At 35.6% G+C, this 288,358-nt stretch overlaps 20 protein-coding genes, 3 long non-coding RNA genes and 1 pseudogene across 50 annotated transcripts in view; 14 read left to right on the forward strand and 10 right to left on the reverse strand.

Annotated features, from left to right (window-relative positions):
• The first annotated feature begins 12,667 nt into the window (after nt 1-12,667).
• On the forward strand, nt 12,668-18,763 carry LOC144554013 (putative disease resistance protein RGA3). Of its 4 annotated transcripts, none has more exons than XR_013511508.1 (6): nt 12,668-16,453; nt 16,915-17,050; nt 17,144-17,532; nt 17,642-17,726; nt 17,894-17,952; nt 18,140-18,763. XR_013511508.1 is itself a non-coding variant. In XM_078302195.1 (2 exons), exon 1 carries the CDS (start codon nt 12,714-12,716, stop codon nt 16,428-16,430), a length of 3,717 nt encoding a protein of 1,238 aa, XP_078158321.1. In that variant the 5' UTR covers nt 12,668-12,713; the 3' UTR covers nt 16,431-16,453; nt 16,915-17,126. The 4 variants fall into 4 exon arrangements, 1 of the variants encoding a protein (XP_078158321.1); XR_013511509.1 differs by having other exon boundaries at nt 18,180-18,763; XR_013511510.1 differs by lacking the exon at nt 17,894-17,952 and having other exon boundaries at nt 18,140-18,158.
• Nucleotides 18,764-20,266: 1,503 nt separating this feature from the next.
• On the forward strand, nt 20,267-39,496 carry LOC144554011 (disease resistance protein RGA2-like). Of its 4 annotated transcripts, XM_078302193.1 has the most exons (10): nt 20,271-24,061; nt 24,150-24,212; nt 24,401-24,533; nt 27,069-27,179; nt 27,277-27,461; nt 27,812-28,058; nt 28,251-28,341; nt 28,999-29,070; nt 29,295-29,357; nt 29,541-29,840. In XM_078302193.1, exon 1 carries the CDS (start codon nt 20,314-20,316, stop codon nt 24,028-24,030), a length of 3,717 nt encoding a protein of 1,238 aa, XP_078158319.1. In that variant the 5' UTR covers nt 20,271-20,313; the 3' UTR covers nt 24,031-24,061; nt 24,150-24,212; nt 24,401-24,533; nt 27,069-27,179; nt 27,277-27,461; nt 27,812-28,058; nt 28,251-28,341; nt 28,999-29,070; nt 29,295-29,357; nt 29,541-29,840. The 4 variants fall into 4 exon arrangements, with proteins under 4 accessions (XP_078158316.1, XP_078158319.1, XP_078158318.1 ...); XM_078302192.1 differs by having other exon boundaries at nt 27,812-28,341; XM_078302190.1 differs by lacking the exons at nt 24,150-24,212; nt 24,401-24,533; nt 27,069-27,179; ... (4 more) ...; nt 29,295-29,357; nt 29,541-29,840 and adding exons at nt 35,982-37,191; nt 37,653-37,788; nt 38,178-38,278; ... (1 more) ...; nt 38,641-38,699; nt 38,927-39,496 and having other exon boundaries at nt 20,267-22,852.
• A 15,043-nt stretch (nt 39,497-54,539) lies between these two features.
• On the forward strand, nt 54,540-55,918 carry LOC144554534 (uncharacterized). The gene is made up of 2 exons (XM_078302852.1): nt 54,540-55,539; nt 55,647-55,918. Exons 1-2 carry the CDS (start codon nt 54,747-54,749, stop codon nt 55,673-55,675), a joined length of 822 nt encoding a protein of 273 aa, XP_078158978.1. The 5' UTR covers nt 54,540-54,746; the 3' UTR covers nt 55,676-55,918.
• Nucleotides 55,919-61,154: 5,236 nt separating this feature from the next.
• Nucleotides 61,155-126,594, forward strand: LOC144554019 (putative disease resistance protein RGA4). The gene is made up of 9 exons (XM_078302210.1): nt 61,155-65,029; nt 65,478-65,615; nt 65,831-66,012; nt 102,499-102,924; nt 103,029-103,093; nt 103,290-103,345; nt 124,769-125,413; nt 125,765-125,823; nt 126,051-126,594. Exon 1 carries the CDS (start codon nt 61,389-61,391, stop codon nt 65,004-65,006), a length of 3,618 nt encoding a protein of 1,205 aa, XP_078158336.1. The 5' UTR covers nt 61,155-61,388; the 3' UTR covers nt 65,007-65,029; nt 65,478-65,615; nt 65,831-66,012; nt 102,499-102,924; nt 103,029-103,093; nt 103,290-103,345; nt 124,769-125,413; nt 125,765-125,823; nt 126,051-126,594.
• Nucleotides 88,387-94,310, forward strand: LOC144554012 (putative disease resistance protein RGA3). Its single transcript, XM_078302194.1, has 6 exons — nt 88,387-92,210; nt 92,672-92,807; nt 92,901-93,289; nt 93,399-93,483; nt 93,651-93,709; nt 93,937-94,310. Exon 1 carries the CDS (start codon nt 88,471-88,473, stop codon nt 92,185-92,187), a length of 3,717 nt encoding a protein of 1,238 aa, XP_078158320.1. The 5' UTR covers nt 88,387-88,470; the 3' UTR covers nt 92,188-92,210; nt 92,672-92,807; nt 92,901-93,289; nt 93,399-93,483; nt 93,651-93,709; nt 93,937-94,310.
• On the forward strand, nt 96,025-149,308 carry LOC144554015 (disease resistance protein RGA2-like). Of its 3 annotated transcripts, XR_013511511.1 has the most exons (5): nt 96,025-99,791; nt 99,880-99,942; nt 100,129-100,262; nt 101,409-101,546; nt 101,786-101,964. XR_013511511.1 is itself a non-coding variant. In XM_078302196.1 (3 exons), the coding sequence occupies exons 1-2, from the start codon at nt 96,071-96,073 to the stop codon at nt 112,068-112,070; spliced, it is 3,702 nt and encodes a 1,233-aa protein (XP_078158322.1). In that variant the 5' UTR covers nt 96,025-96,070; the 3' UTR covers nt 112,071-112,082; nt 149,252-149,308. The 3 variants fall into 3 exon arrangements, 1 of the variants encoding a protein (XP_078158322.1); XR_013511512.1 differs by lacking the exons at nt 101,409-101,546; nt 101,786-101,964 and adding an exon at nt 124,159-124,187 and having other exon boundaries at nt 99,880-100,216; XM_078302196.1 differs by lacking the exons at nt 99,880-99,942; nt 100,129-100,262; nt 101,409-101,546; nt 101,786-101,964 and adding exons at nt 110,881-112,082; nt 149,252-149,308 and having other exon boundaries at nt 96,025-98,582.
• LOC144554021 (putative disease resistance protein RGA4) lies at nt 108,140-108,945 on the forward strand. Its single transcript, XM_078302212.1, has one exon. The coding sequence runs from the start codon at nt 108,209-108,211 to the stop codon at nt 108,815-108,817; it is 609 nt and encodes a 202-aa protein (XP_078158338.1). The 5' UTR covers nt 108,140-108,208; the 3' UTR covers nt 108,818-108,945.
• Nucleotides 119,937-151,810, forward strand: LOC144554018 (putative disease resistance protein RGA4). Its single transcript, XM_078302209.1, has 7 exons — nt 119,937-123,693; nt 124,071-124,208; nt 149,450-149,641; nt 150,419-151,107; nt 151,216-151,300; nt 151,468-151,526; nt 151,758-151,810. The coding sequence occupies exon 1, from the start codon at nt 119,948-119,950 to the stop codon at nt 123,617-123,619; it is 3,672 nt and encodes a 1,223-aa protein (XP_078158335.1). The 5' UTR covers nt 119,937-119,947; the 3' UTR covers nt 123,620-123,693; nt 124,071-124,208; nt 149,450-149,641; nt 150,419-151,107; nt 151,216-151,300; nt 151,468-151,526; nt 151,758-151,810.
• LOC144554514 (uncharacterized) lies at nt 139,681-141,165 on the forward strand. Its single transcript, XM_078302831.1, has 2 exons — nt 139,681-140,786; nt 140,894-141,165. The coding sequence occupies exons 1-2, from the start codon at nt 139,994-139,996 to the stop codon at nt 140,920-140,922; spliced, it is 822 nt and encodes a 273-aa protein (XP_078158957.1). The 5' UTR covers nt 139,681-139,993; the 3' UTR covers nt 140,923-141,165.
• Nucleotides 145,611-148,983, forward strand: LOC144554020 (putative disease resistance protein RGA3). The gene has a single exon (XM_078302211.1). The coding sequence runs from the start codon at nt 145,709-145,711 to the stop codon at nt 148,826-148,828; it is 3,120 nt and encodes a 1,039-aa protein (XP_078158337.1). The 5' UTR covers nt 145,611-145,708; the 3' UTR covers nt 148,829-148,983.
• Nucleotides 151,811-153,472: 1,662 nt separating the features above from the next.
• On the reverse strand, nt 153,473-155,589 carry LOC144554551 (uncharacterized). Of its 3 annotated transcripts, none has more exons than XM_078302868.1 (2): nt 155,260-155,589; nt 153,473-153,923 (listed from the first exon to the last, which is right to left on the reverse strand). In XM_078302868.1, the coding sequence occupies exons 1-2, from the start codon at nt 155,561-155,563 to the stop codon at nt 153,718-153,720; spliced, it is 510 nt and encodes a 169-aa protein (XP_078158994.1). In that variant the 5' UTR covers nt 155,564-155,589; the 3' UTR covers nt 153,473-153,717. The 3 variants fall into 3 exon arrangements, with proteins under 3 accessions (XP_078158994.1, XP_078158992.1, XP_078158993.1); XM_078302866.1 differs by having other exon boundaries at nt 153,473-153,977; XM_078302867.1 differs by having other exon boundaries at nt 153,473-153,968; nt 155,260-155,588.
• Nucleotides 155,590-174,605: 19,016 nt separating this feature from the next.
• LOC144553835 (BURP domain-containing protein 6-like) lies at nt 174,606-176,687 on the reverse strand. Its single transcript, XM_078302023.1, has 3 exons — nt 176,658-176,687; nt 175,900-176,011; nt 174,606-175,366 (listed from the first exon to the last, which is right to left on the reverse strand). Exons 1-3 carry the CDS (start codon nt 176,685-176,687, stop codon nt 174,606-174,608), a joined length of 903 nt encoding a protein of 300 aa, XP_078158149.1.
• A 1,359-nt stretch (nt 176,688-178,046) lies between these two features.
• On the reverse strand, nt 178,047-188,931 carry LOC144554034 (disease resistance protein RGA2-like). 9 transcript variants are annotated; one of them, XM_078302242.1, is made up of 11 exons: nt 188,700-188,931; nt 188,521-188,574; nt 182,819-186,547; nt 182,440-182,584; nt 182,030-182,109; nt 181,698-181,746; nt 181,411-181,467; nt 180,614-180,914; nt 180,440-180,531; nt 179,467-179,541; nt 179,229-179,314 (listed from the first exon to the last, which is right to left on the reverse strand). In XM_078302242.1, exon 3 carries the CDS (start codon nt 186,543-186,545, stop codon nt 182,835-182,837), a length of 3,711 nt encoding a protein of 1,236 aa, XP_078158368.1. In that variant the 5' UTR covers nt 186,546-186,547; nt 188,521-188,574; nt 188,700-188,931; the 3' UTR covers nt 179,229-179,314; nt 179,467-179,541; nt 180,440-180,531; nt 180,614-180,914; nt 181,411-181,467; nt 181,698-181,746; nt 182,030-182,109; nt 182,440-182,584; nt 182,819-182,834. The 9 variants fall into 9 exon arrangements, with proteins under 9 accessions (XP_078158374.1, XP_078158368.1, XP_078158365.1 ...); XM_078302239.1 differs by having other exon boundaries at nt 182,030-182,584; XM_078302243.1 differs by having other exon boundaries at nt 181,684-181,746; nt 182,030-182,584.
• Nucleotides 188,932-204,902: 15,971 nt separating this feature from the next.
• Nucleotides 204,903-209,687, reverse strand: LOC144554038 (uncharacterized). The gene is made up of 10 exons (XM_078302254.1): nt 208,606-209,687; nt 208,231-208,375; nt 207,851-207,909; nt 207,516-207,585; nt 207,242-207,298; nt 206,926-207,078; nt 206,761-206,825; nt 205,994-206,678; nt 205,546-205,755; nt 204,903-205,340 (listed from the first exon to the last, which is right to left on the reverse strand). The coding sequence occupies exon 1, from the start codon at nt 209,609-209,611 to the stop codon at nt 208,616-208,618; it is 996 nt and encodes a 331-aa protein (XP_078158380.1). The 5' UTR covers nt 209,612-209,687; the 3' UTR covers nt 204,903-205,340; nt 205,546-205,755; nt 205,994-206,678; nt 206,761-206,825; nt 206,926-207,078; nt 207,242-207,298; nt 207,516-207,585; nt 207,851-207,909; nt 208,231-208,375; nt 208,606-208,615.
• On the reverse strand, nt 209,687-214,977 carry LOC144554036 (putative disease resistance protein RGA3). Its single transcript, XM_078302252.1, has 2 exons — nt 214,924-214,977; nt 209,687-212,313 (listed from the first exon to the last, which is right to left on the reverse strand). Exon 2 carries the CDS (start codon nt 212,309-212,311, stop codon nt 209,693-209,695), a length of 2,619 nt encoding a protein of 872 aa, XP_078158378.1. The 5' UTR covers nt 212,312-212,313; nt 214,924-214,977; the 3' UTR covers nt 209,687-209,692.
• Nucleotides 212,880-214,885, forward strand: LOC144554039 (uncharacterized). The gene is made up of 2 exons (XR_013511515.1): nt 212,880-212,997; nt 213,448-214,885. It is a non-coding gene; the product is annotated as an uncharacterized LOC144554039 (long non-coding RNA).
• A 1,251-nt stretch (nt 214,978-216,228) lies between the features above and the next one.
• Nucleotides 216,229-218,349, forward strand: LOC144554040 (uncharacterized). The gene is made up of 2 exons (XR_013511516.1): nt 216,229-217,038; nt 217,828-218,349. It is a non-coding gene; the product is annotated as an uncharacterized LOC144554040 (long non-coding RNA).
• A 3,523-nt stretch (nt 218,350-221,872) lies between these two features.
• Nucleotides 221,873-230,323, reverse strand: LOC144554035 (disease resistance protein RGA2-like). Of its 3 annotated transcripts, XM_078302250.1 has the most exons (13): nt 226,475-230,322; nt 226,102-226,246; nt 225,692-225,779; nt 225,353-225,408; nt 224,522-224,593; nt 224,189-224,277; nt 224,022-224,088; nt 223,887-223,934; nt 223,586-223,656; nt 223,346-223,457; nt 223,109-223,173; nt 222,562-222,778; nt 221,873-222,245 (listed from the first exon to the last, which is right to left on the reverse strand). In XM_078302250.1, the coding sequence occupies exon 1, from the start codon at nt 230,187-230,189 to the stop codon at nt 226,485-226,487; it is 3,705 nt and encodes a 1,234-aa protein (XP_078158376.1). In that variant the 5' UTR covers nt 230,190-230,322; the 3' UTR covers nt 221,873-222,245; nt 222,562-222,778; nt 223,109-223,173; nt 223,346-223,457; nt 223,586-223,656; nt 223,887-223,934; nt 224,022-224,088; nt 224,189-224,277; nt 224,522-224,593; nt 225,353-225,408; nt 225,692-225,779; nt 226,102-226,246; nt 226,475-226,484. The 3 variants fall into 3 exon arrangements, with proteins under 3 accessions (XP_078158376.1, XP_078158375.1, XP_078158377.1); XM_078302249.1 differs by having other exon boundaries at nt 224,189-224,593; XM_078302251.1 differs by lacking the exons at nt 221,873-222,245; nt 222,562-222,778; nt 223,109-223,173; ... (7 more) ...; nt 225,692-225,779; nt 226,102-226,246 and having other exon boundaries at nt 226,744-226,915; nt 227,043-230,323.
• Nucleotides 230,324-242,401: 12,078 nt separating this feature from the next.
• LOC144553836 (putative disease resistance protein RGA3) lies at nt 242,402-245,811 on the reverse strand. The gene is made up of 2 exons (XM_078302024.1): nt 242,652-245,811; nt 242,402-242,416 (listed from the first exon to the last, which is right to left on the reverse strand). Exons 1-2 carry the CDS (start codon nt 245,751-245,753, stop codon nt 242,402-242,404), a joined length of 3,117 nt encoding a protein of 1,038 aa, XP_078158150.1. The 5' UTR covers nt 245,754-245,811.
• An 8,163-nt stretch (nt 245,812-253,974) lies between these two features.
• Nucleotides 253,975-262,579, reverse strand: LOC144554033 (disease resistance protein RGA2-like). 5 transcript variants are annotated; one of them, XM_078302238.1, is made up of 11 exons: nt 258,687-262,579; nt 258,115-258,249; nt 257,846-257,989; nt 257,626-257,721; nt 257,376-257,434; nt 256,889-257,148; nt 256,560-256,624; nt 256,292-256,347; nt 255,063-255,279; nt 254,532-254,682; nt 253,975-254,325 (listed from the first exon to the last, which is right to left on the reverse strand). In XM_078302238.1, the coding sequence occupies exon 1, from the start codon at nt 262,428-262,430 to the stop codon at nt 258,699-258,701; it is 3,732 nt and encodes a 1,243-aa protein (XP_078158364.1). In that variant the 5' UTR covers nt 262,431-262,579; the 3' UTR covers nt 253,975-254,325; nt 254,532-254,682; nt 255,063-255,279; nt 256,292-256,347; nt 256,560-256,624; nt 256,889-257,148; nt 257,376-257,434; nt 257,626-257,721; nt 257,846-257,989; nt 258,115-258,249; nt 258,687-258,698. The 5 variants fall into 5 exon arrangements, with proteins under 5 accessions (XP_078158364.1, XP_078158362.1, XP_078158360.1 ...); XM_078302236.1 differs by lacking the exon at nt 254,532-254,682 and adding an exon at nt 255,611-255,696; XM_078302234.1 differs by lacking the exon at nt 254,532-254,682.
• A 6,958-nt stretch (nt 262,580-269,537) lies between these two features.
• On the reverse strand, nt 269,538-276,035 carry LOC144554037 (putative disease resistance protein RGA3 pseudogene; annotated as a pseudogene). Its single transcript, XR_013511514.1, has 3 exons — nt 275,923-276,035; nt 275,746-275,799; nt 269,538-273,488 (listed from the first exon to the last, which is right to left on the reverse strand). The product of XR_013511514.1 is annotated as a putative disease resistance protein RGA3 pseudogene (transcript).
• Nucleotides 276,036-276,699: 664 nt separating this feature from the next.
• LOC144554041 (uncharacterized) lies at nt 276,700-278,744 on the forward strand. Of its 3 annotated transcripts, XR_013511519.1 has the most exons (4): nt 276,700-277,007; nt 277,793-278,064; nt 278,315-278,372; nt 278,592-278,744. It is a non-coding gene; the product is annotated as an uncharacterized LOC144554041 (long non-coding RNA). The 3 variants fall into 3 exon arrangements; XR_013511518.1 differs by having other exon boundaries at nt 278,315-278,744; XR_013511517.1 differs by lacking the exon at nt 278,592-278,744 and having other exon boundaries at nt 277,804-278,028; nt 278,315-278,334.
• Nucleotides 278,745-280,749: 2,005 nt separating this feature from the next.
• Nucleotides 280,750-286,264, forward strand: LOC144554283 (protein NRT1/ PTR FAMILY 8.3-like). Its single transcript, XM_078302611.1, has 6 exons — nt 280,750-280,878; nt 282,656-282,762; nt 283,071-283,140; nt 284,067-284,284; nt 284,703-285,208; nt 285,386-286,264. The coding sequence occupies exons 2-6, from the start codon at nt 282,703-282,705 to the stop codon at nt 286,185-286,187; spliced, it is 1,656 nt and encodes a 551-aa protein (XP_078158737.1). The 5' UTR covers nt 280,750-280,878; nt 282,656-282,702; the 3' UTR covers nt 286,188-286,264.
• A 917-nt stretch (nt 286,265-287,181) lies between these two features.
• LOC144553837 (uncharacterized) overlaps nt 287,182-288,358 on the reverse strand; it is a 4,115-nt gene continuing 2,938 nt past the window's right edge. Inside the window, exon 4 of the mRNA XM_078302025.1 lies at nt 287,182-287,191. Within this exon, the coding sequence (XP_078158151.1) occupies nt 287,182-287,191 (10 nt within the window). The remainder of the gene's footprint in view (nt 287,192-288,358) is intronic.

Here is a 288,358-nt window from a genome sequence, read left to right on the forward strand (position 1 = left end):
GTGCACATGGAATTCGAATCCTCTGAGATATCTTAAACTTTGCGTGACTTTATGGAAAATCGCAACCGTTTAAATACGCTTTGCACGAATCTCAAAGCACACATAATACTGACCCCTACATCACCCCTAAGCACCAGATAGTCGGTCACGCAATGTTGAGATATCTCAGAGGATACGCACTTGTGCACATGCTGGTCACGCAAAGTTGAGATATCTCTACGGTAGTTTTTCATACGAAACTCGAATGAGTTGTGCATACTGTATAACCCACTACACTGTTTTAAATGACTTGCCATACTAACGTGTACAAAGTTCCCGTTGTTGAAGATATGAGAAAGGATTTTGACAGAGCAATTTATGCGATGTACGTACAATAGAGTTAAAACACTGTTGTATAAAATTTGAGTTTTGTATGAATTAAAACCTACGCACTCTTTTAAAAAATTTATCCCAAATGGTCTCGATGAATTTCTTAACTACGTACATAATTGTTTCACTCTAAGATTTTCAGTTACTTCGGGCCATAGTTTTATTGCCTTAGTTTTGTTGTTGTTGGTTTGTATTGAATTGATTAATATATATACAGTTAACTACGGCCTAGCACCATTAAAAAAAATCAATTTAAAAAATTGAATTAGCCCAATTCAATAATTTAAACTAATTGAATTAGCTCAATTTATTCCTGATTTTTTTATTAATTGAAAATAAAAATAAAAAATATTGCGAAAGGGGATCGTTTTGGTGGAAAATTGAAATCTAAGAAAAACAGAATGGTTTATCCCGTCCACCTATAGTGTCTGGACGGGATAAATCATTCAAATAACTTCTATATTGTTTAATGCATTCAAATAACTTCTATACTGTTTTTATTATAGCTTGACTTTATACTAAATTAATTTGAATTTTAATAAATATTTTGTGTAATGCGACATTCGTTAAATAAATTAGTTTCAATACTTTGAATTTATTGTTTTGAAGTCAATCCCATATATAGATTTAAAAGTTAATTAAGCTTATAAAAAAACTGCATGACCTTAAGAACACCTAAGTTCTATAGAATTTGTGTCATTTAATAAACTGTAGATAACTTCAAAATTAATCATAAGCAACTATTATGCATGCAATTTTTTAGTAACTACCATATTGCAGTAATTTAGGCGTAAAACTTGATGTATCATTTCGTAATTGCTCTAATAAAAATTTGTACAATTCTTAAATGTTATTTGAATCATAAGTTTTAGTTTTGAAGACTTAATTTGTTTAAATTTTACGTCTTACACTTTACAAGACTTGCCACAGCCAGTGTCTGACCATGTGCCCATATTACTCTCTATCAGACCGCATGTCAGTCCACATAAGAAACCGTTTAGATTTGAATTGTTCTGGTTAAAATACCAAGAGATGGAAAATATAGTGGCCACAGCTTGGGCTTCAATACAAAACAGGAGAAATATTGCAAAAACCTTCCACATTAAAGTTAAGACAGTACAGAGGGCATTAAGAGAATGAGATCACATAAAATTCAACTCAGCGGAAACATGCTTAAATCGGTCTAAAGTGGTGCTGAGACAGGTAGATAAAGTGCAAGAGTTTAGACAGCTTAATTGGGTTGAATTGGAGTTGAGAATTGCACTAAAAGAACACATATACTTATTGACAAACGACAAACAACAGAAGTGGAAACAACGGTCCAGGTGTAGATGGCTAAAGCTGGGGGACAATAACACCGCTTACTTTCATGCAGTGGCCAATGGAAGGAAAAACCAGAATGCTATCATATCAATAACTGGGGAGAATGGGGAGGAAATACAACAAGACCAGATGACTCCTTTTATACTGCAACATTTTCGTGGCATTTTAGGGACGATGCAAGGGGTTAGGCCGGCTTTTGACCTAATGGGCAAGGTTGGGCCACAATTCGGGCAACAACTATTGTATCTGGATGAAGATATTACAAAACAAGAGGTACTCACGACCCTTAACCAGATGCCGAACCAGAAGGCTAGTGGACAAGATGGATTGCCAACGGAGTTCTACCAGCGCTTCAGGGAAATCATCGGCAATGATCTCTATCAACTAATTGTGGAGTTGCACGCTGGGTCAGTGCACATATCATGCCTTAATAAAGCAGCAATTACCCTGGGGCCTAAGAAAAATGGGGCTAACAAAATTACGGACTACAGGCCGATTAGTGTTATTAACATTGTGGTGAGGATAATTACAAAGGTCTTAGCCAATAGATTGCAGTCGCAATTACAAAGCCTCATTTCCAATACGCAAACTGCTTTTGTCAAAAGAAAATCGCTCATCGAATCATTCCTGGTGGCTAGGGAACTACTAGGGGCACTACATGATCGAAAAACACCGGCAATTCTCTACAAGGTAGACTTTGTGAAAGCTTTTGATATGGTAGATTCGTGCTTTATGACCAACCTACTCATAGAAAGAGGATTCCCGCCAAAGTGGTTGGCGACTGTGCTTGCAATTCTCAGGTCATCTTCCTCTGCGATAAAAATCAATGGGGCGATAACAGGATTCTTCAAACATGAGAGGGGGCTACGCCAAGGTGACCCACTATCCTCACCGCTCTTCATTCTGGTAGCAGATTCACTGAGTTGGTTCATAAATAATGCGCAGTAATACAATACATAGATGATACAATACGCAGATGATACCCTTATAATTGAATTGAGTGTAAAATGAATTCTATTGATTCCTGTGTTCCTTTGGGCCTATATAGGCGGTACATTTTGCATAAACAACCCTACAACTTCTATAATACCTTTCTTGCCTATATGACCCTACAACTCTCATAATACGATAAACATACATATTTCTCAACACTCCCCCTCAAGATGGGCAAAAGATATCCTTCAAGCCCATCTTGTCACAAAACCTATCTAGATCTATTGAGCTAAGTCCTTTGGTGAGGCAGTCAGCTACTTGATCTCTAGTAGCTATATGACTCAGCTCCAATAGTCCACCCTCTAGCTTTTCCTTTATGAAGAACCTATCGATCTCCACATGCTTGGTTCTGTCATGCTGCACAGGATTGTTGGCAATGCTAATCGCGGACTTGCTATCGCACCACAATTTCATTTTAGCTCCGTTATTCACCTTGAGCTCTTCCAACAACCTCTTCAGCCACACCATCTCAGCAACTGCCAATGCCATAGCCCTGTACTCGGCTTCTGCTGTCGATCTTGCAACAACTGGCTGCTTCTTGCTCTTCCAAGAGACCAAGTTACCCCCTACAAACATGCAGTAGCCAGCTGTGGACCTCCTGTCATCAAGAGAACTAGCCCAATCCGAGTCACAATAGCCCTCAATGTTCATGTGCCCATTCTGCCTGAAAATCAAGCCCTTTCCTGGTGCACTCTTCAGGTACCTCAGAATGTGATACACTGCGTCCATATGGCCCTTCCTAGGGTCATGCATGTAGCGGCTCACCACGCTCACTGCAAATGAGATATCGGGACGAGTGTGGCTCAAATAGATCAATCTGCCTACCAGTCTCTGGTACCTCTCACGATCAACCTGTTCTCCTGTCTCTGCACTTATTTTGGCCTTCACATCGATTGGAGAAACCACAGGCTTGCACCCCAACATGCCTGTTTCAGTGAGCAAGTCTAGGACATACTTCCTTTGTGATAGAACAATTCCCTCTGCTCCACGAGCCACCTCAATTCCAAGGAAGTACCTAAGCAGTCCCAGATCCTTTACCTCGAATTCCTTCCCCAATCTTGCCTTCAACTGTGCAATCTCCCCCTCGTCATCCCCGGTAATGATCATATCATCAACATACACAGCTAACATAGTAATGTGACCGCCATGTTGTCGAAAGAACACCGTGTGGTCTGCATTGATCTGCTGGTAGCCCATGCCTACCATAGCCTTCCTGAACCTATCAAACCAGGCCCGAGGGGACTGCTTCAACCCATACAGCGACTTCTTGAGCCTACACACCTTACCTACTGTCTGGTTCGTGCCAAATCCTGATGGTATCTCCATATACATCTCCTCTAACAAGTCACCATGAAGAAAAGCATTCTTTACGTCGAGTTGGTGTAACTTCCATCCTCCATTCGCTGCCATGGAAACCAGTGTCCTCACTGTGCTCATCTTCGCCACGGGTGCAAAGGTCTCATCATAGTCGATTCCATAGGTCTGACTGTACCCCTTCGCTACCAATCGAGCCTTGTAGCGTTCAACCAGACCTTCAGGATTCTGTTTCACTGTAAAGACCCACTTGCATCCAACTGCCCTCTTGCCTGGTGGTAGTGACACGAGCTCCCAGGTTCTGTTCTTCGCAAGGGCCTCGAGCTCTTCTAACATGGCTGCTTTCCACTTTGGATCTTCTTTAGCAACCTGCCAACACTTAGGGATAGAGACAATGTCTAATGATGCAATGAATGCTCCATGTACAGGTGATATGTGTGAGTAAGAGACAAACTGGGCAATGTCATGTGGGAAACCATACCGGTCAGGAGGAATGCCTGCATTCTCGCGAGAAGTCCTCCTTACCGATAAGGGAGTGGGAGGAGTAGAGAGAGGAATCATATCACCTGTGTATTCTGGATCTGAGGTGGATGGTGAAGGTGTCTCAAGAGTCGGAGCGGGCAGGGACAAGGGACTTGGCACAATAGTAGGCACTGTAGGTACGGTTCCCTCATTCTGCTTCTTTCTCCTCACATACACTTCACCATATCTCGACTCCCCCTGAGCCTGAGTTCCACCACCCTCGGACTCAATCCTCTCAACTTCTGGCTCAACTCTAGCCGAAGTACCAGAGACTGGGCAAGCACAATAAGCTCGGCTCGATGTGAAGGCTTGCGCGACAACTGGCTGCTTCTTGCTCTTCCAAGAGACCAAGTTACCCCCTACAAACATGCAGTAGCCAGCTGTGGACCTCCTGTCATCAAGAGAACTAGCCCAATCCGAGTCACAATAGCCCTCAATGTTCATGTGCCCATTCTGCCTGAAAATCAAGCCCTTTCCTGGTGCACTCTTCAGGTACCTCAGAATGTGATACACTGCGTCCATATGGCCCTTCCTAGGGTCATGCATGTAGCGGCTCACCATGCTCACTGCAAATGAGATATCGGGACGAGTGTGGCTCAAATAGATCAATCTGCCTACCAGTCTCTGGTACCTCTCACGATCAACCTGTTCTCCTGTCTCTGCACTTATTTTGGCCTTCACATCGATTGGAGAAAGTGTCTCTGCAACCCGTTCGCGAAGGCTTGCGCGAAGCTAACTCCTGATGAGCTTGCTATCATGGTGCGAGCGTTGGCCGTGAGCCAAGCTCCTGTGGAAAGCAAGCCGAAGTCACAGAAGTTGGAGCTTCAGTCTGTGGACATAAAACTGGATGGGCCAGCCTCGTATTTGAGCTGGTCGCATCGGGTTAAGAGAGCTCTGGTAGGGAAGAACCTGGATGGGTATATCACAGGTGAGATGGAAGTACCAGCAAAGGACTCGGCTGAGTACAGTGTGTGGAGGTCTACCAATAGTATGCTGCACACTTGGCTCCTAAACTCGATGAATGCCTCTATTGCCAAGACGGTTGATGCAATAGAGAACGTGAGTGATGTTTGGGGGAAGTTGATGCGGATCTATGCGGGGATTGACAACAACATGAGGGTGTTTCAGATCGAGAGAGAGATCGAGGAGGTAGCACAGAGAGGTAGGTTGATTGGAGAGTATGCCGCAGATCTGGAGCGACTGTGGGCAGATTACGACCACTTCTCTCCTGCTGAGTGCTGTATGGATCCAAATTGCAAGAAGGGTGTAAGAGATGTTCAGAGGAGAACTATGCACTTTCTGAGGCATTTGGACTCAGCGTTCGAGCAGAGGAGCGCTATGTTGCTAGCCATGTCGAAGATTCCCTCACTGGATGAGGCGATCTCGGCAATGATACAGGAGGAGAGCCGTATGGGATTACAGGCTGGGACAGGGGGATCTCCAGGAGTTAGGTTAGCACTAGCTATCTCCAACCCAGGTAACACCGGGTATAGAGGTGAGACTCGACAGTGCTACAACTGTGGTGAGGTAGGTCACCTGAAGCAGGCTTGCCCTAAGCCACCAAAGGAGAGAGACACAGGTGGAAGGGGGCAGTCTGGGAGTCGTGGTCGTGGCCGTGGAGGCCGAAGAGGTGGAAGAGGCAACCGGGCACATCTGATGGTTGCTGACGGGGAAGAAGAAGCTGGTGTGGGCTTGTCAGAGGAGGATCAGGCACTCGTGGAGGCCTATTCTCAGGGGCTCAAGAACAGGCAGAGACCGACAGGTGATGGGAAGAGTGTGCGCGATGATGCATCCACCTCCTCCTCTTCTGATGTCAGGGGTAATTTTGCCTCTGTTGCTTACTCGACTACAGGTACTAGTGATATACTTGCTCTTTCCTCTAGGTCCACCGCTAGATCAACAGATTGGATAGTCGATTTCGGTGCATCTCGTCATGTGACTGGTGCTGCTAAGGAGTTCTCTTCCTATACTCACTTAGCGGTACCAGAGAGCATCCGGATAGCCGATGGTACGGCCCAGCCGGTGGTTGGTAAGGGTACAGTGAAATGTACCAACACTTTAACTTTGTCTAATGTTTTGCATGCTCCTGCTTTTCCTGTGAATCTCCTATCTATAAGTGCCATTATCTCACAACTAAACTGTGTTGTTTTGTTTGATAATCCCAAGGTGGTCTTCCGAGAGAAGGGGACGGGCAAGGAGATTGGGACTGGCACAATGCATAGAGGACTGTGGTACATGGATAAAGAGGGTATGAGCTCGGCCCTCTCATCCATTGTTGAGAGAAGTGTTGAAGACCTACTGATGCTCCATCATAGGCGATTGGGTCACTCTTCATTTCCAGTTTTGAGTAGGATGTTTCAGTCTTTATTTGAAAAGGCAAATAAAGAAAAATTGGTGTGTGATGCGTGTGAGTTGGGCAAGCACACCAGAAGCTCTTATGTTAGCTCTGGGAGTAGGAAGCTTTGTAGTTTTGATTTGATTCATTCGGATGTATGGGGACCTTGTCCTACAATTACTTTGAATGGATTTAAATACTTTGTGTCTTTTATTGATTGTTTTTCTCGTGTGTCTTGGCTTTACTTGATGAAAAATAAGAGTGATGTGCTTGCTTGCTTTAAAGATTTTCACAAGATGGTTCAGACTCAATATGGTGCAGTTGTGAAAGTATTGAGGTCTGATAATGGGACAGAGTACACTAACAAGGCGTTTGGGGAATACTTGTCATCTCAGGGGATACAGCATCAGACCACGTGTCCATACACACCAGAGCAGAATGGGGTAGCGGAACGGAAGAACAGGCATCTCCTTGAGGTAACTCGGAGTATGATGATTTCGATGAAAGTCCCAAAGCACTTGTGGGGGCAAGCAGTTCTGACAGCAGCCTATTTGATCAATAGGATGCCCTCACGGGTATTGGATTGAAAGTCTCCAATTGAGATGCTGACAGGTAAGAATGGAGATATTCTTCCTCTCAAAACTTTTGGGTGTGTGTGCTTTGTACATGACAACAGGCCCAATGTGGGAAAACTTGATCCAAGGGCCGTGAGGTGTATCTTTGTGGGATACTCATCCACTCAAAAGGGATATGCGTGCTGGAGTCCAGTTGAGAGGCGAATGTTTGTGAGTATGGATGTTACTTTTCACGAGCTTGAACCATACTACTCCTCAGAAGCAACATCACCATTTGAAAGCTCGCTCGATACAGGAGGTATGAGGCGAGATGAGGAGAGTAGTGGTGATGGTGAGAGGAGGATGGTAAGTGTGGGTGGTATTGGTTGCCCCATGCTCGAAGAGGCTGTGATTGAGCCGGAAAAGGAGACTTCGGCTAGAGTTGAGCCAGAAGTTGAGAGGATTGAGTCCGAGGGTGGTGGAACTCAGGCTCAGGGGGAGTCGAGATATGGTGAAGTGTATGTGAGGAGAAAGAAGCAGAATGAGGGAACCGTACCTACAGTGCCTACTATTGTGCCAAGTCCCTTGTCCCTGCCCGCTCCGACTCTTGAGACACCTTCACCATCCAGCTCAAATACGAGGCTGGCCCATCCAGTTTTATGTCCACAGACTGAAGCTCCAACTTCTGTGACTTCGGCTTGCTTTCCACAGGAGCTTGGCTCACGGCCAACGCTCGCACCATGATAGCAAGCTCATCAGGAGTCAGCTTCGCGCAAGCCTTCGCGAACGGGTTCTCGATCTCCCCTTCTGACATTGATCCGACTTAGATCTACGCCTCACGTATTGTTCTAAGTCCGAATCACCTCTACAAAATTGAGTTCTTGACTCTTCTTGACCCGATTTAGATCCACATCCACATCATCTCCCCCTCTCTTCTTCTCTTTCTGGACCCGATCTTGATTTAGCACATCAAGACTCGAGCCGAAACCCAATCAACCTGCGTCTCGGGTATCGTGAGGTAAAGGCCCCCCACGCCGGCCAATCAATCAAAAGGAACTGACTTTTAGAGGGAGCTGATTAGAGAAGAAGAAACAACAAATGGAGAGCAACAGGAAAAAAAATAAGAAATGGAGAGCAACAGGTCAGATTTGTGTGGGCAACAAATCTGGAGCAAATAACAAGCAAGCAAACTGGAGAGCTTAGCATATCTCTCCCTGGAGCAAATAACGGAGAGCTTAGCAGATTTGTAAACTGGAGCAAACAAATAACTGGAGCAACAGGTCAGATCCTGCGTGAGGGCACCAAAACATTAACGGAGCAAACAAATAACGGAGAGCTGACAGGGAGCTTAGCAGATCTGACGGAACCTAAACCATCACAGATCTGGCGGAAGCTAAACCCGTGCCTAGGGCGGAGCTCAGGCGGAGCTCAGGCCGTGACCAGGAGGGTCAGGCGACCCGGGCGGCGGACGGCGGAAGGTGATGAGCTGGCGGAGCAAGGGTTGGCGGAGCCTCTGGTTTGGCGGAAGGGAGAGCACGGGAAGCTGCTGGGATCTCCTATGGCAGAAGAGAGAAAAAACTGGATCTTCTATGGCTCTGATACCAAATTGAATTGAGTGTAAAATGAATTCTATTGATTCCTGTGTTCCTTTGGGCCTATATAGGCGGTACATTTTGCATAAACAACCCTACAACTTCTATAATACCTTTCTTGCCTATATGACCCTACAACTCTCATAATACGATAAACATACATATTTCTCAACACTTATCATTACGGAAACACATCCTACTACATTAAAGGCACTAGTTTTAATCTTGGAGTCCTATGAAGCATTATTGGGCTTGAGAATAAACAGAGCATAAAGCAGCTTCGTGCCGATTGCAGTACCAGCGAGGTCAATACCGGCTATTGCGCGAATCACCTCAAGCCCTACATCTAGATTGCTGATGAAATACCTGGGATTACCTTTGTCGGTCAAGAAACCACGAAAGGAGCTTTCACCCGATCATTATGGCAGTCCAAGAAAGGATAGCAAGCTGGAAGTCCAATCTTCTATCCTTTGGAGGAAGACTGGTGCTGGTAAAGTCTGTCCTATCTGCACTACCACTACATTATGCGTAAGCATTTCGATTGCCCAAAGGGGATAATAAGGCATATAGATCAGCTAAGGAGGACTTTCCTTTGGAAGGGCAACACTCAGTGTAAACCGATCAACTGTTTGGTTAACTGGGAGCGAATGTGTGCCTTAAAGCAGGAGGGGGTTTGGGTATAATTGATATAGCCGACCAGAATGCAGCGTTTCTTGTAAAATGGCTTTGGAAGATGCATCATGAGCCACACGGCCTTTGGGCACAAATACTAATCCAACAACACAATCTCTCGCATCACTCAGATATGGGGCAACAAGGATCATACTTTCTAAAGTCATTGACAGAATTTGGTGCTTTCTTTGCATGCTCTACAATCATAGAACAAAACACATGCACCTGGAAGTGGACAGAAGAGGCGCTATTCTCAACAGCATCGGCTTACAAAATGTTACATCTCAAAGGGATACGGTGCCAATGGAAAAAGGTGCTATTGAAAATCAAAATACCGGTCAAGGTAAGAGTGTTCTGTTGGTTGCTACTTTACAACAAAGTTTTAATAAGGGAAGTATTAATGATCAGGGGATGCAATGCCACTACCACATGTATCATGTGTTCTAGGGGAGTCTTGGAAATGAGAGACCACTTGCTGTGGAACTGTGGATTGGCGTGCAAATTATAGAGGGGAATAAGGGCGGCATTAAATATCACGGGCCAAACTAATGATGTGCATTAAATATCACGGGCCAAACCATCAGCGAGGGATGGTGGGGTGCAAAGATGCGCCTTATCGGGTCAAATGAGAAAGAGATGGGATAGAGCATGGGCGACAGGGGTATGGATACTGTGGAAGGAGAGGAATCATAGGATATTCTCACAGGAAAGCCAGCGAGTGCACAAGTTAATAGATGAAGCAGTACAAGAAGCCATATGCTGGGGAAAAAACTGCTAGGGGAAAACTAGTGAAGAAAAGAATGGGCACTTATGATGAAGCCCGCTTTTTTGCAGTTTTTATTAGTGTTCTATTTATTAGTTAAGTGTTGAGTTAATACTGTAAAATTTCATTTGAAACTTGTAAATAACTCATTTTTACCAGTTGACCTTCAAAATAAAATTTGTTTAAATTTGTTCAGAATAATACAAAAGTAACTAATATGCATATAATTTGCATAACATGCATTACCATATTGTTGTCATGAAATTGATGCATTCTTCATGAATTACTTAATGTTTCCTCCGTTCTCAATTTGTTTCTTTTTTAATAATCAATTTTCCAAGACGCTCCTTTTTACACCTTTATTCACGTGATGTTAGATATTTAATTTGTTTTTAAGAGAAATTTAGATATATGCCCATCATAAACTCAATTATATATTTTTCCATCCAAATTTGAAATTTAGTTATTTCCCGAACTCACTATTTTATTAATATATCAATTTTAAATTTTTTATAACAAAATACATATTAAAAATGATTGGAATTTAAATTAACAAGTTTACCCTCATTTAAAATTATGTATTGTTAGATCCTTCATCTCTCTCTCCTCTCTGTTTCTTTTCTCTCACTTCTCTTTTCTCCCCTCTCCCATCCCAATGTCTCTTTTTTTAATGCCATCGAAAAAAATTAGCTTAAAACAGCACAAATGGGACCAACGATGCAGTATATATAAAACAAATTAGCAACTAATGATCTCGGGGAGTGGACTGTGGATCTTGCTGCCCCCTCTGCTGAGCTCTCCATTCAAGCAAACAAATTATAAAACAAATTAACACCTAATAAAAATGCATGGGAGAATATCTTGTGTGCCCTTATAAACATCTAAAATGGCTAATATATCCTCATCAAAACACTATAATATCCAATATCTCTATAAAATTTAATATATTTTTATTCTTTTTATTTATTTAACTTTTTATTTGATTATTTTAAAAAATGATTTTACAATTTGTCAATTTTTTTATAATAATAAAATAAAATGTTAAATAAATAGGGATAGAAAAAAGTTATGCTTTTTATGGGAATATTAAGTATTATGATGTTTTGATGATGTTATTGACTATTTTAGACGTTTATTATTTGAGCACACTTGAATTTTTTCGCAATAAAAATTAAATTGTACCCGTGTATATAACTCATTTCACGTGCTAAAAAAATATGAAATAAAATATAGAGATAGCTAATTGAGAAATGAACCAATTATATAGAACATATATGTCATAATGAATAGAAATATATAAATCCATCTACTCATATATGCTTTTTTTGGGGGGAATTTCATGTATACCCCAGAAAAACATCAAAATTATCAATTTCGTCCTTTAGAATTCATAATATCATATATTTACTCTTCTAACCATCAAAAACTCACAAATTTATCAATTTATTGTCTTTTTTATTAAAACTAATTTTATATTTATGAAGTACCCATTTTCTATTAAAACTAATTTTAAATTTATACATTAGAAAGGTAAATATATATGATATTATGAATTTTAGAGAGAGAAATACGTGAAATTCCGGCAAAATTCAAAATAAAAAAATTACAAGAAACCACACCAACCAGAGCACGCCACCTCCTCGCCTTTCTGATGCTGACACCTGTCTTCACCCAAAAGATTCCTGTGATCATGTCCCAACGATGGCCAGGTAACCTATTTAATGCATGTCATTTCCTGTGATCATGTCACTTTAATATGTCGTGACAACCCCGTAATAAACCTGGTCCAGGTTTATTACGGGGTTGTCACGACACATGGCAAGTGGATGGTTAATAAATACTTTGGCCAGGTTTATTACGGGGTTGTCACGAGACATGGCATGTGGATAGTTATTAATAAATACTTTGGCCAGTTTTATTACGGGGTTGTCACGACATATCACACATGGCATGTGGATGGTCAATAAATACTAATGTTGACTTTTCCTTCCTAGTTATTTTTTATTTTTTTTCCTTTCCTTTTCTTGAGATCCAGGATTCTAGGCCATAGAGATTCTTTCTCACCTGGCCTCTCCGATTAACTACTAGTCCTATTACCAATTGAATCATACTATATCTCCCTAGCTTCCTAGAAACTCTTTTGCATCTGCCATTACCAACAGTAATTTTCTGATTCTTTGTTCACTAAAAAACCATCCTACTCTCAAATTTCAGATAAAGATTAACCTCCTGTACTCCTTGTTTGTTCAAGTACCTTCCATATATATTAACCACAAATGGCAGATTTACTGCTGTCAGCCTTGATTCCAGTAGTGATGAGCAAAGCGGCAGACTCGCTGTTTCAGCGAATCGGGGAGATGTGGGGCATCAACGACCAGCGCGAGAGGCTCCACAACATGCTTCTCGAAATCCAGGCTGTACTTCCCGATGCTGAGGAGAAAGCAAATTCTAATGCAGCCGTGAAATCGTGGCTTGAGAAGCTCCAATCAGCTGCTTATGAGGCTGATGATCTGCTTGACGAGTTTTGTTATGAGGAACTGCGTCAGGATGCCATTAGACGTGGTCAGAAGGTCGGTAATGTAAGTGACTTTTTTTCCCTTGAAAATCCTGCTCTCATTCGTTATAGGCTGAGTGGGAAGTTGAAGAATGTTTTGGGAAGGGTTGATGGTCTTGTTGTCCAGATGGGGAGGTTTGATTTTGTTCACGGGCAGAGGGTGCATGTGGTCAATCGTATCAGAACTGATTCACTTGTGGTTGAATCAAAAGTTGTGGGAAGGGATGAAGATAAAGAGAAGGTAGTGCAATTATTGCTTGAAGGGCATGAAAATGATGATCTCATTGTTGTTCCGATAGTTGGTATGGGTGGGCTCGGCAAGACAACTCTTGCTCAGCTAGTGTACAATGATCCTAGAGTGAAAGAATATTTCGACTTAACATTATGGGTTTGTGTGTCTGAAGAGTTTAATATTGGTCATCTTGTTAAATTAATTGTTGAATTAGTTGAAGGGGGTTGCAATCTTTCTGTAGACAACATGGAGATGCTACAAAGGCGTTTAGGTCAAGTTTTATGTGGAAAGCGATACGTTCTCGTGCTAGATGATGTTTGGAATGAGAATGCCCATGAGTGGGAGCGGCTGAGGGCTATATTAAACTGTGGTAATTCTGGGACTGTCGTAATAGTTACCACAAGAAGTGAGAAAGTGGCTACTATAATGGGTACGGTTGAGACATATAATTTGGGATGTTTAGATGAGGAGGATTCGTGGTGCCTGTTTCACAAAAGGGCATTTAGCAAGGGGGTCAAGGAATGCCAAGAACTGGTTCAGATTGGTAGAAAGATGGTTCATAATTGTCGGGGATTGCCACTAGCCATTAATGCACTAGGTAGCTTAATGAGTTTTAAGTATGAGGTGCGAGAGTGGTTGGATGTACTCCAAGAAAGCAGGACATGGGAACAAAGTTCTGTTAAAGAGGAGGTTTTGTTGGTATTGAGGCTAAGCTACGACCACTTACCTTCGTACATGAAAATGTGTTTTGCTTTCTGTGCAGTATACCCCAAGGATTATGTGATGGACAAGGATAAGCTGATCCAATTTTGGATGGCAAATGGATTTATTCCATCTGATGGGTCTAGTAGCCCGGAAATGAAAGGCAACAATATTTTTAATGAATTGGTTTGGAGGTCATTTTTTGAGGAAATTAAGCAAGTTGGTCCGGTCCGCATACATTGTTGGACAGATAAATTTGCGTATCCATGGGAAGAACATTGCTTTCAAACCAAGTTCAAAATGCATGATCTGATGCATGACCTTGCTCAATCCATCATGGGTATCAAATGCCTCTCCACATCAGAAGTTCCAGCACAGGTTAACAAATCAATGATTAAGGTCCATCATGTTTCAGTAAGCACTACTCCGGTAGATATTAACAAAGTCATTGATTGCTTCCCTTCTATTCGGAGCCTCATTTATTCGTACTGTCCTAAAGGTTCTAGCTATGTGAAAAACATTGGATTTCTCAAACCAAACTCGCTGCGTACATTAGAATTACGTGTAGTTCCTATTGGGAAAACTATCTTTACAGCCGGAAAAATAAAACACTTGAGATATTTGGAGCTTTCGATCAGTGAATGTACATCATTGCCTGACGCAATAAGCACTCTCTATCTCTTGCAGACCCTAAGGCTCCCCCATTGTTGGCATCTAGAAAAGTTACCAGAAGGTATGCGATATATGAGTAGCCTTCGGCATCTATGTATTACTGAACCATGTCCTAAATTAAGAAGCATGCCCGAAGGTTTAGGACAGCTAAATTGTTTGCAAATATTGACAACATACATTGTTGGCTCCGATGCCGGTAATGGTATTATGGAGCTCAATAACTTGAATAATCTCCATGGCCAATTGCATTTGTACAACCTAAGGGAAATTAAGCATGCTGTAGATGCAAGGCAAGCTAATTTGATAGCTAAACAAAATCTGGATGATCTGGCATTATGCTGGGGAATGCCAAAGAATTACGATAACATACCAGAATCAAATGCTCCGAAGGTAATGCATTGCGATCCTTTTGAAGTGTTGGATGCTCTTAAACCTTGCAACAACTTAAAGGTTCTTAAAATCAAAGATTACAGAGGCAAAAATTTTCCCGTCTGGATGATAGAGTACCAGATGCTAGAAAATCTGATTGAGCTGTATATAATTGGATGTAGAGAGTGCACAAGAATACCACCAGTAGAAAAACTACCTTTCCTTCAAAATATCAAACTAAAACATTTGGATAATTTGAGGATTCTTTGCACCGAAGGTGGTGAAGATGCCCGAATAGCTTTTCCATCATTAAAAACGATGGTATTGTCTGAAATGCCAGAGTTATGCAGCTGGTGTGACGGTGAAAAGGGCAACAGGTCATTACTAATTTTTCCTGAGTTAAAAGCACTAGAAGTCATTAATTGCCCCAAGCTGACTGCAATGCCAATTGTACCGTCACTCAAGAGCATGTCTGCAATAGGAAACAAAGACTTGTCACGCTTTGCAACAGCATTAACTACATTGCATGACCTGTCACTTGTGGGCCATGGTGGAAATGAATCTCTTTCTTTTCAACCTTGGGAGTCACTCAATAAATTAAATTTGGGGAAATACGACAATATTGTACTAGTAGGTGCAAAAGAGGGGGAGGTGAGTATAACTCAGACAAAATGTCGAAGTTTGAGTTTCTTGGCAGTGTCAAATATTCCATTAAATACGGCCTTATGGTTCTGGAAGTGTTTTACATTTCTTGAAAATCTGCAGATTGATGGATGTGATAGTCTCATTTATTGGCCTGAGGAAGTGTTCAGAAGTCTTAACTGCCTAAGATATCTTCGTATTTCTAAGTGCCTAAACTTTCTTGGCTCACAACTGGAATTACCTGTTGGGAGGTCAATCACAGAAGTGTTTTTGCCAAAACTTGAAAAATTAGATATCGTAGGCTGTCCAAATCTGGTCGAAGTTCCCAAATGCTCAACAATTAACAATATGCTGCGCATTGGTAGTAATCCAAAACTTCAAACCTTACCAGAATGGTTGGGAAGCATGATTGCTCTCAAAGACTTGTATATTTTAAGATGTGAAAGCTTGCACTGCTTACCACGGAGCATAGGAGGCCTCACCAGTCTGGAAACGCTCTGCATTAATGGCTGCCCCAACTTGACACATCTTCCAGAAGGAATGGAAGGGCTTGAAGCACTTGATTTACTTTGGATCAAAGAGTGCCCAAAGATAAGGGTTCTTCCTGAAGGTCTGTTACAGCACCTAAAGAACCTCAATGATTTTAGGATCGAAGGTTGTCCCCACTTGGAGAGACATTTTCGAATGTTTGGGAATTATAGGCACCTAATTTCTAAGATTCCAATTACAAAATTTGGAGAACAAAGAAGGTCTGACATATTAAAAAATCTCGCACTGTCATTGCCCTCATGCAAAATCACTTGCTTTCCACCACGATCCTAAACCCATCGTAATTACCATCTGAGGTATATATAGTACATCCACATTATAGCATTTTAATTTTTTATTCAAATGTGTTTCTAAACTTATAAAGAGCAATCTTGAAGAATAAGAAATTATAAATGTAGAACAAAGTAGTCTTACAAGGTAATACAAGCATATCAATGATTAATTACAAAAAATGTTCAACTGATTGCTCGATCAATTGGTATCCATCACTATGGTTCTTCTTTGTCCATTCAATTGTATGTAATGAACATGAGTAATGCAATAGACATAAATTGTTCACATATATAGGTTTTTTTTTGGCAGATTTGCTTATTTGTTTAATGCCAACAAAATATAATTTGAACAGTCATCAGTATTGCACAAAGATTAAGTTATGCTCTTAGGTGGAAGTCTTCATCATCAGTATTGCACAAACATTAAGTTATGTTGTTTGGTGGAAGTCTTCATTATCTCATCTTGATTTAATACACCCTTACAGGTTCGACAAATGCTTCACAATCTATCAGTAGATGCATCGTGGGAGTATTTTCTTGAGTGAAACATTTTGGCAGCTATTTTGTCCAGCTTATTCTGAGATGATCTACACAGGAATTATTATGAAATCACAGCTAGAGGTAAATATTTTCAATCTGAAATGTAGATCAATAGGCATTATATGTAGCCATATTTATTGTTTTGACCTGAGTTTTTTCTTGTACTTTATGAAGAAATTTTAATTTAGCTGGTGATTCTGCTCAAAGACATTCTTCTGTGGGACTCTGGGCATTTGTACTCTATGGAGATTTCTTTAAATTAGTTGGTGATCATGTCAGATGTTTCCCAACAAAACCAATCTTAACAGTAATAAATAAAATTTTGGGGTCCTTATTGTAAAAAAATGTTAACATAAGACAGAGGTGCTAATTGAGCAAATTCATATTGTCTTTCCTTTCTCTAGTATGCTCAACTAGTTATATGCTCCTGTAGAATTAGTTTTTTTTTTTTTTTTCATTCAAGTGAATAAGGGAGTAGAGAGACAAAGAAAGCGAGCAATGTATGTGCCGGAGGCTGGATATCAGTACAATCTGACTTCCAAGTAGAATAATCTCTTAAGCAGGTCAGCCTGTAGAATTTATTTTCTTGTAAATTGAATGTCGTTGTCCATCGGCAAATTTATAATGGAAAATATTGAAATGACATCGTTCTTATTTATTCAATCTGAACAGGATTACAAGTATTGGATTTGGGAGAAGCATCTTCTGGACATGACAAACCAGGGAAAGCTGCAAGTCAAACTTCGGCTATTCAAAAGTAAGCATTAGCTATGTTGAATGAGTCAGTCATATTTAAATTGTTCTGTTTGCTTTGGGGACATTGTCACTGATACATAGGTATATAGTCAGCTACTGATAAAACTCTATTATTACAAAAGTAAAATTCCATTCTTAAATAACCATTGTTTATATTTAAATGCGCAGTTTGTAGAAGCCCCTTAGAGCTAAAAAGTCATTCTATCATTCTCCCAATTTTCACAAAAGTAAGTTCTAATTGCTATATCCCTCTGTTAATTGAAGAAGCTATTTCCTTTATATCTCTACCCATGACAAATAAATATTAGATTATGACGGTGACCATTAACTGATAATTAACTCGCAAATTCAAAAGATTTTTAGAAGGAGAGATGAATCTTCCATTCAAAAGTTGACTAATCGACAATCATGCAGATACAAGCGTTCTTTACTAAATGATTGGTTAATCATACAGAGCATCTTGGTCATGCACTTCATCTCCAATGAATGATGATAGACAAGATTATGTGGGTCTTCAGACACTTATGAAAATCCAGGCAATTGTATGAATACCCGCTAGATGACTAAAGCATGGAAGGCAAGGCAGAGGGTAGAATACCCACTAGATATGCTTCAGCATTCTCTCACACAGTTCTAAATTCTAGCTGTTGTTTGGAACACCTTCAAGTTTAAAATAGGAACATGGTGCCTTCTGTTTTACATGGTACAATGGAATCTCATAGTGCACCAATTCTTGTTTTATTTGTCCTTTTTTTTCAGTCCTCTGTATTTGATGTTGCTCTGTATAAAAAGCATATCTATGTAATTTGTGGTTGCTTCTTTCCATCAGCAGTTATTTGTTCTTTATATTTAAAGTTTGTTTCAAGTTCAAATTGAAATTTCCACATAGTTTAACAATTCCTTTTTTCTTTTATTATTTTTTTTTCTCTTCTTTGAATCCTCTGTATTTAATGTTGCTCTGATACTTCAAATGAAACAGAGCAAGAATTTATTGAATGGGCCCTGGATAGTTCTATTAAGTAGAGTCTTGTCAACGCTCCAATTTGAAACAATGATATGATTGTTTTCCGTCGGAGATAATGTTATATTGACATTTTTCCTTTACTTTTATTTTTAGTTATTTCACAACAGACAATTCGGAGGGTTTTAAGGCCTTTGCCTAATGATATAGCAGAGTTTCCCCAAAGGGTTCCACAAGTGCCTCTGTGTGTGGTAGTGTAACCTTAAGGTTTTTTTTCGAATTAATTAAAATCAATTGGCAAAAAAATAAAAAATTGTAAGTTATTTTAATATATCCATTCTTCATTATTATTTAACCTATTGATTATATACTAAACGATATTAATTTTTTACAAATTAATATTTAAGCACATCGTGAAGAAAATTGGTTTTAACTAAATTCCATATATTTTAGAGTTAAACACACCAACAATTGGGGAGCTTAACAAAACAGTAGCTTTACTCCACTTTTTAATGGTCGGTCTCCTCGCCAGTTTCTATATAACTAACTCCATCCGTTTCTGACAAATATGGCCCGGTCCTGCAGTATTGTTTCTAATTTCTCATTAGATTCCTTTTGGCAATTAATTTCTCATTAGATTCCTTTCAGGCTGGACCCTTGTAAACTACCCCAACCGCCCCCTATAGGGGTGGTCTACTCTGAGGACCTGACTGTCTCCGATAGGAGTGGTCCACTCTTTTTTTTTTTAGATCTTAATATTTCATTTAAATAATTTTGTGGAGTTCTAGTTTTTTTGTTTATGGTGTATGCCAAAAAATAAGACATTTGATATATTTATTAGTGATGTCGTAACTCTTTATAACTATGATTTGATTTGGTAGAAAATATGTCCTCTTAATTTACTTCAATTTTTTTGGTAGAAAATATACAAAAGGATTTGATAATTTATGAATCTGAGAACATCAAATGGAAAAAAAAAATGAATTGTTTGCTCAAAAATTGATATTTGGAGCAATGTTTTTATTTGTTAAACTTGGGGTTCAACCTTTTACTAGGCCTTGTCAATGGCCCAAAAAAATTAAGAAAATGAAACTCAAATTGGGATACTGATATGCAATCCAAATACCCAATTTAGTTTCACACCTCCATCGCAGTTTCTCTGTCTACTCTCAACCACCCCCTTGTCTTTTTCACCCGTTGCTTCTTTCTTTTGTCTTCCTTTTTTTTATTCTTTTTTGTCGCACTAGACGACAAGACAACTAAACCAACTCTTGATTAATTTAATTAGAAATTAGCAGAGGAGAGCGATTGCTGATTGATTGGTCTGCTATTTCTATGCGCATTCGACGAATGCTTCATTAATTATTACACTGTAGTGGCACTAACTTCCAACGGTGGGTGAGACTGATTGCTGCTTTACAACAACTAAGTTAAAATATTATCTTTTGCATCTCACATTTCACAAATACCAAGAGAAACATAACACGTTCTCTCTGGCATAGTAAATCTCTGCCATTTCCTGTGAACAAATTCTTTCTTCTCTCAAAAACAATCCTCCTTCAGAAGTTGAGATAAAAGTAAACTTCTGAGCACTCCTTTGTCAGTTCAAGTACGTCCCAAACCAGCAATGGCAGATCTACTACTGTCAGCTCTGATTCCAGTTGTGCTGCAAAAAGCAGCAGACTCGCTATTTCAGCGGATTGGGGAGATGTGGGGCATCGATGACCAGCGCGAGAGGCTCCACAACATGCTTCTCGAAATCCAGGCTGTACTTCCCGATGCTGAGGAGAAAGCAAATTCCAACATAGCCGTGAAATCCTGGCTTGAGAAGCTCGAAACAGCTGCTTATGAGGCTGATGATATGCTCGATGAGTTTTGTTATGAGGAGCTACGCCGGGATGCTGTGAGACGTGGCCATAAGGTCGACAATGTAAGTGCCTTCTTTTCCCTTGAAAATCCTGCTCTGCTTCGCTATAAGATGAGTGGGAAATTGAAGAAAATTTTGGGGAGGCTTGATGGACTTGTTGTCCAGATTGGGAGGTTTGGCTTTGCTCATGGCCAGAGGGTGCACGTGACCAATAGGATCAGAACTGATTCTCTTATGGTTGACTCAACAGTTGTGGGTAGGGATGAAGATAAAGAGAAGATACTGCGCTTATTGCTTGAAGGGTGTGAAAGTGATAATCTCAAGGTTGTTCCAGTAGTTGGTATGGGCGGGCTTGGCAAAACCACTCTTGCTCAACTGGTGTACAACGATCCAAGAGTGAAAGAATACTTCAACTTACAATTATGGGTTTGTGTGTCTGAAGAGTTTAATATTGGTCATCTTGTTAAATCAATTATTGAATTAGTTGAAGGGGGTTGCAATCTTTCAATTGACAACATGGAGATGCTACAAAGGCATTTACACCAAGTTTTATGCGGAAAGCGATACATTCTTGTGCTAGATGATGTTTGGAATGAGAATGCCAATGAGTGGGAGCGGCTGAGAGCTTGGTTAAACGGGGGTGATTCTGGGAGTGTCGTTATAGTTACAACAAGGAGTGGCAGAGTAGGTACTATAATGGGTACTGTAGAGAGTTATAATTTGGGATGCTTAGGTGTGGAGGAATCCTGGGGTCTATTCCAAAAAAGGGCATTTAGTAAGGGGGTAAAGGAATGCCAAGAGCTGGTTGAGATTGGTAAAAAGATGGTTCAGAATTGTCAGGGATTGCCACTGGCCATTAGTACACTAGGTAGCTTAATGAGTTATAAGTCTGAGGTGACAGAGTGGTTGGCTGTACTCGAAGAAAGCAAGATATGGGAACAAAGGCCCGTTAAAGAAGAGGTTTTGCCAGTATTGAGGCTTAGCTATGACCACTTGCCGTCATACATGAAACCGTGTTTCGCTTTTTGTGCAGTATACCCCAAGGATTATGTAATGGACAAGGACAAGCTGATCCAATTTTGGATGGCAAACGGATTTATTCCATCTGATGGGTCCAGTAACCTTGAAATGAAAGGCAACGATATTTTTATTGAGTTGGCTTGGAGGTCATTTTTTCAGGAAGTTACACAATCAAGAACAAGAGGGCAATGGTCTAAAACCACGTGCAAAATGCATGATATGATGCACGACCTTGCTCAATCCATCATGGGTGACAAGTGTCAGTATAGATCACAAGTACCAGTCCAACTGATCCAGCCAATAATTACTGTCCGCCATATCTCAGTAAGGACACCTCCCGTAGATTTTAACAAAGCCATTGATTGCTTCCCTTCTATCCGGAGCCTCATTTCGTCCAGCACTTATCGTTCGAACTTTGTGAAAAATATTGGATTTGTAAAATCAAACTCTCTGCGAATATTAGAATTGAATGTGAGGCCTCTTGAGAAAAAAATCATTACCCCCGGAAAGATGAAACACTTGAGATATCTGGAGATTTTCAGTAATATTACATCATTGCCTGAAGAGACTAGTACTCTCTATCTCTTGCAGACCCTAAGGCTCTCCAAGTGTCGGCAACTTGAAATGTTACCAAAAGGTATGCGATATTTGATTAACCTTCGACATCTCTATATTAGTGAGTGTGATCAATTAAGAAGCATGCCAGAAGGTTTAGGACAGCTAAAATGCTTGCAAATACTTACAACATACATTGTAGGCACTGATGCCGGTAATGGTATTGGGGAGTTGAATAACTTGAATAATCTCCATGGCCAATTGCATCTGTACAATCTAAAGACAATTAAGCATGTTGTAGATGCAAGGGAAGCAAATTTGATGGCTATGAAAAATCTAGATGATTTGGCATTATGCTGGGGAATGCCAAAGGAATCATGTGGTCCCTGGCCTTATAATCAAAAAAAGGAATCATCTGGAAACTTACTACCAAAATCAAATGCTCCAGAGGTATTGCCCTGCGATCCTTGTGAAGTGTTAGATGCTCTTAGACCTTGCAGCAAATTGAAGGTTCTGAGAATCGAAGAATATCAAGGAGATAATCTTCCATTATGGTTGACAGAGTACCAAATATTAGAAAATCTAATTGAGCTGTATATCATTAAATTTATAGAGTGCACGAAAATACCACCAATAGAAAAGCTACCTTTTCTTCAAATTCTCGAATTAAAACATTTGGATAACCTGATGCATCTTTGCAATAGTGCATCCACTAGTGCCGAAGGTGGTGAAGATGTCCGAGTAGCTTTTCCATCATTAAAAAATATGACACTGTCTGAATTGCCAGAATTATGCAGCTGGTATGAAGGTGAAGTTGGCAACAAGTCATCACTGATTTTTCCCAAGCTCACAACACTAGAAGTCACAGACTGCCCTAAGCTGACTGCAATGCCTATTGTACCTTTGCTCACGAGCATGACTGTTAAGGGAAACAAAAGCTTATCATGCTTTGCAACAGGATTAACTACATTGCATGACCTTTCTCTTGAGAGCCATGGTGGAAATGAAGCTCTTTCTTTTCAACCATGGGAATCTCTCAATGAGTTATTTTTGGGAAATTACAACAGTATTGTACCAGTAGGTGCAAAGGAGGGGGAGCAGATTATAACTCCAACAAAATGTCGGGGATTGAAATTCTCAAAAGTGTCAAATATTCCATCAGATATGTCCTTTTGGTTCTGGAAGAGTTTTACATATCTCGAAACTCTGCACATTGTGGAATGTGACAGACTCATTTATTGGCCAGAGGAAGTGTTCAGAGGTTTAAACTTCCTAAGATATATTGGTGTGTTTTACTGTCCGAACTTTCTTGGATCAAAACTAGAGTCAACAGTTGGGAGGTCAATTACAGAAGTGTTATTACCAATACTTCAAGAACTGAGATTTGATGGATGTCCAAATCTGGTTGCAATTCCCAAATGCTCATCTCTTCAAGAACTGAATATTTATGATTGTGCAAAACTTCAATGCCTACCAGAATGGTTGATAAGCATCAGTTCTCTAAGACAGTTGAGAATGATTACATGTGAAAGCTTGAACTCCATTCCACAGAGCATAGGATGCCTTGCCAATCTGGAACTGCTTTACATTAAAGAATGCCCCAACTTGGCATATCTTCCAGAAGGAATGGAAGGGCTTAAAGCACTTGAGTTTCTTTATATTGGAGAGTGCCCAAAGATAAGGGCCTTTCCTGAAGGTTTATTGCAACAGGTAAAGAACCTCAATAAACTATGGATCATAAATTGTCCACACCTGGAGAGACATTTCAAAAAGTGTGGGAAGTATCGGCACCTGATTTCTGATATTCCATTTACAATGTTTGGAAGAGGAGGAAGATCCAGCATATTAAAGGATTTCGCACTGTCATTACCATCATGCAAAATCACTTGCTTTCCAGCATGATCCTAAACCTATATCTTATAATACATAAGAGGTATAATACATACATACCATAGCATTTTAAATTTGTTTTAAAATGTTTTTCCTTATTTCACTTATAAACAACAATATTTTTAATGCAGCAGGTGATTCTGCCACAGTAAGAGCCGCTACCTTGATTGATCAGAACAATGCAGCCTTTCAAGGTAGTACATGCATATTGACTTTAGCAAATATCGGAACGAGCACTGTGAAAGACTATAAATTTTTCACATGTGTTTCTCTCTTTTGTTGCTGATTTGCATCTTTGTTTATGCCAACAAAATATTTATGTATGCACTTAGAAGAGTCTTCAATATCTGATATCTGATGTTGACTTAATACGCCTTTCCAGGTTCAGCAAATACTTCACAATTTGGCAGTACATGCATGCTGGAGACTATTTTCTTTGGCGAAAAAGGCTGCTAGATGTTTTGGCCTGGTTAATCTGACATGATTACACAGGAATTCAAAAGTCACAACTACAGGTGAAAAATTTTCAATATGAAATGTAGATCTGTAGGCATTCTATAGCTACACGTATTCTTTTGACATCCTTTTTTCTTGTACTGTAAGCATATTTTATTAATTTAGTTGGCGATCGTGCATGGTAGATGTTGTCGAACACATCAGAGCTTAACAGTAATATATAAATATTTTGGGGTCCTTTTTGTAAAAGAACATAACCGGACCCGGAAGAAGTCCGGTTCAGTTTGAATTAAAGGCTGAACAAGCAATTAGACGGGAAATAAATAAACAACTCGGCCGGTTTTTGCAAAAATTCAAACCCATTCTTTGATTTTTCTGATTCCCAAGTCTAAAATAGCGGGGCCCATTTATTCCAACTGCAGAGAAAGGTAAAAGTAGCTCCATGTGTTATTATGTGAGCATCTTCATGTTTTCTTTTGTGTAGCAACAACAATTTTTTTCTAAATAATTATGTATTTGAACCTGAACAGTCATTATAATATTAATTTTTTTACTTAGAAAAAATTGAAGTTGCAGAAATTTTAATATGGATCGGTTATTTTCTATCATAAAAATATGGAGTTCACAATTTAGTTTTCAATTCTATAAAAAAATTAAAAGCTTCACATCTTAATTATTGACAATTTTCTTTCAGCTTTGTGGTCGAATTTTTTTTGCGCCATTAAAAAAATTAGACTTTTATTTGATATATTAGTTGGTTAATTTTAGTTTAAGTGCAAGAGCTAATACTTTTATTTTATTTGGAGAATAACTTTTATATTTATTAATAAATTCAGTGTTATTAAAAAATCAGCGGTTGAATCAATTGACCCACTAGTCCGACCAATAAACCATTGATTCAGAATATTGCCGGGTCAATGTCCGGTCCGGTTCTAATAACATTGATTAATAAATTCAGTGTTATTAAAAAGTCAGCGGTTGAACTGATTGACCCACTGGTCTGACCAGTAAACCATTGACCCATAATATTACCAGGTCAATGTTCGGTCCAGTTCTAATAACATTGATCAATTGTCTAATCGCACAAGCCTTAAGCAGAGTTGCTAATTGAGCTACTTCTTAATTTTTTTCATTTTCTCTAGTGTAATCAAAAAGTTGAGACTTTGTCCGAAACAGAAGTTGGATTTTTGTGAAATAGGAAAATAAGCTTAAATTTCTTCTTAAAAAGAATGAGTGCTGAAATATTTTCTAAAACATAACAAAATACTTTAGATCCGAGAAAAGAGTTTGGTTTCATACTTTAGATCCTAATTTTTTTTTTCGGATCCATGTATAATATGGAAAAATGAAAGTACTTTTTTTGTTTTCATTTATTATTTAATACTAGTTTCTATAAATAAAAAATTTATTCTAAAGCTACATCTAGATGAGAAGGTAATAAGGAGTATGGCTAGTATAATATCAGTGTCATTTCAGTCTATATAATATCAACTCTAAAACCTATCGAATCGACTTCAAACAGTGAATCCAAACCATTCAAACCGATCTACTTCATTAGTTGTGCGTTTACATCAAAATTTATAATTTTTTGGATTTATTTAGTATCAAGTTAAGCGGTCAAATGTGTGAGTTTTTAAGTTAATTTTAATACATTCATTTTCCAACATTTTTACCGCTTTATTTGATACTAAAATAACTCGAAAATATAAAAAAATTGTATGTAAACGTATCACTCATAAAGTAAATCGGTCTGAACGGTTTGGATTAATCGTTTCAAATATATTTAATTGATTTTAAAGTTAGTGTCATATGACACCGATGTTATGATAGCCAGGCTCGGTAATAAGAGGAACAAGTTAATCCGCTACATTTCATGTGAAATCATGAAAGTAGATAGGTCACATCAAATATTACGTCATACCTGTAAGATAATTATTACATCAGTACATTGCATCAATTTGACCCAAATAAATAATGCATGTAAAGCAATTTTTGCAAACATTATTTTTTTATTTTTTTAAAAGAAAAGTGGACATAGCAACCGTTTTCTCATTTGAAATCACAAACTGAGTGAAGGTAACTGAAAATGATGCCGACCCGCACCCAAGGCATTTAAATCATACCAATTAGAAGTTCACCTTCCTGCACTCAAGTCATTTACATCATACCAATTAGAAGTTACAACCTACACATTTACTAGTAAGCCCTTACATAAAGCAGTACATCCACATTATAGCATTTTAATTTTTTATTCAAATGTGTTTCTTTCACTTATAAAGACATATCTTGAAGCATAAGAAATTATAAAGGTAGAAAGTAGGCTTACAAGGTAATAAATGCGTATCAATGATAAGTATCCATCAGTATGGTTCATATTTTTTCATTCAATTGTATGCAATGAACACGAGCAATGCAATAGACATAAATTATTTACATATATATATTTTTTTGGCTGATTTGCATATTTGTTTAATGCCAACAAAATATAATTTGAACAATCATCAGTATTGAACAAAGATTAAGTTATGCTCTTAGGTGGAAATCATCATATATTATCTGATATCTGATTTTGACTTAATAATACACCCTTACAGGTTCAACAAATGCTTCACAATCTATCAGTAGATGCATCGTGGGAGAGGAGTATTTTCTTGAGGGAAACATTTTGTCAGCTATTTTCTCCAGCTTATTCTGAGATGATCGAGGTGAAAATTTTCAATCTGAAATTAATATAGATCAATAGGCATTATATGTAGCCACATTTATTGTTTTGACCTGAGTTTTTCCTTGTACTTTATGCAGAAATTTTAGTGATTGTGCGAAAGGAAGTAGAGAGAGAAATAAAAGGAGAGCAATGTATGTGCCGGAGGCTGTCAAAAAAAAGAAGACATGATAATTGTGTTGCCAGCTATCCAATTTGACTTTTGACCGTGGAGCTCACTGCAGCCTTTCTCTTCTATTTGCCTCATTTATTCATTTTCACATAGGTTTAATCTCTTGCTACTTTTACTATAGAACAAAATTGAAAGGGGTTATTCTTATGTTAGATTCTTGTAGTATTTTTTTAATCATGCACTTTCAACCTCTTTTTGTTGCATTAATTGATATTGTTTTGTAGTATGGTATTGGTGTTGGTACTGGTCTATTTGCAATAGCTTGCCAGCCATTCCATGAAATGCCTGAGTCAGTAATATTTTCTTGTATTATGGGACCTACCAGAAAGAACTAACATGTTGATCTTCTATGAAAATATTTTCATAATTTACCTACCTGCTGATTATGGTACCACTAAGCTTCAGTTTCTGATTATGTGATAAATTATAATTTTTAAATGCAGCACACACATATGAAAGAAGATATCAGACATTCTGCAGTTGAATAACAATCTCTTAAGAAGGTCAATATGCAAACTTGTAAGTCCTTTTCATTATGGAAATATTGGAATACCCATGTTCATATTTATGTTTGGTTAAAGATAACAATTTATTTTTGTGATATATTATGCCCATGTCGATTCAGGTGAAGCATCTTTGAGACAGAGAAAAACCAGGGCAAATTGGAAGTTAAACTTTGACTGTTCAAAAGTAAGAGTTAAATTATTTTGTTTTGGTGATCTTTTTTACTGATACATGGGTCGGTGGTCAGATACTGATAATACTATTATTTCTGCAATGATATTCCGTTGTTAAATAAGCGATACTATGAATTCGCACTATTCTGGGTCATTATTAAAACCTTCTCCATGTAATAACCATTGTGTATATTTGAATGTGCAGTTTGTAGAAGTCCCTTGGAGCTGACAAGTCCTTAATTAATTTATTTTTTATCAAAAGTTCTGTTCGCTACATCCCCCTCTGTTCATTGGAGGTGCTATTTCCTCTTATATCATTTTCCATTATAAATAAAAATTAAAATTAAGACGGTGTCCGTAATTGATAATAACTCGCAAATTCAAACGAATTCTAGTAGCAGATATAAATTTTCCATTCAAAAGTTGACTAACCGACAATCATGCATATGCAAGAGTTATTTACCAAGTGATTGGTTAATCACGTAGAGCATCTCACAAGAATGCTGAAAGACATGCTTCTGTGGGACTCCTGGCACTTGTACTATATGCAGATTTGTTTAATTTAGTGGGTGATCATGTTAGATGTTGCCCAACACAACCATGCTTAAGAGTAATAAATAAAAAAATTGGGGTCCTTTTTGTAAAAGTCTGTTAACATAACACATCAATTGTTCAATCACATATATACACCTCAAACAGAGGCGCTAATTGAGCTACTTCTTATTGTCTTTCCTTTTTCTAGTGTGCTCAAACAAGTTATATGCTCCTGTAGAATTAGTTTTGTTCTGTTCATTCGTGTGCAAAAGGGTGTAGACTGTAGAATCTCTTATGCATGTGATTCTGTACATTTTCTTTTCTTGTAAATTGAATATCGATGCCCATCTGCAAACTTATATGCAAGTTCTTTTATTATTGAAATATTGAAATGGTGACATTCTTAATTATGCTGTCAGAATTTGAGAGAAGCATCTTCTGGACGATGACAAACCAGGCAAAACTGCAAGTCAAACTTCGACCATTCAAAAGTAAGCATTATTAGCAATTGCTGACTGATTCAATCATAATTAAATTCTTGTGTTTGTTTGGGTCACATTTTTACTGAAACATTGGTCAATTTTCAGACAGAACTTCTATGAATTTTGCAGTAATATTCCATTGTTAAATAAGCAATAATGAGAATTTACAATATGTCGGGGCATTTTATAAGGCTTTTCTATGTAATAACCATTATGCATATCTGAATGCGCAGGTTGAAGAAGTCCCTTGGAGCTAATAAGTCCTTCTATCATGCATTATCTCAATTTTCTCAAAAGTTAGTTCTAATCGCTACATCCTCTGTTATTTGAAGTAGCTATTTCAATCATATCTCGATCTATTACAATTAAATATTAGATTATGACGGTGACCTGATAATTAATCTTCTAGTCAAAAGTTGGCTAACTGGCAACTAAGCATATATAAGTGTTATTTACTAAGTGATTGGTCAATCATGCAGAGCATCTCCCTGAAATTCTGAAAGACATGCTTCTGTGGGCCTCCCGGGCACTTGTACATCCTGGACAATTTTCTCTAATTGTATGATTACCCGCTTGTATGAAAATGTTTTCGTAACGTACCAGTCGATTACGGTACCATTAAGCTTCAGCAATTTATGTTACCACTAAGCTCTAGAGATTATCTTTAAGGTTAAAATAGGAACATGGAACCTTCTGTGTTGCATTGGACATTGAGACTCACAGTGCACCTTTTTTTTTGTTTTTTTTTTCAAGCACATCTCTGCGATTTGTTGTTGCTTCTTTTCATCAGTAGTGATTTGTTCTGTGTACTGTTAACAATTCCTCTTCTGTTTTGTTTTTCTTTTCTTTGAATCCTCTTTGAATCCTCTGTACTTAATGTTGTTCGGACACTTCAAATATAATTTTAAAACAGTTTGGATTGACAGTTCACATAGAAATCATGTTCAACAGTTTGGATTAACTTTTTAAAACAAATATATTTTTCCATACTACAGACCAATTTGCGTTATGCATAGTACCATAGCCTCACTCTTGCATGACGTCTCAATTTATGGAAATCAAAAAGTAAAATTGTAAAAAGGAATTATATATATTCAACATAAGTAAATAACTCATTTTTTTTTCAAATTATGAAATAAATATCAGATAAAAAGAATGTTTTGTATAATTTTCATTAATATACAAAATCATAATAATTTATAGGTTCTTACGAAAAAGGCAGAGAAAAATGTTAGAAGCTACGCCAAGATAAAAGTGAAAACAGAATCAGCATAAATAATAGGTTCCAATATGGAAAAGTACAAAAGAAAAAAAAACTAAAGAGGACGCAATAAAATAAATTTAATATTGGAGTTATTCTTGGGATTATTTTTAAACTACAATTAACCCAATCTTAAGTTTGTAGAAAAAAAATACACACATTCAAAATTAAAATATATATATTTGTTCTTAGTAATTTTGCATGATTTTTTTTATGATGACCCACTACACTGTTTTATATTGACTTGCCATACTAACGTGTACAAAGTTCCCGTTCTTGAATATATGAAATAAAACTGGGAGGAAAATCTGTAGAAAATCAGGGAAAAATGAAAGAAGAGACAAAAAAGAAAAGAAAAGGAGAATACAAATTAATGCGTCAGGACAAATTATGGAAGCGTTGTTAACAATGCATAGAAATATATGCAACTGCAAATTAAGAAAACAGATTTATTCCCTGATTTTCTTAGAAATATATGCGTCATTGTGTGATGTGTGAGGATTGCTCAGTTGAAACTGCAAAACACTTATTCTTTACATGCCAAAATGTGGAGGAGGTGTGGGCTCGGCTCGTTACGTACCTTTCTGCAAATTGAGTGAGGATACTTGGGAGGCTTCACGTAACTTCTATTGCAGCAGTAACAGGGAGTGCAATAGGCATGTTTGGGTCACTTATTTCATGTCGGTGTTGTGGTCCCTATAGAGACAACGCAATGAAGTAATCCTTCGAGATAAGAAGCTACCACCATGGTTAGTAGCCAACCGAGATGCTGAGGAAGCAAAGTTATGGCTGAAATTTTTTAGAAAAGGGAACAAAAATGTTGGGGCTCTAATGGGTGCTGTTACTGATGTACTAAATTAGTTTGAGTTGATGTTATATTAGTAGGAACTGATGTGTTAAACAAACCTTATTAATATAGTCTTGGTAGTGACTACCAAGTTTTAAAAAAAAAATATTGAAAAAAGATTTTGACAGAGCAATTTATGCGATGTACATACAATAGAGTTAAAATACTGTTGTATACAATTTGAGTTTTGTATGAATTAAAACCTACGTACTCTTTTAAAAAGATTATCCCAAATGTTACTACGTACATAATTGTTTCACTCTAAGCTTTCAAGTTACTTCGGGCCTTAGTTTTGTTGTTGTTGGTTTCTATTGAATTGATTAATATATACAGTTAACTACGGCCAAAAGTTAGTCTTCGTTAATTATCCCAATTTTGTCAAAAGTTAGTGTTTGTTAATTGAAGTAGTTATTTTCTTTATATCTCTATCCATTACAAATAAATATTAGATTATGACCGATAAATAACTCACAAATTCAAAAGAATTCAAGGAGCAGAGATTAAGCAAATATTTGTTACCAAGTGATTGGTTAATCATGCAGAGCATCTCAGCCATGCACATCATGTCCCTGCAATGCTGAAAGACATGTTTCTAATTGTAGATATACACGCTAGATGGCCAGAGCATGGAAAGCAGAGGATATGCTTTGGCATTCTCTCACACAATTCTAATTCTAACTGTTGTTTGGAACATCTTCAAGTTCAAAATATGAACATGGTACCTTCTGTTTTACATGGGATCTCACAGACACAGTGCACCAATTCTTTCTTCTTTGTTTTTTAGTCCTCTGTACTTAACGTTGCTCTGTATGCACAATCATATCTAAGTGATTTGTGGTTGCTTTTTTTCATCAGAAGTAATGTGTTCTTTATATTTAATTTTTGTTTAAAAGTTCAAATAGAAAATTCATCATAGTATAACAATCCTTATTTCTTCCGTTCTTTTTTCTTTTTCTTTGGATCCTCTGTACTTGGACATTTGAAACAATGATATGATAGTGTGTTCACTTGCTCATAATGTTATTGACATTTTTCCTTTCTATCTTTATCTTTTTTTCCTTGCAAAAGAGTACATTTTTTCTCTTACACGTGGGTATTTTAAATAACAGAACACAGAGAAATATTTTTCAGTTATATATACAAAATCATCATCATTATAGGTTCCAAAACGAAAAGGTACAAAAAATAATAATAAAAGAAGGAATAAATGTACTAATATTGGACTTATTTTACTTGTATAAAACAATGAAATAATTAATTGATTACTTGTATAAAACAATGAAATAATTAATTGATTACTTGTATAAAACAAAAAAAATCAATTTTCTTTTAAAGAAATGTATTTAAATAGTTTCGTTAATTAATTGATTACTCTATCTTTTAATTACATAAAAATTGATGTATTCTTTCGAAATTTTCTCATAGCCTCAATCTGTAATTTGTCCTCTAAATTAATTTACTTGGAAGTCATTTGATAGGAAATATACACAAACGAATGTTATAATTTTTTAATCTGAGAAGCTCCAATAAAAAAATAGTGTTTGTGGAACCAATCTTCATCACCCTCAAGTGTTAGTTTGTTACTGTTACAATAAAGGCCTTTAATTTTTTAGAGCAATGTTTTAGTAGTGAAAAATCGGCCCAAAAACATTATAATATCCTTGCAGGCCCAATTTAATTTCCGCAATCTCCGCCATATCTCTCAACTCTCAACTACCACCACATCTTTTTTACACTGTCTACTTTCTTTTCTATTTTTTTTTTTTTTATTGTCACACCCCACCATACGACAAGACAAATACTAGAATCCTAATTAATTTAATTAAGGAGCAGAGGAGAGGGATTTGGATTGGTTGCTTCGTGAATTGGTCCAATGTTCCAATTAATTATTGTTTTGCGGGGCCCATTCACAATCAACAAATGGTCCTTTATTCCAAGGAATGAACTCTGCTGCTTTTCCAAATCTAACCGTTCAAATTTGTTGAGATCTGTGCATAAAAAAGTTACTTTATAGAGATACGTGAATATAAAATTTTGAATGGTTAGATTCGGAAAAGCAGCAGATTCATATCCTTATTCCAAAGATGGGTGATGAGACTGATTGCTGCTTTACAACTACTGCAACCACGAAATTGCTCCAAAATAAGGAAAAGTCAGAAAAGTCTTCAAATTACATCAACAATCAGTAAACAAATTCTCTTTTCTCTCAAAGACCATCCTATTCTAGTTTCTAGAAATTGAGATAAAACTCACCCTCTCTGTAACTTCCAAATTAACCACCAATGGCAGATCTACTGCTATCAGCTTTGATTCCAGCAGTGGTAAACAAAGCGGCAGATTCACCATTTCAGCGGATCGGGGAGATGTGGGGCATCAATAACCAGCGCGAGAGGCTGCACAACATGCTTCAAGAAATCCAGGCTGTACTTCCCGATGCTGAGGAGAAAGCAAATTCTAACGCAGCCGTGAAATCGTGGCTTGAGAAGCTCCAATCAGCTGCTTATGAGGCTGATGGTCTGGTTGACGATTTTTGTTATGAGGAGCTGCGTCGGGATGCCATGAGACGTGGCCATAAGGTCGGTAATGTAAGTGACTTTTTTTCCCTTGAAAATCCAGCTCTGCTTCGTTATAGGCTGAGTGGGAAGTTGAAGAAAGTTTTGGGAAGGGTTGACGGTCTAATTGTCCAGATCGAGAGGTTTGGTTTTGTTCAGCGGCAGAGGGTGCATGTGGTCAATCGTATCAGAACTGATTCACTTGTGGTTGAATCGAAAGTGGTGGGAAGGGATGAAGATAAAGAGAAGGTAGTGCAATTATTGCTTGAAGGGCGTGAAAATAATGATCTCATTGTTGTTCCGATAGTTGGTATGGGTGGGCTTGGCAAGACAACTCTTGCTCAGCTAGTGTACAATGATCCTAGAGTGAAAGAATATTTCGACTTACCATTATGGGTTTGTGTGTCTGAAGAGTTTAATATTGGTCATCTTGTTAAATTAATTGTTGAATTAGTTGAAGGGGGTTGCAATCTTTCTGTAGACAACATGGAGATGCTACAAAGGCGTTTAGGTGAAGTTTTATGTGGAAAGCGATACGTTCTCGTGCTAGATGATGTTTGGAATGAGAATGCCCATGAGTGGGAGCGGCTGAGGGCTATGTTAAACTGTGGTAATTCTGGAAGTGTCGTTATAGTTACCACAAGGAGTGGGAAAGTGGCTACTATAATGGGTACGGTTGAGACATATAATTTGGGATGTTTAGATGAGGAGGATTCGTGGTGCCTGTTTAACAAAAGGGCATTTAGCAAGGGGGTCAAGGACTGCCAAGAACTGGTTCAGATTGGTAGAAAGATGGTTCATAATTGTCGGGGATTGCCACTAGCCATTAATGCACTAGGTAGCTTAATGAGTTTTAAGTATGAGGTGAGAGAGTGGTTGGATGTACTCCAAGAAAGCAGGACATGGGAACAAAGTTCTATTAAAGAGGAGGTTTTGTTGGTATTGAGGCTAAGCTACGACCACTTACCTTCGTACATGAAAATGTGTTTTGCTTTCTGTGCAGTATACCCCAAGGATTATGTGATGGACAAGGATAAGCTGATCCAATTTTGGATGGCAAATGGATTTATTCCATCTGATGGGTCTAGTAGCCCGGAAATGAAAGGGAACAATATTTTTAATGAATTGGTTTGGAGGTCATTTTTTGAGGAAATTAAGCAAGTTGGTCCGGTCCGCATACATTGTTGGACAGATAAATTTGCGTATCCATGGGAAGAACATTGCTTTCAAACCAAGTTCAAAATGCATGATCTGATGCATGACCTTGCTCAATCCATCATGGGTGTCAAATGCCTCTCCACATCTGAAGTTCCAGCACAGGTTAACAAATCAATGATTAATGTCCATCATGTTTCAGTAAGCACTACTCCGGTAGATATTAACAAAGTCATTGATTGCTTCCCTTTTATTCGGAGCCTCATTTATTCGTACTGTCCTAAAGGTTCTAGCTATGTGAAAAACATTGGATTTCTCAAACCAAACTCGCTGCGTACATTAGAATTACGTGTAGTTCCTATTGGGAAAACTATCTTTACAGCCGGAAAAATAAAACACTTGAGATATTTGGAGCTTTCGATCAGTGAATGTACATCATTGCCTGACGCAATAAGCACTCTCTATCTCTTGCAGACCCTAAGGCTCCCCCATTGTTGGCATCTAGAAAAGTTACCAGAAGGTATGCGATATATGAGTAGCCTTCGGCATCTATGTATTACTGAACCATGTCCTAAATTAAGAAGCATGCCCGAAGGTTTAGGACAGCTAAATTGTTTGCAAATATTGACAACATACATTGTTGGCTCCGATGCCGGTAATGGTATTATGGAGCTCAATAACTTGAATAATCTCCATGGCCAATTGCATTTGTACAACCTAAGGGAAATTAAGCATGCTGTAGATGCAAGGCAAGCTAATTTGATAGCTAAACAAAATCTGGATGATCTGGCATTATGCTGGGGAATGCCAAAGAATTACGATAACATACCAGAATCAAATGCTCTGAAGGCAATGCATTGCGATCCTTTTGAAGTGTTGGATGCTCTTAAACCTTGCAACAACTTAAAGGTTCTTAAAATCAAAGATTACAGAGGCAAAAATTTTCCCGTCTGGATGATAGAGTACCAGATGCTAGAAAATCTGATTGAGCTGTATATTATTGGATGTAGAGAGTGCACAAGAATACCACCAGTAGAAAAACTACCTTTCCTTCAAAATATCAAACTAAAACATTTGGATAATTTGAGGATTCTTTGCACCGAAGGTGGTGAAGATGCCCGAGTAGCTTTTCCATCATTAAAAAAGATGGTATTGTCTGAAATGCCAGAGTTATGCAGCTGGTGTGATGGTGAAAATGGCAACAGGTCATTACTAATTTTTCCTGAGTTAAAAGCACTAGAAGTCATTAATTGCCCCAAGCTGACTGCAATGCCAATTGTACCGTCACTCAAGAGCATGTCTGCAATAGGAAACAAAGACTTGTCACGCTTTGCAACAGCATTAACTACATTGCATGACTTGTCACTTGTGGGCCATGGTGGAAATGAATCTCTTTCTTTTCAACCTTGGGAGTCACTCAATAAATTAAATTTGGGGAAATACGACAATATTGTACTAGTAGGTGCAAAAGAGGGGGAGGTGAGTATAACTCAGACAAAATGTCGAAGTTTGAGTTTCTTGGCAGTGTCAAATATTCCATTAAATACGGCCTTATGGTTCTGGAAGTGTTTTACATTTCTTGAAAATCTGCAGATTGATGGATGTGATAGTCTCATTTATTGGCCTGAGGAAGTGTTCAGAAGTCTCAACTGCCTAAGATATCTTCGTATTTCTAACTGCCCAAAGTTTGTTGGATCACAACTGGAGTCACCAGTTGGGAGGTCAATCACAGAAGTGTTTTTGCCAAAACTTGAAGATTTAGATATCGTAGGCTGTCCAAATCTGGTCGAAGTTCCCAAATGCTCAACAATTAACAATATGCTGCGGATTGGTAGTAATCCGAAACTTCAAATCCTACCAGAATGGTTGGGAAGCATGATTGCTCTCAAAAAATTGTACATTTTAGGATGTGAAAGCTTGAACTTGTTACCACGGAACATAGGAGGCCTCACCAGTCTAGAAACGCTATGCATTAATGGCTGCCCCAACTTGACACATCTTCCAGAAGGAATGGAAGGGCTTGAAGCACTTGATTTACTTTGGATCGAAGAGTGCCCAAAGATAAGGGTTCTTCCAGAAGGTCTGTTACAACACCTAAAGAACCTCAATGATTTTAGGATCGGAGGTTGTCCCCACTTGGAGAGGCATTTTCGAATGTTTGGGAAGTATAGCCACCTAATTTCTGAAATTCCAATTACAAAATTTGGAGAACAAAAAAGGTCTGACATATTAAAAAATCTCGCACTGTCATTGCCCTCATGCAAAATCACTTGCTTTCCACCACGATCCTAAACCCATCGTAATTACCATCTGAGGTATATATAGTACATCCACATTATAGCATTTTAATTTTTTATTCAAATGTGTTTCTAAACTTATAAAGAGCAATCTTGAAGAATAAGAAATTATAAATGTAGAACAAAGTAGTCTTACAAGGTAATACAAGCATATCAATGATTAATTACAAAAAATGTTCAACTGATTGCTCGATCAATTGGTATCCATCACTATGGTTCTTCTTTTTCCATTCAATTGTATGTAATGAACATGAGTAATGCAATAGACATAAATTGTTCACATATATAGGTTTTTTTTTGGCAGATTTGCTTATTTGTTTAATGCCAACAAAATATAATTTGAACAGTCATCAGTATTGCACAAAGATTAAGTTATGCTCTTAGGTGGAAGTCTTCATCATCAGTATTGCACAAACATTAAGTTATGTTGTTTGGTGGAAGTCTTCATTATCTCATCTTGATTTAATACACCCTTACAGGTTCGACAAATGCTTCACAATCTATCAGTAGATGCATCGTGGGAGTATTTTCTTGAGTGAAACATTTTGGCAGCTATTTTGTCCAGCTTATTCTGAGATGATCTACACAGGAATTATTATGAAATCACAGCTAGAGGTAAAAATTTTCCATCTGAAATGTAGATCAATAGGCATTATATGTAGCCATATTTATTGTTTTGACCTGAGTTTTTTCTTGTACTTTATGAAGAAATTTTAATTTAGCTGGTGATTGTGCTCAAAGACATTCTTCTGTGGGACTCTGGGCATTTGTACTCTATGGAGATTTCTTTAAATTAGTTGGTGATCATGTCAGATGTTTCCCAACAAAACCAAGCTTACCAGTAATAAATAAAAATTTTGGGGTCCTTATTGTAAAAAAAATGTTAACATAACACAGAGGTGCTAATTGAGCAAATTCATATTGTCTTTCCTTTCTCTAGTATGCTCAACTAGTTATATGCTCCTGTAGAATTAGTTTTTTTTATTTTTTATTTTTTTATTCAGGTGAATAAGGGAGTAGAGAGACAAAGAAAGCGAGCAATGTATGTGCCGGAGGCTGGATATCAGTACAATCTGACTTCCAAGTAGAATAATCTCTTAAGCAGGTCAGCCTGTAGAATTTATTTTCTTGTAAATTGAATGTCGTTGTCCATCGGCAAATTTATAATGGAAAATATTGAAATGACATCGTTCTTATTAATTCAATCTGAACAGAATTACAAGTATTGGATTTGGGAGAAGCATCTTCTGGACAATGACAAACCAGGGAAAGCTGCAAGTCAAACTTCGGCTATTCAAAAGTAAGCATTAGCTATGTTGAATGAGTCAGTCATACTTAAATTGTTCTGTTTGCTTTGGGGACATTGTCACTGATACATGGGTATATAGTCAGCTACAGATAAAACTCTATTATTTCAAAAGTAATATTCCATTCTTAAATAATTATTGTGTATATTTAAATGCGCAGTTTGTAGAAGCCCCTTAGAGCTAAAAAGTCATGCTATCATTCTCCCAATTTTCACAAAAGTAAGTTCTAATTGCTATATCCCTCTGTTAATTGAAGAAGCTATTTCCTTTATATCTTTATCCATCACAAATAAATATTAGATCATGACAGTGACCATTAACTGATAATTAACTCGCAAATTCAAAAGAATTTTAGAAGGAGAGATGAATCTTCCATTCAAAAGTTGACTAATCGACAATCATGCAGATATAAGCGTTCTTTACTAAATGATTGGTTAATCATGCAGAGGATCTTGGTCATGCACTTCAGCTCCAATGAATGATGAAAGAAAAGCTTATGTGGGCCTTCAGACACTTATGAAAATTCGGGCAATTGTATGAATACCCGCTAGATGACCAAAGCATCGAAGGCAAGGCAGAGGGTAGAATACCCACTTGATATGCTTCAGCATTCTCTCACACAGTTCTAAATTCTAGCTGTTGTTTGGAACACCTTCAAGTTTAAAATAGGAACATGGTACCTTCTGTTTCACATGGTACAATGGAATCTCATGGTGCACCAATTCTTGTTTTCTTTGTTCTTTTTTTTTTTTTTCAGTCCTCTGTATTTTATGTTGCTCTGTATAAAAAGCATATCTATGTAATTTGTGGTTGCTTCTTTTCATCAGCAGTAATTTGTTCTTTATATTTAAAATTTCTTTAAAGTTCAAATTGAAAATTCCACATAGTTTAACAATTCCTTCTTTCTTTCTTTCTTTCTTTTTTTTTCCCTCTTCTTTGAATCCTCTGTACTTAATGTTGCTCTGATGCTTCAAATGAAACGGAGCAAGAATTTATTGAATGGGCCCTGGATATTTCTATTAGTATTGTCAACACTCCAATTTGAAACAATGATATGATTAGAGTGTTCACTTGTAGATAATTATTTATTTATTTATTTAGAGAAAAATGAGGGTTGTTGACATTTTTTCTTTTAGTTTCTTTTTAATTATTTATTTCCAATTTTAATTTCGTTTAGTACATATGAAATTTACGAATTTAAGTATAAAATCAAGCAGTAAAAAAAATAAAAGTTTATAAGTTTAATGTATTTTTTTCATCATTAATTTGTATTGATTCAATATAATACTTAATAAAATAAAAAAAGTTAACAATACCCTAGCTTTCCTCGCATTTAATATGCAAAACTATATATCTTCTTCCTGCTATCTTATCTGTTTCCGTATCCAAGAAGGGTAAGGAACAAACAATTAGAGGATTTAAACAAGCAGGTAAAAATAGTGCTTCCCAATTTAAATAATACGGTCTGACTTTTAAAGTTCCAATATATTGAAATGGGCCTCTGGCCTTTTTGTCCAAAAAAATTTTTTTTGAATAATTCGAATAAATTTCAAATTTTTATAAAAAAAATTTGGCACTGGTGCATGCCCGGTGCACAGATGCATTAGACGTATCGGGTGTGTATCCAGTCCAGATAGTGCCGTATCTTGCAATTTCAACCCTTATCGGTGACCGTATTAGAAATTAAAAAATTTCTCACATCATCTGACATGCCAATTGGCGTATCGATACATATCGGGTCCGTATCGTACCCGTATCGGTATCCGATACGCACTATCACACCCCGTAACAGTCCCCCGCCATAAGTATACGCTCCATGTATACTTACAAGGCATTTACAGTAAATCAAGCATTTCACAATAAAATAATATAAAAGTAGGTTCATATATGTAAATCAGAGTACACAGTCTGGTCAGAATATCATACAACAAAAGTATCTCATCCGGATACCAACCATGAGGCCTACCCTAAATCTATATAACAAAACATGTCTAGGGTCCTGTGATGGTCAACTACTAAGGCCTACTACTCGCGTGCCTCTCCGGAATCAATCGCACCCGTACCTGTAAAATAACCCAAAGGGTGGGGGTGAGAATAAAATTCTCAGTGCGAATTTGCCACAGTTAAATCATTGGACTTGCAATCAGACTCCATATTCAGAAATGAAACCCAAACCAAAAACAGTTCAAACAGATATATATTCATAAATAACAGAATGCCAATGCTCGACAACAATTAATCCAATTTGAATCACAGTTAACGGAATTTCCAAGATAAATTTCAAACACAACACATATTTGGCTTAACTCGACTCATTAGGGCTTGTAGCAATTACAGATGTTCTTTCGAGCTGGACCCTTTATCAAACCCACATCTGTAGGGTTACTGACACCTACAGATGGCCCACCGAGCTGGATCCTTTATCTGACACCCATCTGCAATTGCTTGGCTTAACAGTTATTAAGGTCTGGTTCAAGTCACATAAAGAAAATCCTCTTTAGAATCGTTTCCAATATTCGTAATATTCAATTGACCTTCCAAATGCATTAACCCGTAGGAGAATGCCACCGAGCCACAGACGTTACACATGTCACCCACGATTCCAATTCACACATCATAACATAATCACCTTCCCTCGTCCCAACCGATACTGGGAAACATTGAGGGCCGTTCACCTAAGGCCATTAGGATCCTGGGAATCAAAGTCAGCATACAGCCCGACTTTGCAAATTCATTGGATCCAAGTGCTTAACTTCGTAAATCCATCCACATACATATCCAAATCGTGGTGACTTTCAATCAAATCAGATCATAATAGATCGACACAACCTATAACCATACCAGCATGCAAATCACTCAAGTCACATCAATTCGAGTTTATTTTGATTGGGCTATGCAAATGCTTTACACAATTTAATGATGCAATCAATGATATTCAACATGACAAACAAATAAACAGTTTAATTCCTGAAAATAAAGTATCAAACAAGTCCAAGAATCCCGCACCTGGTTACGACGAGCGTACCGCTTAGTTAAGGATCGGGCGTCTCGAATTGCCTCGCAACGTCTTGCTCGATCGAGCCTACACCTATATATTACACGTATACTAGGTTTAACCTTGGTTCATGATCGAGGAGTTTACTCGAGTTGTATTAGGGCTCATACCTTAACTAATCTCCTATCCTTTGGTACCAATTCGTTCGGTTCATTATTTCTTACAAAGATCCTCTAAAACCTCACACAATCTCATCTAGGTCCTCTAGACCATACAAACTCTCAATTGGGTAACAATTCACTTACTAGTTCACCAATTTGGTTCTCGTAACAATTCGATTTACCGATTGGTTAAACCCTAATTTGGTCAAAACCTCAAATTAACCGTTAAACGTTCTAGAAATTCAAGATCAAGGGGTAACCCTACCGATTACAAGTCTAATCGGTTGGATTAAACTAATCAATTCACGATTATGCCCGATTTCAGTTTTGGCACGAAACCCTAGAAATCAAAATCCACAAATCGGAAGGAAATCGGGAAAAAGATTGACAAATAAACAAGCAAGAAGTGTAGAGGAACTAATCCTCGAGCAATTCGAACACAAATCTCGAGTTTAAAATGAACATATGAGAAATCGAGAAAATTCGAGGTTTAGAAAGAGAAAATGAGAGAAGAATACCGAATCGGAGAGTTAGGAGAGATTCACGGGCACTTACTCGGTTCCAGTTTTGATTTCTCGCAACAATCGGGGGTTTGAGAGGGACGGGAAACTCTCTCGCTCTTTTTCTTCTCTCTTGGCAGAATTTCACTCAAATATGTGAAAGGAATGAAGTGGGAGAGAGAGAAACAAAGGAATTATGCAAATAAACCCTCAGATTCATCCAGTGCGGATCACTCACCCGCACTGGACCTGAGTGCGGACGCACTCAGTACTTAGCTGATCTTTCCAGCGCTTTCCAGAAGAAGAATCGGTGTCGGTGTGGGTCCTCCATCCGCAGTGCGGGTCACTTCAACCGCACTCGGCACTTGATCAGTTTTCGGAAAATACAAATTAACATAGAAATCTCTGAGTGCGGACGCACTCATCCGCAGTGCAGGTGGCTTCACCCGCACTCGACACTTAGTAAATTTTTGACAAAATTTCAGGAAAAGTCCGAGCCTAGTGCGGACGCACTGAGACTCCAGTGCGGGTCGGCCCATCGGCACCCAGTACTTAGAAGAATTTCAGAAAATTCAGATCAACACATGAATTCATGAGTGCGGACGCACCCACTCGCAGTGCGGGTCAACCCATCCGCACTCACAGAAATTTCAAAGGCAATTTAAGAAAAACAGAAGTCAGTGCGGGTCAGTCACCCGCACTCACCACCAGTGCGGACGCACTGGACCTATAAAGGTTCAGAACTTCGAAATTTCGACGCGGTTTTGACTCACACTTAAACTTACTTATTTAGAGGAACCTTAATTAAGGTTTTAACTTCCATTTTGTTAGCACGATTTTCAATTCTTGCCTTTAAATCATGAAAAATTAATTGTTAAAATTTCGTAACGTAACACGCACGCACCTGATACGGATATGAGACCCATTACGAAGTATCCGTGCAACATCGGGTTCAAGCTTTTACTGTACCTTATGAAAGACCCAAAAAAGTTGGGAGATGAAACTCAATTTGGGCCACAGGTATATGAGCAATATATCCATTTGAGGCCCAATTTAATTTCCTCACCTCATTGCCTTTCTCCGTCTCAAATCTCAACTACCCCTTTGTCTTTTTACCTCTTCTTTCTTTTTTTCTCTGTTATTTTTTATTTTGTCCAACCATACGACAAGAGTCACAAGACAACTAAAAATAATTTATTTAAAAATTAGCAGAGGAGAGCAAATTGAGATTGATTGCTTCTTCAGTTTGTCTAACTTATAATTAATGATGGGTGATGATTCTGATGTTGAGGTCAACGAAAACTATCATAGCCTATAGAACCATATATGTTGAGTATAATAGCCGAAACATATCTGAATTCATGAGTTCCTTTGATTATGAGAGCAACTCCACTCTAATGTCTCTCACAGGTTTCTCTAATAGGATAAGCGAAATGAATCATATAGTCTTGTATTCTGATGATCAAATTATATATATACAGCTCAACTTATGTTTATCTTATGTTGTGATTATTCAGTTCAACTCATAAATAAATTGAATATTACATCTTAAGTTCTACACATTAAAGATTTACATTCTACATGACACATTCATGCTCAATAAATTATATAATGCATATGATCACTTTTAATTGAATATAAAATTGACAATATATAATATAAAATTATTTTACATATTAGTTCAATAATTGATTACTACTTTACAACTACAACAACCACGCAATAGCGAGCGAGATTGAATGCTGCATTTATATGTCCTGAGGTTCCTAAAAGAGCCTTTGCATCTCACATTACATGCAATCAGCAAGCTATTTCTTGTAAACAAATTATCTCTTCTCTCAAGGACCATCTTACTCCACTCTAATGTCTCTCACAGGTTTCTCTAATAGGATAAGCGAAATGAATCATATAGTCTTGAATTCTGAAGATCAAATTATATATATACAGCTCAACTTATGTTTCATCCCAGAATAAGCTGGACAAAATAGCTCAACTCTAATGAATCATGAATGTTGTAATATTCAATTCAGCTCACAAATAAATTGAATATTACATTTTAAGTTCTACACATTAAAGATTTACACTCTACATGACACATTCATGCTCAATAAATTATATAATACATATGATCACTTTTAATTGAATATAAAATTGACAGTATACAATATAAAATTATTTTACATATTAGTTCAATAATTGCTTACTACTTTACAACTACAACAACCATGCAATAGCGAACGAGATTGAATGCTGCATTTATATGTCCTGAGGTTCCTAAAAGAGCCTTTGCATCTCACATTACATGCAATCAGCAAGCTATTTCTTGTAAACAAATTATCTCTTCTCTCAAGGACCATCTTACTCCCAATTTGAGATAAAAATCAATCTCTGTACTGTGCTTATATAGTACTTATGAATTTGAGAGTAATGTCTAAAATTGGGAATGTAATGTCAATAGGGAATTTTTTTCCATGCATCTAAATAATAAAAATAAATTTGTCAAACATTTAAATATGGAGATTATTTGTTGTCATTCATTGTAAGAGAAATACGATGAAACTAAAATCAACTCAATTTGAACTATACATTGTTAGTACTTTGCATATAACTTTTAGTATTGTAGGGTCTTTCTTAAAAAAAAAAGAAGGATTGCAGGGTCTTAGGGCCTGTTCGGATGACTAATTTCCTACGGGAACGAAAGGGAATTTGGGCTGACGGGGTTGAATTTCCAATAACCTGTTCGGATGACAAATTCGCTTGAGATGGGATCGTGTCTGTTTTTCCATTTTTAATCCCATCTAATGTAATTTTTTGGGTAAAAGAAAATGAAGGCAGACTTGTTTTTTTTCTTTTCCCACGAGTAAAGAGCTTAGTTGCTCCAATCGCCTCTCTTTCTTTCTTAACAGATTCGGCGGGAAACTCCAACGAAAATTGATTGCGCGGGAAATTTGTGGAAAAAATACAAGCCCTCTATATAAATAAGCTGCCATAGACTCAACTAGCTTGTTTTGCAAAGGAGGAGAAGGAGAGAAAGAACACATAATTTACTTTACAGATCCAAATAGCTCTTGGCATCTCACTTTGGCCATGGCTGGAGAAGGTACAAGTTGGTCTTACTATTTTTAATCTTAGCTAGGCGCCTAGGCATTACAAGGTGTGCACATAAGGTGTTTGACAAAATGTGTCTGAAGAAATTTTGAGGTATTCTTGCGAATATTTTTTGGATAATATTTATCATTGGTTTTTATTTCATTTAATAACTTCCTTGTGAAAAGAATGGATACCAGAGAAGGTGTTGCCGTATGAAGCCAAAAGGAATTTTGGGCCAAAGGCCCATGTCGCTATTTGAAGGAGATAAATTTCCAAATGGAAATTATATGAAGTGAAGTGGAGACAGAGAGGGAGATATCGGAAGATAGAACTAAAAGCCAAGCTGTTCCCTTTTTTCTTCTTCAAGCTTACTCTAGGGTTTTTGCTCTCTTGATTAAATCCACCTAAATACACTAGCAAATCTCAAATTAGTGTATGATATTGTAAGAGGGTGTTAGAGTGAGTGCTATTGGCTTGTTAATCTCCTTGTACTTGTAAAACTTTTGATCTAGTGAACTTTGCACCGTGTGCTCCCGTGGTTTTTTTCCCGCAAGGGTTTCCACGTAAATCTTGTGTCTCTCTTTTATATTTTCTGTGTTTGATTGTTTGTTTGAGTTGGCTTCTCGTTTAACTTTCATATTTCTCCATTTATTGGGTATTGGTGTATGCCCGCCACGTGCTCGACAAAATTACTCCTTGGGCTAAGAGCAACAATTGGTATCAGAGCAGAGTTGGGCTTTGGCGTAGGAGTGATTGAAGCTTGAGTTGGTTTAATTTGAGCTTGTGTCGTGATTGCACGTGAAGAATGGAGAAGGCTATGGAATTTGAGAAGTTGAATGGTAGCAATTGGGCTATTTGGAAAATATTGATGGATGATTACTTGGTGTCAAGGGAGTTGGATTTACCATTGATTGGTGGTAGTGCGCAACCCATGCATATGGAGGATCATGAATGGGAGAAGCTTGATCGGAAATGTTTGGCGGCTATAAGGCCGTGTATTTCACCATCGATCTTGTTTGATGTCTATCAATGTAAGACCGCTCATGAGCTTTGGACCACAATGGAGCAATCATATGAGCAACCTTCGGGTGTAAACAAGATGCATGCTATGAAGCGGTTATTTCTCTTGAAAATGAAGGATGGCATATCAATGAGAACGCATGTGAGCGAGTTCAATTCGATTGCGGCTCAATTGAAGTCCTTGAAGGTAAATCTTGATGAAGAGGTATTATGCTTATTACTTTTGAGTTCTTTGCCTACTAGTTGGGATACTCTTGTTACTACCGTTGCGAACACAATGGGCAACCAATTCAAGTTGAGTGATGTTGTTGCTTCATTGTTGAATGAGGAAACTAGGAAGGCTACAACCCAATTAGAAACCGGGCCTAGTGAGGCATTGAGGGTTAGTGAAAGGGGGAGGCCGGTTACTAGGGACAATTTCTCGGGTAGAAAGGGTGTATCTCAAAGTAAGGGACGATCAAAATCTCGAGGTCGAAAATATTCTTGTTGGCATTGCAAGAAGGAGGGCCACATGAAAAATGATTGTTATCTCTTGAAAGGCAACCAAAAGGATAAAAGGCATGATGGTGAAGCAAGTATAGTTTCCGATGAAAAAGGAGATGCGGTGACATTAAGTGTTGCTTGTACCGCAAGTTCAAACATGGATGTTTGGGTGTTGGATTCGGGTGCCTCATTCCACATATGCTCAGATCGTTCTTATTTTGTCAATTATAAGAGGTAGATGGTGGAAATGTTTATCTTGGTGATGATCGACCATGTAAGATTGTTGGAATTGGCGATGTTGAGCTTGAGCAAGCCGATGCGAGGCGATATAAGTTGAGCAATGTGAGGCATGTACCCGAAATTACCAAGAATTTAATCTCGGCGGGTCAACTTGATGACGGCGGTTTTGTTGTGACTTTTGGCAAGGGATCATGGAAGATATCAAAAGGTTGCATGACATTAATGAAAGGGCAAAAGGATGGGAGTTTGTACATTCTTCATGGAGCACCTCGAAGAAGTGTTGTGGCTACGGCAAGTGAGCATGCGGATATGCAAGTGTGGCACAACCGACTTGGTCATCTAAGTGAAAGAGGTATGAAAGTGTTACAAAATGAAAATTTTATTCCTTCTTTTGATTGTTCATCTCTTGAATTTTGTGTTCATTGTATTATGGGAAAACAAAAGAGAGTGAATTTTAAGAGGAATGAATCCCATAGAAAATTGAAATCATTGGAATTAGTTTATTCCGATGTGTGTGGCCCATTTAATGTCAAATCTCTTGGTGGAGCATCTTACTTTGTTACATTTCTAGATGATTTTTCTAGAAAGTGTTGGATTTATCCCTTGGCCTCAAAAGATCAAGTCTTTGAGACTTTTAAGAAGTTTAAAACCCGTGTTGAAAATGAGATTGAAAAAACCATCAAATGTTTACAAACGGATAATGGTGGTGAATTTTGCTCTAATGAATTTGATAATTTTTGTGCGAGACATGGCATTCGGAGGGTGAAGACGGTTCCATATACACCGCAAGAAAATGGGGTCATTGAAAGAATGAACCGGACCATTGTGGAGCGGATTAGAAGTATGTTGTCTCACTCGGGTCTTCCAAAATCATTTTGGGCCGAGGCGGCCAACACCGCGGTTTATCTAATTAACCGATCACCAAGCGTGGCATTAGACGGTGGCATACCGGAAGTCGTGTGGAGTGGTAAGAAACTTTCTTATGATCACTTGTGAATTTTTGGTTGCGAAGCTTATGTAAAAATTCCAAATGTGAAGAGGAATAAGCTTGATTTCAAGTCACGGAGGTGTGTATTTGTTGGTTATGGCGGTGATGATTTGGGTTATAGGGTTTGGGATCCTATTGAAAAGAAGACAATTAGAAGCCGAGATGTCATATTCCGTGAAAATATGATGTTCATGGAAAATCAAGAGAATGAGCAAAATGAAGATCGACATGTGGAGGAGCATGTTGATGCAAGTGTTGCACCTAGAATAGTGACACGTCCTCAAGATGGTGGTGATGATCATGAGAATGAGAGTGAGCCGGTGGAGGCGCATGAAGATGAAGGCATAAGCGAAAGTGAGCACACTAGTACCCCGGAACAAGAGTTGAGGAGATCAAGTCGAGTTTCTCAACCTATACAAAGGTATTCCCCTTCTCTATATTATGCTTTGTTTACGGATGCGGGTGAACCCGAGTCATTTCATGAGGCTATTAATTGCCCGGATAAAGCCAAGTGGCTAGGAGCAATGGAAGATGAAATGAATTCGTTGCATTTAAATGAAACTTGGGAGTTGGTGGAACTTCCAAAGGGAAAGAAAGCATTGAAAAATAGGTGGGTATTTGTGTTGAAAAATGAAGCCGATGGTTCAAAGCGGCATAAGGCTAGGTTGGTAGTGAAGGGTTATTGACTTTAATGAAATTTTTTCTCCCGTTGTGAAGCATAGTTCAATAAGAGTTGTTTTATCTTTGGTGGCTAATTTGGATTTGGAGCTTGTGCAACTTGATATTAAAACCGCTTTCTTGCATGGTGACTTGGATGAAGAGATTTATATGTCACAACCGGAGGGTTTTGTTGAAGAATCAAATCCTAATCTTGTGTGTAGATTGAAAAAGGGATTGTATGGTTTGAAGCAAGCCTCTCGACAATGGTACAAGAAGTTTGATACCTTTATGCAAGAAGAGGGTTATAAAAGAAGCGACTTTGATCATTGTGTCTACATGAAAGGTAATGCGAATGAAACTTTTACCTTGTTATTGCTTTATGTTGATGACATGTTGATAGCAAGCAATGATCATGATGAGATCAAATCTCTTAAGCTTGACATGTCTAAAAGGTTTGCTACTAAAGATCTTGGTGAAACAAGGAAAATATTGGGTATGCGGATTCAAAGGAATCGGGAGAAAGGAAAGCTTTGGTTAAGTCAAACGGAGTATGTTGAGAAAGTCCTTGAAAGATTTGACATGACCGGTTGCAAACCGGTGACTACACCTCTAGCCGGGCATTTTAAATTGTCTAAAGAGAATTCTCCAAAGAATGAAGAAGAGAGGACGAGAATGAAAAATGTCCCGTATCTATCGGCCGTTGGTAGCTTGATGTATGCTATGGTGTGCACTCGGCCGGACATTGCACAAGCAGTGAGAGTCGTCTCTCGGTATATGTCTAACCCGGGATGGGAACATTGGCAAGCGGTGAAGTGGATACTTAGGTATTTGAAAGGCACTCAAAGCTTGCAACTTTGTTTTGGAGGATCTCATTTAGCAATTGAAGGATATGTTGATGCCGATCATGCGGGTTGTAAAGAGACAAGGAAATCTACAACGGGTTATGTCTTTACTATCGGTGGTGGAGCCGTTAGTTGGATGTCTCGTTTGCAAGACATTGTTGCCTTGTCTTCCACCGAGGCGGAATACGTTGCATTGACCGAAGCGGCCAAAGAGATGATTTGGTTGAAGGGTTTGCTTGGGCAATTTGGATTGAAGCAAAATGAGTATGTGGTGCATTGTGACAATCAAGGCGCCATACATCTTGCGAAGAATGCGGCGTATCATTCACGAACGAAGCACATAGATATGCGATACCACTTCATTCGTGATGTACTTGATCGTTTGCAATTGATCGTGGAGAAGGTTCACACGAAGGAAAATATTGCAGATATGTTCACAAAGGTGGTGCCTCCGGATAAGGTAGTCTTTTGCCGGAGGCATTCCGGGTTGGTTGAGTAACTCGAATGTTGGAGCGCGGTGTGGTACTAGTGAGGTCAAGTGAGAGCTTTGTCTTCAAGTGGGAGATTGTTGCCGTATGAAGCCAAAAGGAATTTTGGGCCAAAGGCCCATGTCGCTATTTGAAGGAGATAAATTTCCAAATGGAAATTATATGAAGTGAAGTGGAGACAGAGAGGGAGATATCGGAAGATAGAACCAAAAGCCAAGCTGTTCCCTTTTTTCTTCTTCAAGCTTACTCTAGGGTTTTTGCTCTCTTGATTAAATCCACCTAAATACACTAGCAAATCTCAAATTAGTGTATGATATTGTAAGAGGGTGTTAGAGTGAGTGCTATTGGCTTGTTAATCTCCTTGTACTTGTAAAACTTTTGATCTAGTGAAGTTTGCACCGTGTGCTCCCGTGGTTTTTTTCCCGCAAGGGTTTCCACGTAAATCTTGTGTCTCTCTTTTATATTTTCTGTGTTTGATTGTTTGTTTGAGTTGGCTTCTCGTTTAACTTTCATATTTCTCCATTTATTGGGTATTGGTGTATGCCCGCCACGTGCTCGACAAAATTACTCCTTGGGCTAAGAGCAACAGAAGGTACAACTGGGTGAATGTTGTTATGCGTGTATAGAAGTTATATACCTCCTTGTTCTTGTGCTTATACAGTGATGCACATTTAAATTTAAATTTTTATTACTGAAAGTAATTAATTTGAAGCTACGTACATTGCTATAGTCGCAACTATCATTGAACTATATATATTCAAGATTATGCTTAGAATTATCTTTCAATATGTCTCTGTGAAAAAAGTATAAATGTATTAATTTACATATATTTAATTTACACTCATAGCATATTTTTGTTTAGAAGAGAGAGGGTTTAAAACATACCTCTCTTTTTGTAAATTTGAATTAAAAGTTTAATTTGGACTTTGCATCTTCCATGAGATTTATGTATTTGTTGGAACTTAACAAAATACCATGGTTTTACATTTTGTCAATGCGCCACTTTGAAATCTTCAGTCCTTCACAGAATCTCTCAATTTTGTTATTGTAAGTATTTAACAAGTTTCTCTCTATTAAGGAAAAACCACACTTGTTTATTCATCATGATCATTGTCTAATCTCCATAAATGGAAAAGATCTATTTTTTTTTTCTAGTGTGTGAGGATGATTAAAATTGATTGAAGCATTTCATTTATATATAGAAAGTTATCAACAACTACATTAAATTGAATGGATAAAAAGTAGGTACAATAGTTACTTAAGAAGTTGATATAAATTGAGTTCTCATGAGTCCGAATTTAAATGCTATTTTTTTTATATTGTAGGAAAAAAAATCATATTTAAAAAAAAATGTCATATACAAGTAGATTCAATATCAATATTTTCTACAATTAAACCCATGGTACAACCGAACACTCATTCAACACATTTTTATATCTAGTCCCGTGTACACCAATGAATATGGGATCCTGCAAATTATAAAGTGGGTTTCCAATCTGGTCAAATTCCATTCCGCATAATTCCGTGACAACCGAACAGATCCTTAGATAAAAAGGTAGAGAAAAAGGCTAAAAGGTACTCATGTTAAAGTGAATTTTTTTTTTTTTATAATATTCATTGTAGCGGGCACAAAATAACTGGACATGTGCTTCTACACAAAAACGACACAGAAAATTACACTGGACATGTGCCATCTAATTGGCTGATGCAGTGGTGGGGCAACCATGCCTGGCACTGGTTATGTGGGCCCCGCATTTTCCAACTTTAGTTTTGTGTCTGTATCCTCTGAGATATTTCACACTTTCCGATTTGGAATAACATGAAGATTTATCTCGATCGATCTCAACTGTTAATCTTCCTTGAAATTTGTGTACAAAAAAAATATATACTTTGTTGAGATTTGAACATGAAAAAGTTTGAACGGTTGGAATTGAAATAACATGTTAACGTTATTCTCAAACTTTTAGTATTAATGTGCTTTGCGATTCGTGCAGAAAGGGTTTGAATGGTGTAGCTTTTGCACAGATATATCAAAGTTTGAGATATCTCACAAGATGCAAATTTTGGTTTTACATACGAAACTCGAAAAGAATTGTTTAAACCCGTACACTGTTTACAATGACTAGTCACACTAATGTATATTGTTTACTATATGTTGTTACTATTGCGAATTTCCCCTCAGAGAGATGATATTCTTTAGTATTAATCGCCCCTCCTTTTGATTTTCAATATTTACGCAGATTTACTAATTTGGACCAACTTTGTCTCCCCAATTCTTCTAAAACTTATTTTGCTTAATTTCTATAGAAATTTTTATTCATTATTAGAGTTAAATTTATGATTAAAATTAGAATAAATTCTTTAATTTTTATGGAAGATTAGAACTAAAAACATTGAAAATTATAAGTTTGAGCATTATTGTAAAAAGGTCAAGCTGACACGTGACAGAGGTGAAAACATGGCAGCAGCTATGGATCCGTGATTGATTGATTTCCATATTTGATACAGGAAGAAAAGGAAGCATGGATCTAGTGATTGATTTGTTAGATTTGATTCATGTAATAATTCTGAAAAATGAATATGTAGAAATAAATCTCGATAGCATTTGTAAGTTTTCAAATATACAAAATAGAGATAGGATATATCAAGGCCTAGGCCGTGAGGAAAATAATAACAGAAAATTGTAAAACAGTTTTTAATGAAATAAAATTAGGGAGGGAGGGAGAATATTCTTGGAAGTGTGGTGTTCATATTTTTGATCTTGATTCGTGACATTATTTTTTTATTTAGTATCTAATTAGCTATCTAAATCCGATTTATTATTTATAATTAATTTGTGTGAGATTGTTTGCTTTTTCTATATTGCGATTGTTTTTTTTGCTGTTATTATAAATTTGATGTGTTGCATGAAGTGTTAAGGTTCATGCTGGAGGCAGGAGAGAGGAATAGGTGGAAATGAAAGAGAAGAAAAAAAAAATGATTTGGGAGTTTTTATTTTTGAATGTGGCACATTCAAAAATACATATGGCGATTTAAGTAGGTGTTGTAGCTTGTAGATGGTTAATTAAGTCATCGAGAAATATAAATTACATCAGTATAAAACCGCACAGTGACCAAGAAGACGCTAATTAGAAGCTAAATAATGATATCGGGGAGTGAACTGCGCATCTTGTCTTCCACGGGATGAGATTCTTTAATTTATCAAGGCAAACAATTTTTAAAAGAAAAGAGCCAATAAGAATTAAATCGTACTTGTACGAAACCATTTCACGTGCTGCATGAAATGTGAATATAAAAAACAGAAATTGCTAATTGAGCGATAAAATCCAGTGCACATAATTATTTTTTTCTAATATTGATTCATTGTTCATTTATAAATTATAGCTTAACAATTTTTCTTAAAATTTTAAGAAATAATAATCTAAAAATTATTAGCCTTATAAATTAGTTTTATTTCAATCTTTTACAAATTCATGTTGGAATTAATTTCAATTAATGTGGGCTTATATGTAATATAAATATATATTGAATAATAGACTGTCAAAATTAGACCCGTTATGAAGTGATCAAATTAAGTATTATTTATCGGGTTCAATATGTGTCATGAGAAGTGGGGCCTTTAATGTGTAGAATGCGTATTAATAACTTTATGATTTAGTGATGGTCTAAATTATATAAAGTTTGGTAATAATACAATTATGCTATTGGTCCCTGGGGAACACAATCAAATATGGCAATGTTCCGTAAATAAGGAAATACCCAATAAGGCAAGTTCTGAATTCAGACCCGCTAAGGATCCAATAAGAAAATAGGCTACAGATCCAATAAGTGAAAAAGATTAATTAATTAATTGGTTAATTAATTAATCGTATTACTGTTATGCCTATTCAATTGATTAAAGGGCGCGCCTATTCATTTTTTCAAGTGGAGCCTATTTAATCAAATTAAGAAACATACAGATCCGATATACACATATATTTTCTGTCTCTTTCACTCTCTCTACCAAAAATAGCAAAAGAGAGTAGAGATTAATATATTGTGATTAAGAAGGGGATTTTCGGTAAAGAACTTGAATCGGGTGTCTCTCTTTGTACGGAAAAGAACGTTGCTGCTGCCGCCTCTCTCGATCTCTCCATCGGACTTGAGAGGGATTACTTGGAATTCTAAGGGCTTCCGGTGATCAACGGTGATCATGGCAATTTAGGGTTTATATAAGGTATAATGAATTTTGGTATTTCCGACAGTATACTGGCCGAACTAAATCAGAACATAATAATAATTACGTTAAGACAAATTTTGATAAATTTGTTTTTCGGAAAATATTAAATCATTATGAAGGCTTCAGATTTAGATATATTTTGGAAAATGATTGATAAAGATATCATCTTGCCAAAGTAAGCTCTCATACTGGCGTTAATCATTTGCCAATTTATACACAGTAAATATATATATGATGCTTAGTTATTGGACTGGCCCAAAGGAAAGACAATAATTAAGTGTTGTATGTGTATACTTGTGGTAATGAATAGGTAATAGTCATTAAGTTTTAGATGTAATTAGTTCATCGGCCCAAAGGAAGATTGACTAATTGACATCAAATAGACTGTTATATTCGATTACTACACCTATTTATCTTAGAATAATAACTGACTCCAAAGAGCACTTATTGTTCGAGGATACTTAGTTGATGGAATATGCCTTATTTTAATTTTTTATTTTTATTCGGTTATTTGATTCGTTCTTTGTGAATATTTTCAGCAAAAATTACTGATCTTACAGCCGGCATCAATAGCATTCCGATGCTGACGGGTTCTAATTACAAGGATTGGAAAGATAATCTTGAGATTATCCTTGGGTGTCTTGACCTGGACATAGCGTTGCAGGAGACCAAACCTACCGTGCCTGTTGCGACTAGTTCTGAAAAGGAACAAACTGAACATGCACGGTGGATGAGGTCAAATCGCTTGTGTCTTCGGGTCATGCAAAAGACCATTCCTGAAAGTTTTAGGGGACCAGTTTCTGATTCCACTCTTGCTAAAGACTATCTTAAGGAAATTGAGCAGAGGTTTGTTCGGAATGAGAAAGCTGAAATAGGCATTCTTTTAAACAAACTCTGCACAATGAAGTACAATGGTAAGAGCAATGTTAGGGAGCACATTCTTGAAATGATGCATACCGCTTCAAAACTGAAGGGACATAAGCTAGATATATCGGATGATATGCTAGTTTATTTGGCCCTTAACTCTCTTCCTGTCTCATTCGGACAGTTCAAGGTGAGTTATAACTGTCAGAAGGACTCATGGATAGTTAATGAACTCATCTCGCACTGTGTTCAGGAGGAAGAGAGGTTGAAGTCAGACAAGAGCGAAAGCGCAAACATTGCTTCTACCTCTAAGGGAAAAGGGAAAAAGAAACGTCAGGCAAATTCAGATGCTGCAACTACAAGTTCGCAGAAGAAGCCCAATAAGGATAAGAAGCCGGTTACCGGATCGGAGCCGAATAAGGAAAAGAAAAAGGGTTGTTTCTTCTGTGGATCTGAAGGGCATGTAAAGAAAGATTGTGCCAATTATCACGCATGGCGTGTTAAGAAGGGTACTAATTTTTCTTTTGTTTGTACAGAAGTTAATGCAGTTTCAGTTTCCATAGACACATGGTGGATAGATTCAGGTGCAACTACTCACATTTCTGTGTCTATGCAGGGTTGCCGAAGTTACCGGAAGCCAAATGATGGTGAAAGATACATCTATGTGGGCGATGGAAACAAGGCAGAAGTTGAAGCTATAGGGCATTTTAGATTACTTTTGAAAACTGGATTTTATTTGGATCTGTTTGATACTTTTGTTGTACCGTCTTTTAGGCGGAACTTAATTTCTATTTCTGCATTGGACAAATTAGGTTTTACTTGTTCATTTGGAGATAGAAAGTTTGGTTTGTATCAAAACTCCAATTTGGTTGCTTCTGGTTTTCTATCTGTTTTGGATAATCTTTATGCTTTGGATACTGTTGCTTCATATAATGAAACCCTAAACAATGAAACTCGAAACGTTAGACAGAAATTAACACATCAAGATTCAGCTGCACTTTGGCATAAGCGTTTAGGTCATATTTCTCAACAGAGAATTACACGTCTTATTCAAAGTGATATTCTGAGACCCTTAGACATGTCGGATCTGGGTCCGTGCATTGAATGTGCGAAGGGCAAACAAACAAGCATGCGTAAATATACAGCCAATCGTATGAATGACGTCCTTGAACTGATACACACGGACATATGTGGGCCATTCCCTACAGCTACTAGGAATGGGCATGTATATTTTATCAATTTCATTGATGATTATTCTAGATATGGTTATATATTTTTAATTAAAGAAAAGGCTCAAGCTTTGGACACGTTTAAATCCTTCAAGGCTGAAGTTGAGTTACAGCTCAACAAAAGGATTAAAAGCGTCAAATCGGATCGTGGTGGTGAATACTATGGTCGGTATGACGGTTCAGGAGAACAACGTCCAGGACCTTTTGCTAAATTTCTGGAGGAAAATGGGATTGTGCCACAGTATACAATGCCGGGTTCGCCCGCAATGAACGGAGTGGCTGAGAGGCGCAATCGAACATTAATGGAGATGGTGAGAAGTATGATTTCTCATACTTCACTTCCATTGAACCTCTGGGGAGAAGCACTTAAGGCAGCAACATATATTTTGAATCGGGTACCGACTAAGGCAGCGAACAAAACTCCATATGAAATGTGGACCGGGCGAAAGCCTAGTCTCCAACACTTAAGAATCTGGGGTTGTCCGGCTGAAGCTCGGCCTTATAGGCCACAAGAGAAAAAGCTGGACGAAAGGACAGTTAGCTGTTATTTTGTCGGATATGCGGAAAGGTCCCGGGGGTATAAGTTTTATGATCCCACTAACAGAACAATTTTCGAGACAAATACAGTTAAGTTCTTTGAGGATGTTATGGTTCAAGGGAGAAATACAAATCAAATTGTCTTTGAAGAGAAACATGATTCTCCTATACAAGAGGCGCCATCAACGGTACCGATTGTAATAAGAATATCTGGAGACTCATTGGTTCAGGATCGTACTGTGAATGAACCTACAGTGTGTGAACCTTCAGAAATGGAAGAGAATCCGGTTCAAGACAATGTTGATGTTGAAGAGGAACCTATACCATCTCAAGAACTTCAAGAAACAGTGCCTTTAAGGCGGTCCACCAGAGAGAGAAGAAGTGCAATATCTAAGGATTATGTTGCATTTCTTCAAGAACATGAATTTGACATTGGCATGATGGAGGATGACCCTCTTAGTCTCCGTCAGGCTTTGGAAAGTGTCAATTCTCAGATATGGACCGAGGCCATGAATGAGGAAATGAAGTCAATGTATGACAACAAAGTCTGGGATATCGTCCCATTACCTGAAGGTGTGAAGCCTGTTGGTTGCAAATGGATATTTAAGACCAAGAGGGATTCAAAAGGTAATGTGGAAAGATATAAAGCACGGCTTGTTGCTAAGGGATTTACACAGAAAGAAGGCATTGACTTTACGGAAACTTTCTCACCTGTGTCTATGAAAGATTCCTTTAGAATTATCATGGCATTAGTGGTACATTTTGATCTTGAGTTACACCAGATGGATGTTAAGACTGCATTTCTCAATGGCGACATTGATGAAAACATTTATATGGTGCAACCACCTAACTTTGAGTCAGATGACCCAAAGAAAATGGTTTGCAAATTAAAGAAATCCATCTATGAACTCAAGCAAGCGTCTCGACAATGGTATTTCAAATTTCATCAAGTCATTGTCTCATTTGGATTTGAGCCTAATTTGGTAGATGAATGCATATATCACAAGTTCAGTGGGAGTAAGTTTATGTTTCTAGTTTTATATGTTGATGACATATTGCTTGCCAGTAACGATATAAATATGATGCGTGAAACTAAGAGATTTCTTTTCAGGCATTTTGATATGAAAGATCTTGGTGAAGCATCATATGTGTTAGGCCTTAAAATACAAAGAGATCGAAATAAGGGTATTTTGGGGCTTTCACAAAAAGCATATATCGAAAGAATTCTCAAGCGATATAGCATGGAACACTGTAAACCAGGAAATACCCCTGTTGCAAAAGGAGACAAATTAAGTCTCAATCAGTGTCCAAAGACAGAACTCGAAAAATCAGAAATGCATCAGATTCCATATGCTTCGGTAGTTGGATGTTTGATGTATGCTCAGGTGTGTACGCGTCCGGATATTGCGTACATCACAGGGATGTTAGGCCGGTATCTCAGTAATCCTGGTATGGATCACTGGAGAGCAGCCAAAAGGGTACTTAGGTACTTGCAAAGAACAAAGGATCATATGCTGACATATCGGAGATCAGACAAGCTTGAGGTCATTGGATATACTGATTCCAATTTTGCGGGCTGTGTGGATAGTATGAAGTCAACATCTGGTTATATTTTTATGTTGGCTGGAGGAGCTATTTCTTGGAAGAGTGCAAAGCAGACTATGATTGCTTCTTCCACCATGACAGCCGAATTCATTGCGTGTTTCGAGGCATCAAACCATGGAATATGGCTAAGGAATTTTGTCACTGGGCTGCGTATTGTGGATACTATTAAGTTACCACTCAAGATATATTGTGACAATAATTCAGCAGTACTATATTCCAACAACAACAGAAGCTCGTCAAAATCCAAACATATCGACATTAAGTTTCTTGTTGTAAAGGAAAGAGTTCAGAGTGGACTTATTAGTATTGAGCATATTGGTACAGCTTCTATGCTGGCAGATCCACTGACTAAGGGATTAGTACCCAAACAGTTTCACGAGCATGTCGCTCATATGGGTATCTATGTTAAAGAGGATTGTCAGATTTAGTGGGAGTTTGTATTTTATGTATCATGTTTTATGTTTTATATGATATACTTTTACAGATATCATGCAGTTAACTTTTATATGATATTCTGTTATTTGTATGTATCATGCAGTTATTCAGACTTCAGTTATTCAGTTTTCAGTAATTCAGTTTATTATGCACTCTGAATTTATGATTGACCTCAAAATCAGATTAAGATAAAGTGACCAAATTGGAGATAGGCATGTGGATCACATTGCATGTAATTTCCAAACTACACATCCCCTTCATGATTCATGTCATTCAATTATGTTTACACTGTGATTTATGTTGGTTTAGTTTCGATTCATGAGACGAATACTGCTTAAGTCCTTGTGAATATGATTGATGGACGAAATTGGTTGATGACACAAAAAGCTATGACAGCACAGTTTGAGTACTCAATTCGGTTTTATCAATATATATTATTCGGACATACATATAGCCCAAGTGGGAGATTGTTGGAATTAACTTCAATTAATGTGGGCTTATATGTAATATAAATATATATTGAATAATAGACTGTCAAAATTAGACCCGTTATGAAGTGATCAAATTAAGTATTATTTATCGGGTTCAATATGTGTCATGAGAAGTGGGACATTTAATGTGTAGAATGCGTATTAATAACTTTATGATTTAGTGATGGTCTAAATTATATAAAGTTTGGTAATAATACAATTATGCTATTGGTCCCTGGGGAACACAATCAAATATGGCAATGTTCCGTAAATAAGGAAATACCCAATAAGGCAAGTTCTGAATTCAGACCCGCTAAGGATCCAATAAGAAAATAGGCTACAGATCCAATAAGTGAAAAAGATTAATTAATTAATTGGTTAATTAATTAATCGTATTACTGTTATGCCTATTCAATTGATTAAAGGGCGCGCCTATTCATTTTTTCAAGTGGAGCCTATTTAATCAAATTAAGAAACATACAGATCCGATATACACATATATTTTCTGTCTCTTTCACTCTCTCTACCAAAAATAGCAAAAGAGAGTAGAGATTAATATATTGCGATTAAGAAGGGGATTTTCGGTAAAGAACTTGAATCGGGCGTCTCTCTTTGTACGGAAAAGAACGTTGCTGCTGCCGCCTCTCTCGATCTCTCCATCGGAGTTGAGAGGGATTACTTGGAATTCTAAGGGCTTCCGGTGATCAACGGTGATTGTGCATCCCTGGAAGACCATGACTACCGATCAAGGTAACCCTAAATTTCAGATTAAAGTTCACTAGAAGATCATGGCAATTTAGGATTTATATATGCAATACGGTTCTGCATAGAAATAAAACCAACAATTCAAAGTTATTTGATATTCTATTCAGATACCTTATAAATTAGTTTTATTTCAATCTTTTATTATAAAGCGTTTCAAATATAGTGCAACTTACGTACATCAAATTTTATTATTTTCAAGTGTATAAAGCAGATAAAGTATAAATCACAATTCAAGTGTACTGACGACTATCGAGATTATCAAATTAATTTGTTGTCAATATATTTTAACCTTTTTAATACCTTAATTGTACCCGTTATTATATCCTGAGGGAAAAAATGATTTATGAGATTCTACGTGCTAGAAGTTGCCGACCTTAGAAATGATGAAGATCTGTTGTTGGGCAAATCATGAAAAAAAAAATAGTGGATATCATAAAAATATGATAGATTACAATTAGAACAGATATTTTCTTAAGAAGAAATAACACCTGTCGCTTGTTTCCTCAAGACATGATAAAGCTCCGTGATGTCATGTTTTTTAATTTAATTCAAAATTTCGGGTGTGGTGAATCATGGTTCAAATAAATTCCTACATGATTTTTACAATATTATAACCTAGGTTTCAAAGAACTAAATAAAAGTCATGATTTATGACCGATTTTAATATATGACATAATAATCTAATTACAATATTACTTAATTTGTGCTCAAGAAGTTTAATTTACATTCAACAAAGTGAATCATAAAAAATATATTGTTGTTTATATTAGATTTTAACAAAGCGTACGATTAGGTCTAATTTCGAATAAATTTATTTTGTGGATTAAGTATCTTGATCCAAAAAATTCTGCCAAACATCTATACAAAGATGGAAATAAAATGAAAATAATTTATTGGTATAATACGCTAATTGATTATTGTACTGCGGGGCCTATGCACATTCAGCAAAGGCTCCTTCAATTATTGCACTGGAACGCCACCAACTTCCCAATGGTGGATGATGAGATGGATTGCTACTTTACAACTACTACGCAATTAAAATATTCTCTTTTGCATCTCACATTTGATAAGGACTAGGAGAAACCTAACATGTTCTCTCTGCCATAGTAAATCTCACACTGAATCTGCATTCAACATCCTACTTGTTCTCAAAGAACCATCCTACTCTCAAATTTCAGATAAAAATAAACCTCCTGTACTCCTTGTTTGTTCAAGTACCTTCCACATTAAGCACAAATGGCAGATCTACTGCTGTGAGCTTTGATTCCATGTGTGCTGAAGAAAGCAGCAGACTCACTGTTTCAGCGGACTGGGGAGATGTGGGGCATCAACGACCAGTGTGAGAGGCTCCACAACATGCTTCTCGAAATCCAGGCTGTACTTCCCGACGCCGAGGAGAAAGCAAATTCTAACGCAGCCGTGAAATCCTGGCTTGAGAAGCTCCAATCAGCTGCTTATGAGGCTGATGATCTGCTCGATGAGTTTTGCTATGAGGAGCTGCGTCGGGATGCCGTGAGACGTGGTCATAAGGTCGGTAATGTAAGTGACTTTTTTTCCCTTGAAAATCCTGCTCTGCTTCGTTATAGGCTGAGCGGGAAGTTGAAGAAAGTTTTGGGAAGGGTTGATGGTCTTGTTGTCCAGATGGGGAGGTTTGGTTTTCTTCACGGCCAGAGGGTGCCTGTGGTCAATCGAACCAGAACTGATTCACTAGTAGTTGAATCAAAAATTGTGGGAAGGGATAAAGATAAGGAGAAAGTAGTGCAATTATTGCTTGAAAGGCATGAAAATGATGATCTCATTGTAGTTCCGATAGTTGGTATGGGTGGGCTTGGCAAGACCACTCTTGCTCAGTTGGTGTACAATGATTCTAGAGTGAAAGAATATTTCAACTTACCATTATGGGTTTGTGTGTCTGAAGAGTTTAATATTGGTCATCTTGTTAAATTAATTATTGAATTAGTTGAAGGGGGTTGCAATCTTTCTGTAGACAACATGGAGATGCTACAAAGGCGTTTACGCCAAGTTTTATGTGGAAAGCGATACGTTCTCGTGCTAGATGATGTTTGGAATGAGAATGCCCATGAGTGGGAGCGGCTAAGGGCTATGTTAAACTGTGGTAATTGTGGGAGTGTCGTAATAGTTACCACAAGGAGTGAGAAAGTGGCTACTATAATGGGTACGGTTGAGATGTATAATTTGGGATGTTTAGATGAGGAGGATTCGTGGTGCCTGTTTCACAAAAGGGCATTTAGCAAGGGGGTCAAGGAATGCCAAGAACTGGTTCAGATTGGTAGAAAGATGGTTCATAATTGTCGGGGATTGCCACTAGCCATTAATGCACTAGGTAGCTTAATGAGTTTTAAGTATGAGGTGCGAGTGTGGCTGGATGTACTGGAAGAAAGCAGCATCTGGGAACAAAGGCCGGCTAAAGATGAGGTTTTACCAGTATTGAGGCTAAGCTATAACCACTTGCCTTCGTACATGAAAATGTGTTTTGCTTTCTGTGCAGTATACCCCAAGGATTATGTGATGAACAAGGAGAAGCTGATCCAATTTTGGATGGCAAATGGATTTATTCCAACTGATGGGTCAAGTAGCCTGGTAATGAAAGGGAACGATATTTTTAATGAATTGGTTTGGAGGTCATTTTTTCAGGAAATTAGGCAAGTTGGTTGGAAAGATGTATATTTGTATCCATGGAAAGAACAACGCTTTCAAACCAAGTTCAAAATGCATGATCTGATGCATGACCTTGCTCAATCCATCATGGGTGCCAAATGTCTCTCCACATCAGAAGTTCCAGCACAGGTTAACAGATCAATGATTAATGTCCATCATGTTTCAGTAAGCACTACTCCGGTAGATATTAACAAAGTCATTGATTGCTTCCCTTCTATTCGGAGCCTCATTTATTCGTACTGTCCTAAAGGTTATAGCTATGTGAAAAATATTGGATTTCTCAAACCAAACTCGCTGCGTACATTAGAATTACATGTAGTTCCTATTGTGAAAAGTATCTTTACAGCCGGAAATATAAAACACTTGAGATATTTGGAGCTTGCGATCGATGATTGTACATCATTGCCAGAAGCAATAAGCACTCTCTATCTCTTGCTGACCCTAAGGCTCCCCCATTGTTGGCATCTAGAAAATTTACCGGAAGGTATGCGATATATGAGTAGCCTTCGGCATCTATGTATTACTAAACCATGTCCTAAATTAAGAAGCATGCCCGAAGGTTTAGGACAGCTAAATTGTTTGCAAATATTGACAACATACATTGTTGGCACGGATGCCGGTAATGGTATTAGGGAGCTCAATAACTTGAATAATCTCCATGGCCAATTGCATTTGTACAACCTAAGGGAAATTAAGCATGCTGTAGATGCAAGGCAAGCTAATTTGATAGCTAAACAAAATCTGGATGATCTGGCATTATGCTGGGGAATGCCAAAGAATTACGATAACATACCAGAATCAAATGCTCCGAAGGCAATGCATTGCGATCCTTTTGAAGTGTTGGATGCTCTTAAACCTTGCAACAACTTAAAGGTTCTTAAAATCAAAGATTACAGAGGCAAAAATTTTCCCATCTGGATGATAGAGTACCAGATGCTAGAAAATCTGATTGAGCTGTACATAATTGAATGTAGAGACTGCACAAGAATACCACCAGTAGAAAAACTACCTTTCCTTCAAAATATCAAACTAAAACATTTGGATAATTTAAGGAATCTTTGCACCGAAGGTGGTGAAGATGCCCGAGTAGCTTTTCCATCATTAAAAAAGATGGTATTGTCTGAAATGCCAGAGTTATGCAGCTGGTGTGACGGTGAAAATGGCAACAGGTCATTACTAATTTTTCCTGAGTTAAAAGCACTAGAAGTCATTAATTGCCCTAAGCTGACTGCAATGCCAATTGTACCGTCACTCAAGAGCATGTCTGCAGTAGGAAACAAAGACTTGTCACGCTTTGCAACGGTATTTACTACATTGCAGGACCTGTCGCTTGTGGGCCATGGTGGAAATGAATCTCTTTCTTTTCAACCTTGGGAGTCGCTCAATAAATTAAAATTGGGGAAATATGACCATATTGTACTAGTAGAACCAAAAGAGGGGGAAGTGAGTATAACTCAGACAAAATGTCAAAGTTTGAGTTTGTTGGGAGTATCAAATATTCCATTAAATACGTCCTTATGGTTCTGGAAGTGTTTTACATTTCTTGAAAATCTGCGTATTGATGGATGTGATAATATCATTTATTGGCCTGAGGAAGTGTTCAGAAGTCTTAACTGCCTAAGATATCTTTCGGTGGATAACTGTCCGAACTTTCTTGGATCACAACTGGAACCACCAGTTGGGAGGTCAATCACAGAAGTGTTTTTGCCAAAACTTGATAAGTTAGATATCTTTGGTTGTCAAAATCTGGTCGAAGTTCCCAAATGCTCAACAATTAACGAAATGCTGCGGATTGGTAGTAATCCGAAACTTCAAATCTTACCAGAATGGTTGGGAAGCATAATTGCTCTTAAACGATTGTATATTTCAAGTTTGGAAGGCTTGAACTTCTTACCACTGAGCATAGGAGGTCTCACCAGTCTAGAAACGCTCAGCATTGCTGGCTGCCCCAACTTGGCACTTCTTCCAGAAGGAATGGAAAGGCTTGAAGCACTTGATTTACTTTGGATCGAAGAGTGCCCAAAGATAAGGGTTCTTCCAGAAGGTCTGTTACAACACCTAAAGAACCTCAATGATTTTAGGATCGATGGTTGTCCCCACTTGGAGAGGCATTTTCGAATGTTTGGGAAGTATAGGCACCTAATTTCTGAGATTCCAATTACAAAATTTGGAGAACAAAAAAGGTCTGACATATTAAAAAATCTCGCACTGTCATTGCCGTCATGCAAAATCACTTGCTTTCCACCACGATCCTAAACCCATCGTAATTACCATCTGAGGTATATATAGTACATCCACATTATAGCATTTTAATTTTTTATTCAAATGTGTTTCTTCACTTATTAAGAGCAATCTTGCAGCATTTATAAAGGTAGAACAAAGTAGTCTGACAAGGTAATACATGCATATCAATTATCAATTACAGAAAATGTTCAACTGATTGCTCAATCAATTGGTATCCATCACTATGGTTCTTCTTTTTCCATTCAATTGTATGTAATGAACTTGAGCAATGCAATAGACATAAATTATTCACATAGTGTGTGTTTTTTTTTTCTGGGGAGGGGGGCGGGGGGGGGGGAGGGGGGGGGGGGGATTTGCATATTTGTTTAATGCCAACAAAATATAATTTGAACAGTCATCAGTATTTCACAAAGATTAAGTTATGCACTTAAGTGGAAGTCATCATAATCTGATATCTGATTTTGACTTAATACACCCTTACAGGTTAAACAAATGCTTCATAATTAGCTGTAGATGCATCGTGGCAGGATTATTTTCTTCAGTGATACATGTGGACTGGTATTCTGATCAGCTTAATCTGTGATGATCTACACAGGAATTATTAAGAAGTAACAACTAGAGGTGAAATTAATTTTCAATCTGATATGTATATTAGTAGGCACTATGTAGCCACATTTTTTTTTACATGAGTTTTTTCTTTTACTTCATGCAGAAATTTTAATTTTGTTGGTGATTGTGGTAGATGTTGCCTAAAACAACCAAGCTGAACAGTAATCGCAAAGCATTAAACAGATGTGCTAATTGAGCTACTTCTGATTGTTTTTCCTTTTCTCTAGTGTGATCAAAAAGTTATAAGCTCCAGTCAAATTGGATTTAATATGTTTATTCGAGTGCGAAAGGATGTAGTGAGCAAAAAAGGAGAGCAATGTGCCGGAGGCGATAAAAAATGGAGACATGGTGTTGCCGGTTATCCAAATTGACTTGTGACCGTGGGTCTCATTTATTCATTTTCACATAGGTTTAATCTCTGCTACTTTTACCATAGAACAAGACTGAAATGGGTTATCCATATGTTAGATTCTTGTAGTATTTTTTTAATGGTGCGCTTTCAACCTCTTTTTGTTGCATTAATTGATATTGTTTTGTAGAATGGTATTGGTGATGGTACGGGTCTATTTGCAATAGCATGCCAGCTATCCCATGAAATGCCTGAGTCAGTAATATTTTTTAGTATTATGCATAGTAGGAAATATCGGTATCGGTATCGGGATCGGTCACGGCCGATACCGATACGTATCGGACCAGTATCGGATCGGTCACGGCCGATACCGATACGTATCGGTCGATACCGATCTGTATCGACCGATATTTCCTACTATGGTATTATGGGACCTACCAGAAAACTAACATGTTGATCTTCTATGAAAATGTTTTCATAATTTACATACCAGCTGATTATGGTACCACTAAGCTTCAATTTCTGATTATGTGATAATGTATAATTTTTAAATGCAGCCCACACATATGGAAGAAGATACCAGACATTCTGCAGTTGAAGAACAATCTCTTAAGCAGGTCAATATGCAAACTTGTAAATCCTTTTATTATGGAATTATTGGAATACCCATGTTCATATTTATGTTTGGTTAAAGATAACAATTTATATTTGTGATATATTATGCCCATGTCGATTCAGGTGAAGCATCTTTGCGAAAAAGAAAAACAAGGGCAGACTGGAAGTTAAACTTGGACTGTTCAAAAGTAAGATTTAAATTATTTTGTTTTGGTGATCTTTTTTACTGATACATGGGTCGGCGGTCATATACTGATAATACTATTATTTCTGCAATGATATTCCGTTGTTCAATAAGCGATACAATGAATTTGTACTATTCTGGGTCATTATTAAAGCCTTCTCAAATAACCATTGTGTATATTTTAATGTGCAGTTTGTAGAAGCCCCTTGGAGCTGACAATTCCTTAATTTATTTTTTATCAAAAGTTCTGTTCGCTACATCTTCTGTTCATTGGAGGTGCTATTTCCTCTTATATCATTTTCCATTACAAATAAATATTAAATTAAGATGGTGTCCGTAATTGATAATAACTTGCAAATTCAAACGAATTCTAGTAGCAGAGACAAATTTTCCATTCAAAAGTTGAGTAACCGACAATCATGCTTATGCAAGAGTTCTTTACCAAGTGATTGGTTAATCATGTAGAGCGAGCATCTCACAGGAATGCTGAAAGACATGCTTCTGTGGGACTCCTGGCACTTGTACTATATGCAGATTTGTTTAATTTAGTGGGTGATCATGTTAGATGTTGCCCAACATAACCATGCTTAAGAGTAATAAATAAAAAATTTGGGGTCCTTTTGGTAAAAGTATGTTAACATAACACACCAATTGTTCAATGACATATATACACCTCAAACAGAGACGCTAATTGAGCTACTTCTTATTGTCTTTCCTTTCTCTAGTGTGCTCAACAAGTTATATGCTCCTGTAGAATTAGTTTTGTTCTGTTCATTCGAGCGCAAAAGGGTGTAGAGACAGATAGAAAAAGAGAGCAATGTATGTGAAGACCAGTATAATCTCTTAAGCAGGTGAGTCTGTAGATTTTCTTTTCATGTAAATTGAATGTCGATGCCCACATCTGCAAACTTATATGCAAGTTCTTTTATTATTGAAATATTGAAATGGTGACATTCTTAATTATGCTGTTAGAATTTGAGAGAAGCATCTTCTGGACGATGACAAACCAGGCAAAATTGCAAGTCAAACTTCGACCATTCAAAAGTAAGCATTATTAGCAATTGTTGACTGATTCAATCATTAGTAAATTCTTTTGTTTGTTTTGGTCACATTTTTACTGAAACATTGGTCATTTATCAGACAAAACTTCTATGAATTTTGCAGTAATATTCCATTGTTAAAGAAGAGATAATGAGAATTTACAATATGTCGGGACATTTTATAAGCCTTTTCTATGTAATAACCATTTTGTATATCTGAATGCGCTGGTTGAAGAAGTCCCTTGGAGCTAATTAACAAGTCCTACTATCATGCATTATCCCAGTTTTCTCAAAAGTTAGTTCTAATCGCTACATCCCTCTATTAATTGAAGTAGCTATTTTGTTCATATCGCAATCTATTACAGATAAATTTAGATTATGACGGTAACTGCTAACTGATAATTAACTCACAGATTCAAAAAGAATTCTAGGAGCAGATATTAATCTTCCAGTCAAAGGTTGGCTAACTACCAATCCAGCATATATAAGTGTTATGTACTAAGTGATTGGTCAATCATATGCAGCGCATCTCCATGGAATGATGAAAGACATGCTTCTGTTGGCCTCCGGGCACTTGTACATCCTGCATAATTTTCTCTAATTGTATGATTACCCGCTTGTATGAAAATGTTTTGGTAACGTACCAGCCAATTACTGTACCAGTAAGCTTGAGCAACCTTCTGTGTTACATTGGACATTGAGACTCACAGTGCACCTTATTAGAGGCTATACGCCAAGATAAAAGTGAAAACAGAATCATCATAAATAATAGATTCCAATAGGGAAAAGTACAAAAGAAAAAAAACTAAAGTGGACGCAATAAAATAAATTTAATATTGGAGTTATTCTTAGGATTATTTTTAAACTAAAATTAACCCAATCATAAGTTTGTAGAAAAAAAATACAAACATTAAAAATTGAAATATATATATATATATATATGTTCTTAGTACTTTTGCATAATTTTTTTTGTTTTGTTTTTGCCAGTAATATTTTTTAATATTGTTAGCTACATCTTAGATGAGAAGGCAGAGAAAAAGGGGTGCGTATCCTCTGAGATATCTCAACTTTTGCGTGACCGACGTGTCCGGTGCCTATTCGGGGGTTATGTAGGGGGTCAGTATTATGTGTGATTTGAGATTCGTGCAGAGAGTATTCAAACGGTTGGGATTTTCCAAAAGATCACGCAAAGTTTGAGATATCTCAGAGGATACGAATTCGAGAAAAAGGTTCAAAGCTACGTCAGATAAAGACGTAACAAATTTATAACTTTTCGTGTAGCGGACAGAAAAGTAACTAAACTTGTGTTTTTACAGAGAACCATCACAAACCATTTTATAGAAAATCCCCATTGGCTGCTGCAGAGGTGCGGCGCACAGAGTGCCTATCCTCTGAGATATCTCAACTTTTGCGTGACCGACGTGTCGGGTGCCTATTCGGGGGTGATGTAGGGGGTTAGTATTATGTGTGCTTTGAGATTCGTGCAGAACGTAGTTAAACGGTTGGGATATTATATAAAGTCACGCAAAGTTTGAGATATCTCAGAGGATACGAATTCCGGTCCACATGGCCACTCATTTTCTGACTTCTCTACGATAGTTTTTCATACGAAACTCGAATGAGTTGTGTTTAACCCACTACACTGTTTTATATGACTTGTCATACTAACCAGTACAAAGTTCCCGTTGTTGAAGATATGAAATAAAATTGGGAGGAAATTCTGTAGAAAATCAGGGGAAAAAGAAAGAAGAGAGAAAAAAAAAAGGAGAATACAAATTAATGCGTGAGGACAAATCATGGAAGCGTTGTTAACAATGCATAGAAATATTTGCAAATGCAAATTAAGAACTCAAAATTTGAAAAAGGATTTTGACAGAGCAATTTATGGGATGTGCGTCATAATTCTGTAAATAGTTTTGTTTAATCCTGTAAACTGGTAAAAATAAAATTTTAATTTTATTTTTTTTCAAAATTTTAATTTATTTTTTAAAATTTACATCTAAATGATATTTTCAATTGTTTTGAATTCTTTAAACCTTATCATATAACTCTGTAAATAGTTTTGTTGAATCATGTAAATGGTAAAAAAAAAATTCAATTTTTTTTTTTTAAATTTGCATCTACATGCTATTTCCAATTGTTTTTAATTCTATAAACCTTATCATATAATTATGTAGACATTTTCGTTGAAAACTACAAACCAGTAAAAGAAATTTAATTATATATTTTTGGAATTCTATAAACCTTATCACATGACTCTGTAGACAATTATATATTTTTGGAATTCTAGATGCTACTTCCTATTATTTTGAATTCTTTAAATCTTATTACATAACACTGTAAACTATTTATTTAAACACTGTAAATCTAATACCTGAATTCAAGTACAAGTGTGTAATGTATACAAATTATAAATCATTCACTTAGCCTATACATCAATTCTGGCATCAACCATGATTAAGCATCTTCTTGTAATTTAAAATTGTGTAAATAGATATATATGTAAAAAAAAAAAAATCATTTTTTTTTTCAAATATTATTCTATATGTTACTTTCAATTATTTTAAATTTTGTAAACCTTATCATATAACTCTGTAAATAGTTTTGTTGAATCATGTAAATGGTAAAAAAGAAATTCAATTTTTTTTTTTAAACTTTGCATCTAGATGCTACTTCCAAATGTTTTGAAGTATGTACACCTTATCATATCACTCTATAGAAAGTATTGTTAAATACTGGAAACATAATAACTAATCTCAAAACACACATACTATTACATCTACCAATGAGACATTATATTTATCATTAAACAAAATAAATTGTTTTGAATTTTGTAAATCAGTAAACAAATTTCAAATTTTAATTTTTTTCAAACTTTTATTTTGCAAAATTTTCAAATTTTGTAAACATATATATGTAAAAGGAAATTCGAATATTTTTACAAATCAAAGCAAACATAACATTTATTTTCCACCAAACATAACATTTATTACAAATCAAAGCAAACATAAAAAAATGTCTAACATAACACTACTTATCATTTAACATTGCTTCCACTAACAACCACTAGAAGATCTTTAACAGCTTTTCAAAACTAAGAACTAACCATTACTACTTTAAGCTTTGTAAACCGAAATATGTAAAAAATATTCGATTTTTTTTTCAATTTTTTTTCAATTTTTTTTTCAATTTTGTTTTTCAAAACTTTATTTTCGAAATTTTTATTATTCGGAATTTTTTTTTTTAATTTTTCTTCAAATTTTTTGTTGTCGAATCTTCTTCTAGATACTACTTTTAATTATTTTAAATTATGTAAACCTTACTACATAACTCTGTGAATAGTTTCATTTAATCCTATAAACCGGTAAAAAAAATTTAATTTTTAAAATTTTTCAATATTTATTTTATTTTTCAAATTTTATTTCTTAAAAATGTAAAAAAGAATTATATTTTTTTTCAATTTTTTTTTTCAAATCTTCTTCTAGATACTACTGCTAATGTTTTTTAATTCTGTAAACCTTATCACATAACTCTGTAAATAGTTTCGTTTAATCCTATAAACCTGTAAAAATAAAAATAAAATTTTAATTTTTTCAAAATTTTAATTTATTTTTTTAAATTTGCATCTAAATGATACTTTCAATTGTTTTTAATTCTTTAAACCTGATGATATAACTTTGTATACAATTTCATTGAATACTGTAAACTGGTAAAAAAATTTGCATCTAGATGCTATTTCCAATTGTTTTTAATTCTATAAACCTTATCATATAATTGATGCGCGCAAAAGCGTATGCACAAAGTTTCAGTACAATGATGTACTTTTTAAACCTTTAACACACTTTTGAGTTAAATTGCAAGTGCACAATTATATCAAAGTAGTATTTGAGGTGTCGATCCGCAGGGAGAATGTTTAATTACTATGCTTAAACTTTAGTAGTAAATTTCAGAAAATAAAATAAAGTAAAGTGCAATAAAAGTAAAAGGGGGGTTTGTTCTAACAATTCCTAAGGTTGGGTTCAATACCCGAATAGAGAGTTTAAAACAATAAAAGTAAACGAATTAAGAAGAAAAGAATTGATTTGTTTTCAAGATTTAGAGATCTAGGGGTCTTTGGTCTACAATCCCTTGCTAACTCTATCTATTCGGTATTTGTTTGAATTCATGTATGATTTGATGAGGTTTCTAACCTAAAGTGTTAAAAAGGGTCACGGTCGTGAATTAATAACGTGCCTAGATAATTTTGGACTTCACGGTCGTTCTTCACCCTAATTATCTAGACCCATTAAGCTCTTGTTAGCCTATATTGACTAATTACTTAATCAATATAGGTGTCCTAAGTAGGGGTTTGACTTCACGGTCATTCTTCACCAAACCCTAACCCTTAATTTCTATAGTTCCGGTTATAGGTATCAAAGTACGGTCGCTTTTAACCTAAAACCTAAGATATTTGTGTTCATAATTTGGTACTCTCCTCTCATCCTAACTTCTTTGGATCTTTTGCCTAACAAACCAATTCCAAAGCGGGACTACAGCGATTTCAAGTACTAAACTACGTAATCAACACAAATGATAAATCACAGAAATTAACAATCAAATCCCATAAAACAATCATAATAAAAACAAATAACCGAATAAAATAGAATTAAACAAGTTCATGCATTGACCTAAACCCCTAGAGAGAGAACTACTCCCTCATGGAGAGATCCATTACAAAAATTGGCAAAGTAAGAAGAAATGAAATAAAGGAAGTAAATACACCCTTTGACAAATCTAAAACCTCTATCTTGCCGATTTCTTGCTCAGGAAACCCTTCTTCTCCTTGCTTGAAAGCTTTCCTTTTCTCCATAATTTATTGCTAAGAGATGTGTGTGTGTAGAGAGAGAATGAATGAGAGATGATTTTGAATGAAGAATGAACACCCTCTTTTATAGCCAATGACCATACCCAATTAAGAGCCTAGGAAGTGGAGTTAATGGGTGTTATAATTGGATTGTTTCCCAGGATGTCTTGTCCACGTTTTGCTGTAAAAACGTGTCCATCATGTGCCAAAAATAGAAGCCGTGTTGAAACCGTGCAAATTTGGCTTTCTGCGGCTCCAGTGCGGATTGCTAATCCGCACTGCGGGTGGTCTCATCCGCATTGGCACTAAGTTTCCTTATTTAAATTTCTGCGAATTGGTTGAATGCGGATGGCAGTGCGGATGGCTGATCCGCACTGCGGGTGGTTTCTGATTTCCTGAAGGTTCTGAAATTCGGCTAAGTAGTGGATGCGGCTGGGCTGATCCGCACTGCGGGTGGAAGTTCATCCGCACTAGGCTCGGACTTTTTCCTGCGCAGCGCTTGAATGTTGGAAATTTGGCTAAGTACCCAGTGCGGCTGCCCTAATCCGCACTGCGGATCAGTTGATCCGCACTGGAGGGTATTTTCGCCATTTTTCATCATTTCCTGCAATGAAAAGCCAAACAATCATAATATATTGATTCTAGGTGTATTTAAATCACTTTATATTAAAAATACAAGATGTTTGAGGTTATTTTTGTGATAAAATCTAGATCAAATGTGTATATAATTTATGCTTATCAAATTCCCCCAAGCTTGAACCTTTGCTTGTCCTCAAGCAATATTTAAACTTGGAACACAATTCAATCTTTAATTTAACCCTCATATCAAGTATACATTTCTTCCAGAAATTCTAAGAAAAAGTTGTATGATCTTGACAAAAGTTAGAAACCTTAACGTAAATCTTTACAAATCTAAAGTTCAACCCTTGGTTAATCATGATTCACCCCACAATTTGCTTACTCTTACTTTTATTTCCATAAAGACCTAGAATTTGTAAACCTTGAACATCTAAACCCGTTATGAAAACTTCATACTTATTTTTCGAAAATTCAAATTCCCCCAAGCTTGAAACAAGCTTAGGCTAGAAATTCGAGGACTTCGTGTGTTGAATTTTGCAAAATCTCTTTCTTCTTTTGTTGCTTTTTTATCCTATGACACTATAATTCTTTATCCTTAGAACAAAACCGGTTAGTTATAAGTAGTTAACCATACCCAACCGTTTTAATTCAAAAGTGCATTTTGCATTGTTCTTGGTTCAACCCTTCCATGACATGAACTCACATTTTTAGTGTGAACCCGGTCACTTTATCGGGCAAACTAGCGGAGCAAAGTGTCAATGATTCATTGCTACAAGTACGTCATGTCGCCGTAACATAAGCAAGCGGAATCTCTTTTCTATAAAATTTTAAATTTTAAACAATTTTTCAATATTTTTGCAAAATATCATGAATACACACATCCTTAGGCATTAAGTCATACCTATGGATATCCCGATCTTTCTAAATTCATTTTTCACAAACAAGTTGTATTTTCAAAAACAAATTTAAATCCCTAAGTTTTCATTTTCGTAAACCTTTATTTCCACAAAGTTTTTCGCCAAATTATGTGGTTATTTCCAATTACTCCAAGGGTATTCCTAAAAACTTATAAAAATGCGCACTAAAAATTCCTAATATTTTGTCAATCACTCAAATTTATCCAGAATTTTCTTTTTGCCAATTTTTAACACAAAAGTATAAATATGATTTTATACTTTATGCATTTTCAAACAATTAAGTCCAATTATGCAAGACTCTATTTTTCATAACTACATAAAACATCTTGACAAATTTGTAATCTCAAACAATAAAGTTCAATTTCACAAATCCTACTCAAGGTCAAGTAAAAAACATAGTTATGAATCCTAAAATTCTGAAAATAAACAATAAAAATAAACATGCATGCAGATAAGTTATGCAAATAAGTTATTCCCATCCCCCAAGCTTAAATTAAGCATTGTCCCCAATGCATAAAAATAAACAAAAGTAAATGGAAATGAAGCATGATATTCTGTCCTAGATAAAGGTGGTGGTGATGCGCGCGATCAATCCTCCGCATCCATGTCATCCACAGGCTCCTCCTCCTCTTCATCTTGATCCCCTTGTTGAGCTGCAGCCGCCTCTTCCTCTTGTGCAGCTTGAGCTGCCTCCGCTTCAGCGCGTTGTCTTGCCAAATCAGCCTCCATCCGACTAGCAGCCCTTCGTTGGTATGGCGGTGTTGGTGGATCATCCTCATAGTTAGGATTGTTGCTCATGAATCCCTTACGGGCGTAGTGGTAAGCTGCTGCGGCATGTGTCTCCACCTCATCCATACGGTGATCAAATGCATCCATGCGGTTGTTGATGTGAAGGTTGAGGTTGTTGATGGATGTTTGCATGTTTTGCATGAACTCCCACATTTGCTGCATTGTGACACCGCCTTGTGCAGCTGCCTCGGGTTGGGCTTGTGGTTGGGCTTGGTGGATAGCCGGTGGTGCTGGTAGTTGTGGCGGAAGGGGAGGATCCACTATCTTCCATGTGGTGTAATCCAACGGGTCTAGGATGGTTTGGAGAGGCAGACGGTGCCGGACATTCTGCACTCCCAGATTTATCCATGCCTCTTGCTCATTATCATACCGGAGGAGCCGTGCTCTCGCCAACACCTCAAGGTTCACAAGTGTGTAACCCGGTACCACATCATCCCCGGTTGGTATGTGAAGTGCTTGAGCAATCTTAGTAACAATGCCCCCAATGCGCACCACACCGCCCGGTTGAATGTTGTTAGCCACAGTTTTGATGTGTTTGGCTAGATTGTAGGTGATATGGGGCATATACAACATCTCCCCATTGTTGCGCCTAAGCATGCTGCATATGTAAGTCATATCACCCTCATTGAAGACCGAAGCGGTCTCCCCCCGAGCAAAAAGAGTATGAGAAAGTACCCGTTGGAGATACCGAATCGCTGGGTGTGAGATGTTCTGGACCCGCTGATCGTTGAGGACATCATGCATGGTTAAGAGGCGGAATTGGTGCTCATTCATATCGGGGAAGAACCCGAGGATAGTCCGCATTTGGTCCACATTGTCGTGGCTTAGGTTGAATAGCCCCAGCAACTCGGTGGTATGTAATGAGACATAGTAACCTCCAAGGTTGAAGCTCATGGTTCTTGAGGCCCGATCGAATTCATAGGAGGAGAGAAATTCGATGGTGATAGCCCGGTATGTATCGACCTCTTCACATAGGAAGTCCCACAGTCCAAGGCGTTCGGTGAGCATTTGAACTGTTTCAGTAAGCCCCAATTGCTCCAGAGTAAACTGGCATATCCATCGGGATGGTTCGAGAGTCCGATGGGATTCGAGTGCAACCTTCCGGAGTTGTTGGTGAGAATTCAACTCCAAGGCGGGTGGATATGGAACGGATGGGTTGCTTGGTTGAGCCTTCCCCTTGCCGGTCCTCAGACGCTTGGATGTCCTTGTCGCCATCTTATCTGAAGTAGAAAAATGAAAATGGTTAAAAATTACGAAGATTTTGATGTAATTTGGGCTCAGTGCGGGTCACTTCCATCCGCACTGCGGTTCATCTCACCCGCACTGGCTCCAATTTGGCTAAGTTCTGGTTTTCCCGAGCCTGCTGCGGATAAAACCCATCCGCACTGCGGTTCTGTGATCCGCACCAGGTACTTGGACAATTTCTAGGGTTTTTACAGTGTTGGTGCGGGTCATTCATCCGCACTGCGGGTCACTGATCCGCACTGGGGACTTAAACGATTGCTAGGGTTTTACAGAGTTGGTGTGGGTCACTTCATCCGCACTGCGGGTTGGTGATCCGCATCGGGGTCTGGTTTTAACCGTTTTCACCAATTTTGGCCATTTTCTTCGAATTTTGGTATCATTTCACAGATCTAACTACAAATAACTTAAATTTGGGGTAAGGAGAGATCAAACCTCGTTGTAGATCGCGAAAATTTCAAGTAAATGCGTAGAAATCCGAGTTTTTCACGAAGAATGGCTTGAGAGAAGTGGAACTTCGGTTTTGGAGAAGAAAAAGGGAGAAGGAAAAGAGAAAAAGAGTGGAGAAGGGAGAGGACAAGAAGAAATAGGTAGAGGAAGGAAGTTTTAGGGTTAAGAAGAGAGAAATCCGGGAGTTATAGTTGGACAGACGAAAGGGCGCGAAGAAATGGGGTTGGGACGGTTTAAAGAGACGCACTGGTGCGGATGGGCCCATCCGCACTGCGGGTGCCCTCATCCGCACCGACAAAAAATTTAAATTTTTAGAAAAATTAGAAAAACTTACCTCGGGTGCGGCTCATCCCATCCGCAGTGCGGGTGCTCCATCCGCACTGGGGAAAATTTCCACAGTTTTTCGTCGGCATAACCCTCTAATGTTAGTTAATTGTAAATTTGTTAAATTGGTAAGTAAATTAAGTAAAAATAAATTGCAGAAAGTAAAGAGCCTTGGGTTGCCTCCCAAGAAGTGCTCAATTTTACGTCGTGAGCTCGACATGATTCGTGCTCACTATTGAGTGGATGGATCGGCTAAACGCATATTCTCCTTCGCAACTTCCGGAACGCCATGATGGTAATGTTTTAGGCGTTGTCCATTCACTTTAAATGCCCCTGTGTCTTTGCTCCATATCTCAATTGCTCCATATCGGAACACCTTTGTTACTTCAAATGGGCCATTCCATCGTGATCTCAATTTTCCGGGAAAGAGTTTTAAACGTGAGTTGTACAATAAAACGGTGTCTCCTTCATGAAAATCTCGCCTCAAGATGTGTTTATCATGCCATCTCTTTGTCCTTTCTTTATATAACTTGGCATTTTCGTATGCATTGAGGCGTATTTCTTCCAACTCATGTAGGTTGAGGATTCTCTTCTCACCGGCTGCCCCCATGTTAAAGTTTAGGGTTTTTATCGCCCAATAAGCTTTATGCTCAAGCTCGACCGGCAAATGGCATGCTTTTCCATACACAAGTTTGAAAGGAGTCATACCTATAGGTGTTTTGAAAGCGGTCCGGTATGCCCATAGTGATTCGTCTAATTTGAGTGACCAATCTTTCCTTGATGTATTCACCACCTTTTGGAGGATGCTCTTTATCTCACGGTTGGACACCTCAACTTGGCCGCTTGTTTGTGGATGGTACGGCGTGGCCACCTTGTGCTTGACTCCATACTTGAGTAGTAAAGCGTCAAATTGGCGGTTGATGAAATGAGATCCGCCATCACTTATCACCACTCGGGGTACTCCAAACCTAGGAAAAATAATCTTTTGAAAGAGTTTTCTTACCACGGCGGAGTCGGCGGTTGGGCTAGCTACGGCTTCTACCCATTTTGACACGTAATCGACTGCAACAAGTATGTACTTGTTGTTGCAAAAACTCGGAAAGGGGCCCATAAAGTCGATCCCCCAAACATCAAATAATTCGACTTCAAGTATGGAGTTTAAGGGCATCTCATGTCTTCTCGATATATTCCCGGTTCTTTGACATTTGTCGCACCTAAGCACATACTCCCTTGCGTCTTGAAAGAGTGTGGGCCAAAAGAACCCGGCTTGAAGAACTTTGGCGGCGGTTTTGTCGGTTGAAGCGTGTCCTCCATAGGCGGATGAGTGGCAACAATGAAGAATTTGTTCGGTTTCCTCTTGGGGTACGCACCTTCTATGGATACCATCCACTCCTAACTTAAACAACAACGGTTCGTCCCAAAAGTAATATTTCGCATCCGACAAGAATTTTTTTCGTTGTTGAAAAGTTAGACATGGAGGTATTATTTCACATGTAAGGTAGTTGACAAAATCCGCGTGCCATGGCGCCTCAAGGTTGTTGACTGCATAGAGTTGCTCGTCTAAGAATGAGTCATCAATAGGCATGTCTTCCTCCTTAGATTCAATGGTGAGGCGTGAGAGATGGTCCGCCACCAAATTTTCAGTCCCCTTCTTATCCTTTATTTCTAGGTCGAACTCTTGGAGTAGAAGAATCCATCGGATTATGCGTGGTTTGGCATCCTTTTTGCTGAGAAGGTATCGGATTGCCGCATGATCGGTATACACAACTACCTTGGATCCCACCAAATAGAGCCGGAATTTGTTTATAGCGAATATGACCGCTAGGAACTCCTTCTCCGTGGTTGTGTAATTCATTTGTGCTTCATCGAGGACCTTGCTCGCATAATAGATCACATGTGGCTTGTTGTCGATCCTTTGTCCGAGCACGGCCCCAACGGCGAAATCGCTTGCATCACACATAATCTCGAATTGCACCTCCCAATTTGGTGGTCGAAGAATGGGAGCTGAGATTAGTGCCTTCTTAATCCTATCAAAAGCATCTACACAAGGTTTATCAAAATTAAATTCTGCATCTTTCATGGTTAGATTGGTAAGAGGTTTACAAATTTTAGAGAAATCCTTGATAAACCGTCGATAGAACCCGGCATGCCCTAAGAAACTTCTCACATCCTTCACACAAGTCGGATATGGCAGCTTCTCTATCACTTCAACCTTTGCTTTGTCGACCTCCAAGCCTTTGGAAGACACCACGTGGCCTAGAACAACCCCCATTTGCACCATGAAGTGGCACTTCTCCCAGTTTAGCACTAGATTAACCTGTTCACAACGTTCTAAAACTTTGATTAGATTAGATAGGCAATCATCAAAAGAAGTACCAAAAACTGAAAAGTCATCCATGAAAACCTCCACGGAATTTTCTAATAAATCTGAAAAAATAGCCATCATGGCTCTTTGGAAGGTTGCTGGGGCATTGCAAAGACCGAACGGCATCCTTCGGTATGCAAATGTGCCGTAGGGGCAAGTAAAAGTCGTCTTCTCTTGGTCTTCAGGGTGTATAGGGATTTGGAAGAATCCGCTGTACCCATCAAGGTAACAAAAGTGTGTGTGATTGGCTAGCCGTTCGAGCATTTGATCCACGAACGGCAATGGGAAGTGATCCTTTCGTGTTGCATTGTTGAGTTTTCGGTAATCGATGCACATCCTCCACCCGGTAACTACCCTTGTAGAGATCATTTTGTCATCGTCGCCCTTCACTACCGTTGTGCCTCCCTTCTTTGGAACTACATGAACTGGGCTTACCCATTTGGAGTCGGAGATTGGGTAAATGATCCCGGCGTCAAGTAGTTTGAGGATTTCCTTCTTTACCACCTCCTTAAGATTCGGATTGAGCCTTCGTTGAGCTTCTATGGTGGGCTTGTGATCATCCTCCATTAGGATCCTATGCATGCAAAGGGATGGACTTACCCCGGTTAGGTCATCGATTGTGTATCCGATCGCCTTACGATGTAGCCTTAGCTCGTGTAGAAGCTTCTCGGTTTGTTCTTTGTTGAGCTTGGAATTGACAATCACCGGGTAGGTTTCGTCTTCCCCCAAGTATTCATAGCGAAGGGTAGGTGGTAGTGGCTTGAGCTCGACCTTCGGTGCACTGGAATCGGTTGAAACTTCACAAATCTGAGCTGAAATGGCTGCTTCAGGGGGCTCAGTGCGGATCCCCCCATCCGCAGTGCGGGTGCTCCATCCGCACTGGGGAAAATTTTCACCATTTTCGTCGTGTTGAGACCCGGTTTCTTCTAGATCTGGATCGAGGTGTTCATTCACCACCTGTTCCTCTTCGTGAGTAGCTACAATGGAATCTAAAACATCCAATCTACAAATAGAATCATTGTCATTTGAAGGGAATTTAATGGCATTAAACATATGAAAATTTACCTTTTCGCCTCCAATGTCAAAGGATATTTTTCCTTCTTTGACATTTATGTTTGCATCGGCTGTGGTTAAGAAGTCCCGTCCCAATAGAAGAGGGGTATGGGTGTCATCCTCCATTTCAACTACCACAAAGTCTACCGGGACAAAGAACTTACCGATCATAACAATCACGTCTTCCGCAATCCCCTTGGGGTAGCGTACCGTCTTATCGGCTAGTTGTAGTGACATTCTTGTGGGTTTCAAGTCAGCAAGTTTTAGCCTTTGATAGACGGTCTTTGGCATAAGGCTCACACTTGCTCCCAAATCACATAGGCACCTCTCAAATTTGGTATCACCAATTATACACGGAATTGCAAAACTCCCGGGGTCCTTCAATTTCGGAGGTAGCTTGTTTAGAAAAAGAGCGCTACACTCCTCATTGAGGGACACCGTACCTACTTCCTCAATTGATCTCTTGTTAGAGAGAATGTCTTTCAAGAATTTTGCATAAGCGGGCATGTGAGTGATTGCCTCGGTAAAAGGGATGGTGATATTCAATTTCTTGAGGTGTTCTACGAATTTGGCATATTGTTGGTCAAGTTTGTGCTTTACTAACCTTTGAGGAAAGGGTATAAACCTATGTGGTGGAATATACTTAGGAGTTTCAATAGGTTTTACCTTGGCCGGGATAGAATTACCCGGTTCTTGAGATTCCTTTGATGCTTGAATTTCCGCATTGAGAGGAGCTGGAGGTGGTTGTGTCTCCTTTGGTGATTGTTGCTGCTCTTCAATGATTGGCATCTTGGGTCCTTCGTATTCCGTGCCACTCCTCAAGGTTATTGCCTTTGCGTGCTCCCTTGGGTTGATGTCGGGCTTGCCCGGTAGTGTGCCTTGCTGTCGGAAGGACGAAGATGCTTGTTGTGCAACTTGTGTTTCTAGCATCGAGGTCTTGGTGTCTAAGAACTCAAACTTCTTAGTCAAGTCCCTCAAGGAATCCGAAACTTCCGTGTTGGTGTTCCTTTGATATGCTGTAAAGTCGCTTACTTGGGTCATCAAGTCTTGAATCATCTTTTCTATGTTGCTATTTTGAGAGGTTCCTTGATAAGAGTTTTGGTTGGGCCGGCTTTGGTATTGGTTGGAATTGTTGTTCTCGGTCTTCCACTTGAAGTTCGGATGGTTCCACCTGTTGTTAGGGTTATAAGAATTTGAATTGAAATTATCATTTTGCCTAACCTTATTATAGATTGGGTCGTTCCTCTTATCTCCCTGATTATAGAACATAGCGTTTGCTTGTTCTATTTCGTCGCCTTTAATGAGGACTTGACACTCGGTGGTGATATGAGTCACCTCTCCACATATGCCGCATGGAGCCTTCTTTGCCATAGATTTGGCACTTTGCATTTGTGCCATTTGGTGTTGCAAGGCCTCCATCTGCGCTCTCAAGGCAGTAACCTCGTCGACCTTCATCATGCCCGGTGTGGTTTGGGTTCGTGCCCCTCGCTCAGCCGTCCACTCCCGTTGGTTGATTGCCATATCTTCAATCATTGCCATGGCTTGTGCCGGATCCATTCGTGACATGTTACCCCCTGCAGCTGAATTTAAATGAGTTTTAGTAGCTATTGTGCAACCCCCATAAAAGAATTGAAAGAGCAACCACATGTCAAGGCCATGGTTAGGGCACAAGCGTTGGAGCTCCGCCCATCGGTCCCATGCCTCAGTTAGAGACTCCCCCTCGGCTTGCTTGAACGTCGTGATCTTCGTTCGGAAATGTTGGGTTTTGGATGGAGGAAAGTATTTTCCTAAGAATAACTTCTCCATGTCGTCCCATGTCTCGATGTAGTCACGGTTGACAGTCCTTAGCCATGTTCTCGCATTGTCTCGGAGGGACAAGTGGAAGCATTTGAGTTTTAGGTTGTCTAGATCATCTCCTTCTCGAGCAAACGTGCCACAATGCTCTTCGAAGACCGCCAAATGGGCATGCGGGTCTTCGTTTTGGGCTCCCCCAAACTGACTTTGGCCGAGAAGGTGGATGAGAGAGGGCTTGATGTCGCACGAATCTTGGCCATGAGGAATGAAACCGAAGCGGGGGCCTTGTTGACGGTTACGGCCATTTCCATTATTATTGTGGTTGTTGTCGTGGTTCCCAGGAGATAGTGTTACTCCTCGTACGCGGGAACTTTCATCATGAACGGATTGATCATCTCGGTTGTCATGTGCGTTTCGGTCGTTATGTTCGAAAACCGGATTCTCTACGTGGTTATTGAAATTGATGGGTAGAGATCGGGTAGCCATGTTTGAGTATTCTTCGTCTTCGAGATTAAGCGTTCCTAAAGGGGTTCTCCCAAAGCTCATAGAAAGCTGAAAAAGAAGGAAGGTTAGTTCCCAAACAAAAGAAAATAAAAATCTGAAATAAATTGTAAAGTCAAAACTTAGAATTAAACTATACTCCCCTGCAACGGCGCCAAAAACTTGATGCGCGCAAAAGCGTATGCACAAAGTTTCAGTACAATGATGTACTTTTTAAACCTTTAACACACTTTTGAGTTAAATTGCAAGTGCACAATTATATCAAAGTAGTATTTGAGGTGTCGATCCGCAGGGAGAATGTTTAATTACTATGCTTAAACTTTAGTAGTAAATTTCAGAAAATAAAATAAAGTAAAGTGCAATAAAAGTAAAAGGGGGGTTTGTTCTAACAATTCCTAAGGTTGGGTTCAATACCCGAATAGAGAGTTTAAAACAATAAAAGTAAACGAATTAAGAAGAAAAGAATTGATTTGTTTTCAAGATTTAGAGATCTAGGGGTCTTTGGTCTACAATCCCTTGCTAACTCTATCTATTCGGTATTTGTTTGAATTCATGTATGATTTGATGAGGTTTCTAACCTAAAGTGTTAAAAAGGGTCACGGTCGTGAATTAATAACGTGCCTAGATAATTTTGGACTTCACGGTCGTTCTTCACCCTAATTATCTAGACCCATTAAGCTCTTGTTAGCCTATATTGACTAATTACTTAATCAATATAGGTGTCCTAAGTAGGGGTTTGACTTCACGGTCGTTCTTCACCAAACCCTAACCCTTAATTTCTATAGTTCCGGTTATAGGTATCAAAGTACGGTCGCTTTTAACCTAAAACCTAAGATATTTGTGTTCATAATTTGGTACTCTCCTCTCATCCTAACTTCTTTGGATCTTTTGCCTAACAAACCGATTCCAAAGCGGGACTACAGCGATTTCAAGTACTAAACTACGGAATCAACACAAATGATAAATCACAGAAATTAACAATCAAATCCCATAAAACAATCATAATAAAAACAAATAACTGAATAAAATAGAATTAAACAAGTTCATGCATTGACCTAAACCCCTAGAGAGAGAACTACTCCCTCATGGAGAGATCCATTACAAAAATTGGCAAAGTAAGAAGAAATGAAATAAAGGAAGTAAATACACCCTTTGACAAATCTAAAACCTCTATCTTGCTGATTTCTTGCTCAGGAAACCCTTCTTCTCCTTGCTTGAAAGCTTTCCTTTTCTCCATAATTTATTGCTAAGAGATGTGTGTGTGTAGAGAGAGAATGAATGAGAGATGATTTTGAATGGAGAATGAACACCCTCTTTTATAGCCAATGACCATACCCAATTAAGAGCCTAGGAAGTGGAGTTAATGGGTGTTATAATTGGATTGTTTCCCAGGATGTCTTGTCCACGTTTTGCTGTAAAAACGTGTCCATCATGTGCCAAAAATAGAAGCCGTGTTGAAACCGTGCAAATTTGGCTTTCTGCGGCTCCAGTGCGGATTGCTAATCCGCACTGCGGGTGGTCTCATCCGCATTGGCACTAAGTTTCCTTATTTAAATTTCTGCGAATTGGTTGAATGCGGATGGCAGTGCGGATGGCTGATCCGCACTGCGGGTGGTTTCTGATTTCCTGAAGGTTCTGAAATTCGGCTAAGTAGTGGATGCGGCTGGGCTGATCCGCACTGCGGGTGGAAGTTCATCCGCACTAGGCTCGGACTTTTTCCTGCGCAGCGCTTGAATGTTGGAAATTTGGCTAAGTACCCAGTGCGGCTGCCCTAATCCGCACTGCGGATCAGTTGATCCGCACTGGAGGGTATTTTCGCCATTTTTCATCATTTCCTGCAATGAAAAGCCAAACAACCGTAATATATTGATTCTAGGTGTATTTAAATCACTTTATATTAAAAATACAAGATGTTTGAGGTTATTTTTGTGATAAAATCTAGATCAAATGTGTATATAATTTATGCTTATCAATAATTCTGTAGACATTTTCGTTGAAAACTACAAACCAGTAAAAGAAATTCAATTATATATTTTTTGAATTCTATAAACCTTATCACATGACTCTGTAGACAATTTCATTGAATACTGTAAATCGGTAAAAAAAAATTCAAATGTTTTTTCACAACTTTTTTATTTTAGATCTAGATGCTACTTCCTATTATTTTGAATTCTTTAAATCTTATTACATAACACTGTAAACTGTTTATTTAAACACTGTAAATCTAATACCTGAATTCAAGTACAAGCGTGTAATGTATACAAATTATAAATCATTCACTATACATCAATTCTGGCATCAACCATGATTAAGCATTTTCTTGTAATTTAAAATTGTGTAAATAGATATATATGTAAAAAAAAAAATTCAATTTTTTTTTCAAATATTATTCTATATGTTACTTTCAATTATTTTAAATTTTGTAAACCTTATCATATAACTCTGTAAATAGTTTTGTTGAATCATGTAAATGGTAAAAAAAAATTCAAATTTTAATTTTTTTTTAAATTTGCATCTAGATGCTACTTCCAAACGTTTTGAATTCTGTAAAACTTATCACATGAGTCTGTAGACAGTTTTGTTGAATACTGTAAACCAATAAAAGAATTTTAATTTTAATTTTTTCTAATTTTTTTTATTAAATTTGCATCTAGATACTACTTCTAATTGTTTTGAAGTATGTACACCTTATCATATCACTCTCTAGAAAGTGTTGTTAAATACTGAAAACATAAGAACTAATCTCAAAACACACATACTATTACATCTACCAATGAGACATAATTTTTATCATTAAACAAAATAAATTACCAATAACTAACATAAATATTTTTCACCAAACATACATTTCATACAAATCAAAGCAATAATGAAAAGTATAACATAACACTACTTATAAAGCATAAATGTTTTCAAATTTTCTCCCTCTTTGATTCTAAGATGGAGTGACCCATGAAGGTGACACAATTCCGCTCCTCTGGCATCAACACCATCACCTCCAAATAGCCATCAAGAAATTATTTAAACATAATACATGAATTATATTAAGTACAAGGATCTTATAATCCTAAAATGATCTCAAGTGTTCAAGTCCAAAAAGGTCCATTTTGATACAAGGTAAAAGCTCTTAGTATCTTAGCTGTTGTGTGTTTCTTTATTACTAGAAAAACAACTTTATATGTACCAGGTGTAAATCATTTCGATGATACCAGTCTAAGAAGTTTGACCCTAGAAATATTCAAAGAAAAAAAAAAAAAACAGAAAACCCCTTGCAAAGGACTGATGACGGCCCCAGGAAAAAAAAAACCAAAAGAACCCTTATAAATAATTGGCAATGCCATATGTCAGTACATCCATACAATAAAAATCTACAGTGTGGATGCCTCTAAGATCTCGTTACCAGTAGCCGGAGCAAGAATCAATCTACCATTGCAGCAGCTTCGATGATAGTGCCTTGTACCAGAATATGTAATCCGCTTGTACCTTAATATGTACCGGTCCAGTACCAAAACTATCCCAACCATCTTGGAAACCCGAAATGCACCTTCATATAGACCTCGCTTATGCTGATGCCCCTGATTAAACGAATTATGTAGACATAAGTCAGAATCTTGTAAATCTAATTAAAGAATTATGTAGACATAATTTACTTTTTTCAATTTATTTTTTTAAATCAACACCTAGATGCTATTTCTAATGGTCCATAAACCTTATCACATTACTCTATAAACAATTTTTTCAAAGAAAAGGAATTTGAAGAGAAGAATATTAAGTTTCCACAGCTACCTGATGACTCACGTATAATGCTATGATAATTCTAGATTTATATTTTGCTAGGTGCACCAACTATATATAACTTGCAAGTCATCTGACATTTTTGGTATGATTTTATTTGAAAGTAACGAGCAGCATATATTTGATTATTTCTAACATCAAACTGTCAAAAGTCAAAACAATGTTTCAAATTGGTTAGCGCCCCTGACTTATTCATAATGAAGCAACTGAATTCTAGTTCACATGAACAAACCATCTCAACATCAGTTCGGCTTAATCTGAGCTTTTAGTTCCATATGTTCTTACAGAAAGACACATTAGAGTCAGATTTGCTGATATTTCTTGGAACATGCCTTTGGATTACAGAGCTTTTAGTTTCATATGTTCCATACATTGGCTATTTCAGGGTTTTTACTTTCTACACTATTACAGCAAAACAAGAGAAACTTTGTACCAGCAAAGAAACTAACTTTGGATTATAGGAAATATTAAACACACTTTTGGTATACATAGCATGTGCCACGGTAGCCAATGTACCATGATTTGAACTTTGGTTGTGAAGTACTGGAAATGAAGTTGTATGGTCGGGATCCAGTTACAGAATATATATCCTCTTCAATCTCGTCAATCGTGAGCGGCATAGAGAATCGAGGCCGCTGCTACTCCTTTCTTGAGGTGGGCCATGTACTGAGCTGTGGCACGACCTGAGATTCCACGGCCGCTCCTCGAGCACCTCTACCACATCAGTGACCGCCGAAGCCTTATTCGACCGAGGTGGGAACTTAGCGGGCCGGCGCTTGGAGCGAGGTTTTAGGATGGGGAAGGAGGGGAGATCGTGGCCGTTGGATGGTGGAGGGATGGAATCTGGCAGTAGAGAAGCGGTAGCTGTCTCTGTGGTGGCTACAATTGCGGGTTGTGGTTCCCGACCAAACCCGACCCGGTAAGAGGAAGGAGGTGAGGAGGGGAGGAAGGACGCAATTTGGTCGGGACGGAGGCGATCGCCGGAGAAATTGAAAAACGAGCTCGAAGAGAGTCACGAGAAAATTTTTTGAAAATGAGGAGAGATGGGAATGAGAGATTGAGGAGAATTGGAACCATTAAAATCTTATCCAAACCTTATCTACAATGTGTGTAGTTAGTTACGGGGATTATCGGGGGACTAATGCTCGAGGTACAATACCTTTTCTGTTTTTCTCTTACCCGTGGATATTTTAAATAACAGAACACATAAAAATATTTTTTATTTATATATACAGAATCATCATCATTATAGGTTCCAAAACGAAAAGGTACAAAAAATAATAATAAAAATGGAATAAATGTACTAATATTGTACTTATTTTACTTGTATAAAACAATGAAATAATTAATTGATAACTTGTATAAAACAAAAAAAATCAATTTTCTTTTAAAGAAATGTATTTAAATAGTTTCGTTAATTAATTGATTACTCTATCTTTTACTTACATAAAAATTAATGTATTCTTTCGAAATTTTCTCATAGCCTCCATACGACAAGACAACTACTAGAATCATAATTAATTTAATTAGGAAGGAGCAGAGGAGAGCGATTTGGATTGATTGCTTCGTCAGTTGGTCTAATGTTCCAATAAATTATTGTTTTGCGGGGCCCATGCACAATCAGCAGATGCTCCTTTATTCCAAAGGGAAATGAAATCTGCTGAAATCCTTAAGAATTTCAGAGTCCTGAAATTCCAAATCCAACCATTTAAGTTTTTTCATACACGAATCTCAAAGCAGACAGAATTTTATGCACAAATCACGAATTATATAGATGGTTGCATTGAGAATTTCAGGGTTCCTGAAATCCCCATGAATTCCAGCAGATTTCCAAAGGTGGGTGATGAGACTGATTGCTGCTTTACAACTACTGCAACCACGAAATTGCTCCAAAATAAGGAAAATTCAGAAAAGTCTTCACATTACATCAACAATCAGTAAACAAATTCTCTTTTCTCTCAAAGACCATCCTATTCTAGAAATTGAGATAAAACTCACCCTCTCTGTAACTTCCAAATTAACCACCAATGGCAGATCTACTACTGTCAGCTTTGATTCCAGCAGTGGTAAACAAAGTGGCAGATTCACTATTTCAGCGGATCGGGGAGATGTGGGGCATCAATGACCAGCGCGAGAGGCTGCACAACATGCTTCAAGAAATCCAGGCTGTACTTCCCGATGCTGAGGAGAAAGCAAATTCTAACGCAGCCGTGAAATCGTGGCTCAAGAAGCTCCAATCAGCTGCTTATGAGGCTGATGATCTGGTTGACGATTTTTGTTATGAGGAGCTGCGTCGGGATGCCATGAGACGTGGCCATAAGGTCGGTAATGTAAGTGACTTTTTTTCCGTTGAAAATCCTGCTCTGCTTCGTTATAGGCTGAGTGGGAAGTTGAAGAAAGTTTTGGGAAGGGTTGATGGTCTAGTTGTCCAGATGGAGAGGTTTGGTTTTATTCAGCGGCAGAGGGTACATGTGGTCAATCGTATCAGAACTGATTCACTTGTGGTTGAATCAAAAGTTGTGGGAAGGGATGAAGATAAAGAGAAGGTAGTGCAATTATTGCTTGAAGGGCATGAAAATGATGATCTCATTGTTGTTCCGATAGTTGGTATGGGTGGGCTTGGCAAGACAACTCTTGCTCAGCTAGTGTACAATGATCCTAGAGTGAAAGAATATTTCGACTTACCATTATGGGTTTGTGTGTCTGAAGAGTTTAATATTGGTCATCTTGTTAAATTAATTATTGAATTAGTTGAAGGGGGTTGCAATCTTTCTGTAGACAACATGGAGATGCTACAAAGGCGTTTACGCCAAGTTTTATGTGGAAAGCGATATGTTCTCGTACTAGATGATGTTTGGAATGAGAATGCCCATGAGTGGGAGCGGCTGAGGGCTATATTAAACTGTGGTAATTCTGGGACTGTCGTAATAGTTACCACAAGAAGTGAGAAAGTGGCTACTATAATGGGTACGGTTGAGACATATAATTTGGGATGTTTAGATGAGGAGGATTCGTGGTGCCTGTTTCACAAAAGGGCATTTAGCAAGGGGGTCAAGGAATGCCAAGAACTGGTTCAGATTGGTAGAAAGATGGTTCATAATTGTCGGGGATTGCCACTAGCCATTAATGCACTAGGTAGCTTAATGAGTTTTAAGTATGAGGTGCGAGAGTGGTTGGATGTACTCCAAGAAAGCAGGACATGGGAACAAAGTTCTGTTAAAGAGGAGGTTTTGTTGGTATTGAGGCTAAGCTACGACCACTTACCTTCGTACATGAAAATGTGTTTTGCTTTCTGTGCAGTATACCCGAAGGATTATGTGATGGACAAGGATAAGCTGATCCAATTTTGGATGGCAAATGGATTTATTCCATCTGATGGGTCTAGTAGCCCGGAAATGAAAGGCAACAATATTTTTAATGAATTGGTTTGGAGGTCATTTTTTGAGGAAATTAAGCAAGTTGGTCCGGTCCGCATACATTGTTGGACAGATAAATTTGCGTATCCATGGGAAGAACATTGCTTTCAAACCAAGTTCAAAATGCATGATCTGATGCATGACCTTGCTCAATCCATCATGGGTGTCAAATGCCTCTCCACATCAGAAGTTCCAGCACAGGTTAACAAATCAATGATTAAGGTCCATCATGTTTCAGTAAGCACTACTCCGGTAGATATTAACAAAGTCATTGATTGCTTCCCTTCTATTCGGAGCCTCATTTATTCGTACTGTCCTAAAGGTTCTAGCTATGTGAAAAACATTGGATTTCTCAAACCAAACTCGCTGCGTACATTAGAATTACGTGTAGTTCCTATTGGGAAAACTATCTTTACAGCCGGAAAAATAAAACACTTGAGATATTTGGAGCTTTCGATCAGTGAATGTACATCATTGCCTGACGCAATAAGCACTCTCTATCTCTTGCAGACCCTAAGGCTCCCCCATTGTTGGCATCTAGAAAAGTTACCAGAAGGTATGCGATATATGAGTAGCCTTCGGCATCTATGTATTACTGAACCATGTCCTAAATTAAGAAGCATGCCCGAAGGTTTAGGACAGCTAAATTGTTTGCAAATATTGACAACATACATTGTTGGCTCCGATGCCGGTAATGGTATTATGGAGCTCAATAACTTGAATAATCTCCATGGCCAATTGCATTTGTACAACCTAAGGGAAATTAAGCATGCTGTAGATGCAAGGCAAGCTAATTTGATAGCTAAACAAAATCTGGATGATCTGGCATTATGCTGGGGAATGCCAAAGAATTACGATAACATACCAGAATCAAATGCTCCGAAGGTAATGCATTGCGATCCTTTTGAAGTGTTGGATGCTCTTAAACCTTGCAACAACTTAAAGGTTCTTAAAATCAAAGATTACAGAGGCAAAAATTTTCCCGTCTGGATGATAGAGTACCAGATGCTAGAAAATCTGATTGAGCTGTATATAATTGGATGTAGAGAGTGCACAAGAATACCACCAGTAGAAAAACTACCTTTCCTTGAAAATATCAAACTAAAACATTTGGATAATTTGAGGATTCTTTGCACCGAAGGTGGTGAAGATGCCCGAATAGCTTTTCCATCATTAAAAACGATGGTATTGTCTGAAATGCCAGAGTTATGCAGCTGGTGTGACGGTGAAAAGGGCAACAGGTCATTACTAATTTTTCCTGAGTTAAAAGCACTAGAAGTCATTAATTGCCCCAAGCTGACTGCAATGCCAATTGTACCGTCACTCAAGAGCATGTCTGCAATAGGAAACAAAGACTTGTCACGCTTTGCAACAGCATTAACTACATTGCATGACCTGTCACTTGTGGGCCATGGTGGAAATGAATCTCTTTCTTTTCAACCTTGGGAGTCACTCAATAAATTAAATTTGGGGAAATACGACAATATTGTACTAGTAGGTGCAAAAGAGGGGGAGGTGAGTATAACTCAGACAAAATGTCGAAGTTTGAGTTTCTTGGCAGTGTCAAATATTCCATTAAATACGGCCTTATGGTTCTGGAAGTGTTTTACATTTCTTGAAAATCTGCAGATTGATGGATGTGATAGTCTCATTTATTGGCCTGAGGAAGTGTTCAGAAGTCTTAACTGCCTAAGATATCTTCGTATTTCTAAGTGCCTAAACTTTCTTGGCTCACAACTGGAATTACCTGTTGGGAGGTCAATCACAGAAGTGTTTTTGCCAAAACTTGAAAAATTAGATATCGTAGGCTGTCCAAATCTGGTCGAAGTTCCCAAATGCTCAACAATTAACAATATGCTGCGCATTGGTAGTAATCCAAAACTTCAAACCTTACCAGAATGGTTGGGAAGCATGATTGCTCTCAAAGACTTGTATATTTTAAGATGTGAAAGCTTGCACTGCTTACCACGGAGCATAGGAGGCCTCACCAGTCTGGAAACGCTCTGCATTAATGGCTGCCCCAACTTGACACATCTTCCAGAAGGAATGGAAGGGCTTGAAGCACTTGATTTACTTTGGATCAAAGAGTGCCCAAAGATAAGGGTTCTTCCTGAAGGTCTGTTACAGCACCTAAAGAACCTCAATGATTTTAGGATCGAAGGTTGTCCCCACTTGGAGAGACATTTTCGAATGTTTGGGAATTATAGGCACCTAATTTCTAAGATTCCAATTACAAAATTTGGAGAACAAAGAAGGTCTGACATATTAAAAAATCTCGCACTGTCATTGCCCTCATGCAAAATCACTTGCTTTCCACCACGATCCTAAACCCATCGTAATTACCATCTGAGGTATATATAGTACATCCACATTATAGCATTTTAATTTTTTATTCAAATGTGTTTCTAAACTTATAAAGAGCAATCTTGAAGAATAAGAAATTATAAATGTAGAACAAAGTAGTCTTACAAGGTAATACAAGCATATCAATGATTAATTACAAAAAATGTTCAACTGATTGCTCGATCAATTGGTATCCATCACTATGGTTCTTCTTTGTCCATTCAATTGTATGTAATGAACATGAGTAATGCAATAGACATAAATTGTTCACATATATAGGTTTTTTTTTGGCAGATTTGCTTATTTGTTTAATGCCAACAAAATATAATTTGAACAGTCATCAGTATTGCACAAAGATTAAGTTATGCTCTTAGGTGGAAGTCTTCATCATCAGTATTGCACAAACATTAAGTTATGTTGTTTGGTGGAAGTCTTCATTATCTCATCTTGATTTAATACACCCTTACAGGTTCGACAAATGCTTCACAATCTATCAGTAGATGCATCGTGGGAGTATTTTCTTGAGTGAAACATTTTGGCAGCTATTTTGTCCAGCTTATTCTGAGATGATCTACACAGGAATTATTATGAAATCACAGCTAGAGGTAAATATTTTCAATCTGAAATGTAGATCAATAGGCATTATATGTAGCCATATTTATTGTTTTGACCTGAGTTTTTTCTTGTACTTTATGAAGAAATTTTAATTTAGCTGGTGATTCTGCTCAAAGACATTCTTCTGTGGGACTCTGGGCATTTGTACTCTATGGAGATTTCTTTAAATTAGTTGGTGATCATGTCAGATGTTTCCCAACAAAACCAATCTTAACAGTAATAAATAAAATTTTGGGGTCCTTATTGTAAAAAAATGTTAACATAAGACAGAGGTGCTAATTGAGCAAATTCATATTGTCTTTCCTTTCTCTAGTATGCTCAACTAGTTATATGCTCCTGTAGAATTAGTTTTTTTTTTTTTTTTCATTCAAGTGAATAAGGGAGTAGAGAGACAAAGAAAGCGAGCAATGTATGTGCCGGAGGCTGGATATCAGTACAATCTGACTTCCAAGTAGAATAATCTCTTAAGCAGGTCAGCCTGTAGAATTTATTTTCTTGTAAATTGAATGTCGTTGTCCATCGGCAAATTTATAATGGAAAATATTGAAATGACATCGTTCTTATTTATTCAATCTGAACAGGATTACAAGTATTGGATTTGGGAGAAGCATCTTCTGGACATGACAAACCAGGGAAAGCTGCAAGTCAAACTTCGGCTATTCAAAAGTAAGCATTAGCTATGTTGAATGAGTCAGTCATATTTAAATTGTTCTGTTTGCTTTGGGGACATTGTCACTGATACATAGGTATATAGTCAGCTACTGATAAAACTCTATTATTACAAAAGTAAAATTCCATTCTTAAATAACCATTGTTTATATTTAAATGCGCAGTTTGTAGAAGCCCCTTAGAGCTAAAAAGTCATTCTATCATTCTCCCAATTTTCACAAAAGTAAGTTCTAATTGCTATATCCCTCTGTTAATTGAAGAAGCTATTTCCTTTATATCTCTACCCATGACAAATAAATATTAGATTATGACGGTGACCATTAACTGATAATTAACTCGCAAATTCAAAAGATTTTTAGAAGGAGAGATGAATCTTCCATTCAAAAGTTGACTAATCGACAATCATGCAGATACAAGCGTTCTTTACTAAATGATTGGTTAATCATACAGAGCATCTTGGTCATGCACTTCATCTCCAATGAATGATGATAGACAAGATTATGTGGGTCTTCAGACACTTATGAAAATCCAGGCAATTGTATGAATACCCGCTAGATGACCAAAGCATGGAAGGCAAGGCAGAGGGTAGAATACCCACTAGATATGCTTCAGCATTCTCTCACACAGTTCTAAATTCTAGCTGTTGTTTGGAACACCTTCAAGTTTAAAATAGGAACATGGTGCCTTCTGTTTTACATGGTACAATGGAATCTCATAGTGCACCAATTCTTGTTTTATTTGTCCTTTTTTTTCAGTCCTCTGTATTTGATGTTGCTCTGTATAAAAAGCATATCTATGTAATTTGTGGTTGCTTCTTTCCATCAGCAGTTATTTGTTCTTTATATTTAAAGTTTGTTTCAAGTTCAAATTGAAATTTCCACATAGTTTAACAATTCCTTTTTTCTTTTATTATTTTTTTTTCTCTTCTTTGAATCCTCTGTATTTAATGTTGCTCTGATACTTCAAATGAAACAGAGCAAGAATTTATTGAATGGGCCCTGGATAGTTCTATTAAGTAGAGTCTTGTCAACGCTCCAATTTGAAACAATGATATGATTGTTTTCCGTCGGAGATAATGTTATATTGACATTTTTCCTTTACTTTTATTTTTAGTTATTTCACAACAGACAATTCGGAGGGTTTTAAGGCCTTTGCCTAATGATATAGCAGAGTTTCCCCAAAGGGTTCCACAAGTGCCTCTGTGTGTGGTAGTGTAACCTTAAGGTTTTTTTTCGAATTAATTAAAATCAATTGGCAAAAAAATAAAAAATTGTAAGTTATTTTAATATATCCATTCTTCATTATTATTTAACCTATTGATTATATACTAAACGATATTAATTTTTTACAAATTAATATTTAAGCACATCGTGAAGAAAATTGGTTTTAACTAAATTCCATATATTTTAGAGTTAAACACACCAACAATTGGGGAGCTTAACAAAACAGTAGCTTTACTCCACTTTTTAATGGTCGGTCTCCTCGCCAGTTTCTATATAACTAACTCCATCCGTTTCTGACAAATATGGCCCGGTCCTGCAGTATTGTTTCTAATTTCTCATTAGATTCCTTTTGGCAATTAATTTCTCATTAGATTCCTTTCAGGCTGGACCCTTGTAAACTACCCCAACCGCCCCCTATAGGGGTGGTCTACTCTGAGGACCTGACTGTCTCCGATAGGAGTGGTCCACTCTTTTTTTTTTTAGATCTTAATATTTCATTTAAATAATTTTGTGGAGTTCTAGTTTTTTTGTTTATGGTGTATGCCAAAAAATAAGACATTTGATATATTTATTAGTGATGTCGTAACTCTTTATAACTATGATTTGATTTGGTAGAAAATATGTCCTCTTAATTTACTTCAATTTTTTTGGTAGAAAATATACAAAAGGATTTGATAATTTATGAATCTGAGAACATCAAATGGAAAAAAAAAATGAATTGTTTGCTCAAAAATTGATATTTGGAGCAATGTTTTTATTTGTTAAACTTGGGGTTCAACCTTTTACTAGGCCTTGTCAATGGCCCAAAAAAATTAAGAAAATGAAACTCAAATTGGGATACTGATATGCAATCCAAATACCCAATTTAGTTTCACACCTCCATCGCAGTTTCTCTGTCTACTCTCAACCACCCCCTTGTCTTTTTCACCCGTTGCTTCTTTCTTTTGTCTTCCTTTTTTTTATTCTTTTTTGTCGCACTAGACGACAAGACAACTAAACCAACTCTTGATTAATTTAATTAGAAATTAGCAGAGGAGAGCGATTGCTGATTGATTGGTCTGCTATTTCTATGCGCATTCGACGAATGCTTCATTAATTATTACACTGTAGTGGCACTAACTTCCAACGGTGGGTGAGACTGATTGCTGCTTTACAACAACTAAGTTAAAATATTATCTTTTGCATCTCACATTTCACAAATACCAAGAGAAACATAACACGTTCTCTCTGGCATAGTAAATCTCTGCCATTTCCTGTGAACAAATTCTTTCTTCTCTCAAAAACAATCCTCCTTCAGAAGTTGAGATAAAAGTAAACTTCTGAGCACTCCTTTGTCAGTTCAAGTACGTCCCAAACCAGCAATGGCAGATCTACTACTGTCAGCTCTGATTCCAGTTGTGCTGCAAAAAGCAGCAGACTCGCTATTTCAGCGGATTGGGGAGATGCGGGGCATCAATGACCAGCGCGAGAGGCTCCACAACATGCTTCTCGAAATCCAGGCTGTACTTCCCGATGCTGAGGAGAAAGCAAATTCCAACATAGCCGTGAAATCCTGGCTTGAGAAGCTCGAAACAGCTGCTTATGAGGCTGATGATATGCTCGATGAGTTTTGTTATGAGGAGCTACGCCGGGATGCTGTGAGACGTGGCCATAAGGTCGACAATGTAAGTGCCTTCTTTTCCCTTGAAAATCCTGCTCTGCTTCGCTATAAGATGAGTGGGAAATTGAAGAAAATTTTGGGGAGGCTTGATGGACTTGTTGTCCAGATTGGGAGGTTTGGCTTTGCTCATGGCCAGAGGGTGCACGTGACCAATAGGATCAGAACTGATTCTCTTATGGTTGACTCAACAGTTGTGGGTAGGGATGAAGATAAAGAGAAGATACTGCGCTTATTGCTTGAAGGGTGTGAAAGTGATAATCTCAAGGTTGTTCCAGTAGTTGGTATGGGCGGGCTTGGCAAAACCACTCTTGCTCAACTGGTGTACAACGATCCAAGAGTGAAAGAATACTTCAACTTACAATTATGGGTTTGTGTGTCTGAAGAGTTTAATATTGGTCATCTTGTTAAATCAATTATTGAATTAGTTGAAGGGGGTTGCAATCTTTCAATTGACAACATGGAGATGCTACAAAGGCATTTACACCAAGTTTTATGCGGAAAGCGATACATTCTTGTGCTAGATGATGTTTGGAATGAGAATGCCAATGAGTGGGAGCGGCTGAGAGCTTGGTTAAACGGGGGTGATTCTGGGAGTGTCGTTATAGTTACAACAAGGAGTGGCAGAGTAGGTACTATAATGGGTACCGTAGAGAGTTATAATTTGGGATGCTTAGGTGTGGAGGAATCCTGGGGTCTATTCCAAAAAAGGGCATTTAGTAAGGGGGTAAAGGAATGCCAAGAGCTGGTTGAGATTGGTAAAAATATGGTTCAGAATTGTCGGGGATTGCCACTGGCCATTAGTACACTAGGTAGCTTAATGAGTTATAAGTCTGAGGTGACAGAGTGGTTGGCTGTACTCGAAGAAAGCAAGATATGGGAACAAAGGCCCGTTAAAGAAGAGGTTTTGCCAGTATTGAGGCTTAGCTATGACCACTTGCCGTCATACATGAAACCGTGTTTCGCTTTTTGTGCAGTATACCCCAAGGACTATGTGATGGACAAGGACAAGCTGATCCAATTTTGGATGGCAAACGGATTTATTCCATCTGATGGGTCCAGTAGCCTTGAAATGAAAGGCAACGATATTTTTATTGAGTTGGCTTGGAGGTCCTTTTTTCAGGAAGTTAGACAATCAAGAACAAGAGGGCAATGGTCTAAAACCACGTGCAAAATGCATGATATGATGCACGACCTTGCTCAATCCATCATGGGTGACAAGTGTCAATATAGATCACAAGTACCAGTCCAACTGAACCAGCCAATAATTACTGTCCGCCATATCTCAGTAAGGAGACCTCCCCCAGATTTTAACAAAGCCATTGATTTCTTCCCTTCTATCCGGAGCCTCATTTCGTCCAATCCTCATCATTCATGGAAGGCGGACTTTGTGAAAAACATTGGATTTGTAAAATCAAACTCTCTGCGTATATTAGAATTGGATGTAAGGCCTCTTGAGAAAGATATCATTACCCCCAGAATGATGAAACACTTGAGATATCTGGAGATTTCAATCAGTTATATTACATCATTGCCTCAAGAGACTAGTACTCTCTATCTCTTGCAGACCCTAAGGATCTCCAAGTGTTGGGATCTTGAAAAGTTACCAAAAGGTATGCGATATTTGATTAACCTTCGACATCTCTATATTAGTGAGTGTCATCAATTAAGAAGCATGCCAGAAGGTTTAGGACAGCTAAATTGCTTGCAAATACTTACAACATACATTGTAGGCATTGATGCCGGTAATGGTATTGGGGAGTTGAATAACTTGAATAATCTCCATGGCCAATTGCATCTGTACAATCTAAAGACAATTAAGCATGTTGTAGATGCAAGGGAAGCAAATTTGATGGCTAAGAAAGATCTAGATGATTTGGCATTATGCTGGGGAATGCCAGAGGAATATGGAAACTTACTACCAAAATCAAATGCTCCAGAGGTATTGCCCTGCGATCCTTGTGAAGTGTTAGATGCTCTTAAACCTTGCAACAAATTGAAGGTTCTGAGAATCGAAGAATATCAAGGAGATAAGCTTCCATTATGGTTGACAGAGTACCAAATCTTAGAAAATCTAATTGAGCTGTATATCATTAAATTTATAGAGTGCACAAAAATACCACCAATAGAAAAGCTACCTTTTCTTCAAATTCTCGAATTAAAACATTTGGATAACCTGATGCATCTTTGCAATAGTGCATCCACTAGTGCCGAAGGTGGTGAAGATGTCCGAGTAGCTTTTCCATCATTAAAAAATATGACACTATCTGAATTGCCTGAATTATGCAGCTGGTATGAAGGTGAAGTTGGCAACAAGTCATCATTGATTTTTCCCAAGCTCACAACACTAGAAGTCACAAACTGCCCTAAGCTGACTGCAATTCCCATTGTACCTTTGCTCACGAGCATGACTGTTAAGGGAAACAAAAACTTATCATGCTTTGCAACAGGATTAACCACATTGCATGACCTTTCTCTTGAGAGCCATGGTGGAAATGAAGCTCTTTCTTTTGAACCATGGGAATCTCTCAATGAGTTATTTTTGGGAAATTACAACAGTATTGTACCAGTAGGTGCAAAGGAGGGGGAGCAGATTATAACTCCAACAAAATGTCGGGGATTGAAATTCTCAAAAGTGTCAAATATTCCATCAGATATGTCCTTTTGGTTCTGGAAGAGTTTTACATATCTCGGAACTCTGCACATTGTGGAATGTGACAGACTCATTTATTGGCCAGAGGAAGTGTTCAGAGGTTTAAACTTCCTAAGATATATTGGTGTGTTTTACTGTCTGAACTTTCTTGGATCAAAACTAGAGTCAACAGTTGGGAGGTCAAGTACAGAAGTGTTATTACCAATACTTCAAGAACTGAGAATTGATGGATGTCCAAATCTGGTTGAAATTCCCAAATGCTCATCTCTTCGAGAACTGAATATTGGTAATTGTGCAAAACTTCAATGCCTACCAGAATGGTTGGTAAGCATCAGTTCTCTAAGAAAGTTGAGAATGATTACATGTGAAAGCTTGAGCTCCATTCCACAGAGCATAGGATGCCTTGCCAATCTGGAACTGCTTTACATTAAAGAATGCCCCAACTTGGCATATCTTCCAGAAGGAATGGAAGGGCTTAAAGCACTTGAGTTTCTTTATATTGGAGAGTGCCCAAAGATAAGGGCCTTTCCTGAAGGTTTATTGCAACAGGTAAAGAACCTCAATGAACTATGGATCATAAATTGTCCACACCTGGAGAGACAATTCAAAAAGTGTGGGAAGTATCACCACCTGATTTCTGATATTCCATTTACAATGTTTAAAAGTGGAAAAAGATCCAGCATATTAAAGGATTTTGCACTGTCGTTTCCATCATGCAAAATCACATGCTTTCCAGCATGATCCTAATCCTATATCTTCTAATACATAAGAGGTATAATACATACATACCATAGCATTTTAAATTTGTTTTTAAATGTTTTTCCTTATTTAAGTTATAAACATCAATCTTTTTAATGCAGCAGGTGATTCTGCCACAGTAAGAGCCGCTACATTGATTGATCAGAACAATGTAGCCTTTCAAGGTAGTACATGCATATTGACTGTAGCAAATATTGGAACGAGCAATGCGAAAGACTATACATTTTTCACGTGTTTCTCTCTTTTGTTGCTGATTTGCATCTTTTTTTATGCCAACAAAAGATTTATGTATGCATTTAGGAGAGTCTTCAATATCTGATATCTGATGTTGACTTAATACGCCCTTCCAGGTTTAGCAAATACTTCACAATTTGGCAGTAGATGCATCCCGGAGGACTATTTTCTTTGGCGAAAAAGGCTGCTAGATGTTTTTGCCTGGTTAATCTGAGATGATTACACAGGAATTCAAAAGTGACAACTACAGGTGAAAATTTTCAATATGAAATGTAGATCTGTTACATCTGTAGGCATTCTATAGCTACACGTATTCTTTTGATTTTCGTACTATAAGCATATTTTATTAATTTAGTTTGCGATCGTGCATGGTAGATGTTGTCGAACACATCAAAGCTTAACAGTAATATATAAATTTTTTGGGGTCCTTTTTGTAAAAAAAACATAACACATCAATTGTCTAATCGCACAAGCCTTAAACAGAGGTGCTAATTGAGCTACTTCTTAATGGTTTTCCTTTTCTCTAGTGTGATAAGTTGAGACTTTGTCCGAAATAGCAGTTGGATTTTTGTGAAATACGAAAAGAAGCTTAAATATTTTCTTAAAAAGAATGAGTGCTGAAATATTTTCTAAAACAGAACAAAATACTTTAGATCCGACAAAAAAGTTTGGTTTCATACTTTAGATCCTAATTTTATTTTCGGATCCATGTATAATATGGACAAATGAAAGTACTTTTTTTTGTTTTAATTTATTATTTAATACTAGTTTCTTTTTGTATAATTTATTATTTAATACTAGTTTTTTTTTTGTATAATATGGTTTCATAGTACTTATCTGAGGCAAAGAAGAAACATCAAAAGACAAAATTAATGATAACTTGAAATAAGAATTATCTAAATGCGCTTTACACCAATATGATGTCATAGCAATAATAGAAGATGCCACATAACTAATAGATGGTACTTGGGTATTTTGGAAACAAATTTTATTTCTAGTTAACCAAACAATCCACAAAGTAGCTGCCCTAATCAATTCAACCAATAATGCATCATTTAATGGTATCCAATACTCAAAATTCCATAGATCAGATACATGTGTGCAATTATAAACAAAATTATTATGATTACCAATCCAAGACCACAAAGTAGAAATAAAATGATAAGTAACAAATAGATGATCTACAGTCTCCAGGGCACCACAAAATACACAATCTACATTGCCTTGCCAACCTCTAGTTAGTAAATTGCATTTAGTAAGAATTTTATCCTGCCGAAGCAATCAAACAAAAACTTTGATCTTAAGAGGAATCTTTGCTTTCCAGAGATTAAGTTGTGCTCTTTGGTGGAAATCATCATTATCTGATATCTGATTTTGACTTAATACACCCTTACAGGTTTAATAAATGCTTCACAATCTAGCAGTAGATGCATCATGAAGGGAGTATTTTCTTGAGTGAAACATGTTGCCAGCTATTTGGCCAGCTTAATCAGAGATGATCTACAGAGGAGTTATTAAGAAGTCACAATTACAGGTAAAAAAATTCCATTATGAAATGGAGATCAGTTGGCAATCTGTAGCTACACTGGTTTTGACCTGACTTTATGCCGAACTTTTAATTTAGCTGGAGATCGTGGTAGATGTTGCCTAACAATAATATATAAAATTTTCAGGGTCCATTTTGTAAAATACCATAATACGTTGATTGTTTAATTGCAAAAGATATAAATAGAGGGGCTGATTTTGCTTCTAAATGTTTTTTCCTTTCTCTAGCATGCTCAACAAGCTAGCTATAGTCTCCTGTCGAATTGGATTTGTTCTGTTCATTCAAGTGCAGAAGGGAGTAGAAAGAGAAAGAAAAAGAGAGCAATGTATGTGCCGAAGGCTGGAGACCAGTACAATCTAACTTCAAGTAGAATAATCTATTAAGCAGGTCAGTCTGTAGATTTTCTTTTCTTGTAAATTGAATGTCGATGCCCATCTGCAAACTTAATATATAAGTTCTTTTTGTTATGGGAATATTGAAATGGCCACGTTCTTATTTATTCCATCTGATTTGGGATATATTGAAATGCACCCTTACAGGTTCAACAAATGCTTCACAATCTATCAGTAGATGCATCGTGGGAGACGAGTATTTTCTTGAGGGAAACATTTTGCCAGCTATTTTCTCCAGCTTATTCTGAGATGTTCGAGGTGAAAATTTTCATCTGAAATTAATATAGATCAATAGGCATTATATGTAGCCACATTTATTGTTTTGACCTGAGTTTTTCCTTGTACTTTATGCAGAAATTTTAATTTAGTTAGTGATTGTGCGAAAGGAAGTAGAGAGAGAAATAAAAGGAGAGCAATGTATGTGCCGGAGGCTGTCAAAAAAAGGAAGACATGATAATTGTGTTGCCAGCTATCCAATTTGACTTTTGACCGTGCACCTCACTGCAGCCTTTCTCTTCTATTTGCCTCATTTATTCATTTTCACATAGGTTTAATCTCTTGCTACTTTTACTATAGAACAAAATTGAAAGGGTTTATTCTTATGTTAGATTCTTGTAGTATTTTTTTAATCATGCACTTTCAACCTCATTTTGTTGCATTAATTGATATTGTTTTGTAGAATGGTATTGGTGCTGGTACAGGTCTATTTGCAATTGCATGCCAGCTATTCCATGAAATGCCTGAGTCAGTAATATTTTCCAGTATTATGGGACCTACCAGAAAGAACTAACATGTTGATCTTCTATGAACATGTTTTCATAATTTACCTACCAGCTGATTATGGTACCACTAAGCTTCAGTTTCTGATTATGTGATAAATTATAATTTTTAAATGCAGCCCACACATATGAAAGAAGATATCAGACATTCTGCAGTTGAAGAACAATCTCTTAAGAAGGTCAATATGCAAACTTGTAAGTCCTTTTTATTATGGATATTGGAATACCCATGTTCATATTTATGTTTGGTTAAAGATAACAATTTATATTTGTGATATATTATGTCCATGTCGATTCAGGTGAAGCATCTTTGGGGCAAAGAAAAACCAGGGCAAACTGCAAGTTAAACTTTGACTGTTCAAAAGTAAGAGTTAAATTATTGGGTATGTTTTGGTGATCTTTTTTACTGATACATGGGTCGGCGGTCAGATACTGATAATACTATTATCTCTACAATGATATTCTGTTGTTAAATAAGCGATACTATGAATTCGCACTATTCTGGGTCATTATTAAAGCCTTATCAATGTAATAACCATTGTGTATATTTGAATGTGCAGTTTGTAGAAGCCCCTTGGAGCTGACAAGTCCTTAATTAATTTAATTTTTATCAAAAGTAAGTTCTGTTCACAAAATCCGTCTGTTCATTGGAGGTGCTATTTCCTCTTATATCATTTTCCATTACAAATAAATAATAAATTAAGATGGTGTCCGTAATTGATAGTAACTCGCAAATTAAATGAATTCTAGTAGCAGAGATAAATTTTCCATGTTCTTTACCAAGTGATTGGTTAATCACGTAGACGCTAATTGAGCTACTACTTATTGTCTTTCCTTTCTCTAGTGTGCTCAACAAGTTATATGCTCCTGTACAATTAGTTTTGTTCTGTTCATTCGAGCGCAAAAGGGTGTAGAGACAGATAGAAAAAGAGAGCAATGTATGTGAAGACCAGTATAATCTCTTAAGCAGGCGAGTCTGTAGATTTTCTTTTCATGTAAATTGAATGTCAATGCCCATCTGAAAACTTATATGCAAGTTCTTTTATTATTGAAATATTGAAATGGTGACATTCTTAATTATGCTGTCAGAATTTGAGAGAAGCATCTTCTGGACGATGACAAACCAGGCAAAACTGCAAGTCAAACTTCGACCATTCAAAAGTAAGCATTATTAGCAATTGTTGACTGATTCAATCATTATTAAATTCTTGTGTTTGTTTTGGTCACATTTTTACTGAAACATTGGTCAATTTTCAGACAAAACTTCTATGAATTTTGCAGTAATATTCCGTTGTTAAATAAGCTATAATGAGAATTTACAATATGTCGGGGCATTTTATAAGCCTTTTCTATGTAATAACCATTATGTATATCTGAATGCGCAGGTTGAAGAAGTCCCTTGGAGCCAATTAACAAGTCCTACTATCATGAATTATCTCAGTTTTCTCAAAAGTTTGTTCTAATCGCTACATCCTCTGTTAATTGAAATAGCTGTTTCATTCATATCTCGATCTATTACAAATAAATATTAGATTATGATGGTGACCGTTAACTGATAATTAATCTTCCAGTCAAAGGTTGGCTAACTGACAACCAAGCATATATAAGTGTTATTTACTAAGTGATTGGTCAATCATGCAGAGCATCTCCCTGAAATTCTGAAAGACATGCTTCTGTGGGCCTCCGGGCACTTGTACGTCCTAGACAATTTTCTCTAATTGTATGATTACCCGCTTGTATGAAAATGTTTTCGTAATGTACCAGCCGATTACGGTACCATTAAGCTTCAGCAATTTATGTTACCACTAAGCTCTAGAGATTATCTTTAAGGTTAAAATAGGAACATGGAACCTTCTGTGTTGCATTGGACATTGAGACCCACAGTGAACCCTTTTTTTTTTTCAAGCATATCTCTGTGTTTTGTGGTAGTGATTTGTTCTGTATACTATTAACAATTCCTCCTTTCTTTTGTTTTTTTTTTTTTTTTATCGTCTGCTCGGACACTTCAAATATAAATTTAATGTCTGTAAGTACAATTTTATATAGAAATCACGTTCAACGATTTTTATTGACTATTTATAATTTTAAAAGAAAAATGATTTTTCCATACTACAGACCAATTTGCGTTATGCATGTACCAAAGCCTCACTCTTGCATGACGTCTCAATTTATGGAAATCAAAAAGTACATTTAATAAAATCGTAAAAATGAATTATATTCAACATAAGTAAATAACTCATTTTTTTCAAATTATGAAAATATCAGATAAAAAGTATGTTTTGTATAATTTTCATTAATATACAAAATCATAATAATTTATAGGTTCTTACGAAAAAGGCAGAGAAAAATGTTAGAAGCTACTGAAACCAGAATCATCATAAATAATAGGTTCCAATACGGAAAAGTACAAAAGAAAAAAAAAAAACTAAAGAGGACGCAATAAAATAAATTTAATATTGGAGTTATTCTTGGGATTCTTTTTAAACTACAATTAACCCAATCTTAAGTTTGTAGAAAAAAAATACACACATTCAAAATTAAAATATATATATTTGTTCTTAGTAATTTTGCATAATTTTTTTTATGATGACCCACTACACTGTTTTATATTGACTTGCCATACTAACGTGTACAAAGTTCCCGTTCTTGAAGATATGAAATAAAACTGGGAGGAAAATCTGTAGAAAATCAGCGAAAAAAGAAAGAAGAGACAAAAAAAAAAAAAAAGGAGAATACAAATTAATGCGTCAGGACAAATTATGGAAGCGTTGTTAACAATGCATAGAAATATATGCAAATGCAAATTAAGAAAACAGATTTATTCCCTGATTTTCTTAGAAATATATGCGTCATTAATTGTGTGATGTGTGAGGATTGCTCAGTTGAAACTGCAAAACACTTATTCTTTACTTGCCAAAATGCGAAGGAGGTGTGAGCTCGGCTCGTTACCTTTCTGCAAATTGGAGACACAGTGAGGATACTTGGGAGGCTTCACGTAACTTCTATTGCAGCAGTAACAGGGAGTGCAATAGGCATGTTTGGGTAACTTATTTCATGTCAGTGTTGTGGTCTCTATGGAGACAACGCAATGAAGTAATCCTTCGAGATAAGAAGCTACCACCGTGGTTAGTATTCAACCGAGACGCTGAGGAAGCAAAGTTATGGCTGAAATGTTTTAGAAAAGGGAACAAAAATGTTGGGGCTCTAATGGGTGCTGGTACTGATGTACTAAATTAGTTTGAGTTGATGTAATATTAGTAGTTACTGATGTGTTAAACAAACCTTATCAATATAGTCAAAAAAATTTGAAAAAAGATTTTGACAGAGCAATTTATGCGATGTACATACAATAGAGTTAAAATACTGTTGTATACAATTTGAGTTTTGTATGAATTAAAACCTACGTACTCTTTTAAAAAGATTATCCCAAATGTTACTACGTACATAATTGTTTCACTCTAAGCTTTCAAGTTACTTCGGGCCTTAGTTTTGTTGTTGTTGGTTTCTATTGAATTGATTAATATATACAGTTAACTACGGCCAAAAGTTAGTCTTCGTTAATTATCCCAATTTTGTCAAAAGTTAGTGTTTGTTAATTGAAGTAGTTATTTTCTTTATATCTCTATCCATTACAAATAAATATTAGATTATGACCGATAAATAACTCACAAATTCAAAAGAATTCAAGGAGCAGAGATTAAGCAAATATTTGTTACCAAGTGATTGGTTAATCATGCAGAGCATCTCAGCCATGCACATCATGTCCCTGCAATGCTGAAAGACATGTTTCTAATTGTAGATATACACGCTAGATGGCCAGAGCATGGAAAGCAGAGGATATGCTTTGGCATTCTCTCACACAATTCTAATTCTAACTGTTGTTTGGAACATCTTCAAGTTCAAAATATGAACATGGTACCTTCTGTTTTACATGGGATCTCACAGACACAGTGCACCAATTCTTTCTTCTTTGTTTTTTAGTCCTCTGTACTTAACGTTGCTCTGTATGCACAATCATATCTAAGTGATTTGTGGTTGCTTTTTTTCATCAGAAGTAATGTGTTCTTTATATTTAATTTTTGTTTAAAAGTTCAAATAGAAAATTCATCATAGTATAACAATCCTTATTTCTTCCGTTCTTTTTTCTTTTTCTTTGGATCCTCTGTACTTGGACATTTGAAACAATGATATGATAGTGTGTTCACTTGCTCATAATGTTATTGACATTTTTCCTTTCTATCTTTATCTTTTTTTCCTTGCAAAAGAGTACATTTTTTCTCTTACACGTGGGTATTTTAAATAACAGAACACAGAGAAATATTTTTCAGTTATATATACAAAATCATCATCATTATAGGTTCCAAAACGAAAAGGTACAAAAAATAATAATAAAAGAAGGAATAAATGTACTAATATTGGACTTATTTTACTTGTATAAAACAATGAAATAATTAATTGATTACTTGTATAAAACAATGAAATAATTAATTGATTACTTGTATAAAACAAAAAAAATCAATTTTCTTTTAAAGAAATGTATTTAAATAGTTTCGTTAATTAATTGATTACTCTATCTTTTAATTACATAAAAATTGATGTATTCTTTCGAAATTTTCTCATAGCCTCAATCTGTAATTTGTCCTCTAAATTAATTTACTTGGAAGTCATTTGATAGGAAATATACACAAACGAATGTTATAATTTTTTAATCTGAGAAGCTCCAATAAAAAAATAGTGTTTGTGGAACCAATCTTCATCACCCTCAAGTGTTAGTTTGTTACTGTTACAATAAAGGCCTTTAATTTTTTAGAGCAATGTTTTAGTAGTGAAAAATCGGCCCAAAAACATTATAATATCCTTGCAGGCCCAATTTAATTTCCGCAATCTCCGCCATATCTCTCAACTCTCAACTACCACCACATCTTTTTTACACTGTCTACTTTCTTTTCTATTTTTTTTTTTTTTATTGTCACACCCCACCATACGACAAGACAAATACTAGAATCCTAATTAATTTAATTAAGGAGCAGAGGAGAGGGATTTGGATTGGTTGCTTCGTGAATTGGTCCAATGTTCCAATTAATTATTGTTTTGCGGGGCCCATTCACAATCAACAAATGGTCCTTTATTCCAAGGAATGAACTCTGCTGCTTTTCCAAATCTAACCGTTCAAATTTGTTGAGATCTGTGCATAAAAAAGTTACTTTATAGAGATACGTGAATATAAAATTTTGAATGGTTAGATTCGGAAAAGCAGCAGATTCATATCCTTATTCCAAAGATGGGTGATGAGACTGATTGCTGCTTTACAACTACTGCAACCACGAAATTGCTCCAAAATAAGGAAAAGTCAGAAAAGTCTTCAAATTACATCAACAATCAGTAAACAAATTCTCTTTTCTCTCAAAGACCATCCTATTCTAGTTTCTAGAAATTGAGATAAAACTCACCCTCTCTGTAACTTCCAAATTAACCACCAATGGCAGATCTACTGCTATCAGCTTTGATTCCAGCAGTGGTAAACAAAGCGGCAGATTCACCATTTCAGCGGATCGGGGAGATGTGGGGCATCAATAACCAGCGCGAGAGGCTGCACAACATGCTTCAAGAAATCCAGGCTGTACTTCCCGATGCTGAGGAGAAAGCAAATTCTAACGCAGCCGTGAAATCGTGGCTTGAGAAGCTCCAATCAGCTGCTTATGAGGCTGATGGTCTGGTTGACGATTTTTGTTATGAGGAGCTGCGTCGGGATGCCATGAGACGTGGCCATAAGGTCGGTAATGTAAGTGACTTTTTTTCCCTTGAAAATCCAGCTCTGCTTCGTTATAGGCTGAGTGGGAAGTTGAAGAAAGTTTTGGGAAGGGTTGACGGTCTAATTGTCCAGATGGAGAGGTTTGGTTTTGTTCAGCGGCAGAGGGTGCATGTGGTCAATCGTATCAGAACTGATTCACTTGTGGTTGAATCAAAAGTTGTGGGAAGGGATGAAGATAAAGAGAAGGTAGTGCAATTATTGCTTGAAGGGCGTGAAAATAATGATCTCATTGTTGTTCCGGCAGAGGGTGCATGTGGTCAATCGAACCAGAACTGATTCACTTGTGGTTGAATCAAAAGTTGTGGGAAGGGATGAAGATAAAGAGAGGGTAGTGCAATTATTGCTTGAAGGACGTGAAAATGATGATCTCATTGTTGTTCCGATAGTTGGTATGGGTGGGCTCGGAAAGACGACCCTTGCTCAGCTAGTGTACAATGATCCTAGAGTGAAAGAATATTTCAACTTACCATTATGGGTTTGTGTGTCTGAAGAGTTTAATATTGGTCATCTTGTTAAATTAATTATTGAATTAGTTGAAGGGGGTTGCAATCTTTCTGTAGACAACATGGAGATGCTACAAAGGCGTTTAGGTCAAGTTTTATGTGGAAAGCGATACGTTCTCGTGCTAGATGATGTTTGGAATGAGAATGCCCATGAGTGGGAGCGGCTGAGGGCTATGTTAAACTGTGGTAATTCTGGGAGTGTCGTAATAGTTACCACAAGGAGTGGGAAAGTGGCTACTATAATGGGTACGGTTGAGACATATAATTTGGGATGTTTAGATGAGGAGGATTCGTGGTGCCTGTTTAACAAAAGGGCATTTAGCAAGGGGGTCAAGGAATGCCAAGAACTGGTTCAGATTGGTAGAAAGATGGTTCATAATTGTCGGGGATTGCCACTAGCCATTAATGCACTAGGTAGCTTAATGAGTTTTAAGTATGAGGTGAGAGAGTGGTTGGATGTACTCCAAGAAAGTAGGAAATGGGAACAAAGTTCTGTTAAAGAGGAGGTTTTGTTGGTATTGAGGCTAAGCTACGACCACTTACCTTCGTACATGAAAATGTGTTTTGCTTTCTGTGCAGTATACCCCAAGGATTATGTGATGGACAAGGATAAGCTGATCCAATTTTGGATGGCAAATGGATTTATTCCATCTGATGGGTCTAGTAGCCCGGAAATGAAAGGCAACAATATTTTTAATGAATTGGTTTGGAGGTCATTTTTTGAGGAAATTAAGCAAGTTGGTCCGGTCCACATACATTGTTGGACAGATAAATTTGCGTATCCATGGGTAGAACATTGCTTTCAAACCAAGTTCAAAATGCATGATCTGATGCATGACCTTGCTCAATCCATCATGGGTGTCAAATGCCTCTCCACATCAGAAGTTCCAGCACAGGTTAACAAATCAATGATTAATGTCCATCATGTTTCAGTAAGCACTACTCCGGTAGATATTAACAAAGTCATTGATTGCTTCCCTTCTATTCGGAGCCTCATTTATTCGTACTGTCCTAAAGGTTCTAGCTATGTGAAAAACATTGGATTTCTCAAACCAAACTCGCTGCGTACATTAGAATTACGTGTAGTTCCTATTGGGAAAACTATCTTTACAGCCGGAAAAATAAAACACTTGAGATATTTGGAGCTTTCGATCAGTGAATGTACATCACTGCCTGACGCAATAAGCACTCTCTATCTCTTGCAGACCCTAAGGCTCCCCCATTGTTGGCATCTAGAAAAGTTACCAGAAGGTATGCGATATATGAGTAGCCTTCGGCATCTATGTATTACTGAACCATGTCCTAAATTAAGAAGCATGCCCGAAGGTTTAGGACAGCTAAATTGTTTGCAAATATTGACAACATACATTGTTGGCTCCGATGCCGGTAATGGTATTATGGAGCTCAATAACTTGAATAATCTCCATGGCCAATTGCATTTGTACAACCTAAGGGAAATTAAGCATGCTGTAGATGCAAGGCAAGCTAATTTGATAGCTAAACAAAATCTGGATGATCTGGCATTATGCTGGGGAATGCCAAAGAATTACGATAACATACCAGAATCAAATGCTCCGAAGGCAATGCATTGCGATCCTTTTGAAGTGTTGGATGCTCTTAAACCTTACAACAACTTAAAGGTTCTTAAAATCAAAGATTACAGAGGCAAAAATTTTCCCATCTGGATGATAGAGTACCAGATGCTAGAAAATCTGATTGAGCTGTACATAATTGAATGTAGAGACTGCACAAGAATACCACCAGTAGAAAAACTACCTTTCCTTCAAAATATCAAACTAAAACATTTGGATAATTTGAGGAATCTTTGCACCGAAGGTGGTGAAGATGCCCGAGTAGCTTTTCCATCATTAAAAAAGATGGTATTGTCTGAAATGCCAGAGTTATGCAGCTGGTGTGACGGTGAAAATGGCAACAGGTCATTACTAATTTTTCCTGAGTTAAAAGCACTAGAAGTCATTAATTGCCCTAAGCTGACTGCAATGCCAATTGTACCGTCACTCAAGAGCATGTCTGCAGTAGGAAACAAAGACTTGTCACGCTTTGCAACGGTATTTACTACATTGCAGGACCTGTCGCTTGTGGGCCATGGTGGAAATGAATCTCTTTCTTTTCAACCTTGGGAGTCACTCAATAAATTAAATTTGGGGAAATACGACAATATTGTACTAGTAGGTGCAAAAGAGGGGGAGGTGAGTATAACTCAGACAAAATGTCGAAGTTTGAATTTCTTGGCAGTGTCAAATATTCCATTAAATACGGCCTTATGGTTCTGGAAGTGTTTTACATTTCTTGAAAATCTGCAGATTGATGGATGTGATAGTCTCATTTATTGGCCTGAGGAAGTGTTCGGAAGTCTCAACTGCCTAAGATATCTTCGTATTTCTAACTGCCCAAAATTTGTTGGATCACAACTGGAGTCACCAGTTGGGAGGTCAATCACAGAAGTGTTTTTGCCAAAACTGGAAGATATAGATATCGTAGGCTGCGTAAATCTGGTCGAAATTCCCAAATGCTCAACAATTAACAAAATGCTGCGGATTGGTAGTAATCCAAAACTTCAAATCTTACCAGAATGGTTGGGAAGCATGATTGCTCTCAAAGACTTGTATATTTTAGGATGTGAAAGCTTGAACTTCTTACCACTGAGCATAGGAGGCCTCACCAGTCTAGAAACGCTCTGCATTGATGGCTGCCCCAACTTGACATATCTTCCAGAAGGAATGGAAGGGCTTAAAGCACTGGAGACACTTTGGATCAAAAAGTGCCCAAAGATGAGGGTTCTTCCTGAAGGCCTGTTACAACACCTAAAGAACCTCAATACACTTAGCATCGAAGAGTGTCCCCATTTGGAGAGGCATTTTCAAATGTATGGGAAGTATAGGCACCTGATTTCTGAGATTCCAATTACAATATTTGGAGAACAAAGGAGGTCTGACATATTAAGAAATCTCGCACAGTCATTCCCCTCATGCAAAATCACTTGCTTTCCAGCACACCCATCGTAATTACCATCTGAGGTACATATAGTACATCCACATTATAGCATTTGAATTTTTTATTCAAATGTGTTTCTTTCACTTAGAAAGAGCTATCTTGCAGCATAAGAAATTATAAAGGTAGAAAGTAGGCTTACAAGGTAATACATGCATATCAATGATAAGTAATCAATCAGTATGGTTCATATTTTTTCATTCAATTGTATGCAATGAACACGAGCAATGCAATACACATAAATTATTCACATATATATATTTTTTTGGCTGATTTCCATATTTGTTTAATGCCAACAAAATATAATTTGAACAATCATCAGTATTGCACAAAGATTAAGTTGTGCTCTTTGGTGGAAGTCATCATTATCTGATATCTGATTTTGACTTAATACACCCTTACAGATTCAACAAATGCTTCACAATCTAGCAGTAGATGCATCATGAGGGGAGTATTTTCTTGAGTGAAACATGTTGCCAGCTATTTGGCCAGCTATTTGGCCAGCTTAATCAGAGATGATCTACAGAGGAATTATTAAGAAGTCACAATTACAGGTAAAAAAAATTCCATTATGAAATGGAGATCAATTGGCATTCTGTAGCTACACTGGTTTTGACCTGACTTTATGCCAAACTTTTAATTTAGCTCGAGATCGTGGTTGATGTTGCCCAACAATAATATATAAAATTTTCAGGGTCCATTTTGTAAAATATCATAATACGTTGATTGTTTAATTGCAAAAGATATAAATACTAAATAGAGTGGCTGATTGAGCTGCTTCTTAATGTTTTTTTTCCTTTCTCTAGCATGCTCAACAAGCTAGCTATAATCTCCTGTCGAATTGGATTTGTTCTGTTCATTCAAGTGCAGAAGGGAGTAGAAGGAGAAAGAAAAAGAGAGCAATGTATGTGCCGAAGGCTGGAGACCAGTACAATCTAACTTCAAGTAGAATTATCTATTAAGCAGGTCAGTCTGTACATTTTCTTTTCTTGTAAATTGAATGTAGATGCCCATTTGCAAACTTATATATAAGTTCTTTTTATTATGGGAATATTGAAATGGCCACGCTCTTATTTATTCAATCTGATTTGGGATATATTGAAATGCACCCTTACAGGTTCAAAAATGACTGCCATATCAATGACGCGGGTCGAAGCATTGTTGGTAAGACGCGGAAAACGTTGTCTTGCAATGACTGCCATATCTTATGGTGAGCCACGGGGCGAGTATGAAGTCATGGCCAAAAATGAAAAAGTTCATTGGTACGATGAGGTAGCGGGACAGATTAAATTCATCGATACTAAAACCTTCAAATACACGGTTATCATGAGAGATGATAATAAAGTAGAATGCACATGTCGAAAACCGTAGTTGTTAGGTATACCCTGTGCTCATGTACTAGCTGTTTGTCGGGAGAGGAATTTCGACGTAAATTGCTTTATTAACAACTATTATTCCATGAACAAGCTTCTCGAAACTTGGAGCGGTCAATTTCATGGGTTTAAAAATCAATCTGAATGGCCGAGATACGCAGGACCAACTATTGTTCCTGATGAAAATTTAATCAGTAAGGGACGGAGAAGACACAATCGTATTAAAATGACCATGGACGAAATGCAAGGAAGGAGGTCAGGACACCAACCTAGACGTTCTACTATTGAAAGAAATGCAAGAAATGCAAGGAATGCAAGAGATGCAACAGGTTGTTCATACTCCAACAAATTTATTCAATATATCATTTTTTAGAATTTGCACATTTTTATATTTTGATATCATTTACAGAGGCATCTTCTAGTAGGAGCGGAAGATGAGGAATTGCAACGTAGACAAATTTATTATTGTGTTGTATCGTATCGAAACTTAGACAAATTTATTATTATGTAATTTATCCTTTTTATTTATTATGGTGTTGTATCCTTTTTTCTATTACTATTGTTCCTTTTTAATAATTGTTTACTATTGTTCCTTTTTTCTATTTATATTACTATTATGTCATGAAATTGCAGGAAGTTTATCATTGTTTGTAGGTCTTTAGCAACTCATTTTTTCACCAGAAATCACAGCATCTCAAAAAATTCATCATTGGATAAAGTCATGACATGCATATATATAAAACCAGAAATCACAACATCTCAAAAAATTCACAAATTAAAACAGAAATCACAGTATAAGAAGCAAACCAACTACAGTGGTACCGAGAATTGTTGAACATAGCATAACAAAAAGGTTGCCTAACATAATAAAAAAAAGTGCACATAACAAGTTTGAATTACATCACACAAGTCCAAACTTAATTAGGCGTAAATTTATCTGGTTTCCTACGGACTCTTTTACATCTTCGGTAGACCAAACCCGTTCTACTACTTGGAGTGGCAATGGGCAACTGATTCTCAACAACCGCATCACGCTGCGATGTGGTGTCTCAAATAGATGTGAAAAAGTCTGTGAGTCATCAAATTGCGTAGGCATTATTGGTGGTGTGACCACATCGGCTGTGTTTAATGGTGCATCAAATATGTGAGTCACCAGCTCCTACAAAAAAATTGTAATTTCCGTGAAAAATACATTCAAATATACCTTCAATTATACTTTTAAGTTGTTTCAAATATACCTCTCCTACAAATCTATTAAAAGCATTCTGCGACTCCAATCCCTACGAAAAACATGTAATTAAGTAAACTTAGCCCCTAACCCTAACTAAATCTCAAATCTCCCTTCAAGTTATTTCTTGTTTACCTGATTCACATAACTCGGTTCTGCGTGCAGCTCTGAGCCACTATAATTAGGCACATTCTGTGACTCCAATCCCTACGAATAACATGTAATTAAATAAACTTAGCCCCTAACCCTAACTAAGTCTCAAATCTCCCTTCAAATTATATCTTGTTTACCTGATTCACATAACTCGGTTCTGCGTGCGGCTCTGAGCCACTCCAATTAGGCACATTCTGTGACTCCAATCCCTACGAATAACATTTCAAGGTAAACTTATATGTAATGTTTGGTACAGAAAAAGAACCCCAAATATTATGAAATTTTGCAGGTAAATAGGTTAATCTTCCCTCTTTAACATCATGTAAAGTACAAAAAAAATCTGTGTACTGGTTTGACCAGAAATGAAATTTCAAGTTGGTACAGAAAAAAGATACCGTATTGACAAAATCAGTGTACGTGCACTGAGGACTGACGGTTGCTTGATGATTGGCCAAGTGCTCCTCACTTTCATTCGATGTAATCTCCTCATAGTTTGTTGGCAAGTGAGCTTGCTCGAGCATCATTTGAAGTCGGGGTTCCATCCCATTGTCTTTGACACAAACAATAATCCCTTCAATGAGCTTCTTTCCTGCTTTTCTCATCCCCTTCGCAATCATATTGATGGCATTTTTTCCTAACTCGAGAGCTGCATGTGCCTATAAAATATTAAACAAGTCAATATAAACATAAGCTCATTTGTATATTTAATAATGAAAAGTCTAAGTCAAGTATATGTACCTCACGTGTATTTCTTAGCCCGTTAGCTATGTATCCATATTCACTGTTATCATTTTCGTCAAGATCCATCGACATAACACCATCGAGCACCTGAGGTACCTCGAAGATATTGTACATGCAATTTTGATGGAACCACCGTTGATATGACTCAATCTGATTGCAGGAAAAATGTTCATCTGGTGCGACAATATTGCTACTGTGGTCCGATGACTGAGTCACGTATGTCTCATGCTCGACCGATGGCACACGGGCACAAAAAAACTCGGCATCTTGATGAACTCAGGATGGCATACGGCTCCACAGCTGTTTGTATGGCTCCCAATCTACGTTACCCTCCCGCAAATCCTGCAACTGATTGCGAAAGTATTTAACTCCAGCCTTCCCATGAGGTTGTTTATATTCAAGGGCACCACACCACTTAGCTCCAAATGCAGGGCAAGATTGGGAATCCGGTCTCCCCCAATCAGGAGCCCAACCTTTGTATGGACACGGACGTCCGGTCTGCAACCGCGACCATGCCCAATGCTATAAAAGTACCACTGGACCCGCTAGCGTTTTCACCATTTTAGCTTTCCGGGTGGCGCCCCAACATAGATTCTTATACAACAATGCTAAAACAGCCCCACTCCAATTGTATTGCCCAGGCGTATTGAGATCCCTGAGGAATTGCAAATACATCACCGGTACCGAATCTCCAGAAGAATCGGTAAAAAGTAAAGACCCAAACAAATTGAGTATGTAAGCTCTTGTATATTGATGTATCTGCTCCGGTGTAGGCTCACCCTGACCCGAAGGCATGGCTTTAAACCGATTTCGCAATCTTTTTAAGTTTATGGCATACCCAGATTTTTTAACCTCAGAAGGCCTTTTCTTTGGTTTCATCAATTCATCCCATGCCCCAACTCCAAGACACTCATTTACTAAACCCTCCCAATTACCATCTGACATACCAGTCACTGGTATCCCCGTAATTGGCAAAGCCCACAAACAAGAAACATCCTCTAAAGTAATGGTCATCTCACCTACAGGGAGATGAAATGTATGAGTCTCTGGTCGCCAACGCTCTAAGAGACCACTGAGAAGCAAAGAATCAACGTTTGCAACCTTCATTTGAGATACCTGATATAAGCCGAGACTCTTTAAAATGTTTTCACATTGCCAATGGTACGGAATAATGTGCTTGTGCCCTCGAGCCCTCACTCCATTGTTAGGCTGCCATAGTTATAAAAATTAACTTAAAAAACAATGAAACCATGAATTAAAATAAGTACAAGTTAAACAAAAAATTTAGTGACTTACATCGGTAGAAATTAATGAACTCCGATGTTGCTGATGTGGCATCCACAATAACGAACTAAAATGATTTGATGATTGAGTTTGAGTCACTACATCTTTTTCAAACACATCATTAGTGTTTTGATAACCATACTCACCATGAGGGGCTGACATCCTGCATGCATAATATTTTCATTATCCAAACCCTAAATGAACGTAATCTAACTAAATTAAAAAGAATCAATACCTTATTTTGGGACCTTAACTACATGAGATGTTGACTTTGGATGTTGTAATATTAATGACAATAAATGTTCAAACAACAAATTAACTTTTCATGTTGTTTAAAAATGTTCAACATATATTTAAAAATAGATCCAACATTTTCAACAAATTTAAACGGATCAAATTTAATTCCAATCTAAACAAAACTGAAATTCTTAACCTAGTTCTTGTCTCTAAAATGAATTAAATTTGTATAATAGCAATAATTTCTAAAAATATATTATTCAAATAAACTAATGTCAATCTAAACAAAACCGAAATTCTTAACCTAATTACAATTTGTAACCTAATTCTTATCATTAAAATAAAAATAATTAACCTAATTCCTAGTCTAATAAAACCAACAATCAATTTTAATTCCAATCTAAACAAACTATTTCACAAAAGAGTCTAGACGAAAATCTATTTTAATCCTATATATAAAACTAATTCAGAAAAATAAAAATAAAACTTACTTGAGAAGGGGCTGTCGTTTTTTGGGGCGCAGTGGACCAGGTTCAGCGGACTGGGATGCCACGGACATAGGCGGGGGGACCAGTGGAGTGGGATCAGCCCGTCTTCATTTTTTTTTCCATTGCTGTCGTTGTTTTAGGCAGCATTGAGTGAGTGAGAAGTAGGGACGGGAAAGAGAGAAAGATTAACCATTCTTTTATTTTTTTTTTTTTTTTTTATTTTTGGGGTTATGCAGGGCCTGGCGTCCCATCCTTTTATTATTATTTTTTTTTGTTGGGCTGATGTAGGGACTGGCGTCCCAGGGCTTCTTTTTCTTTCTTTTTTTTCCATCGGAATGGAGGTCTACATGGCATCCCGCATTTTGATTTTTTTTTTTCCGACGGAATGGTGGTTTGGATGGCGTCCCGTGGGTTTTTTTTTTCCCTCAGGCTGGAGTTTGGCATGGCGTCCCTCAGGGACGCCATGGGCCGCGTACGCCTTCCTATTTTTAAAATTTCTACAGAACCATCCTCGTTTTTAATATTTTGTTTTTCCATTTTCCTATTAATAAAAATCACGGAGGGAATCTTTTACAATTACTAGATCTAGACCGTTCTTTTTAACTTGGTACCAATTTCAAAGCCCAATAATACTGACCTTATGGTAACTCGAATCCCAAACCGGTTGAGATTTAATCTCAAATTGTAAACTGAGAGTAATCCTCTGCAATACCTGAGAGAGGATACGAACTCGGAGAGAGGAATGAGTGGAAATGAAAGAGAAGAAAAAATAATTTAAGAAGGTGTTGTAGCTTGTAGATGGATGACATAGATGGTTAAGTCATCAATAAATATAAATTAAATCAGTATAAAACTACACAGTGACCAAGAAGACGCTAATTAGAAGCTAAATAATGATATCGGGGAGTGAACTGCGGATCTTGTCTCCCACGGGATGAGATTCTTTAATTTATCAAGGCAAACAATTTTTAAAAGCAAAGAGCCAATAAGAATTAAATCGTACTTGTACGAAACCATTTCACGTGCTGCATGAAATGTGAATATAAAAAACAGAAATTGCTAATTGAGCAATAAAATCCACTGCACATAATTATTTTTTCTAATATTGATTCATTGTTCATTTATAAATTATAGCTTAACTTTATCATTTTAACAATTTTTCTTAAAATTTTAAGAAATAATAATCTAAAAATTATTAGCCTTATAAATTAGTTTTATTTCAATCTTTTACAAATTCAAAGTTATTTGATATTCTATTCAGATACCTTTAAATATGGATTATATATTATAAAGTGTTTCAAATATAGTGCAACTTACGTACATCAAATTTTATTATTTTCAAGTGTATAAAGCAGATAAAGTATAAATCACAATTCAAGTGTACTGACGACTATCGAGATTATCAAATTAATTCGTTGCCAATATATTTTAACCTTTTTAATACCTTAATTGTACCAGTTATTATATCCCGAGGGAAAAAATGATTTATGAGATTCTACTTGCTAGAAGTTGCCAACCTTAGAAATGATGAAAATCTGTTCTTTGGGCAAATCATGAAAAAAAAAATACTGGATATCATAAAAATATGATATATAGATTACAATTAGAACAGATATTTTCTTAACAAGAAATAACACACTGTCGCTTTTTTCCTCAAGAGATGATAGAGCTCCGTGATGTCTTGTTTTTTAATTTAATTCAAAATTTCGGGTGTGGTGAATCATGGTTCAAATAAATTGCTACATGATTTTCACAATATTATAACCTAGGTTTCAAAGAACTAAATAAAAGTCATGATTTATGACCGATTTTAATATATGACACAATAATCTAATTACAATATTACTTAATTTGTGCTCAAGAAGTTTAATTTACATTCAACAAAGTGAATCATAAAAAATATATTGTTGTTTATATTAGATTTTAACAAAGTGTACGATTAGGTCTAATTTCGAATAAATTTATTTTGTGGATTAAGTATCTTGATCCAACAAAAAAATGTTTTCTTGATCCAAAAAATTCTGCAAAACATCTATACAAAGATGGAAATAAAATGAAAATAATTTATTGGTATAATACGCTAATTGATTATTGTACTGCGGGGCCTATGCACATTCAGCAAAGGCTCCTTCAATTATTGCACTGGAACGCCACCAACTTCCCAATGGTGGGTGATGAGATGGATTGCTACTTTACAACTACTACGCAATTAAAATATTCTCTTTTGCATCTCACATTTGATAAGGACTAGGAGAAACCTAACATGTTCTCTCTGCCATAGTAAATCTCACACTGAATCTGCATTCAACATCCTACTCTCAAATTTCAGATAAAAATAAACCTCCTGTACTCCTTGTTTGTTCAAGTACCTTCCACATTAAGCACAAATGGCAGATCTACTGCTGTCAGCTTTGATTCCATGTGTGCTGAAGAAAGCGGCAGACTCACTGTTTCAGCGGATTGGGGAGATATGGGGCATCAACGACAAGTGTGAGAGGCTCCACAACATGCTTCTCGAAATCCAGGCTGTACTTCCCGACGCTGAGGAGAAAGCAAATTCTAATGCAGCCTTGAAATCGTGGCTCGAGAAGCTCGAATCAGCTGCATATGAGGCTGATGATCTGCTTGACGAGTTTTGTTACGAGGAGCTGCGATGGGATGCCGTGAGACATGGCCATAAGGTGGGTAATGTAAGTGACTTTTTTTCCGTAGAAAATCCTGCTCTGCTTCGTTATAGGCTGAGTGGGAAGTTGAAGAAAGTTTTGGGAAGGATTGATGGTCTTGTTGTCCAGATGGGGAGGTTTGGTTTTCTTCACGGCCAGAGGGTGCCTGTGGTCAATCGAACCAGAACTGATTCACTTGTGGTTGAATCAAAAGTTGTGGGAAGGGATGAAGATAAAGAGAGGGTAGTGCAATTATTGCTTGAAGGACGTGAAAATGATGATCTCATTGTTGTTCCGATAGTTGGTATGGGTGGGCTCGGAAAGACGACCCTTGCTCAGCTAGTGTACAATGATCCTAGAGTGAAAGAATATTTCAACTTACCATTATGGGTTTGTGTGTCTGAAGAGTTTAATATTGGTCATCTTGTTAAATTAATTATTGAATTAGTTGAAGGGGGTTGCAATCTTTCTGTAGACAACATGGAGATGCTACAAAGGCGTTTACGCCAAGTTTTATGTGGAAAGCGATATGTTCTCGTACTAGATGATGTTTGGAATGAGAATGCCCATGAGTGGGAGCGGTTGAGGGCTATATTAAACTGTGGTAATTCTGGGACTGTCGTAATAGTTACCACAAGAAGTGAGAAAGTGGCTACTATAATGGGTACGGTTGAGACATATAATTTGGGATGTTTAGATGAGGAGGATTCGTGGTGCCTGTTTCACAAAAGGGCATTTAGCAAGGGGGTCAAGGAATGCCAAGAACTGGTTCAGATTGGTAGAAAGATGGTTCATAATTGTCGGGGATTGCCACTAGCCATTAATGCACTAGGTAGCTTAATGAGTTTTAAGTATGAGGTGCGAGAGTGGTTGGATGTACTCCAAGAGAGCAGGACATGGGAACAAAGTTCTGTTAAAGAGGAGGTTTTGTTGGTATTGAGGCTAAGCTACGACCACTTACCTTCGTACATGAAAATGTGTTTTGCTTTCTGTGCAGTATACCCGAAGGATTATGTGATGGACAAGGATAAGCTGATCCAATTTTGGATGGCAAATGGATTTATTCCATCTGATGGGTCTAGTAGCCCGGAAATGAAAGGCAACAATATTTTTAATGAATTGGTTTGGAGGTCATTTTTTGAGGAATTTAGGCAAGTTGGTCCGGTCCGCAGACATTGTTGGACAGATAAATTTGCGTATCCTTGGGAAGAACATTGCTTTCAAACCAAGTTCAAAATGCATGATCTGATGCATGACCTAGCTCAATCCATCATGGGTGCCAAATGTCACTCCACATTAGAAGTTCCAGCACAGGTTAACCAATCAATGATTAATGTCCATCATGTTTCAGTAAACACTACTCCCGTAGATATTAACAAAGTCATTGATTGCTTCCCTTCTATTCGGAGTCTCATTTATTCGTACTGTCCTAAAGGTTCTAGCTATGTGAAAAATATTGGATTTCTCAAACCAAACTCTCTCCGTACATTAGAATTACGTGTAGTTCCCATTAAGAAACCTATCTTTACAGCTGGAAATATAAAACACTTGAGATATTTAGAGCTTTCGATCAATAGATGTGCATCATTGCCTGAAGCAATAAGCACTCTCTATCTATTGCAGACCCTAAGGCTCCCCCATTGTTGGTGTCTAGAGAAGTTACCAGAAGGTATGCGATATATGGGTAGCCTTCGGCATCTATATATTACTGAACCGTGTCCTATATTAAGAAGCATGCCTGAAGGTTTAGGACAGCTAAATTGCTTGCAAATATTGACAACATACATTGTTGGCACAGATGCCGGTAATGGTATTAGGGAGCTCAAAAACTTGAATAATCTCCATGGCCAATTGCATTTGTACAACCTAAGGGAAATTAAGCATGTTGTAGATGCAAGGCAAGCAAATTTGATAGCTAAACAAAATCTGGATGATCTGGCATTATGCTGGGGAATGCCAATGAATACCATACAACAATCAAATGAATACCATACCACAATGCATTGCGATCCTTTTGAAGTGTTGGATGCTCTAAAACCTTGCAACAAGTTAAAGGTTCTCATAATCAAAGAATATAGAGGTGCAAATTTTCCCGTCTGGATGATAGAGTACCAGATGCTAGAAAATCTAGTTGAGCTGCATATAATTGAATGTAGAGAGTGCACAAGAATACCACCAGTAGAAAAACTACCTTTCCTTCAAATGATCGAACTAAAACATTTGGACAACTTGAGGAATCTTTGCAATAGTGTGTTCACTAGTGCCGTAGGTGGTGAAGATGCCCGGGTAACTTTTCCATCATTAAAAAGGTTGGTAATGTCTGAAATGCCAGAGTTATGCAGCTGGTGTAATGGTGAAAATGGCAACAAATCATTACTATTTTTTCCTGAGTTAAAAGCACTAGAAGTCATTAATTGCCCTAAGCTGACTGCAATGCCAATTGTACCATCACTCAAGAGCATGTCTGTAAAAGGAAACAAATACTTGTCACGCTTTGCAACAGTATTAACTACATTGCATGACCTGACGCTTCGGAGCCGTGGTAGAAATGAATCTCTTTCTTTTCAACCTTGGGAGTCGCTCAATAAATTAATATTGGGGAAATACGGAAATATTGTACTCATAGGTGCAAAAGAGGGGGAGGTGAGCATAACTCAGACAAAATGTCGAAGTTTGAGTTTCTTGGAAGTGTCAAATATTCCATTGGATACATCCTTATGGTTCTGGAAGTGTTTTACATTTCTCGAAAATCTGCAGATTGATGGATGTGATAGTCTCATTTATTGGCCTGAGGAAGTGTTCGGAAGTCTTAACTGCCTAAGATATCTTCGTATTTCTAACTGCCCAAACTTTCTTGGATCACAACTGGAATCACCTGTTGGGAGGTCAATCACAGAAGTGTTTTTGCCAAAACTTGAAAAATTAGATATCGTAGGCTGTCCAAATCTGGTGGTCGTTCCCAAATGCTCAACAATTAACAATATGCTGCGGATTGGTAGTAATTTGAAACTTCAAACCTTACCAGAATGGTTGGGAAGCATGATTGCTCTCAAAGACTTGTATATTTTAAGATGTGAAAGCTTGAACTTCTTACCACTGAGCATAGGAGGCCTCACCAGTCTAGAAACGCTCTGCATTGATGGCTGCCCCAACTTGACATATCTTCCAGAAGGAATGGAAGGGCTTAAAGCACTAGTGACACTTTGGATCAAAAAGTGCCCAAAGATAAGGATTCTTCCTGAAGGACTGTTACAACACCTAAAGAACCTCAATAAACTTAGGATCGAAGAGTGTCCCCACTTGGAGAGGCATTTTCGAATGTTTGGGAAGTATCGGCACCTGATTTCTGAGATTCCAATTACAATATTGGAGAACAAAGAAGGTCTGACATATTAGAAAATCTTGAACTGTCGTTCCCCTCATGCAAAATAACTTGCTTTTCAGCACATCCATCGTAATTACCATCTGAGGTATGTAGTACGGCCACATTATAGCATTTTAATTTTTTATTCAAATGTGTTTCTTTCACTTATAAAGAGTTATCTTGCAGCATAAGAAATTATAAAGGTAGAAATTAGGCTTACAAGGTAATACATTCATATCAATGATAAGTAATCCATCATTATGGTTCATATTTTTTTATTCAATTGTACGCAATAATGAACTCGACCAATGCAATAGACATAAATTATTCACACACATATATATTTTTTTGGCTGATTTCCATATTTGTTTAATGCCAACAAAATATAATTTGAACAATCATCAGTATTGCACAAAGATTAAGTTATGCTCTTAGGTGGAAATCATCATTATCTGAAATCTGAGACTTAATACACCCTTACAGGTTGAACAAATGCTTCACAATCTAGCAGTAGATGCATCATGAGGTGAGTATTTTCTTGAGTGAAACATGTTGCTAGCTATTTGGCCAGCTTAATCAGAGATGATCTACACAGGAATTATTAAGAAGTCACAATTACAGGTAAAAAATTTCCATTATGAAATGGAGATCAGTTGGCATTCTGTAGCTACACTGGTTTTGACCTGACTTTATACCGAACTTTTAATTTAGCTGGTGATCGTGGTAGATGTTGCCGAACAATAATATATAAAATTTTGAGGGTCCATTTTGTAAAATACTATAATACGTTGATTGTTTAATTGCAAAAGATATAAATAAAGGGGCTGATGGAGCTGCTTCTTAATGTGTTTTTCCTTTCTCTAGCATGCTCAACAAGCTAGCTATAATCTCCTGTCAAATTGGATTTGTTCTGTTCATTCAAGTGCAGAAGGGAGTAGAAGGAGAAAGAAAAAGAGAGCAATGCATGTGCCAAAGGGTGGAGACCAGTACAATCTAACTTCAAGTAGAATAATCTATTAAGCAGGTCAGTCTGTAGATTTTCTTTTCTTGTAAATTGAATGTCGATGCCCATCTGCAAACTTATATAAAAGTTATTTTTGTTATGGGAATATTGAAATGGCCACGTTCTTATTTATTCAATCTGATTTGGGATATATTGAAGGTGCTACATCCCTCTGAAGAATGTTCTGGTCGCTACATCCCTCTGTTAATTGAAGGTGCTATTTCCTTTTATATCATTTTCCATTACAAATAAATATTAAATTAAAACAGTGTCCTTAACTGATAATTAACTCGCAAATTCAAATGAATTCTGGGAGAAGAGAGGAATTCTTCCAATCAAAAGTTTATTAACCAACAATCATGCATATGTAAGAGTTCTTTACCAAGTGATTGGTTAATCATGCATAGCATCTCACAGGCATGCTGAAAGACATTCTTCTGTGGGACTCTGGGCACTTGTACTTTATGCAGATTTCTTAAATTTAGTTGGTGATCATGTCAGATCCCAAAAAAACCAAGCTTAATAGTAATAAATAAAAATTTTGGGGTCCTTTTTGTAAAAGAATGTTAACATAATACATCAATTGTTCAATCGCATAAGCCTTAAACAGAGGTGCTAATTGAGCAACTTCTTATTGTCTTTCCTTACTCCAGTGTGCTCAACAAGTTATATGCTCCTGGAGAATTATTTATTTTTATTTTTATTTTTTTCTGTTCATTCGAGTGCGAAAGGGAGTAGAGAGAGAAAGAAAGCAAACAATGTATGTGCCAGAGGCTGGAGACCAGTACAATCTGACTTCCAAGTAGAATAATCTCTTAAGCAGGTCAGCCTGTAGATTTTCTTTTCTTGTAAATTGAATATCGTTGCCCATCGGAAAATTTATAATGGAAAATATTGAAATGGCAACGCTCTTATTATGCAATCTGATCAGAATTACAAGTATTGGACATGACAAACCAGGGAAAGCTGCTAGTCAAACTTCGACTATTCAAAAGTAAGCATTAGCTATGTTCATTAGCTATGTTGAATGAGTCAGTCATATTTAAATTGTTCTGTTTGCTTTGGGGACATTGTCACTGATACATGGGTATATAGTCAGCTACAGATAAAACTCTATTATTTCAAAAGAAATATTCCATTCTTAAATAATTATTGTGTATATTTAAATGTGCAGTTTGTAGAAGCCCCTTAGAGCTAAAAAGACCCTCTATCATTATCCCAATTTTCACAAAAGTAAGTTCTAATCGCTACATCCCTCTGTTAATTGAAGTAGCTATTTCCTTTATATATCTACCCATCACAAATAAATATTAGATTATGACGGTGACCATTAACTGATAATTAACTCGCAAATTCAAAAGGATTTTAGAAGGAGAGATGAATCTTCCATTCAAAAGTTGACTAACTGACAATCATACAGATATAAGCGTTCTTTACTAAATGATTGGTTAATCATGCAGAGCATCTTGGTCATGCACTTCATCTCTAATGAATGATGAAAGACAAGCTTAGGTGGGTCTTCAGACACTTATGAAAATTCGGGCAATTGTATGTATACCCGCTAGATAACCAAAGCATGCAAGGCAAGGCAGAGGGTAGAATACCCACTAGATATGCTTCAGCATTCTCTCACACAGTTCTAAATTCTAGCTGTTGTTTGGAACACCATGTTTAAAATAGGAACATGGTGCCTTCTGTTTTACATGGTACAATGGAATCTCATAGTGCACCAATTCTTGTTTTCTTTGTCCTTTTTTTCCAGTCCTCTGTATTTGGTGTTGCTCTGTATAAAAAGCATATCTATGTAATTTGTGGTTGCTTCTTTTCATCAGCAGTTATTTGTTCTTTATATTTAAAATTTGTTTAAAGTTCAAATTGAAAATTCCACATAGTTTAACAATTCCTTCTTCTTCTATTTTTTTCTCTTCTTTGAATCCTATGTACTTAATGTTGCTCTGACGCTTCAAATGAAACAGAGCAAGAATTTATTGAATGGGCCCTGGATATTTCTATTATCTTGAGTATTGTCAACATTCCAATTTTAAACAATGATATGATTAGAGTGTTCAGTTGTAGATAATTATTTATTTCCAATTTCAATTTCATTTAGTAGATATGAAATTTACGAATTAATTAAGTATAAAATCAAGTTAAAAAAAAATAAAAGTTTATAAGTTTAATGTATTTTTTCCATCATTAATTTGTATTAATGGTGGAATATAATACTTAATAAAATAAAAAAGTTAACAATACTCTAGCTTTCCCTCGCATTTAATATTCAAAACTATATATCTTCTTCCTGCTATCTTATATGTTTCCGTATCCAAGAAGGATAAGGAACAAACAATTAAAGGATTTAGACAAGCAGGTAAAAATAGTGCTTCCCAATTTGAATAATGCGGTGTGACTTTTAAAATTCCAATATATTGAAATGGGCCTCTGGCCTTTTTGTCAAAAAAACTTGAATAATGCAGATAATGTGGATACCAATTCTAACAAATTACAAATTTTTATAAAAGTTCCCATTCATTTTATTTTTGTCGTTGTTTCAGACATCAGCAAAAATATGTCCTCTCAATATACTTCGAAATTTTTGGTAGTAAATATACGAACGAATTTTATAATTTATTAATCTGACAAATTAAAATGGAAAAAATCAATTGTTTGTTCAAAAATTGATATTTGGAGCAATGTTTTATTTGTTAAATATGGGGTTCAAGCTATGTTGCACGGATACAGGTACGGGTATCGTATCGGGTATGATACGGATACGGCGATACACAAATTTTCAAAAATCATAGTACGATACACCTATTAAATATATATTATTTTAATTATATTATTAATTTAACACTTGTATTATATAAATTAAATATATAAAAACATGTGGTTATAACAATAAATATGATTAAATATACATTAAATAACAAAATTATATATTAAAAATAAATGTTACTCAATTTGATTCATGCTGAGCGCAAAAAAAATTGAATTTTAGCCTTTGGTCCATGCGCGGTGCATTGATTTGAGATTTGGCGGTCGTGCATGCGCGGTGCACAGATGCATCAGACGTATCGGGTACGTATCCGGCCCAGATAGTGCCGTATCTTGCAATTTCAACTTGTATCAGTGATCGTATCAGAAATTAAAAAAATTTCCACCTCATCTGACATGCCAATTGGCGTATCGATACGTATCGGGTCCGTATCGGTATCTGATACGCACCCGATACAGATATGGGACCCATTATGAAGCATCCGTGCAACATCAGGTTCAAGCTTTTACTAGACCTTATCAAAGACCCAAAAAAGTTGGGAGATGAAACTCAATTTGGGCCACAGATATATGAGCAATGTATCCATTTGAGGCCCAATTTAATTTCCTCACCTCATTGCCTTCTCCGTCTCAAATCTCAACTACCCCTTTGTCTTTTTACCTCTTCTTTCTTTTTTTCTCTGTTATTTTTTATTTTGTCCAACCATACGACAAGAGTCACAAGACAACTAAAAATAATTTATTTAAAAATTAGCAGAGGAGAGCAAATTGAGATTGATTGCTTCTTCAGTTGGTCTAACTTCTAATGATGGGTGATGATTCTGATGTTGAGGTCAACGAAAACTATCATAGCCTATAGGACCATATATGTTGAGTATAATAGCCGAAACATATCTGAATCCATGAGTTTCTTGAGAAAGGAAAGGTAGCACAATTGGTTAGGAATAAGTCCTAGAGTTGTTGTACTCAAAGGTCGAGAGTTCGATTTCCTCTCACAACTTCGCAGCTTCTATGAAGATTTTCAAAAAAGAATTTATGAGTTCCTTTGATCGTGAGAGTAACTCCACTCTAACGTCTCTCACAGGTTTCTCTAATAGGATAAGCGAAATGAATCATATAGTCTTGAATTCTGAAGATCAAATTATATATATACAGCTCAACTTATGTTTCATCTCAGAATATGCTGGACAAAATAGCTCAACTCTAATGAATCATGAATGTTGTCATATTCAATTCAGCTCACAAATAAATTGAATATTACATCTTAAGTTCTACACATTAAAGATTTACATTCTACATGACACATTCATGCTCAATAAATTATATAATGCATATGATCACTTTTAATTGAATATAAAATTGACAGTATACAATATAAAATTATTTTACATATTAGTTCAATAATTGCTTACTACTTTACAACTACAACAACCACGCAATAGCGAGCGAGATTGAATGCTGCATTTATATGTCCTGAGGTTCCTAAAAGATCCTTTGCATCTCACATTACATGCAATCAGCAAGCTATTTCTTGTAAACAAATTCTCTCTTTTCTCAAAGACCATCTTACTCCCAATTTGAGATAAAAACCAATCTCTGTACTGTGCTTATATAGTACTTCTTATGAATTTGAGAGTAATGTCTAAAATTGGCAATTGTAATGTCAATAAGGAATTTTTTTTCATGCATCTAAATAATAAAAATAAATTTGTCAAACATTTTAATATGGAGATTATTTGTTGTCATTCATTGTAAGAGAAATACGATGAAACTAAAATCAACTCAATTTGAACTATACGTTGTTAGTACTTTGCATATAACTTTTAGTATTGTAGGGTCTTTCATAAAAAAAAAAAAAAGGATTGCTGGGTCTTAGGGCCTGTTCGGATGACTAATTTCCTACGGGAACGAAAGGGAATTTGGGCTGACGGGGTTGAATTTCCAATAACCTGTTCGGATGACAAATTCGCTTGAGATGGGATCGTGTCTGTTTTTCCATTTTTAATCCCATCTAATGTAATTTTTTGGGTAAAAGAAAATGAAGGCAGACTTGTTTTTTTTCTTTTCCCACGAGTAAAGAGCTTAGTTGCTCCAATCGCCTCTCTTTCTTTCTTAACAGATTCGGCGGGAAACTCCAACGAAAATTGATTGCGCGGGAAATTTGTGGAAAAAATACAAGCCCTCTATATAAATAAGCTGCCATAGACTCAACTAGCTTGTTTTGCAAAGGAGGAGAAGGAGAGAAAGAACACATAATTTACTTTACAGATCCAAATAGCTCTTGGCATCTCACTTTGGCCATGGCTGGAGAAGGTACAAGTTGGTCTTACTATTTTTAATCTTAGCTAGGCGCCTAGGCATTACAAGGTGTGCACATAAGGTGTTTGACAAAATGTGTCTGAAGAAATTTTGAGGTATTCTTGCGAATATTTTTTGGATAATATTTATCATTGGTTTTTATTTCATTTAATAACTTCCTTGTGAAAAGAATGGATACCAGAGAAGGTGTTGCCGTATGAAGCCAAAAGGAATTTTGGGCCAAAGGCCCATGTCGCTATTTGAAGGAGATAAATTTCCAAATGGAAATTATATGAAGTGAAGTGGAGACAGAGAGGGAGATATCGGAAGATAGAACCAAAAGCCAAGCTGTTTCCTTTTTTCTTCTTCAAGCTTACTCTAGGGTTTTTGCTCTCTTGATTAAATCCACCTAAATACACTAGCAAATCTCAAATTAGTGTATGATATTGTAAGAGGGTGTTAGAGTGAGTGCTATTGGCTTGTTAATCTCCTTGTACTTGTAAAACTTTTGATCTAGTGAACTTTGCACCGTGTGCTCCCGTGGTTTTTTTCCCGCAAGGGTTTCCACGTAAATCTTGTGTCTCTCTTTTATATTTTCTGTGTTTGATTGTTTGTTTGAGTTGGCTTCTCGTTTAACTTTCATATTTCTCCATTTATTGGGTATTGGTGTATGCCCGCCACGTGCTCGACAAAATTACTCCTTGGGCTAAGAGCAACAATTGGTATCAGAGCAGAGTTGGGCTTTGGCGTAGGAGTGATTGAAGCTTGAGTTGGTTTAATTTGAGCTTGTGTCGTGATTGCACGTGAAGAATGGAGAAGGCTATGGAATTTGAGAAGTTGAATGGTAGCAATTGGGCTATTTGGAAAATATTGATGGAGGATTACTTGGTATCAAGGGAGTTAGATTTACCATTGATTGGTGGTAGTGCGCAACCCATGCATATGGAGGATCATGAATGGGAGAAGCTTGATCGGAAATGTTTGGCGGCTATAAGGCCGTGTATTTCACCATCGATCTTGTTTGATGTCTATCAATGTAAGACCGCTCATGAGCTTTGGACCACAATGGAGCAATCATATGAGCAACCTTCGGGTGTAAACAAGATGCATGCTATGAAGCGGTTATTTCTCTTGAAAATGAAGGATGGCATATCAATGAGAACGCATGTGAGCGAGTTCAATTCGATTGCGGCTCAATTGAAGTCCTTGAAGGTAAATCTTGATGAAGAGGTATTATGCTTATTACTTTTGAGTTCTTTGCCTACTAGTTGGGATACTCTTGTTACTACCGTTGCGAACACAATGGGCAACCAATTCAAGTTGAGTGATGTTGTTGCTTCATTGTTGAATGAGGAAACTAGGAAGGCTACAACCCAATTAGAAACCGGGCCTAGTGAGGCATTGAGGGTTAGTGAAAGGGGGAGGCCGGTTACTAGGGATAATTTCTCGGGTAGAAAGGGTGTATCTCAAAGTAAGGAACGATCAAAATCTCGAGGTCGAAAATATTCTTGTTGGCATTGCAAGAAGGAGGGCCACATGAAAAAGGATTGTTATCTCTTGAAAGGCAACCAAAAGGATAAAAGGCATGATGGTGAAGCAAGTATAGTTTCCGATGAAAAAGGAGATGCGGTGACATTAAGTGTTGCTTGTACCGCAAGTTCAAACATGGATGTTTGGGTGTTGGATTCGGGTGCCTCATTCCACATATGCTCAGATCGTTCTTATTTTGTCAATTATAAGAGGTAGATGGTGGAAATGTTTATCTTGGTGATGATCGACCATGTAAGATTGTTGGAATTGGCGATGTTGAGCTTGAGCAAGCCGATGCGAGGCGATATAAGTTGAGCAATGTGAGGCATGTACCCGAAATTACCAAGAATTTAATCTCGGCGGGTCAACTTGATGACGGCGGTTTTGTTGTGACTTTTGGCAAGGGATCATGGAAGATATCAAAAGGTTGCATGACATTAATGAAAGGGAAAAAGGATGGGAGTTTGTACATTCTTCATGGAGCACCTCGAAGAAGTGTTGTGGCTACGGCAAGTGAGCATGCGGATATGCAAGTGTGGCACAACCGACTTGGTCATCTAAGTGAAAGAGGTATGAAAGTGTTACAAAATGAAAATTTTATTCCTTCTTTTGATTGTTCATCTCTTGAATTTTGTATTCATTGTATTATGGGAAAACAAAAGAGAGTGAATTTTAAGAGGAATGAATCCCATAGAAAATTGAAATCATTGGAATTAGTTTATTCCGATGTGTGTGGCCCATTTAATGTCAAATCTCTTGGTGGAGCATCTTACTTTGTTACATTTCTAGATGATTTTTCTAGAAAGTGTTGGATTTATCCCTTGGCCTCAAAAGATCAAGTCTTTGAGACTTTTAAGAAGTTTAAAACCCGTGTTGAAAATGAGATTGAAAAAACCATCAAATGTTTACAAACGGATAATGGTGGTGAATTTTGCTCTAATGAATTTGATAATTTTTGTGCGAGACATGGCATTCGGAGGGTGAAGACGGTTCCATATACACCGCAAGAAAATGGGGTCATTGAAAGAATGAACCGGACCATTGTGGAGCGGATTAGAAGTATGTTGTCTCACTCGGGTCTTCCAAAATCATTTTGGGCCGAGGCGGCCAACACCGCGGTTTATCTAATTAACCGATCACCAAGCGTGGCATTAGACGGTGGCATACCGGAAGTCGTGTGGAGTGGTAAGAAACTTTCTTATGATCACTTGCGAATTTTTGGTTGCGAAGCTTATGTAAAAATTCCAAATGTGAAGAGGAATAAGCTTGATTTCAAGTCACGGAGGTGTGTATTTGTTGGTTATGGCGGTGATGATTTGGGTTATAGGGTTTGGGATCCTATTGAAAAGAAGACAATTAGAAGCCGAGATGTCATATTCCGTGAAAATATGATGTTCATGGAAAATCAAGAGAATGAGCAAAATGAAGATCGACATGTGGAGGAGCATGTTGATGCAAGTGTTGCACCTAGAATAGTGACACGTCCTCAAGATGGTGGTGATGATCATGAGAATGAGAGTGAGCCGGTGGAGGCGCATGAAGATGAAGGCATAAGCGAAAGTGAGCACACTAGTACCCCGGAACAAGAGTTGAGGAGATCAAGTCGAGTTTCTCAACCTATACAAAGGTATTCCCCTTCTCTATATTATGCTTTGTTTACGGATGCGGGTGAACCCGAGTCATTTCATGAGGCTATTAATTGCCCGGATAAAGCCAAGTGGCTAGGAGCAATGGAAGATGAAATGAATTCGTTGCATTTAAATGAAACTTGGGAGTTGGTGGAACTTCCAAAGGGAAAGAAAGCATTGAAAAATAGGTGGGTATTTGTGTTGAAAAATGAAGCCGATGGTTCAAAGCGGCATAAGGCTAGGTTGGTAGTGAAGGGTTATGGACAAAAACATGGTATTGACTTTAATGAAATTTTTTCTCCCGTTGTGAAGCATAGTTCAATAAGAGTTGTTTTATCTTTGGTGGCTAATTTGGATTTGGAGCTTGTGCAACTTGATATTAAAACCGCTTTCTTGCATGGTGACTTGGATGAAGAGATTTATATGTCACAACCGGAGGGTTTTGTTGAAGAATCAAATCCTAATCTTGTGTGTAGATTGAAAAAGGGATTGTATGGTTTGAAGCAAGCCTCTTGACAATGGTACAAGAAGTTTGATACCTTTATGCAAGAAGAGGGTTATAAAAGAAGCGACTTTGATCATTGTGTCTACATGAAAGGTAATGCGAATGAAACTTTTACCTTGTTATTGCTTTATGTTGATGACATGTTGATAGCAAGCAATGATCATGATGAGATCAAATCTCTTAAGCTTGACATGTCTAAAAGGTTTGCTACTAAAGATCTTGGTGAAGCAAGGAAAATATTGGGTATGCGGATTCAAAGGAATCGGGAGAAAGGAAAGCTTTGGTTAAGTCAAACGGAGTATGTTGAGAAAGTCCTTGAAAGATTTGACATGACCGGTTGCAAACCGGTGACTACACCTCTAGCCGGGCATTTTAAATTGTCTAAAGAGAATTCTCCAAAGAATGAAGAAGAGAGGACGAGAATGAAAAATGTCCCGTATCTATCGGCCGTTGGTAGCTTGATGTATGCTATGGTGTGCACTCGGCCGGACATTGCACAAGCAGTGAGAGTCGTCTCTCGGTATATGTCTAACCCGGGATGGGAACATTGGCAAGCGGTGAAGTGGATACTTAGGTATTTGAAAGGCACTCAAAGCTTGCAACTTTGTTTTGGAGGATCTCATTTAGCAATTGAAGGATATGTTGATGCCGATCATGCGGGTTGTAAAGAGACAAGGAAATCTACAACGGGTTATGTCTTTACTATCGGTGGTGGAGCCGTTAGTTGGATGTCTCGTTTGCAAGACATTGTTGCCTTGTCTTCCACCGAGGCGGAATACGTTGCATTGACCGAAGCGGCCAAAGAGATGATTTGGTTGAAGGGTTTGCTTGGGCAATTTGGATTGAAGCAAAATGAGTATGTGGTGCATTGTGACAATCAAGGCGCCATACATCTTGCGAAGAATGCGGCGTATCATTCACGAACGAAGCACATAGATGTGCGATACCACTTCATTCGTGATGTACTTGATCGTTTGCAATTGATCGTGGAGAAGGTTCACACGAAGGAAAATATTGCAGATATGTTCACAAAGGTGGTGCCTCCGGATAAGGTAGTCTTTTGCCGGAGGCATTCCGGGTTGGTTGAGTAACTCGAATGTTGGAGCGCGGTGTGGTACTAGTGAGGTCAAGTGAGAACTTTGTCTTCAAGTGGGAGATTGTTGCCGTATGAAGCCAAAAGGAATTTTGGGCCAAAGGCCCATGTCGCTATTTGAAGGAGATAAATTTCCAAATGGAAATTATATGAAATGAAGTGGAGACAGAGAGGGAGATATCGGAAGATAGAACCAAAAGCCAAGCTGTTCCCTTTTTTCTTCTTCAAGCTTACTCTAGGGTTTTTGCTCTCTTGATTAAATCCACCTAAATACACTAGCAAATCTCAAATTAGTGTATGATATTGTAAGAGGGTGTTAGAGTGAGTGCTATTGGCTTGTTAATCTCCTTGTACTTGTAAAACTTTTGATCTAGTGAAGTTTGCACCGTGTGCTCCCGTGGTTTTTTTCCCGCAAGGGTTTCCACGTAAATCTTGTGTCTCTCTTTTATATTTTCTGTGTTTGATTGTTTGTTTGAGTTGGCTTCTCGTTTAACTTTCATATTTCTCCATTTATTGGGTATTGGTGTATGCCCGCCACGTGCTCGACAAAATTACTCCTTGGGCTAAGAGCAACAGAAGGTACAACTGGGTGAATGTTGTTATGCGTGTAGAGAAGTTATATACCTCCTTGTTCTTGTGCTTATACAGTGATGCACATTTAAATTTAAATTTTTATTACTGAAAGTAATTAATTTGAAGCTACGTACATTGCTATAGTCGCAACTATCATTGAACTATATATATTCAAGATTATGCTTAGAATTATCTTTCAATATGTCTCTGTGAAAAAAGTATAAATGTATTAATTTACATATATTTAATTTACACTCATAGCATATTTTTGTTTAGAAGAGAGAGGGTTTAAAACATACCTCTCTTTTTGTAAATTTGAATTAAAAGTTTAATTTGGACTTTGCATCTTCCATGAGATTTATGTATTTGTTGGAACTTAACAAAATACCATGGTTTTACATTTTGTCAATGCGCCACTTTGAAATCTTCAGTCCTTCACAGAATCTCTCAATTTTGTTATTGTAAGTATTTAACAAGTTTCTCTCTATTAAGGAAAAACCACACTTGTTTATTCATCATGATCATTGTCTAATCTCCATAAATGGAAAAGATCTATTTTTTTTTTCTAGTGTGTGAGGATGATTAAAATTGATTGAAGCATTTCATTTATATATAGAAAGTTATCAACAACTACATTAAATTGAATGGATAAAAAGTAGGTACAATAGTTACTTAAGAAGTTGATATAAATTGAGTTCTGATGAGTCCGAATTTAAATGCTATTTTTTATATTGTAGCAATAAAAATCATATTTAAAAAAAAATGTCATATACAAGTAGATTCAATCTAAATATTTCCTACAATTAAACTCATAGTACAACCGAACACTCATTGAACACATTTTTATATCTAGTCCCGTGTACACCAATGAATATGGGATCCTGTAAATTATAAAGTGGGTTCCCGATCTGGTCCAATTCCATTCCGCATAATCTCGTGACAACCGAACAGATCCTTAGATAAAAAGGTATAGAAAAAGGCTAAAAGCTACTCCTGTTAAAATGAATTTTTTTTTATAATATTCATTGTAGCGGGCACAAAATAACTGGACATGTGCTTCTACACAAAAGCGACACAGAAAATTACACTGGACATGTGCCATCTAATTGGCTGATGCAGTGGTGGGGCAACCATGCCTGGCACTGGTCATGCGGGCCCCGCATTTTCCAACTTTAGTTTTGTGTCTGTATCGTCTGAGATATTTCAAACTTTCCGATTTGGAATAACATGACGATTTATCTCGATCGATCTCAACTGTTAATCTTCCTTGAAATTTGTGTACAAAAAAAATATATACTTTGTTGAGATTTGAACATGAAAAAGTTTGAACGGTTGAAATTGAAATAACAGGTTCACGTTATTCTCAAACTTTTAGTATTAATGTGCTTTGCGATTCGTGCAGAAAGGGTTTGAATGGTGTAGCTTTTGCACAGATATATCAAAGTTTGAGATATCTCAGAAGATGCAAATTTTGGTTTTACATACGAAACTCGAAAAGAATTGTTTAAACCCTTACAGTGTTTACAATGATTTTTTTTTTAAAATAGTGGTATTTACCACCGATTTTATTTGAAATTAGAAATTATTGCATATCTGACATAGTACCTAAAATTGGTATCAAAATCAAATAAGACAAGTCTGTACAGCTGTTCAAAACAAAAGCAGGCAATATCATAAGAAAAACACAAAAACAACATAATAGGCATAAAACTAAGAGCTACAAATCTAATAAGTCCTCATCCTCCTCGTCGCCAGACATTAGAGATGGGGGGTTGCCATCCCCAGAACCCTGCACCAGAAGGTCCAAAGCTTGAGTCGGTGCTGGACTTCTTGCTTCTTCCAACAGAATGAAATCTGGGAGATCCTTAACATCAAAAGGCATTATAAGATTTAATTTAAAGAAAGAATCATCCCCTCTAGATTGACACCAAAATTGAGTTAAAGAAATAATCTTAGTACCTAGAATCCTAATAGAACAAGGGGTACCATCATTAAAGCATAATCTATTTCGTTCTAACCAAATAATCCATAAAACAACCCCTCTTAATAATTCAATTAAAAGTCTATCCTTGAAAGGAATATAAGCGTCAATCAACCATAAATCTTCTAAAGTATGACAATTATAACTAAAATTATTATGCTCGGCTATCCAGTTCCATATTAAGCTAATGTAAGAACATTGAGTAAAAAAATGTTCTGTATTCTCTATTTGGTCACAGAATACACATTTTGTATCACCTTGCCAATCTTTATTTACTAAATTCATTTTAGTCAAAATTTTGTCCTTTCGAACAAGCCATAAAAATATTTTAATTTTTAATGGAATATGGGATTTCCATATGGTACCATATTCAGAATTAGGCATTCCCCCATATTCTAACCATTTATAAAAGGAATGAACGGTAAAGCTATCATGTGTAGACCATCGCCATATAATCCTATCTTCTAATTGGTCAGATAAAGTAAAATGAAAGAATATATTTTGCAAAGCTAACCATTCCTCCATATATATACCAGTTAATTGTCGTCTAAAACTAAGATATAAATAAGAATTAACAAAAGTCTCAGCCACAGACACGAATCTATTGGTAACAATTGAAAATAAATTATGATACTGGTGCTGTAGAGAATGTTCAGTACACCACCTATCTAGCCAAAAAACTATAGACTTACCATTACATATCTCCTTATTTAAACCTATTGTTTACTATATGTTGTTACTCTTGCGAATTTCCCCTCAGAGGGATGATATTCTTAAGTATTAATTGCCCCTCCTTTTGATTTTCAATATTTACGGAGATTTACTAATTTGGACCAACTTTGTCTCCCCAATTCTTCTGAAACTTATTTTGCTTCTTAATTTCTATAGAAATTTTTATTCATAATTAGGGTTAAATTTGTGATTAAAATTATAATAAATTCCTTAATTTTTATGGAAAATTAGAACTAAAAACATTGAAAATTTTAAGTTTGAGCATTATTTTTTTATTTAGTATCCGATTAGCTATCTAAACCCGATTTATTATTTATAATTAATTTGTGTGGGATTGTTTGCTTTTTCTATATTGCGATTGTTTTTTTTGCTGTTATTATAAATTTGATGTGTTGCATGAAGTGTTAAGGTTCATGCTGGAGGCAGGAGAGAGGAATAGGTGGAAATGAAAGAGAAGAAAAAAAAATGATTTGGGAGTTTTTATTTTTGAATGTGGCACATTCAAAAATACATATGGCGATTTAAGTAGGTGTTGTAGCTTGTAGATGGTTAATTAAGTCATCGAGAAATATAAATTACATCAGTATAAAACCGCACAGTGACCAAGAAGACGCTAATTAGAAGCTAAATAATGATATCGGGGAGTGAACTGCGCATCTTGTCTTCCACGGGATGAGATTCTTTAATTTATCAAGGCAAACAATTTTTAAAAGAAAAGAGCCAATAAGAATTAAATCGTACTTGTACGAAACCATTTCACGTGCTGCATGAAATGTGAATATAAAAAACAGAAATTGCTAATTGAGCGATAAAATCCAGTGCACATAATTATTTTTTTCTAATATTGATTCATTGTTCATTTATAAATTATAGCTTAACAATTTTTCTTAAAATTTTAAGAAATAATAATCTAAAAATTATTAGCCTTATAAATTAGTTTTATTTCAATCTTTTACAAATTCATGTTGGAATTAATTTCAATTAATGTGGGCTTATATGTAATATAAATATATATTGAATAATAGACTGTCAAAATTAGACCCGTTATGAAGTGATCAAATTAAGTATTATTTATCGGGTTCAATATGTGTCATGAGAAGTGGGGCCTTTAATGTGTAGAATGCGTATTAATAACTTTATGATTTAGTGATGGTCTAAATTATATAAAGTTTGGTAATAATACAATTATGCTATTGGTCCCTGGGGAACACAATCAAATATGGCAATGTTCCGTAAATAAGGAAATACCCAATAAGGCAAGTTCTGAATTCAGACCCGCTAAGGATCCAATAAGAAAATAGGCTACAGATCCAATAAGTGAAAAAGATTAATTAATTAATTGGTTAATTAATTAATCGTATTACTGTTATGCCTATTCAATTGATTAAAGGGCGCGCCTATTCATTTTTTCAAGTGGAGCCTATTTAATCAAATTAAGAAACATACAGATCCGATATACACATATATTTTCTGTCTCTTTCACTCTCTCTACCAAAAATAGCAAAAGAGAGTAGAGATTAATATATTGCGATTAAGAAGGGGATTTTCGGTAAAGAACTTGAATCGGGTGTCTCTCTTTGTACGGAAAAGAACGTTGCTGCTGCCGCCTCTCTCGATCTCTCCATCGGACTTGAGAGGGATTACTTGGAATTCTAAGGGCTTCCGGTGATCAACGGTGATCATGGCAATTTAGGGTTTATATAAGATATAATGAATTTTGGTATTTCCGACAGTATACTGGCCGAACTAAATCAGAACATAATAATAATTACGTTAAGACAAATTTTGATAAATTTGTTTTTCGGAAAATATTAAATCATTATGAAGGCTTCAGATTTAGATATATTTTGGAAAATGATTGATAAAGGTATCATCTTGCCAAAGTAAGCTCTCATACTGGCGTTAATCATTTGCCAATTTATACACAGTAAATATATATATGATGCTTAGTTATTGGACTGGCCCAAAGGAAAGACAATAATTAAGTGTTGTATGTGTATACTTGTGGTAATGAATAGGTAATAGTCATTAAGTTTTAGATGTAATTAGTTCATCGGCCCAAAGGAAGATTGACTAATTGACATCAAATAGACTGTTATATTCGATTACTACACCTATTTATCTTAGAATAATAACTGACTCCAAAGAGCACTTATTGTTCGAGGATACTTAGTTGATGGAATATGCCTTATTTTAATTTTTTATTTTTATTCGGTTATTTGATTCGTTCTTTGTGAATATTTTCAGCAAAAATTACTGATCTTACAGCCGGCATCAATAGCATTCCGATGCTGACGGGTTCTAATTACAAGGATTGGAAAGATAATCTTGAGATTATCCTTGGGTGTCTTGACCTGGACATAGCGTTGCAGGAGGCCAAACCTACTGTGCCTGTTGCGACTAGTTCTGAAAAGGAACAAACTGCACATGCACGGTGGATGAGGTCAAATCGCTTGTGTCTTCGGGTCATGCAAAAGACCATTCCTGAAAGTTTTAGGGGACCAGTTTCTGATTCCACTCTTGCTAAAGACTATCTTAAGAAAATTGAGCAGAGGTTTGTTCGGAATGAGAAAGCTGAAATAGGCATTCTTTTAAACAAACTCTGCACAATGAAGTACAATGGTAAGAGCAATGTTAGGGAGCACATTCTTGAAATGATGCATACCGCTTCAAAACTGAAGGGACATAAGCTAGATATATCGGATGATATGCTAGTTTATTTGGCCCTTAACTCTCTTCCTGTCTCATTCGGACAGTTCAAGGTGAGTTATAACTGTCAGAAGGACTCATGGATAGTTAATGAACTCATCTCGCACTGTGTTCAGGAGGAAGAGAGGTTGAAGTCAGACAAGAGTGAAAGCGCAAACATTGCTTCTACCTCTAAGGGAAAAGGGAAAAAGAAACGTCAGGCAAATTCAGATGCTGCAACTACAAGTTCGCAGAAGAAGCCCAATAAGGATAAGAAGCCGGTTACCGTATCGGAGCCGAATAAGGAAAAGAAAAAGGGTTGTTTCTTCTGTGGATCTGAAGGGCATGTAAAGAAAGATTGTGCCAATTATCACGCATGGCGTGTTAAGAAGGGTACTAATTTTTCTTTTGTTTGTACAGAAGTTAATGCAGTTTCAGTTTCCATAGACACATGGTGGATAGATTCAGGTGCAACTACTCACATTTCTGTGTCTATGCAGGGTTGCCGAAGTTACCGGAAGCCAAATGATGGTGAAAGATACATCTATGTGGGCGATGGAAACAAGGCAGAAGTTGAAGCTATAGGGCATTTTAGATTACTTTTGAAAACTGGATTTTATTTGGATCTGTTTGATACTTTTGTTGTACCGTCTTTTAGGCGGAACTTAATTTCTATTTCTGCATTGGACAAATTAGGTTTTACTTGTTCATTTGGAGATAGAAAGTTTGGTTTGTATCAAAACTCCAATTTGGTTGCTTCTGGTTTTCTATCTGTTTTGGATAATCTTTATGCTTTGGATACTGTTGCTTCATATAATGAAACCCTAAACAATGAAACTCGAAACGTTAGACAGAAATTAACACATCAGGATTCAGCTGCACTTTGGCATAAGCGTTTAGGTCATATTTCTCGACAGAGAATTACACGTCTTATTCAAAGTGATATTCTGAGACCCTTAGACATGTCGGATCTGGGTCCGTGCATTGAATGTGCGAAGGGCAAACAAACAAGCATGCGTAAATATACAGCCAATCGTATGAATGACGTCCTTGAACTGATACATACGGACATATGTGGGCCATTCCCTACAGCTACTAGGAATGGGCATGTATATTTTATCAGTTTCATTGATGATTATTCTAGATATGGTTATATATTTTTAATTAAAGAAAAGGCTCAAGCTTTGGACACGTTTAAATCCTTCAAGGCTGAAGTTGAGTTACAGCTCAACAAAAGGATTAAAAGCGTCAAATCGGATCGTGGTGGTGAATACTATGGTCGGTATGACGGTTCAGGAGAACAACGTCCAGGGCCTTTTGCTAAATTTCTGGAGGAAAATGGGATTGTGCCACAGTATACAATGCCGGGTTCGCCCGCAATGAACGGAGTGGCTGAGAGGCGCAATCGAACATTAATGGAGATGGTGAGAAGTATGATTTCTCATACTTCACTTCCATTGAACCTCTGGGGAGAAGCACTTAAGGCAGCAACATATATTTTGAATCGGGTACCGACTAAGGCAGCGAACAAAACTCCATATGAAATGTGGACCGGGCGAAAGCCTAGTCTCCAACACTTAAGAATCTGGGGTTGTCCGGCTGAAGCTCGGCCTTATAGGCCACAAGAGAAAAAGCTGGACGAAAGGACAGTTAGCTGTTATTTTGTCGGATATGCGGAAAGGTCCCGGGGGTATAAGTTTTATGATCCCACTAACAGAACAATTTTCGAGACAAATACAATTAAGTTCTTTGAGGATGTTATGGTTCAAGGGGGAAATACAAATCAAATTGTCTTTGAAGAGAAACATGATTCTCCTATACAAGAGGCGCCATCAACGGTACCGATTGTAATAAGAATATCTGGAGACTCATTGGTTCAGGATCGTACTGTGAATGAACCTACAGTGTGTGAACCTTCAGAAATGGAAGAGAATCCGGTTCAAGACAATGTTGATGTTGAAGAGGAACCTATACCATCTCAAGAACTTCAAGAAACAGTGCCTTTAAGGCGGTCCACCAGAGAGAGAAGAAGTGCAATATCTAAGGATTATGTTGCATTTCTTCAAGAACATGAATTTGACATTGGCATGATGGAGGATGACCCTCTTAGTCTCCGTCAGGCTTTGGAAAGTGTCAATTCTCAGATATGGACCGAGGCCATGAATGAGGAAATGAAGTCAATGTATGACAACAAAGTCTGGGATATCGTCCCATTACCTGAAGGTGTGAAGCCTGTTGGTTGCAAATGGATATTTAAGACCAAGAGGGATTCAGAAGGTAATGTGGAAAGATATAAAGCACGGCTTGTTGCTAAGGGATTTACACAGAAAGAAGGCATTGACTTTACGGAAACTTTCTCACCTGTGTCTATGAAAGATTCCTTTAGAATTATCATGGCATTAGTGGTACATTTTGATCTTGAGTTACACCAGATGGATGTTAAGACTGCATTTCTCAATGGCGACATTGATGAAAACATTTATATGGTGCAACCACCTAACTTTGAGTCAGATGACCCAAAGAAAATGGTTTGCAAATTAAAGAAATCCATCTATGGACTCAAGCAAGCGTCTCGACAATGGTATTTCAAATTTCATCAAGTCATTGTCTCATTTGGATTTGAGCCTAATTTGGTAGATGAATGCATATATCACAAGTTCAGTGGGAGTAAGTTTATGTTTCTAGTTTTATATGTTGATGACATATTGCTTGCCAGTAACGATATAAATATGATGCGTGAAACTAAGAGATTTCTTTTCAGGCATTTTGATATGAAAGATCTTGGTGAAGCATCATATGTGTTAGGCCTTAAAATACAAAGAGATCGAAATAAGGGTATTTTGGGGCTTTCACAAAAAGCATATATCGAAAGAATTCTCAAGCGATATAGCATGGAACACTGTAAACCAGGAAATACCCCTGTTGCAAAAGGAGACAAATTAAGTCTCAATCAGTGTCCAAAGACAGAACTCGAAAAATCAGAAATGCATCAGATTCCATATGCTTCGGTAGTTGGATGTTTGATGTATGCTCAGGTGTGTACGCGTCCGGATATTGCGTACATCACAGGGATGTTAGGCCGGTATCTCAGTAATCCTGGTATGGATCACTGGAGAGCAGCCAAAAGGGTATTTAGGTACTTGCAAAGAACAAAGGATCATATGCTGACATATCGGAGATCAGACAAGCTTGAGGTCATTGGATATATTGATTCCAATTTTGCGGGCTGTGTGGATAGCATGAAGTCAACATCTGGTTATATTTTTATGTTGGCTGGAGGAGCTATTTCTTGGAAGAGTGCAAAGCAGACTATGATTGCTTCTTCCACCATGACAGCCGAATTCATTGCGTGTTTCGAGGCATCAAACCATGGAATATGGCTAAGGAATTTTGTCACTGGGCTGCGTATTGTGGATACTATTAAGTTACCACTCAAGATATATTGTGACAATAATTCAGCAGTACTATATTCCAACAACAACAGAAGCTCGTCAAAATCCAAACATATCGACATTAAGTTTCTTGTTGTAAAGGAAATAGTTCAGAGTGGACTTATTAGTATTGAGCATATTGGTACAGCTTCTATGCTGGCAGATCCACTGACTAAGGGATTAGTACCCAAACAGTTTCACGAGCATGTCGCTCATATGGGTATCTATGTTAAAGAGGATTGTCAGATTTAGTGGGAGTTTGTATTTTATGTATCATGTTTTATGTTTTATATGATATACTTTTACAGATATCATGCAGTTAACTTTTATATGATATTCTGTTATTTGTATGTTTCATGCAGTTATTCAGACTTCAGTTATTCAGTTTTCAGTAATTCAGTTTATTATGCACTCTGAATTTATGATTGACCTCAAAATCAGATTAAGATAAAGTGACCAAATTGGAGATAGGCATGTGGATCACATTGCATGTAATTTCCAAACTACACATCCCCTTCATGATTCATGTCATTCAATTATGTTTACACTGTGATTTATGTTGGTTTAGTTTCGATTCATGAGACGAATACTGCTTAAGTCCTTGTGAATATGATTGATGGACGAAATTGGTTGATGACACAAAAAGCTATGACAGCACAGTTTGAGTACTCAATTCGGTTTTATCAATATATATTATTCGGACATACATATAGCCCAAGTGGGAGATTGTTGGAATTAATTTCAATTAATGTGGGCTTATATGTAATATAAATATATATTGAATAATAGACTGTCAAAATTAGACCCGTTATGAAGTGATCAAATTAAGTATTATTTATCGGGTTCAATATGTGTCATGAGAAGTGGGGCCTTTAATGTGTAGAATGCGTATTAATAACTTTATGATTTAGTGATGGTCTAAATTATATAAAGTTTGGTAATAATACAATTATGCTATTGGTCCCTGGGGAATACAATCAAATATGACAATGTTCCGTAAATAAGGAAATACCCAATAAGGCAAGTTCTGAATTCAGACCCGCTAAGGATCCAATAAGAAAATAGGCTACAGATCCAATAAGTGAAAAAGATTAATTAATTAATTGGTTAATTAATTAATCGTATTACTGTTATGCCTATTCAATTGATTAAAGGGCGCGCCTATTCATTTTTTCAAGTGGAGCCTATTTAATCAAATTAAGAAACATACAGATCCGATATACACATATATTTTCTGTCTCTTTCACTCTCTCTACCAAAAATAGCAAAAGAGAGTAGAGATTAATATATTGCGATTAAGAAGGGGATTTTCGGTAAAGAACTTGAATCGGGTGTCTCTCTTTGTACGGAAAAGAACGTTGCTGCTGCCGCCTCTCTCGATCTCTCCATCGGACTTGAGAGGGATTACTTGGAATTCAAAGGGCTTCCGGTGATCAACGGTGATTGTGCATCCCTGGAAGACCATGACTACCGATCAAGGTAACCCTAAATTTCAGATTAAAGTTCACTAGAAGATCATGGCAATTTAGGATTTATATATGCAATACGGTTCTGCATAGAAATAAAACCAACAATTCAAAGTTATTTGATATTCTATTCAGATACCTTATAAATTAGTTTTATTTCAATCTTTTATTATAAAGTGTTTCAAATATAGTGCAACTTACGTACATCAAATTTTATTATTTTCAAGTGTATAAAGCAGATAAAGTATAAATCACAATTCAAGTGTACTGACGACTATCGAGATTATCAAATTAATTTGTTGTCAATATATTGCTTGAATCAAAAATTGTGGGAAGGGATGAAGATAAAGAGAAGGTAGTGCAATTATTGCTTGAAGGGCATGAAAATGATGATCTCATTGTTGTTCCGATAGTTGGTATGGGTGGGCTCGGCAAGACAACTCTTGCTCAGCTAGTGTACAATGATCCTAGAGTGAAAGAATATTTCAACTTACCATTATGGGTTTGTGTGTCTGAAGAGTTTAATATTGGTCATCTTGTTAAATTAATTATTGAATTAGTTGAAGGGGGTTGCAATCTTTCTGTAGACAACATAGAGATGCTACAAAGGCGTTTACGCCAAGTTTTATGGGGAAAGCGATACATTCTCGTGCTAGATGATGTTTGGAATGAGAATGCCCATGAGTGGGAGAGGCTGAGAGCTATGTTAAACTGTGGTAATTCTGGGAGTGTCATAATAGTTACCACAAGGAGTGGGAAAGTGGCTACTATAATGGGTACGGTAGAGTGTTATAATTTGGAATGTTTAGATGAGGAGGATTCATGGAGCCTGTTTCACAAAAGGGCATTTAGCAAGGGGGTAAAGGAATGCCAAGAACTGGTTCAGATTGGTAGAAAGATGGTTCATAATTGTCGGGGATTGCCACTAGCCATTAATACACTAGCTAGCTTAATGAGTTTTAAGTCTGAGGTGCGAGAGTGGTTGGATGTACTCGAAGAAAGCAGGATCTGGGAACAAAGGCCTGCTAAAGATGAGGTTTTACCGGTATTGAGGCTAAGCTATAACCACTTGCCTTCGTACATGAAAATGTGTTTTGCTTTCTGTGCAGTATACCCCAAGGATTATGTGATGGACAAGGAGAAGCTGATCCAATTTTGGATGGCAAATGGATTTATTCCAACTGATGGGTCAAGTAGCCTGGTAATGAAAGGGAACGATATTTTTAATGAATTGGTTTGGAGGTCATTTTTTCAGGAAATTAGGCAAGTTGGTTGGAAAGATGTATATTTGTATCCATGGAAAGAACAACGCTTTCAAACCAAGTTCAAAATGCATGATCTGCTGCATGACCTTGCTCAATCCATCATGGGTGCCAAATGTCTCTCCACATCAGAAGTTCCAGCACAGGTTAACCAATCAATGATTAATGTCCATCATGTTTCAGTAAGCACTACTCCGGTGGATATTAACAAAGTCATTGATTGCTTCCCTTCTATTCGGAGCCTCATTTATTCGTACTGTCCTAAAGGTTCTAGCTATGTGAAAAATATTGGATTTCTCAAACCAAACTCGCTGCGTACATTAGAATTACGTGTAGTTCCTATTGGGAAAACTATCTTTACAGCCGGAAAAATAAAACACTTGAGATATTTGGAGCTTTCGATCGGTGGATGTACATCATTGCCTGAAGAAATAAGCACTCTCTATCTCTTGCAGACCCTAAGGCTCCCCCATTGTCCATTTCTAGAAAAGTTACCAGAAGGTATGAGATATATGAGTAGCCTTCGGCATCTATATATTAATGAACTGTGTCGAAATTTAAGAAGCATGCCTGTAGGTTTAGGACAGCTAAATTGTTTGCAAATATTGACAATATACATTGTTGGCACAGATGCCGGTAATGGTATTAGGGAGCTCAATAACTTGAATAATCTCCATGGCCAATTGCATTTGTACAACCTAAGGGAAATTAAGCATGCTGTAGATGCAAGGCAAGCTAATTTGATAGCTAAACAAAATCTGGATGATCTGGCATTATGCTGGGGAATGCCAAAGAATTACGATAACATACCAGAATCAAATGCTCTGAAGGCAATGCATTGCGATCCTTTTGAAGTGTTGGATGCTCTTAAACCTTGCAACAACTTAAAGGTTCTTAAAATCAAAGATTACAGAGGCAAAAATTTTCCCATCTGGATGATAGAGTACCAGATGCTAGAAAATCTGATTGAGCTTTATATAATTGAATGTAGAGACTGCACAAGAATACCACCAGTAGAAAAACTACCTTTCCTTCAAAATATCAAACTAAAACATTTGGATAATTTGAGGAATCTTTGCACTGAAGGTGGTGAAGATGCCCGAGTAGCTTTTCCATCATTAAAAAAGATGGTATTGTCTGAAATGCCAGAGTTATGCAGCTGGTGTGAAGGTGAAAAGGGCAACAGGTCATTACTAATTTTTCCTGAGTTAAAAGCACTAGAAGTCATTAATTGCCCTAAGCTGACTGCAATGCCAATTGTACCGTCACTCAAGAGCATGTCTGCAGTAGGAAACAAAGACTTGTCACGCTTTGCAACGGTATTAACTACATTGCAGGACCTGTCGCTTGTGGGCCATGGTGGAAATGAATCTCTTTCTTTTCAACCTTGGGAGTCACTCAATAAATTAAAATTGGGGAAATATGACCATATTGTACTAGTAGAACCAAAAGAGGGGGAAGTGAGTATAACTCAGACAAAATGTCAAAGTTTGAGTTTGTTGGGAGTATCAAATATTCCATTAAATACGTCCTTATGGTTCTGGAAGTGTTTTACATTTCTTGAAAATCTGCGTATTAATGGATGTGATAATATCATTTATTGGCCTGAGGAAGTGTTCAGAAGTCTTAACTGCCTAAGATACCTTCGTGTTTTAAACTGCCCAATGTTTCTTGGATCACAACTGGAGTCATCAGTTGGGAGGTCAATCACAGAAGTGTTATTGCCAAAACTTGAAGATGTAGATATCATAGGCTGTCCAAATCTGGTTGAAATTCCCAAATTCTCAACAATTAACAACATGCTGCGGATTAGTAGTAATCCGAAACTTCAATACTTACCAGAATGTTTGGGAAGCATAATTGCTCTAAAAGAATTGTACATTTTAAGATGTGAAAGCTTGCACTGCTTACCACGGAGCATAGGAGGCCTCACCAGTCTGGAAACGCTCTGCATTAATGTCTGCCCCAACTTGACACATCTTCCAGAAGGAATGGAAGGGCTTGAAGCACTTGATTCACTTTGCATCGAAGAGTGCCCAAAGATAAGGGTTCTTCCTGAAGGTTTGTTGCAACACCTAAAGAACCTCAATCAACTTGAAATTAAAGAGTGTCCCCACTTGGAGAGGCATTTTCGAATGTATGGGAAGTATCGGTACCTGATTTCTGAGATTCCAATTACAATATTTGGAGAACAGAGGAGGTCTGACATATTAAAAAATCTCGCACTGTCGTTCCCCTCATGCAGAAGCACTTGCTTTCCAGCACACCCATCATAATTACCATCTGAGGTATATATAGTACATCCACATTATAGCATTTTAATTTTTTATTCAAATGAGTTTCTTTCACTTATAAAGAGCAATCTTGCAGCATAAGAAATTATAAAGGCAGAACAAAGTAGGCTTACAAGGTAATACATTCATATCAATGATTAATTACAAAAATTGGTCAACTGAATTCTCAATTAGTTCATCAGTATGGTTCTTCTTTTTTCATTTAATTGTATGTAATAAACACAAGCAATGCAATAGAAATAAATTGTTGACAAATGTTTTTCTTTTTGGCTGATTTGCATATTTGTTTAATGCCAACAAAATATAATTGGAACAGTCATCAGTATTGCACAAAGATTAAGTTATGCTCTTATGTGGAAGTCATCATTATCTGATATCTCATCTTGACATAATGCACCCTTACAGGTTCAACAAATGCTTCACAATCTACCAGTAGATGCATTGTGGAAGAGGAGCATTTTCTTGAGGGAAACATTTTGCCAGCTATTTTCTCCAGCTTATTCTGAGATGGTGAAAATTTTCAATCTGAAATATAGATCAATAGGCATTATATGTAGCCACATTTATTGTTTTGACCTGAGTTTTTCCTTGTACTTTATGCAGAAATTTTAATTTAGTTAGTGATTGTGCGAAAGGAAGTAGAGAGAGAGAAAAGGAGAGCAATGTATGCGCCAGAGGCTGTCAAAAAAAAGGAGACATGAGAATGGTGTTGCCAGCTATCCAATTTGACTTTTGACCGTGGACCTCACTGCAGCCTTTCTCTTCTACGTGCCTCATTTATTCATTTTCTCAAAGGTTTAATCTCTCGCTACTTTTACCACTGAACAAAATTGAAATGGGTTATCTGTATGTTAGATTCTTGTGGTATCTTTTTAATCATGCCCTTTCAACCTCTTTTCATTGCAATAATTGATATTGTTTTGTAGTATGATATTGGTGTTGTTACGGGTCTATTTGCAGTAGCATGCCAACCATTGCATGCAAATGTTTGTCTGTAATATTTTTTAATATTATGGGACCTACAATAAAGAACTAAAATGTTTGTCTTGTATGAAAAAGTTTTCGTAATTTACCTACCAGCTGATTACAAAACCACCAAGATTCAGTTTCTGATTATCAGATAATTTATAATTTTTAAATGCAGCCCACACATATGAAAGAAACTATCAGACATTCTGCAGTTGAAGAACAATCTCTAAGCAGGTCAATCTGCAAACTTCTATATATACAAGTCCTTTTATTATGGAAATATTTATGTTTGGTTAAAGATAACAACTTAAATTTGCGATAGATAATGTAATATGTCCGCTTAAAGATTACAACTTATATTTGTGATTCAGGTGAAGCATCTTATGGACAATGAAGGACCAGGGCAAACTGGGTTAAGTTATTGTGTTTGCTTTGGTGATCTTTTTTACTGATACATGGGTCAATAGTCAGATTCTGGTAATACTATTTTTTTCTGCAATGATATGCCATTGTTAAATAAGCGATACTATGAATTAGCACTATTTTGGGTAATTATTGAAGCCTTTTCTATGTAATACACATTGTGTACATTTGAATGTGCAGTTTGTAGAAGCCCCTTGGAGTCGAAGAGTCCTTAATTATTCCAATTTTTTCAGAAGAATGTTCTGGTCGTTACATCCCTCTGTTAATTGAAGGTGCTATTTCCTTTTATATCATTTTCCAGTACAAATAAATATTAAATTAAAACAGTGTCCTTAACTGATAATTAACTCGCAAATTCAAATGAATTCTGGGAGAAGAGATGAATTCTTCCAATCAAAAGTTTATTAACCTATAATCATGCATATGTAAGAGTTCTTTACCAAGTGATTGGTTAATCATGCATAGCATCTCACAGGAATGCTGAAAGACATTCTTCTGTGGGACTCCGGGCACTTGTAATTTATGCAGATTTCTTAAATTTAGTTGGTCATCATGTCAGATCCCAAAAAAACCAAGCTTAACAGTAATAAATAAAAAAATTTGGGGTCCTTTTTGTAAAAGAATGTTAACATAAGACATCAATTGTTCAATTGCATAAGCCTTAAACAGAGGTGCTAATTGAGCAACTTCTTATTGTCTTTCCTTACTCCAGTGTGCTCAACAAGTTATATGCTCCTGTAGAATTATTATTTTTTTTTCTGTTCATTCGAGTGCCAAAGGGAGTAGAGAAAAAGAAAGCGAGCAATGTATGTGCCGGAGGCTGGTGACCAGTACAATCTAACATCCAAGTAGAATAATCTCTTAAGCAGGTCAGTCTATAGATTTTATTTTCTTGTAAATTGAATGTCATTGCCCATCGGAAAATTTATAATTGAAAATATTGAAATGGCAATGTTCTTATTATTCAATCTGATCAGAATTACAAGTATTGGATTTGGGAGAAGCATCTTCTGGACATGACAAACCAGGGAAAGCTGCAAGTCAAACTTCGACTATTCAATAGTAAGCATTAGCTATGTTGAATGAGTCAGTCATATTTAAATTGTTCTGTTTGCTTTGGGGACATTGTCACTGATACATGGGTATATAGTCAACTACAGATGAAACTCTATTATTTAAAAAGTAATATTCCATTCTTGAATAACCATTGTGTATATTTAAATGTGCAGTTTGTAGAAGCCCCTTAGAGCTAAAAAGTCCTTCTATCATTATCCCAATTTTAACAAAAGTAAGTTCTAATCGCTACATCCCTCTGTTAATTGAAGTAGCTATTAATTTCCTTTATATCTTTATCCATCACAGATAAATATTAGATCATGACGGTGACCGTTAACTGATAATTAACTCGCAAATTCAAAAGGATTTTAGAAGGAGAGATGAATCTTCCATTCAAAAGTTGACTAACCGACAATCATGCAGATATAAGCGTTCTTTACTAAATGATTGGTTAATCATGCAGAGGATCTTGGTCATGCACTTCATCTCCCATGAATGATGAAAGAAAAGCTTATGAAAATCCGGGCAATTGTATGACTACCGCTAGATGACCAAAGCATGGAAGGCAAGGCAGAGGGTAGAATACCCACTAGATATGCTTCAGCATTCTCTCACACAGTTCTAAATTCTAGCTGTTGTTTGGAACACCTTCAAGTTTAAAATAGGAACATGGTGCCTTCTGTTTCACATGGTACAATGGAATCTCATAGTGCACCAATTCTTGTTTTCTTTGTCCTTTTTTTTGCAGTCCTCTGTATTTGATGTTGCTCTGTATAAAAAGCATATCTATGTAATTTGTGGTTGCTTCTTTTCATCAGCAGTTATTTGTTCTTTATATTTAAAATTTGTTTCAAGTTCAAATTGAAATTTGCACATAGTTTAACAATTACTTCTTTCTTTTGTTTTGTTTTGTTTTTTTTCTTTTTCTTCTTTGAATGTTCTGTATTTAATATTGCTCTGACACTTCAAATGAAACAGAGCAAGAATTTATTGAATGGGCCCTGGATATTTCTATTATCTTGAGTATTGTCAACACTCCAATATGAACCAATGATATGATTAGAGTGTTCACTTGGAGATAATTATTTATTTATTTATTTAGAGAAAAATGAGGGTTTTTGACATTTTTCCTTTTAGCTTCTTTTTAGTTATTACACAACAGATAATTTGTAGGGTTTTGAGGTCGTTGCCTGATGATTTAGTAAAGTTATTCGTAAAATAGATTGGTTTTAACGGTTTGAATTCGTTGTTTGAACCAAATCAAATATATTTTAGAGTAAACACACTAATAATTGGTGAGCCCAACAAGACGCTAGCTTTACTTCGAAAATTTATCGTTATTGGAGACATCATAAAAAGATGCCCTCTTAATTTACTTCGAAAATTTTGGTAGGAAATATACGAACGGACTTTATAATTTATGAATCTAAGAAGTTAAAATGGATATAGTATCTCATTTTTTGTCATTCTGCAAAGCTGCTAAATACCATTTCTCGAGTCAAACATAATATATTTCACTTTTGTTTTCTTTCTAGTAAGTATGGTGTGATTATTATAAAATAAAAAGAGATGATGATAGTTATGAGTGAGTCTATGGTACTATGCATATCACGGGTTGTTACCGTGCTACGGCTCTATATTCGAGTTTTTAAATTCTAACGGTCGATCCGAACCGTTCATCTTGTTCTCGATATTAATATGTGTTTGGAGACCAAATTTTACATTTTTTGAAATTTTTTTACAATTTTTTTAGATATTTAGAAAATCACTTGATCTGAAAATTCTGGACCATCCAAAAACAGTGATTTTCAATAAATCTAAAAATATAGTAAAAAAATTTCAAAAAATGTAAAATTTGGTCTCCAAACACATATTAATATGGAGAACAAGATGAACGGTTCGGATTGACCGTTAGGGTTTGAAAACTCAAATATAGAGCCGTAGCACGGTTCCAAATCGTAATATGCATAGTACCATAGACTCACTCGATAGTTATTATTGTTATTGATAGGTCCAGATGTTAATGTAGCCTATTAGCCTAGTAGAGTGTACTTTGTTTGTAATTTACTATTTTATATATATTTTTTAACAAGCCTTCTGTTTACTCACAGAATTTGAAATTTCTATTGTCACCATAGTTCTTTGGTCACAGTTCCAAAAATTAAAGGAAACGTCACATTTCTTAATTATTACCAACTAATTCTTTGGTCATAATATATAATAAATATGCATATAGAGCTTACAATTGATACATTATTACCGAAGTAATTAATTTTGTTTTCATACATTTACCATCATAACAGCAGCATGTTGATCATACTCCAACACAACTGTAATATATATAGGTAGCTATCTTAATTGCTAGTGACAGCCATTAATTGATTCATATTTCAGAAAACCAACTTGAGACAGACAGTGTGGTCTTAAACTTTTGCATCGGACGGCACCTCACGGCTCATCCCATAACGACGACGGCGTCCGTATCCATGGTTGTTCTTTGCATATCCCTCATACATGTTGAACTCCTCATGACGATGATAGTAGTCACCATGTTGTTGTTGGTGTTTACCGGGTCCATTCGGAGCTGCATAGCCGTGTTGCTGTTGGTGTTTACCAGGTCCATTCGGAGCTGCATAGCCATGTTGCTGTTGGTGTTTACCGGATCCATACGGAGCTGCATAGTCTAGTGACCATAACACAAGTTAGTCGAGAAATAATCCGAGGAGAACTACGGGTTCTCAAGTTAAACTCTAAAGCATATCAGACTGACCTTAAACAATAAATCTAAATTGTTCAAACTAATCGAATTCACGAGTGATGTGTTTACATGTCAATCTTATAAATTTATGAATTAATTCAGTATAAAGTCAAGCAATCAAAATACGATGAAAAATGGACATTAACTTGTAAACATTTTTTTATTGGTTGACTTTATACTAAATTAATTTATAAATTTATAAATTTGAAACACATCACTCGTGAATAGATCAATTCCAATAGTTTGAATTCATCATTTAATTTGGATAGGTTTTAAAGTTTAACTCACCAAATAATTTGAGAGCTTAAAGATCACCTTAATTAGTTTTACTTCAAGAATTAGAACCAGTATAATATTTTTAAAGAGTCAGGCTATGGCACTTTGCAAAGCAAAGCGGTTCATACTATAGATCAATATCGCAGTTTACAAATTCTAAGTAATCAATTCGAACTGTTCAACATGATATCTACATAAAAATATGTTTAAAGACTAAATTTTTCATTTGTTAGAATAATATCCCCCGATATATTTTTTTTAACCATTTTAAAATAGTAATTTTCTACCTAGCTAATTAATTAAAAGAAAAGAAAAACTTCTAAAAAGTGTAAGATTTTGGTCTCCACTATCATGTTGAACGATTTCAATCAACTGTTTAAATTGGGATAACAGTGATATGGATTCACAGCATGAACAAATTCGCACTTTACATTGTAGCCTCACTTTTTTAATATTAAATTAAATACCTCAACTTTAAATATCTACAAAAAAATCTTATGACAAGATTTTAAGTCTATCATACTCTAGGAGAGTTTGTGTCATTAATCACGACCTAAAAACTGGTTCTTAACAACTAATATATAGTTTATTATTGTTAATATTTTCGTTTCTCTCGTTAAATGAAAAGGTACAAAGCTGGCATAATGCTGAAATCCTAATATCTTGATGACTATTCAAATATTTTGTTGCTATTTTTTATAATAAAATATGTACATGACATAGTTAATTCCAATTTTCTACCAATTTGATATAATAGTACAAAAGTTTCAAAAAATAGATAATTTGTACATTTTCATATGAATGTTATGTTTGATGGTTCGGATAAACCGTTTCAACTTTGAAAATAAAGTTATGGATCCATAGCACGGTACTACAACTCTCAATAAATAAATAAATTCAAAAGGAAATTTGCATATGACAATTAATTTACCATGGCCATATTTGTAAGGGTTGCATGTTTCGACTGGAGCTGGGGGTGGAGATGGATAGCATGACTGGGGATATCCATTGGAAGGATATGTTGTTGGAGGCGGCGCGTATCCATGATGTGGGTAGGACGACCCGTGTTGCGCATATGATAACCCTTGCTGCGAGTAGGATGATCCGTACTGAGATGGATAGCCAGCTGAAGGATATGGAGGGCTATCACATGCACCACCACCACCAAGGTTTAGATAGTTGTTTGAGAAAACACCCTTTGATTTAGTACCTTCATTTTTGGCCTCCTCTTGCATGATTGCTCTCAATCAAATTTAAAAGTTCCTGAAATATTGATTTTAAATATTACACAATCAATTCAAGATTTATATTTGAGTTATATAGATCCAAAAGTAATTCCACATGTTGTTCTAGGTGAAAGAGGGAAATGAGGGGATTTGATAGGGTATTGATCAAATTTGATCTGATGTCCAATCAAAATTGTTTGATCTAGGTTAAGATTTACAGAGATGATTTTAAAATAAACCGTTTGTATGAATTCCATGGGACACCCCAACAATATTCATGGTGAAACTGGTAAAACTATTCCTCATAATTTAGACAAAGTATGAAAAGTTTTTGTTATCGAATTAAGACATCAAGAAAGTATAGAGGGAATAAATGCAAGTAGAACATAAGTTTAGACTTTACACTATATTAATAACATATACATATATAGAATATAGATGTGTGTGTATCTACAGTACAAAGATGGATAACATAATAATAAATAAAATTGATAAGCGTATTTCTAATATTTTTCTTACTCACTGATGAAGAGAGAAGAGCTGAGGTATGATATAACCGTTCACTAAACACAACCATTTATACATTGTTGCCTCTCTTCAATAATTGCGTTATGCGTACGCCCGAAATTTTTAAATATACCATCATTCCAAAAAAAATAAACCCAAACACTCCGGTTTTGAAAATTTTCGAATTTTGACATGACCACATCGCCTAGATGCGGCCACTTTTCTGCGGGCCGCATCTAGGGGCAGCGGCCCATTTTTTTTTTTTTTTTTTTTTTTTTGCTTTTTTCTCATGTGACTTTGAACTGAAAACAGAGTGGCCGCTCCCTCGGGATGCGGCCGTGTCAAAATTTGAAATTTTTCAAAAAAATAGTGTTTGAGTTTATCTTTTTTTGAACCATGGTATATTTAAAAATTTCGGTGCGTACGCACAAATGACCTTTTGAAAAGGATCTGTCCCATTAAAATCAATATTTGTATATGCAGTATCATTTAGAGAATAAATTTTTTTTTTCGATCTGGACCCGTTGAACTAATGAATGCATGAAATTAACCTATTGACATAATCTATAAATGTATTGATATCATCAAGAAATACAATGTAAATTGCAAGATTATAAATTGAGTGTTCTATAAATAATGCAAGATTATCAATGTTTTCAAAATAAATAAAAAATTTAGACAATTTGTGATTATCTGTCTTGTCTTTTGGATTATCAAAATTGAGTTGACGATCTTTCTTCTTTTGAATTTATTACACCCAGCATATGTGTTGCATTTTAAATTTGTATCTCGTATATGAGTTCGGCTAATGTCATAACGTTATAATGTCAGCCTAAGTTATAACGAGTTATTTTTTGAGATTTCAAAGTCCAAACAACTGATCCGAACCATTCATCTTGTTCTCCATATTAATAATGTGCTTGGAAACCAAATTTTATATTTTTTGGAATTTTTTTACTATTTATTAAGTTACTTTGAAAATTGCTGATCCAACGGTGCCTTTTGGTTTTACTATTACCGTTGGATCAGCGATTTTCAAAGTGGCTTAATAAATAGTAAAAAAAATTCCAAAAAATGTAAAATTTGGTCTCCAAGCACATATTAATATAGAGAACAAGATGAACAGTTCGGATCAGTTATTCAGTCTTTGAAATCTCAAAAACTGACTCGTGACAACTTAGGCTGAAATTATAACGTTATGATATTAGCCGGAGTCCTTGTATATATATAAAAAAGCAAGACTCATTTTTAAGGTTGAAATTTTAAATATTTCGTATATACATAGAATATAATATATTTTAGTGTTCTCATTTTAATTTATTATTTCGATTTTTGCCTTCAATAATCAGTTACGATAAAATAGAGCTAGCATAAGGCATGCATGAAGTTCAAATTTTGAAGTTTGATATCACGAAATAAACTATAAATAGAACATTACTTTAAAAAGGAATTGGAAATAATATAATATAACTTATCATGATAAGCATGAACAATTCCAAATAGTGGAATATTCCCACTGAGGTCCCTCCATTAGTTCACACTATTGCAACCCATTGACTACAATATTGTAGCGGGTTGTAATGATAAAGTCAAAATTCATCACAGTTGTTCGTTTCACAGATTAAATCACAGAAATAGTCGAAGAGGTATAAATTCGCCTCGTTTTGCTCTAAAATGAAGAATAAATTAGTGCAATGGAAATGAATCCGACAGCATACAGCGATAGAAGATATTGTAAAATTCGCACTAATAATTTGCAACTTTTTAACGAAAAGGAAAGCAGGAACAGTTGCCTATATATGAATTACTTACGTATGCATATGTATAATATTGACTTAGATATATCTATATATCTTTTGTTTGTTTATATTGCTTGTTTGTTATGTATTATTTAATAATGTGTATATATATATACACACACACGTTTGTTTCATAAGATTTTTATAATAAATATTATGACAAGCTTTTCTGTTAGTTTTATAGTCATAAAGACGCATTTATTAATTAATATGACAACATACTTTATATAATAAGAATGCAATTGAACTCAAAAAACATATATATACAAATTGAATCAATGCAAACAAAATTTCAACTAGTTGAGACGTTCAGTTGATCAAGTTGCGAGTTAATCTAGCACAAATTTTGAGAGAAACCCGTTTTTGAATATTTTGAGTAAAAGTTAGAGTGTGTTTGTTGAACATAAAGCTGTTGTGCTCGTCTACTTGAGCTATTGGTCTCCTTTTCTTTAGTCTGTTTGAGATTTTGTGCTCCTTTTCTTTAGGCTGAGTTGACTATCTGTGTGTTGTGCGGTCTCAACGGTTCTAACCTGTATTTCTTTCTCACTGGCGTATCAAGTGTCGGTCACGGTGCTCCACAGACATAGGTCTTTCTTTGTCGAACTCTGTTATTATCTCCTGTGTCAACTCTCTTAACTCAATTTATTTACTTTACTGCAAGTTATATTTTAAGTTCTTGATTCAGTCAAGAACTACATACTTGCACACGAGATTTAGTTAAACTTGAATATCCAACCGATTTGGGTTTAAAAAGACTCCATATTCACCCCGCCCCCCCCCCCCCTCCAGGTGCCATTAGAAACAACAAAGTAGTATCAAAGCAAATTGTTTATATCCAACATGGCACCAACTAGAATTGTTAAAGAACCCGAGTCTTTGGTCTTAATACTAATAACTTTAGCCATTGGAGCCGCTTAATGCCATACTAAGTTAGTGAGGATGTAGTTCTAATTTTGGTTTTTTTATTTTGATTGTTTATTGGTAATAGGGCATTTACAATCTAAATACAATACTACAATTGATGGTTTTACGAGCACTCTAGTAGTGTCTCTATATGACAAGAGAAGACGTAGTTGCAACCCTAATACAACACTCCAATTGAAACTATTTACAGCACTCTAGTAGTGTCTCCAGATGGCAACAAAAGAGGGTAGTTGTAACCCTAATAAAACACTCCAATTGAAGGTGTTTGGAGCACTCTAGTAGTGTCTCCAGATGGCAAGATAATAGGTCATTTACAATCCTAATACAACACTCCAATTGTTGGTGTTTGGAGCACTTTAGTAACGTGTCTATATAACAAGATAATAGGGCATTTGCAACCCTAATATAACAATCCAATTGAAAGTGTTTGGAGCACAATAGTAGTGTCTCCAAATGGCAAGATAATAAGGCATTTACAACCCTAATACAACACTGCAATTGATGGTGTTTGGAGCACACTAGTAGTGTCCCTATATTGCAAGATAATAGGTCGTTTACAACCCTAATACAACACTCCAATTGAAGGTGTTTAGTGCACTCTAGTAGTGTCTCCAAATTGCAAGATAATAGTGCATTTGCAACCCTAATACAATACTATTATTAAAGTTGTTTGGAGCACTCTAGTAGTGTCTCTAGATGGCCAGATAACAGGGCATTTACAGCCCTAATACAACACTCTAATTGATGGTGTTTGAAGCACTCTAGTAGTGTCTCGATTTGGCAAGATAATTGGGCATTTACAACCCTAAGACAACACTCCAATAGATGGTGTTTGGAGCACTCTAGTAGCATCTCCATATGCCAAGATAATAGGGCATTTACAACCCTAACACAACACTCCAATTGAAGGTGTTTGAAGAACTCTAGTATAGATGGCAAGATAACAGGGCATTTACAACCCTAATAAAACACTCCAACCGAAGGTGTTTGGAGCACTCTAGCAGTGTCCCTTTATGTCATAATAATAGGGATTTACAACCCTAATACAACACTCCAATTGATGGAGTTTGGAGCACTCTAGTTGTGTCTCCATTTGGCAAGATAATGGGGCATTTACAACCCAATTAAAACACTCCAATCGAAGGTGTTTAGAGCAATGTAATAGTGTCTTCACATGGAAATGTAATAGGGCATTTACAACCCTAATATAACACTCCAATTGATGGTGCTTAGAGCACACTAGTAGTGTCCCTGTATTGCAAGATATAGGCCATTTACAACCATAATACATACTCCAATTAAAGTTGTTTGGAGCACTCTAGTAGTATCCCTCTATAGCAAAATAATAGTACATTTACAACCCTAATACAACACTCCAATTGATGGTGTTTGGAGCACTCCAGTTGTGTCTCTATATGGCAAGATAACAGGGCATTTACAACCCGAATACAACACTCCAATTGAAGGTGTTTGGAGCACTCTAGTAGTGTCTCCAGATTGCGAGATAAAAAGGTATTTACGACCCTAATACAATAGTCCAGTTGATTGTGTTTGGAGCACTCTAGTAGTGTTTCCAGATGGTAAGATAATAGGGCAATTACAACCGTAATCCTACTCTCCAATTGAAGGTGTTTGGATCACTCTAGTAGTGTCTCCAGATGGCAAGATAACCGGGCATTTACAACCCTAATACAACACTCCAAATGAATGTCTTTGGAGAACTCTAGTAGTGTCTCCAGATGACAAGATCACCGGGCATTTACACTCCTAATACAACACTCCAATTGAAGGTGTTTGGAGCACTCTAGTATTGTCCTTTTATGTCATAATAATATGGATTTACAACCCTAATACAACACTCCAATTGATGGAGTTTGGAGCACTCTAGTTGTGTCTCCATTTGGTAAGATAATGGGGCATTTACAACCCAATTAAAACACTCCAATCGAAGGTGTTTAGAGCAATGTAATAGTGTCTTCACATGGCAATGTAATAGGGCATTTACAACCCTAATATAACACTCCAATTGATGGTGTTTATAGCACACTAGTAGTGTCCCTGTATTGCAAGATAATAGGCCATTCACAACCATAATACAATACTCCAATTAAAGTTGTTTGGAGCACTCTAGTAGTATCCCTCTATAGCAAAATAATAGTACATTTACAACCCTAATATAACACTCCAATTGAAAGTGTTTAGAGCACTCTAGTAGTGTCTCTATATGGCAAGATAACAGGGCATTTACAACCCTAATACAACACTCCAATTGAAGGTGTTTGGAGCACTCTAGTAGTGTCTCCAGATGGCAAGATAACCGGGCATTTACACCCCTAATACAACACTCTAATTGAAGGTGTTTGGAGCACTCTAGTAGTGTCTCTATATTTCAAGATAATAGGGCATTTACACCCCTAATACAACACCCCAATTGAAGGTGTTTGGAGCATTCTAGTAATGTCTCTATATGTCAATATAATAGGGCATCTACAACCCTAATACAACACTCGATTTGATGGTGTTTGGAGTACTCTAATTGTGTCTCTATATGGCAAGTTAATCGGGCATTTACAACCCTTATACAACCCTCCAATTGAAGGTGTTTGGAGCACTATAATAGTGTCTCCAAAAGGCAGAAAAATCGAAAATTTACAACCCTAATACAACTCACCAATTGATGGTGTTTGGACTACTCTAGTGGTGTCTCTGGAGGGCAAGATAATTGGGCATTTAAAACCCTAATACAATATGGCAAGATAATGGGGCATTTACAACCCTAATAAAACTCTCCAATTGAAAGTGTTTAGAGCACTCTAGTAGTGTCTCTATATGGCAAGATAACAGGGCATTTACAACCCTAATACAACACTCCAATTGAAGGTGTTTGGAGCACTCTAGTAGTGTCTCCAGATGGCAAGATAACCGGGCATTTACACCCCTAATACAACACTCTAATTGAAGGTGTTTGGAGCACTCTAGTAGTGTCTCTATATTTCAAGATAATAGGGCATTTACACCCCTAATACAACACCCCAATTGAAGGTGTTTGGAGCATTCTAGTAATGTCTCTATATGTCAATATAATAGGGCATCTACAACCCTAATACAACACTCGATTTGATGGTGTTTGGAGTACTCTAATTGTGTCTCTATATGGCAAGTTAATCGGGCATTTACAACCCTTATACAACCCTCCAATTGAAGGTGTTTGGAGCACTATAATAGTGTCTCCAAAAGGCAGAAAAATCGAAAATTTACAACCCTAATACAACTCACCAATTGATGGTGTTTGGACTACTCTAGTGGTGTCTCTGGAGGGCAAGATAATTGGGCATTTAAAACCCTAATACAATATGGCAAGATAATGGGGCATTTACAACCCTAATAAAACTCTCCAATTGAAAGTGTTGAGAGCAATCTAATAGTGTCTCCACATGGCAAGGTAATAGGACATTTACTACCCTAATATAACACTCCAATTGATGGTATTTAGAGGACACAAGTAGTGTCCATATATAGCAAGATAATAGGCCATTTACAATCATAATACAATACTCTAATTAAAGTTGTTTGGAGAACTCTAGTAGTGTCTCTAGATGGCAAGATAATAGGGCATTTACAACCCAAATACAACCCTCCAATTGAAGGTGTTTGGAGAATTCTAGTAGTGTCCCAAGATGGCAAGATAATCGAGCATATACAACCCTAATAAACACTCCAATTGAAGGTTTTTGGAGAACTCTAGTAGTGTCTCTAGATGGCAAGATAACAGGGCATTTACAATACAACACTCCAATTGAAGGTGTTAGGAGTAGTAGTGTTTCTTTTTGTCAAGATAATAGGGCATTTACAACCCTAATACAACACTCCAATTGAAGGTGTTTGGAGCACTCTAGTACTGTCTCCACATTGCGAGATAAAAAGGCATTTACGACCCTAATACAACAGTCCAGTTGAAGGTGTTTGGTGCACTCTAGTAGTGTGTCTATATGTCAAGATAATAGGGCATTTACAACCCTAATACAACACTCCAATGGAAGGTGTTTGGTGCACTCTAGTAGTGTCTCTATATGTCAAGATAATAGGGCATTTACAACCCTAATACAACACTCCAATTGATGGTGTTTGGAGCACTCCAGTTGTGTCTCCATTTGACAAGATAATGGGGCATTTACAACCCTAATACAACACTCCAATTGAAGGTGTTTGGAGCACTCTAGTAGTGTCTCCAGATTGCGAGATAAAAACAAATTTACGACCCTAATACAACAGTCCAATTGATGGTGTTTGGAAAACTCTAGTTGTGTCTCTATATGGCAAGTTAATCGGGCATTTACAACCCTTATACAACCCTCCAATTGAAGGTGTTTGGAGCACTATAATAGTGTCTCCAGAAGACAGGAAAATCTGGCATTTACAACCCTAATATAACACTCCAATTGATGGTATTAGAGCACACTAGTAGTGTCCCTATATTGCAAGATAATAGGCGATTTACAACCATAATACAATACTCTAATTAAAGTTGTTTGGAGTACTCTAGTTGAGTCTCAATTTGGCAAGATAATGAGGCATTTACAACCCTAATAAAACACTCCAATTGAATGTGTTTAGAGCAATATAATAGTGTCTCCACATGGCAAGGTAATAGGACATTTAGAACCCTAATATAACACTCCAATTGATGGTATTTAGAGCACACAAGTAGTGTCCATATATAGCAAGATAATAGGCCATTTACAATCATAATACAATACTGTAATTAAAGTTGTTTGCAGAACTCTAGTAGTGTCTCTTGATGGCAAGAAATAGGGCATTTACAACCCAAATACAACCCTCCAATTGATGGTGTTTGGAGAATTCTAGTAGTGTCCCAAGATGGCAAGATAATCGAGCATATACAACCCTAATAAACACTCCAATTGAAGGTTTTTGGAGAACTCTAGTAGTGTTTCTAGATGGCAAGATAATAGGGCATTTACTATACAACACTCCAATTGAAGGTGTTCGGAGCACTCTAGTAGTGTTTCTTTATGTCAAGATAATAGGACATTTACAACCCTAATACAGCACTCCAATTGAAGCTGTTTGGAGCACTCTATTACTGTCTCCGCATTGCGAGATAAAAACGCATTTACGACCCTAATACAACAGTCCAGTTGAAGGTGTTTGGTGCACTCTAGTAGTGTGTCTATATGTCAAGATAATAGGGCATTTACAACCCTAATACAACACTCCAATTGAAGGTGTTTGGTGCACTCTAGTAGTGTCTCTATATGTCAAGATAATAGGGCATTTACAACCCTAATACAACACTCCAATTGATGGAGTTTGGAGCACTCCAGTTGTGTCTCCATTTGACAAGATAATGGGGCATTTACAACCCTAATACAACACTCCAATTGAAGGTGTTTGGAGCACTCTAGTAGTGTCTCCTGATTGCGAGATAAAAACGCATCTACGACCCTAATACAACAGTCCAATTGATGGTGTTTGGAGCCCTCTAGTTGTGTCTCCATATGGCAAGTTAATCGGACATTTACAACCCTTATACAACCCTCCAATTGAAGGTGTTTGGAGCACTATAATAGTGTCTCCAGAAGGCAGGAAAATCTGGCATTTACAACCCTAATATAACACTCTAATTGATGGTATTTAGAGCACACTAGTTGTGTCCCTATATTGCAAGATAATAGGCCATTTGCAACCCTAATACGATACTCCAATTAAAGTTGTTTGGAGTACTCTTGTTGTGTCTCAATTTGGCAAGATAATGAGGCATTCACAACCCTAATAAAACACTTCAATCGAAGGTGTTTAGAGCAATCTAATAGTGTCTCCACATGGCAACGTAATAGGGATTTACAACCCTAATATAACACTCCAATTGAAGGTGTTTAGAGCGCACTAGTAGTGTCCCTGTATTGCAAGATAAAAGTCCCGTTGATAGTGTCTCCATATGGCAAGATAATGGGGCATTTCAACCCTAATCCTACTCTCCAATTGAAGGTGTTTGGACGACAATAGTAGTGTCTCCAGATGGCAAGATAACCGGGCATTTACAACCCTAATACAACACTCCAATTGAAGGTGTTTGGTGCACTCTAGTAGTGTCTCTATATGTCAAGATAATAGGGCATTTACAACCCTAATACAACACTCCAATTGATGCAGTTTGGAGCACTCCAGTTGTGTCTTCATTTGACAAGATAATGGGGCATTTACAACCCTAATACAACACTCCAATTGAAGGTGTTTGGAGCACTCTAGTAGTGTCTCCAGATTGCGAAGGTGTTTGGAGCACTATAATAGTGTTTGGAGCATTTACAACCCTTGTAAAGCCCTCCAATAGAAGGTGTTTGGAGCACTATAATAGTGTCTCCAGAAGGCAGGAAAATCGGGCATTTACATCTCTAATATAACACTCCAATTGATGGTATTTAGAGCACACTAGTAGTGTCCCTATATTTCAAAATAATTGGCCATTTACAACCATAATACAATACTCTAATTAAAGTTGATTGGAGCACTCTAGTAGTATCTCTAGATGGCAAGATAATACGTTATTTACAACCCTAATACAACCCTCCAATTGAAGGTGTTTGGAGAACTCTAGTAGTGTCCCCAGATGGGAAGATAACAGGGCATTTACATCCCTAATACAACACTCCAATTGAAGGTGTTTGAAGAATTCTAATAGTGTCCCAAGATGGCAAGATAATAGGGCATGTACAACCCTAATACAACACTCCAGTTGAATGTGTTTGGAGCACTCTAGTAGTGTCTCCAGATGGCAAGAGAATAGGGCATTTATAACCCAAATAAAAGACTCCAGTTGATGGTGTTTGTAGCACTCTAGTAGTGTTTCTCGATGACAAGATAATAGGGCATTTACAACCCTAATACAACACTCCAATTGATGCAGTTTGGAGCACTCTAGTTGTGTCTCCATTTGAGAAGATAATGGGGCATTTACAACTCTAATACAGCCCTCCAATTGAAGGTGTTTGGAGAACTCTAGTAGTGTCCCCCAGATGGGAAGATAACAGGGCATTGACATCCCTAATACAACACTCCAACTGAAGGTGTTTGGAGCACTCTAGTACTCTATATGGCAAGATAATTGAGCATTTAGAACCCTAATACAACACTCCAATTGAAACTATTTGGAGAACTCTAGTAGTGTCTCTAGATGGCAAGATAACAGGGAATTTACAACCTTAATACAACACTCAAATTGAAGGTGTTTGGAGCAATCTAGTAGTGTCTCCATATGTCAAGATAATATGACATTTACAACCCTAATACAACAATCCAATTGAAGATTTTTAGAGCAATCTAATAGTGTCACCACCTGGCAACGTAATAGGGCATTTACAACCCTAATATAACACTCCAATTGATGGTGTTTAAACCACACTAGTATTGTCCCTGTATTGCAAGATAATAGGCCATGTACAACCACAATACAATACTCCAATTAAAGTTGTTTGGAGCAGTCTGGTAGTGTCCCTATATAGCAAAATAATAGTACATTTACAACCCTAATATAACACTCCAATTGAAGGTGTTTGGAGAACTCTAGTAGTTTCTCCAGATTGCAAGATAAAAATGCATTTACGACCCAAATACAATAGTCCAGTTGATTGTGTTTGGAGCACTCTAGTAGTGTTTCTAGATGACAAAATAATAGGGCATTTACATCCCTAATCCTACTCTCCAATTGATGGTGTTTGGAGCACTCTAGTAGTGTCTCCAGATGGCAAGATAACCGGACATTTACAACCCTAATACAACACTCAAATTGAAGGTCTTTGAAGAACTCTAGCAGTGTCTCTAGATGGCAAGATAACAGGGCATATACAACCCTAATATAACACTCCAATTGATGGTATGTAGAGCACACTAGTAGTGTCCCTATATTGCAAGATAATGGGCCATTTACAACCATAATACAATACTCTAATTAAAGTTGTTCGGAGCGCTCTAGTAGCATCTCTAGATGGCAAGATAAAAAGACATTTACAACCCTAATACAACCCTCCAATTGAAGGTGTTTGGAGAACTCTAGTAGTGTCTCCATGTGGCAAGATAACTTGGCATTTACATCCCTAATAAAAAACTTCAATTGAAGGTGTTTGGAGAATTCTAGTGGTGTCCCATGATGGCAAGATAATAGGGAAAATACAACCCTAATACGACACTCCAATTGATGGAGTTTGGAGCACTGTAGTAGTGTTTCCAGATTGGGAGATAAAAAGGCATTTACGACCCTAATACAACAGTCCAGTTGATTGTGTTTGGAGCACTCTAGTAGTGTTTCCAGATGGCAAGATAATAGCGCATTTACAACCCTAATCCTACTCTCCAATTGAAGGTGTTTGGAGCACTCTAGTAGTGTCTCCAGATGGCAAAATAACCGAGCATTTACAACCCTAATACAACACTCCAACTGAAGGTGTTGGGAGCTTTCTAGTAGTGGCTCTAGATGGCAAGATAACAGGGCATTTACAACCTTAATACAACACTCCAATTGAAGGTGTTTGGAGCACTCTAGTAGTGTCTCTATATGTCAAGATAATTGGACATTTACAACCCTAATTCAACACTCCAATTGATAGAGTTTTGAGCACTCTAGTTGTGTCTCCATTTGGCAAGATAATGGGGCATTTACGACCCTAATAAAACACTCCAATTGATGGAGTTTGGAGCACTCTAGTAGTGTCTCCAGATTTCAAGATAATAGGGCATTTACGACCCTAATACAACACTTCAGTTGAATGTGTTTGGAGCACTCTAGTAGTGTCTCCAGATGGCAAGATAATAGGGCATTTACAATCCTAATACAGCACTCGAATTGAAGCTGTTTGGAGAACTCTAGTACTGTCTCTAGATGGCAAGATAACCGGGCATTTACAACCCTAATACAACACTCCAATTGAAGGTGTTTGGAGCACTCTACTAGTGTCTCTATATATCAAGATAATAGGGCATTTACATCCCTAATACAACACTCCAATTGATGAAGTTTGGAGTACTCTAGTTGTGTCTCCATTTGGCTAGATAATGAGTCATTTAAAACCCTAATCCTACTCTCCAATTGAAGGTGTTGGGAGCACTCTTGTAGTGTCCCTATATGGCAAGATAATATGGCATTTACAATCCTAATACAACACTCCAATTGAAGTTGTTTGGAGCACTCTAGTAGTGTTTCCAGATTGCGAGATAACCGGGCATTTACAACCCTAATACAACACTCCAATTGAAGGTCTTTGGAGAACTCTAGTAGTGTCTCCAGATGACAAGATAACCGGGCATTTACATCCCTAATATAAGACTCCAGTTGAAGGTGTTTGGAGCACCCCAGGAGTGTCTCCAGATGGCAAGATAATAGCGCATTTACAACCCTAATACAACACTCCAATTGAAGCTGTTCGGAGAACTCTAGTAGTGTCTCTAGATGGCAAGATAACAGGGCATTTACAACCCTAATATATCACTCCAATTGATGGTATGTAGAGCACACTAGTAGTGGCCCTATATTGCAAGATAATAGGTCATTTACAACCATAATACAATACTCTAATTAAAGTTGTTTGGAGGAGCACGCAATCGCATTGCCTGTAGGAAAGTCCCTTAGATCCTCCTAGTTCTCGACGCTTTAACCCTCTACTCACCCTGGGCCAAAATTGAATTCCATTGACACTGCATGTGCCAATGACTCTCAACCACCTTGTCAGCAAAGATATAAGTACTTAGAGTATAGGCGGTCTTACTTGAGCTTCTGTTGCCGACATAAAATAGTCTCTTTCTAGATTCTTATGTATAACATCTACAGGTTTACCTGTGTTTTGTGCATAAATATCCACAATTGTGTTATGAACTCTAGTAGTATCTCTAGATGGCAAGATAATAAGGCATTTACAACCTTAATACAACCCTCCAATTGAAGGTGTTTGGAGAACTCTTGTAGTTTCTCCAGATGGCAAGATAATAGGGCTTTTACAACCCTAATCCTACTCTCCAATTGAAGGTGTTTGAACCACTCTAGTAGTGTCTCTAGATGGAAAGATAACAGGGCATTTACAACCCTAATACAACACTCCAATTGATGGAGTTTGGAGCACTGTAGTTGTGTCTCCATTTGGCAAGATAATGTGTCATTTACAAGCCTAATATAACACACCAATTGAAGGTGTTGGGAGCACTCTAGTAGTGTCTCTATATGGCAAGAAAATAAGGCATTTACAACCCTCATACAACACTCCAATTGAAGGTGTTTGGAGCACTCTAGTAGTGTTTCCAGATTGCGAGATAACCGGGCATTTACAACCCTAATACCACACTCCAATTGAATGTCTTTGGAGAACTCTTGTAGTGTCTCCAGATGACAAGATAACCGGGCATTTACATCCCCAATATAGGACTCCAGTTGAAGGTGTTTGGAGCACCCCAGTAGTGTCTCTAAATGGCAAGATAATAGCGCATTTACAACCCTAATACAACACTCCAATTGAAGCTGTTTGGAGAACTCTAGTGGTGTCTCTAGATGGCAAGATAACAGGGCATTTACAACCCTAATAAAACACACCAATTGAAGGTGTTTGGAGCACTCTAATTGTATCTCTATATGTCAAGATAATAAGGCATTTACAACCGTAATACAACACTCCAATTGATGGAGTTTGGAGCACTATAATAGTGTCTCCAGAAGGCAGGAAAATTGGACATTTATAACGCTAATATAACACTCCAATTGATGGTATTTAGAGCACGCTAGTAGTGTCCCTATATTGCAAGATAATAGTCCATTTACAATCATAATACAATACTCTAATTAAATTTTTTTTGGAGCACTATAGTAGTGTCTCTAGATGGCAAGATAATAGGGCATTTACAACTCTAATACAACCCTCCAATTGAAGGTGTTTGGAGAACTCTAGTAGTGTCTCCAAATGGCAAGATAACATGACATTTACAACCCAATACAACACTCGAATTGAAGGTGTTTGGAGAACTCTAGTAGTGTCTCCAGATGGCAAGATAACATGACATTTACAACCCTAATACAACACTACAATTGAAGATGTTTGGAGCACTCTAGTAGTGTCTCTATATGTCAAGATAATAGGGTATTTACAACCCTAATACAACACTCCAATTGATGGAGTTTGGAGCACTGTAGTAGTGTCTCTAGATGGAAAGATAATAGGACATTTACGACCCTAATACAACACTCCAGTTGAATGTGTTTGGAGAACTCTAGTAGTGTCTCTAGATGGCAAGATAACAGGGCATTTACAATCCTACTCCTACTCTCCAATTGAATGTGTTTGGAGCCCTCTAGTAGTGTCCCTATATGGCATGACGATATGGCTTTTACCACCCTAATCTTACCCTCCAATTGAAGGTGTTTGGAGCACTCTAGTAGTGTCCCTATATGGCAAGATAATATGGCATTTACAATCCTAATACAACACTCCAATCGAAGCTGTTTGGAGTACTCTAGTAGTGTCCCCAGATGGGAAGATAACAGGGCATTTACATCCCTAATACAACACTCCAATTGATGGTGTTTGGAGCACTGTAGTTGTGTCTCCATATTGTAAAATAATAGGTTATTTACAACGCCAATACAATACTCCAATTAAAGTTGTTTGGAGCATTCTAGTAGTGTCCCTAAATGGAAAGATAATAGGGCATCTACAACCCTAATACAACACTCCAATTGAAGCTGTTGGGAGAAATCTAGTAGTGTCTCTAGATGGTAAGATAATAGGGCATTTACAACCCTAATATAACACTCCAGTTGAAGGTGTTTGGAGCATTCTAGTAGCATCTTTATATGACAATATAATAGGGTATCTACAACCCTAATACAACACTCGAATTGAATGTGTTAGGAGAACTCTTGTAGTGTCTCTAGATGGCAAGATAATAGGGCATTTACAACCCTAATACAACACTCCAATTGAACGTGTTTGGAGAATTCTAGTAGTGTCTTAAGATGGCAAGATAATAGGGCATTTACAACCTTAATACAACACTCCAATTGAAGGTGTTTGGAGCACTTTAGTAGTATCTCCAGATTGCAAGATAATAGGGCATTTACAACCCTAATAAAACACTCCAGTTGATAGTTGTTTGGAGCACTCTAGTAGTTTCCCTATATAACAAAATAATAGTACATTTACAACCCTGATATAACACTCCAATAGAAGGTGTTTGGAGCAGTTTATTAGTGTCTCTATATGGCAAGATAATAGGGCATTTACAACTCTAATCCTACTCTCCATTTGAAGGTTGACGCACTCTAGTAGTGTCTCTAGATGGCAAGATAATAGAGCATTTACAACCCTAATACAACACTCCAATTAAAGTTGGTTGGAAAACTCTAGTTGTGTCTCCAGATGGCAAGATAACAGGGCATTTACAACCCTAATACAACACTCTAATTGAAGGTGTTTGGAGAATTCTAGTAGTGTCTCAAGATGGCAAGATAATAGGGCATTTACAACCATAATATAATACTCCAGTTGAAGGTGTTTGGAGCAGTCCAGTAGTGTCTCTAGATGGCAAGATAATAGGGCCTTTACAACTCTAATACAATACTCCAATTGATAGTGTTTGGAGCATTCTAGTAGTGTCTCTATATGACAATATAATAAGGTATCTACAACCCAAATACAACACTCCAATTGAATGTATTAAGAGAACTCTTGTAGTGTCTCCAGATGGCAAGATAGTAGGGCATTTACAACCCTAATCCTACTCTCCAATTGAAGGTGTTTGAAGTACTCTAGTTGTGTCTCTAGATGGCAAGATATTAGGACATTTACAACCCTAAGACAACACTCCAATTGAAGGTGTTTGGAGAACTCTAGTAGTGTCTTAAGATTGCAAGATAATAGGGCATTTACGACCCTAACAAAACACTCCAGTTGATAGTTGTTTGGAGCACTCTAGTTGTGTCTCTATATGGCAAGTTAATCGGGCATTTACAACCCTAATACAACACTCCAATTGAAGGTGGTTGAAGCACTATAGTAGTGTCTCTAGAAGGAAGAAAAATAGGACATTCACGACCGTAATACAACACTCCAATTAATGGTATTTGGAGCACTCTAGTAGTGTCTCCAGATTGCAAGATAATAGGGCATTTACGACCCTAGTACAACACTCCAATTGAAGGTGTTTGGAGCACTCTAGTAGTGTCTCCAGATGGCAAGATAATAGGGCATTTACAACCCAAATATAAGACTCCAGTTGAAGGTGTTTGGAGCACTCCAGTAATGTCTTTAGATGGCAAGATAATAGGGCCTTTACAACCATAATACTATACTCCAATTGATAGTGTTTGGAGCACTCTAGTAGCGTCTCTATATGGCAAGATAATAGGGCATCTACAACCCTAATACAACACTCCAATTGAATGTGTTAGGAGAACTCTTGTAGAGTCTCCATATGGCAAGATAATAGGGCATTTACAACCCTAATACAACACTCCAATTGATAGTGTTTGTACTCTAGTAGCGTCTCCATATGGCAAGATAATATGACATTTACAATCCTAATAAAACACTCCAATTGAAGGTGTTTGGAGCACTCTAGTAGTGTCTCCAGATTGCAAGATAATAGGGCATTTACAACCCAAATATAAGACTCCAGTTGAAGGTGTTTGGAGCACTCCAGTAATGTCTTTAGATGGCAAGATAATAGGGCCTTTACAACCATAATACTATACTCCAATTGATAGTGTTTGGAGCACTCTAGTAGCGTCTCTATATGGCAAGATAATAGGGCATCTACAACCCTAATACAACACTCCAATTGAATGTGTTAGGAGAACTCTTGTAGAGTCTCCATATGGCAAGATAATAGGGCATTTACAACCCTAATACAACACTCCAATTGGTAGTGTTTGTACTCTAGTAGCGTCTCCATATGGCAAGATAATATGACATTTACAATCCTAATAAAACACTCCAATTGAAGGTGTTTGGAGCACTCTAGTAGTGTCTCCAGATTGCAAGATAATAGGGCATTTACGACCCTAATACAACACTCCAGTTGAATGTGTTTGGGGCACTCTAGTATTATCTCCAGATGACAAGATAATTAGGCATTTACAACCCAAATATTACACTCCAGTTGAAGGTATTTGAAGCACTCCAGTAGTGTCTCTAGATGACAAGATAATAGGGCATCTACAACCCTAATACAATACTCCAATTGAATGTGTTACGAGAACTCTTGTAGTGTCTCCAGATGGAAAAATAATAGGGCATTTAAAACCCTAATCCTACTCTCCAATTAAAGGTGTTTGGAGCACTCTTGTAGTCTCCCTATATGGCAAGATAATATGGCATTTACAATCCTAATACAACACTCCAATTGAAGCTGTTTGGAGCACTCTAGTAGTGTCTCGAGATGGCAAGACAATTGCTCATTTAACACCCTAATACAACAATCCATTTGATTGTTTTTTGAGCACTCTAGTTGGGTCTCCAGATTGCAAGATAATATAGCATTTACAACCCCAATACAATACTCCAATTAAGGTTGTCTGGAGCACTCTAGTAGTGTTTCTAGCTGGCAAGATAATAGGGCATTTACAACCCTAATACAATACTCCAATTGATGGTGTTTGGAGCACTTTAGTTGTGTCTCTATATGGAAAGTTAATCGGGCTTTTGCAACCCTAATACAACACTCCAATTGAAGGTGTTTGGAGCACTATAGTAGTGTCTCCAGAAGGCAGGAAAATAGGGTATTTACAACCCTAATACAACACTCCAAATGAAGGTATTTGGACTACTCTAGTAGTGTCTCGAGAGGGCAAGATAATTGGGCATTTAAAACTCTAATACAACACTCCAATTGATGGTGTTTGAAGTACTCTAGTTGTGTCTCTATATGGCAAGATAATGGGGCATTTACAACCCTAATAAAATACTCCAATTGAAGTTGTTTGGAGCACTCTAATAGTGTCTCCAGATTGCAAGAGAATAGGGCATTTACGACCCTAATACAACACTCAAGTTGAATGTGTTTGGGGCACTCTAGTAGTGTCTCCAGATGGCAAGATAATGGAGTATTTACAACCCAAATATTACACTCCAGTTGAAGGTGTTTGGAGCACTCCAGTAGTGCCTGCCTGGTGACAAAAAAAACACAACTCGTGGTTCGCTCAAATAAAGCTCACTAGTTTTTGACTCTAATGTTGTTTTGCCCGTGGCCCGGCTTAGCTTATTGTCTTGGAATGAAAACAATGCTTATCGATTTGTCCGAACGCATCTGACCTTTTGTTTTTACGTTTTAAGAAAATCAACTCAGTATATGCTGCTAAAATTATTATCCTTTGGTTTTTTCCACTGGTTTAATTTCAATAAAATTTTGTCCGACCTTTTCATATATATTAAGAAACGGAAACTTTATGTTTGTTGGATTGTTGGTTAAAGTTAAGTTGGAATAAGTTGCTTGCTCTAAGTTTTAAATTATTCTTATTTGTTTGTTGCTATGTTGCCCCGATATTCCGATATTGGCTCCGTACCCGTATCCGACAGTATCAGATACCGATACGCACCTGATACGGCTACTGGATACGACAGTATCAGTCTAAACCTAGATTTTATTTGATTTAAATCTAAAATATCCATCCCCCCAAACAACTTTTCTACTATAACTAAACTATTATTAAATGAGATTATTATCACATCAAGCAGAAGAAAGTAAGAACTAACCGATATTTATTCATTGAAAATCAAGTTTTTAGTATACCAACACATACAACATTCAAAGTGACATGAACTACCTACAAATCATTTAGTACGTGACACCCAGAGAAATTGATCTTCCGGGAGGAAATGACAGATCGGTTCCACTCCAGACTTCACCTTGAGAACCTCAAGAATGAACGAATCGATGTTCATTAGATCATAGTGACACACTGTAATAGCATTGATCATAGACCCATTATTTCCAATCAGAGGAATGATGTACACCTTGTATGCAGTACTCTTATGACAGTAGTGCACGGCTTGAGGAGATGGTAGGGGATGACATATCACTAATTCATCTTGTTCTGAGAACTTCTTTATCGGAGAAGAAATTTTATATGCCATTTTTTCATGTTGATGACCATTGATTGTTGTTGACATGACTTGTATATTACTTGTTCCTAGCAAAGAGATGACGTTATCAACCATGGACTCGAGAGATGTGGAACAAAGTTTCTTCTCGCCTTTCGTAGGAGGATTTTCACACTTAGTTATAGTTTCCTCCATTAATTTTGCATCTTCGGAGTTCGGGGCCATCGAAAAGTGTTCTAGTATCTTAGGAAGATTGTTTGATGAGAATGGTATCGCATCAGCTTCAGGTCTGGGTACAAAAACATTACCTATAATAGATCTCTTAACCAAGTTGACATCTTTTAACTTGGCTCCAGGATATAAATTTTTCTTAAGAAATAAGGTGCTTAGAATATTGGCAGGTGGTGTATCTAGAGGTGCATGTGCCACATTGAATATTAAGGTAATGCCTCCGCACCAATCCATTTTGACCACATGCTTACTCTTTGGATCTATTGAAAAAGGGGGGAAAAAGCATTAAATTAAGTTCCTTTCTTCTGTTAATACATATTTTAGTACAAATACACATTTTTAATTAAATTCTAACAATGAATCATTAAATTAGTATGAAAGTTATTTCTTGTGCTAACTAGTGTCGGCATGACACATCCTTGATGTATAATATTTTTATGAATAATTTAAACTATGTGTGCTCTACAAAAATAAATTTGTAAAGAGGTTACAAAATTTAATGCATATATATTATGCTCAGTCAGAAAGATCTTTCAGTTAAGTTAAGATAATAAATAATTGTCAGAGGTTATTAATAATGTCATAAATGGTGACAAAAAAAAAACATGCATTAACAATATATTGGTAACAGTTCAAGAATATTGAAATCATTTTTTAGCTAATAATTTTGGAATCTACAACAATCATGTTTTTGGGACTTCAACTGTAATTTCACATCTCCAGTGAAAAAATTGTTGGTCTATATTTTTCTATGCTTTATCCAAAGAAACAAAAGGAGATGAAACAAATTAACCTGCATCAATAAGTTGGCGAATGGCAAGAGGCATCGAGGTGTTAGGTAGGACAGCACGCCAGTAGACTTCAGCTGGTGAAATAACATGATTTGATTTTACCACAGTGATTACCTATGATAAATATAATTATTCAGTAAAGAGTTAAATAAAAAATCCAGCAAAATTTAATGTAGGTTAATTTTCTAACATTCCGTTTGCATAAATTTTCTAACATTCCGTTTTCAAAATGGCATATAAAATTATGGAAAATTCATATGATAATATTTAACATCTTTTAATTCTTACAATTGACAATTAACATCCCTAAAATTCTAAATTTTGGAATGCATGAAAATTTAATCTCTCTTAAATTATTTCATTACTTCCTCATTCTAACAGGAGAGTTGAAGTCTATTCATAATTGATGCTTATATGTGTTATTACTATTTCATTGCCGATTTTTTAATTTGCAGCATTTGGAGAAATCTCAAAACTTATAGATTTGCGTGTCACTCTGATTTTTTTACATATTATATTTTGTCAAAAAAAAAAAAATAGACACTTATTTTTGTCAGTTTTAATGGTTCTATCTGATATATATGAATATAAATTATGGCTGATAAGCTAATCACAATAAAGGCGGAAGAAGACTCATTATTTGAAACAACATAAAATATTAAAAAAATGACAAAAATTTAAAGGAATAACAAAAAAAAAAAAGTAAACGATGAATGATTATCTTAATCTAAATTGAAATTAAAAGAGAGTTTATTCATACCAAAAGAAAACTAAGGAGAAAGCGCATCATGGTTATTTGTCTACTCGATGGAAATTGCTTCTTTTGTGTTTGAAAGTGTTAGGTTTAGACTTCTTTTAAAGATAAAAAAACAGCCATTCTGCTTTCAAGGTGGTCAATGTGGGACTAAACAAAAATAAAATGCTTTGATCCGGATTAAATATTTTTTGCTGTCAATGTGGTACTAAACAAAAATAAAATATCTTTGATCCGGATTGTAAAATTTGTTGTTAATGTGGGACTAAACAAAAATAAAATAGCTTTGATCCGGATTTGCAGTTATTGTGGGACTAAACAATAATAAAATATTTTGATCCAAATTATAAAATTTTTGGTGAGATGAACTTGAAGAGTTAAAAGAAATAAAAAAAAACAATATTATTAGAATCGGACCAGACATCGTCTCAGTAAACCTCCAGGTCAACGGTTTACTGGTCAGACCAGTGGGTCAAAAGCTGGTTTTTAGAAACAAAAGCAACTTATAACATGAATGCCCATAATGATATTTAGTTATTTACTTTTACGTCTATAAATCATCTTATAATTTAATCTTAATAATTAAGTGACAAAATACTTTTACAAAGCTAAGTCAATTGTCTAAACATATTCTATTATGTTAGTTTCATGCCATGCTATTTTACCGGCCTACTTCAAGCATATCCTATTCCAACATGTTACACATATTCTTGTGTTTTCCCAACGACATACCAATATAACAAAACAAGTTATATATGCATTTATGAATGGTGTAATAGACATACTTGACCCAATTACTCAAATTTCTTCAAGTATTTCTTGAAGGCCCATTGAACCACCCCTTAACATACTGACTTTATCATGGATTAAATAAAACAATCAGGAAGCATCATCCAATCCCCAACGAGACTCCCTGCATTTTGGTCTAGAGTCAACTCTGAGGAATGCATTCCTTTCTTTCTTTCATTTATTATCTTTCTTCTCCAAAGGACCCAAGCTTAAGTCGTATATACATAGACTTGCTAGGCTGGTGTGGTCCGTATAGGGTTTGATTATATAACAGATGTGATTAACAAACCACTTAAAAAAATAACGCTTATTTATGCACGATTGTTGGTTAGTCAACTTTTGACTGGAAGGTTCATCTCTGCTCCTACAATTCTTTTAAATTTGCGATTTAATTATCAGTTAACGGTCACCATCTTAATTTAATATTCACTTGTAATGAAAATGGATTAAAAAAGGATAGTACATTGAATTAATAGAAGGACTTCTTAGTTCCAAAGGGCTTCAAATAAATATGAAAAATGTGAAGAACACACTATCATATTGTTATTTCAAACTTGGATGCTTGGAGATTCTCATGTTAATAGAAATATCCAGCAGGGACCATTCAGTAAATCCCTGCTTTATTTAATTCGATATGTGCGAGCAACATTATGTACAGAGGATTCAAAGCAAACAAAAACAACAGAAAGAAGGAATTATTAAACTATGAGGAATTTTCAATTTGAACTTGAAACAAATTTTAAATATACAAATCACATAGATATGCTTATTATACAGAGCAACATTCAGTACAGAGGATTCAAAAAAAAAAAAAAAAATTGGTGCACTATGAGATCGCATTGTACAATGTAAAAAAGAAGGCACCATATGCATGTTCCTATTTTAAACTTGAAGATGTTCCAAACAACAGCTAGAATTCAGAACTGCGTGAGAGAATGCTGAAGCATATCTGTAGCGGGTCTAGTGGGTATTCATACCCTCTGCTTTCCAGGCTTTGGTCATCTAGCGGGTATTCTACAAGTGCGCGGATATAGACAGAGTGCTTTGGTCTTTCAGAATTCCAGGGAGATGCAATTTTCCATGGTTTGACTTGTGAAAATCAAAATCCAAGGGACTTCTACAAACTATATATGCATTCAAATATACACAATGGTTATTACATAAAAATGGCTCTTAGAATGACCCGAAATATTGCTAATTTTGATTATCACTTATTTAACAATAGGATATTTTGTAGGTAATTCGGGTAGGATGTAGGATTTCAATTCTGTTTAGATTAATCAATCAATCCCTATCTGAAGGATCCATGTTTAAAATTAAATCCAAGATAGAAAGTACCACTAGTTTGATGAAGCTGACCAGAGGGAGCTCTTCTCAATGCTAGCCGTAATATTTCTTCGCCTCAGTTGTGTGATAGATGTGTCTAGCAATAGCAGCCGCATCTCTACCAGTATCCATAAGAACAAGTTGAAAACTACCGTGAGTCAATGTGTTAGCACCAACTGACAGCTACTTTTTTCTTCTCTGTGCTATCTCTTTCTCACGGTCTCTGGAATACGGATTTATAGGTGTATTGAGATTCTTAACAGAAAAATGAGCTGTTGTGTGCTTAATTATGAAACCGAATTACAAAATTAATTATATTAATTTCGGCCCAAATAATTTGCCCGTAGGAAATTTTCTAGCATATTACAACAGAAATAATAGAGTTTTATCATTATTTTACTATAGACCCAAAGACAGCACTTCAACTCTGAATTGATTTAGCCAACAATTGCTAATGCTTACTTTTGAGAAGTCAAAGTTTGACTTGCTGTTTGCTCTGGTTTTTCATTGTCCAGAAGATTCTTCACGAGAATCCAATACTTGTAATTCTAATCATGGTGTATACCGGAAAAAACATATTGCATAATAAATCACTAATATAAGTTGTTATCCTTAACAAAACATGAAAGAGAACTTATATATAAGTTTGCAGATGGGCATCAACATTCAATTTATAACAAAAGAAAATCTGTAGACTGACCATGAAATCTAATGAATATAAATGGCACCGTAATGCGTGTCAATTCCTTTAAGATTGTTCTTCATATGTGTGAGCCTACATTACAAAAATAAATTATCAGATAAACTTTAAATCTTAGTGGTAAGTGGTAACATAATCAGCTGAAGCTTAGTGGTACCATAATCGGCTGGTCGGCTGGTACATTACGGTAACATTTTCATACAAGTGCCGGAGGCCCACTTTTGATTGAAAGAATTCATCTCTGCTCCTAGAATTCATTTGAATTTGTGAGTTAATCTTCATTATATTATTAAGCACGTTGGGTGTCCGATCCACCAACGGCTACGATTGAAAGTTAAAATTTCAGATTTAATATCAGTCATTCAATTACATAATCTGTCTTTTTTGATTAAATGCATCTGAATAATGTGTGAAAGTCTAAATTTAACTAAAAGTATACTCGCCACACGTACCGCCACATCATGTATTACAATTAAAATTAAATAAACTCTGAAATTTAGCAATATAATATATTTTCTTATTTCTTCCTCTCCAATTTAGCGATATAATTATGTTTCCTTATTTCTTTCATTCCTTATTTCTCTTCTATGTTTCTATAGCTATTGCCGTGAAAAATCTAGAAATATTATCAATTTTGTTTCTATACATATCAGGATATTTGATAACAAGTTATCTGGCTTTTAGCGATTTTTTTCTTTGTTTCTTTGTTTCTTTGTTTCTCCTCTTCAGATATTTACATGCATCTCTTGCATCTTTTATTTGTATGAGAATACGTTAGCATATTCTTTTATTGTTAAATAATTATTTTTTATTAGTCTATTTTTCATGAAAATATGTTATTTTGTATGAAATTTTTTCTCTCTTATAATATATTCCGTTGCAACACACGGGAATGATACTAGTTATCAATTAAGGACACTGTTTTAATTTAATATTTATTTGTATTGGAAAATGATATAAAAGGAAATAGCACCTCCAATTAATAGAGGGATATAGCAACCAGAACTTACTTTTGAGAAAATTGGAATAATTAAGGACTTGTCAGCTCCAAGGGTATTATATAAACTGCACATTCAAGTAAAACAAGAACTCGCCAAAATAAGTAATTTAACTCGGAGTGATTTAATCAACAATTCCTAATGCTTACATTTGAAAAGTCAAAGTTTGACTTGCGGTTTTCCCTGGTTTTTCATTGTCCAGAAGATGCTTCACCTGAATCCAATGCATGTAATTCTAATCAAGGTGTATATATGAGAACAAATTGCATAATAAATCACTAATATTACAAGTTGAGAAAAAAATAATGACTAACTGTTGAGAGAGAATGTGCTCAAAATGCTTGAAATAGAGAGAAAGAGTGATTAACTGTCTTGGAGTGAAGAGAGAGAGAGGGGCAACAACATAAATGACAGTGGTCGGGTTTTAATGCTGCGCAACTTTTTAGGCGTCTGGGTGAGGGAGAAAGAGTTAATACTCTCATTAAATAACTTTTAGCACCGGTTTGATACTATAAACAACTGCTGATTGTAGGGACTATGGTTGCAGGAACGTCACCACCTGTTCAGACAAAATAACAGCTGATGTTGTTAACTGACAGCAGGGTTTCATATTCAAGAACTTTTGTTGTCATGCGGAAATCAACATGCAGCAGCGGTTTATTTTTCTTAACTGCTGGTGAAAAGGTGCTCAACAGCAGCAGTTCCTCTAATCAGCAACTGTTTATTATAAGTGAACCAGTGATGATACATTCTACCAAATTGGCACACATAACCTACACCAGCTGTTACATACAAGAACCGGTGTTGTTTAGGTGGTGCTCATGTGTTATTTTGTAGTAGTGAATACAAGTTGTTATCTATAACCAAACAAAAAAAGGAGCTTATTATAAGTTTGTGGATGGGCATGGACATTCATTTTACAAGAAAAGAAAATATGTAGACTGACCATGCAATTTGGGTGGTGCGCACGGAAGCATGTCTTTCAGAATTCCTGGGAGATGCTCTGCATGATTAACCAATCACTTTTTGAAAAACGCTTACATATGCCTAATTGTCAGTTAGTCAACTTTTGGTTGGGATAATTCATCCCTGCTCCGAGAATAATTTTGAACTAGCTAGTGAATTAATTATCAGTTAACTATCACCACCTTATTTAACATTCACTTGTAATGAAAAAGATATAAAGAAAATAACAACTACAATTAACAGAGGGATGTACTGAGTAGAACTAACTTTTGAGAAAATTGGGATAATGATAGGACTTGCAAGGGGCTTCTCCAAACTGCGCATTATTCAAATATACATATAATTATTACATAGAAAATCTTTAGAATCACTCGAAATATTTCTAATTTTGAGTATCACTTAACAACAGAATATGACTGCAGAAATAATAGTATTATCAGATTATGACTACAAATCCATGTACAAGTAAAAAAATTAACAATGTAAACACAATAATTTAACTCTGCTGATTCAGTCAACAATTGCAAATGCTTATTTTTGAACAGTCAAAGTTGGAACTGCAATTCACACTGGTATGGCTTGAAGAGAGAATTAGCTACCTTTTGGAAATCAAAATCTGCAGACTGACCATGCAAATCAGTAAATTCAACAGCAGAATGTCTGACATCTTCTTTCATATCTGTGGGCCAGCATTATAAAAATAAATTATCAGATAAAAGCATAGCGGTTCTGTAATAAGCTGGTACATTGCGAAAAAAAAAAAATTATACAAGACCAACATGTTAGTTCTTTCTGGTAGGTCCCTTTATACAAAATAATTAATGTCTTAGGCAAACCAATATCAACATTGCAATACCAACATCAAAGCAAGGATAAAAAATACTACAACTATCTTTAATAGGGACAGACCATAATTTCAATAAATCCAGGTCTTTATCCTTGCCAACTAGTGCACAAAACAACTCAATCTTGTTTTGTAATACAAGTAGAGAGAGATTAAAATGTAAACCTATGTGAAAATGAATAAATGATTCTAGAAAACAAAAGGTCACTGCAAGGACTGCAGTCCCAAGTCAAATTGAACAACCAGCAAATCTACTCCCATGTCTCTGTTTTCTTTTAACAGGAGCTTGCACTGATCTTCAGTCTTCACACTATAATGAATAGAACATGCCAAATTAAACAGGATTAATGGAAAACATTATTTACCAGTGCAATCCGAATCTCTATTTAAAGCTTGTACAATTAAACAATGAATGTGTTATGTTATAAGTGAAAGATTGTTTTTTTTTTTTAAGTTCTTAATTATGCTACAAGATTGCCTTTTATAAGTGAAAGAAAAGCATTTCGAAAATAATTTAAAATGCTATAGTGTTGATGTACTATACCTCATATGGTTTAGGATCAAGCTGAAAAGCAAGTGTTTTTGCATGATGGTAAAGCCAGCATGAGATCCTTTAATAAGTTGGATGTACTTTCTTCTCCAACATTTGTAAGCCGGATCTCAGAAATCAGGTGTCTATACTTTCCATACTTTCGGAAGTGCTTCTCGAGGTGGGGACAATCTTCTATCCATAGTTGATTGAGGTTCTTCACCTGCTGTAACAGACCTTCAGGAAGAGCCCTTATCTTAGGGCACTCCCTCATTGAAAGTTGCTTAAGTGCTTTGAGCCCTTCCATTCCCTCTGGAAGATATGCCAAGTTGGGACAACCAATAATGAGAAGGGATTCCAGCCTGGCGAGGTCTCCCATGCTCAGTGGTAAGGTGTTGAAGCTTTCACATTCCCAGATTTTTAACCATTTGAGAGCAACCATGTTTCCCAACCATTCTGGTAAACAGTGAAGTTTAGAACAACACTGAATATCCAGCTCTTGAATAGATAATGAGCATTTGGGAATTTCGACCAGATTTGGACAGTTGTCAATAAGTAAACCCTGAAGTTTTGGTAATAAGACCTCTGTGATTGACGTCCCAACTGTTGACTCTAGTTTTGATCCAAGAAAGTTCGGGCACTCAATCACATTAATATGTTCTAGGCAGTTCAAAAATCTGAACACTTCTTCTGGCCAGTATATAAGACTGTCCCAATTTTTAATGCACAGACTATTGAGAAATGTAAAACACTTCCAGAACCATAGGGATGTATTTGATGGAATCATTTTCGAGATTATCAGACTTTGACATTTTGTTGGAGTTATACTCTGCTCCCCCTCCTTTGCATCTACTGGTACAATACTGTTGTAATTTCCCAAAAATAACTCATTGAGAGATTCCCATGGTTGAAAAGAAAGAGTTTCATTTCCATCCTGGCTCTCAAGTGAGAGTTTGTGCAATGTAGTTAATCCTGCTGCAAAGCATGATAAATATTTGTTTCCTTTAACAGTCATGCTGATGATCGAAGGTAGAATTGGAATTGCAGTCAGCTTAGGGCAGTATATGACTTCTAGTGTTGTCAGCTTGGGAAAAATCAGTGATGACTTGTTGCCAACTTCACCTTCATACCAGCTGCATAACTCTGGCAATTCAGACAGTGTAATGTTTTTTAATGATGGAAAAGCTACTTGGACATCTTCACCACCTTTGGCACTAGTAGATGCACTATTGCAAAGATGCATCAAGTTATCCAAATGTATTAATTTGAGAATTCGAAGAAAAGGTAACTTTTCTACAGGTGGTACTTTCCTGCACTCTGTACATTGAATTATATACAACTCAATTAGATTTTCTAGCATCTGGTACTCTGTCATCCAGACTGGAAGCTTATCACCTCTATATTCTTCGATTTTCAGAACCTTCAACTTGTTGCAAGGTTTAAGAGCATCCAAAACTTCGAAAGGATCACAGTGCATCACCCCCGGAGCATTTGATTCCGGTAATTTCCAATTACCTTCTGGTATTCCCCAACATAATGCCAGATCATCCAGATTTTGTTTAGCCATCAAATTTGCTTCCCTTGCATCTACAACATGCTTAATTTCCCTTAGATTGTAGAGATGCAATTGGCCAGATAGATTATTCAAATTATTCAGCTCCCCAATACCATTACCGTCATCGGTGCCAACAATGTAAATTGTCAGTGTTTGCAAGCAATTTAGTTGTCCTAAGCCTTTTGGCATTCTTTGTAATTTATCAAAGAATCCAATATAGAGATGCCGAAGGCTACTCATATATCGCATACCTTCTGGTAACTTTTGGAGATTCAAACAATTGAAGAGCCTTAGGGTCTGCAAGAGATAGAGAGTACTAATCTCTTCAGGCAATGAAGTAATTCCATAGGTCGAAAACTCAAGATATCTCAAGTGTTTCATCTTTTGGGGTGTAAAGATAGTTTTCTCAATATGCCTTCTAGGTAATTCTAATGTACGAAGGGAGTTTGACTTTATGAATTCAAGGTTTTTCACAGATAGATCATTATTGGACCAAGAAATAAGGCTTCGAATTGAAGGGAAATAATCAATAACTTTTTTCATATCCAAGGGAATCTTGTTTATTGAAATATGATGGACATTAATCATTGGTCGGTTGAATTGTGAAAGGCCGTGCATGATAGATTGACATTTATAACCCATGATGGATTGAGCAAGGTCATGCATCAGATCATGCATTTTGCACTTGGTTTCAGAGCAGTGTCCATCTTCTCTTTCCCATGGGTTGGCTCTTTTCCATCGGCCGGGACAAACTTGCCGAACTTCCTGAAAAAATGACCTCCAAGCCAACTCATTAAAAATATCATTGCCTATCATTTCAGGGCTACTGGACCCATCAGATGGGATAAATCCATTTGCTATCCAAAATTGGATCAGCTTCTCCTTGTCCATCTCATAATCCTTGGGGTACACCGCGCAGAAAGCAAAACACTGTTTCATGGATGAAGACAAGTGATCAAAGCTTAGTCTCAAAACTGGCAAAACCTTGTCTTTAGCAGTTTTTTGTTCCCAAAACCTGCTTTCTTTGAGTACAGCCGACCACTCTCGCACCTCATACTTAGAACTCATTAAGCTCCCTAGTGTTTTAATGGCCAGTGGCAATCCCTGACAATTCTGAACCATCTTTGTACCGATCTCAACCAGCTCTTGACATTCCTTTACCCCCTTGCTAAATGCCCTTTTGTGAAATAGGCTCCACGAATCCTCCTCACCTAAGCAACTCAAATTGTAGCTCTCTACCGTACCCATTATAGTAGCCACAATGCCGCTCCTTGTGGTAACTACTATGGCACTCCCTAAATCACCACATTTCAAAAGAGGTCTCAGTTGATCCCACTTGTTAACATCTTCATTCCAAACATCATCCAATACAAGAAGATATCGCTTTCCGCTTATCTCCTGACGTAAACGACTCTGGAGCAGCTCCATGTTGTTACAAGGAACTTCACAGTTCTTTTGAATCACAGTTTCAATGATCAATTTTGCGAGAGCTCCAACTTCAAATTCCTCAGACACACAAACCCATATGAGTAATTTGAAGTGTTCTTTTACCCTGGGGTCATTGTAGGCCAGCTTGGCAAGAGTAGTTTTGCCGAGTCCACCCATGCCGACTACTGGCAAGACCATCAAATTCTCAGTTGGATGCACCTCGGTCAACAATTTCACCAAGTTTTCCTTGTCGTCCCTCCTCCCTACAACCTCCGAATCAATTACATAAGAAATGGTTCTGTCACGATCAACAACTCGCCCTTGCCGGCCTTCAACAAATTTGAACCTTTCCATCTCAGTGACCAGCTCATCAATCCGCCCTACAACCTCCTTCAACTTCCCACTCATCTTGTACCGAAACAGAATTGAATTTTCTAGGGAGAAAAAGCCACTTGACGTCCCCACCTTGTGGCCGCGTCTCACGGCATCCCTGCGCCGTTCCTCATAAAGGAACTCATCTAGAACATCATCGGCATCATAGGCAGCTGATGTCAGCTTGGCCAGCCATGATTTCACAGCCGGATTAGCATCCCCTCTCTCCTCAGCGTCAGTAAGCACGTGCTGGACCGCAAGCAGTTTGTCGTGTAGCCTCTCGCGCTGGTCAGCAAGGCCCCACATATCACTGATCCTCTGCACCAGTATGTCTGTTGCTTTCTCCATCACGACTGGGACCAGAGCTGATAGCAACAGGTCCGCCATTGCTGATTTGGAAATTGGAAGTATTTTAGTGACGAGAGTCCTTGATTTTTTTTTTTTATTATCTCAGAGTAAAACTAAAATACGCAACAAGAATGAGACATTTTTCGTGAGGATAAAAATGTGACTTTTTGCGACAGATTACCCTCATTGTTCAGTTTTTTCTTTTTGCGACGGACTACCGTCATAAATGTGTTTTTTCCTCGCAAAAAATGTCTACTTTGTTGTAGTGATACTTAAGCGAGAACAAGATGGGAATTTGGAAAAGACAAATGAGAGTTCCAACTTTTTTTTTTATTTATTTGTTCGCATAAGAGGTACATACCACCGATCGATATTGAATTTTCTCAATTGCAAAATAATTTTTACTAGATATTTTTTTTTTTTTGAAAATTACCATTGTATATTTTATTACTTCCGAGTTTTAGAGAGAAACAAGGTGAAGACTACTGATCCGTTGCCCTCTTGGACCATAAGTATCTATTTTATTATTTTTGTCGACATGAGAGAGAGAGAGAGTAAGCGAAGCTTAATTTGACCGGATTATAGGCTTTCAGTATTAATTCGTTAAAATAAAATATTTCTGGCATTGCATAGTTAGATTGAGACAAATTTGAAGACAAGGGATATCGGCAATAATATCAAACTCCATATTTGGTAGTGTGTATATATATATATCGCCAGGATGTGACTGATCATACAGATATATATGTAGAGCTAAAATTCAACGATCTAGTTGATTGAACAAAGTTTACAAATTGCAGAGAGGTATAAATACGTAGAGCTAAAAGTAAAGGATTGAGGTTATTTAAGTTAAGAAATTAGAGAGAAGTATAGCTATAGTAGATGAAACTATCATGTATAATAATCATTAATTTAGGTGTTACATCCTGGCCGGAACATCTACTGCATGATACATTCCAATTGCATGCTTGAGAAGACCAGCAAGGGAAACAAGCAAAGCACCATGCTTGAATTGGTATATATATATATAGCATGACAGCATGTTTTTTTTTTCTTTTTTTCTTTTTTTCTTATTTGTCAGTTATATATCAATTTTTTTGGATATTGCATATAGGAAATTGCTATATATTTCAACAGCCTCGAGATCTAAGGAGAAATCAGTAAGGCTGTTGGACCTAGTTTAAAATTTTGGTTTTTGAGATGATTTTTCATTTTTCATTTCTGTGGATATTTTCTTTTGACAATCACTATTTTCAAAAACATATTTTGTTGAAGTATTTGATTAATTTACTCCTGCTTGTAAGACCCACTTTCTTATATAAACAGAGATCTATTTCTCAATTTCTCTCTCATCGGGATCGATTAATTTAAATCATAACTTAAATTACCAATCGAAATGTAAAACAAAAATACTAAGATGGAATAAGCAACATACAATTGTCCTTAAGTATCATCTAAAAACTAAACATGAACCTAAAAATTATTGTGCACTAATCGGGGCATTTTTTATTTATAAAAATTATTATTAAATCATAAATAAAAACGAAAGCCTACTTATGTTTTCTGATATCATAAATAGATCCGAAAAAAAAATGAAACTAAACTGAGGTTTTTTAAGAAATAGAAAGACTAGTAGAATTTTCGCTGAAATAGTAGCTGAGATTTTTTAAGAAATTACAGAAAGATTGTCTGGATTTTTTAGAAACAAATGAATGTTGGAACTTCTTTTGAAACAAAATAAAACACTTTGGCTCGGAAAAAAAATTCCTTTCCAAAGTTAATTAAATGGATCCAAATTTTTTTTGGGATCCATCTATACATCGAAAAATAAGTTACTCTTTTTGTTTTCCTTTATTATTTAATAATCATTTTTATAAATAAAAAATTCCCCAATATAGCTATTCATCAGAAAATACTATACTTATCGCTCTATATAAACCTACTCTTCTCCTATTATGTAAAAAGCAAAAAAAAAAGAAAAAAAAAAGAAAAAAAAAGGTAATTAAGAGCATACCTGCAGTCCTTGACTATTATGCACAACACCTTTGCTATTTGCTCTAGTTGAAACCTGCATATGGGGATGCAATATATATAGGTTAAAGATTAGCAACCCTTTTCATTCCACTTTCATTTTATCCATATATATATACCGATGTAATTTTACAAGAAGGCACAAAAACGAATTAGGCGTACCTTACTTCTCGTAAACAGCTTGAAAGATCCAACGCGCAATTAAAAGTAGAAGACAATTGGGATTCTTTTATAGCCTGTGATCCATAAAATTGTAAATAAATATTGATTCCATCTCATTGCACTCCAGTTCTTCATTAAACTGGACAGTATATGAGTGGGGCTAGCGTGTTATGCTCATGAGGATGTTTTGGTGAGCATAATTTCCCTGCCATCTGATTGGCTTTGAGATTCGTGTTTGATGAGGTCGTACGTCGCTGGTGAATTTGAAATGAATTGATGTATTTGATATAATTTTGATGGACCAATACATATTTTTTATTTATTTATTTACTTATATTAAATGCAAACCTTGAATTATTGGGTCGTCCTTTAATTAATAAAAGCAGTTTGATGACAAGGAATTAGTTCCACCTACCCAGAGAGCTAAGGTCATAAATCATGACTTTTATTTAACTCTGTGAAACCTAGGTTAATCATGACTTTTATTTAACAAAAACCATGTTGCAATTTAGGTTAATCATGTTTCACTACATACAAAATTTTGGATAAAAATTAAATAAACAAAAAAATCATGCAACAGACCTTTATCATCTCTTGAGAAAAAACCAACTGGTGTTATTTCTTCTTGAGAAAATCTCTGTTCGAATTTCAATCTATCATGTATATTTTAGAATAGTTATATCTACCATATCTAATCCTTCCATATTTCTTTTTTCAACTAACTAGTTTTTTTTTTTTTTTTTTTTTTTTCTAGCTATAATTATCAATTCTAACTACCTACTCTCAACTAACTACCTTCCCTCATTTCTTCCCCCATTTCGTCCCCACTCTGCCCCCACCTTCCACCTCTGCCTCCGTTTCTATGCCTGGCCGATAAGCTCTCTCCCTCTTCCACCTCCGCCTCCGCTTTGTCATCGATAAGCTTCCTTCCTCTCTTTTAAATGTATATGTATGAATACTTAAATGAAGTATGTTTTGTTTCTTTTAAATATATATATATTTTTTTGTAACATTTCAATTACATGATAATAGATTATTTTTATTTCGACAGTAAAACATGTGCAACTATTTTTTATTTCCAAAAAATAAAATTGAACTAGAAAGCAATAAAACAATGTTCAATACTATTCGGCTGCTCTTGTAAAATTAATCAAGGTATGCATATATGCTTGTAATACTCTTGATACATGAACTATTTACATTTACACGACGAGATATGAATACTTGCTCGATGAGGTATGAAAACTGCATGACGAAGTATGAATACTTGTGCAATGGACAACTTGAAAGTATGTTATAATGGATCTCATTTGAAAGAGAAAAATTTGTAGAAGATGTTCGTGGTTTTAGATTTGCAAAAGATGTTCGTGGTTTTAAATTTGTAGAAGATGTTCGTGGTTTTAGCTTTAAACGATGAATCCAAACCGTTGAAACCCTTCTACCTTATGAGCGTTGCATCTACATGTAAAAAATTTAAAATTTAAAATTAATTTTGTATATCGTCAAGTGGTCAAAAGACATTCAAAAAAGGGGAAATTAGATTCATGCCATCCCAAAACTTCAAATTTAGAAATATGTCACCCCAAAATTTTGATTTTGTTAAATGCCACTCCAAATCTCACTTATTAAGATCCATGCCACCATTACCAAATTATTATACATTTCTAATTAAAAATAAACATAATTTGCTATATTTTGAGTGGTATTTTTGTATATTCCACAAATACCCTCACCCTTTCATTTCTACACCCTTAATGGGTCGGATCCGAACAAAAGAAATGGCTAAACATTACCCTCACCCGTCATTCTTTCCATTTGTGCATCCTCTCTTCATCTCCTCTCTTCCAAGTCGGAAAGAAGTTGTTGTCGTCTACCTCCTTGCCGAGTATGAGGTGCCTAGGTCCAGCTATGATTTTTCTGGTGCAGTGGCAGATTATGAGTGGCGCTACCATGACGAGATAACAAGGTAATCCAGAAAATTTCTTATTTATGTGACAACCAACATTAATAAAATTCCAAACAGTTGGCAAATGATTTCATAATCAGAAACCATAGACTAATTGTATGTATATAGGCGAAATCTATAAAACTGGACCCCAGAACGCTTCAACGGCTTCAACAGCTCCAGTTTCCTTTTACCTCCCGGACCCCACTTGTCAGTGTAAGAACCTTAATAAAATGCCTGACCGAAGCTCTTTCTGCGCTGACCGTCTGGACCGATCCTTCGTCTCCTTCTGCCCGCGACGTCCACACGGGTCTAAATTGACCCGTACGCACCAAGGACGTGACAATTCACTTTCACTCTAAATTCACTACCAGAAGTCTATGGTTTCTAGCATTAATTTATGTGGGAGGTACTAAATCTTATTGTTAGTCGGAAAATTGTGTGTAGCATGAAATATGTTGAGTTGATTAAAAATCAACTACTGGTTTTTACATTTGTTTGGTTGTTCCTGTGTTTTTAATTTTTTTCTTAATGTGGTGGGTATTAATTTGACAGCTTTCTTAAAAAATGGCGAAATTTGCTTCCCTCTTTATTGATTTTCTGCAATTTGGTATTTGAGAAAGTAAAGTGCGTTTGTTCATTTTAGCAATTGGCTTAGGCAACCCACTGTATTCATTTATCAGAATACAGTGTAATCGTTGGAGTGGAGAGGAGGTTTAGATCAAGGTTATTTTGGTAACTTTAATTATTATGTAAATTGTTAAATTAAAATTATACATTCATATTGTATTGGTGGTATGGATCTTAATGAGTGAGATTTAGAGTGGCATTTAACAAAATCAAAACTTCGAGGTGGCATATTTCTAAATTTGAAGTTTTGGAGTGGCATGGATCTAATTTCCCCTTCAAAAAATGAATATGCATTAAAATTAAAATGAAAGGACGAAATTCACCTATCAAAATTGAATTAATTGGGCCTGAAAAGGATATCTGGATATATATCTTTGACCAAAATTAAGTTTCTTCTTCTAAGAATATGTGGATCTTAAAGCAGATAGGACGGTGTTAGAAATTATTGAACTCAAAAGTAGATTCAATGTACGTCATACCTACTCCCTTCTCGGATTTTTTTATAATTTATTTTTGTTAAATGCAAAACTTCTTGAACACAAAGTACTGTATTTAAATTAGAGTGAGTCTATGGTAATATGCATATCACGATTTGGCACCGTGCTACGGTTCTATATTCGAGTTTTGAAATCCTAACGGTCGATCCGAACCGTTCATCTTGTTCTCCATATTAATATGTGTTTGGAGACCAAATTTTACATTTTTTGAAATTTTTTTACTATTTTTTTAGATTTATTGAAAATCACTGTTTTTGGATGGTCCAGAATTTTCAGATCAAGTGATTTTCTAAATATCTAAACAAATAGTTAAAAAATTTCAAAAATGTAAAATTTGATCTCCAAACACATATTAATATGGAGAACAAGATGAACGGTTCGGATCGACCGTTAGGATTTCAAAACTCTAATATAGAGCCGTAGCACGGTAACACCCCGTGATATGCATATTACCATAGACTCACTCTTTAAATTATTCGATCCTTCAATAAAAGGAGTTTGATGACAAGGAATTAATTCCACCTATCACAGAGAGTTAAGGTCATAAATCATGACTTCTATTTAACTCTGTGAAACCTAGTAATACTGTAAAAATCATGTTGCAATTTATGTTAATCATGTTTCACTACATCCAAAATTTTGGAAAGAAATTAAATATAAAAAAAGCATGTCATAATGTTATCGATTATTATAAGATTTTTGAAAATAGTTGAATTAGCAGAAACTAAGTTGAGTAGAACTATGGTGTTCTTAAGTTCACTAAAGTCCTTTGTGAACTCAACTCTAAAATCTATCGAATTAGCTTTAAACGACAAATTCAAACCGTTGAAACCCTTCTACCTTATGAGTGATGCATCTCCATACAAAAAATTTAAAATTTAAAATTTAAAATTAATTTTGTATAGCGTCAAGTGGTGAAAAAGACATCCAAAAAATAAATGTATTAAAATTAATTTATAAATTCCAACGGTTTGAATTCATCGTTTGAACCAATTTGATAGATTTTAGAGTTGAGTTCATAAAAAATAACTAGGCTTGAGTTCACTTAAGAACACCCTAGTTCTACTCAACTAAGCCAAAAAAATCAGTGCAGAGGTTAAAATTCCCAAAAGAAATCAATTATTGCTGTTGCTCTAGTACAATAGAGGAGCATTAATTATTAGCAATCAATCTCACCTACCATTGGAAGTTCAGGCCGCTTGAATGCAATGGAGGAGCAATAGCAACGCAATCAATCAGCGCAGTACTGTGTTTATTCACGTGTCACATCAAAAATTAAAAAGAAACGACGAAATTCACCTATCAAATTTGAATTAATTGGGCCTGAAAAGGATATCTGGATATATATCTTTGACCAAAATTAAGTTTTTCTTCTAATTAAGAATATGTGGATGTTAATGCAGATAGGACGGTGTTAGAAATTATTGAACTCAAAAGTAGATTCGATGCATATCATACCTACTTCCTTCTCGGATTTTTTTATAATTTATTTTTGTTAAATGCAAAACTTCTTGAACACAAAGTACTATATTTAAATTATTCGATCCTTCAATAAAAGCAGGTTTGATGATAAGGAATTAATTCCACCTATCACAGAGAGTTCATAAATCATGACTTCTATTTAACTCTGTGAAACCTAGTAATACTGTAAAAATCATGTTGCAATTTATGTTAATCATGTTTCACTACATCCAAAATTTTGGAAAGAAATTAAATATAAAAAAAAGCATGTCATGGAGCTTTATCCTCTCTTGAGGAAAAATCAACTGGTGTTGTTTCTTCTTAAGAAAATCTCTGTTCAAAACTTCGAATTGGAATCTATAATACTTTTATCATATCCAGTAATTTATTATTACATTAACATCCCCATTAATTTCTATGCATTGTAAACTAGAGGTGGAAAAAAAGTTCACACCTCGTGGCTAGCTCAAGATCGATCCGAAAATGAGCAATCCATAAGCCACTTTTTTTTGCTCGAACACTAGCTACAAGTTATGTCGAGCTCGGCTCATTGTCAATCTGGTGGCAAAAACCACACAGCTTGTGGCTCGCTCAAATAAAGCTCACTCGATACGAAAACGAGTGAGCCACTTTACTAGCTGGAACTCTAATGTTGCTTGGCTCGTGACTCAGCTCAGCTTGTTGTCAACCTTGGAATCAAAACAATGCTTATCCATTTGTCCGAATGCATCTGACCTTTTGTTTTTATGTCTTAAGAAAATCAACTCAGTATATGCTGCTAAAATTATTATTATTTTGTCAATTTTTTTCCACTGATTTAATTTCAATAAAATTAATTTTGTCCGAACTTTTCATATATATTAAGCAACGGAAACTTTAGGTTTATTGGATTGTTGAATAAAGTTAAGGTGGAATAAGTTGCTTGCTCTAAGTTTTAAATTAAGCCATAGCTTAAATAATCATTAGTGTTTTTGTTAGAACTTATTACTTACGTCTTGACTTAAATTAATTGTTGAATTGTATATTGTTATATTTTATATCTGAGTTGTTTAGAAAATATATTGTTGTATTCAAGATAACAAATTTGTTTAATATGGTGTATTTTTATGTCCAGCAAATTTTTTTGTTATTTTGCCCATTATTGTTTGTCTTATGATTTTTGATAACAATTAGTAACAATTATAATTACAAACTAATTTAAAATTTAAAATTATAGAAGTTATAGTTTTGTCATAATGTTATCTATTATTATAAGATTTTTGAAAATAGTTCAATCGGCAGAAACTAAGTTGAGTAGAACTATGGTGTTCTTAAGTTCACTAAATTCCTTTGTGAACTCAACTCTAAAATATATCGAATTAGCTTTAAACGACAAATCCAAACCATTGAAACCCTTCCACCTTATGAGTGATGCATCTCCATGCAAAAAAATTAAAATTAATTTTATATAGCGTCAAGTGGTGAAAAGACATCCAAAAAATAAATGCATTAAAATTAATTTATAAACCTTCTAATTTCCACCACTTGACTTTCTACTAAATTAATTCGAATCTTTAAAATTTTTACATATAAATGCATCACTCATAATATAGAAAAATTTCAATGGTTTGAATTCATCGTTTGAATCAATTTGATAGATTTTAGAGTTGAGTTCATCAATTGCTAAGCTTGAGTTCACTTAAAAACACCCTAGTTCTACTCAACTAAGCCAAAAAAATCAGTGCAGAGGTTAAAATTCCCAAAAGCAATCAATTATTGCTATTGCTCTAGTACAATAGAGGAGCATTAATTATTGAGAAAATGTTTTAGTCCACAAGGTTTTGTCCACGGTTTGTCCACACTTTTGATCAGATCAGTTTTAAACTGTCATTAACAAACAACGGTCCCCACTTATTAACGACCACATCCGCCCCACCTTTTTCTTCTCTTTTAAAAGCTTCCTTGCCCGTTTTCTATTTCCTTTTTTTCTCTTCTCTTTTCAAATCAGATCTAAATCTCTCTGCAATTTTATGGTGACGGTCGATTTTCTATTTCTCTTCGCTCTTTCCTTTTTTCCTTCGTGATTTCTTTCCTTTTACGAGACGATCTCCTTTTCTGTACAATAATTGACGGAAGACTTAGGTGTGGGTTCAATTGAAGTTTTAAAAGCAATTTTCATCATCTCCTAAAGAAAAGTTATTGAAGTAAGTTATTTATTGATATATTTAGCTTCTGTTTCTTTTGAACTTTGATTTGAATACAATTTGAATCCACGACAGTGAAAAACAATTTGAGCAAGTTATTTACTGATCTATTTAAGTTTAATTATTTCTATTGATTTGAATTGATAATCCCGGCCGAGACGGTAGTGACGACCGCGACGACAGCAACGGCCGCGAAGGTCGAGACGGCAGCACGGCAGTGACGGCTGCGACGGCCCTTTCTCGCCTGATCCAGAAGAGAACTTCTCGCTTCAAGAGAGGCTAACACAATACCTTGATGTAGTTGAAGCGGGTTTAGTTAGAGAGATTGCATTGAGATCTGATCAGATTGTGGAGGCATGTGGAAGGATCAGTGCTCTGACAGAAGATCTGGTGGGGTATGCTTGTCAGGTGCAAGAATTGAGTGATACAAGGGGCAATATGGTTGCCCTTTAGCAAAAACTCACTGTTATTCTCTACGTCAGCAAGGAGCTCTCTCACCTAAAACTGGTAAACTTATTTACTTGACTCAATATTCAGTAATTTTTGCATAAGTTACAGTTTTGAATTAGGAATTTTATAGGATTGTCGCAAGTTAGTTTTACATGATATATATTGTTATTTTTTAAATGTTATATATATCATTTTATGTTACAAATGGGTTTGGTTTACGGTATAGGTGACAAATTTTACAGTATACAAGTAATGTTTTGATATGCACTTTGTATTATTTGTTATGATATGTGTATGTTACATTTTATATTAAGTAATTTACAGTATATAAGATATACAAATACAGTGTTATGAATACATTTTGATGTACATCATTATATTTTTCTTTTGTGTCTAACATTCTTTAGTATTGATTTTTACAGTTTTGCCCCAATGGCTTTTGATCTGAATGAAGATTTGGCAAGTGAAAATTCAAGCATGAATAGTGTTGCAGAAATTAGGGTTGTAGAAATCGATTTAAATGCCGAACCCGATATTGTGGGAGATGTATGAATTGAAGAATCAGCAGAGTCAAACATTGTGGTGAACAAATTTTGTGTGTGGTGAACATATTTTGTTTGTGGTGAACAGATTTTTTGTGTGGTGAACAGATTTTTGTTGAACAGATGATGCATGGATGTATGTAGATTTAGAAATTTTACAGTATACATGGTATTATTTTATGGTTTATATTTTGAAATTTTACAGTATACATGATTCTTTGCAGGTTGTAGTTTAAGCTGAAATGTAGCATTTTTTACATTTTATCTTACAGTATACATGGTATTATTTTATGGTTTAGATTTAGAAATTTTACAGTATACAAGATTCAATTGCAAATTTACAGTATTATTTGAAAATTTTACAGTATAAAAGATTCAATTTTACAGTATACAAGATTCAAGGGAAAATTTTACGGTATACAAGATTCAATTTTACAGTATACAAGATTCAATTTTACAATATACAAGATTCAATCGAAAATTTTACTGTATACAAGATTCAATTTTACAGTATAAAAGATTCAATTTTACAGTATACAAGATTCAATTTTACAGTATACAAGATTCAACCCAGTGCAGACGCTAATAACTAACTCTAACTGCCAATAACTGCTAATAACCGCTAATAACTAACTCTAACTGCAAATAACTTCCTATAACGGTAATTTCTGAAAGTACAGTTTGAATGTACATTTCTTTTCTCATTGCAATCTTTTTCTAACTATCATGGGACCACTTCAAATAGTTGCTGGATGTTTTGTGATTAACTGATATATTTTATGTGATATATTGTATAATTATACAGCATGTAGAAGTAATTTTACAGTATTCTCGCAAGTCAAAGCTGTGGACAAATGGTGGACAAAAGACTGTGGACAATTAGACGCTTCCTTAATTATTAGCAATCAATCTCACCGACCATTGGAAGTTCAGGCCGCTTGAATGCAATGGAGGAGCAATAGCAACACAATCAATCAGCGCAGTACTGTGTTTATTCACGTGTCACATCAAAAATTAAAATGAAATTAAGGACAAAATTCACGTGTCAAAATTGAATTAAATTAATTGGGCCTGAAAAGGATATCTGGATATATATCTTTAACCAAAATTAAGTTTCTTTTCCTAAGAATATGTGGATCTTAATACAGATAAGACGGTGTTAGAAATTATTGGACTCAAAAGTAAATTCGATGCACATCATACCTACTCCCTTCTCGGATTTTTTTATAATTTATTTTTGTTAAATGCACCACTTCTTGAACACAAAGTACTGTATTTAAATTATTGGATCATTTAATAAAAGCAGTTTGATGACAAGGAATTAATTCCACCTATCACAGAGAGTTAAGGTCATAAATAATGGCTTTTATTTAACTCTGTGAAACCTAGGTAAAAATCATGTCGCAATTTATGTTAATCATGTTTCACTACATCCAAATTAAATTTTGGGAAATTAAATATAAAAAAAAAATGTCACGGAGCTTTATCCTCTCTTGAGGAAAGAGCAACTGGTGTTTTTCTTCTTAAGAAAATCTCTGTTCGAATTTCGAATTGCAATCTATAATATTTTTATCATATTCAGTAATTTATTATTACATTAATACCCCCATTAATTTCTATGCATTCTAAACTAGAGGTAGAAAAAATGTTCACGCCTCGTGGCTATCTAGCTCAAGATCGATCCAAAAATGAGCAACCATGAGTCAGATTTTTTAGCTTGAACTCTACCATGAGTTATGTTGAGCTTGGCTCATTGTGAGCCTGGTGGCAAAAAAGCACACAGCTCATGGCTAGCTTGCTCCAATAAAGCTCACTAGTTTTTTGCTGGAAACTCTAATATTATTTTGCTCGTGGCTCGCGGCTCAGCTTGTTGTCAACCTGGGAATCAAAACAATACTTGACGATTTGTCCGAACACATGTGACCTTTTGTTTTTATGTTTAAAAAAAATCAACTCAGTATATGCTGCTAAAATTATTATCCTTTTGTCAAAAAATTTCCACTGATTTAATTTCAATAAAATTTTGTCCGACCTTTCCATATTTTTATTAACAAAAGAAACTTAGGTTTAGGATTGTTGGATTGTTAGTTAAAATTAAGGCGGAATAAGTTGATTGCTCTAAGTTTTAAATCATTTTTATTTGTTTGTTGCTTTAAGTTAAGCCATAGCTTAAATAATCATTATTGTTTTTGTTAGAACTTATTATCAAGTCATGACTTAAATCAATTGTTTAATTGTATATTGTTATATTTTATGTCTGAGTTGTTTAGAAAATATATTGTTGTATTCACGATGACAATTTGTTTAATATGGTGTATTTTTATGGCCGGGAATCTTTCTTTTTTTTTGGTTATTTTGTCCATTATTTTTTGTCTTATAATTTTGATAACAATTAGTAACCGTTTATAATTACAAACTAATTTAAAATTTAAAATTATGGAGGTTATAATTTTGTCTTAATGTGATCGATCATTATAAGATTTTTGAAAATAGTTGAATCACAGAAACTAAGTTTATGTTTATATATAGGACAAAACATTAAATGCAGGTAGAATATTAATGGGTAGCAGACAAAAAAAAATAGTGTAGTGGTTAATTCTGGACTGAGCTACAGCCGAGTGAGCTGATGTAGGGTATCTGAGCTAAAATTTCAGCATGAAATTGTGACAAGCTAGTCCGAGTTAGCTCGTGGGCTTACGAGCTGGCTCGCTGGATTTGGCTAAATGTTGTTGTAAGAAGAAAATGAATTTTGCAATCTTTTTAGTTCGAACTGAACTGAGCTGGACCGAGCTAGACAGTATAAAATGCACACAAATTCATACAAATTCACAAATTGATGCCTAGCCAAGCTAGCTCGCGAACTGGCGAGCAAGCTAGGCCCAGCTTGAACTCGTTAATTTTGGACTGAGCTAATAGCGAGCTGGCTCGTTAACAACTTGGTACAGTAGTAACGAACGAACTGTTAACAAGCGAATCAGATACAAGTCACGATCGAACTAAGAGCTATGAGCTTTTTTTGCCACCCCTAGCTGAGCAAGAAACGGGCAATATCAAAGTAATCAATAAGCGCAGTATTGTGTTTTTTTCACGTGTCAAATAAAAAATTTAAATGAAAGGACGAAATTCACCTGTGAAAATTCACGTGTCAAATAAAATATTTAAATGGAAGGGATATCTGGGTCATATATCTGTAACCGAAATTAAGTTTCTTGTAGCATTTTGGGCCTTTCAGGCCTTGTTAAAGCCCATACCCCATGTTTCTTAATGCTCCATTACATTAAAAGCCATTTATACTGTAATATCCATTGATCAAATCGATACATACAAGAAACTAAATAAATACAAGGAAAATAATAAAAAAAAAAGAAATACTACAAAGTTGTTCAGTTACAATGGAAATTGACAAATACACTTAAGCTATTTTTGTATGAATTGGTCACAGGATCCAAAACCATGCCTTCTTGCGGGAAAAACAACAAATTAATAGCAAACTATGCAACACACCTACGCTGAATGGTACAATGTCTAATACCTCTTGCGTCTCTAGCCATGGGTTTTTGTAAAAACATGAAATTATATTCTTGTCCCTGAAAGCAACTGGGAAGAACACCAACACATAGAGTACGGCATGGATAAGGCCTAATGAACTTCAGTCTATATTTCAATAGGTCGATAGGAAGATAATCTGCCAAACGAAACTGGAATATATTCAGAGAGAAAAAATAATTATTTATTTGATTCATGTGGATACAAAATGAGGTAAATCTGCCAAAATTATGGATTTGATTAAACTGGAATCAAACCAGTCACTACAGCTACTTATATGGAACGTGTAGTTTATGATTCATGATATATATTAGTTTGTATGAACAAAATTTATGAAAGTTAAACAAGCATTCCTTGTAAAAATAGAAGTCTGCCTCTAAATTTTATAATTGGAACTTTGCACATACACCCTGAATATCTGTATGTACCATTTTTATCCCAGAGTAGGTAGCACACAGATACATGCACGGCAAAAATAAGTCATTTTATCAGGATTTATAGTCTAATCAAATTTAGTAAGATAAGATCCGAAACTTCACGTTCTTTCAGCTCGTCTTGGTTTGTCGTTTCATGGTCAAAATTTAAATCATTTCAGATTGAAAGTAATATTTAAATTGGAGATATATACAATTATACACATTCTCTGAAATAGATTATCACCCAAAAGACAAATCTTGAATTATTGTTTTTGAGAACAATTTATAAAATTGTTATGTAATAGCATTTCGACAGGCAACAAGTTAAAACATGTGATTAAATATTCAAAGAAAAATTGTATATGATCTAATTTTTATGCAGATGGTTCAATTACATCAATAGAAGAAATATAAATTAATTTATATATATATAAATAAACAACACATTTATTATAGAGTCAATTTCTCATAAAAATAAGAAACAAAATATTTATTCTCTATTCTAACTTCAAATTAGAAAGAGATAAAAGAAAAATGGATTATGTTCAACATCAGAATGGGAAATAGTTTGAAATAGTTTCTTTAGTCACCGTCAACAAAAAAAAAAAAAAATTCTGAACGCCACAGTCAGTGGCATCCGGATTTCAACCCGGCCATCGAGCGTTCATATTTTGGCCATAATTACTTTGTTATCCCATATCGGATTTATGGTGCGTCCCGACATAGTTATGAATAATATTCAACAGCTACGGTAGGGCCGCCTAAACAATTTGAGTATAAGATTTGTTCTTCTTCTCTGGAAAAAAATTAAGTGGTAAATTTGAAAAAAAAAAATACAACTAAGTATTCCAAACAACTTTTCTACTATAACTAAACTATTATTAAATGAGATTATTATCACATCAAGCAGAAGAAAGTAAGAACTAACTGATATTTTTTCATTGAAAATCAAGTTCACATTCAAAGTAACATGAACTACCTACAAATCATTTAGTACGTGACACCCAGAGAAATTGATCTTCTGGGAGGAAATGACAGATCGGTTCCACTCCAGACTTCACCTTGAGAACTTCAAGAATGAACGAATCGATGTTCATTAGATCATGGTGACACACTGTAATAGCATTGACTATAGACCCATTATTTCCAATCAGAGGAATGATGTACACCTTGTATGCAGTACTCTTATGACAGTAGTGCACGGCTTGAGGAGATGGTAGTGGATGACATATCACTAATTCATCTTGTTCTGAGAACTTTATCGGAGAAGAAATTGTATATGTCATTTTTTCATGTTGATGACCATTGATTGTTGTCGACATGACTTGTATATTACTTGTTCCTAGCAAAGAGATGACGTTATCAACCATGGACTCGAGAGATGTGGAACAAAGTTTCTTCTCGCCTTTCGTAGGAGGATTTTCACACTTAGTTATAGTTTCCTCCATTAATTTTGCATCTTCGGAGTTTGGGGCCATCGAAAAGTGTTCGAGTATCTTAGGAAGATTGTTTGATGAGAATGGTATCGTATCAGCTTCAGGTCTGGGTACAAAAACATTACCTATAATAGATCTCTTAACCAAGTTGACATCTTTTAACTTGGCTCCAGGATATAAATTTTTCTTAAGAAATAAGGTGCTTAGAATATTGGCAGGTGGTGTATCTAGAGGTGCATGTGCCACATTGAATATTAAGGTAATGCCTCCGCACCAATCCATTTTGACCACATGCTTACTCTTTGGATCTATTGAAAAAGGGGGAAAAAAGCATTAAATTAAGTTCCTTTCTTCTGTTAATACATACTTTAGTACAGATACACATTTTTAATTAAATTCTAACAATGAATCATTAAATTAGTAAGAAAGTTATTTCTTGTGCTAAATTAGTACAGATACACATCCTTGACGTATAATATTTTTATGAATAATTTAAACTATGTGTGCTCTACAAAAATAAATTTGTAAAGAGGTTACAAAATTTAATGCATATATATTATGCTCAGTCAGAAAAATCTTTCATTTAAGTTAAGATAATAAATAATTGTCAGCGGTTATTAATAATGTCATAAATGGTGACAAAAAACAAATATATGCATTAAAAATATATTGGTAACAGTTCAAGAATATTGAAATCATTTTATTAGCTAATAATTTTGGAATCTACAACAATCATGTTTTTGGGACTTCAACTATAATTTCACATCTCCAGTGAAAAAAATGTTGGTCTATATTTTTCTATGCTTTATCCAAAGAAACAAAAGGAGATGAAACAAACCTGAATCAATAAGTTGGCGAATGGCAAGAGGCATCGAGGTGTTAGGTAGGACAGCACGCCAGTAGACTTCAGCTGGTGAAATAACATGATTTGATTTTACCACAGTGATAACCTATGATAAATATAATTATTCAGTAAAGAGTTAAATAAAAAATCCTGCAAAACTTAATATAGGTTAATTTTCTAACATTCCGTTTGCATAAATTTTCTAACATTCCGTTTTCAAAATGAAATATAAAACTATGGAAAATTCATATGACAATATTTAACATCTTTTAATTCTTACGATTAACAATTAACATCCCTAAAATTCTAAATTTTGGAATGCATGAAAATTTAATGTCTTAAATTATTTTATTGCTTCCTCGTTCTAACAGGAGAGTTGAAGTCCATTCATAATTGATGCTTATACGTGTTACTACTATTTCATTGCCGATTTTTTAATTTGCAGCATTTGGAGAAATCTCAAAACTTATAGCATACACACACACTAGATTTGCGTGTCACTCTGATTTTTTTACATATTATTTTTTGTCAAAAAAAAAAATAGACACTTATTTTTGTCAGTTTTAATGGTTCTATCTCATATGAATATAAATTATGGCTGATAAGCTAATCACAATATAGGCGGAAGAAGACTTATTATTTGAAAAAACATAAATATTAAAAAAATGACAAATATTTAAAGGAATAACAAAAAAAAAAGGTAAACGATGAATGATTTTCTTAATTTAAATTGAAATTAAAAGAGAGTTTATTCATACCAAGAGAAAACTAAGGAGAAAGCGCATCATGGTTATTTGTATACTCGATGGAAATTGCTTCTTTTGTGCTTGAAAGTGTTAGGTTTAGACTTCTTTTAAATATAAAAAACAGCAGTTCTGCTTTCAAGGTGTTCAATGTGGGACTAAACAAAAATAAAATGCTTTGATCCGGATTAAAAATATTTGCTGTCAATGTCGTACTAAACAAAAATAAAATATTTTTGATTCGGATTGTAAAATTTATTGTTAATGTGGGACTAAACAAAAATAAAATAGCTTTTGATCTGGATTTGCATTTAATGTGGGACTAAACAATAATAAAATGTTTCGATCCAAATTATAAAATTTGTGGATTGAGATGAACTTGAAGAGTTAAAAGAAATACAAAAAATATATATATTATCAGAATCGGACCGGACATCGTCCCAGTAAACCTCCATGCCAACGGTTTACTGGTCAGACCGATGGGTCAAAAGTTGGTTTTTTGAAACAAAAGCAACTTATAACATGAATGCTCATAATGATATTTAGTTATTTACTTTTACGTCTATATATCATCTTAAAATTTAATCTTAATAATTAAGAGTATCAAAATACTTTGACAAAGTTAACAAAGCTAAGTTAATTTTTTTAACATATTATATTATGTTAGCTTCATGCAATGCATGGCCGGCCTACTTGAAGCATATCCTATTTCAACATGTTACACATATTCTTGTGTTTTTCCAACGTATCAATATGACAAAACAAGTTATATATGCATTTATGAATGGTCTAATAGACATGCTTGACCCAATTACTCAAATTTCTTCAAGTATTTCTTGAAGGCCCATTGAACCACCCCTTAATATACTGACTTTATCATGGATTAAATAAAACAATCAGGAAGCATAATCCAATCCCCACGAGACTCCCTGCATCTGGGTTTAGAGTCTTGTGGCCTAGATTTGGCCAATTGACTAAGTCAACTCTGAGGAATGCATTCCTTTCTTTCTTTCATTTATTATCTTTCTTCTCACCCAACTCTGAGGGACTTGCTTGGCTGGTATGATCCGTGTAGGGTTTGATTATCTAACAGATGTGATTAACAAACCACTTAAAAAAAATAACGCTTATTTATGCACGATTGTTGGTTAGTCAGCTTTTGACTGGAAGATTCATCTCTGCTCCTAGAATTCTTTTAAATTTGCGATTTAATTATCAGTTAACGGTCACCATCTTAATTTTATATTCACTTGTAATGAAAATGGATTAAAAAAGGAAATAGTACTTTGAATTAATAGAAGGACTTCTTAGCTCCAAAGGGCTTCAAATAAATATGAAAAATGTGAAGAACACACTATCATATTGTTATTTCAAACTTGGATGCTTGGAGATTCTCATGTTAATAGAAATATCCAGCAGGGACCATTCAGTAAATCCCTGCTTTATTTAATTCGATATGTGCGAGCAACATTATGTACAGAGGATTCAAAGAAAACAAAGACAACAGAAATAAGGAATTGTTAAACCATGAAGAATTTTCAATTTGAACTTGAAACAAATTTTAAATATACAAATCACATAGATATGCTTTTTATACAAAGCAACATTAAGTACAGAGAATTTAAAAAAATAAAAAAAAGAATTGGTGCACTATGAGATCGCATTGTACAATGTAAAACAGAAGGCACCATATGCATGTTCCTATTTTAAAGTTGAAGATGTTCCAAACAACAACTAGAATTTAGAACTGCGTGAGAGAATGCCGAAGCATATCTGTAGCGGGTCTAGTGGGTATTCATACCCTCTGCTTTCCAGGCTTTGGTCATCTACCGGGTATTCTACAAGTGCGCGGATATAGACAGAGTGCTTTGGTCTTTCAGAATTCCAGGGAGATGCAGTTTTCCATGGTTTGACTTGTGAAAATCAAAATCCATGGGACTTCTACAAACTATATATGCATTCAAATATACACAATGGTTATTACATAGAAATGTCTTTTAAAATAACCCGAAATATTGCTAATTTTGATTATCAATTATTTAACAATGGCATATTATGTAGGTAATTGGGGTTTCAATTCTGTTTACATTAATCAATCAATCCCTACCCTAACAAGGATCCATGTTTAAAATTAAATTCAAGATAGAAAATACCACTAGTTTGAAGAAGAAGCTCAGCAGGATCTCTTTCAACGCTAGCTGTAATATTTCTTCGCCTGACTTGCGTGTTAGATGTGTCTAGCAATAGCAACCGCAACTCTACCAATATCCATAAGAACAAGTTGAAAACAACCGTGAGTCAATGTGCTAGCACCAACTGACAGCTACCTTTTTCTTCTCGATGCTCTCTCTTTCTCACGGTTTCTAGAATACAGAGTTATAGGTGTATTGAGATTCTTAACAACAAAATGAACTGTTGTGTGCTTAATTATGAAACCAAATTATGAAATTAATTATATTAATTTCGGCCCAAATAATTTGCCCGTAGGAAATTTCTAGCATATTACAACAGAAATAATAGAGTTTTATCATTATTTTACTATAGACCCAAAGACAGCACTTCAACTCTGAATTGATTTAGCCAACAATTGCTAATGCTTACTTTTGAGAAGTCAAAGTTTGACTTGCTGTTTGCTCTGGTTTTTCATTGTCCAGAAGATTCTTCACGAGAATCCAATACTTGTAATTCTAATCATGGTGTATACCGGAAAAAACATATTGCATAATAAATCACTAATATAAGTTGTTATCCTTAACAAAACATGAAAGAGAACTTATATATAAGTTTGCAGATGGGCATCAACATTCAATTTATAACAAAAGAAAATCTGTAGACTGACCATGCAATCTAATGAATATAAATGGCACCGTAATGCGTGTCAATTCCTTTAAGATTGTTCTTCATATGTGTGAGCCTACATTACAAAAATAAATTATCAGATAATCTTTAAATCTTAGTGGTAAGTGGTAACATAATCAGCTGAAGCTTAGTGGTACCATAATCGGCTGGTCGGCTGGTACATTACGGTAACATTTTCATACAAGGGCCGGAGGCCCACTTTTGATTGAAAGAATTCATCTCTGCTCCTAGAATTCATTTGAATTTGTGAGTTAATTATCAATTAAGGACACTGTTTTAATTTAATATTTATTTGTAATGGAAAATGATATAAAAGGAATTGAAATAGCACCTTCAATTAATAGAGGGATATATGTAGCAACCAGAACTTACTTTTGAGAAAATTGGAATAATTAAGGACTTGTCAGCTCCAAGGGTATTATACAAACTGCACATTCAAGTAAAACAAGAACTCGCCAAAATAAGTAATTTAACTCGGAGTGATTTAATCAACAATTCCCAATGCTTACATTTGAAAAGTCAAAGTTTGACTTGTGGTTTTCCCTGGTTTTTCATTGTCCAGAAGATGCTTCACCTGAATCCAATGCATGTAATTCTAATCAAGGTGTATATATGAGAACAAATTGCATAATAAATCACTAATATTACAAGTTGAGAAAAAAATAATGACTAACTGTTGAGAGAGAATGTGCTCAAAATCCTTGAAATAGAGAGAAAGAGTGATCAACTATCTTGGAGTGAAGAGAGAGAGAGGGGCAACAACATAAATGACAGTGGTCGGGTTTTAATGCTGTGCAGCTTTTTAGGCGACTGGGTGAGGGAGAAAGCTGTTACAGACAAGAACCGGTGTTGTTTAGGTGGTGCTCATGTGTTATTTTGTAGTAGTGTATACAAGTTGTTATCTATAACCAAACATAAAAAGAAACTTATATAAGTTTGCGGATTGGCATGGACATTCATTTTGCAAAAAAAGAAAATATGTAGACTGACCATGCAATTTGGGTGGTGCGCACGGAAGCATGGCTTTCAGAATTCCTAGGAGATACTCTGCATGATTAACAAATCACTTTTTGAAAAACGCTTGCATATGCACAGTTGTCAGTGAGTCAACTTTTGGTTGGAATAATTCATCCCTGCTCTGAGAATTCTTTTGAATTAGCGAGTGAATTAATTATCAGTTAACTGTCACCGCCTTATTTAACATTCACTTGTAATTGAAAAAAATATAAAGAAAATAACTACTTCAATTAACAGAGGGATGTACCGAGTAGAACTAACTTTTGAGAAAATTGGGATAATGATAGGACTTGTTAGCTCCAAGGAGCTTCTCCAAACTGTGCATTATTCAAATATATATATAATTATCACATAGAAAATATTTAGAATGACTCGAAATATTTCTAATTTTGAGTATCGCATAACAACAGAATATGACCGCAGAAATAATTGAATTATCAGATTATGACTACAAATCCATGTACGAGTAAAAAAATTAACAATGTAAACACAATAATTTAACTCATCTGCTGATTCAGTCAACAATTGCAAATGCTTATTTTTTAACAGTCAAAGTTAGAATTGCAATTTGCGCAGGCTGACCATGAAAATCAATAAATTGGACTGCAGAATGTCTGATATCTTCTTTCGTATGTGTGGGTCTGCAATATAAAAATAAATTATCAGATAAAAGCATATGGGTGCTGTAATAAGCTGGTACATTGCGAAAAAAAAAATTATACAAGACCAAGATGTTAGTTCTTTCTGGTAGGTCCCTTGATACAAAAAAATTAATGACTGAGGCAAACCAATATCAACATTGCAATACCAACATCAAAGCAAGGATAAAAAATACTACAACTATCTTTAATAGGGACAGACCATAATTTCAATAAATCCAGGTCATTATCCTTGCCAACTAGTGCACAAAACATCTCAATCTTGTTTTGTAAGACAAGTAAAGAGAGATTAAAAATGTAAACCTATGTGAAAATGAATAAATGATGCTAGAAAACAAAAGGCCGCTGCAAGGACTGCAGTCGCAAGTCAAATTGAACAACCAGCAAATCTACTCCCATGTCTCTGTTTTCTTTTAACAGGAGCTTGCACTGATCTTCAGTCTTCACACTAGAATGAATAGAACATGCCAAATTAAACAGGATTAATGGCAAACGTTATTTACCAGTGCAATCCGAATCTCTATTTAAAGCTTGTACAACTAAACAATGAATGTGTTATGTTATAACTGAAAGATTGTTTTTTATAAGTTCTTAATTATGCTACAAGATTGCTTTTTATAAGGGAAAGAAAAGCATTTAGAAAATAATTTAAAATGCTATAGTGTTGATGTACTATACCTCATATGGTTTAGGATCGTGCTGAAAAGCATGTGTTTTTGCATGATGGAAAAGCCAGCACGAGATCCTTTAATAAGTTGGATGTACTTTCTTCTCCAACATTTGTAAGCTGGATCTCAGAAATCAGGTGTCTATACTTTCCATACTTTCGGAAGTGCCTCTCGAGGTGGGGACAATCTTCTATCCATAGTTGATTGAGGTTCTTCACCTGCTGTAACAGACCTTCAGGAAGAGCCCTTATCTTAGGGCACTCCCTCATTGAAAGTTGCTTAAGTGCTTTGAGCCCTTCCATTCCCTCTGGAAGATATGCCAAGTTGGGACAACCAATAATGAGAAGGGATTCCAGCCTGGCGAGGTCTCCCATGCTCAGTGGTAAGGTGTTGAAGCTTTCACATTCCCAAATTTTTAACCATTTGAGAGCAACCATGTTTCCCAACCATTCTGGTAAATAGTGAAGTTTAGAACAACACTGAATATCCAGCTCTTGAATAGATAATGAGCATTTGGGAATTTCGACCAGATTTGGACAGTTGTCAATAAGTAAACACTGAAGTTTTGGTAATAAGACCTCTGTGATTGACGTCCCAACTGTTGACTCTAGTTTTGATCCAAGAAAGTTCGGGCACTCAATCACATTAATATGTTCTAGGCAGTTCAAAAAGCTGAACACTTCTTCTGGCCAGTATATAAGACTGTCCCAATTTTTAATGCACAGACTATTGAGAAATGTAAAACACTTCCAGAACCATAGGGATGTATTTGATGGAAACACTTTCGAGATTTCCAGACTTTGACATTTTGTTGGAGTTATACTCTGCTCCCCCTCCTTTGCACCTACTGGTACAATACTGTTGTAATTTCCCAAAAATAACTCATTGAGAGATTCCCATGGTTGAAAAGAAAGAGTTTCATTTCCATCCTGGCTCTCAAGTGAGAGTTTGTGCAATGTAGTCAATCCTGCTGCAAAGCATGATAAATATTTGTTTCCTTTAACAGTCATGCTCATGATGGAAGGTAGAATTGGAATTGCAGTCAGCTTAGGGCAGTTTGTGACTTCTAGTGTTGTGAGATTGGGAAAAATAAGTGATTACTTGTTGCCAACTTCACCTTCATACCAGCTGCATAACTCTGGCATTTCAGACAGTATCATAGTTTTTAATGATGGAAAAGTTACTTGGATATCTTCACCACCTTCGGCACTAGTGGATGCACTATTGCAAAGATGCATCAGGTTATTCAAATGTTTTAATTTTAGAATTCGAAGAAAAGGTAACTGTTCTACAGGTGATATTTTTTTGCACTCTCTGCATTCAATCATATACAACTCAATTAGATTTTCTAGCATCTGGTACTCTGTCATCCAGACTGCAAGCTTATCACCTCTATATTCTTCAATTTTCAGAACTTTCAACTTGTTGCATGGTTTAAGAGCATCCAACACTTCAAAAGGATCGCAGTGCATCACCCCTGGAGCATTTGATTCTGGTAATTTCCAATAACGATCTGGCATTCCCCAACATAATGCCAGATCATCCAGATTTTGTTTAGCCATCAAATTTACTTCCCTTGCATCTACAACATGCTTAATTTCCCTTATATTGTAGATGTGCAATTGGCCAGAGAGATTATTCAAATTATTCAGCTCCCCAATACCATTACCGTCATCGGTGCCAACAATGTAAATTGTCAGTGTTTGCAAGCAATTTAGTTGTCCTAAACCTTTTGGCATGCTTTCTAATTTGTAACCAAACCCACTAATATAGAGATGCCAAAGGTGAATCATATATCGCATACCTTCTGGTAACTTTTTGAGGTTCCAACAATTAAAGAGCCTTAGGGTCTGCAAGAGATAGAGAGTACTAATCTCTTCAGGCAATGAAGTAATTCCATAGGTCCAAAGCTCAAGATATCTCAAGTGTTTCATCTTTTGGGGTGTAAAGATAGCTTTCTCAATAGGCCATCTATATAATTCTAATGTACGAAGGGAGTTTGATTTTATGAATTCAAGGTTTTGAAAATAATGATCATCATTGGACCAATAAATAAGGTTTCGAATTGAAGGGAAATAATCAATAACTTTTTTAACATCTAAGGGGTTCTTTATTGAAATATGATGGACATTAATAATTGGTCGGTTGAATTGTGAAAGGTCGTGCATGATAGATTGACATTTATCACCCATGATCGATTGAGCAAGGTCGTGCATCAGATCATGCATTTTGCACTTGGTTTCAGAGCAGTGTCCATCTTTTATTTCCCATGGAGGGTAGCTGGGACAAACTTGCCTGACTTCCTGAAAAAATGACCTCCAAGCCAACTCATTAAAAATATCATTACCTATCATTTCAAGGCTACTGGACCCATTAGATGGAATAAATCCGTTTGCCATCCAAAATTGGATCAGCTTGTTCTTGTCCATCACATAATCCTTGGGGTATACTGCACAGAAAGCGAAACACGGTTTCATGTATGATGGCAAGTGGTCATAGCTTAGCCTCAATACTGGCAAAACCTCTTCTTTAACGGGTCTTTGTTCCCATATCTTGCTTTCTTCGAGTATAGCCAACCACTCTCGCACCTCAGACTTATAACTCATTAAGCTACCGAGTGTATTAATGGCCAATGGCAATCCCTGACAATTCTGAACCATATTTTTACCAATCTCAACCAGCTCTTGGCATTCCTTTACCCCCTTACTAAATGCCCTTTTGTGGAATAGACTCCAGGATTCCTCCACACCTAAGCATCCCAAATTATAGCTCTCTACGGTACCCATTATAGTACCTACTCTGCCACTCCTTGTTGTAACTATAACGACACTCCCAGAATCACCACAGTTTAGCACAGCTCTCAGTCGCTCCCACTCATTGACATTCTCATTCCAAACATCATCTAACACAAGAATGTATCGCTTTCCACTTAAAAGTTGCCGTAAACGCATTTGGAGAAGCTCCATGTTGTCGATAGGAAGATTGCAACCCCCCTCAATTAAATCAATGATTGATTTAACAAGATAACCGATATTAAACTCTTCAGACACACAAACCCATAACTTGAAATACTCTTTTAGTCGAGGATCGTTGTATACCCACTGAGCAAGAGTGGTCTTGCCAAGCCCACCCATGCCAACTATCGGAACAACAATGAGATCATGACTTTCATACCCTTTGAGCAATAATTGCACTACCTTCTCTTTATCTTCATCCCTTCCCACAACTTTTGATTCATCCACAAGAGAATCAGTTTGGATCCGACTGGCCATGTTCATACTCCGGCCATGAACAAAATCAAAATTCCTCATCTGGGAAACTAGATATTCAACCTTCCCCACAATGTTCTTCAACTTCTCACTCATCTTATAGCGAAGCAGAGCAGGACATTCAAGGGAAAAGAAGGCACTTGCATTGCCAATCTTATGGCCACGTCGCATGGCATCCCGACGCAGCTCCTCATAACAAAACTCATCAAGCAGATCATCGGCATCATAAGCAGCTGATTTGAGGTTCTCAAGCCAGGATTTCACAGCAGCATTAGAGTTTCCTTGCTCCTCAGCATCGAGAAGTACAGCCTGGATTTGGAGAAGCATGTTGCGGAGCCTCTCGCGTTCATCAGCAATGCCCCACATCTGGCTGATCGTCTGCATTAGTAAGTTCGCCGATTTCTCCAATACGATTGGGAGCAGAGCTGATAGGAACAGGTCCACCATTGCTGATTAGGAAATTGCAAGTATTTTAGTGACGAGAGTCCTTGAGTTTTATTTTTATCTCAGATTAGAAACTAAAACACTAGAGCGAGAACAAGATGGGAATACGGAAAACACAAGTGAGACTTCCATTTTTTTTATTATTTTATTTTTTCGCATGAGATTGAGAGGTACGGTACTGCCGATTTTGTCTTTTCTCAATTCGGAAATAACTTTTACTCTTCTTTTTTCTTCAAAATTACCATTATATTTTATTAATTCGAGCTTTAAGATTACGTACGGATTCGTTGCGCCCTTGATCCGTTGCACCATTATATGTTTTATTATTTTTGACGTGAAAGTGGGAAGTAACAAAAGCTTAATTTGACCGGATTATAGGCTTTCAATATTAATTCGTTAAAATAAAATATTTCTGGATTGCATAGTTAGATTGAGACAAATTTGAAGACAAGGGATATCGGCAATAATATCAAACTCCATATTTGGTAGTGTATATATATATCGCCAGGATGTGACTGATCATACAGATATATAAGTAGAGCTAAAATTCAACGATCTAGTTGATTGTACAAAGTTTACAAATTGCAGAGAGGTATAAATACGTAGAGCTAAAAATAAAGGATTAAGGTTATTTAAGTTAAGAAATTAGAGAGAAGTATAGCTAGCTAGTAGATGAACTAAGGATGGATGTCAAAATACCGGGAGGGTTATCTTTTCAAGGCGAAAACACCATAAAAAGCTTGAAGAAATTCAAGTTTACCAAGAAAGAAAGGTCAATTTTGCTAATTACACAATTTGTCATATGGAGAGAGCACTGCAACAGAACTTTTCGAGTAGAGAATTGCAATCTGATGCAACTTGTTGAACAAGTGGAGACACAAAGGAGATATAGCTCATTAATGGCTACATGAAAATAATGGATCAGCTTAGAATGGTTATTTAGGAATTTTTATTTTATTTTACGCTTTCAATTTTTATTTTATTTTCTCTGCAATTTTATTTAATTTTAATTTTCTTTATGCTCAAATATTTTGAGCAGAATATTGTTTTTATCTTATTTAGTTACATATCCTTTGTAACTTCAAAAATAATCAATGAAATAAGGGCTAGACCCTTTTCCTTTTTCAAAAAAAAAAAAGAATCATTAATTTAGGTGTTACAGCCTGGCCGGAACATCTACTGCATGATACATTCCAATTGCATGCTTGAGAAGACCAGCAAGCTGGGAAATAAGCAAAGCACCATGCTTTAATTGGTATATATATATATATATATATCATGACAGCATGTTGTTTTTTTTCTTTTTTTCTTATTTGTCAGTTATATATCAATTTTTTTGGATATTACATATAGGAAATTGCTATATATTTCAACAGCCTCGAGATCTAAGGAGAAATCAGTAAGGCTGTTGGACCTAGTTTAAAATTTTGGTTTTTGAGATGATTTTTCATTTTTCATTTTTCATTTTTGTGGATATTTTCTTTTGACAATGACTATTTTCAAAAACATATTTTGTTGAACTATTTGTATGTTATCATTTTACTTTGTTTAAAATAAAGAGATGCCTAATTTTTGTCATTGCAAATAGTTGCGGTTCTCTTAATTAATATATCTATGTATATATATATGGTTTAGAAATTTTTTGGAAATATCATTGATCGGAATAGTATGAATTTATTGTTCTTAATATTCACGACCTGAAAACAACAAAATATTAGTTGAAAGATATTATCTCTTATGAATTAGGGCATGTTTGGTAGTATAGCTCCTACTCCACACTAAGCTGCCAAACAACACGTAAAATAGGAGAGGAATAAGATAGAATTACAATGGAGTAAGTTAAATCACCTATGCAGGTTGATTAATTTACTCCACATTTTACACTACTTGTAGGGCCCACTTTCTTATAAAAACAAATATTTATTTCACTATTTCTCTCTCATCGGGACGGATTAATTTAAATCATAACTTAAATTACCAATCGAAATGTAAAACAATAATACTAAGATGGAATAAGCAACATACAATCGTCCTTAAGTATCATCTAAAAACTAAACATGAACCTAAAAATTATTGTGCACTATCCGGGGAATTTTTTATTGATAAAAATTATTATTAAATAAAAATAAAAATGAAAGCCTGCTTATATTTTCTAATATCATAAATAGATCAGAAAAAAAAATTGAATCCAAAAATTGGAACTGAACTGAGGTTTTTTAAGAAACAGAAAGACTAGTAGAATTTTCTCTGAAATAGTAGCTGAGGTTTTTTCAGAAACAGAAAGATTATGTGAATTTTTTTAGAAACAAATGAATGCTACAACTTTTTTTCAAACAAAATAGAACACTTTGGCTCCGGAAAAAAAATTCCTTTCCAAAGTTAATTAAATGGATCCAAAATTTTTTTTTTTTGGGATCCATCTATACCTCGAAAAATAAGGAAGTCTTTTTATTTTTCTTTATAATTTAATAATCATTTTTATAAATAAAAAATTCCCCAATATAGCTATTCGTCAGAAAATACTATACTTATCGCTCTATATAAACCTACTCTCCTCCTACTATGTTAAAAGCAAAAGCAGAAGGAAAAAAAAAAAAAAAAGGGTAAGAACATACCTGCAGTCCTTGACTATTATGCACAACACCTTTGCTATTTGCTCTAGTTGAAACCTGTATATGGGGATGTAATATATATAGGTTAAAAGATTAGCAACCTTTTTCATTCCACTTTCATTTTATCCATATATACCGGTGTTCCAAATAGCGCGCTATAGCGCCGCTATAGCGTTTTTGGACACAAAACGCTAAGCTATACAATTAAAACACGCTATTTGAGCTACAGACGCTATAGCGGTAATAGCGGTCCGCTATAGCGCATAGCGTGTAGCGCAAATAGCGCCCGCTATGCAACATGCTGTTTTTTTTTTCTTTTCAATTTATATGGGCTTTAAATAAAGGTCAGATTGGATTTTAACCGTGATTTTTTTTTATAATTGACATACTAAGCTTTATATTAAATTATTAATTATTATTTTAATAAAAAAATTATTAATTATTAAATGAGATCAAATAAGGAAGCTACAGCGCGCTATGCAACATGAGCTGTTTTTTTTTCTTTTTTTAATTTATATGGGCTTTAAATAAAGGCTCAAATTAAATATATTAAGATATTTCTTGAAGTAACAAAATGATACTTACTATATGGTAGTTTGAATATTTTGAATAGATTAAGATAATTAATTATGCCATGATGTCTAGGTTATTTTGAAATTTAAATAGAAAAAAGATAGATTATGTCATGATGCTGAATATATTTTGAATAGAAAAAGATCGATAGTTTATGATATTAGTAATACTATGGATATTTTGAGTCGCAATTTGGACTTTGTATTGGTTCAATATGAATACTATAATTTTTTAATCAATTTGATGTTATTTATTATTCTATGAGACTTATATAATGTTGATATTTAGTACAAATATATGATATAATTTTTATAAAAATAAAAAAACGCTATGTGGCATAGCTTTGGCTATAGCGACGCTATTCACTATAGCTTTTTTTTTCGGCTTCCCGCTATGACGCGATAAACGCTATTTAGAACCTTGATATATACCGATGTAATTTTACAAAAAGCCACAAAAACAAATTAGGCGTACCTTACTCCTCGTAAACAGCTTGAAAGATCCAACGCGCAATTAAAAAGTAGAAGACAATTGGGATTCTTTTATAGCCTGTGATCATATTTATTCTCATTGCTCTCCAGTTCTTTATTAAACTGGACAATATGAGTGAGGCTAGCGTGTTATGCTCATGAGGATGTTTTGGTGAGCATAATTTCCCTTCCATCTGATTGGCTTTGAGATTCGTGTTTGATGAGGTCGTCCGTGAATTTGAAATGAATTGATGTATTTGATGCTTATATGGACCGCTACTACAGTACCATTTATGGACTGAATCAACTACAACCGTTGATTGATTAAAGGGTAAAGTTGGAAGGGATTGTTTTAATTTTGGCGAATTCACTGGAGGCGTCCAGTAATGCTCTTTCATTCTTCCGATCCAGCGCCTCTCTCTCTCGTGAGGATTGCAACCTGCCCGCTTCCTCTTCTCTCTCTCGCGAGGATCGCAACTAGCCCCCTTCCCCCTCTCTCGCGAAAGAGAAAATGTGAACCCCTCTCCTCCGATTGCCCCTCTCTCTCTCAGTGTGTCTTCTCCCGCGGTCGTCTCTCTCGCTACAATCGTAGTGATGCCCCTTTTCGCTGCTCTCTCCTCTCTTGCACAAGGCTGTCAATTTTGCACAGGGCGCTGACCTCCGGCTGCCACCTGACACGGCTCCTCTCACGAGATGGTGCTCATCAAGGATTAACATGATTAGTCTAATTTTTTCCTTTTAGGAGAGTATCATACTATAGAAACTACTTAACTAAATTTAAAATCAAATCTAATAATATAATTTTGTTATTTGAGAAAAAAAATGTATTTTTTTTTTAAAAGATTGATGCTCTCAGTCTCTTTACTTATATCACAATGTATTAAATTCATGGACCCACAGTTCTACTCTCCAAGAGAGAAATACAGAGTATTTTATTCTTTCCTTGTTACTTTGCAAACTGGAGCACATATTAGAGTATTTTATTCTCTCTCAGGTACCAAACAGTTGGTATGTTACAGACGGTGCCTCAAGCCGGAGTACTTGGTGAAGACGATACAAGTGAAGAAAATTCCAGGTCCGTACTACCTTTGTCTCAGCAACTCTTTGTATTTACCAATACCAAGCATAGCTGGTATGGTATCAATCCATCTTATGGTACCAGACAATCTTTAGTTGGTTCAGTTAATTTTAGAATAAATGTGCTAAAGTTGGTTTAATGAATTTTAGAATCCTGTTCCTTGGCACATATCAATTTTAGAATTCTGTTCCTTGGCTCAATGAATTTATGAAAGATGTCTTCTATTTTTTTTCACATTGGTAAAGAATCATGTTCCTTGGCACATATCAATTTTAGAATCATGTTCCCTGGTTCAATGAATTTATGAAAGATGTCTTCTATTTTTTCACATTGGTAAAGAATCATGTTCCTTGGCACATATCAATTTTAGAATCCTGTTCCTTGGTTCAATGAATTTATGAAAGATGTCTTCTATTCTTTCCTTGGCACATATCAATTTTAGAATCCTGTTCCTTGGTTCCTTGTCTTCAATTTACAGCTCCAAATTGAGTGTTATTGCTTTTTAAATTTTCAGGATACTGAAACCTTCATCCATAATTTATTTCAATATTTCTGGGGTTTTGTAGCTAGGCTAAACTGAGAAATTTATGTAGGGAAGTTTTGGTGCTTCACTGGTACAGACGTACAGTACTAGTGTTTGGATTTCTAAAATATGAACTTTGAAGCTCTACTAAAAATTGTAGAAATATTAGAAAAATGCAAAACTTGTTTCTATGCACTCATGATAATGTCCTATATCAACCTGTAAAGCAGTTTGTCCTTGTTCTAAGATAATTGCAATTTCAGTTGTAAAGCAGTTTCAGCGGGAGGGAGTTGTTTTCGGGCTTATCTGGCAAGTTGAAGTATGCGGAGGCAGTTGTTGTGACACTTTCTCTACTGCCTGAGGAAGTTGTTGGTACTGTTGGTACCGCATTGTCATCAGAAGGTTCTGTCTCTGAGAGGATAAGAAACTGGAGTTCCTCGAGTTACAAGAAGTCATCAACTGATGGTTTTTCAATCTCTGACGGGCTTTCCAATATTTATATTAATTTACTGGCACCAGGCACCATTTAAATGTTGGTAATGTAATCCTTTGTTTGAATTTATAAATAAGCTTTACCTGATACCATCACAATTTGTACTTTGATAAAAATTGCTAGACTAGTTTGTGCCCAGTGGCAAAGGCTAACTTATTTTATTGTCATGTACATACCAACCTGTGAAGAGGCATCTCACTGGTATAGTATCTTTGGTAATTGGTGACATTTTCCAGATTTGTGAATTTTTGAATAGATTAAAAACAATACTATGCTTCATTTTATTTGACAATTCAGGTGAGTAGCTCAGCTCCTGGTTGCATTTGGATGCTTTGCTATGGGTGTATCAATTCTTATTTTTGTTTGTTCATTAGTTAGCAGTTCTCGGTGCATAAGCATTATTGTGATTTGTTAATGTAACACTCATCTGCATAAGCAGTTCTTGGTTAACAGTTCTTACTTGGTACTTCTTGGTCCATAAGCATTTATGTTTAGTCATTTCTGGCTCTGAAGTCATCTTTTGGCTCTGAACCAATTGGTCACAAGAGAAAATGAATCACAATTAGTAGATATCACTTTGGTTATGTCTGGCTCTGAACTAGTGCAATGTCCTGAAGCTTTGTTCATAAAAAAAATATTTTTTTTTAGAGAATAATTGAAGAGCGAGAGAGAATAATTGAATTATTTGATTATTGTCAACATATACTATTTGTTCGAAAATAGACAAACGAACACAATAAATAATAAATGTTTTTTAAAATAATTATATGAATAATTTTTAAATAATCTTTTAGAATTTTGTTTAGACAAAATGTTACATGAATTATGGAATAATACATCGGTTTTTACACAGAAAAAAGAAGTAATAATCATTTAATGCAAATAAACTGCATTAAATGGGCAGAGAAGGACAAAGAGAATAAACGGTCAGAGTCTGTCCTCTTTGTTTTTCCTTTGATTTTTTGTGGAGGTTCGCCCCAAATTTTATCGTATAATCTTCAGAAGCTTAAAATTCATGAACATTTGTGTGGCAAGTCATTTAAAACAGTTTGGTGGGTTAAAACAACTTGTTTCGAGTTGTGTACGTGATACTAGCGCAGAGAAGTTGGAAAATGCGTGGGCCGCATTCACGTGTCAGGTGCGTGCATCTCACCGTACTGTTTTTTTTTCTTTCATAGGATATTCTGTGCGTCTTCGTATTTTTCTTCACATGTACAGTTATTTCATGTCCGTTACAATAAAGGTTATAAAGTTATTCTTTAACTGGCGTAGCTTTTAACATTTTTCTTTAAATTTTTACCTAAGACCCTACGATTTAAATGTTGTAAATGTAACACATGATAACAGCATGAGGAGGATTCCAATAACTTATATTTTTCATACTTTATCATATTTTATATTTTTATTTTTAAAATTCAACATGATATTTATACTAAAATATGCATGGAGATGAAATTTTATAATTTTTGGAACTTTTTTACTACTTTTTATGATAGATACAAAATCATTATTTCGGACCGTTCAAAAACAGTGATTTTCTACCCATCTTAAAACATAGTAAAAAAAATTAAAAATTTATAAAATTTCATCTCCAACCATATTTTAGTATAGATATCATGCTGAACGGTTCGGATCGATAATATAGTACAAAATTTCATTGTTTCATATATACTACTAGAATAAGTCCAATATTGATACATTTCATATATACTACTAGAATAAGTCAAAATCTTCTTCTTTTTTTTGAAATTTTGTGTTCTTAATTTGCATTTGCTTATATTTCTATGCATTAATAACAACGCTTCCATGATTTGTCCTGACGCATTAATTAATTTGTATTCTCCTTTTTCCCCTCTTCTTCCTGTTTTCCTTGATTTTCTACAGAATTGGTCCCAATTTTATTTCATATCTTCATCAACGGGAACTTTGTACACATTAGTATGGCAAGTCATTTAAAATAGTGTAGTGGCCTAGTGCCAGCATGTGCACCCCACCGCTGCAGCAGCCAATGAGGAGACGCCAACTTCACTACTTTTGGTTTTTCCCATAAGGGATTTTCTATAAAGAACAGTTTGTGCAGCTTCTCTGTAGAAGTATATGTTTAGTTACTTTTCTGTCCGCTACACGGAAGGTTTTTTGTCTTTATCCGGCATAGCTTTCAACTTTTTTCTCTGCTTAGCTACCGAATTTTTTATTAAATAGAAAATAAATTAATAAAATATCGAAATAGGAAATTGTTTTTAAATTTTATCGAAAAATAGATAGAACGGGATCGTTTATTCTGTCTAAAGGATGGGACTATTTAGCCCGTCCAGTTTAATCACTAATTAACAACTCCTTAACTAACTTAGCAGTTAAAAAAAAAAAAAAAGTCAGACGGTATAATCAAACCCGTCCGGAGTAAAAAAAAATAAAAAAAATACGGGACGGTATGGTAATTCCCGTCCGGATAATTAATTTCCAACTCTGTAAGCACCTGTACAAAAATTATAGTATTCAACACTCTTTTCAACCATCAGAGAATGAGAAGCCAATACTCGCTCAAGTTCTCAACCCTTTAATAACCATGTCTAAAAATGTTTTAGATTTTGTTTTTTTTTTTTATGTAAATTTTGTTAGAATGTTCTACCTGAAGTTCTATTTGACCACACGATCTCTATCTCAAGAGTTCTCGAGCTATCCTTGCCACCGTCATGACTAAGGCTGAACAGACCACTATGTATCCCTTCGGTCAAAACTTTATCTATTTGGATAGCATTTCTCCCTAGTGTAGGCTGCAAGTCAGTGGAAATATCCCTTCGTTTTTTTAAAACCCGGACAGAAATTACCACACCGTTCCATATATATATATTTTTTTTTATTCCGGACGGGTTTGATTATACCGTCCGACTTTTTTTTTTTTTTTTTTACCGCTGAGTTGGTTAAGGGGTTGTTAATTAGGGTATCAACCGGACGGGGTAAATAGTCCTGTCCGTTGTTTAAGGGGTTAAGGGGTTGTTCTTAATTTGCATAAATATTCTTGTTCTACCTATTTCTTCACAAAAATAAAAAACGATCCCCTATTTCAATATTTTATTAATTTATTCTCTATTAATAAAAAAATCGGAAGTAGCTCACAATATTAAAAATGATTACTGGCAAAAAAAAAAAAAAAATATATATATATATATATATGCAAAAGTACTAACAACATATATATTTATAGTTCAGTTTTTGAATGTGTATTTTTCTTCTACAAACTTAAGATTGAGTTAATTTTAGTTTACAAATAATCCCTTGTTTCATACGAATTAGAATAATTTCAATATTAAATATATTTTATTCCGTCCTCTTTAGTGTTTTCTTTTCTACCTTTTTCGTATTGGAACCAATTATTATGATGATTTTGTTTTCACTTTTATCTGGCGAAGCTTCTAACATTTTTCTCTACCTTTTTCGCAAGAACTATAACTTACGATGATTTTGTATATTAATGAAAATTATACAAAACATTCTTTTTATCTGATATTTATTTCATAATTTGAAAAAAATGAGTTATTTACTTATGTTGAATATAATTCATTTTTACGATTTAATTAAACGTACTTTTTGTTTTTCATAAATTCAGACTCATGTAAAAGTGAGGCTATGGTACTATGCATAGCGCAGATTAGTCTGTAGTATGAAAAAATATTTTAGTTTTCAAAGTCTAAATAGTCAATTCAAACCGTTGAATATGATTTTTATATGAAATTGTACTTGCAAACTAAATTTTATATTTGAAGTGTCCAAGCAACATTAAGTACAGAGGATTCAAAGAAAAAAGAAAAAGAAAAAAGGAGGAATTGTTAATAGAATATAAAACAAATCACTGCTGATGAAAAGAAGCAACAGCAAATGACATAGATATGCTTGAAAAAAATAATAAAAAAAAAAAGAAAGAAGGTGCACTGTGAGTCTCAATTTCCAATGTAAAACAGAAGGTACCATGTTCATATTTGAAACTTCAAGATGTTCCAAACAAAACTAGAATTTAGAACTGTGTGAAAGAATGCCGAAGCATATCCTCTGCTTTCCATGCTTTGGTCATCTAGCTGGTAATCGTATAATTAGAAAAAATCGTGCTGGATATCTACAAGTGCCTGGTAGCCCATAGAAGCATGTCTTTCAGCACTGCAGCAGGGAGATGAAGTGCATGGCCAAGATGCTCTGCATGATTAACCAATCACTTAGTAAAGAATGCTTGTATATGTAGTTTACCCTGGTTTGACTTGTGAAAATCAAAATCCAAGGGACTTCTACATACTATGAATTCAACTATACACAATGGTTATTACATAAAAATGGCTTTTAGAATGAGCCAAAATATTGCTATATCTGAGTATCGCGTATTTAACAATGGAATATTATATATGTTGGTAATTCGGGTAGGATGCAGGGTTTCAATTCAGTTTAGATTAATCAGAAAATTCCTACCTGAACAAGGATCCATGTGTAAAAAAATTAATTCAAGATAGAAAAATACCACTAGTTTGAAAAAGCAGCGTAGCAGGCGCTCTTTCCAACGCTAGCCGTAATCTTTCTTCACCTCACTTATGTGTCAGATGTGCATAGCAATTGCAACCACGTTTCTACCAATATCCATACGAACGAGTTAAAAACATCCGTGACTTGATTTGCAAGCACCACCTGATAGCCCCTTTTTTCTTCTCCGTTCTCTCTCTTTCTCGATCTCACGGTTTCTGAAATTTGGGTTTATAGATTATTCAGTTTCTTAACTGAAAAATGAACTGTTGTCTGCTCATATAACAAATTTTCAGTTTCAACCCATCAGTCACACCCTTTTTCAGAATTTTCAGTAAATGAATTATGAAATGAATTATATTATTTTCCTCCCAATTAGATAGAATAATGAAATACATTAATTTCTGCCCAAATAATTGACGCATAGGACATTTCTAATATATTACTAAAAAAATAATAGAGTTTTATCAGTATTTGACTACTTTTGAAAAACTCTTCAAAAACAATAACTTACTCTGATGATTTAGTCAACAATTGTTCATGCTTACTTTTGAAAAGTCAAAGTTCGACTTGGATTTTGCTCTGTTTTTTCATTGTCCAGAAGATGCTCCACCTGAATCCAATACTTGTAATTCTAGTCAAAGGTGTATATAGGAAGATAAAATTGAATAATAAATCACTAATATAAGTTGTAATCTTTAACCAAACATAAAAATAACTTATATATAAGTTTGTAGATGGGCATCGACATTCAATTTATAACAAAAGAAAATCTGTAGACTGACCATGCAATCTAATAAATATAACTTGCATGAGCGTCACTGAAACCAGCTTAAAAGATCATTCCACTCTGAAGTCATGTCAATGTCTTTAAGATTGTTCTTCATATGTGTGTGCCTATATTTTAAAAAAATAAATTATCAGATAATATCTAATGCTTATTGGTAACATAATCAACTGAGATTAGTTGTACCATATCTTCTGGTAAATTACAAAAACTTTTTCATACAAGCAGGTAATCATACAATTTTGTAGGATCTCTACAAATGCCTGGAGACCCACAAAAGCATGTCCTTCAGAATTCCAGGGAGATGCTCTGCATGATTAACCAAATCACATATTAATCAACGAATACATATGCATAATTGTAAGTTAGTCCACTTTTGGTTGGAAGAATTCATCTCTGCTCCTAGAATTCTTTGGAATTTGGGAATTAATTATTAGGTGAGAACGCCCGTCTTAATTTAATATTTATTTGTAATGGAAAATGATATAAAAGATAATAGCACCTTCATTTAATAGAGGGATGTAGCGACCATAACTTACTTTTGAGAAAATTGGAATAATTAAGTACTTGTCAACTCCAAGGGAATTCTACAACCGCACATTCAAATATACATGTATCAGTTAAAAAAAAAATCGCCAAAATAAGTGATTTAATCAACAATTCATAATGCTTACATTTGAAAAGTCAAAGTTTGACTCTTGCGGTTTGCCCTGGTTTTTCATTGTCTAGAAGATGCTTCACCTGCATCCAATACATGTAATTCTAATCAAGGTGTATATACGACAAAAAATTGCATAATAAATCACTAATATTACAAGTTGAGAAAATAATAATAACTAACCATTGGGAGAGAATGTGCTCAAAATGCTTGAAATAGAGAGAGAAAGAGTGGTCAAAAGTCTTGGAGTGAAGAGAAAGAACACACAACCCCTGTTTATGCAAAGGGTAATTTGATATGAAGAGATAAATATTACAACAGAACTAACAAAGGGCAATTTATTTATTTTTTCACCTTTACAGGTCAAATAAAATAGGCTAGCTACACTCAAACATCAAATGGAACACCAACTGATCTGCTCAGGAGCATTGTTGTCCAGCTTCTAAAAAAAGTCATAACAAATGCATCCTTTTAAGTTTCTTTATAAAATTCACACAGCATACAAAGTATACTTACAAATATTTGTTCCCGATTTATGCATGATTTTTAGTTGAACAGATTTGGGAAAATGATTAAATCACTCCAGATCTGGAAAATAAATAAGAAAAGTTAAATAAAGGGTTGACCAAAACTTGGAATGTGATTTTAATTGAAATAATAACTCAAGTCCATATATATACATATTGTCATCTATTTTATACACTTTAGAACTCGGATTGTACAGATTAGGTGTAAAATCATATTTTTTTTTTAAGAACTTCTGTTGTCATGCGGAAATTAACAGCATGGTGAAGAGGTGCTCAACAGAAGCAGTTCCTCTAATCAGTAACTGTTTATTATAAGTGAACCAGTGATGATATGTTCTACTTATTTACCAAATTGACACACATAACCTACACCAGCTGTTACATACAAGAACCGGTGTTTAGGTGGTGCTCATGTGTTATTTTGTAGTAGTGAATACAAGTTGTTATCTATAACCAAACATAAAAAGGAACTTATATAAGTTTGCGGATGGGCATGGACATTCATTTTACAAGAAAAGAAAATATGTAGACTGACCATGCAATTTGAGTGGTGCGCACGGAAACATGTCTTTCAGAATTCCCGGGTGATTCTTTGCATGATTAACCAATCACTTTTTGAAAAACACTTACATATGCATAATTGTCAGTTAGTCAACTTTTGTTTGAATAATTCATCCCTGCTCCGAGAATTCTTTTGAATTAGCGAGTGAATTAATTATCAGTTAACTCTCACCGCCTTATTTAACATTAATTTTAATGAAAAAAATATAAAGAAAATAACTACTTCAATTAACAGAGGGATGTACTGAGTAGAACTAACTGTTGAGAAAATTGGGATAATGATAGGACTTGTTAGCTCCAAGAGGCTTCTCCAAACTGTGCATTATTCAAATATACATATAATTATTACATAGAAAATCTTTAGAAGGACTCGAAATGTTTCTAATTTTGAGTATCGCTTAACAACAGAATATGACAGCAGAAATAATAGTATTATCAGTATCTGACTACTAATCCATGTACAAGTAAAAAAATTAACAAAGTGAACACAATAATTTAACTCTACTGATTCAGTCAACAATTGCAAATGCTTATTTTTTAACAGTCAAAGTTGGAATTGCAATTTGCGCTGGTATGACTTGAAGAGAGAAATAGCTACCTTTTGGAAATCAAAATCTGCAGACTGACCATGAAAATCAATAAATTGGACTGCAGAATGTCTGATATCTTCTTTGGTATGTGTGGGCCTGCATTATAAAAATAAATTATCAGATAAAAGCATAGGGGTGCTGTAATAAGCTGGTACATTGCGAAAAAAAAAAAATTATACAAGACCAACATGTTAGTTCTTTCTGGTAGGTCTCTTGATACAAAATAATTAATGACTCAGACAAACCAATATCAACATTGCAATACCAACATCAAAGCAAGGATAAAAAATACTACAACTATCTTTAATAGAGACAGACCACAATTTCAATAAATCCAGGTCTTTATCCTTGCCAACTATTGCACAAAACATCTCAATCTTGTTTTGTAATACAAGTAGAGAGAGGTTAAAATGTAAACCTATGTGAAAATGAATAAATGATACTAGAAAACAAAAGGCCGCTGCAAGGACTGCAGTCGCAAATCAAATTGAACAACCAGCAAATCTACTCCCATGTCTCTATTTTCTTTTAACAGGAGCTTGCACTGATCTTCAGTCTTCACACTAGAATGAATAGAACATGCCAAATTAATCAGGATTAATGGAAAATATTATTTACCAGTGCAATCCGAATCTATTTAAAGCTTGTACAATTAAACAATGAATGTGTTATGTTATAAGTGAAAGATTACTTTTTATAAGTTCTTAATTATGGTACAAGATTGCTTTTTATAAGGGAAAGAAAAGCATTTAGAAAATAATTTAAAATGCTATAGTGTTGATGTACTATACCTCATATGGTTTAGGATCGTGCTGAAAAGCATGTGTTTTTGCATGATGGAAAAGCCAGCACGAGATCCTTTAATAAGTTGGATGTACTTTCTTCTCCAACATTTGTAAGCTGGATCTCAGAAATCAGGTGTCTATACTTTCCATTCTTTCGGAAGTGCCTCTCGAGGTGGGGACAACCTTCTATCCATAGTTTATGGAGGTTCTTTAGCTGCTGTAACAGACCTTCAGGAAGAGCCCTTATCTTAGGGCACTTATAGATTGAAAGATGCTCAAGTCCTCTAAGCCCTTCCATTCCCTCTGGAAGATATGCCAAGTTGGGACAACCATCAATGCGAAGGATTTCCAGCCTGGCGAGGTCTCCCATGCTCAGTGGTAAGGTGTTGAAGTTTTCACAAGTATGAATGCTTAAGCTTTTGAGAGCAGCCATGTTTCCCAACCATTCTGGTAAACAGTGAAGTTTTGAACAACAATTAATAAACAGATATTGAATAGATAATGAGCATTTGGGAATTTCGACCAGATTTGGACAGATTTGGATATATAGAGACCGAAGTTTTGGTAATAACACCTCTGTGATTGACGTCCCAACTGTTGACTCTAGTTTTGATCCAAGAAAGTTCGGGCATTCATCCACATCAATATGTTCTAGGCAGTTCAAAAATCTGAACACTTCTTCTGGCCAGTATATAAGACTGTCACAATTCTCAATGCTCAGTCTTTTAAGAAATGTAAAACACTTCCAGAACCATAGGGATGTATTTGATGGAAACACTTTTGAGATTGTCAGCCTTCGACATTTTGTTGCAGTTATACTCTGCTCCCCCTCCTTTGCACCTACTGGTACAATACTGTTGTAATTTCCCAAAAATAACTCATTGAGAGATTCCCTTGGTTGAAAAGAAAGAGTTTCATTTCCATCCCGGCTCTCAAGTGAGAGTTTGTGCAATGTAGTTAACCCTGCTGCAAAGCATGAGAAATATTTGTTTCCTTTAACAGTCATGCTCGTGAGCAAAGGTAGAATTGGAATTGCAGTCAGCATAGGGCAGTTTGTGACTTCTAGTGTTGTGAGCTTGGGAAAAATCAGTGATGACTTGTTGCCAACTTCACCTTCATACCAGCTGCATAACTCTGGCAATTCAGACAGTGTCATATTTTTTAATGATGGAAATGCTACTCGGACATCTTCACTACCATCAGCACTAGTGGATGCACTACTACAAAGATGCCTCAAGTTATCCAAATCTTTTAATTTTATAATTTGAAGAAAAGGTAGCTTTTCTACAGGTGGTATTTTTGTGCACTCTCTGCATTCAATCATATACAACTCAATTAGATTTTCTAGCATCTGGTACTCTGTCATCCAGACTGGAAGCTTATCACTTCTATATTCTTCGATTTTCAGAACCTTCAACTTGTTGCATGGTTTAAGAGCATCCAACACTTCAAAAGGATCGCAGTGCATCACCCCTGGAGCATTTGATTCTGGTAATTTTTGAAAAAGGTATGGCATTCCCCAACATAATGCCAGATCATCCAGATTTTGTTTAGCCATCAAATTTGCTTCCCTTGCATCTACAACATTCTTAATTTCCCTTAGATTGTAGAGATGCAATTGGCCAGAGAGATTATTCAAATTATTCAGCTCCCCAATACCATTACCGTCATCGGTGCCAACAATGTAAATTGTCAGTGTTTGCAAGCAATTTAGTTGTCCTAAACCTTTTGGCATGCTTTCTAATTTATCAATCCATTTAATATAGAGATGCCGAAGGCTACTCATATATCGCATACCTTCTGGTAACTTTTTGAGATTCCAATTACAGGGGAGCCTTAGGGTCTGCAAGAGATAGAGAGTACTAATCTCTTCAGGCAATGAAGTAATTTCATAGTTCCAAAGCTCAAGATATCTCAAATGTTTCATCTTATGGGATGTAAAGATAGTTTTCTCAATAGAGCATCCATGTAATTCTAATGTACGAAGGGAGTTTGATTTTATGAATTCAATGTTTTTGATCACATTGAGATCAGAATCGGAGCAACAAATAAGGCTTCGAATTGAAGGGAAATAATCAGCAGCTTTTTTAATATATAAGGGAAGATTATTTATTGAAATATGATGGACATTAATCATTGGTCGGTTGTATTGTGAAAGGTCGTTCATGATGGATTTACATTTTTCACCCATGATGGATTGAGCAAGGTCGTGCATCAGATCATGCATTTTGCACTTGGTTTCAGAGCAGTGTCCATCTTCTCTTTCCCATGAGTAGGGACAAACTTGCCTAACTTCCTGAAAAAATGACCTCCAAGCCAACTCATTAAAAATATCATTGCCTATCATTTCAAGGCTACTGGACCCATCAGATGGGATAAATCCATTTGCTATCCAAAATTGGATCAGCTTGTCCTTGTCCATCTCATAATCCTTGGGGTACACTGCGCAGAAAGCAAAACACTGTTTCATGGATGAAGACAAGTGATCAAAGCTTAGTCTCAAAATTGGCAAAACCTTGTCTTTAGCAGTTCTTTGTTCCCAAAACCTTCTTTCTTTGAGTACACCCGACCACTCTCGCACCTCATACTTAGAACTCATTAAGCTCCCTAGTGTTTTAATGGCCAGTGGCAATCCCTGACAATTCTGAACCATCTTTCTACCAATCTCAACCAGCTCTTGACATTCCTTTACCCCCTTGCTAAATGCCCTTTTGTGAAATAGTCTCCACGAATCCTCCTCACTTAAGAAACTCAAATTGTAGCTCTCTAGCGTACACATTATAGTAGCCACAATGCCGCTCCTTGTGGTAACTATAATGACACTCCCGGGATCACCACAGTTTAACCCATCTCTTAGCCGCTCCAACTCCTCCACATTCTCATTCCAAACATCATCTAGCACAAGGACGTATCGTTTTCCATTTAATACTTCACGTAAAAGCCTTTGTAGCAACTCCTTGTTGTCAACAGGAACATTGCATTCACGCCTCACTAATTCAATGATTGATTTATAAAGATGACCAAAATTAAACTCATCGGACACACAAACCCATAATGGTAAGTTGAAGTATTCTTTCACTCTAGGATCGTTGTATACCAGCCGAGCCAGAGTGGTCTTGCCGATCCCACCCATGCCAACTATTGGAACAACCGTGAGATCATCATCTTCACACCCTTTAAGCAATAATCGCACTATCTTCTCTTTATCTTCATCCCTACCCACAACTTTTGATTCAACCACAAGAGAATCAGTTCTAATCCGATTGACCACATGCAAACTCTTGTTTTGGCCATGACCAAAACTAAAATTCCGCATCTGGACAACAAGATCATCAACCCTCCCCAGAACTTTCTTCAACTTCTCACTCATCTTATATCGAACAAGAGTAGGATTTTCAAGGGAAAAGAAAGCACTTACATTACCAACCTTATGGCCACGTCTCATGTCATCTTGGTGCAGCTCCTCATAACAAAACTCATCGAGCAGATCATCAGCCTCATAAGCAGCTGTTTCGAGCTTCTCAAGCCAGGATTTCACGGCTGCATTAGAATTTGCTTTCTCCTCAGCATCAGGAAGTACAGCCTGGATTTCAAGAAGCATGTTGTGGAGCCTCTCGTGCTGGTCATTGATGCCCCACATCTCCCCGATCTGCTGAAACAGCGAGTTACCTGCTTTCCTCAGCACGACTCCTATCAAAGGTGATAAAAGTAGATCTGCCATTGGTGGTTTCGGAGGTACCAGAGAATTTGATAGTAGGATGGTTTTTGGGAGAACAGAGAATTTGTTAACAGGAACTTATTGGCTTGCTGGTTGCAGATACAATATGAAATTTACAATGCCATAGAGAATTTGTTAGATATCCCCTGGTCCATATACAATGTGTGGTGCAAACGAGCTTTTAGGTACATAAGGAGATATGATATGCTTGGTAGATATTCTTAGGAAGACTATTCTAACAGCTTGGATATTTTTCGATCTTTTAGCGAGGAAGACTATTCTAAATGCAGCAATCAATCTCACTCACCATTGAAAGTTGGTACAAAAGAGAAAAACTGAAGGAACATTTCCACGAATGCGCATAGACAAAGCAAAGCAATCAGTACTGCTTTTTCGGACTATTTGAACTTAATGCACCAATTTCACGCGTCAAATTAAATTGGACCTGGAAAGGATATCTGGATCATATATCTGTAAACCAAAATTAAGTTTCATCTTCTAAGTTGTTTGGGCCTTTGATAAGGCCTAGTCAAAGCTCAAACCCCATGTTTAACAAATAATACGTTGCTCCAAAAAATTAAGGGCCTTTAATATAACAGTAATTAATATATGTATACGATGGTGATGATCATGATGATATATTGTGTTCAACAAATAAAATATTGTCTAATGACGAAAGTAATATTTTTTGTGTGGAAGGTTCAAAAGTCCGTATAAAGAATTATGTGAATATTAGAACAGTTTAATAGTTTAATCTCTAACTTTACTCAAAAAAAAAAATATATATATATATATAATATAAAATTGCTCCAAAAATATGAAATTTTTAACAAACAATTGATTTTTATATTCTAACTTCTCAAATTCATAAATTATAAATTCATTCCAATATTTCCAACTAAATGACTTCGAAGTAAATTAAGACATATTATTTATCACTAGTGGAAAAACATGAATCAGGATCGGCCTATCTAGATCGGTTATATGAAACAACCGATACTAATACCTATCTGGATCGGTTTTCTGAACAAAACCGATCCTAAAAACTAGTTAGATCGGGTTTTTTAGTCAACCGATCCTAATTTGTGAACTATCCGGATCGGTTTTTTATAAAACCGATCCTGATACTATCAGGATCGGTTGTTCTAAAAAACCGATCCTAATAGTTAAACTATTAGGATCGGTTGTTCTAAAAAACCGATCCTGATAGTATCAGGATCAGTTGTTCTAAAAAACCGATCCTAATAGTTAAACTATTAGGATCGGTTGTTTAAAACAACTGATCCTGATACAATTTTTTTTTTTCAAAATTGGTTCTGCAAAAAAAAAAAAAAAAAAAATCAGGTTCGGTTTTTTATAAAGAACCGATCCTGATACTATTAGGATCGGTTTTTTATAAAAAACCGACCCTGATTTTTTTTTTTTTACAGAACCAATTTTGAAAAAAAAAAAAATTGTATCAAGATCGGTTTTATTGCTAAAAACCGATCCTGATAGTATCTGGATCGGTTTTTAGCAATAAAACCGATCCTGATAGTTTTTTTCTTTTATTTGGAAAATCTTTTCATATGGTTATGTTTAAATAAATATAAAAAATTACATATTAGAAATATAAGTTAATTATTTAATAGAAATTTTATTTAATTTTCAAATTCTACTTAAATAATATTAAGATCCAACGTAAACTATTTACGGTCGTGTGATGTTGCTATATTGTTTTGCTTTGATGAACTAGTAAATGAATCCCGAATTGTATCAAATTTTATAATGGTGAAATTAATATGACATTCTTTCATTTTAACGGTTCCGATCGACCAAATGCTAATGTTCGTATTCGTTCCTTCACAACCCCACACAACAAGGGTTCAAGTCCTATGTATATTATTATATGGCACAAGTCATTGATGCATCATGCATGATTGTATAAAAAAATTCAATAATCAAAATGACTTCAAAATGAAATATCAATGTCAAATAATTAATTATATTATCACATAAATTTTAATAATATAAATTACATTAATTTTCATCAAAATTACATTAATGAAATATCAATGTCAAATAGTACCTATCTCCTGTTTAATATTATTTAAGTAGAATTTGAAAATTAAATAAAATTTCTATTAAATAATTAACTTATATTTCTAATATGTAATTTTTTATATTTATTTAAACATAACCATATGAAAAGATTTTCCAAATAAAAGAAAAAAAACTATCTGGATCGGTTTTATTGCTAAAAACCGATCCAGATACTATCAGGATCGGTTTTATTGCTGATAGTATCTGGATCGGTTTTTAGCAATAAAACCGATCCAGATAGTTTTTTTTCTTTTATTTGGAAAATCTTTTCATATGGTTATGTTTAAATAAATATAAAAAATTACATATTAGAAATATAAGTTAATTATTTAATAGAAATTTTATTTAATTTTCAAATTCTACTTAAATAATATTAAGATCCAACGTAAACTATTTACGGCCGTGCGATGTTGCTATATTGTTTTGCTTTGATGAACTAGTAAATGAATCCCGAATTGTATCAAATTTTATAATGGTGAAATTAATATGACATTCTTTCATTTTAACGGTTCCGATCGACCAAATGCTAATGTTCGTATTCGTTCCTTCACAACCCCACACAACAAGGGTTCAAGTCCTATGTATATTATTATATGGCACAAGTCATTGATGCATCATGCATGATTGTATAAAAAAATTCAATAGTCAAAATGACTTCAAAATGAAATATCAATGTCAAATAATTAATTATATTATCACATAAATTTTAATAATATAAATTACATTAATTTTCATCAAAATTACATTAATGAAATATCCATGTCAAATAGTACCTATCTCCTGTTTAATATTATTTAAGTAGAATTTGAAAATTAAATAAAATTTCTATTAAATAATTAACTTATATTTCTAATATGTAATTTTTTATATTTATTTAAACATAACCATATGAAAAGAGTTTCCAAATAAAAGAAAAAAACTATCTGGATCGGTTTTATTGCTAAAAACCGATCCAGATACTATCAGGATCGGTTTTTAGCAATAAAACCGATCCTGATACAATTTTTTTTTTTCAAAATTGATTCTGTAAAAAAAAAAAAAAAAAAAAAAAAAAAAAATCAGGGTCGGTTTTTTATAAAAAACCGATCCTGATACTATTAGGATCGGTTTTTTATAAAAAACCGACCCTGTTTTTTTTTTTTTTTTTTATTTTTTTTTTTTACTGAATCAATTTTGAAAAAAAAAATTTGTATCAAGATCGGTTTTTTATAATAAAAAACCGATCCTGATACTATTTTTATACAAAAAAATTAGTATCAGGATCGGTTTTTTTATTATAAAACCGATCCTGATACTATTAGGATCGGTTCTTTATAAACAACCGATCCTAATGATAATTCCTATATAACCAGCTTAGCTAGGGTTCTTCTTATTTTCATTTCGTGCCTCTCATTTTCAATTTAGCATCTCTGTCTCTGTCTCCGTATCTTCCTCTCAAATCCTCAGTACTCTGTCTCTCTCTCTCTGTCTCCGTCTCTCCCTCTCCTCCGTGTCTCTCTCTCTCTTTCTCTCCGTCTCTTCCTCTCAAATCCGAGCCTCTCGCACCTCCGACTCAATTGTGCCAGTTTTTAATTTGTTTTATTGTTTCAAAAATTAATTAATGGTGTTTATATATTGTTTTACAGTTTTGAGGACATCTCTCTCAAGTTACTTAATCATCCGGCCGATCAACTATCATGGTATTAGCTTTATCTAATTTTCTCATTATTATACTTTTAAAACACATTTTTTTGTATTTTTTATTGGAAAATGTTTTTCCATCTAATTGTTACCTTTGTTTTTGTTTTTAGGGTCTTTTTTAATCTCAAGTGATGTGATTGCAAAAGAGGTAATTATTGATTTTTTTATTGTTGTGCTTTACATTAATTGCATAAATGTGTATATTGTATAAATGTGTGTTAATTGAAGAAATAGCCCAATTAGTCAATTGTATGTTTGTTAATTAATTTTTTTTTGGATTTAAATTTCTTATTATAACATGTAATGCTTCACAAAACTTTTTATGAAGTACATGAATTTTTTGTAATAGTTTAAGATGTGTATGATAATTAATTTAGAATGTGTATATGATGTTTAATTGATTATTGCTTCTTACTGTGCAACAAAAAAAAATTTAGGATGCTGGCCAGCAAAATATATATGGAAGCTGGTCAAATAAATAAAAATATTTTTTTTAGCTTCAATAAAACATCAGGATCGGTTATTTTAAACAACCGATCCAGATTACTACTATTAGGATCGGTTGTTTAAAATAACCGATCCTAATTCTAAAAAAAAAAAAAAAAAAACTTTTAGGATCGGTTTTTAAATAAAAACCGATCCTAAAAGTTTTTTTTTTTTATCAGATCATAATTAAAAAAAAAAAAAAAAAAAAAAAAATTTTTAGGATCGGTTTTTAAATAAAAACCGATCCTAAAAGTTTTTTTTTTTTTTTTTTTGGAATTATGATCTGAAATACAATCAAGATCGGTTTTAATATAAAACCGATCTTGATAGTACGTATCAGGATCGGTTGTTATGTAATTTAAAAAAAAAATTCGAAAATACTATCAAGATCGGTTCTTATATAAAAACCGATCTTGATAGTACGTATCGGGATCGGTTCTTAGTCAAAAACCGATCTAGATAACAACTATTAAGATCGGTTTTATTAAAAAACCGATCCTAATAGTTTCTATTTGGATCGGTTCTTGAAAAATATAAAACCGATCCTGATAGTATCAGTATCGCCTTCATCAAGATCGGTTGGATTCCGATACTGATATGTATATATAACCGATCCTGATTCCTGTTTTTCCACTAGTGTATGCCTCTAATAGATATTTCAAAGAGGAGTGAATGAGCTTTTTTAATAAAACTTTAATACTTGTTTTCAATTGATAACCACTTTATATTCTGATAAACTAAAGAAAAACAAACAATCAAAAGATTTACACAAGTTTACAATCAAACAAGTGAAGAAAGTAAAGAGAGTACAGCACACAAAATTTATGAAAGTCAAACAAGTGTTTCACTTATCTCCTTTTCTCCTTTTTTTTCCTTTATCACAAGCTCTAATTTCTAAATTTTAACAATATAAAAACTAAATAGTAGTGAAGATGAAAGGTTTTGTTATAATTATTTAATATCAAATTCCTGTTTAATTATAATTTGAAGCTTTTAATCACAAAATTTTAATTGAACCTTATATGTCTCTATTAAAATTATTGCAACTCTTAATATCAATACATTCTTATTAAATCTTTGAAGCTAAATAAATAAGGATAGGAACAGAAAATAGAGGAGCAGGTGCACAAACAAATTTTATATATCCCAGAATTATCCATTTTTTAACTAACAATTGATTATTTTTTTTGGAATTTCCCAGGTCCATAATTATTAAATTCGTTTGTATATATTTTCTAGCAAATGATTTCGAAGTAAATTAACACCTTGATTGGAAAGTGGGCATACGAATTTCCTTCATTCGAATTCACATCTTCCAAAATATTTAATTTCAAAATTTGAAATGATTTTTTTTTTTTTAAAAACCTGAACCTTAAATTCTTGAAGCATGGATATAATTAAAAGAAACTGAATTTCAATTAATATTATTGCGCCTGTTAATCTTCTAGGACGGAGATGCTTTGTGGATTTCATGTAGAAGGCTACAATTAATTATTTCCGTGTTAACAAAACACAAGGCCATACGGTTAGCACCACATCCTCCTAAAAAAATAATGGAAACAACATATTTTTATTGAGCAATTTTTGAAAGTAATTCTGATACTTTTATAAAGGTTGAATTTGATATTTGAATACTTCAATCTTTTATTACAAACATCCGATTCGGTCATTTTTTTTAATATTCCCTTATTTAGTACGAGCAAATCAAGATTAATAATGAATATATTTCAGCATATTTTTATTAGCTTTTTGATAATCCCTATAAATTTGAGTATTATTCTATAAATATTTTGAAGTTAATGGATGTCCTTTCGAATGAGATTGTATTTGTTATTTGAAGATAAAAAATTTCGTTGTTATGAAATACATTTTTTTTACAAAAGATTGTAATGAAATTAATTGTTTCCTATACAAAAGAATAGTGAATTGTACAATATAACACAAAAAAATAATTGTTTAGTTCTTGATTAAAAAGGCCAAAAGACTCATCTTCATTGAAGAGAAAGAAAATGTTAACTTACACCATTAATGTGAGTTGACTACTGCACCTTACGCAAAAATAACCCATCTAAAACCGAAAAGCACATGGGACAGATACTGGAAACCAAAAATTGCAGCATGCAAGCTGCAAAACCCCACAAAGATGCATACCAGAAAAGTAAAAGCAAAACATTGTTCATAGTACACAACCATATCAGCATAACACAAATCCAACCAAGTTTATAGCTAAGCCTCACAATGGGGCTGAGGGAATCACAAGTAAACACAAGATATGGCTGAAAAGCCCGGGACCTGCTGCTTGCTTCATTCTTCATAACTCACCATTTGCATCCCTCCTCCGTCAGCTCCTTGAGTCGCAGCTGCTTCATTATCTGGACTCCAACTCGCAAGGGGCAGCACATTCAGATCCTCTGAAAGCCACAGTGCAGTTGCTTCAGAAATTTGGAGTTTCACCTTACTTGACCAATAATGGACAAGAGAGATAATAAGCAAAACAACTTGTCTAACTATTTTTTTATTCCCTTGAGCAAAACAAAGATCATTACAATATTTCCACATAGTCAAACAAAATGCACTTAGAACTATTAAGAATACTATTTTGTGTTTTCTTGGGAGTTGATTGGCATATTTAATGACATCTGAAAATCTATTCCAAACAATACTAATATTTTGGCAGGACCCTAAGTAGAATTAGATTTGTTTGGTAAATTGACATGACACAAATAAGTGGTCAACAGATTCTAGTTGTTGGCAAAACTGACATCTATCAGTTCCTACCCATTCTTTCTTTCTGAGGTTTTCAGTTGTCAAAATTTTGTTTTTGTGGGTAAACCACATGAAGATCCTAATCTTAATTGGAATGGGGATTTTCCACCATAACATGGCATTTTTGGGGGTTACTCCTCTAAAATTGAGAATCTTATATAGGGATCGAACAAAAAGTGCCCATTGGTCTCCCATCTCCAGCTGAGCTTATTCTGTAAAAGAGTATAAGAAAAATGACTAATAATATCTAGTATGGCTAGCCATTCGGTATATTGGACCTCATCGAAAGATCTATGAAATTGAAGGGCCTCCCCTTGAGAATTAATTGCAAATTGCAAGGAGATGGTTGGGTTAGAGCATATATTAAATATAAAAGAGAACCTAGAAGCCATAGGACAATTTTGGCATCAAATATCAGTCCAAAACAAAACATTGGAGTTGACACCCGGTTCATATGAGACACTAATGCTTCCTAAAGATTGTAAATTTAAGATATTGTTCCAAAATTCAGATTTAGGTGTAGATGGTGTTGTATATTTGAACCGAAGAATTGTTTAGTATATTTTCTAATCTTAATTGAATTATTTTATCGATTAGTTCAGCAAACTATATTTTCCCATTTAATTAATTTCTTATAGAAAAGACTAAATCAACCAGACTACAAGAGATTGCCTTTAATTAATTTAAAATATTTTCTTTTTCCATTTTGTTTTCTGTTTAGAAGCTTCTACAGAAATCCGTTTGATAGCGAAGATTAAAGATTTTAACAGACTAGTTTTCACTTCATACACTATTAAATTATTACAGCGCCTTATGTGTTTAGTGTGCTGTATGAAGACAAAACTACTCTGTTATAATTATTACCCAAAGCGAATGTTTCGCATTTCGATTTAGAATAAGAAAAATAAAAATAAAATCGCAAACCTTTTCTCTCTGAGGTAAGAGAATATTTATGTTTACATACAGACCATCCGATTACAGGAATCTGGGGACGAAGTAGAAAATTAATTGCTGAGAGATTAGTGAGAAATAATATAAAAATATCATGCTGAGCTATCCTGGGGCAACATTGAGTACAGAAGATTCAAAGAAAAGAAAAACAAACACAATGGAAAGAAGGTATTGTTAAATTATGATGAATTTCTATTTGAAGTTGAAACAATTTTTTTATATTAAGAACCAATCACTAGGAACGAAAAGAAGCAACAACAAATCACATAGATATGTTTTTTTATACAGAGCAGCATTAAGCACCATGTTCCTGTTTTAAACTTGAAGATGTTCCATATAATAACTAGAAGATCTACAAACTTCAGCACATACATTTCTCTCTTTTTATCTCTCTCTACTCCCTTGTGCACTTGAATGAAAGGAACAAATCCAATTCGACAGGAGCTTATAGCTAGCTTGTTGAGCATGCTAGAGAAAGAAAAAAAAACATTCAGTGGCAGCTCAATCAGCTCCTCTATTGAAGGCTTGTGCGATTAAACAATCAATGTGTTTTGGTCTTTTACAAAATGGATGTCACAACCCAAATAATCGACAACTTGCCGTGGCACCTAGGTCAAGTGAGTCACAACAGCACACCCAACTAGATGTCACAAGGCACAATAGTACTTAAGGTTATGGCAATACCAATGCTCAACGCTGCCAATATTAAATATAGTCTTTCAACATAGATATCATACACATGTTGAAAACAACACACATATATATAAGTTTACAGTCTTTTCAATATTTACTAAAGAAACTTCTCGTGCAAATCTGAACAAAAGGCAAACTAAATGAGAAGTATCCAAGTGCAGCAAGCACTAACAAAATGACTGTATAACTAACATATACATATATGTAAAGACTATACCAAAATCTATACAGTGTGGCAGCCAATGCTCTTGCCGTCTAGTCCCGATACTGCTACACTTCGCTCCTAAAACCTGAAATCCACAAAGTGGACAGATGAGAGAATTAAACCTCACAGTGCGGTATTTAGTTTCTATCATGAGATCCTTAGATCCAACCAAGCAAAATGAAAACCACATCAAGTACAACAATAATGTAATAAAAATATTTGACAATCAAATGAAACAATCACAATAAAGATTAGTCAACTATTATACACTTAACACAACAATATGCTAAGGTTAGGTTTTTCACAAGACCACATAGGTTCAGTTCTAGTATTTTAAAGAATACGTTTATGTTTACATACAAGACTTCATTATCTCAACCATACTTTTTATTATCACTTATCCAAAGTCAAATAGAACCATTGTTCTATGAATTATTTTTCTGGAACTTTCAATCTGCATCACACACTACAGGTTCAACAAATATAAAACATAGGTCATGCACAGCCCAGCTATGCGGTACTCAAATAATGGCGCCTACACAGCCCAGCTATGCGCTACCCGAATATGGCGCCTACACAGCCCAGCTATGCGCTACCCGAATAATGGCGCCTACACAGCCCAGCTATGCGCTACCCGAATAAGGGTGCCTACACAGCCCAGCTATGAGCTACCCGAATAATGGCGCCTACACAGCCCAGCTATGCGCTACCAGAATATGGCGCCTACACAGCCCAGCTATGCGCTACCCGAATAATGGCGCCTACACAGCCCAGCTATGCGCTACCCGAATAATGGTGCCTACACAGCCCAGCTATGCGCTACCCGAATTTCATGCTTCAATTTCAATCAAAGTACATACGAGACATTCCTTATGCAAGAAAATCAAGATGTTCTATAAATGCAAGCCATATTCATATTTCTATTTAAGTTCCCTTTGATGCATAGCTATATATAAAAAAAATTCAACAATGTTCATGAAGAAATTTTAGTCTTCATTTCTAACCAGGTTACATAAAAGACATACTATATCCAAACAAATCAAAGTGTGCAATCAATGTAATGCATATTCACATTTCTATCTAAGGTTCCATTGATGCAAAGCTAACAAAATTTTAGCAAGATTCCTGACAAGTGCAAGGTTCAAATCACGTCATAATAGACCATGAATGAAATTTGTACAATATAAAAATTGGGTCAGCACAATGATGAATTAAACATGCTTACTATACAACTCCAATATATTGGTAAGGCTCATGCCTTGTAACAAACATGCATCTCGGTAACTTTATAAATAACTCTAAGAAAGCAAGCATAAACCCGAATCAGCAATGATAAGCTATGCATGCACAAGTGTTCAACAAAATTTGTATCTGAGATGAAACAAAACTGAGTAATTTCGACATCTGCACCTGACACGTGATCTATTTACCAAGGCGATATCGTTGCTCTATTCTCTATCGTCAGGTCACTGCTCTATCTTCTTTCATCCCTCTTTCTCCTCGCTATATTATCTCCTAATCACCTCCTCCCGTTAATTTCCAAGACCCCAAATCCACAATATAAGTTTTGCCCCCACCCCTTTTCAGTCAGCGGATTCCCCAAGAATTAAAAAAAAACAGAACCTTTTTCCTCCTTACCCCCTTTAGCGTGTAGGGCCTTCGTTGGATTTGTGGAGTTAGGTGGTAAAAAAAAATGAGTTGTCCTATGACCAACAGGTGTCCCCATGTCATGCTTCCAAAGAAATTTATTTATATATTATGTAACTATTCTACTTATTTACTATTGTTATTACCATAAAAATATTTGACTAACTGAATGAGTTTTCCCATGACCAACAGGTGTCTCCATGTCATGCTTTGAAAGAAATTATTTAAATATTCTGCTTATTTATATAAATATCCCGCTTATTACTGTTGGTATTTTTATAAAAAGATTTGCCTACTAATATAATATTCAAAACAAGATATAGTTCAAGTAAAAAAAAGTTATTGTTTAATTTATACTTAGTTCATCTATTTACTTTAAAATCGTAAAATTGTATTTTGACATGCTATGTTTTTAATTACAATAATAAATCATAATTTTTTTTTTAATTTTACACTTAACTCCTCTTTTAATTTATATTTAAAACTTGACTCCTTATGATTTTATATTTTATATTTTCAGGATGTTACAATGGACCCTGAAAATTTTATATATTACTGTTAGGCAACATCTACCAAGATCACCAGCTAAATTAAAAATTTGGCATAAAGTCAGGTCAAAACCAGTGTGGCTACAGAATGCCTTCTGATCTCCATTTCATGTTGGAATTTTTTACCTGTAATTGTGACTTCTTAATAATTCCTGTGTAGATCATCTCAGATTAAGCTGGCCAAAATAGCTAGCAACCAGTTTCGCTCAAGAAAATACTACTCCCCATGTAATTGTGACTTCTTAATAATTCCTGTGTAGATCATCTCAGATTAAGCTGGCCAAAGTAGCTAGCAACCAATTTCGATAAAGAAAATACTACTCCCCACGATGCATCTCCTGCTAGATTGTGAAACATTTGTTGAACCTGTGTGTGTTAAGCCAAAATCAGATATCCAATAATGATGACTTCCACCAAAGATCATAACTTAGTGCAATACTAATGACTGTTAAATTTATGTTTTGCTGGCATTAAACAAATATGCAAATCAGCAAACAAAAAGAGAAAAAATTGTGAACAATTTAAATAATGTCTGTTGCATTGGTCCTGCTCATTAAATACAATAGAATGAAAGAAGAAGAAGAACCATACTAATGGATACCAATTGAGCAATCAGTTGAACAATTTTTGTAAATGTTGACATGCATGTATTACCTCATAAGCCTACTTTGTTCTACCTTTATAATTTCTTATATATGCTGTGAGATTGCTCTCTATCAGTGAAAGAAAAACATTTGAATAAAAAATTTGAAATGCTATAGTGTGGATGTGCTATACCTCAGATGGTAATTATGAAGCATAGGTTTAGGATTATGCTGAAAAGAGAGTGATTTTGCATGGTGGAAATGACTGTGCAAGATTTTTTAATATGTCGAATCTTCTTTCTTCTCCAAACTTTGTAACTCGAATCCCAGAAATCAGGTGCTGATACTTCCCATACTTTCGAAATTGCCTCTCCAGGTGAGGACAACCTTCAATCCATAGTCTATTGAGGTTCTTTAGCTGCTGTAACATACCTTCAGGAAGAACCCTTATCTTTGGGCACCTTTCGATCGTAAGTTCCTCAAGTGCTTTAAACCCTTCCATTCTTTCTGGAAGATATGCCAAGTTGGGACAACCCATACTGGAGAGGCCTCCCATGCTAGGTGCTAAGGAGTTCAAGCTTTCACAGTCTGCAATTTGCATCAGTTTGAGAGCAATCATGCTTCCCAACCATTCTGGTAAGCCTTCAAGTTTTGGGCAACTGAAAATCCACAGTATTTGAATAGATGTTGAGCAATTGGGAATTTCGACCAGATTTGGACATGCCTCGATAATTAGAACTTTTATTGGTAATAACACCTCTGTGATTGAACTCCCAACTGTTGACTCTGTTTTTGTTCCAAGAAAGTTCGGGCATTTACTAACATGAATATAACTTAGGCAGTTCAAACTTCTGAATGCTTCCTTTGGCCAATAAATGAGGCTATCACATTCCCTAATTTCCAGTCTTTCAAGAAATGCAAAACACTTCCAGAACCATAAGGGCTTATTTGATGGAATATTTGACACTTTTGAGAAAAACAGCCTTCGGCATTTTGTTGGCGTTATACTCTCCTCCCCCTCCATTGCTCCTACTGGTACAATACTGTTAAATTTTATCAATTCTAAAAAATTGAGAGACTCCCATGGTTGGAAAGAAAGAGATTCATTTCCACCATCGCTCTCAAGTGAGAGATCATGCAATGTAGTTAATCCTTTAGCAAAGCATGACAAGTTTTTGTTTCCTCTAACAGTCATGCTCATGAGCAAAGGGACAATTGGCACTGCAGTTAGCTTGGGGCAGTTGATGACTTTTAGTTCTTTTAGCTCTGGAAAAATCAGTGAAGACTTGTTGCCAACTTCACCTTCACACCAGCAACATAACTCAGGCATTTCAGACAATACCAACTTTTTTAGCAATGGAAAAGCTACTTGGGCATCATCTGCACCTTTGGAACTAGTGGATGAACTATTGCAAAGATGCCTACAGTTATCCAAATGTTTTAATACGAGAACTCGAAGAAAAGGTAGCTTTTCTAAAGGAGGTGTTTTTGTGCACTCTCTACATTTAATTATATATAGCTCAATTAGATTTTCTAGCATATGGTATTCTGTCATCCAGACTGGAAACATATTACCACTATATTCTTCAATTCGCAGAACCTTCAACTTGCTGCCAGGTTTAAGAGCATCCAACACTTCAAAAGGATTGCAGGGCATCACCTCCGGTGCATTTGCTTCTTGTAAGCTTTGACGACTCCTTGGCATTCCCCAACAAATTGCCAGATCATCTAAATTTTGTTTAGCTATCAAATTTGCTTCCCTTGCATCTACAATATTCTTAATTTTTCCCAGATTGTATAAATGCAATCGGCCATGGAGATTATTCAAGTTATTTAGCTCCCTAATACCATTACCGGCATCAGTGCCAACTATGTAAATTGTCAGTGTTTGCAAGTAATTTAATTCTCCTAAACCTTCTGGCATGATTCTTAAATTACGAAAGGGTCCACTAATATTGAGATGGCGAAGGCTACTCATATATCGCATACCTTTTGGTAACTTTTTGAGATACGGACACTCAGAAATCTTTAGGGTCTGCAAGAGATAGAGAGTGCTTATCGTTTCAGGAAATGATGTAATATCATGGATCGAAATCTCTAGATATCTCAGGTGTTTCATCGTTTTGGGTGTAATCATAGTTTTCACAATGGGGCTTACATTCAATTCTAATATACGCAGAGAGTTTGATTTTAGAAATCTAATATTTTTCACATATTTATAATAAGGGCTGGATGAAATGAGGCTATGGATAGAAGGGTAGCAATAAATGGCTTTGTTAATATCTAAGGGAGGAGTTTTTATTGAAATATGGTGGACATCGATTATTGGCTGGTTAAGTTGTGCTGGTATTTCTGATATGGAAAGACATTTGGCACCCATGATTGATTGAGCAAGGTCATGCATCAGATCATGCATTTTGCACTTGGTTTCAGAGTAGTGTTCTTCTCCCCATTTCTCCTCATTAGAGTATTCTCCCACGTACTTTGACCTCAATTCAGTAATGGGAGAAACTTGCTTAACTTCCTGGAAAAATGACCCCCAAGCCAACTCATTAAAAACACTACAACCTTTCACTTCAGATGGAATAAAACCATTTGCCATCCAAAATTGGATCAACTTGTCCTTGTCCATCTCATAATCCTTGGGGTATACCGCACAGAAAGCAAAACATTGTTTCATGTATGAAGGCAAGTGGTCATAGCTTAGCCTCAATACCGGCAAAACATAATCTTTGGCAGGCCTTTGTTCCCAAATCCTGCTTTCTTCGAGTACATCCCTCCACTCCCGCACCTCAGACTTATAACTCATTAAGCTACCTAGTGTATTAATGGCCAGTGGCAATCCCTGACAATTCTGGACCATCTTTCTACCAATCTCAACCAGCTCTTGGCATTCCTTTACCCCCATGCTAAATGCCCTTTTCTGAAACAGACTCCAGGAATCATCCTCACCTAAGCATTCCAAAATATAACTCTCTACGGTACCCATTATAGTAGCCACTCTGCCGCTCCTTGTGGTAACTATAATAGCACTTCCAGAATCACCACATTTTAACAGAGCTCTCAGGCACTCCCAGTCATCAACATTCTCATTCCAAACATCATCCAAAACCAGAACATACCGCTTTCCACTTAAAACTTGGCGTAAATGCCTTTGTAGCATCTCCATGTTGTCAATAGGAAGATTGCATTGCCCCTCAACTAAATCAATTATTGATTTAACAATATAACCAATATTAAACTCTTCTGACACACAAACCCATAATGGTAAGTTGAAGCATTCTTTTACTCTATGATCATTGTACACTAGCTGAGCAAAAGCTGTCTTGCCAAGCCCGCCCATACCAACTATTGGAACAACGATGAGATCATTACTTTCACACCCTTCGAGCAATAGTTGCACTACCTTCTCCTTATCATCGTCCCTTCCCACAACTTTTGATTCAACCACAAGAGAATCAGTTCTGATCCGATTGACCACGTGCACCCTCTGGCCGTGAATAAAACCAAACCTTCCCATCTGGTCAACAAGATCATCAAGCCTCCCCAAAACTTTCTTCAATTTCCCACTCATATTATAGCGAATAAGAGCAGTATTTTCAAGGGAAAAGAAGGCACTTACATTACCAACCTTATGGCCACGTCTCACGGCATCTTGGTGCAGCTCCTTGTAACAAAACTCATCGAGCAGATCATCAGCAACATAAGCAGCTGTTTCGAGCTTCTCAAGCCAGGATTTTACAGCTGCATTAGAATTTGCTTTCTCCTCAGCATCGGGAAGTACAGCTTGGATTTCGAGAAGCATGTTGTGGAGCCTCTCACGCTGGTCATTAATGCCCAACATTTCGCTGATCCGCTGAAACACTGAGTCTGCTTCTTTCCTCAGCACAACTGGAATCAAAGGTGACAGTAGTAAATCTGCCATTGGTAGTTTGGAAGGTACTTGAACTGAGAAGGAATGCAGAGTTGGATGGTTTTTGAGAGAATAAAGAATCAGAAAATTACTGTTGGCAATGGCAGATGCAAATGAATTTCTAGGAAGCTAGGGAGATATAATATGATCCAATTGCTAAATAGGACTAGCAGTTAATCGGAGAGGGTGAGAAAGAATCTCTATGGACTTGATCTCGAGAAAAAAAAATAACTTTAAAAGAAAAGTGGACATTTACATTTACTAACCATACATTGGGGTACTCGAACAGCCACATGCCATGTGTCGTGAACAACGCCAGCAGAAGTAAATGCCGATTTTTTTATTAATAGAAAATAAAAAATAAAGTATCGAAATAGGAGGAGGATTTGGTGAAATTTCGAAATAGGAGTAGGATTTGGATATTAATTCCGTGTCTAACCACGCAAACTTGGTAATTAAAAAAAAAAAATTCCTAGACGGGATAATCCGTCCCGTCTAGTACTGTTCATTTTATTTTTTCACTCAAAAAAAAATTATGAACGGTATTCCCAGCAACTTTTATCTTTTAGCGATTTTGCATGATCAGTGGGTGGCGTGCTCTTGGTGTGGTTTCATCTATTTTTTTTTTTATGTTGAATTTTGGGGGAATTTCAAGTATACCCCTCAACAGCTTCAAAATTACGTATTTAACTCCCTAAAATTCATAATATCATATTTATTACCCTTCTAATAATAATGCATCAATTTAAAATTAGTTCTAATAGAAAAGGGGTACTTCATAAATTTCAAATTATTTTTAATAAAAAAGACAATGAAATGGATAAATTAGTAATTTTGAAGAATAGTTTTTTAAAGCTATTTCATTGTTTAGAAGAATAAATATGATGTTATGAATTTTAAAGGAGAAAATTAGTAATTTCGATGAATTTATTTAGATTCATAATGACATATATGTTCTATATAAATGGTTCAATTCTCAGTTAGCTATTTCTGTATTTTATTTCACATTTTTTGTAGCACGTGAAATGAGTTCATATATAGCGAAACAATTTATTTTTTTATTTTGAAAAACTTCTAGTGTGCTCATATAAACATCTAAAATAGTCAATATCCTCATCAAAACATCATAAAAGCAAATACTCCCATAAAAAAAATATTATTTTTTTCTATCCCCATATATTTAACTTTTTATTTCATTATTTTAAAAAACAAATTGATAAATTGTCATTCATTTTTTTAAATCAAATAAAAAGTTAAATATATAAGAGTGAGTCTATGGTACTATGCATATTACGATTTGGCACCGTGCTACGGCTCTATATTTGAGTTTTCAAATCCTAAAGGTCGATCCGAACCGTTCATCTTGTTCTCCATATTAATATGCGTTTGGAGACCAAAGTTTACATTTTTTGAAATTTTTTTACTATTTTTTTAGATTTATTGAAAATCACTGTTTTTGGATGGTCCAGAATTTTCAGATCAATTGATTTTCTAAATATCTAAAAAAATAGTAAAAAAATTTCAAAAAATGTAAAATTTGGTCTCCAAACGCATATTAATATGGAGAACAAGATGAACGGTTCGTATCGACCGTTAGGATTTGAAAACTCAAATATAGAGCCGTAGCACGGTAACAACCCGTGATATGCATAGTACCATAGACTCACTCAATATATAAAATGGATAAAAAAATGTTAAGTTTTTATGGAGATATTTGAATATTACAATGTTTTGATGAAGATATTAATTAGCAATTTTAGATGTTTATAAGGGCACACTCGAAATTGTCCCATTTTTATTAGTTCTTAGATTGTTTTATATAACTTGTTTGCTTGAATGAAGGACACAGCAGGGAGACACCATGATCCGCAATTCACTCCCCGAGATCATTAGCTGCTAATTTGGCGCTTCTCGCGTGATATAATTATTATATAGGGAGATGATATGAGTATCCGCACTCTCATCCCTCCATTGTATCCCCAATTTTATTTGTTCAATCTTGTCCACATTTCTCATGATTTATAAAAAATTTTGCGAATCTAAAACCACGAACGTCTTCTACACAATTTTATCTTTCAAATGAGATCCATGATGACATACTTTCGGGTTCGTCATCATACAAGTATTTATACCTCGTCATTTAAGTATTTATACCTAGTATTTTTCACATATGACACTGCTGACATTTAAAAGTATTAATATCAAGTATTACAAGTATTTATATCTATGCACTGAAGTATTTATACCTATGTGGTCAACAATTTTTGTTAGAGAAAAGTTGACGCAGGGACGATTAGGGAAATGTGATGCGGAGATGCGGGGTCCACAATTGGGGATAAATACTTACAAGTATAGGTATAAATACTTGTATGATGCGGTATAAATACTTGCACAATGAGGTATAAATACTTGTGTGACGATGAATCCGAAAGTACGTCATCATGGATCTCATTTGAAAGATAAAATTGCGTAGAATACATTCGTGGTTTTAGATTCGAAAAATTCCTAATAGAACGTGAGAAATGTGGAAGATATTGAAAAAAAGAAAAAAAAAACTCACCTCTAAAAATGTGTATGATTCTTCTCCCCATGTAGTTTGAGTGATCCCTACATATAGTTATATCAAGTTAGACATGCAAGTATTAATATCTTAATTTGCAAGTATTAATTTATTATCTTCCAAGTATTTATACTAGTGTTTTGAATAAATTAGTTAGTTAAGTTAGTTGATGGGAAGTTAAAATCTGTTTAAGAGATGGGGGTACAATGGGGGAACTGGAGTGTGGGGATTGAAATAATTATTCTATTATATATTGCATCATTGGTCGGTTGGTCCCAATTGTATTGTTTTATAGTAATTTCCTTCGGTGACATTAAAAAAAAGTATAGATATATACCCATCGTAACTTGTTCAGTTAGATATTTTTCCATTTAAATTAATTTAAAAATTAATTATTTATCTATGTAAATTCACTCGAATAAGATTTCACCCGAAAATCCCCGGACCGTTTTGGATAAGATTTCAGCTGAATTTTGGATAAGATTTCAACTGTTTTTTAACGGTTCAACTTCAAATTACTTATCTATCTAAATTCACCCGAAAATCCCCGGACCGTTTTGGATAAGATTTCAACTGTTTTTTAACGGTTCAACTTCAAATTACTTTATTTAAAAATCCAATTTCTCTGATCTATTTTCCCGTTTTCTTTGCTCTCTATTCAAAAATTTTGATCACATAGATCTGACCCGACCTCCCCTCCGACAGCCACCCCTCCGACGACCTCCGACAGCCTCTATCCCGATCTGACAGCCTCCTCTCCGACAACCTCCCCTTCGACGACCACCGCTTCGACAAGTCTCTGAACCTCCGACGGCCTCAATCCTGATCTGACGGCCTCCTCTCCGACGACCTCCCATCCGACGGCCACCGCTCCGACAAGTCTCTGAACCTGCAATGACCTCCGATGGCCTCCTTGCCGACAACCTCCCCTCCGACGGCCACTGCTCCGACAAGTCTCTGAACCTCCAACGGCCTCGATCCCGATCTGACGGCCTCCTCTCCGACAATTTCCCCTCCGACGGCCTCGATCTGTCTATGTCCATGATTCTCTCCGAGCTCACCACTTCAAGGTATCTGATGATGGATTTCTTTTGGATCGATTTAAATTGCTCGTGCTTTTTCTTTTTCACCCTCGATTTTCTCTGATAAGATCGTGGAACAGTTCAAATGCGAGAATTGTGATGAAGGACGAGGAGACGCCAAGGCGATTGCCATGGTGACGGAGGCGACTGAGTATACCATTAAGCTTTCTTTTTGATTCCGTACTTCCATTTTTTAGTTCATTTACTGTGGAACTTAGTTGCTAGGTAGGGCTTGTTTGAATTTGTGAATCTCATTTGAAAGATAAAATTGTATAGAAAACGTTCGTGGTTTTATATTTACAAAATTTATTACAAATCGTCAGAAATATTGGTTATATTGAACGGAGAAAAAAAACTCACATCTAAAAATGTGTCAATTTTTTTTTAAATACTTGATATATTAGGCATGAATACTTGATGTGTTATAGATGAATACTTGATGCCTTATATGTAGGGATGGCAAAAAAATTTGTAGTTCGTGATTAGATTCGGGTTTGATTCGGGTTTGATTCGAATTTAATTCGATTCGAAATGGGTTCGAATTGAAACAAATCAAACCAGGTTCGGTTCGAAATTAATTCAAACCAAACTCAAACCTAGGGTAAGTTCGGTTCGGTTCGATTCGTTGCCACCCCTACTTATATGTGAATACTTGCGCGTGCTAGTTGTAAATTCTTTCAAATATTAGGGTGGCCCCCAAATAGTAAGCGGTCCCTCTAGATAGTTAGTAGTTATTGTAGTAGTAAAAAAAAATCAAAAAATAGAGGCATATAAATGAATACTTAATGTCTTCGAATTAATACTTTAACGTGAATGAATGAATACTTAATATCTTAGGGATGAATACTTGTGTTATAAGATATTAATACCTGTTCAACGGAAAACTCGAAAGTATGTCATCATGGATCTCATTTGAAAGATAAAATTGTGTAGAAAATGTTCGTGATTTTAGATTTGCAAAATTTCTCACAGATCGTCAAAAATATTGATTAGATTGAACGGAGAAAAAAAAATCCACCTCTAAAAGTGTGTAAAAGATGGATGAGTGATGTGTCCATTTTTTATATTTGCACTTACACGATGAGGATGAATACTTGTGAAACGGACAACTCGAAAGTATATCATCATGGATCTCATTTGAAAGATAAAATTATGTACAAAACATTCGTGGTTTTAGATTTGCAAAATTCTTCACCGATCGTCAGAAATATTGATTAGATTGAACGGAGAAAAAAAAACCACCTTTAAAACGTGTCCAGTTTTTTTTTTTGAAATACTTGATATCTTAGAGATGAATACTTGATGTGTTACAAATGAATTCTTTATGCATTATAGATGAATACTTGCGCGCGTCAGTTGTAAAATCTTTCAAATATTAGGTGGTCCTCAAATAGTAAGTGGTCCCCCTAGGTAGTTAGTAGTTATTTAAGCAGTTAATAGCTGGGGGATAAATGGGGGAATATTACGGGGGATAGCTAGATGCTACCTTATTAATATGTCCATTTCTGATATTTTTTTCACTAAAAAATACATATTAATAATGGTTAGAAGTTAAATTGAAAATTTTACCCCATTTAAAATTCTATCTCTCCTCTCTGTTTCTCTTCTCTTAAAGGATAGAATAATTTTTACGCCTAAAATTACTTGAATGCACAATAGAACTAATGTGTTCTTAAGCTTAGGGGTGTACAAAAATACTGTCGACCCACCCGATCCGTCTGACCCGTCCGACCCGACCCGTATTTTACCGGGTTGAGATGTTGCTGGGTCGGGTACGGGTTGGATTTTGACAAACCCGTTACTCTGGGTCGGGTCATAAATTTGCTCTTAATAACCCGTTTATATCCGGACCCGACCTCAAATATAGATTGAATATAGATTGAAGGCATGTCGGCTAATATAATAAGTACTATGTTGTTCTTTTGATTGAATGATTAATTGTTAGTCCTCATTTCTGAATTTTTCGCTGGCCACATCTGCTCAAGCTCTGGGTACCATGCATGCATGCATGGAATTCTTATCAACTTATAAGGTAATATTATATTATTCCTAAATAAAAAAAGCTAATATTATATTTCTATTTAGATCTGAACCGTTTGATCGGAATTCACACAGGTTATGTGTATTTCACTTCGGGATCGGGTAGTCCGGATATAAACATAAATATTTAGTTATCTCAGGATATGAATTTACTGACATAAATATTTATAACTTTATATGATTTATTTATGTTTGTCACTTTTATTTGTACCTAATTTTAATAAAAATAGTAAAAAAACATATAATAGATTTTCGATCAAAATTATAACCCGTTTAACCCGTTTAACCCGTAATGACCCGTATATAAAAAAATAAATGGGTTGTGTTGGGTTATGGGTGGGTCAAGTAAAGAATTTTTTTAACCCGGTGTAATTGGGTTGGATTCAAATTTTAATAAAATATTATCGACCCGCCCGTTGTACACCCCTACTTAAGCTCATGCATTTTCTTGATAGACTTAACTCTAAAATTTATGGGATTGACTTCAAACAATACATCCAAATCATTGAAACTAATTTATTTAACAAATGTTGCGTTTATATGGAATATTTATTAAATTTGAAATTAAATTAGTATAAAGTTAAGCAGTTAAAAAATATATATATAAATGATTTGAAGGCATTAAATTTTCACTATTTTTTGAACGTCTGAATTTATACTACTTAATTGAAAAAAAATTAATAATATTTGTTTATTTTTTTATAACAATTTAATTAAAAAAATAATATTAATCCATTAAATGCAAATTGCTTGCATATTAGATGATTTCGTTTAATTCTAGCCATATTTTAAAGTGACTGGATATAACTACAACTGACACATATGTTCCAAATAATATTGAAAAATTGAACAGATTATTATTTGAATAATTTTGCAAATATATATCAATCGTACGTCTAAAATTGCTACATTATAATAGGTGTGCTACAAAATTCATGCATGAAAGAATTTTTTTGAATAAACTTAATGATTAAACCACCGAAACTGACTTTTATACCTCAATTATTTATTATTGTTAGAGAAATTTCAAAAGAATTTATATATCAATACTCGTACAATTAAATTTGTATTCTCCTTTTTTTCCCTCTTCTTTCTGTTTTCCTTGATTTTCTACAGAATTGGTCCCAATTTTATTTCATATCTTCAGCAACGGGAACTTTGTACACATTAGTATAGCAAGTCATTTAAAACAGTGTAGTGGCCTAGTGGCCAGCATGTGCACCTCACCGCTGCAGCAACCAATGAGAAGACGCCAACTTCACTACTTTTGGTTTTTCCCTTCAAGGATTTTCTATAAAATGGTTTGTGCAGCTTCTCTGTAGAAGTATATGTTTAGTTAATTTTCTGTCCGCTACACGGAAGGTTTTTTGTCTGTATCCGGCGTAGCTTTGAACTTTTTTCTCTGCCTTCTCATCTCTAAGATGTAGCTAAATAGCTAACAATATTAAAAATGATTACTGGCAAAAAAAAAAAAAATTGCAAAAGTACTAACAACAGATACATGAGGATGGTTCAAATGCCTCCATTTTTTGTGCCTCCACCATGCCTCCATTTTTTAAAATTTTAATAATTCAAAATTTAAAACTTAAAAATCAAAATAAAACCATTGGATATGATCTACATCATTTTATCTATGTACATGTAAAAAATTATGACATTTCAATTTTATTTTGATTGTCATCAAGAGCTTGTAAAAAAATGCACTAATTTGGATGATTTCTAGACGTTGATTTTTGGACTTGTTGATTCACATAAAAACAAAATTGAAATGTGATAATTTTTTATGAGCACATAAAGAAAATAACATAGATCACATCTAACGGTTTTATTTTGACTTTTAAGTTTTAAATCTTGAGTTATTAAAGTTTTAAAAAATGGAGGTATGATGGAGGCACAAAAAAATAGGGGCATTTGAACCCTCCTCCATATACATATAGTGCAATTTTGAATTTGTGTATTTTTCTTCTACAAACTTAAGATTGGGTTAATTTCAGTTTAAAAATAATCCCTTGTTTCATACGAATAGAATAACTCCAATATAAAATATAAAATATATTTTATTCCGTCCTCTTTAGTGTTTTCTTTTCTACCTTTTTCGTATTGGAACCTATTATAAATTATGATTTTGTTTTCACTTTTATCTGGCGTAGATTCTAACATTTTTCTATACCTTTTTGATAAGAACCTATAAATTATAATGATTTTGTATATTAATGAAAATTATACAAAACATTATTTTTATCTGATATTTATTTCATAATTTGAAAAAAAATGAGTTGTTTACTTGTGTTGAATATAATTCATTTTTATGATTGTATTAAACGTACTTTTTATTTTTCATAAGTTCAGACACATGTAAAAGTGAGGCTATAGTACTATGCATAGCGCAGATTGGTCTGTAGTATGAAAAAATATTTTTATTTTCAAAGTCTAAATAGTTAAATCAAACCGTTGGATGTGATTTTTATACAAAATTTTAATTACAAACTAAATTTTATATTTAAAGTGTCCAAGCAACACTAAGTACAGAGGATTCAAAGAAAAAAAAAAAGGAGGAATTGTTAATAGTATATAAAACAAATCACTGCTGATGAAAAGAAGCAACAACAAATCACATAGATATGCTTGAAAAAAAAAAAAATTGCACTGTGAGTCTCAATTTCCAATGTAAAACTGAAGGTACCATGTTCATATTTGAAACTTGAGGATGTTCCAAACAAAACTAGAATTTAGAACTGTGTGAAAGAATGCGGAAGCATATCCTCCGCTTTCCATTCTTTGGTCATCTAGCGGGTATTCGTATAATTAGAAAAAATCGTGCTGGATATCTACAAGTGCCAGGTGGCCCATAGAAGCATGTCTTTCAGCACTGCAGGGAGATGAAGTGCATGGCCAAGATGCTCTGCATGATCATTAACCAATCGCTTAGTAAAGAATGCTTATATATGCAGTTTAACCTGGTTTGACTTGTGAAAATCAAAATCCAAGGGACTTCTACATACTATGAATTCAACTATACACAATGGTTATTACATAAAAATGGCTTTTAGAATGAGCCAAAATAGGCAATGGTATAACATCGTGTATCTTTTACACCGACTCTCAAACCTTGTCTAATGCAGTCATGTCATGGCAGCCTCCCCTCCAGTTGGATTGGCGCGCCTTCAAGGAGGCAATGGAACTGTGGAAGCTTTTCAAAAAGAACAAGGGGTTCTCGTGTCATCACATTAGCAGGAGCCACAATGAGATGGCTGACATGCTGGTGAGAAAAGGCAAAAGAGAAAACTGGAACTTTGAGGGATTTACTTACCCTTTATTTTCTTTTGCTGTTGATTAGAATTCCTGTTTTTCTACCTACTGATTTAAGGCTCAGGCTATTCTACTTTATTTGATGTAAAAGCCAAATGCTGTGATTAAATAAAATTCTGACTACGGGCTTACAAGTTGCAAAAAAAAAAAAAAAAAAAAAATGAGCCAAAATATTGCTATATCTGAGTATCGCGTATTTAACAATGGAATATTATATATGTTGGTAATTCGGGTAGGATGCAGGGTTTCAATTCAGTTTAGATTAATCAGAAAATCCCTACCCGAACAAGGATTCATGTGTAAAAAAATTAATTCAAGATAGAAAAATACCAATAGTTTGAAGAAGCAGCGTAGTGGGAGCTCTTCTCAACGCTAGCCGTAATCTTTCTCCACCTCACTTACGTGTCAGATGTGCATAGCAATTGCAACCACGTCTCTACCAGTATATATACGAACGAGTTGAAAACATCCGTTAATCGATTTGCAAGCACCACCTGATAGCCCCCATTTTCTTCTCCGCTCTCTCTATTTCTCGATCTCACGGTTTCTGAAATTCGGGTTTATAGGTTATTCAGTTTCTTAACTGAAAAATGAACTGTTGCCTGCTCATATAACAAATTTTCAGTTGCAACCCATCAGTCACACCCTTTTTCAGAATTTTCAGTAAATGAATTATGAAATGAATTATATTATTTTCCGCCCAATTAGATAGAATAATGAAATATATTAATTTCTGCCCAAATAATTGACACATAGGACATTTCTAATATATTACTGAAAAAATAATAGAGTTTTATCAGTATTTGACTACTTTTGAAAAACTCTTCAAAAAAAATAATTTAACTCTGATGATTTAGTCAACAATTGCTAATGCATACTCTCCAAAAGTCAAAGTTCGACTTGGAGTTTGCTCTGTTTTATCATTGTCCAGAAGATGCTCCACCTCAAGCCAAAACTTGTAATTCTAGTGAAAGGTGTATATAGGAAAACAAAATGCATAATAAATCACTAATGTAAGTTGTTATCTCTAATCAAACATAAACGAAAACTTATATAATAATTTTCCAGATGGGCATCAACATTCAATTTATAACAAAAGAAAATCTGTAGACTGACCATGCAATCTAATAAATGTAATTGTAGTCAAGGTGTATAACATGAACATCTGTAGACCGAAACCTGCTTAAGATATTATTCTATTCTGAATAAATTATCAGATAATCTGTAAAGCTTGTGGTAACATAATCAGCTCAAGCTTAGTGGTACCGTGATAGGCTGGTGCATTACGAAAACATTTTCAAACAAGCGGGTAATCATACAATTAGAGAAAAATTGCCGGTTAATAAGAACGCTTATATGTACATAATTGTCAGTTAGTCTACTTTTAATTGGAATTGGAATAATTCATCTCTGCTCCTATAATTCTTTTGAATTTGTGAGTAAATTAATTACCAGCTAACGGTCACCATCTTAATTTAACATTCATTTGTAATGAAAGAATATATAAAGAAAATTACTACTTCAATTAACAGAGGGATGGAACGAATAGAACTAATTACTTTTGATAAAATTGGGATGATGATAGGACTTCTTAGCTCCAAAGGACATCTACAAACTGCGATTTCAAATAAGCACATCATGATTACTACATAGAAAAGGATTTTAAGTGACCCGAAATATTGCTAATTCTGAGTATCGTTTATTTAACAACAGAATATGACGGCAATGTACCAACGTATCAGTAAAAAAAAAAAAAAAAAACCCTCTCCGAAACAAACACAATAATGTAAGTCTGATTGATTTTAGTCAACAATTGATAGTGCTTACTTTTGAATAGTCAAAGTTTAATTTGAAGTTTTCCCTGATTTTTCATTGTCCAGAAGATGCTTCACCTGAATCCAACACTTGTAGCTATAATCTGGGTGTATACAGGAAAGCAAATTGCATAGTGTATATCACAAATATAAGTTATCTTTAACCAAACATAATTATCAACATAGCCTTTTAATTATTTCCATAATAAAAATAATTTGTATAGTTATATGTAAGTTTGCAGATGGGCAACGACGCCATTCAGCTTACAAGAGAAGAAAAGGGTAACGAGAACATTAATTTGTTCTTGGAACTATATATATGAAAAAGAGAGAAATAGCTACCTTGTGGAAATCAAAGTCTGCATACTGTCATGAAATCTAATATATACAACTAGCCTGAGCCCTAACCTAAACTTGCTTAAGAGATTATTCTACCTGAAGTCGTGTGAGAGTCACCAAAGAATATTTAACAGGGCTCTGGTATTCGCAGTTTCGCACCCTCTGCCTTGCCTTCCATGCCTCGGTCATCTAGCGATTGTTTGTACAATTAGACAAAATTGTGTAGGATTTCTAGAAGTACCCAGAGGCCTACTGCAGATGCTCTGCATGATTAATCAATCACTCAGTAAAGAACACTTATATATGCTTGATTGTCAGTTAGCCAACTTTTGACTGAAAGATTAATATATGCTCCTAAAATTCTTTTGAATCTGTGACTTATTTATCAGTTAACTGTCGCCATCATAATCTAATATCTATTTGTAATGGATACAGATATAAAGGAAATAGATACTTCAATTAACAGAAGGGTGTAGCAAACGGCACTAACTTGTGAGAAAATTGGGATGATAATGATAGGACCTATTAACTCCGAGGGGCTTCTCCAAACTGCACATTCAGATATACATAATTGTTATTACATACAAAAGACTTATAAAACTCCCCAAAATATTGTAAGTTCTCATTATCGCTTATTTAACAATGGAACATTAATGCAGAAATAAGATAATTTTATCTGAAAAATGACCCATGTATCAGTAAAAAATTTACCAAAGCAAACACAATAATTTAACTCTTACCCATCAGGGTCACCCATGTATCGAAGTTTGACTTGCAGTTTTCCCTGGTTTGTCATTGTCCAGAAGATGATTCTCCCAAATCCAATATTTATAATGCTGATCAGATTGCATAAATAAGAACATGTCCATTTAAATATTTTCATAATAAAAGAACTTGTATATAATATTGCAGATGGGCATTGATATTCAATTTACAAGAAAAGAAAGAATACAGACTGACCTGCTTAAGAGATTATTCTACTTGAAGTCAAATTGTACTGGTCTCCACATACATTGCTCTCTTTTTCTCTCTCCCTACTACCTTTCACACTTGAATGAACAGAACAAAACCAATTCCACAGGACCTTATAACTTGTTGAGCATGCTAAATAAAGGAAACACAATAAGCAGTAGCTCAATTAGCACCTCTGTTTTAAGGCTTATGCGATTAAACAATACGTGTAGCTATAGAATGCCTACAGATCTACATTTCATATTGCAAATTTTCACCTGTAGTTGTCACTTCTTAATCTTTGTGTAGATCGTCTCAGATTATGCTTGCCAAAACAACTAGCAACCTGTTTCGCTCAAGAAAATACTCTTCCGGGTTGCATCTACTGCTAGATTGTGAAGCATTTGCTGCACCTAAAAAGGGTGTATGAAACTTCAGATATCAGATTAACTATGACTTCCTCCTAAGAGCATATATAAATATTTGTACAATAGTAAAGACTGTAAAATTATGTTTTATTGCCACAAACAAAGTTACAAATCAGCAAAAGAAGAGAAATATATGTGCTCAATTTATTGTCTATTGCATTGCTCGTGCTAATTATTATATTTCATGTTTTAGTGGACCACAATGTATCAATTTTGTCTCTTTGACTTCATTGAATATAATAAACAAAAAAAGAACCATACTGTCAAACTATATTTGTAACAGCTGATATGCTTGTATTACCTTGTAAGCGTACTTTGTCCTATCTTTATAATTTCTTATGCTACAAGATTAATTACTCTTTATATATAAGTGAAAAAAACATTTAAAAAAATTAAAATGCTATAGTGTGGATGTACTATACCTCAGATGGTAATTATGATCGTGCAGAAAAGCAACTGATTTGGCTTGATGAAAATGACAGTGCAAGATCCTTTAATATGCCAGATCTTCTGCCGTCTCCAAACTTTGTAACCTGATTCTCAGAAATGAAGCGCCGATATTTCCCATACTTTCGAAAATGCCTCTCTAAGTGGGGACAACCTTCGATAAAAATTTCATCGATGTTTTTTAGCTGCTGTAGCATTCCATCTGGCAGTGCCCTTATCTTTGGGCAATTTTCGATATAAAGGTTCTTAAGTGTTTTAAGCCCTTCCATTCCTTCTGGAAGATATGCCATGCTGGGGCAGTCATAAATCTGGAGCCATTCCAGACTGGCGAGGCCTCCAATGCTCAGTGGCAAGCAGTTCAAGCTTTCACATCTTCCAATCCGCAACTCTTTAAGAGCAATTATACTTCCCAACCATTCTGGTAAGTATTGAAGCTTCGGATTTCTAGCAATACCCAGTTTTTGAATAGATGTTGAGCATTTAGGAATTTCAACCAAATTTGGACAGGTTGTGATACTTACATGTTCAAGTTTTGGCAATAACACTTCTGTGATTGATCTCCCAACTGGTGATTCCAGTTGTGATCCAAGAAAGTTCGGACAGTCATCCACAAAAAGATATCTTAGGCAGTTAAGACTTCTGAACACTTCCTCAGGCCAATAAATGAGACTATCACATCCATCAATCTGCAGATTTTCAAGAAATGTAAAACACTTCCAGAACCATAAGGCCGTATTTAATGGAATATTTGACACTGCCAAGAAACTCAAACTTCGACATTTTGTCTGAGTTATACTCACCTCCCCCTCTTTTGCACCTACTAGTACAATATTGTCGTATTTCCCCAATATTAAATTATTGAGTGACTCCCAAGGTTGAAAAGAAAGAGATTCATTTCCACCATGGCTCACAAGCGTCAAGTCATGCAATGTAGTTAATGCTGTTGCAAAGCATGACAAATCTTTGTTTCCTTTTACAGACATGCTCTTGAGTGACGGTACAATTGGCATTGAAGTCAGCTTAGGACAATTGATGACTTCTAGTGCTTTTAGCTCAGGAAAAGCCAGTAATGACTTGCTTCCATTTTCACCTTCACACCAGCTGCATAACTCTGGCATTTCAGACAATATCAACTTTTTTAATGATGGAAAAGTTACCCAGGCATCTTCACCACCTTCTGCACTGGTGAACACACTATTGCAAAGATTCCTCAAATTATCCAAATGTTTTAGTTCCATATTTTGAAGGAAAGGTAGTTTTTCTACTGGTGGTATTCTTGTGCACTCTCTACATTCAATTATATTCAGCTCAATTAGATTTTCTAGTATATGGTACTCTATCATCCAGATGGGAAACTCATCACCTCTGTATTCTTTGATTTTGAGAACCTTTAACTTGGTGCAAGGTTTAAGAGCATCCAAAACTTCAAAAGGATCACAAAGCATCTCCTCTGGAGCATTTGATTCTGGTATGTTTTCATAATTCTTTGGCATTCCCCAGCATAATGCCAGATCATCCAGATTTTGTTTAGCTATCAAATTTGCTTGCCGTGCATCTTCAGCATGCTTAATTACCCTTAGGTTGTACAAATGCAATTGTCCATGGAGATTATTCAAGTTATTCAGTTCTCTAATACCATTACCGGCATCAGTGCCAACAATGTAAGTTGTCAATATTTGCAAGCAATTTAGTTGTCCTAAACCTTCAGGCATGCTTCTTAAATTATCACAGTGCTCAATATAGAGATGACGAAGGCTATTCATATATCGCATACCTTCTGGTAACCTTTCGAGATCCCAACAATGGGGAAGCCTTAGGGTCTGCAAGAGATAGAGAGTGCTTATTGCTTCAGGCAATGATGTACATTCATAAATCGAAAGTTCCAAATATCTCAAGTGTTTTATCTTTCCAGCTGTAAAGATAGTATTCGCAATAGGATTTACATATAATTCTAATATACGCAGCGAGTTTGATTTGTCAAATCCGATATTTTTCACATTGCTAGCACCAACAGCATGGTATGAACAAATGAGGCTCCGGATAGAAGGAAAGCAATCAATGACTTTGTTGATATCTACGGGAATTGTCCTTACTGAAATATGATGGGCATTAATCATTGATTGGTTAACTTGTGCTGGTACTTCTGATGTGAAGAGACATTTGGCACCCATGATGGATTGAGCAAGGTCGTGCATCAAATCATGCATTTTGCACTTGGTTTCAAAGTAATGTTCTTCCCATTGATATGCAAATTGATCTGTCCAATAATGTATTTGAACAGGACCAACTTGCCTAATTTCCTGCAAAAATGACCTCCAAACCAATTCATTAAAAATATTGTTGCCTTTCATTTCAAGGCTACCAGACCCATCGGATGGAATAAATCCATTTTCCATCCAAAATTGGATCAATTTCTCCTTCTCCATCTCATAATCTTTAGGGTATATTGCACAGAAAGTGAAACATAGTTTCATGTACGAAGGCAAGTGGTCATAACTAAGCCTCAATACCGGTAAAACCTCATCTTTAGCAGGCCTTTGTTCCCAGATCCTGCTTTCTTCAAGTACATCCAACCACTCTCTCACCTCAAGCTTATAACTCATTAAGCTACCTAATGTATTAACGGCCAGCGGCAATCCCCGACAGTTCTGAACCATCTTTCTTCCAATCTCGACTAGCTCTTGGCATTCCTTAACCCCCTTGCTAAATGCCCTTTTGTGAAACAAGCTCCACGAATCCTCCTCACCTAAGCATCCCAAATTATAACTCTCCGCTGTACCCATTATAGTTGCCACTCTGCCACTCCTAGTGGTAACTATAATGGCACTCCCAGAATCACCACAGTTCAACATAGCTCTCAGCCGCTCCCACGCATCAACATTTTCATTCCAAACATCATCTAATACAAGAAGATAACGTTTTCCCCTTATCTCCTGACGCAAGCGCCTCTGGAGCAGCTCTATGTTGTCACAGGAAATATTGCATTCCCCCTTAACTAATTCAATGATCAATTTAACAATTTGACCAATATTATCCTCTTCAGACACACAAACCCATAACGGTAAGTTGAAGTGTTCTTTCACTCTAGGATCATTGTATACTAGCTGAGCAAGAGTGGTCTTGCCGAGTCCACCCATACCAACTATGGGAACAACAATGAGATCATCATTTTCCCGTCCTTGAAGCAATAATTGCACTACCTTCTCTTTATCTTCATCCCTGCCCACAACTTTTGATTCAACCAGAAGAGAATCAGTTCTGATCCGATTCACCACGTGCACCCTCTGACCATGAACAAAACGAAACCTCCCCATCTGGACAACAAGACCATCAAGCCTACCTAAAACTTTCTTCAATTTCCCACTCATCTTATGGCGAAACAGAGAAGGATTTTCAAGGGAAAAGAAGGCACTTACATTGCCATCCTTATGGCCACGTCTCACAGCATCTTGACGCAGCTCCTCATAACAAAACTCATCAAGCAGATCATCAGCCTCATAAGCTGCTGATTCGAGCTTCAGAAGCCACGATTTCACGGCTGCGTTAGAATTTGCTTTCTCCTCAGCATCGGGAAGTATAGCCTGGATTTCGAGAAGCGTGTTGTAGAGCCTCTCACGCTGGTCGTTGATGCCCCACATCTCCCCAATCCGCTGAAACAGTGAGTCTGCCGCTTTCTTCAGCACACATGGAATCAAAGCTGACAGCAGTAGATCTGCCATTTGTGGTTAATGTGGAAGGTACTTGAACAAACAAGGAGTACAGGAGGTTGATTTTTATCTGAAATTTGAGAGTAAGATGGTTCTTTGAGAGAACTAGAATTTGTTCACTGGAAATGGCTTGTTGATTGCAGATTCAGTGTTAGATTTACAATGTCTGAGAGAACATGTTAGGTTTATACTGGTGCTTGTGAAATGTGAGATGCAAAAGATAAGGCTATTCTAACTGTGTGGTTGTGGTTGTTGTAAAGCAGCAATCAATCTTGAAAGGAGCTTTCCATCAATCAGCGCAGTAGACCAACTGATTGTGTTTGCTAAACTTCTTGAGCACAAATTAAGTAATATTGTAATTAGATTATTGTGTCATATATTAAAATCGGAAATAAATCATGACTTTTATTTAGTTATTTGAACCTAGGTTATAATATTGTAAAAATCTTGGGTAGATGCGGATCCTATCAGGGTCCATATCCCCTATTGTGTTTGCTCATTTTTCATTTTCGTTCACACGACAGTCCATATCTCGGTTCGCATCTCCTATCATGGTTATAATATTGTAAAAAAAATTGAAGGCTGCATCGGGATGCGGACTCCTATTTGGGTCTGCATCCCCTAGATGCAGTCCCCACAAAAAAAATTCGCATCTTCTTGATGCGGCCAGAGTAAATTTCGAATTTCAAATAAATAATGGTTATGTAGTTTATTATTTCGAATTTCGGATGATTCACCACAACCGAAATTTTGAATTGAATTAAAAAACATGACATCACGGAGCTTTATCATCTCTTGAGGAAAAAGCGACATGGTGTTAAAAAACATGAGATCTGTTCTAATTGCAATCTATCATATTTTACGATATCCAGTATTTTTTTTTCATGATTAATTTGCCCAAACAACAGATTTTCATCATTTCTAAGGTTGGCAACTTCTAGCAAGTAGAATCTCATAAATCATTTTTTCCCTCGGGATATAATAATTGGTACAATTAAGGTATTAAAAAGGTTAAAATATATTGACGACAAATTAATTTGATAATCTCGATAGTCGTCAGTACACTTGAATTGTGATTTATACTTTATCTGCTTTATACACATGAAAATAATAAAATTTGATGTACGTAAGTTGCACTATTTCTGAAACACTTTATAATATATAATCCATATTTAAAGGTATCTGAATAGAATATCAAATAACATTGAATTTGTAAAAGATTGAAATAAAACTAATTCATAAGGCTAATAATTTTTAGATTATTATTTCTTAAAATTTTAAGAAAAATTGTTAAAATGATAAAGTTATGCTATAATTTATAAATGAACAATAAAGCAATATTAGATAAAATAATTATGAGCAGTGAATTTTATTGCTCAATTAGCAATTTCTATTTTTTATATTCACATTTCATGCAGCACGTGAAATGGTTTCGTACAAGTACGATTTAATTCTTATTGGCTCTTTGCTTTTAAAAATTGTTTGCCTTAATATATAAATTAAAGAATCTCATCCCGTGGGAGGCAAGATCCGCAGTTCACTCCCCGATATCATTATTTAGCTTCTAATTAGCGTCTCCTTTGTCACTGTGCGCAGTTTTACACTGATTTAATTTATAGGGAAAATTTCTGGTGTACCCATCTAAACTTTTAAAATAGCCAATTTATCCATCAAAACATCATAATATCCAAAATCCCCATAAAAATTTGATATACTTTCTTCTATCCCCATTTTTTCATTTAACATTTTATTTAATTATTTTAAAATTATATTGACAAATTTACCCTTCTATTTTAAAATTATATTGACAAATTTACCCTTCTATTTTAAAATTATATTGACAAATTTACCCTTCTATTTGAGTCGAAGGATCGCTTATGTGCGTGCCATAGGATGTAGCGGCGTCAGGGAGTGAGGTCGCTTCGGTGCACGAGATGAGGGGTTTGCCGGAAGAACGGCGGCACGGCCGCACAAGAATTGCTTTCTGCCGATTAAGGGAGACATGGTCTAGCGGATGAAGAAGGTAGAAGAAAAATTCAATGAACTGGATACCTCTGTTTAAAGATGCAAAGGGTACATAGTCAATTTATTTTTAAAATAATTAAATTAAAGATTATATTATTAAAAGAGTACAGAGTAAAGAATTTTAAGTTTTGATGGATATATTGGATATTATGATGTTTTAATGGGGAAATTGGCTATTTTAAAAGTTTTGATGGATATAGCAGAAATTTTCCCTAATTTATATTTATCGATGACTTAACCATCTACGTCATCCATATCTACAAGCTACAACACCTTAAATCATTTTTTCTTGTCTTTCATTTCCACCCATTCCTCTCTCCTTCCTCCCGCATGAACCTTAACACTTCATGCAACACATCAATTTAATAATAACTGCAAAAAAACAATCGCAATATAGAATAAGAAAACAATCACACACAAATTATAAATAACGAATCGAGTTTAAATAGCTAATCGGATACTAGATAAAAAACAATGCTCAAACTTATAATTTTTAATGGTTTTAGTTCTAATTTTCATCAAAATTAAAGAATTTATTCTAATTTTAATATCATATTTAACCCTAATTATAAATAAAAATTTCTATAGAAAGAAGAAAAATAAATTTCAAAAAGATTGAGGAAACAAAGTTGATTCGGATTAGTGAATCTCCGTAAATATCGAAAATCAAGAGGAGGGGCGGCGACTGCTCCCTAGTCCTTTATTTTGAAATTTTTATTAATAGAAAATATATTAAATAAATATCGAAATTGGAGAACGCTTTTCGGTTTTTTTCGAGATATAGAGAAAACGTGATTATTAATCACGACCTCTAGACGTTATAGATTATCACGGCCAGCATTAGCACTTAATTAACAAGATTAACCATTCTAACTGAACTGAACCATAAAAAAAAATCGGAAAAAAATCATATCCGTGATAAATTGGAGCCGCCAGGCATGAAAAAATAATAACAAAAAAAAAATTATGTCCGTGATTGCGCTTTGTTTATTATATTTTGAACATCAAGTTGGCCTGGTTCTCAACCTTTGATTTGCTCTGCATAACAAATCAAATAAACTGTTATTATTCAAAATATAATAAAAAAATGACTCGCCATTCCTATTTGAATAATTATAACAAGGATCCTGATGACAATCTCCGCAGGTCTATCCCCGCAAAAAACCCCGCACAAACTGCCAAAAATATCATGGGGGGGACCGCTCAATAATTAATACTCCGCAGAAACTGTTAGTATTTAACTTGAAGCATCAAAGTATTTATGCTCGATTTTCAAAGTATTAATCCCTATGCAATGATCTCTATTTATGAAATAATAAATCAATTCATTAATTGTCCCCGCACAAAATTTCATTTTTTTTTGAATCATCCCCGCACAACTGGGGACCATTAAACATGGGGGACCACTCAATCATTAATGAGTGTTTAAAAAACTGTTAGTATTTAACTTGAAGCATCGAAGTATTTAACTTGAATTTGTCAGGTATTAAACCCTATGCAATGATCTCTATTTATGAAAGAATAAATCAATCCATTAATTGTCCCGACACAAAATTTCCTTTTTTTTTGAATCGTCCCCGCACAACTGGAGACCATTAAATAAACAATCCCCTCACCCAATGATAAATACTCTGAGACATAATGATAAATATTTTATGTTACATGGGTAAATACTTTACATTATATGGATAAATACTTTATGTTACATGGATAAATATTTCTCACGCATACTTGCAACTTTCAGTAAAACATCAATGATAAATACTCTCATGCATAATGATAAATACTTTATGTTACATAGATAAATACTTTGTATTGCATAGATGAATACTTCTCAGACATAATTGCAACTTACAGTAAAACATCAATGATAAATACTCTCAGACATAATGATAAATACTCTATGTTACAAGGATAAATACTTCTCAGAAATAATGATAAATACTTTTTTGAACATCAATTAACAGATAAGCATTATTAACGGAAATTGTTTTTAGATAACAGTATAATTAATGCAGAGATTGTTTTTAAAGGAATAATTAATGCAGGAATTGATATTAGAGGAAGGCATAATTAATTCGGGGTTGGTATTAAATGACATTCTAATTTAATGCGGGGATAAAAGGAAACTTTTAGATAAATTAGTGGGGGGATATATGACAGTTAAGGAAGAGAGAGAGTGCGGGGAAAATGGGGGGATGAGAGTGGGGGGTTTCTTATAATTATTCTTATAACAAACCCCCCACTCTCATCCCCCCATTTTCCCCGCACTCTCTATCTTCCTTAACTGCCATATATCCCCCCCACTAATTTTCCTAAAAGTTTCCTTTTATCCCCCCACTAATTATAAGAATCCCCCCACTCCCATTCCCGCATTAATTATGCCTTCCTCTAATATCAATTACTGCATTAATTATTCATTTAAAAACAATCTCTGCATTAATTATACTGTTATCTAAAAACAATTTCCGTTAATAATGCTTATCTGTTAATTGATGTTCAAAAAAATATTTATCATTATTTCTGAGAAGTATTTATTCTTGTAACATAGAGTATTTATCCATGTAACATAGAGTATTTATCATTATGTCTGAGAGTATTTATCATTGATGTTTTACTGTAAGTTGCAATTATGTCTGAGAAGTATTCATCTATGCAATACAAATTATTTATCTATGTAACATAAAGTATTTATCATTATGCATGAGAATATTTATCATTGATGTTTTACTGAAAGTTGCAAGTATGCATGAGAAATATTTATCCATGTAATATAAAATATTTATCCATATAATGTAAAGTATTTACCCATGTAACATAAAATATTTATCATTATGTCTCAAAGTATTTATCATTGGGTGAGGGGATTGTTTATTTAATGGTCTCCAGTTGTGCGGGGATGATTCAAAAAAAAAAGAAAATTTTGTGCGGGGATAATTAATGGATTGATTTATTCTTTCATAAATAGAGATCATTGCATATGGTTTAATACCTGACAAATTCAAGTTAAATACTTCGATGCTTCAAGTTAAATACTAACAGTTTTTTAAACGTTCATTAATGATTGAGTGGTCCCCCTATGTTTAATGGTCCCCAGTTGTGCGGGGATGATTAAAAAAAAAAGGAAATTTTGTGCGGGGACAATTAATGAATTGATTTATTCTTTCATAAATAGAGATCATTGCATAGGGATTAATACTTTGAAAATCGAGGATAAATACTTTGATGCTTCAAGTTAAATACTAACAGTTTATGCGGAGTATTAATTATTGAGCGGTCCCCCCCATGATATTTTTGGCAGTTTGTGCGGGGTTTTTTGCGGGGATAGACCTGCGGGGATTGTTATCAGGGTCCTTCCTATTTATCACGGACAATTTTCTTTTTTCTTGCACCTGGTCGTTCTAATCTATCACAGACATGATTATTTATTTTTATTTTTTTCGCTGGCCGTTCCAATGTATCACGAACAAGATTTTTTTTACGTTTTTTTATGGTTCAGTTAGAATGGTTAATCTTATTAATTAACCGCTAATGCTGGCCGTAATAATCTATAACGTCCAGAGATCATGATTAATAATCACGTTTTCCCTATATCTCGAAAAAATTCAAAAGTGTTCTCCAATTTTGATATTTATTTAATATATTTTCTATTAATAAAATTTTTGATCCTTTATTGTATCTGCCTGCGAGGAGGAATTTTCAATAGTAACAACATATATATAGTAAACAAGATGAGGGTTAAAATGCATCATCTCCTAACGTGCACCCTCTCCTCATATCTTCATTTTCAAAGTTCAAAAGGTTGATTCGAATTTTCCAACGTGCTCTTCATATTAAAATGTGCTTGAAGACCAAATTTTACATTTTTGAAAAAAAAATTACTATTTTTTCAGAATTTTTGAAATCGTCAATTTGCTGAATTTTTTATTATTGTTTAGTTTAATCAAAAATTCTGAAAAAATAGTAAAAAAATTTCAAAAAATGTAAAATTTGGTCTCCAAACACTTTTTAATATGAATAATACATTAGAAGGTTCGAATCGACTATTTAAACTTTGAAAATAAAGATATGAGAAGAGAGTGTATGTTAAGAGCACAAAAAGAGAGTATATTTTAACCCTTCTCAGTAAACAATGTACATTAGTGTGAAGTCATTGTAAACCGTGTACGAGTTTAAACAATTCATCATTTCGAGTTTCGTATGTAAAACCAAAATTTGCATCTTTTGAGATATCTCAAACTTTGATAGATCTGTGCAAAAGCTAGAGCATCTAAATCCTTTCTGCAGCAATCGCAAAGCACATTAATACTAAAAGTTTGAGAATAACATGAACGTATTATTTCAATTCCAACCGTTCAAACTTTTCATGTTCAAATCTCAACAAAGTATATATGTTTTTTTGTACACAAATTTCAAAGAAGATTAACAGTGGAGATCGATCGAGATAAATCTTCCTGTTATTCCAAATCCCAAAGTTTGAAATATCTCAGACGATACAGACTCAAAAGTAACCGAAATTTTTATTAATAGAAAATATATTAAATAAATATCAAAATTGAAGAACGCTTTTGAGTTTTTTCGAGATATAGAAAAAACGTGATAGTTAATCACGGCCTCTGGCCGCTATAGACTATTATGGCTAGAATTAGTGATACTAATCACCTCACTTATTAATTAACTTAAAAAAAAAACGTTTTTGGCAGTGATGGATTGTCACGGCCAACCATTTCACTCAAAAAGCAGTCATTCAACACTATAAATAAAAAAAATTCCTGACCATGATAGTCTATAACGGTCAGTATTTTTTTTATTATTTAGTATTAAATGACTGCGTTTTACGCTAATTTTGTTCGTAATGGTCTATAACGGCCAGAGACCGTAATTAACTATCACGTTTTTCCTGTATCTCGAAGAAACCCAAAAGCATTCTTCAATTTTGATATTTATTTAATATATTTTCTATTAATAAAAATTTCGACAAAAGTGAAGTTGGAAAATGCGGGGCCCGCATGACCAGTGCCAGGCATGTTTGCCCCACTGAGTTGTAAATCAGCAATTAGTCTCATTACCCATCATTAGAGCATCTCCAATCCAGCAATTAAAATTAATTGCTAAATAACAATTATGAAATTTTTAGAAATTAAGCAATACACTCCTACATTGGTGCAATCAATCAAACAATTGAGAATTAAACACTTGGCCAATAAGAATTAAATATTTGGCCAATTCATCTTTAGAAAATGATTTCTTATTAAGCAATTCTTCTCAACAATTGCTAAATAAGCAATAGCCATACAACCCAGCAATTACAAAAATAATTGACACATCAGCATAAGCAATCCGTAAGCAGATTTAGTGTAATAAAGGAATATTTGCTGAATGCGCGTAGGCCCCGCGGAGCAATAATCAATTAGCGCATTAATTAAACCAACTGACGAAGCAATAATCAATTAGCGAGTAGGTCAAATCCGATTGGACTGTGCCCGTGTTGGTGTTTGCACGGGTCAAAGTTAAGGGTTTGAAATGGGCCGGAACCGATTATTTGGAAAAAAACCCGACCTTACTTGTACCAAATTAATTAGACCCGTGCCCGTTCGGACCGGTCTGCATACCCATAAACTCGGCCGGATTTACCCGTGGTACCCGTGCCCTTTCTACCCTTATCATTACCCGTGCCTGTATTATCCGTACCCGTGAACCTGTACCCGTATTACCCGGACCACTTTGAAATTATTTTCCCCCAACTTTGTAATAGTGCAAAATTCAAATTTTTCTTATATAATAACTACAAGGTTACCTTATTAATAAACTCAACAGAATCGAATTCATCTTTTATACAGTATAAGACTAAAATAATAACATTATAATTAAGCAACAATAATTAGCAAAAGGGAAAGTAAAACAGCAATGATAAATTTCACAAAAACTAAATATGATATTAAAAGGACATCAATAATAATAAAAAAACAATGAAACACAAAATAGCAAGTTGAACTAGATAACATCACACAGAATATAAAGATAAAAAAATATATATAATACAACATTAAAATACAAATAATATATATACAGTTCACTAATCAAAATATCTACAAAATGCTTACTACATGGCTTAATAAAAAAAATAAACAAAAACTAAAATTCATACAGTTCAAAAATAAACACTACAAGAAAATATATATTTCCCGGCACTTACTCAGCCGGCGCTAAAAAAGCGCCAGCCGATGGTGTGGGTGAAATTTGATTGCGCAAGAAACGTCGGCCTTGCTTGAAGTTTTGGTTAAAAAAAGGAAAAATTGTGAAAATGCCACTCCAAAACCTTTAAAATGTCAAAATGCCATCCCAAACTTCAAAATTGTAAAAATGCCACTCCAAACTTTATTAATTTGTAATTTTGCCACTCCAAACTTCAAAATTGATTCTCAAGACTGTTATTCTATCTGATTGCATCTAACCTCGTTGATTTGTTCTTGATCAGTGGTATATATTTTGGGTGGTTATTTCCTGTCGACCTTATTTATTTTACCAAAAGTTTTTATTACGACTGTGATTGATACTCAGTGGAGTGATTTCTGTTTTGCACTGATTTAACGATGTTTGTTTTTCCGTGGTTCTCAATTTTACTTTTTACTGGAAGATTCAACTATCACTAGACTTCTTTATTTTTTATATTTGTCAGGTTTGATCTCCTACCCCTTTCTCAATTTTATATTTGTCAGGTTTTGGTTTGTATCCTTAAGTTGTTACTGTTTCCAGTGATTTAGTAGTCTTGTTTGGCTGAATACAAGTGTGAAATTAGCTTCAGCTCCGTGGTGTCTCTTCTGTAACTGAAATTCTTTGCCAATGTAGGATTGAAATCTACTCTTTACAGGTTTGTAAAGATGAAGAAGATGAAGATCAAGAGGGACTTGTTTTTCAACCTTTGATAACTGGCATCAGTTACAATCATTGTCTAATTAATTCAATTTTGTTTTATACTATTGCTGCATTAGGAAGTTAACATTTGTCATATGTTAGGTTTTATGTATTGATTTAATACAATTGGTTTTCTAAATGCATACTGGTAAACGGGTGCAGTTACTGGTATGGCACTGTATTTTTAGCACATATGGCTCTAGTTGAGCTTGTATGTAAATGTTGTATCATGGTGTGGGCTAATGCAACTATCTGGCAGCAACTGCCATAAATTAAAAAAAAAAAAAAAAAATTGTGGTATCTCTTACTGCATGGGGAAAGGGATATAGTATATTTGCTTTTTATGAAAAAATAAATGAGCAATATGCTTTTATTTCCAAGTTGATTGACTCATGAACAGACCAAATTACTTCTTTTGAATAGTTCCAGCACAAAATTTTATTTTCCCAAAAACAGGGGAGGCCAACTGTATGCTTCGGCCTAATTAACTTTTTAAATTTTTTCTTATTTTCAAGATTCTTTTGGGCACTTTCAATCAACTAAATTGGGCATTCATAAAGGAGGGTTGCATTCCCAAAATGTTTGAAAGTTCTTTTTGATCTTTTTCTTCATTCAGAAGGAATACCCACTGTTGGAATGTCACCATTGGCATATGGATCGTCAACTCGACAAAGAGATGTTAGAAACACTCTTTCTAGTGGACAAACTTGCATAACTTCCTGAAAAAATGACCTCCAAGCCAACTCATTAAAAATATCATTGCCTATCATTTCAAGGCTACTGGACCCATCAGATGGAATAAATCTGTTTGCCATCCAAAATTGGATCAGCTTGTCCTTGTCCATCACATAATCCTTGGGGTATACTGCACAGAAAGCGAAACACGGTTTCATGTATGATGGCAAGTGGTCATAGCTTAGCCTCAATACTGGCAAAACCCTTTAACAGGTCTTTGTTCCCATATCTTACTTTCTTCGAGTACAGCCAACCACTCTCGCACCTCAGACTTATAACTCATTAAGCTACCAAGTGTATTAATGGCCAATGGCAATCCCCGACAATTCTGAACCATCTTTTTACCAATCTCAACAAGCTCTTGGCATTCCTTTACCCCCTTACGAAATGCCCTTTTGTGGAATAGACTCCAGGATTCCTCCACACCTAAGCATCGCAAATTATAACTCTCTACAGTACCCATTATAGTACCTACTCGGCCACTCCTTGTTGTAACTATAACAACACTCCCAGAATCACCCCAGTTTAGCACAGCTCTCAGTCGCTCCCACTCATTGACATTCTCATTCCAAACATCATCCAACACAAGAATGTATCGCTTTCCACTTAAAAGTTTCCCTAAACGCATTTGGAGAAGCTCCATGTTGTCGATAGCAAGATTGCAACCCCCCTCGATTAAATCAATGATTGATTTAACAAGATAACCGATATTAAACTCTTCAGACACACAAACCCATAACTTGAAATACTCTTTTACTCGAGGATCATTGTATACCAACTGAGCAAGAGTGGTCTTGCCAAGCCCACCCATGCCAACTATCGGAACAACAATGAGATCATGACTTTCATACCCTTTGAGCAATAATTGCACCACCTTCTCTTTATCTTTGTCCCTTCCGACAACTTTTGATTCATCCACAAGAGAATCAGTTTGGATCCGACTGGCCATGTTCATACTCCGGCCATGAACAAAATCAAAATTCCTCATCTGGGAAACTAGATATTCAACCTTCCCCACAATGTTCTTCAACTTCTCACTCATCTTATAGCGAAGCAGAGCAGGACATTCAAGGGAAAAGAAGGCACTTGCATTGCCAACCTTATGGCCACGTTGCACGGCATCCCGACGCAGCTCCTCGTAACAAAACTCATCAAGCAGATCATCGGCATCATAAGCAGCTGATTTGAGGTTCTCAAGCCAGGATTTCACAGCAGCATTAGAGTTTGCTTTCTCCTCAGCATCGAGAAGTACAGCCTGGATTTGGAGAAGCATGTTGCGGAGCCTCTCGCGTTCATCAGCAATGCCCCACATCTGGCTGATCGTCTGCATTAGTGAGTTCGCCGATTTCTCCAATACGATTGGGAGCAGAGCTGATAGGAACAGGTCCGCCATTGCTGATTAGGAAATTGCAAGTATTTTAGTGACGAGAGTCCTTGAGTTTTATTTTTATCTCAGATTAGAAACTAAAACACTAGAGCGAGAACAAGATGGGAATATGGAAAAGACAAATGAGACTTCCATTTTTTTTATTATTTTATTTTTTCTCATGAGATTGAGAGGTACGGTACTGCCGATTTTGACTTTTCTCAATTCGGAAATAACTTTTACTCTTCTTTTTTCTTCAAAATTACCATTATATTTTATTAATTCGAGCTTTAAGATTACGTACAGATTTGCTGCGCCCTTGATCCGTTGCACCATTATATATTTTATTATTTTTGACGTGAAAGTGAGAAGTAACAAAAGCTTAATTTGACCGGATTATAGGCTTTCAATATTAATTCGTTAAAATAAAATATTTCTGGATTGCATAGTTAGATTGAGACAAATTTGAAGACAAGGGATATCGGCAATAATATCAAACTCCATATTTGGTAGTGTATATATATATCGCCAGGATGTGACTGATCATACAGATATATAAGTAGAGATAAAATTGAACGATCTAGTTGATTGTACAAAGTTTACAAATTGCAGAGAGGTATAAATACGTAGAGCTAAAAATAAAGGATTAAGGTTATTTAAGTTAAGAAATTAGAGAGAAGTATAGCTAGCTAGTAGATGAACTAAGGATGGATGTCAAAATACCGGGAGGGTTATCTTTTCAAGGCGAAAACACCATAAAAAGCTTGAAGAAATTCAAGTTTACCAAGAAAGAAAGGTCAATTTTGCTAATTACACAATTTGTCATATAGAGAGCGCTGCAACAGAACTTTCCGAGAAGAGAATTGCAATCTGATGCAACTTGTTGAACAAGTGGAGACACAAAGGAGATATAGCTCATTAATGACTACATGAAACTAATGGATCAGCTTAGAATGGTTATTTAGGAATTTTTATTTTATTTTACGTTTTCAATTTTTATTTTATTTTCGCTGCAATTTTATTTAATTTTAATTTTCTTTATGCTCAAATATTTTGAGCAGAATATTGTTTTTATCTTATTTAGTTACATATCCTTTGTAACTTCAAAAATAATCAATGAAATAAGGACTAGACCCTTTTCCTTTTTCAAAAGAAAAAGAATCATTAATTTAGGTGTTACAGCCTGGCCGGAACATCTACTGCATGATACATTCCAATTGCATGCTTGAGAAGACCAGCAAGGGAAACAAGCAAAGCACCATGCTTTAATTGGTATATATATATATAGCATGACAGCATGTTTTTTTTTCTTTTTTTCTTTTTTTCTTATTTGTCAGTTATATATCAATATTTTTGGATATTACATATAGGAAATTGCTATATATTTCAACAGCCTCGAGATCTACGGAGAAATCAGTAAGGCTGTTGGACCTAGTTTAAAATTTTGGTTTTTGAGATGATTTTTCATTTTTCATTTCTGTGGATATTTTCTTTTGACAATCACTATTTTCAAGAACATATTTTGTTGAAGTATTTGATTAATTTACTCCTGCTTGTAAGACCCACTTTCTTATATAAACAGAGATCTATTTCTCAATTTCTCTCTCATCGGGATGGATTAATTTAAATCATAACTTAAATTACCAATCGAAATGTAAAACAAGAATACTAAGATGGAATAAGCAACATACAATTGTCCTTAAGTATCATCTAAAAACTAAACATGAACCTAAAAATTATTGTGCACTATCCGGGAAATTTTTTATTGATAAAAATTATTATTAAATAAAAATAAAAATGAAAGCCTACTAATATTTTCTGATATCATAAATAGATCAGAAAAAAAAAAATTGAATCCAAAAATTGGAACTGAACTGAGGTTTTTTAAGAAACAGAAAGACTAGTAGAATTTTCTCTGAAATAGTAGCTGAGGATTTTTCAGAAACATAAAGATTATCTGAATTTTTTTTGAAACAAATGAATGGTAGAACTTTTTTTCAAACAAAATAGAACACTTTGGCTCCGGAAAAAAAATTCCTTTCCAAAGTTAATTAAATGGATCCAAAATTTTTTTGTTTTTGGGATCCATCTATACCTCGAAAAATAAGGAAGTCTTTTTATTTTTCTTTATAATTTAATAATCATTTTTATAAATAAAAAATTCCCCAATATAGCTATTCATCAGAAAATACTATACTTATCGCTCTATATAAACCTACTCTCCTCCTACTATGTTAAAAGCGAAAGCAAAAGGAAAAAAAAAAAAAAAAAGGGGTAAGAACATACCTGCAGTCCTTGACTATTATGCACAACACCTTTGCTATTTGCTCTAGTTGAAACCTGTATATGGGGATGTAATATATATAGGTTAAAAGATTAGCAACCTTTTTCATTCCACTTTCATTTTATCCATATATACCGATGTAATTTTACAAAAAAGCCACTAAAATGAATTAGGCGTACCTTACTTCTCGTAAACAGCTTGAAAGATCCAACGCGCAATTAAAAGTAGAAGACAATTGGGATTCTTTTATAGCCTGTGATCATATTTATTCTCATTGCTCTCCAGTTCTTTATTAAACTGGACATTATATGAGTGAGGCTAGCGTGTTATGCTCAAGAGGATATTTTGGTGAGCATAATTTCCCTTCCATCTGATTGGCTTTGAGAGTCGTGTTTGATGAGGTCGTCCGTGAATTTGAAACGAATTGATGTATTTGATGCTTTTATGGACCGCTACTACAGAACCAATTATGGACTGAATCAACTACAACCGTTGATTGTTTAGAGATTGATTAAAAGGTCAAGTTGGAAGGGATGGTTTTAATTTTGGCGAATTCACTGGAGGCGTCCAGTAATGCTCTTTCATTCTTCCGATCCAGCGCCTCTCTCTCTGTCGCGAGGATTGCAACCTGCCCGCTTCCTCTTCTCTCTCTCGTGAGGATCGCAACCAGCCCCCTTCCCCGTCTCTCTCGCGAAAGAGAAAACGCGAACACCTCTCCTCCGATCGCCCCTCTCTCTCTCAGTGCGTGTTCTCCACTTCTCCCGCGGTCGTCTCTCTCGCTACAATCGTACTGATGCCCCTTTTCGCTACTCTCTCCTCTCTCTCACAGGGCTGTCGATTTTGCACAGGGCGCAGACCTCCGGCTAACATGATTAGTCTCACGAGATGGTGCTCATCAAGGATAACATGATTAGTCTCATTTTTCCTTTTAGGAGAGTATCATACTATAGAAACTGCTTAACTAAATTTAAAATCAAATCTAATAATATAATTTTGATATTTGAGAAAAAAAAATGTATTTTTTTTTATAGATTGATACTCTCAGTCTCTTTACTTATATCACAATGTATTAAATTCGTGGACCCACAGTTCTACTCTCCAAGAGAGAAATACACAGTATTTTATTCTTTCCTTGTTACTTTGCAAACTGGAGCACATATTAGAGTATTTTATTCTCTCTCAGGTACCAAACAGTTGGTATGTTACAGACGGTGCCTCAAGCCGGAGTACTTGGTGAAGATGATACAGGTGAAGAAAATCCCAGGTCCGTACTACCTTTGTCTCAGCAACTCTTTGTATTTACCAATACCAAGCATAGCTGGTATGGTATCAATCCATCTTATGGTACCAGACAATCTTTAGTTGGTTCAGTGAATTTTAGAATAAGTGTGCTAAAGTTGGTTCAACGAATTTTAGAATCCTGTTCCTTGGCACATATCAATTTTAGAATCTTGTTCCTTGGTTCAATGAATTTATGAAAGATGTCTTCTATTTTTTTCACATTGGTAAATCTGTTCCTTGGCACATATCAATTTTAGAATCATGTTCCTTGGTTCAATGAATTTATGAAAAATGTATTCTATTTTTTTCACATTGGTAAAGAATCATGTTCCTTGGCACATATCAATTTTAGAATCCTGTTCCTTGGTTCAATGAATTTATGAAAGATGTCTTCTGTTCTTTCCTTGGCACATATCAATTTTAGAATCCTGTTCCTTGGTTCCTTGTCTTCAATTTACAGCTCCAAATTGAGTGTTATTGCTTTCTAAATTTTTAGGACACTGGAACCTTCATTCATGATTTATTTCAGTATTTTTGGGGTTTTATAGCTAGGCTAAACTGAGAAATTTATGTAGGGAAGTTTTGGTGCTTCACTGGTACAGACGTATAGTTCTAGTGTTTGGATTTCTAAAATATGAACTTTGAAGCTCTACTAAAAATTGTAGAAATATTAGAAAAATGCAAAACTTGTTTCTATGCACTCATGATAATGTCCTATATCAATCTGTAAAGCAGTTTGTCCTTGTTCTAAGATAATTGCAATTTCAGTTGTAAAGCAGTTTCAGCGGGAGGGAGTTGTTTTCGGGCTTATCTGGCAAGTTGAAGTATGCGGAGGCAGTTGTTGTGACACTTTCTCCACTGCCTGAGGAAGTTGGTGGTACTGTTGGTACCGCATTGCCATCAGAAGGTTCTGTCTCTGAGAGGATAAGAAACTGGAGTTCCTCGAGTTACAAGAAGAACTCATCAACTAATGGTTTTTCAATCTTTGACGGGCTTTCCAATATGTATATTAATTTACTAGCACCAGGCACCATTTAAATGTTGGTAATGTAATCCTTTGTTCGAATTTATAAATAAGCTTTACCTGATACCATCACAATTTGTACTTTGATAAAAATTGCTAGACTAGTTTGTGCCCAGTGGCAAAGGCCAACTTATTTTATTGTCATGTACGTACCAACCCGTGAAGAGGCATCTCACTGGTATAGTATCTTTGGTAATTGGTGACATTTTCCATATTTTTGAATAGATTAAAAACAATACTATGCTTCATTTTATTTGACAATTCAGGTGAGCAGCTCAGCTCCTGGTTGGATTTGGATGCTTTGCTATGGATGTATCAATTCAGGTGAACACGTACAATCAGACCCTTTTTCACTACAAAATAACAAAAGAAGCTCAAGCATTTTCATTTTTTGCCTTTTGAAGAAACAATGATGAAGTTTCAAGTTATGAATTAACAAATTTTATGCCTTAAATATTCTGATGGAGAAGATTAAACAAGAAATGATGAAGTTTCAAGTTATGAATTAACATATTTTATGCCTTAAATATTCTGATGGAGAAGATTAAACAAGAAAGCTTTTGTAAGAGCAGTACATAATTGAAGAGACATAGCCTAAACAAGAAAGCTTTTGTACACACCCTAAATTAGTATATCAACCACCGTATAATTTAAGTAATTACCCTCAATTACGTACGGCTATAGCTAGATAAATAAAGCCTGTAGAAAGTTCTAGCTTAATTATCTTTCTATTTTGAATTCCTTTCTTATTTTTGCATTTTTTTTTACAAACTAGTTGCTACTTTCTCATTTACAGTACTTAATTGAGGAAAAGAAAATAAAAAGATGGATTACATAGTTTCTATACATAAACAAATTACATATTATATGATGACCAAAATCATCATATGATATGAATTTATGAATAGGTTCTAAAGTAGGAAAGGTTTTGTTTATTATACCCTTTTTGTGGCCTTTCCTGAAGCTTTACGGAAAACTTTTTGAACACAAAGGAGTTGAATAACTCGGAAGCATCAATCGGTATTGTGCGTTACATTTTCCCTTCTCATCTCCTAAATTAACGAAAATATTAACTCTGAAGCATCACGATTTCCTGTAACCAATCATAACAAAACAGTCAACAGATAACCATGTGTCAACTAAATAGTTGATAAGAATTGGAAAAGGGAACGATAAAATGAAAAAGGAAAGATAAGAAAAATGGGCCACAGGCACTTGCACTTTTTTTACCCAAGTATTCCAACAATAAATTTCTACAACAAGTGTCCAGGGTACAAGTTAAAAGTAGCTCCTACAATGAAAATAAACTGCACTAGGTTATAAATAACCTGAGAAATATCTTGATGTATGAATTGCAAGTGAGGAAACAGAATTCCTGCACACGAGAAGCGCATGTCTCTTCGTATTTACTGAATAAGAACAAGTTTTATTTAGCAAATTATGATTTCATTCATGCATATATACACCTACAAGTAATTATATTTATGTAGCTGCTCATTACATCAAGATGCTATTATAGGAGTTCAGTTCCCTTTATTTCAGGATGTTATTATAGGAGTTCTGATCTGATTAGGCGTGCTATTAGTTCTGTTGTCGTATGTTGGGACAAAGAACAAAAACAAGACAAGAAAGAATAAAGGGTAAAAAGACAGTAGTTGAGATGAGAAAGAATACATGGTGGGGGTGCTCAAATTATATTGGATTTAAATCTGTTCCTTTTCTTACCCTCCTATTATTCAATTCGAATGGTTGAAAATCGATCACACAGCTTCAATTACTTTTTTCTTTTATATCAATATAATATATTAAAACGAATCAGATATAATTGAAGTCGTGTGATCAATTTTGAACTGCTCGGATTGAAGAATAGGAATGTGCTCTTTTTCTTAAGAAAAGGAACATATTTGAATCCAATTAAATTGGACATGGAATGGATATTTGAATCACAAATCAATAACCAAAATTAAGTTTCATATTCTAACTTTTTCGGCCTTTGATAAGGCCTAATAAAAGCTCAAACACCATGTTTAACAAATAAAACATTTTTCCAACTATCATTTTTTTTTTTTTAAATCAAAAGATGGAAGTCTAGCATACCGGCATCCTTTAATTGTCCATAAATAACCTTCTATCCAGGTTTCGAACTCACAATTTCACATATGAAAAGTGTTGCCTTTTACCATTAGACCAAATGCTAATTCTTTAAATATCAGTTTTTGAAGAAACAATTTATAATTTATTTTTTCTGTTTTACTTTTCAGATTCATAAAGAAGAAAATTAGTTTGTATATATATTTCTTATAAGAGGAGGGTTCCACTCTACCCAAAATTCCCTACTCCCAAATACTCAAAAAGTTTGTACCATCCGATCTCCATCAAGTAATCAGTCTCACCCACCGTTGGAAGTTAGTGCCACTCCAGTGTAATAATTAATGAAGCATTGGTCGAATGCGCATAGACATAGCAGAGCAATCAATCAGCAATCGCTCTCCTCTGCTAATATCTAATTAAATTAATAAGGAGTTTGTTTACTTGTGTTGTCCACTGTTGCAACATAAAAGAATAAAAAAAAACAGAGAGAAAAGAAAGAAGAAACGGGTAAAAAGGACAAGGGGGTCGTTGATAGTTGAGACTTTTCCCAGAGAAATTTCGATGGAGGTGTGAAATTAAATTGGGCCTAGAAGGGATATTTGGAGCACATATAATTAACATTTTTAGGCCTTTGATAAGGAACCGATCTTCTGAGCCTGAAGTCTCCGTCACCTCCGGTGTTTGTCGACACTGCCGCTTCCATTAACACTAGAATCTAACCCTCCAATTGATCGCAAAGGTGAAAATTAAATTGTTTTGACACAATTTATTACATTAAAAATACTCTTTTTATTCCATTTATCCCACCAATTATGAACCTGCCAAGCTTGAAGAACCTGCTGTTTAAAAATCAATTGTAAAAATCTTCCTCAATTGGCATCATCATCCTCACAAATTAAATAGTATTGGGATTGATTGATTGCAATTAAGCAGTTATGAATATGTTGTTTGAGATTGTGTTCATATTTTGTTGTTTTGTTCCTTTGTTTATTTTTAATATATATCTAATTACTAAAACAAAGTAACGGGTCCCAAAGTTATATTTGTTTTTGTTGATAAATTAATGAAATGACGCCACTATAGACAGCAAGTGGGACTGACCAACAAGTGAAATTATATATTTTTATAGAGTGATAATTGCACCTTTAACCCAACCTATATATTATATAAACAAAGCATCACTGCCCAAATAACCACAACGACCCCAAATTCCACAAACAAGGTCCCCTTTTTTTTTTTTTTAATTTCCCACGGAAATTAATTACCAATAAAAAGGAATTTTTTAATGAAACAGATTTTATTTTACATCGTACTAAAAGTTGATGAAAATTAATTGATATATATTTTACTGTTCATAAGATTTAAATTTATAATAAAGCAATTCTTAATCTATGATCTTTAATAGATGATCAAATCACGATCTTTTTTAAATTACAAGAATTTAGTAGTTGAGCTAATATTAATAACATTACTATATTTTAAGTATTTCATTACAATTAATTCGGAAAACAATATGAAAATTTCCAACACAATAGTCAGTGACACTGTCATGTTTTTTTTATAGAAAAAAAGTATAAATGGTCAGTGATACTCTGTACTTAATCACTCTGTACCGAGTTCAACTAGTATAACATCAGTGTCATATGACACTAACTTCAAAATCAAATAAATAGACTTCAAACGACTAGTTCAAACCGTTCAAACCAATTTACTTTATGAGTGATGCGTTTACATACAATTTTTTTTTTATATTTTTGAGTTATTTCAATATCAAACAAAGCGGTAAAAATGTTGGAAAATGAATGTATTAAATTAACTTAAAAACTCACATATTTGACCGCTTGACTTGATACTAAATTTTGATATAAACGCATAACTAATGAAGTAGATTGGTTTGAATGGTCTGAATTTACCGTTTGAAGTCGATTCAATAGGTTTTGGAGTTAGTGTTATAAAGGCTAAAATAACATTGATATTATACTAGCCATACTCCTCTGTACCAGCCTGGTAACGTAGTAATTATAGAGCTGGTAACATAGTAATTAATCACTCTGTACCAGCTTGCTTCTTTCAAAAAATAAAAAAATAAAACGTGAATAATGTAGCCATGTGGAAGTAGTCAGCAATCGTTGATGTACATGATTTTAATATTTGGTGTGTTTTTGCGAAATTAAATCACGTGGGTTAAAAGAAGATAGATAATAAGATATACCAAAAAATGGGTTGGTTTCCTTGTTAAAAAATATGCATTTCGACAATCAGTATCATTGAGCACTAATTTAATGAATTAATTAGGTTCTAAAATGTTACTAAAATGCTACGAGTTGATGAGTTTTCATAAATGGGGCATAAGATCCCAATAGCCACATAACATATGATATGATAATTCATTAATTTAATTAGGTTCAACGACCACTTAATATAATATTATTTATATCTCTCTCTCACCCTTCTCTCACCCTTTCTGGTGTTAGGCATATAATTATTAAGCTACTAATTAAGCTTTTCCTATAAAGGGAAAGGATGTCTGTTAGATGAGGAGCTTAGCATTGGAGAAGAAGAGATGGGTTCAGTGGAAGAGTTAAGAATTAGTCTGCTAGAATCTGAAGAAAACCGCAATGAGGTATTTTAAACCTTTCAATATTTGTCCAGTTTAATTATAACTGTCCAGTTATAACTTCTGAATTTGTATCACTTTCATGGAATCAATTATGTCAATAATTGGACTCTAGCTTTGGGGCCTGTTCAAGTCTTGGTTTAATTTTATCAATTATTTCTTAAATTTTTTTAAACTGGATCCTTTTATCAAACAAAACCAAAAAAGATTGTGAACAAAGCCAGGGATGATGGACTTTTTACTGAATTTATTCGTTACAATTTTTCATTCGTTTTTTTACAAGAAACTTAGAACAGTTTGCTACCATAATGTAGGAAATTGGTCCAAACACCTCACCAGTGAAGCAACAAACTGGAGGCTGGAAATCTTCCTCTCTAATTGTGTGTAAGTAGCTATAAAGTTCTTCTTCTTTTTGTTCCCTATTCCTTTTTTGGTTGCATTTAGCATGAATTTTGACTGGTACATTTGAACCTATATATTTAAGTCCCTGAAATTAGTTTGGCTCAGCTTAAAAGACTTAAATGGCCCCTTTAATTAGTAATCAACAAAACTCGATAGAATAGAGTTCTGATGGAAGTTCCCTTTAGAGTGAGATTAAACTAGGTTATATCTCTGCTTCGGATTGATTACCTGAGCTCCAATCGAGTTCAACTTGTGCTTTAGTTTTTATTAGTTAAGCTAAGCCAGTAAGTTCACTAGTAACTAGTAATTAAGAAAGTCTGTTTGGCCTGATGACACGTGACATGCCCCTGATGCTGCTGCCAAACAACACCGAGCCACTGGAGCAACACCACCAGTATACCAGTCATAGTACTGGTACGAAGAGGATACTGGTACCGGGGCACCAGTGGATGACAGCCGCACCAAGGAGAGGGGGGGAGGGGGGAACTCTTTCTTCTTGCAATTTTCTTTTGAAGTTATTTTCACCTTTCTTTTTTGCACTCTTTAATTTCTTATTTGGCTTTTAGCACAACTGTTTTTAGCAAATTGTATTTTCTACTTTTTGAGGTTACAAACCTTGTGTAACAGACTCTATTTAATGAATACAAATGTGGGCTAGACTCGCATTTTTCTTCAAAAAAAAAGTCTGTTTGGCCTGGCATCTTATGACTAGAAATATTTGTTCCTAGCTATATATATCAAGTTATCAACTGGTTACTGGTACCAACATTGTGTATTAGGAATTTAGGACACAATCCGATACTCCAATGTACAAAGGCCGACATGGTATATTCACAATGCATCTAGGAGAAGTGAACTAATTAAGATCTTATAGCTTACAATTGTTTAATTTTTGAGAAAATTTACAGTTACTGAGCTATGTCTGTGCATTTCCTTCTTCGGCATCACAAAGAACCTAGTGGTTTATCTGAAAACAGAGCTACTTGAAGATAATGTTACGGCAGCAACACATTACTCGACATGGGCGGGAACTTGTTATCTTACTGCACTTATTGGAGCTTATGTGTCAGATTCTTATTGGGGAAATTATTTAACTATCATGGGTTTTGGTATCATTTATATGAGTGTAAGTCATTGACTCATGTTTTACTTTTACAGTTTGGTTCATCATATTGATCAGTGTGTGTGTGTGTGTGTGTGTGTGTGTGAATCAAGTAGCATGATGCATGGCCACGACCTGGAGTATTGAAATGAAAGGAATAATTCATAGGAAAATATAAATAGACAATAAGCAGAATTCACTCAAAAATAAATAAAAAAATATACAAGTTAGCTATGTGTCATACCAGACTGCCTCACTTAGTACTATTATTCTGCTAAAAAGAAGAACAAAAAAAGGTACTCTAACAAGCGACATTCCATCTTTAAAATTAAGCTTAGAATAAGGAGTCCTGTTATTCAAAAGTATCAAAACCTACATAGAGATGGTTTCATGTTATTGAGATTTATATTAGGTGTTTGTTGACTTCTTTTTCTTTCCAAAGGGGATGGTGACTTTGACTCTATCGGCATCGTTCTCAGTCTTGAAGCGCTCCCCTTTCTTCACCTTTCTGGGTCTTTACATGATTTCTTTAGGATCTGGTTCCATAAAACCATGTCTTTCGGCCTTTGGTGCCAATCAACTCGACAATACTGATACAAGGGCAAAGGCATCCTTCTTCAGTTGGTATTATCTCTCAATCAAGATTGGTGCTTTCATGGCAAGTACAGTTGTCGTATGGATTCAAGATATTTATGGGTGGACCATAGTATTCGGAATAGCTACCTTGCTAGTAGGCATAGCCTTCTTGAGTTTAATATCAGGTTCAGGTAACTATAGGTACCGCAAACCCAGCGGAAGCCCTTTCACAAGATTATGCCAAGTAATTGTTGCGGCTTCAAGAAAATTTAATATGAAGTTTCCAGAAGACAATTCTCTTTTATATCAGGCAAAACCAAAGTTGGCAATTGTCCAAGAAAATGTAGAATCGGAACATACCCCCGGATTCAGGTGATTCTTAATTTATTTTTTTCTGAATTTGGGTCATTTTCGTAATTTGTATTACCTATCTTTTATCCAACAAAAAGCATCAGAAGTTTAAATTTTGGTCCACCAACTTCTACTTAAAATTCAAGATAAAAAACATAAACATCATTTTGTGCTAACATGCGTCCCCTAATACTGCAGTTTTCTTGACAAAGCGGCGATTGTCACCACTTCAGACTTCTCCATCTCTGGTGCTCTTAACCCTTGGAGCCTTTGCACTATGTCGCAAGTCGAAGAGTTGAAATCTATTCTTAATTTGCTTCCTATTGGGGCCACATTTATCCTCTTTTCCTCGGTTTTAAGCCAAGAATCGTCAGTTTTTGTCGAACAAGGAATGGTCATGGACCGACACTTTGGCTCCTTAAACATCTCACCGGTCTCGCTTTCATGTTTTAATGTGCTTGCAGTTGTTGTATTTGCACAGATATATGACAAGCTAATTGTGCCAATAGCTTGTAGATTTACTAAAATAGAGGGAGGCATGTCTCAATTGCAACGTATTGGGATTGGTTTGTTCTTTTCCATTCTTGCAATCTCATCAGCCGCAATTGTCGAAGCAAAACGGTTACAGATTGTGAGAGATGAAGGTCTTATGGATAAAAATGTTGCGGTCCCAATGAGTATATTCTGGCAAATACCGCAATATACCTTAGTAGGTGTTGGAGAAGTGTTTAGCCAGGTTGGCTTGCTCGAGTTCTTCTATGACCAAGCACCAGATTCCATGAGGAGTCTTTGCATGGCGCTCGCTTTTCTTACAATTTCACTTGGGAACTACGTTACTTCATTTATATTAACAGTTGTTAATCGGGTTACGGGATGGATCCCCGACAATTTAAACGAGGGACATCTTGATCGCTTTTTTTGGTTAGTTGTGGGCTTATGCTTGATTAATCTGGTTGTATTTGCTTTTTGTGCCTCCAGGTACAGATATAAGAGGAAATAGCTAGATATTTGCATTGGTTGATATGTCTACCAATTCATGTGTTACACTCTATACATGAAAGTTTATGGTTTTAAAAACTTGATTCATAACATGGTTGATAGAGTTTCCTCAGAATGAATGAAACAATTATTACTTATGCAAGCATACATCTCTTGTTTAAATGAATAAAACATATATGATGACCTCTTGTTGAGCATTCATTCATAGAGATTTAATTACAATATTAACCTTCCTGATACAACAGCATTCATTCTAGTTTTATTATGGTTGATATATGAACTATTTGCTGTTTTTGTGGCTTGATACTATCTACCTTCAGTCAAGGTGTTCCCTGTTGGATGGTACACTAAGACTACTTTTGTAATTATCCAATTTCAATAATATGAAATGGACTTCTACCTTTTTTAAAAAAAAAAAAAAAAAAAACAACAGCTAGGAACCGATGATAATCAAACACTACTACAAAAACATTAACCATGCATTACATATTATACACGGATGTAATAAAAATTCAAATTGAGAGTGTGTAAAGGTGTGTGTAAAGGAAGGAGTCGACACACACGCAAAAATGAACTTCAACATATACACACGGTCTTTTAGTTGTGAACCGTGTCCAAAAGGCCCTTTAATATTATACACAGTTTCTTATTAATAAATCGTGTACGGATTCCTTATTAAGTACCTACATCTCCGGAGAAATGCGAACCATTAATGATACGATTCGATAAAATACAATTTCGTCAAGATGCGTTTTCCTACTTTACTTTCTTCTTTTCGTATTTCACTTATGTCCTCTAGTACTCCATTTTCTCTTTATCGCAAAATTTCATTTTCTAAATTTTAATAACAGAAAAAATTAAATTGTATTGGTGGTGAAAGGTTTTGATATAATTATTAAATATCGAACTCTTCTTTATAATGTGAATCTTTTGATCGCAAATTTTAATTGAAAATTATATCCATTAAAATTATTGCAACTATAGCTTAATGCATGTCAATACATCCTGATTAGAACCCCAAAGTTAAATAAATATAAAGGTTAGGAACAGAAAATACAGGAGCAGGTGCACACAGTACAAATTATATATATATCCCGGAAATATCCATTTTTGAACAAACGCTTGATTTTTTAATTTTTTTGGGAATTTTTCTGGTGCTTATAAATTATTTGTTTTGAAGATCAGCAACACCGACAATTAATTAATAAAAAATAGTTATTTACAAACAGGTGCACAAAGAGTCCATAACATTGCCTTTAATTAATTTAAAATATTTTCTACTTCTTTCATTTTGTTTTCTGTTTAGAAGCTTCTATAGAAATCCGTTTGAAAGCAAAGGTTAAAGATTTTAACAGACCAGTTTTTGCCTCATACAATCCATAGACTATTGAATCATTACAGCGCTTTTATGTGTTTAGTGCGCTGTATGAAGCCAAAACTGAGGTAACAGAATATTTATGTTTTTGGGTGTAGAATTTAGAATAAGAAAAAAAAACTTAAAACTCTTACTGTCAATACATTCTGATTAAATCTTTGAAGCTAAATAAATAAGCATAGGAACAGAAAAATAAAGGAGCAGGTGGACACACAAATTTTATACATTCCGGAATTATCCATTTTTTAACAAACAATTGATTTTTTTTTTTTGGAATTTCCCATGTCTATAATTATTATATTTGTATGTATATATTTTCTAGCAATTTTAAATACGAATATACTTCATTCGAATGTGAAAAAAAAATCTGAACCTTTTAAATTCTTGAAGCACGGATATCAAAGCAATTCAATTTCAATTAATATTATTGCACCTCCTGATCTTCTATGGCCGAGATGCTTTGTGGATTTCATGTAGAAGGCTACAATTAATTATTTCCGTGTTAACACAACACAAGGCCATACGGTTACTGCCACGTCCTCCTCTAAAATGATGGAAACAACATATTTTTGTTGGTAATTTTTTAAAGTAATTCTGAAACTTTTATATAAGTTGATTTGGATGTTAAATACTTGTATTTTTTTATTATGAACATTGGATTCGGTCAATTTTTTTTGTAATATTCCCTTAATTAATAAATCAAGAATAATAATGAATATATATCAGCATTTTTTTTTATTAGCTTCTTGATAATCCCTATAAATTTGAGTATTATTATATAGATATTTCGAAGTTAA

This window comes from Carex rostrata, chromosome 5 (genome assembly GCF_964058835.1).
Source record: "Carex rostrata chromosome 5, lpCarRost1.2, whole genome shotgun sequence".
NCBI lineage: Eukaryota > Viridiplantae > Streptophyta > Magnoliopsida > Poales > Cyperaceae > Carex > Carex rostrata.

What these genes read in the sequence shown, in the direction of transcription:
- LOC144554514 (XM_078302831.1), top strand. Translation starts at nt 139,994, where the DNA reads ATGCTGACGGGTTCTAATTACAAGGATTGGAAAGATAATCTTGAGATT. An exon ending in CGCATGGCGTGTTAAGAAGG is followed by an intron (nt 140,787 to 140,893) that starts GTACTAATTTTT and finishes GTGTCTATGCAG; the next exon opens with GGTTGCCGAAGTTACCGGAA.
- LOC144554034 (XM_078302248.1), bottom strand. Translation starts at nt 186,545, where the DNA reads ATGGCGGACCTGTTGCTATCAGCTCTGGTCCCAGTCGTGATGGAGAAA.
- LOC144554018 (XM_078302209.1), top strand. Translation starts at nt 119,948, where the DNA reads ATGGCAGATCTACTGCTGTCAGCTTTGATTCCATGTGTGCTGAAGAAA.
- LOC144554021 (XM_078302212.1), top strand. Translation starts at nt 108,209, where the DNA reads ATGGCAGATCTACTGCTATCAGCTTTGATTCCAGCAGTGGTAAACAAA.
- LOC144554012 (XM_078302194.1), top strand. Translation starts at nt 88,471, where the DNA reads ATGGCAGATCTACTACTGTCAGCTTTGATTCCAGCAGTGGTAAACAAA.
- LOC144554020 (XM_078302211.1), top strand. Translation starts at nt 145,709, where the DNA reads ATGGGTGGGCTCGGCAAGACAACTCTTGCTCAGCTAGTGTACAATGAT.
- LOC144554283 (XM_078302611.1), top strand. Translation starts at nt 282,703, where the DNA reads ATGGGTTCAGTGGAAGAGTTAAGAATTAGTCTGCTAGAATCTGAAGAA. An exon ending in ATCTTCCTCTCTAATTGTGT is followed by an intron (nt 283,141 to 284,066) that starts GTAAGTAGCTAT and finishes GAAAATTTACAG; the next exon opens with TTACTGAGCTATGTCTGTGC. An exon ending in GAACATACCCCCGGATTCAG is followed by an intron (nt 285,209 to 285,385) that starts GTGATTCTTAAT and finishes CTAATACTGCAG; the next exon opens with TTTTCTTGACAAAGCGGCGA.
- LOC144554036 (XM_078302252.1), bottom strand. Translation starts at nt 212,311, where the DNA reads ATGGTGGACCTGTTCCTATCAGCTCTGCTCCCAATCGTATTGGAGAAA.
- LOC144554015 (XM_078302196.1), top strand. Translation starts at nt 96,071, where the DNA reads ATGGCAGATCTACTACTGTCAGCTCTGATTCCAGTTGTGCTGCAAAAA. An exon ending in TGCATCCACTAGTGCCGAAG is followed by an intron (nt 98,583 to 110,880) that starts GTGGTGAAGATG and finishes TTTGCACCGAAG; the next exon opens with GTGGTGAAGATGCCCGAGTA.
- LOC144553835 (XM_078302023.1), bottom strand. Translation starts at nt 176,687, where the DNA reads ATGATGCGCTTTCTCCTTAGTTTTCTTTTG. An exon ending in TTCTCCTTAGTTTTCTTTTG is followed by an intron (nt 176,012 to 176,657) that starts GTATGAATAAAC and finishes TATTTATCATAG; the next exon opens with GTAATCACTGTGGTAAAATC. An exon ending in TCGCCAACTTATTGATGCAG is followed by an intron (nt 175,367 to 175,899) that starts GTTAATTTGTTT and finishes CTTTTTCAATAG; the next exon opens with ATCCAAAGAGTAAGCATGTG.
- LOC144554534 (XM_078302852.1), top strand. Translation starts at nt 54,747, where the DNA reads ATGCTGACGGGTTCTAATTACAAGGATTGGAAAGATAATCTTGAGATT. An exon ending in CGCATGGCGTGTTAAGAAGG is followed by an intron (nt 55,540 to 55,646) that starts GTACTAATTTTT and finishes GTGTCTATGCAG; the next exon opens with GGTTGCCGAAGTTACCGGAA.
- LOC144553836 (XM_078302024.1), bottom strand. Translation starts at nt 245,753, where the DNA reads ATGGCAGATTTACTACTGTCACCTTTGATTCCAGTTGTGCTGAGGAAA.
- LOC144554035 (XM_078302250.1), bottom strand. Translation starts at nt 230,189, where the DNA reads ATGGCAGATCTACTTTTATCACCTTTGATAGGAGTCGTGCTGAGGAAA.
- LOC144554011 (XM_078302190.1), top strand. Translation starts at nt 20,314, where the DNA reads ATGGCAGATCTACTACTGTCAGCTCTGATTCCAGTTGTGCTGCAAAAA. An exon ending in TGCATCCACTAGTGCCGAAG is followed by an intron (nt 22,853 to 35,981) that starts GTGGTGAAGATG and finishes TTTGCACCGAAG; the next exon opens with GTGGTGAAGATGCCCGAGTA.
- LOC144554019 (XM_078302210.1), top strand. Translation starts at nt 61,389, where the DNA reads ATGTGGGGCATCAACGACCAGTGTGAGAGGCTCCACAACATGCTTCTC.
- LOC144554551 (XM_078302866.1), bottom strand. Translation starts at nt 155,563, where the DNA reads ATGCAAGAGGAGGCCAAAAATGAAGGTACTAAATCAAAGGGTGTTTTC. An exon ending in CCCTTACAAATATGGCCATG is followed by an intron (nt 153,978 to 155,259) that starts GTAAATTAATTG and finishes TATGGTCACTAG; the next exon opens with ACTATGCAGCTCCGTATGGA.
- LOC144554013 (XM_078302195.1), top strand. Translation starts at nt 12,714, where the DNA reads ATGGCAGATTTACTGCTGTCAGCCTTGATTCCAGTAGTGATGAGCAAA.
- LOC144554038 (XM_078302254.1), bottom strand. Translation starts at nt 209,611, where the DNA reads ATGAGCATGACTGTTAAAGGAAACAAATATTTATCATGCTTTGCAGCA.
- LOC144554033 (XM_078302237.1), bottom strand. Translation starts at nt 262,430, where the DNA reads ATGGCAGATCTACTGCTGTCAGCTTTGATTCCATGTGTGCTGAAGAAA.